We start from the raw sequence: 288,358 nt of genomic DNA, 5'->3' as shown, positions 1-288,358 counted from the left end.
TTTCCCTGCAACCACTCTATGCTGAGAGATCGCTATCCGTTATCGTGTGAGTCAAGGTATGCTGACTAGAATCCAGGGACAAGAAAGGAAAAAGTTTGTTTTCCTTTGTTGATAGTATTTTACGTTAAAAAGGGTACCGTAGTATTGCGCACGTGGCTGAGTCGCATTTTTGCACGCGTAATAGACATGCACTTTTGCATACGCAGCTAAGGGTAAGAGTCTTACGGTTGTGTGGTAGTCACATTATTGTGTATGTGACTAGTCGCACAAATAGAATATGTGTATTTCCGGTAGTGCTGCAACGTGTTTAAACAAAGCCGATAAGGTCACATTGTCAATTGCTGCCAATAACTGGGTTAACGTGTATTTTTCTGCGCAGGAAAAATGTGTGTAACTGTGAGTACTTGCTTAGGGTGTAACACAGGACCTAAATGTTAAGGGTATCGTAGGACCCTTAAGTGCTAGGCGCAGGAGTTGGCCTAGTGACTCAGTAGCAGCTTACCGTTTACTTTACACAAAGCAGGTATATGGGTTGTTATTTTTGTTAGGGTTCGGCTCCCAGCGTGATTATAGCGTTCAGTAATCAATGTGTGTGATCTGTTAGGCTTATTTGAACACTATAATTGAACCGCATAATTTTGGTTAAATTGTAATTGTGAGCTGGTGGGTACTTTGCTGCCCCCTAGCAGTTGAAAGGTAGTCAAAAAGGGATTGCTGAGCGGAAGCGGCCTTTACTTCCGTAGGTGAGTGGATGCGTCTAGAAGTCCTCCATAGGGTTTGCGGATACACCCTTTTTCAAAGGCGTCCGCAGGTAAGTGAAAGTACCTTAATTGTCTTTCACCAGTTTACATTTTTATTGAAAAATGTAGGAGTTGTCCCAAGATGGGAGCCATACAAACAATAGAAATGTTAGACAATGATGTGCTGCTAATGGAGGCGCCGCTTGGAACGGCCCGTCGTATTATGCATACTAAGTACGGTACTTATGCAATAAGGTATTGTGACGTATGGTTTAAAATAACGATGAAGAGTGTTAGACCATTTCCCAGAATTGGTAGTTTTGATAAAGATGTATTAGATAATGTCCGGGATCACATCAGTCTGATGCGCTCTCGAGAGAAAAAAGTAAAATATTATGAATGTTTAAAGTTGTGGCAACATGAAGGGGATGCGTGGCTGAAAAATGTGCAAGCGACGCAAACTAGCATTGCGAATGCATTGCCAGAAAATACACCCGCGGCGCTAAATTGCAATGCGTGCGAGCCGCAAAATGGCGCGCACGTGCAGCAAGGTAGCATTGCAGAAGGTATTGGCAGTAGTTCACACACACCACCGCCACCTTATGTGGATGGGGGTGCAGGTACAGTTATTGAAAAAACTCATAAAAATGTAACAAGCAATTTGTACTCTCTGTTAAGTAACCATAAAGAAAATGTTTATGATGTGGATGATGAGCCTATTGTCATGTCTGCCGTTTCCCATGCTGTACACATGGCATGGGAAAGCCCAAGTGGTGCCACCATCTCCATCAGTAACAGCGCGGGAAGTGTTAAACTCCTCTGCGCCCATGGAGGAAGTTGTTAATACTGTACGTTGCAGCAACAGACTAAACCCCCAGCCAGGTAATAAGGTCAAAGGTAGCAATGCGGCCGGTCTGCATCCCATCCGGACAATAACTGTTCCGAATGGTAATGCGGATACGAACGGAGTTGTACCTACAAGGGATGTGGTAATGCATTGTCCTTGGACAAGAGCAGAGCTAAATTCCATCATAAATGATTTCCCCGATCCCAAGAGGGAATTAGCCAAATGTCAAAGATTTTTGAGAAATTTGGGTAGTTCTCACGAGCCAACTAACAAAGATTGGCGTGTGGTGTTGAGGGCCTGTCTACCACGCAATATCGACGTGACAAAATTTATCACAGATTGTGTATTGGATGGTGACGTTCCCTTAACAGATGAAGTAAACCAAGGTGACATTACCCGTATTATAACTGAATTGGGTGTATATTTTCCAGTAGTTGTTAACTGGAACAAAATTTTCACTATAAAACAAAAAGAGAGTGAATCTGCAGAAGACTATTGCGACCGGGCTCTGCAGGCTATCACCCAGTACACTGGGTTAGAAGATATTAAAGATAGCACTCACCACAGGGGAATGATTGTCACCATACTCATGGATGGCCTTAAAGAGAACCTAAAGACCCGGGTTCAGACCTCACAGCCTGGCTGGAGGGGAGTCACAATATATACCCTCATAGAATCCGCCATAGAACATGACAAAAACATCTCAAAGAAGAGAGAGACCCAGAGCGAGAAACTAATGACTGTCAGTATTCAAGCTCTGGAAGGAATGACGGTAACATCACAGCCAGCAGACACACCTGCACCCACACCCACACCTGCACCTGAACAGTTATACACCCTCACTAATCCTACACCACAGCAAACACAGCCTTATCCCACTTATCCTATACAACCACAAGTCTCATACTACCCACAGGCTCCATACCTCCCACAATATCCTTTTCCTCAATATCCTTACCCATACCCACCACCTTTCTCTCCTGCTCAACCCACACAACAATCCTTTCCATGAAAATGTTTTAATTGCAACCAGCCAGGACACATAAGTAAGAGCTGCACAGCAAAGAGGGTAGGACCCCCAAACCAGGGAGTACTTGGATTTCCCCATAAGGGATATGCACAGAGTCCAGCAAATGTCCAACAGGCACCAGCTCCAATTGTGGCTGTTAATGCTTTATTGGAGAGTGGGAGCCAACGCTAGTAGTCAGGTCATACTTGTGGTCTGCAGATAGACAGGTTGACGGGAAGTACTAGGGAAAAACTGGTAATGGCAATTGATGTAACTGATGCCCAATCTCTGTTCTGCTTTCTTCCCTGTGCCCTAACACCCTGACTGTCAGTATTTTTCTTTTCCCACCTAGGGGGAGGTGTACACTACACATGAACACGAGTGTCCCATGGGTTCATAGACAACCCCAGTATCTTCTCCCAGGCCTTATATGACTGTACAATCTTTTCAACCTGCCAATGGATCTGTTCTAATGTAAAATGGGGACGATTTATTGTTGTATTTAGGTCATGTTTAAATGATATTAAACTGTGGTGCTCTATCTCTCACACACAGGACACAAGGGCCCTGATTCAGAGCCGGACGCTCTGACCAGAGCGCTCGCTCTGAATCAGGGCCCACCTCCATTAATATGGAGCGTCCTCCTGGACGCTCGTATAGCTGTGGGTCACCACCCACAGCATATATGAGCATGCAGGATGATGGTCGCGATGGTCTTGACCATCGCGACCATCGAAACTGCGAGCAAAAGCCTGCGGTTGGGTTTTTCAACCGCAAGGCCAGGAGTGATTTTGGCTCTATCAGAGCGAAAATCACTCCCACTGTCATCACTAGTGATGTCAGTGGGGCCGGCTTCAGACGGTAGGCGTTCCCTTGGGAACGCCTCCGTCTGGCAGGCACGCCCCCAGCACGCCCACCAAAGGGGGCGTGCTGTCAGTCACCATCAACAGCACGCCCCCTTTGATGAGACACTCCGAGCAAAGGAAAGTCCTTCGCTCGTCGGGTCTCGCGCATGCGCTTGACGGAGCTCCCTCCGTCGTGCGCATGTGCAGTGGGGAACATCGCGAGTGGGTCTGAATGAGGGCCAAGGTTCGCTAAGGACAAACAGCAGCCATGCCAGGCTAGGGTGAAATACTCAGAATACTGTCCAACCCAGGGGCCCAGGCAATATTTAGAGCAGTAGATATTGATAACAGAATTTAAATTGCAGGAATTTGTGAACAAATACAGTATCCCTAGATTAATTGAATATAGGAGGGATACGCATTTCACAATTAATGTCTTTTATAACCTGTGTAAGGTGATGGGTATTAATATCAAGATCATCCCAGACCATCTGTCTACCTGTCCTCCTTTGATATACTGTTTAACAGGCAGCCTCATGTGAAAATATGATAATGAGGTTACTGTGCAGTGTCTCACGAAGATGAGTAAGAACAACAGGAATTGAAAGTGTTATTAACTAACATGACTGAAGCAAACCCTCATGATGTTAAACCTGGAGAATCCGTTATGATCCAATAATTCTTATGTTCATTTTGCCTGACTGATCGGTGGAAAGGTCCATATCTGACGTTGTTGACAAAGTACCACATCCTCAAAGGGTGGCCGGGGAAGATACGTGGGTCCATTCCACTCACTATAGGGAGGTTAACCAACCGGTGGAGATACAAGGCGGAGACAAGGCCGATAACGTGGACCTGTCGATTGCGAGCTTGTGCCGGGAGGATTAAAAAAGTGACAGTGAGAAACCTGAGCTAAAAGAAAACTGTAGATCAGTGTCGCAGCAAGGGATTGTTCTGCTGTGTTAATTTTTGTATTCTTCTACCAGAGTTTCCGTCATCTTGGTTTGTCTGGGGATTTCCGGTTCCTGTGACGGAGGATAGATAGAGGAGATGGGAGCTGATGCTGCTGTTAATGGAGTGGAATCAAGAGGAGGAGTGTTATACCAAATCAGGGGAGTGTCTGACCAATTTTAGTACAGTAAATTGTTGTGAGATATGGATACCAATAATAAGGAAGAACTGTATTACAATCCTGAGTTATAATGTAATGTATGACAATGTAATCTGAATTTGAATAGTTGTGCATAAATATATAATTTAGGTTATTTTAAGTCATCTTAGGTAACACAGTCCCAATCTCCTTTCCAAACTTCCTTTATAGGCTAGATGAGTTCCCACATCCTGCCAATGATCCCTTGAGGATACGCAGATGGCATATAAGGGTTGTTTTACCCTTCTTGGAGACGCATTATCTAAATGGTTCAAATGAACAAACTGTGTCATACCATAGTAACATTAAACGGTATATTCTCATGCATGGCTAAACAGATTCAAAATAGTTTGTGATAGCGTCTGATTGGCTATCAAAGGGTGGAACTGTCAAAGCCGGATAATCAGCTGAAACAGAATCTGTTTACAATCGGAATCTGCGCGACGCCATCTCACGAATGGTGACAAGACTCCATCTTAGAAATAGATCACACAACGCCATTTTGTCAAAACCACAGAGTAACCATCTTCCCCAGACACATACCGACAGTGTTTAACATACATAAAAAATGATTTATTAGCATTAGAACACTTTTTTTTAGTAATCCTTCCAGAAATCATGCCCTGATGTACACAAAGCCCATTTTGGGGACAACCTTGATACCAAAACAAACACAGTATCAGTTAGCAACTAGAAAAACAGCTTCCTGAGAAAAGGAATTAGAAAAGAACTATACACCAGAAAGTGCGTGTGTTTTTTGCATGTAAATGGAGAGACTCCACATGTGAACAGGTGTAGCTGTGGCAATTGTAATATGGCCCAGACACTTGAATTAAATCTGCTCTTTTTCAGACAGGCTGGCACCAACACCGTTGGGGGTCTCCACCCTGTTTGAAGCTCACTGCCCATAACACATTTGCATTGCAGTTTGAAAATGTTAGCAAGAAATGAGATAATATATATATATATATTAAATCCATCATAAATACAATCTCATGCATAAACACCGCACATTAAGCACAGTTGCTCTGTTAACATGACGCACATTAGCGAATTCACAATATCCTGCATGCGAACCCTGTTTATTAGCTGCATGCATGCACATCTGCCCCAAATCAGATAAACCTAACTAGCGTCTTTTCCCAAACCCCTAATACATACATAATGCACACTCACATAAAAGGTGTGAAATAAAGACTATTTTGGTATCTAAGGTTTAATACGTGATAAGTAAGCCGCGTTTGGTATTGTACTGATCTGCATTTCTTCAACAGCTTCCCGGTATCATCGGTGTGAAGATCGCAACATGCATTCTCAACTTATGGACCGTAGAGATATAAAGCACCAAAATGTATTTTGTGAAACCAACAGCCTAGATTTGCATGCAGAGGAAATAGAGGAGGCAACAAGCTGTTAGAGGCTGTTCTGTGTCCATTTGAACCAACCTGTTAAATGCCCTGTAACAGATGCACCCGCACTGGGAACCAATGGGATTAGCAACAAACCCCTCTTTTGTGTGTCTGTTTCTGTGAGGGTATAAATGTGTGTGTTGTGACCCCAGTCTGGAGTCTTCTTACTGATCGATAGAGGTTTCTTGTTGATGCCGGTATCTGGTCCAGAGCGCGTGCGTAATGTATAACTGTATCTTGGGTCTGTATAATTCTTTGCGCTAAATTGTACTTAGATCACAGCGTGTAACTGACTGTACTTTACTTGAATAATACTTTGTGCTTTTGAACACATGTTCAAGGTCTAAAGTCTTTATTTTACTGTATAACTGCGTATGCAAATAGCGTAAATTTTAGAGGTTTATAGGCAGGGTTTAGAAGGTATAGGTAGGTGCGTATAGAGGTTGAAATCCAGTTTCCTTAGCTCGCACCCAGCGTATGCAAATTTGGCTAAGTGACAGCATGGCAGGCGCTCGCTCGGAAAGGCATTAGCACGCCCACTTTGTTTTGGAGAGCGATCACTTTGTCTCTATATACGCCCTTTAGTTTATGAGGAGACGCCCACTAGCACATGTCATCTCCAGGAAGTGTATTAAAACATTGGTACATCGAGGACAATCGGAAGCGATCGCAGTGCTTGTGGTTGCCTTACCCTACCGCAAGCACTGCGAGGACTTCAGTGTATAAAACAGGCATGTGATGTGTACTACGACGCTGGCTGTTAATTATGGACGCCTCTGAAACTGCGTTGAAACACTCAGGCACGCCTGCGTTCGCACCTCCACTCCCCCGTTATTGAGTCCTGCCCCTGTTACCACTCACAAACGGCCTCTCCTGTCACTCATTACAATGGGCTGTCATTGCTGGGCGAGTGAGCGGATTCCGATCGCTCCGAGTAGTTTGCGCACGCACAGAACGAAGCGTGCGCATGCGTGGTCGCTTACCATCGGCCGCGAACGAGCAAGCGGCCGCTTGCGAGCAGCTCTGATTGAGCTCCATAGTACACGTTTATTTTTTAAATATAATGAGCCTATTCAGAGTTGGATGTAAACAGAATTGTAAAGTGCGTCTGCAAAAAAGTAGCATTTTTGCGATCTAGAGTTGGACAGATGCTCCAGTTTTACAGATGCGGCTCCCATCCCATCACATATCTGGGTCAAATGCAGCTGGAATGTGACTGGAGGCTTGTCTTCACTATGTGTACTAATAATGTTAACATTTGCAGGACACAATGCATACACATTTCATTTTATGCCCATGTAGTGCAGATAATAAGTAACTAAGGGGTATATTTATCAAAGTTCGATTTTGAAATCGATTTTATGTTCAATTTAGCTCACCTGAAACCGAATCAAATTGAATGTAGAAATCCTGTCAAAATCCCACATTTACTAAAATTCGATTTTGGAAGTCTTTTGGTTCGATTTTGAATAGTGATTTCTTGATTTTGCACGCACATGTCCTTATCGAACACAAAATCGAACTTTAAATTTAACTTCAAATCCCCAAAATAATAGACCTGCTTCATGCTGGAATTGTTAGCATGAGCAGGTGTGAAGGAAGGTGCATGTACTTGCGGGTTAGGATGACAGCTGGAAGGCTTTGATGAAGTAGTGGGTCTTGAGAACCTGTTTGAAGATTTGTAGAGCAGTAGAGAGTACAGGAAAAATCTTGGAGGTAGGAGTAAGAGAACGTAATCAGTTGGCAGGAGAGGTGGCATGCATTTGTTGAGCGAAGAGGGTGGGCGGGAGTATGAACAGAGGTGAGCTCAGAGATGTAAATTGGAGAGGATTAGGTGAGGGCATTGTTAATGAGTGTAAGAACCTTGAATTGGGTTCTGAAGGGCAAGGGGATCCAGTGTAGGGCTTGTAGGAGAGGGGAGGCAGATGAAGAATGTTTGGAGAGGAAGATGAGCCGAGCAGCAGCATTGAGAACAGACTGGAGTGGAGAGAGGTGGGAGTCACGGCCAGATAGGAGGAGATTACACAGTAGTCAAATCTGGAGATGACCAGTGAGTGGATAAGCAGCATCCTGGGTGAGAGAGGGTCTGATCCTGGAAATATTTTTGAGATGGAAATGACTGAGAGAGGTGCTGAATGTGTGGTTTGAAGGAGAGGGAGGAGTCCAGGATAACTCCAAGACAGCGCACTTTGGAGCTAGAGGAGATAGTTGTGATGTCAATTGATAATGAAATTGTGGGAAGTGAGGTTATGCAGGAGGGTGGGAAGATGAACAGCTCAGACATACTATATAAAGTTTAAGAAAGTGCTGGGACATCCAGGAAGAGATTGCAGAGAGACAGCTGGAGATAAGAGTGAGGAGAGAGAGTGAATATTCAAATGGGCCAGTAGCACCACTAAAGCAGCTGTCCGCAGCAAATAGTTTGGGGTCTTGGTGCGAATTCTATATTGTCTACTTCGACCTCTTATGTTTTTGAAGGTTTAGGGGTTTATTTACTAAATGTTGGGTTCTAAAACCTAGCGCTTCCTAATGTGTTGTCCGAAATTTAAAAGGGCAATGATTTTACTAGTGAAATTCAGGCTAGAAAAAGTATTGCCCTTTTATATTTCAGTCATAAACATGATCAGAAGCACTGGGTTTTAGAGCCCGATGCTTTGTATTCAAACCCCCTAGCCTCATCTAATTGTACTGTATTTTTACCGGGGGTGGAACTACTGGAGAAAATGGACAATGGGCACCAGTCCTGAAGTGGGCACGCTGACCACCTCCATTAATCCAGGTTTTGCTATATGCTACCCCGAGCAGTAATAAGCAGGGAACCCAAGGGGCATGTGTCACTGTCCTCTCTCTCCCAAGGCCCCCACCCGGGAGTCTGCTCCCAGTCTAGGGCTGGAACTCCATCAAGGAAACCGCACCAATCTACTTAAAAGGGATGGAGCAGAGACTAGAGTGCATTTCCCCTCCTTTGTTGGCTCTTCCCTCTCACATATGTGAGACCTGCTGCCTCTGCTGTTGCTGTGGGAGCAGATCAGCAACAAGTAGTCTTTGTGTGCTGGGGTGTTGATAATTATTTGGGGGAGGGTATGTCTGTTTGCTGCTAAGGTGATGACAGTGAATACAGAGGAGTAGTGAATTTGTCTCTTGGTGCTGCTGGAGTGTTGGAATGAATGCAGGGGGAAGTGTGTGCCTGTGTGCTGCTGGTGTATTGTCAGGAATTGGGGACTGGGGAATCGTATGTCTGAGTGCTATCTGGATATTGGTAGATACTGACAGTTGGGATTCTGACCGCCGGGATCCTGAGCGCTGGCATTCCATACTAGAGATGTGTGGTTCAGTTCTCCAGAAATCCGAATCCATCCGAATTTCGTGAATCCAGGTAAATCCGAGTCGCGGTTCTTATCTCCTGAGGAGATCTGGGTAAATCCGAATCGCGGTTCTGATCTTTTTGTGGTTTGGAATTCGGAATTTAAATCCGAATTTTATGTTTTGGATTGCATAAATTACATGATTTTAACTGTTTTTAATAGTTTTTATTTCTATATATTTTTTTAAATCCAGATCCAAAACCAAAACACTTGACGGTGGTTTTGAAAAACAAAAACCAGATCCAAAACATTGAATGAGATACAGATCCAAAACCAAAATATGGGGGTCGGCGCACATCCCTATGAATCCATACCCAACCCCTTCATCTAACTAGTCTATCTAACTATTCACCAGATGCAGGTGCTCACATCCCCCCTCACTGCTGTGCTAATTCAGACATTTATGTAATTGTAGATTTTTATGTAGCTGCAGCATGATTGACATATAATACAGACATGGGTGACACATTCACTGCCCAACGGTCCCTGCATCTGGCTAGCAGGGTGCCTGAAAGTGCTTTCTGATTGCAGTACCAGGGGAAGAAGCCCTCCTCCACCCTTCCTCGGGACTGAATTTCTGGTGTGTGATTAGTAGAAGGGCTTCCAATGTGACGAGCTGGGGACTTACCGAAGGTGGTTTATTTTAGCAGCAGGGTATATGGGCACACACACATGCCAGGGCATTACTGCATACCATGGCTCTGTCTCGTGTGATTCCACTGCCCTGTGTGCTGCCTTCCAGCGGTCTATGGAGGGGCTCCCATCAGTCTCTAGGGGCGGGTTGCAGCAAAGGTAGAAATGCGGTCAAACCACAAAAAATGCGAGTTTAAGTGCTTTTCTCATATGCACCAAGCCCTGGAATGCGTTGCTTGGTTGCAGTGGATAACGCCATCTTCCTGATGGCATTACTCCATTGAAGCCTATGGGCTTCTATCCGTAGAGTGTTGTGAGAGGTATCAAATGGGATCCCTCCCAGCACCCCCCGTGGCACATGCGTCTTTCAGCGCATGCACAGAAGGACGCCAGAGGGTTTTCTGTTTCATAGAACCGGAAGTGCCTCCATTGCAAAGGGCTGCTCTTACCGAGAGAGAGCTGTCCTTTGTGGTGTTCTTCATGCATACCGGCGTTGCTAATGCCATCATGCATGCGAAGGGTGGCGGGATGCATCACATCCCGAATGCGATGCTTCATGCATCCTGTCCTAGGTGAGGAATAGGGGTATTAGTAGTAGGGACCTACACCTCCAGTGTAGCGTGGGCTGGGCCAAGGTCGAGGTGATGGCCGGGATCCTCCCTGTTAAACAATGAAGACAGAGGTGTAATAAATGCGCAAATGACAACAGCCTATACAAAAACTCCTATAGGGTGATTCCTCATGCCCCATTTAAAACAGCAACCAATAAATAAAATAAAATGACGACCCTTCCTTCTGGTGCTGTACATCAGCTCAACAAGGTAGTGAATTAAGAGTTATAATGATAAATATTCACATTCCTGATTAAAGTAACCAAGTTCACCTTTATTGTGAACTTTTCATGTCCATCAAACACTTGCAATACCTAGAATTAACTTTTCTTGCTGGTATCCCTCTCAGGTCCGCATGATCCAAATAGGTGTAAAGTATGTGTGTACCCAAAACGAATGAAAAAGTATATAGCATAATACTTTTAATACATTATGGAGCTCATTCAGAGCCTCTCGCTAGATGCGATCGCTCGCATCCAAAAAGGGGCCGGGCATGCAAAAACCACGATCGCACGATGTGAGCGGCGTCTAAGCGCTCGCAAGCTCATGTAATACCGCCCCCTCTACTCTCGCAGCACACATCATCTCCAGGAAGTGAATAAGACCATCAGTAACATCGAGAGCCATCGGAAGCACTCGCACTGCTTAGGGTAGGCTTGGCTCCCGCAAGTACAGAGAGTGCTTCAGTCAAAAAAAAAGATGCCAGGTGACATGTACAATGACGCTGCTTTTAAATTATGCACACCCATAAAACGCCGTTATGACGGCCAGACACGCCTGCGTTCGCACTAACAGCACCTTCCCCTGTTACCACCCACAAACGGCACTATCTGTCACTCAAAGGAGCGATCTGCCTTTGTGCTACGAGCGCTCTATTCCTGATTGCAGTGAGTGGTTTACGCACGCGCACTGCGACTAATGCGCATGTGCAATTTGCACGCAGCATCCATTCAGACTCTGGGGTCCGGCACTGCCACACAGCTGTGGCGGTGGGGGTCCCCAACATCCCGATTTGACCACCCATGGGCCACTTCGGCCAACGGGTGATATCGGGATGTTGGGGAGGGGTGCGCCCTCTATGGCTGGCGCCCCTGTTCGACCGCACTGGTCGAACACCCCTAGAGCTGGCCCTGGTAGACATTCACAGTGTGTGTGTGTGTGTGCTCCTGTAGTGGAAGAAATGAAACAATTACCAGTTTCAGGTGCAGAACTGACAGCTGACAGTTCTGTAAGAGCAGTTGGTGAAACACCAGTAACGTCCCATACACTCTGGCGTTCCCTCTGGTCACTGCTAGGCACTCCCACTCCACCAACGTGTTTCGACCCAAACGGGTCTTTTTCAAGGTGAGTAACTGAATTACTATGACCTACAACTTTCACTTGAAAAAACCCTTCCAGCAAATCACCAAAGGCCAGCGCAGCTGCTACCTAATTCATAGATCAACTCACTACCATAATCTTTGCCCGCTAGCACCTGGTCAAAACCTCCTTCCAGATGGGTCATGTGATATCCGAGTGACGTAAATGTCATAGCAACCCATCATTCTACACGGAGTAATAGTCTGCTGTGCATATTTAATTCCCACTTCCGGCCACGGGTCAAGCGTTGCCCTATGCCGGCTTCCTGTTAGCCACTGTCAGCATGGCAACATCGCCATCTGACCTCTTATACAATATATACTAAATATATATATAGAGGTATTCAGAGATGTCATACTGTAGTTTTGCTGGAAAGTTAAAATCAATTTCTGCCAGGGGTACATCATTTTAGTCACTTTCCCAAAACTTTGAAATGTAGAAAAAGTAAAACATAACAACAATTAGACATATATACCATAAACAGTGTATCTAATATAAATGTAGTATACAATAGACTTGTAGTAGACAATCGACCAATAAGAACACATATAAAAATACATATAAAAATTTGCACATATAAAAGAACCAAACTGCAATATAAATACTCTATAAAAACTTTATAAAAAACGTTTTAACTCGAAATCAACATTTAGCCCACCTGGTTTTAAAGTCCCAAATTCATACAGTATATACACTTCATCTCAGCTTTGGCAAGTTGAATGGCTACATATCTCTGATGGCAATTGCCTTTCACCAGTTGATTACCTAAAAATCTTTAAAAACCAGAAGTAGAATAATTGTGGTGAACTTTTAAATGGTTGGACAGGGTATGAGATTCCAGATCCTTTGCAATATTTCTAAGATGCTCGACTACCTGTATCTTTAAGGGTCTATAGGTGCACCCAATATAGAATAGGTTACACACACTCAATGGCATAGACAACTTTTTAGTGTTCACATGCAGTATACAAAGAAGAAAAGTAAGTAGTTTTAATAGGAGCACTGGGACCCACGTTGGTAATTTAAAATTTCATATTTTTAATAGGTATGTTTTAAAATATCTCACTGTATTTAATTTGTTAAGATGGTGAAATATAAAAAGATAGAATTGTGCAAAAGAAATTAAAATTAATGTGTACAATAAAATATGCAAAACGAAACCGTTGTCAATTTGTCATTATTTCAATATGATCAGTGTTTAGTAACACATGCCTTGAGAAAGCCTGACTGGTGAAACGGCCGTAGGCTATCTGTAACCGATTGTTAATGTCATATAACTAAATTCAATGTTAATATGTTGCTAAATGGATATAAATCCCAGCCATTGATGTCTAAGTTAAAATGATATATGCGCTATACATAGCGATGAGAATAATTGCTATTACCTATGATTATTGAAAGCTATGTTAAATATATGAGGCCTATGCTCCAGCTACTGATGAATAAAATGATACATGAGCTATACGCAGTGCTGGGAATGATTGCAAGTGCATAAAGGTTCAGTTGCATTATTGTATACATGAATACCCAGAGCTGCAAAGGTTAACATTTTTTCCTATAAAACCTTTTCTATGTTATGTGATTCACACACATGATATAATAGGAACTACTAATATATATCACATGTAGTGGAGATCCATTAATACTAGGGATGAGCGGGTTCGGATTTCTGAAATCCGAACCCCCCCGATCCGAGTCGTATCGGATCTGAAATCGAGGCAAAACATCATCATCCCGCCTTCCGGATCTCGCCGGGTTTTGGATACTATAAAAGGTCCCCACGTCGGCTCCATTTCTCACTCCGGCTGTGGACAGTGAAGAGAGAGGGTGGGAGCTAGGGCTGGCTGGGCTGTGTTGTGCTGCTGTTATCCATAGGGGCTGTGACCACTCAGTCCATAGGGGCTGACTGGGCTGTGTTGTGCTGCTGTTGTCCATAGGGGCTGGCTGGGCTGTGTTGTGCTGCTGTCATAGGGGCTGGCTGGGCTGTGTTGTGCAGTCAGTTGCAGTCATAGGGGCTGTGTCCACTCCAAAGTCTATAGGGGCTGGCTGGACTGTGTTGTGCAGTGATCCATAAAGGCTGTAGTCCTAGAGGGGTGCTGTAGTGTTGTCCAGGGGGTGATCTGAGCATAAGCGGTGCTCCCCCAAAGTGCACTCCAAAAATTTTTTATTTTTTTTTGTGTTTGTGAATTGTGTGCGCTGTAGTCGCACGTGCATCAACAAAGTAACGCCAAGCGTGCGCCTGTGTCATAAGTAAAGGGCCGGCTGGCTTGACCGTTAAAGGGTGCTGTAACCCCCAAAGTGCACTCCAAACAAATTAAAAAATAATTTTCTGTGTTGGTGAATTGTGTGCGCTGTGGCTGCACTTGCATCAACAAAGGAGCAGCGCCAAGCGTGCGCCTGTGTCCCATAAGTAAAGGGTCGGCTGGCTTGTCCGTCAAAGCGTGCTGTAACCCCCAAAGTGCACTCCAAAAAAAAAACATTGTTTTTTTTATCGTGTTTGTGAATTGTGTGCGCAGTAGCCGCACGTGCATCAACAAAGTAGCGCCAAGCGTGTGCCTGTGTCATAAGTAAAGGGCCGGCTGGCTCGTCTGTTAAAGGGTGGTGTAACCCCCAAAGTGCACTCCAAACAAAATAAAAAAATATTTTCTGTGTTTGTGAATTGTGTGCACTGTGGCTGCACGTGCATCAACAAAGGAGCAGCGTCAAGCATGCGCCTGTGTCCCATAAGTAAAGGGCCGGCTGGCTCGTCCGTTAAAGGGTGCTGTAACCCCCAAAGTGCACTCCAAAAAAAAATTAAAAAAATTTTTCTTTGTGTTTGTGAATTGTGTGCACAGTAGCCGCACGTGCATCAACAAAGTAGCATCAAGCGTGCGCCTGTATCATAAGCAAAGGACCAGCTGGCTCGTCTATTAAAGGGTGGTGTAACCCCCAAAGGGCACTCCAAACAAAATAAAAAAATATTTTCTGTGTTTGTGAATTGTGATGCATGTGCATCAACAAAGGAGCAGCGCCAAGCGTGCGCCTGTGTCATAAGTAATGGGCCGGTTGGCTCGTCTGTTAAAGGGTGCTGTAACCCCCAAAGTGCACTCCAAAAAATATATTTTATTTTCTGTCTTTGTGAATTGTGTGCACTGTACGTGCATCCTCAAAGCAGCAGCGCCAAGCGTGTGTCTGTCTGTTAGAGGGTGGTGTAACCCCCAATGTACACTCCAACAAAAAAAAAAAAATTTCTTCTGTGTTTGTGAATTGTCTGCACTATACGTGCATCCTCAAAGCAGCAGCGCCAAGCGTGCATCTGTCTGTTAAAGGGCGGTGTAACCCTCAAAGCGCGCTCCACAATAAAAAAAAATATATTATTTTTCTGTCTTTGTGAATTGTGTGCACTGTAGCTGCATGTGCATCAACAAAGGAGCAGCGCCAAGCGTGTGCCTGTGTCCCATAAGTAAAGAGCCGGCTGGCTCATTTCTTAAAGGGTGGTGTAACCCACAAAGTGCACTAGTCTCCAACAAAAATAAAAAATTATTTTCTGTGTTTGTGTGCGCCTTAGCCGCACATATATATATCAATATAACATAAATGGAGGACCAAACTTTCTCCGATAAAAATAAAATAGGGAAAGATCAAGAACCACTTCCTCCTAGTGCTGAAGCTGCTGCCACTAGTCATGACATAGACGATAACATGCCATCAATGTCGTCTGCCAAGGCCGATGCCCAATGTCATAGAAGAGGGCATATACAATCCCAAATGACAAAGTTGAGGAAAATGACCTTAAAAAAAACATTTAAATCATCTGAGGAGAAACGTAAACTTGCCAATATGCCATTTATGACACGGAACGGCTAAGGTCTTTCCCTATGTTCATGACTAGTAGTTCAGCTTCACATTACGATGGAAGCCCTCCTGCCGCTAAAAAAATCAAACGAGTTAAGCTGGCAAAAGCACAGTGAAGAACTGTGCTTTCTAAGAAGATATCACAAATCCCCAAGGAGAGTCCAAGTGTGGTGGCGGTTGCGATGCCTGACCTTCCCAGCACTGGACGGGAAGAGGTGGCTCTTTCCACCATTTGCATGCCCTCTGCAAGTGCTGAAAGGAGCACCCACAGTCCACTTGCTGATATGCAAATTGAAGATGTCACTGTTGAAGTACAACAGGATGAGGATACTGGTGTAGCTGCCGCTGAGGAGGGTTCTGATGGTGATGTGGTTTGTTTAAATCAGGCTCCGGGGGAGGCAGTTGTTGTCCGTGGGATGAAAAAGCCCATCACGGTCATGCCTGGGCAGAAGACCAAACATTCCACCTCTTTGGTCTGGCAATATTTCTATCCAAATCCGGACAACAACTGTCTTGCCATATGTACCATATATAAAGGTGAAATAAGTAGGGGTAGGGACGTTAACCACCTAGGAACATCCTCCCTTATACGTCACCTGCAGCGTGTTCATAAAAAGTTGCTGTCAAGTTCAGAAACTTTGGCTAAGACTGTAAGCAGTCCAGGGACACCTAAATCCCTTTGTCCTGTTCTATCCAAGCGCCTGCAAACCACACCGTCAACTCCCTCCTCGTCAATTTCCTCCTTAGTCAGGATCGGAAGTAGTCCTGCAGGCCATGTCACTGGCATGACTGACTCTCCTCTACAGGATTCCCCTGGAGGATCCTGCATTGCTACGCCTACTGCTGCCACTGCTGCTGTTGCTGCTGGGAGTCATTCATCATCCCAGAGAGGAAGTAGGAACACCACTACTTTTACTAAACAATTGACCCTCCAACAGTCCTTAGCGAGGAGGATGAAGTACGACAGCAGTAAGGATACTGCCTTTGATCCTCTATACACCCCTGCCTATACCTTCTGATATCCTGCCTATAAACCTCTAAGGATGACGCTATTTTGCGTACGCAGTCATACAGTAAATAAAGACTCCAAACCTAGAATCTGTGGTTCTAAAGCACAAAGTATAATTCAAGTAAAAGTACCGTCAGTTACACACTGTGATCCTCATATAATCTTAGCGCAAAGAAATTATATAGACCCAAGTACAGTTATACATACGCAGCATTCTGGGCCAGATGTAGGCTTCAGCAAGAAACCCCCCGTCTATCAGCATTCAGCAAGAAGAGACAGACTGGAGTCACAACACACACGTTTATACTCTCACAGAAACAGACAGCACAATAGAGAGGCTTGTCGCTGATGCCATTGGTTCCCAGGAGGATGCATCTGTTGCAGAGCATATAACAAGTTGATTCAGATAGACACAGTCCAGCCTCTAACAACTGATGGTCTCTGGTTTCCTGTTCATGCACATCCTAACAGTTGGTCATATAATGTACATTTCGGTGCTTTAAGTCTCTGCGGTCCATAAGTTGAGAATGCATGTTGCGATCTTCACACTGACGATATCAAAATGCTGTTAAAAGAGTGCAGATCAGTAAAATATCAAACATGACTTACTTATCATGTATTAAACCTTAGCTACTAAATAACCTTTATTTCACAGCAATTATAATAAATGAACAAACTTGAATCTTATACTTTAAAGCTTATGAGACCATTTATGTGAATATGTACTGTGTAAGTATGTGGGGTTTGATAGAAAGACGCTAGTTAACTTGGGGTAGATGCGTGCGCATGAAGCTAATAAACAGCGTTTTCATACAGGATCTTATGCATTTGCTAATATGCGACTAGTTAACAGCGCAATTGTGCGTATTAATGTGTGTATGAGAAATGGTGAAAGATGCAATTGCATGATGCTAATAGTAATGTCGCCATATGTACTTAAGTGTGAGTTTACCTAAAATGGCACTTGGGCGGCCATTCGCAAAATGGCGTCTTGTGATCTCATTTTCTAAAATGGCGTCTTTACGATCTAATTTTAAGCTGATCTTGTCTCAGCCAATTATCCAGCTTCGACAGTCCACCCTTTGATAGCGAACAACATGCTATCACAATCTGATTTTAAAAAATTAATTTAGGCTTACATTTATATATTATTTAGTGTTATTATGGGATGGCACAAGGTGGTTCTTAATCCGTCAATAATGTGTCTCTGAGTGGGGACATAAAATTACTATTATACGCACACCGCGGATTTTGGAAGATCATGTGAAAGGTGTGGGGATACACCAGTCCTATAAAGGCAGTCTTGAAGAGGAATTTGAGACTTTACATTATCTGAGGTGTTTTAAAAATAACATTTCAATAATACATTATATGCAAGTCTAAATATAATACATTAAATGATGGTATTTCCTAGTTCAGGGTTGTAATGCAGTTCTATATTAACCTCAGTATTCATATTGCCATTATTGACCAGCATCATAATTTCGTTCTTTCGTTTTACTCTATTTTTACATTTTCCACACTTCAACACAATAGGAACACACCGGACACATAGGCCAATTATTATGATGACAATCAGTGTAAGGATTAAGAATTTGCCTATGCTGGCGATCACTTCCTGGACCCATTCCTGTAGACCTGAGAACCATTTTACTGGGTTCAGCCATGAAACCCATCCTTCTATCTTCTCCCCTACTTCAGCCACTAAAGCATTATGGTTCTTACGAAATTCCCATTTGCAGAATTTCATCCTTCTTTCGGTCTATCACCTCTTTGGGGTCGCTGGTATCATTGGTGACATAGGTGCAACATTTTACTCCAAATTGGGTGGCCAACGTTACGCAATACCCTCCAGTAACAGCAGTTAAATAATTTAACACTAGCCTGTGTTGCACCAGTTCTTTCTTGTACGCTTGCAATTCTCTCCCTGTATACCTGAATGTGTCATCGTACATCTTGGTGATATTATCTATTAATTTAGCAAGTTCCTGAATATATCTAAAATTTAATGTACCCCGAGCGATCCTGGTGGGATCCAATGCGACTAAAACTTGAAAGCCAGTTGTCTCACTAATTAACTGAGTGGCTTTATGCACATCACCAGGTATCATATTTCGTTTGCCTCTGTGTTCATATTGCGTGTGAAGATATGGTGATGGTATGTTTTTATGTATACCAAGCATTTCAACATGTGTGAGGGTCATAACTTCTGGGACTACTCTTCCCAGGTAACACAATAACAGTACTAAGATTGGTCAGACACTCCCCTGATTGGCAACTGCACTCCTTCTGACTCCACTCCATCAGCACTGCCATCAACTCCCCTCTCCACAATCGGTCCCCCTTCACAGAAACCGGACATTCCCGAACCGACCAGGATGGTGAACACTCTAAAATAGAACATGAAAATGAACACAGCAGGCCCGTCCATTGCCACAACAAGACCTGCAGATTTCTTTTAGTTCAGGTATCTCACTACAACCTTTTCAATCCTCCCGGAACAAGTTCGCGAGTGACAGGTCCACGCTATCTGCCTTGTCTCCGACTTGTTTCTCCACCGGTTGATTGACCTTTTTGCAGTGAGTGGAATGGACCCAGGTATCTCTCTCAGCCACTTTCAAAGATGTAGTATTTGTCAGCAGCACTTGGTATGGACCTTCCCACTGATCAGTCAAAAACCTGAACGCAAGAAATTTCTGATCATAACATATTCTCCTGATTCAACATCATGACAGTTAGCTTCAGGCATATAATTGGACAACAATTTCAGTTTCTGCTGCTGTTGTTTTAACTGCTTACTCATTGATATAAGATACTTTACAGTTACCTCGTTGTTACTCTTCAAGTCTTCCTGTGGACTTATAATCAAATGAGGTTGTCTACCGAACAGTATTTCAAATGGGGACAGATTTAGATGGGGTCTAGGAGTGGTCCTTATACTATGTAGGACCAAAGGTAACGCTTCTGGCCATCCTAGTCCAGTCTCTGCCATGATTTTACTCAACTTATTTTTAATAGTCCCGTTCATCCTCTCTACCTTGGCACTGGCTTGCGGTCGGTAGGGAGTCTGAAGTCGACTATTAATACCCATCAGCTTACACATATTTTGAAAAACATCACCTATGAAATGAGTACCCCTGTCACTCTCAATGATTTTAGGGATACCGTACCTGCATACAAATTCCTGAACTATTTTCTTGGCAGTAAATGCAGCAGTATTAGTGGCCACTGGGTAGGCCTCAACCCAATTAGAAAATACATCAGTGCACACTAATACATACTTAAGATTCCTGCAGGGTGGTAATTGGATGAAATCAATTTATATCACCTGGAAAGGTCCATCAGTCGGTGGAATGTGGGACGGTTCAGTAGGTATCGCTTTCCCTATGTTCTTCCTCAAGCAGGTGTGGCAGGACATTGCTATCTTTTCTGCTTGTGAAGAAAAACCTGGTGCGCACCAGTATGCTCTCACCAACTTGCACATACCTTGCTTTCCTAGATGAGTCAGACCATGTGCTGCCTCAGCCAGCCTGGGGTAATATGCCTTGGGGGCTACTGATTTACCATGTCCGTCCCTCCAGAGCCCGGAGGACTCTTGTCCACATCCCTTAGACTTCCAGATAAACTTTTCCTGGATTGAACACAAATTTTGCATCTCAATTAATTTCAGCATATCAATTGTTTGAAAAGACATAATTTGGTCAGTTGGAGAAAACATTTTTAACCCTACTGCCCATTTTGCAGCTTCATCGGCTCTGTTGTTGCCCTGTGACACCGGATCATCCTCACATGTATGGGCTTTACACTTAATTACTGCCACCGCTTAGGGCAGTTGGATTGCTTCTAAAAGATGTTTTATGTGTCGGGAATGTGCAACTGGTGTGCCTGCTGCTGTCATAAAATTTCTCAGACGCCATAGAGCCCCGAAATCGTGCACCACCCCGAACGCGTACCTCGAGTCAGTGTAAATGTTAGCAGACTTGCCTGCTGCCAGTTCACTTGCTCTAGTTAGTGCTACTAACTCTGCCACCTGGGCTGAGTGAGGAGGACCAAGAGGTTTAGCTTCTATGATGTCTGTGTCATTTACAACAGCATAACCTGTACATAACTCTCCTGTGTCTGTTTGTCTATGACAACTCCCATCCATGTAAAAAGTCACATCTACCTTCTCTAAAGGTGTGTCGTGTATGTCAGGTCTAGCAGTAAAGGTCTGATTCAGATATTCCATACAATTGTGTGTATCATTATGTCCGCTGAACTCACCCTCCGCCAGCAACTCGTCTCCTTCCACCCTTTGTACATCATGTTGTACATATGGTAAATACATTGCTGGATTCAGCGTGCTGCAATGATTAACAGTGATGTTTGCAGGTGCGATTAAAGCTAGTTCCCATTTGGTAAACCTAGCCGAAGAGACGTGTCTGGTTTGAGCAGAGTTCAGCAGAGCAGATACAGCATGGGGAGTGTAAACACTCATATCATGACCCAATACTACATCCTCACTTTTACTCACCAATAAAGCGGTAGCTGCTACACTTCTCAAACAGGTGGGGAGTGATCTCGCCACAGTGTCCAATTGGGCACTGTAGTATGCTACGGGCCTACTGGCATCACCATATTTTTGTGTAAGGACACCTGCATCACAACCATAGGCTTCTGTACAATACAAATCAAAAGGATTTTCATAATCAGGTATTCCCAATGCAGGTGCTTTTGTCAGACTATCCTTAAGATTAAGGAAAGCCTGCTCTGATTCCTCTGTGTGTATGACATGATCGGGCTTTGAGGAAGAGATTAAGTCCTGCAAAGGCAAGGCCAAAATAGAAAAACCTGGGATCCACATTCTACAGTATCCACACATTCCCAAGAAGGTACGAATTTGCTGTTGATTCTGTGGCAGTGTCATGTTCTGTATGGCCTGGATTCTATCATTTGTGAGATGTCGTAACCCCTGGGTTAGGCAGTGTCCCAAATATTTTACTCTGGATTGGCACGGCTGTAGTTTGTCCTTAGCCACCTTGTGTCCTGGATACGAGAGATGAAGCAACATTGACAGGTTCAAAAGATTGTAAACAGTCGTGCAAGGCCTGGGAGAAGATACTGGGGCTGTCTATGAAACCTTGGGGCAACCGTGTCCATGTATATTGTACACCTCTGTATGTAAATGGAAATAAATACTGACAGTCAGGGTGGAGAGGCACAGAGAAGAAAGCAGAACAGAGGTCAGTGACAGTGAAATGGGTTGCATTTGGTGGGATCTGCATAAGAATGACAGCTGGATTTGGCACTACGGGGAATTGGCTCTCTACTACCTTATTAACACCTGTAAGGTCTTGTACCAGCCTATAACCTCTCCCACCACTCTTCTTCACCGGAAAGATGGGACTGTTGGCTACACTAGCTCTACGAACTAAAATTCCCTGTTGCAATAATCGCTCAATTATTGGAAAAAACCCTAATTCTACCTCCTGTTTTACTGGGTTTTTTGGAGCTTGCCTACCGCCTTTTAAATTTACCATTACGGGGCTTATGTTTGCCATTAATCCAGTGTCCTGTCCATCCTTAGTCCAAAGGGAATCTGGAATTTGGGACAACATTTGATCTACCTGGGATGGATTTTCATTTAAACTGGTAGAGTGATACATTATCCTTTGGGGAGTGTCTAACATATCCCGCACCTCATGTGCAACTCTCTCAGGGATATCTAAAAATACACCATCAGGGGTGCAATATATAACACATCCCACCTTACATAACAAGTCTCTGCCCAGCAGGTTAGTAGGAGCCGCAGCAGCCAAAAGAAAAGAATGCCTGGTATGCAATGGCCCAATGGTAACCTCTGTGGACTTTGTTAAAGGATAATGTTCCACTTTACCTGTTACACCCATTGTTGGTACTGTCTCGTTGGTCACCTGTAAATTAACGGGAGATTTTATCACTGACCTGGTCACCCCTGTGTCTACAAGAAAAGGATATTCAGTACCAGCTACATCAACCATCATGACCGGTTCTTCCCTAGTACTTCCTGTTAACCTGACTATCTGTAGACTACAGGTATGACCTGACCCCTAGTGTTGGCTACCATTCTCCAATAAAGCATTAACGGCCACAATTGGAGCTGGTGCTTGCTGGATATTTGCTAGCCTCTGTGCATATCCCTTATGGGGATATGCACATTTTCCCTGATTTGAGGGTCCTACCCTTTTTACTCTGCAGTTTCTAATTAAATGTCCTTGCTGGTTACAATTAAAACATGTTCATGGATCAGATGAAGACACGGGTTGTTGTGAGGTTTGAGCAGGGGGAAAAGGTGATGGATATGGGTAGGGATATGGAGGATAAGGGTATTGTGGGGGGTATGAAGTTTGTGAGTAGTATGGGACCTGTGGATGTGTAGGATTAGTAGAATAGAGCTGTGTTTGCTGTTGCGTGGGATTAGTGAGGGCATATAACTGTTCAGGTGTAAGTGTGTGTGTGTAGATGCAAGTGTGTCTGCTGGCTGTGATGTTACCGTCATTCCTTCCAGAGCCTGGATACTGACAGCCATTAGTTTTTCACTCTGGGTCTCTCTTTTTTGAGATGTTCTTATCATGTTCTATGGCAGATTCTATGAGGGTATCTATTGTGACTCCCCTCCAGCCAGGTTGTGAGGTCTGAACCCGAGTCTTTAAGTTTTCTTTAAGACCGTCCATGAGTACCGTGACTATCATTCCCCTGTGGTGAGTGCTATCTTTAATATCTTCTATCCCAGTATACTGGGTGATAGCCTGCAGAGTCCGGTCGCAATAATCTTCTGCAGATTCACTCTCCTTTTGCTTTATGGTGAAAATTTTGTTCCAGTTAACTACTACCGGAAAATATATACCCAATTGAGTTACAATGCGGGAAATGTTACCTTGGTTTACTTGGTCTGTTAAGGGAACGTCACCATTCAATACACAATCCGTGATAAATTTTGTCACGTCAATATTGCGTGGTAGACAGGCCCTTAACACCACACGCCAATCTTTATTAGTTGGCTCATGAAAACTACCCAAATTCCTCAAAAATATTTGACATTTGGCTAGTTCCTTTTTGGGATTGGGGAAATCATTTATGATGGAATTTAGTTCTGCTCTTGTCCAAGGACAATGCATTACCACTTCCCTCATGGGCACTACACCGTTCGCATCTGCATTTCCATTCGGAACAGTTATTGTCCAAATGGGATGCAGACCGGCAGTGCTGCTACCTTTGACCTTGTTACCTGGCTGGGGGTTTAATCTGCTGCTGCTACGTATGGTATTAACAACTTCCTCTAAGGGTGCAGAGGGTGTTAGCACTTCCCTTGCTGTTACCGATGGAGATGGCGGCACCACTCGTGATTGTCGTGGCGTAGCATCTATCATTTGTACAGCATGGGAAATGGCAGACATTACAATAGGCTCATCATCCACAACATGAACATTTTCTTTATAGTTGCTTAAGAGAGGGTACAAATTGCTTGTTACATTTTTATGGGTATTTTTAATAACTGTACTTGCACCTCCATCCACATAAGGTGGAGGTGGTGTGCGTGAAGTGCTGGCAATACCTTCCGTAACACTACCTTGCCGCACATGCACGCCATTTTGAGGCTCGCACGCATTGCAATTTAGCGCCTCGGGTGTATTTTCTGGCAATGCGCTCGCAACGCTAGTTTGCATCGCTTGAGCATTTTTAAGCCACGCATCCCCATGCTGCCACAACTTTAAACATTCATAATATTTGACCTTTTTCTCTCAGGAGCGCATCAGACTGATGTGATCCCGGACATTATCTAATACATCTTTATCAAAACTACCAATTCTGGGAAACAGTCTAACACTCTTCACCGTTATTTTAAACCATACATCACAATACCTTATTGCATAAGTACTGTACTTAGTATGCATAATACGACGGGCCGATCCAAACGGTGCTTCCATTAGCAGCATATCATTGTCTAACATCTCTACTGTTTGCGTGGCTCTCATTCTGAGACAACTCCTATGTTTTTCAATAAAGATTTAAACTGGTGAAAGACAGTCAAGATACTTTCACTTACTTGCGAACGTCTTGGAAAAAAGGCGCATTCGCAAACCTTATGGAGGACCTCTAGATGCCTCCACTCACCTACGGAAGCAAAGGCCGCTTCCGCTAAGCAATCCCTTTTTGACTACTTCTCAACTACTAGGGGGCATCAAAGTACCCTTTTTGTTCCGGTTGATTTCGTCCACTCTCCCACCAGCTCACAATCACAATCTAGCCAAGATTATGCGGTTCAATTATAGTGTCCAAATAAGCCTAACAGATCACACACATTGATTACTGAACGCTATAATTATGCTGGGGGCCGAACCCTAACAAGAATAACAAACCATACACCTGCCTTGTGTAAAGTAAATGGTAAGCTGCTACCGAGTCACAAGGCCAACTCCTGCGCCTAGCACTTAAGGGTCCTACGATACCCTTAAGTTTTAGGTCCTGTGTTACACCCTAATCAAATACTCACAGTTACACACTTTTTTCCTGCGCAGAAAAATGCACGTTAACCCAGATATTTAGCAACAACTGATAATGTAAACTTAATGGCTTTGTTTAAACAGCACAACCAGAAGTACGTATACGCTATTGTTCGACCAGTCGCATACACAATAATGCGACTACCACACAACCGTATGACAACCTTTAGCTGCGTACACAAAAGTGCGTCTTGACTGTGTGCACAACTGCGACTCAGCCACGTGCTCAATACTGCGGCACCCCTCTAAACATAAGGTTCTATCAACAAAGGAAAACAAACTTTTTCCTCTCTTGTCCCTGGATTCTAGTCAGCGTCCCATGCTCACACGAAAATGGGTAGCGATTTCTCAGCACCAAGCGGTTGCAGGTAAACCTTGCATGTGGCCACTCCACCCTTTGGTGAGATATCGATAACAGTATGTATCGTGTGAGTAGGTAAGTGACTTCACTATGATCCCCCAACTAAGGATAGTGCCTTTGAACCTCTATACACCCCTGCCTATACCTTCTGATATCCTGCCTATAAACCTCTAAGGATGACGCTATTTTGCGTACACAGTCATACAGTAAATAAAGACTCCAGACCTAGAACCTGTGGTTCCAAAACACAAAGTATTATTCAAGTAAAAGTACAGTCAGTTACACGCTGTGATCCTCATATAATCTTAGCGCAAATAAATTATACAGACCCAAGTACAGTTATACATATGCAGCGCTCTGGGCCAGATGTAGGCTTCAGCAAGAAACCCCCCGTCTATCAGCAAGAAGAGACAAACTGGGGTCACAACACACACGTTTATAATCTCACAGAAAAAGACAACACAATAGAGAGGCTTGTCGCTGATGCTATTGGTTCCCAAGAGGATGCATCTATTGCAGAGGATTTAACAAGTTGATTCAAATAGACACAGTCCAGCCTCTAACAACTGGTGGTCTCTGGTTTCCTGTAGCAGCATCTCAGAAACGCCAGCTCGTTCCAAGGCAAGCTACTCTGTGTATCACCGGTTTCAGTAAGATGCACACTGCCGACAACCTCTTAGAGAAACTGAGGGAAATCATCGCCCAGTGGCTTACCCCACTTAGACTCTCCTGGGGATTTGTGATATCTGACAACGCCACCAATATTGTGCGGGCATTACATCTGGGCAAATTCCAACACGTCCCATGTTTTGCTCACACAATAAACTTGGTGGTGCAGAATTATCTGAAAAGTGACAGGGGCGTGCAGGAGATGCTTTGGGTGGCCCAAAAAATTTCTGGCCACTTTCGCCATTCAGCGACTGCTTGCTGAAGACTGGAGCACCAGCAAACACTCTTGAACCTGCCCCGCCATCACCTGAAGCAAGAAGTTGTGACGTGGTGGAACTCAACCCTCTATATGCTTCAGAGGATGGAGGAGCAGCAAAAGGCCATTCAAGCCTATACATCCACCTATGACATAGGCAAAAGAGGGGGTATGCACCTGACTCAAGCGCAGTGGAGAATGATTTCCGTATTGTGCAAGGTTCTCCAGCCTTTCGAACTTGCCACACGTGAAGTCATTTCAGACACTGCCAGCTTGAGTCAGGTCATTCCCCTCATCAGGCTTTTGCAGAAGCAGCTGGAGAAAGTGAAGGAGGAGCTAAGATGGAGCGATTCTGCTTGACATGTGGGACTTGTGGATGAAGCCCTTCATTCGCTTTGCCAGGATTCCAGGGTGGTCAATCTGTTGAAATCAGACCACTATATTTTGGCCACCGTGCTCGATCCTAGGTTTAAAGCCTATGTGGTGTCTCTCTTTCCAGCCGATACAAGCCTGCAGAGGTGCAAAGACCTTCTGGTGAAAACACTGTCAGCTGAAGTGGAACGTGACATGTCAACAGCTCCTTCTTCATTTTCTCTGAAGGACCTGGCAACAATTTCTGACATGTCTACTGTCACTGCATATGATACTGTCACCATTGACAGAATGGTGGAGGATTACATCGGTAACAGCATCCAAGTAGGCATGTCATGTTGGAGGCCCCTGTACAAACTAGCTCTATTTTCCTGAGTTGCCCCCCCTCCAGTGTGTACTCCGAAAGAGTGTTTAGTGCAGCTGGGAACCTTGTCAGCGAAAGGCGTAGGAGGTTGCTTCTACAAAATGTGGAGAAGATGATGTTCATAAAAATGAATTATCAACTCTTCCAGGGAGACCACCCTCCCGAACGTACAGAGGGACCTGTGGTTGTGGATTCCAGTGGGGATGAATTAATACTCTCTGAGGATGAGGATGTACACAACACTGAAGAGGGTGAGGAATCGCTGGATGAGGAGGATGAGGACGACATCTTGCCTCCGTAGAGCCAGTTTGTGCAGGGATACATTAATTGCCAGCTTGTTTTGTGGGGGCCCAAAAGAACCAATCATTTCAGCCACAGTCGTGTGGCAGACCCTCGCGCTGAATTGATTGGTTTGTTAAAGTGTGCATGTCCTGTTTATACAACATAAGGGTGGGTCGGAGGGCCCAAGGACAATTCCATCTTGCACCTATTTTTTTGTTTGCATTATGTACTGTTTGGGGCCTAGTTTTTCAAACTGCCATCCTGTCTGCCACTGCAGTGTCACTCCTAGATGTTCCACGTGTTTGTGCCGCCCACTCGTGTCGCTTAGCATAGTCATCCAGCTACCTCGGTGCAACCTTTTGGACATAAAAACAATATTGTGAGGTGTGAAGTGTTCAGAATAGACTGGAAATGAGTGGAAATGAAGGTTATTGAGGTTAATAATAGCATAGGAGCAGAAAAACCCACAAATTCTGTGTTTAGCTGTTTTCATGCTTTTTAAAAAAAAAAAATACAGATCCAAAACACAATGGGCCTGATTCAGAGCCACTCGTAAGCGGCAGTACGCTCGTTCGCCGAACGAGCGAGAAAATGTAAATTCCAGCGCTCGCTCGTAAGTTCGCTCGTAGCTAATCTTCCGCCCCAAAGTCTCCCAACCCCTCCTCTAGCTAACGAACGAGCAAAATTGCGACCGTCCATCTCCCAATTTGGTTGCAGAGAACGCTCGCACAAGTCCAAACCGGAAGTGGGCCTGTCAGATTTCGATTACCTGCTCGTTCATTCTGCATACATACTTTAATCGTTTCATGCCAATCAATATATTAATTAGCTTAATTGCTCTTCACATGTTTGCAATCCGTTTTTTTTTTCATTTTCAATAAACTTTAATCTTGTCCGTGTGTAATTTTTCCCGCAGAATACGTACGGTTTCAACAATGTTTAACTTTATAAAAAATACATGTTTGAACCAATGATCCTATTGTTTTCATGTGTTTGTGATAGGCATATTTTAGTTTTTTCATTTCTTTATTTAAATTACCTTACGAATGTCACTGCATCAAGCCTATCATAACTCACATTATATTTTTTAGGCTGGAGGACACATGACATACAATAACCAATAGAATGGTTCCTGTTAATTTACCAATTACATTAGCCAATCAAATTTTTTCTCTGGCCTTTATTAAAACTGTTTGTTTTAAAAAAAACCATTGCCATCATGAGAGCCTCCGCGTTTACCAGGCGGGAGCTTTTGGTCCTAACGGAGGTGATGGACCGGCGGATCACCAGCCAGCCTTCCCCCATCAGCAACCGCCAGAAGCGATCCGTCTATGCGGAGGTTCGCCGCCGCCTGCGCTCCTTCGGCTCACGCCAACAGATCGGGCAGCTCGAGCGCAGGTGGTCGGATCTGCGCCGCCGCACGTCACGCTTGCTGGCCTGTTTTCGGCAGCGGATAGCTGAAAGTAAGTATTTGTTTGTTTTTTTTCCTTTCTTTTTTTGCAGCCCTATCTGCGTGTGCATGTTTTCAGTCTAGCCCTGTTGTTATTTTTTGGACAGGCCTGCGTGTGCATGTTTTCAGTCTAGCCCTGTTGTTATTTTTTGGACAGGCCTGCGTGTGCATGTTTTCAGTCTAGCCCTGTTGTTATTTTTTGGACAGGCCTGCGTGTGCATGTTTTCAGTCTAGCCCTGTTGTTATTTTTTGGACAGGCCTGCGTGTGCATGTTTTCAGTCTAGCCCTGTTGTTATTTTTTGGACAGGCCTGCATGTGCATGTTTTCAGTCTAGCCCTGTTGTTATTTTTTGGACAGGCCTGCGTGTGCATGTTTTCAATTTTTAAAATGTTAGAATATTTGTGTAGTTGCTAATTTGAGGCCCAACCCCCCCACCCCCCCCAAAAAAATTTCTCTACTCATTTAGGGGCTGAACGCAGAATCCGCCATCGCCGCAGGCACAGACGCCGGACTCGGCCCCTCAGTCCTACGCCAAGCACAGCAGCCACTCCCCAACTTTCCCCCAATTCCCCCTCCACCCCTGACCGGCCACTTCCTGAGGCCCCTCCCTCTGGAATTTTGAGCCCCCCACTAATTTCCGACTCCACTCCCCCCCCTTCTCTTTTCTTCACCCTCCCCTCCCCCCACCGGCGCTTTTCAATGCCATCAAGCAGCTCCCAGATCTCCCCTCCGTGGAGCCTACTGCACTGTACCACCTCCGAGGAGGAGGAGGATGTAGGGCCTACAAACCCCCAATTCCCGATGACCGGTAGGTTTCTCTGTTATAAATTTGAAAATTTGTCTTGTTGACATTTTTATTTTGATAGACAATGTATTGGATTTTTACCAATGATACATATCACACATGTCCAAACACTCATACTTGGGTAGTTATTGTTTACCCTAACAAGGGTACTTCTTATTGTTTGTGGTTGCCTTTTTGTGTGTTCATTTGTAATTTAGTATTTCTGCCATCTTTGCATTTGCCAGTACTTTGTTTTTTTCATCACAACTGGATCTTTGTTTACACTTTTTTTTTGGGAGGAATTGGTTTTTTACACTTCTAATGTAAGGTTTTTGTTTTTTTCTCTTTGTTTTTTCCAACAGAGGACCAGAGGCGGCTGCATTGTATGCAGGAAGGTTTGGCCGCCTTGCGTGGCCACATGATTGCCATGTTAGTGGTCCTTGACCACATGGCGGCGGCCCTTCGGCGATGAATTTATTTTTTCCTTGTTTTTTGGGGGCAAATTATTGTTTTGAAATTAAAATTTTGTTGTATTTTAACGAGTCTCATTCATTGTCTGAAACAATTACATTGTTTAACCTTCCATAAGTCCACTATTTGATCATGTTCTTTAAAGTAAGGTCAATTATATTGTACAAAGCGCTAGGAAGTATGTAAGGTGCCACATTAAACACCTCACCATACCAATAGGTTATTACAAAATCAAACATTTTCTTGTTTTTCTTTGGGTGGGTAATGTAATTATTTAAAAAAAAACAGCTTAGACCTAGTTTGTGAAACCTACTGATTCAACATAATACCTTTGATGTTTTTGTTAAGCCAAAAACCATGTTCAAACACGTAAACATTTCACACATTACAGTGATAGGCATTACGAAAGTTGGCCTTTTTTGTGCCAGGTTACACATGATTAGAATTTAGTAAAAAACAGTCTTTTTAACGTCAAACAAAAATTTAATACACACCAAACACATACAGAAAGTGAATTGTGACAAGCAATTCACACAGTGAAAAGACACTCCCCAAAAAACCCAAAAGCAAACAAAAAAAGAAACAATCAGGAACTGATGAAATAAGTAGCAGGACAACATAAAGCCACAAATGAGGCAATGAAATAATTGATTCCAAAGTTAGATCCAATGTGGCCACATGTACACAATTTAGTGGAGCAAGTAGTAGGCATCGTTTTGTCGAGGTGTGTAAAGGAAGACAAGAAAAGTTAAAAATAAATTAATATTTTCAAAAAGGAACATTACAATGGTACATGTCGACATTGTGTCAATTAAGAAAATGTTTGACAATAATTACCTGAAAAATCGGGCCACCACATCATCGCGTATGGCCCCCCCACATACTGTCCTCTGACCAACCTCGGGGGGGCCATCCTCAGGCAAGGCATCCTCTGGCTGCATTGGGACACCACTCCTTATGGCGATGTTGTGAAAGATCCCACACAGGACCACAATTTTAGAAACCATAGCCGGCAAATACATGAGTTCACCACCAGAGCGGTGGAGACATCTGAATCGGCCTTTTAAAAGGCCGATACAGCACTCCACCACCTGCCTGGTGGCTGTAAGTGCGGAATTATACTCACTTTGTGGCCCTGGTGTGGGAGCCAAATAAGGAGTGAGCAGCCAGGGCGTGCAAGGGTAACCACTGTCTCCTGTGAAAAAACAAATACAACAATCAGGATCACTGTGTATCAAGCTTTGCATTGGATTCAACTAAAGGTCTCCACTTACCCAGAAGCCATGCATCACCAGCTTGTAGGTTGTCTAATTTATGCCAAATCCCTGATTGCCGGATGACGAATGAGTCATGTGCACTCCCGGGTAATTTTGCATTTAGGGACAGGATCTGGAGGGAGGCATCACATACCACCATTACATTCAGTGAGTGATAGTGCTTGCGGTTCCTAAAAATTGCCTCCAGCCATGCTGGAGGCTGAAGTGGTATGTGAGTACCATCCACAACCCCTATGATGTGTGGGAAGCCAGCTATTTGGTAAAAATTGGCCTTCGCCACACTAAGGGAACCCATATCCAATGGCATTTTAATAAAATGATGGAGGTGCTTGAAAAGGGCCTCCATCACTGCCCTCAGGATCCTTGAAAAGGAGGATTGGGAGATTCCGGCCACTATTCCCACCGTGGTTTGAAAGGATCCTGAGGCACATAAATGTAACATTAATTGCGTAAGTGGTGGTATTGCTGTAGGACTGTCAATTTGCCGCTCCAGATCACTTTCTATTAATGAGAGAGTGTCTATGATGATTTGTGGAGGAAGACGGTATCGTCTTAAAACCTCATCATCGGGCATTCCAAAAAGGGTGACACGTGTTCTATATATCTGGGGCCTTGCATGCCTACAATTCGAATTGCCAATGCCCTGGAGCAGCTCGTTCGCCAGCACATGGTGGAGCCGCCCTCCCTTCCTGCCGGAACATCAGGATCCTCCATCTCTGGCACAACAACAGCCATCCCTCCAAATGTGCCTAGCCCTCTGCCTAGTCCAGAGGCCCCAACATCTGCCTCTGGAGAGGCCAGCCAAAGGACATCCCGGACCCGGTCAGGCTCCCACCCTACCCCAGCCAAACGGGGCAAAAAGCGATGACAGCACTGGCTAATTTTCCCACAATCCTTCTGTGCTTGCCCCATATTCCTTAAGGGCCAAAACTTCCCTCTCCTTTCTTGTGAATTGTTTTTAATGTGTGTTATTTTATTTTTGCAGAATGCCACTATTGTTGTTTTTTTTTTTTTTTGCTCAATTTTTGACGTTAGCCAGAACTGCAAACTGGCAAATGCACATGAAAATATAAAAATGTGTGTAAAAAATACAAACAATTCAAAATCTGCTCCATTGTATTGTGACATTATTCTAAAAATGGTGTTTAGGTAATCCCGGCCCCAAAAAAAAAAAAAAAAAATATTTTAATTCAGATTCCAAAGGGTTAAAAACCATTTAGGAGTTTAAAGGAACACTTTGCCCAAACTAAATGGATAAGAAATTTCCGGGACCATTAAAAATGTTGCTAAAACACAAACATGATGACAATATTGTTGCAATAACACAAAACCAAAATTAAAAAACCCAAATAAAAAAAAAAAGGGTACGCTAATTGATTGTCTAATCCAGAAATTAGCAGCTGAGTATTTCACCTGCGTATGGTTTTGTGCTACAAAAAAAAAAGTTGCTAAACACATTACAAGCAAGTTTTCAATTCTAAGTTGATTGCTTTTCTGGCAAGAAATGATAAATCGATGAAACATCAAAGAGGCACGGGAAGGAGGACGAGACCATCGACATTGTGGTAGAGTATACCAGACCACAAGCTGTGCGAGCAGTTTGAACGGAAAGTGGATCAGACAATGACGTATGCCTTGTTCCGATCACATTTGCCGTTCGCATGAGATAATTTAGGGACGCCCACAAAATGCCTCGACACGCCTGCATTTTTCCATCTCCACCCCCGTCACCGCCCAAAAACGGCCTGTTCTGTCAATCACATTTGACATGTCACTTCCTGTTCGATATTCGACGAACGACTTAAAAAAAGCTCGTAATCAGCCGTACGCACATGCGCAGTGTAACACCGGCGCATGCGTGGTTTCACAACATCGGAACGCTACGAGCGTACTGCTGCTTATGAGCGGCTCTGAATGAGGGCCAAAATCCAGAACCCAAAACAGGGAAGGGTGGTTTTGGCAAAACCAATCCAGATCCAAAATGAAGAAAGATCCAGATCCAAAACCAAAACACAAAATACGAAAAGTGGCCGGTGCACTCCCCTAATTAATACTAGGTCTGTTGATCAACTATATACTAACATAATATACCTGCTGTGTGGGATTAAACCTTATAGCTAAGAGACTCAGAACTACAACATATGTTTGTATATACTGCATAGCTAAGAAATATTTACTTTAAGCATTGCATGGCAATACATAAGGATAAGACATCTAAGACTAGGAAGAGAAGACACTGCATCAATTTGGAATACTGATTATACACACTATTAGTCACTGCATTGTTTGATACAATTTGCTACTTCCTTCTAGGAGCTGATGAAGGCATTTAGCCTTAAGAAATAATTATTTGCAACATAAATAACAGAATAAATGATACTAAGTAATGAAGCACTGTGTTACTAAACACTGATCATATTGAAATAATGACAAATTGACAACGGTTTAGTTTTGCATATTTTATTGTACACGTTAATTTTCCTTTATTAACCATCTTAACACATTTAATACAGTGAGATCTTTTAATGCATACCTATTAAAAATATTAAATTATAAATTACCAACGTGGGTCCCAGTGCACTCATTAAAGCTACTTACTTTTCTTCTTTGTATATGTGATTTCTATAAGTAGTGTGTAGCACCTCAGCAAGCTTTATATTTAATCTGTAGATACAGATGAACTGAGTAACAGCTAATTGGAGAGAGGACAAACAAAACTGTAAACTATAAATTACATAATAGATGGCTGGTGCTGGTTAGGTGGTTTATTTGAAACAATGTTTTAGTGTTAAATGTTATGAAGTCTCTCAAGGTGTGTAACTTATTATAACTATCTCCCCATCCGACCATTGAAGTCACTCTTAATTTCCTTACGACCCAAACAAGAACCACAGCGATATAAACCTTTTGTTGGGAGTGCACTCCTAACCAGACTGTTACCAATATAGTGGGCCCTCCTGTAGATACATTTAGGTCTTATTGGGAGCATACTCCTAATGATAAAATCCTTTTTTAGGATCCACCATTGTTTATATAGAGCTCTCTCACAGTGGCATCACCAGGGGGTGCGGGCAGCACCCAGGTGTCACCCGCCGAGGGGTGACACCAAAGTGCTGACTCCTCCTGACAGGAGCTGGGTGCTGCACTGCATCAATATGTGCAGCACTCGGCTCCTGACACAGTAAGGGAGCCGGCAATCTGCACTTCCTGGACCTTCCCTGAGTGATTACAATGGGGATTGGGCCACGAGACCAGTACCCTACCTGTGAGACCACGCCCCTGCCCGTAAGGCCACACCCATTTTGCCACTACAGACCTCACCGCAATGGGTGTCACCGCGGGAAAGGATGTCACTGCTCTCTCAATCTGTATAGGTGAGCACCTCTGTTGCTTACGGTGCCCCCTGCTATCTGGGGCCTGCGCACTCTGCAAGTCGGGTCAACCTCAGGCACTGGCCAGTGTAAGAAAAATGTCAGATGGAGCGCACATTCACAAGGCCCTGGGGAGAACACTTATTTGTGAACTTTAACTACCCAAGCAATTCTCTCTATACCCTATGCTCACTGACATTCTCTGACAGCTTATTAAGCTTTCTTACTTGTAGTAAAAATGCCCATTGTGGCCGTGGCCTCAATGATAAAGCTGCAGCTGGAACTTGGGGAGGAGGGGCACACCACCCCGCACCTCTCCCTGCTCTTTGTCAGGTGCACATACAAGTTTTCAGAAAGCGTAACAGCAGCCGATAACTTAGGGATGGTCATCAGCAATTAATGGTTGGCAACCATCAATGGTTTGCCATAGAGATGTGCGCCGACCCCCGTGTTTTGGTTTCGGATCTGGATCTACCCTGGTTTTGGATCTGGATTGGTTTTGCCAAAACCTCACCTCCGTGTTTTGTTTTTGTGTTTTGGTTTTGGATCTGGATTTTTTCTTAAAAAATCATAAAAACATCTAAAATCACCTGTTTTGGTTCCTACAGTATAATTAACCTCAATAAGTTATTTCCAGTAATTTCCAATCAATTTTGACCACCTCACAATATTATTTGCTTCATCTAGTTAAGGCCAAAAGGTTGCATCCAGCTAGCGGGCTGACTAAGCTAAGTGACACTGTGGGCGGTACTAACATGTGGCAGTTCGGTTTCTAATTTCCAACACAGATACAGTGTGTTATACAGTGTGGATTGGATACACCAATAGTGCACTTACTGTGACAGCAGTGTCGGCAGAGCAGGGTTGCTGACGGTGTCCTCAGTACATGGAATGGCAGTGCTGTAGTGCTGGCAGTGTCCTCAGTGAAGGGTACCGGTAATGTCGGCAGTGCGGGGGTGCCAGCGGTGTCTTAGTGCAGGTTTGCTGGCTGTATCGGCAGTGCGGGGGTGCCAGCGGTGTCTTTAGTGCAGGTTTGCTGGCTGTGTTAGCAGTGCGGGGGTGCCTGTGGTGTCCTCACTGCAGGTTTGCTGACTGTGTCAGCAGTGCGGGGGTTGCTGGCGGTGTCCTCAGTACATGGAATGGCAGTGCTGGCAGTGTTCTCAGTGAAGGGTACCAGCGGTGCCAGCAGAGCGGGGGTGCCAGCGTTGTCCTCAGTGCAGGTTTTCTGACTGTGTCGGCAGTGCAGGGGTGCTGGTGGTGTCCTCAGTGTAAAATAACAATAATATGTGAATCCACCTCTAGCGCTCCTCTGAACCCAAATTCACATCAAACCATGTGGTAGATATATTAAACTAATGATCACCATGAATGAGTCCACTTGATAGTAAGCAAATGTACACCAGGTCCAATAGGAACTTCTTATACACAGATGATTGATGACATCTAAAAAAATTCCTCTGTTTGTGTGTTATTAACACCAATAGGGGGAATAAAAGAGAAGACAAAAAATAGTGCAGATCAAACTTGGACATATAGGTTTTAATGACAAGTTTGCACTTACAACATGCAGGTTTAAACAGGCATTTGTTTAAAAACATCAATGGTGGTAGGCTGACAGCACTCCCAATGACTCCATCCTTCACCTTCTAGATGACAAATGAGGGAAGGCAATAGCCCAGCTCCGGATACTCGGATATGCCACACAGGAAGGGGTACTCCAGGAAGCGCTCCACCACTTAGCCCACGCTTAACGCGTTTCGGAACATCAGTCCTTCATCAGAAGCGTGTATATGGCTAAACAAACAGGATAGATATACTCTCAATATTGGATCCAACAGTTGCCCTTAATTGCCGCTAATCGGCATCTAATTTGCTTCTGCACATGCGTCGATTCTCTAAGTCCCGGAAGCAAGATGGCCGTGCGTTCCACGGCTCCCGGAAATGAATTACATCCATGTGTTATGCATTCCACTCGTCTCTGATCACCGCGATGCATGTGACTGCATGTCAGTCACATGCTTCCACATGCATAATGAATATGCGTTCCAGACACCCGGAAGTGTCTCATTCCTGGACAACACTTGCGTTCCATTCTCCATTTATAACTTTCAGTAGATCCACATTCTTTGCTGACAAGTCCATTATTTACCTCATATCTTTATATGAATAATAGATGTCACTCAGAGCATCAAGTCCACAAATCAAAGTCCATGAATATTACATGAAAAACAACAACAGAGAAAAACATTTATTAATAAACCAATACATAAAAAGCAATAAATAAGAGTAAAAATATTTCCACATATATATAGATAAAATGTGCCAGGCAAAGCATATTCCCATACAATTCAGGTTAAAAAGCACTTCAATTCAAAATCCCCATTTAGTCCCCTGGGTACAAGTGTCCCCAGTTGATGGATCCACCTCATCTCTGTTTGTGATAAACGTTTGTCTAGATCCCTTGTTCTCCATTTTGGTAAAATTACTTGTATACCTAAAAAGCTTTTTAAAAAACATTCTTTAGAGATATGGTGTTTTTTGAAATGCATTGAGACCACATGTGTCTCTAAACCTTTTCGAATATTATATATATGCTCTGCCCATCTTGTTTTTAAATTTCTAGTGGTTTTACCCACATAGAATAGGCCACATGCACATTCTAAAATATAAATCGCATTTTTTGAGTGACATGTTACAAAATCTTTAATAAAATATGTCACACCATTAATAGTAAATTCTGTAACCTTTTTTTCATTAGATTTAACCGTTTTGCACATTAAACAGCTTCCACAGCGGTGGAAGCCCTTTGTTCTTATACTCTGTCTTTTTTCAACATCAATACTACTACAAACCAATTTATCTTTTAAAGATGGTGCCTTTCTATAAATAAACTTCGGTCTTTCCGGAATAATATTACCAATGACTGGATCTAACCTCAGTAGGTTCCAATTATTTTTAAAGACCTTCTCTATTTGTTTATAGGCTGAGTTAAATTGCGTAATGAAAGCCCACTGATGTAGATCATTTGGACCTGATTTGACTATTCTCTCTTTGATCAAATCAGCTCTATCCACACTTTCTAATTTTTCTCTTGCTCTCTTAAGATTATCTACTGAATAACCTTTTGATATAAAGCGATCCTCTAATTCATCTATTTGTTGCTGGCATACATCCCCCTCAGTACAGTTCCTTTTTATCCTTACGAACTGTCCATAAGGAATTCCATTTAACCAATTTGGATGATGTTCACTCGTTCTTTCAATGAATCCATTTGAATCAGTAATTTTTCTAAAGGTTTTAGTATTAATTGACCCATTTTGAATATAAATCAAAAGGTCTAAAAAAGAAACTTCTAAAGTGCTATGTGCAAACGTAAACTTGATAGCAAAATCATTAATATTTAATAAAGTGCAAAAATTTAAAAGGGCCTCTTCACCTCCCCTCCAAATAAAAAGAACGTCATCTATAAAACGCTGCCAGGACACCAGGTTTGTCTCCAGGCTACCATCTTTCCATATATATCCATCCTCCCAGTACGCCATAAATAAATTTGCGTAACTGGGAGCAAACCTAGTGCCCATGGCAGTGCCAATGATTTGCAGATAAAACGTTCCATCCAGATAAAAATAATTATTTAATAAAATAAATTTAATACTTTCTAAAATGAAGGACTTAATTTTATCACTATAATCACTCATATTTAAAAAATATTGCACTGCTTCCAAACCTTTTTCTAAGTCAATTATAGTATACAATGTACTCACATCTGCACTACACAGAATATCACCATCTTGCCAATCAAGATCTGAAATTTTTCTTAATACATCGCTAGTGTCTTTTAAGTAAGCTTTAGTATTTTGAACAAGTGGTTGCAAGTAAAAATCTATCATTGCTGATAGATTGCTGGTAAGACTATTACAACCAGACACTATAGGTCTGCCAGGAGGGTGGAGGGGATCCTTGTGCACCTTAGGGAGTACATACATGGTGGGTATAGAGGGCTCCTTAATTAACAAAAAATCAGATTCTGTTTTCGTGATCACATTATCATCTAAAGCTCTTTTAACTAAATCTATAAGGGCCTTTTCTATCCTTGATGTGGGGTCACCCTTTAATTTTTTATAAGTTACCCCATCATCCAATTGTTTCCTTATTTCTTCCATGTATGCATCTTTATTCATAAGGACTACCCCTCCACCCTTATCTGCCGGTTTTATGATTAGATTTTCGTCATCTTTCAAAGATTGTAAGGCTTCAAATTCTTTCTTACTTAAATTAAGTCTTTTTTTATATTCTCCTTTCTGTATAACTTTTTCAATGCCTTCACAGACAGTTTTATTAAAGCAGTCTATATAACTTCCTCTGGCCTGTACCGGATTGAATGAAGATGGAGGTTTAAATTTTGACCTAGTTTCCATTGCTTGTATGAGGTCTATCTCTTCCTCCTACTCTTTACTCAAAAAGAAACATTTAATTGTTAATTTCCTGGTGTATTTTTGTACATCCAAAAATAAACCAAATGAATTTGGTTTATTAGAGGGCGCAAATTTGAGTCCTTTTTGTAGGACCTGTTCCTCATGTTTAGTTAAAATTCTATCAGACAGGTTGAAAATTTTTCCTACATTTGCACTAACTGGAACTACATGCTTCTTTTTACCCATTTTTCTTCTTCTTCCATTTCTCTTGCCCGCTCTCTTTCCCCTACGTAATTTTGTCGGGTTAATCTTTTTTGAAATCTGTTTTTCCTTGGTGTTCTCAAATCCCACTTTAAAAAAGACGAGTAATCCGATGTTGATGGACCATCGTTATTAATACCCTCTAATGATGAAAAACGATTAGATAGCATTGTATTTTGATATCTATTCTTATCTCCATTACGTCTGTTTGGAGGCCGATCATTTCTCCATCTGTCCTCATAATGTCTTTTATTTCTATTTGTTACTTTCCTCCAACTTAAATATTTTGTTTGGTAATTATCAGGGGAATGAACAGTTCTAATCAATTCTTTCTCAGGGTGTTTATGTCTTAACACAGGTTCCCTGTTAATTAAGTCATAGTTCTGTTTTCTTACATTATCCTTCATAGTAACACCTATTTCATTTTCTCCCTTACTTGGTGATAATAGAAGATTAATATCTCTCACATATTTCTTTTGTTTTTTATCCCTTAATTCCTTTGTATTTTTATTAATTTTTAACATTAACTCTTTCTCTAATGTTCTAAATTCCTCTGATTCTCTATATGGATGTACTAAAGTTTGTAGAGTAGTTATTTCTTCATTTAATTTTATCAATGTATTTCTTCTTTCTCTAATAATTAGATCAATCAGGGAAAAAGAACATTTTTCCAGGATAGTTTCCCATTCTTTTCTAAACTTATCATCTGCAGCATCAAATGAAGGTGGTTTTACAATTTTTAACCCTTTCGGAATTAATTGTACAGATTGATAACGTTCCATCGTAACCACCTCCCACCACAGTTTGTTCTCTTTCAACATTACAAATTCTAGTTTATTAAATATAGAATATAAATCATCATCGCTAACTTCTATTCCTTCCATTTGATGTAGGAAGGTACTTTCAATTAGTTCTTGTCTACTTTCTCTATATGTGAACATGTTTGCGGCACCAATTTATCAATAGGGTGAAAGAATAAACAAGAAAAAACTATTTAGATACACAGTGCGCAATAAATACTGAGGTGCAGCAGGTGATGAAGACACAAAAGGAGTAAACACCCACACAACTCCAAAAACATATAAAATAACAATAATATGTGAATCCACCTCTAGCGCTCCTCTGAACCCAAATTCACATCAAACCATGTGGTAGATATATTAAACTAATGATCACCATGAATGAGTCCACTTGATAGTAAGCAAATGTGCACCAGGTCCAATAGGAACTTCTTATACACAGATGATTGATGACATCTAAAAAAATTCCTCCGTTTGTGTGTTATTAACACCAATAGGGGGAATAAAAGAGAAGACAAAAAATAGTGCAGATCAAACTTGGACATATAGGTTTTAATGACAAGTTTGCACTTACAACATGCAGGTTTAAACAGGCATTTGTTTAAAAACATCAATGGTGGTAGGCTGACAGCACTCCCAATGACTCCATCCTTCACCTTCTAGATGACAAATGAGGGAAGGCAATAGCCCAGCTCCGGATACTCGGATATGCCACACAGGAAGGGGTACTCCAGGAAGCGCTCCACCACTTAGCCCACGCTTAACGCGTTTCGGAACATCAGTCCTTCATCAGAAGCGTGTATATGGCTAAACAAACAGGATAGATATACTCTCAATATTGGATCCAACAGCTGCCCTTAATTGCCACTAATCGGCATCTAATTTGCTTCTGCACATGCGTCGATTCTCTAAGTCCCGGAAGCAAGATGGCCGTGCGTTCCACGGCTCCCGGAAATGAATTACATCCATGTGTTATGCGTTCCACTCGTCTCTGATCACCGCGATGCATGTGACTGCATGTCAGTCACATGCTTCCACCTGCATAATGAATATGCGTTCCAGACACCCGGAAGTGTCTCATTCCTGGACAACACTTGCGTTCCATTCTCCATTTATAACTTTCAGTAGATCCACATTCTTTGCTGACAAGTCCATTATTTACCTCATATCTTTATATGAATAATAGATGTCACTCAGAGCATCAAGTCCACAAATCAAAGTCCATGAATATTACATAAAAAACAACAACAGAGAAAAACATTTATTAATAAACCAATACATAAAAAGCAATAAATAAGAGTAAAAATATTTCCACATATATATAGATAAAATGTGCCAGGCAAAGCATATTCCCATACAATTCAGGTTAAAAAGCACTTCAATTCAAAATCCCCATTTAGTCCCCTGGGTACAAGTGTCCCCAGTTGATGGATCCACCTCATCTCTGTTTGTGATAAACGTTTGTCTAGATCCCTTGTTCTCCATTTTGGTAAAATTACTTGTATACCTAAAAAGCTTTTTAAAAAACATTCTTTAGAGATATGGTGTTTTTTGAAATGCATTGAGACCACATGTGTCTCTAAACCTTTTCGAATATTATATATATGCTCTGCCCATCTTGTTTTTAAATTTCTAGTGGTTTTACCCACATAGAATAGGCCACATGCACATTCTAAAATATAAATCGCATTTTTTGAGTGACATGTTACAAAAGTGTGGCAGTGTCGGTAGTGTGGGGGTCGCTGATGGTGTCCTCAGTACGTTGGGCAGCAGTGCAGGAGTGTCGGCAGCGGGGGATGCTGCCAGTGGGGGTGCCGGCGGTGTTAGCAGCGGGGGATTGCCGGTGGTGTCAGGTGGCGGGGGATGGAGGGGGCCATCTTCTTTTCCTCCTTTGTGCTGTTTTCAATGGGCTTAACGCTGATTGGCTGAGAGCCATGACAGACGGCTTTCTCAGCCAATCAGCGTTAAGCCCACTCAAAACAAAACCTCGCAACTCGACAGAGGGGTCGCAAGGTTTTGCCTTGGGTCAGGGATCTGGGGCAGGCAGGGAGATCCGAGCTGCACTCGGATCGCCCCGGATCCCCGAAATTCGGGTGGGTTCGGATCTCTGAGATCCGAACCCGTTCATCTCTAGTTTGCCATCAGTGGCAAAAAAACGCAGCAATTTTTTTTCTAGCATCCACACCTTTTGCATCGCTTAGTACCGTCAGCCTTTCCTGATTGGCCTGTCTCATGCACCTGACCCACATTAGTCATGTCCATCAATGGATCAAACCATCAATATAAAGTATCGATGACACTATCGATGGTTAACCATGTAATGGCCAACCCAAATAACTCTGAGGAGCTATATGATAAGGTGGGAATTCATCAGAAACCTCTCCTGTACTCTGATTGGCTGAGTGACATGACACAGTCACTCAGTCAATTTGAGCACATATCTGCCCTCCACCCGCACACTGCTTGAGACACAATGTAAGCTGCACAATAAGTGGAAAAGGTCAATGAGATGTCATTAAGTGTGTGTCAGCATGCAGTGGCGTCCCTCCCTCTTGTGACACTCAGTGCGGGTAGGAGTGGCCATGCTTGTTATGAGCACGGCAAAGCCAAGCATCGCCAAAAAGCGGGCATGGTCTCGTGGGTAGGGACATGTCCTAGCAGGTTGGGGGCGTGGTATTGCAGCCTGAACTTAGTCACTGATTAGGTCAAGGAGATGCAGACTGCACCCGGAGACCAGTTTGTTTGCAGTGCCGGCTCCCTCACTGCGGGCCTGATTCAGAGCAGCTTGCAAAAAGAGAGTGCTCGCTCTGAATCAGGGTGGACGCTTGTTTTTTAAGTTGCGGCCTCCTGACCGCTCGCATAGCTGTGGGTGACCACCCACAGCTATTGCGAGCGGCCAGGATGATGGTCGCGATGGTCAAGACCATCGCGACCATCGGGGCATGCGACGAGACCCTTGTGATAGGGTCTCGTGGCCGCAAGCACCAGAGAACTTCTGGCTCTAATAGAGCCGGAAGCTCACCCACTAACATCACATGCCTACAAAACGGGGCGAGCAGTCGATCAACATCGACAGCAGCCCCTTTTGTAGTAAGCCCCGGAGCGAAAGAATTTCTCCCTCGCTCCGGGGCTTGCGCATGCGCAGTGCGGGCGCTACGTATGCACAGAGCACACCATCAACCCGCTCGCGAGTGCTCAAGCGCTTGCGAGCGGGTCTGAATCAGGCCCCAAGTCCCAACATTCATTGAAATAGGGACTTTCTCAACCTTGCACCTGCTCCTGACAAAAAAGTTGCCACAATTATCTATTAAAATTACCACATGTGAAATTTTTGTACCCCATTTAATAGCAAAAACCTTGCGCCTGTGGGAAAATCCTGCAGTGCTAGATATTTAAAATCAATTTGTGGCCAATCCAATATGTCCAATGGTGGGTTGGTATTTTATATAAAGTCACATTGTGGGGAGAATTAGTAATAGACTTATACATGGAGTTAGTATATATAAAGATGTATGGTGCAGGGGTATTATAAATAAAAAGGGTTGACACCTGTTTTTTCCATATCACCAACGGATACCTCCCAACCGTCCCACTTTGTCAGGACAGTCCCGCATTTTGGGCATTGTCCCTGTGTCCCATCCATGGCACAGCATCTAAACAGAGCGAGGTAAGCCTGGGGGCAGCCCAGCTGCTTGGGGAGCGCTGGGCATGTCCCCAGAGTGCTGTAAGGAATCGGTATGAATTACCGCTGGACCCCTGGCCGGCGGTTCAAATCCCGACAGAAGAGGAAAATCCGATTGTCCCTAGATAAGTATAAACTAACCTATTTTTCCCCCTAACCCTCCTTTAGGGTGCCTAACCCTAACCTCCCCCCCGTGCCTAACCCTAATCCCCCCTCCAGGTGCCTAAACCTAACCCCCCCCTTCCCCGCCGCCTAACCCTAAACTCCCCCGGGGTGACTAACCCTAACCCTCCCCCTAGCCTAACCCTAACCTCCCGGGGGGGTTGCCTAACCCTAAGTCCCCCCCGGGAGCCCTAAACCTAACCCTCCCACCCCCCGCGGCTGTCCCCTGCGGCGCCCGGCATCCGCCTGTCATTCGTCCCTTGTCGGGATAAAATTATCTGGAAGCCGGCGGTCGGCGTTCCGTCCGCAGGCTTCCTAAACATATACCTGCTGTAAATGAGGGTGTGATGCAAGGCCATGCCCCCTTACCAAGTGGCCACGTTCCTTTTTGTGTGGCTCAGTTGTCCTTCTTTCAAGCTCACAGATGTTGGGAGGTATGCCAACGAAAAACTGATGCGTTTGTGATCAGCCTGCTCTGCTTCTGCCGGCGGCCTGCCTCCTCTGACTGTTCCTTACAGCAGCCGCATGACTTGGCAGTGGCTGCAGTCACCAGGGCTGTAACTAGCTATTGGCAGCCAGTGCCACCGCACAGAGGCTCTGTGGGCGGCACCATTGCCCCCCCCCCCCGTCCCTTGCTCCTGGCTAGCACCCTGCAGCCAGGATTGCTGCTACAGCACATGTGGACGCTGAGGACGCCCGGGTCAGCACTGCACTTACCAGAGCAGCCAGTCATGTCCCCTTCTGCACGTCGTAATGATGTCATGCGCGTGATGTCATGATGTTGAGCACTCAGTGGGCAAGGCCGGCACAGGGCGCACCCGTGACCTGTTACAGCTCTGGCAGTCACTCTGCCTCTGCAGTAACCTCCACACCTGTGGTCTTTGGTTTGGATTCGGTGTGTTGATTTAAACATAGATTATATTTTGATGTGTTCATTTATATAGCCAGAAAATAATAAATGCATCCCACATCATCAAAAAACATTTTTCAAAAACAACTAAATAATTAAAATTGCTCATTAAAAAACATAAAAAAAACAATTAACAATTAATTAAAATTGTACCTTTAATATTGCCCTCTAATAAAATGAAATAAACATTGACGATGGTTTACAAAACCCCATCAAAAACCATAATAGTAAATACAGTAGTTTGGTGCTTCAATTTGCCGGTGACTATCAAGGTTTTCAAAACCTGAGCAAAACTGATGCTTAGGGCCATATTCAATTGCCGGTGAAAAGTACTGGAGTTTTCGCATGTCGGACTTTTCGCCGTCTTCGCCAGCTTGGCCTCCGGAAAAGTATTGCGCTTGTCATTGTGATTCGCCCTATTCAATTGCAAAGGACGCCAGAACGTGTCCCGGTGAAACTGAGATAGGCGAAAAGTACTGTCAGTTTTGGGGAAATCAGCCTGACACGCCCCAAATGATGCACTATGGATATCCCCGAATAGCCCTGCTGAAGGTATTTGTTGTGCTTTAATGATCTCAATGGGTGCTATTTAGCGTATTTGCACAAGTGGTGAAGAATAGCATTTTACATTTTTTTTTTTGCTGAAAATAAATAGTCCCAGTAAATTTGGGGTAAATGAAAATGGATGTAAGTATGGTTAAAAATCGCTAAAGTGCGTTTTAAAAAATCCTAAAAAACACACCTTCAGCAAGCACCTGCATTCAAAAAAACTGGTTGGGCATACTTGGAGGACCCCCTGGAGTTGATTTCGCTAGTTTTAAGTTTGTCCCCCAACTTTGTTTTTTTTCGCCCCCAAAACGAAAGTACTTTTTTGGGGTGTTTTAAAGTATTTTATTAACTTCTTTTGATGCAGTTTACGTTTGGGGGACTGCCCAAGGCTGCAGGAGTGTTCCCACAACTTTGCACCCCAAACCCCCAATTCTGCACTTTTTTCCATCTCCATTCACAGGCGAATTTTTTCCGCTGGTTACAAGGTGCAGACTTTTCGCACCGGCGAAAAATCTTTGCAATTGAATACGGCGGAAAGATTCCGACAGGCGAAATGACGTCATCGGCAAAAACTTTTAAGGGGCACTGTACCAGAGTCTTTGTTGTCTTCTGCGCATGGTGCCCTGTCATTATTTCCTGGATCCGCACCTGCGTTAGGCCCCTAACATTGTGAACCCATGACAAATTATGTTTTTTTTTCCCTTTTATTGAAATGCCCTACTGTGGATTGTGAATTGTTTGTTACTGTTTCAGTTGTCATTTCCATCAATAATGTGCATTTCTTTGAATCATATAAAAGTAAATAATAAATAAAATGAATTGTCATTTCAAACACACAGCCTAGTAAGTGCATACATACTGGCATTGTTCTTCTGTGCAATGTCTCAGAAAGTAAGGGGCATCATACTGTACTTCTTTTTATGTGATTTCAAGAATCTGTGTGACAGTGTTCACATGATCAAATGCATTCTTGAATCTTTACAGTTTCTCAGAGAGCACAGTTGTAGGACAGAGAAGAGACGTTCACATTGTGCATAACCTTTCCTTGTCCTTCCTTCCCTGTTTAAGCAGCAGAATCTGCAGCTGTGCCCACTCACAAGGGTGTGTTTGGTAGCTAAGCCTGAATGCCAAGCTCTTGGATGTCTCTTACTTCCCACAGTGACATGTGGGTCACTGGCCAGTTCTTTGGCTTGCTCTATAGGCAGCTGGTGATTTGTGTGCTGTACTGCTTAGAGTCAGACAATGTGATCAGTCTTGAAAGAGTCACACTTAGCACCTTTTCCAAGTAAGTCTGTGCATCTTAACCAGGAACCTACTTATCCAACTCAGAATTCTACAGAGCACATGCTGGATTGTAGACATTGGAGAAGAAATGTTGACGATTGCAACATATTCTACTGGTGTCATTATATAAGCATGTCAGTTAGCTTACAACTGCAAACACGCCCTATGTGTGATCCCTTGCCCAGTTGGCGATTTATGCCTTTCATGCAGCACTACTGTTTTATTGCTTCATACCGCATAGGTAAGCTAAACATTATCTCTCTGTTGAATGTTGGTAGTAATTCAATACCAAACTTTAATACGTCTACAATTACAGCCGCACTGCTCAGTGGAACGCTTCGTAAGCAAAATCCTGATGTCTTGTTTCTTCTATATTATGCTTCATTATTTTGCCTTATGGAGATTTGTGTCACATAACAGTCAAGGATTACCAAAATCTAATATGTGCTAATCAAATGTCTTTGGTAAGTATTTACCCTAACTGTTTTAACCCATGTATATGAATAAACATTATCAGGTATCCCATCTGTCATACCTAATAGTGGTAAACTCATAATAATTAGTGGGAACATTTAATTATTATCCAATCTCCAAAGTTCTTACAAATAGCTGGGACTTTGTCAAAATACAGAATAATACTGTTTATAATCTAACAATCATATCATATATTGGTGCAACAGACCTGTAGAACAAGACATCAGTACTTGGTCATGCATACCTCTAAAATGTAATCAACTGTTGTTTGATAAAATTAGGACTTACAATAGAGATGACAAAACTATGGCTGACATTATTACAGGCAGACTAGCCTTAAGGCGCACATCCACTATTAGACGATTAAATTGAGCAAGTGAAAGATAAAAATATCGTTATCGTTCAATTGTTCAATAATTGTTTACAAATCGTTTACTAAAATGTCTCAAACGACCTGCGATGTGCTCTCCCGCTGGTTGTTTTAGACATCTATCATTGGCCAAACAAGCTGTACAACCTGACAATAACGTTAGGTTGAGCATGTTAGGGGATGATTGATGTGCCTACACTGAACGACTGCTCATTCAGTGTAGGCACAGCACAGACTGTCAAACGACTGCACGATTACAACGTCGCAATCGTGCAGATGTTTAGAGGTCTGCTAGTGGATGTGTGCCTTTAGACCGGTGCCCAGTTGGTGGCTGCATTCAGGGCCAGATTAACGGGGGGTGGGTAACAGGGGCGGTTATCCCTTGGCCCCCACACATTAAGGGCCCACGCACCCACCGGGGTTAAAGTGGGCCAGAAAGGGAGACGGAACCAGTTCCGCCTCCGGCGGCCCACCTAAACCCCGGCGCCACAGGGAGGCTCTATTTGCTGGGCGCCCACTGGGATTTTGTTACCAGCGGGCGTCCGGCTCACTCCCCACAGAGGGAGCCGGAGGCTGGAGCTCACTCCTTCCGGCTTCCGCAGTGCACTATGGGAGAGACGTCATGACGTCTCTCCTATAGGTCAGAGGAGCAGTCAGGCGGACCAGACGGCAGTGGACGCGGGGCTTAAGGTAAGTATTAGGTTTTTTTCTTGTGTGCTAGTGGCTTCATTATAGAGGGCACTACTATTGGGGGCAATACTCAGGGGGCATTACTATTGGGGGCACTACTACTGGGGACATTACTTATGGGGCATTTATACAGGTGGCACTACTACAGGGGGCATTACTACTGGGGCATTACTATTGGGTGCTCTACTACTGGGGGAATTACTACTGGGGCATTTATACAGGTGGCACTACTACAGGGGGCATTACTATTGGGGGCACTACTAAAGGGGGCATGACTACTGGAGTCACTACTAATGGGGGCATTGCATAGGGGGCACTGCACTGCATAAGGGGTACCACTCCTGGGGGCACTACTACTGGGGGCACTGCATAAAGGGCACCACTACTGTGGGCTCTGCAAAAGGGGCACTACCTCTGTGGGCACTGTCACTACTGTGGGCACTGTATAAGGGGCGCTACTACTGGGGGCACTGCATGAGGGGTATAGGGGGTACTGAATAAGGGGCACCACTACATGGGTCATTGCATAAGGGGCACTACCACTACTGGGGGGCACTGAATAAGGGGCACTACTACTACTGGGGGCACTGCATAAGGGGCACTATAACTACTGGGGGCTTTGCATAAGGGGCACTGCATATGGGGCACTAACACTACTGGGGGCACTGCATAAGGGGCACCACTGCTGGGGGAATTGCATAAGGGGCACTACTGCTGTGGGCATTGTGTAAGAGGCACTACTACTTTGGGCATAAATGTATAGTAGGGGCTCTACTACTGTGGGGGCATTGGCTATAAGTGGAACTACTGTGTGTCATAACATGAATAAGGGGCACTAGTACTATGTGGTGTAATGTGAATCAGGGGCACTATGTGCACTGTAATGTGGATGAGATTGTGCAACTGGTGAGTAATATTTCATGTGAGTGCCTATATCATACTTGCCTACTTTTTATTTCTCCTCCCCGGGAGAATCCTGGGGAGAAGCAGGTTGGCTGTGACGGGGGCGGGGCCTGATGGTATGCATAATTAAGCCCTGCCCCATCGCAGTAAATTGCAGATTGGTGCAAATTTAAATAGGGGTGGGGCTAATTGACGTAATGCATGAAAAATCATGTAATTAAGCCGCGCCCCTATACGGGGACCCACGATCGCCGAGAAAATTCTCCCCATTCTGCCGACTTCACTAGGAAGTGGGCAGAATGCGGGAGAAGTGCCTACCCTTCCAAGGGTGCGGGGAGGTTACCTGAAAAATTGGGAGCCTCCCGCCACTTCCAGGAGGGTAGGCATGTATGGCCTATATGTGTGTTTTTTTCTGTTTGTAAATGTGTGTTTTTTTACTTGTGTGTGTTTGAAGTTTTATTTCTCTGGAGAGACAGTGCTAAAGGGGTTATGTCACTCGCTAAATGTCCTCCTACCAGTATTTAACTAAGCTTAGCTTATCGCTGTTTGTCAATGTACTGCTTACGAGCGTTACGGTCCCCATTGCGCATACCCCCATTTTGTCCATATTTAATAGGGTCCCCACATGTTTGTTGCCCAGGGGCCCCCACAGACCTTAATCTGGCCCTGGCTGCACTGCTATCTTGCAGACATTGCTGGCCATGGCAGGCACAGTTTGAAGCTGATGGCCCATTTAGACTCAGAACATTCCTGCTGCAGCAGATAAATGACAGGGGGTCTTGTATAGCTCGCAGTGGGAGCAGTTGGGGTGAAAAAATCCCTTATGCAATCACCCATAAATTAGGACCACTAAATCCGACTGTAATCAAAGCGTTGGAAAATAATCCAGATCCGAGGGACTAAGAAAGGCGCACTGTGCAAGAGCTGAGACACATTTAATTTGGCAAGGGCTCTGGGAAACGGGGGGGGGGGGGGGGGGGGCTAGGAGCCCAGGGGGCAAATTTAAAAAAAGATGGACGCCATAGTCTACAAATGTCAGACAGCACTAAAATACCACAACATTGGTGAAAGCAACAGAGAAGTTATTAAATCACACCCAGCAAAGATGAATAAAACAAAAAGTAAGTGGAGGATAGATAGCCTGGCAGCTGTTTTGATCCTGTAGTGAGGACCTCCCTCACAGGAATATGTATGGCACAGAAAATGTTACTCAATAAGTAAAAAGTTTATTAATCAAAACTGCATATTAATTTATATATGTATTTATTACATTACTAATATAGCACATACTTATTCTGCAGCACTTTACAGAGAATATTTGGTCATTCACATCAGTCCCTGCTCCAGTGGAGTTTATCTACTGAATATTCCCTATCACATGCTCACACACATAGACACTAGGGTTATTTTTTTTGTTGGGAGTCGATTAATCTACCAGTATATTTTTAGAGTGTGGGAGGAAGCCGGAGTACCCAGAGGAAACCCACGCAAGCACAGGGAGAATATACAAAGTCCACACAGTTAGGGTCATGGTGGGAATCATACTTAAGTTAAGACCACAGTAATGTGAGGCAGTAATGCTAACCATTACACCATCTGTAAAAAAATTCTTGCTCCTTTACTTAAGAGAAGTTCAAGGGGTTAAACTAATTGCATTGCAGATGATATACTATTATTAACATATATCCCATCCTACTAATAACAACAATAATAAACAGATTCGCTACCTTTGTGTATTTATAATTCATTTTGAAAACTCTGTGGTATAGGCAGGGCCGTAGAGAGCCCTGGCGGGCCCAGGTACAGAGGGGGCGTGGCTTAACTGTGGGAGGTGTGGTCACGCCCCCTTCAGCTAAAAAAACCTTTGCGGCATTGCGCGCTGGGGAGGGGGGCGCCTCCTCCGACCCACCTTAGCCCGATGCCGCAGGGAGGCTCCATTTACTCGGGGGCATTACTATTGGGGCATTTACTTGGGGGCATTACTATTGGGGTCTTAACTTCTGGGGACATTAACTCCCCGTATTACTATTGGGGCACTACTATGGGGCATTTACTCGGGGGCATTACTATTGGGGGCACTACTACATGGGGCATTACTTCTACAGGGGGCACCACTCCTGGGGGCACTACCACTACTGGGAGCACTACATAAGGGGCACCATTACTGGGGTCACTGAATAAGTGACACTACAACTGTGGGCACTGCGTAAGGGGCACTACCACTACTGGGGGCACTACATAAGGGTCACAACTCCTGGGGGCACTGCATAAGAGGCACTACCACTACTGTGGGCACTGCATAAGGGGCACCATTACTGGGGTCACTGAATAAGGGACACTACAACTGTGGGCACTGCATAAGGGGCACTACCACTACTTGGGGGACCACTCCTGGGGGCACTGCATAAGGGGCACTAGCACTACTGAGGGCTCTGCATAAGGGGCACCACTACTGGGGGCACTTAATAAGGGGCACCACTACTGGGGAACTGCATAATGGGCACTACCACTACTGAGGGCTCTGCATAAGGGGCACCATTACTGGGGTCACTGAATATTTATTTATTTATTATTTATTTATTACCAGTTATTTATATAGCGCACACATATTCCGCAGCGCTTTACAGAGAATATTTGGCCATTCACATCAGTCCCTGCCCCAGTGGAGCTTACAATCTAAGTTCCCTATCACATGTACACTCACATACACACTGGGGTTAATTTGTGTTGGGAGCCAATTAACCTATCAGTATATTTTTGGAGTGTGGGAGGAAACCGGAGCACCCGGAGGAAACCCACGCAAGCACAGGGAGAATATACAAACTCCACACAGGTAGGGCCGTGGTGGGAATTGAACCCACGACCTCAGTGCTGTGAGGCAGTAACGCTAACCATTACACCATCTGTGCTGCCAATTACATAAGGGGCACTACCACTACTGTGGGTGGCTCTGCATAAGGGGCACCACTACTGGGGCCACTGAATAAGGGGCACCACTACTGGGGCACTAAATTAGCATTACCAATGGCATTACCACTGTGGGCACTGAATAAGGGGCAACACTCCTGGGGGCACTGCATAAGGGGCACCACTCCTGGGGCACTGCATAAGGGGCACCACTACAATGGGCATTGCATAAGGGGTACTACTGCTGTGAGCATTGTATAAGGGGCACTACCACTGTAGGCATTATGTGTATTAGGGGCACTACTGCTGTGGGTATTGTGTATAAGGGGCACTGCTGTGTGTCATACATGAATAAGGGACACTACTATGTGGTGTAATGTGACTCAGGGTGAATCAAGATTGTGCAACTGTGTGGCGTAATTTGAATTGAGAATACTATTGTATGACCACGCCTTTTCTATTGCGATTACGCCCCTTTTTTGCTGTCCCTTTATTTCAAAAAGGGCTGAGGGGGGGGGGGGTGATTGAATATTTACATTGCACATTAGCAGAGCAAGATAATAAGACTGTCACTCACACTGTGATGGTTCAGAATAAAAGTCATACCCAGGATATTGTTGCCATATCTGGTCACTTCATCCCAGAAGATTTGTATATTTTGGCAATCCTAAAAGCAATGACATATATCAGCATTTGCTGTCTTCGATAGGCCAATTATGGGGTAAATCCTATTAGCCGCGATGATCTTGCCGGTGTGAGTCATCGCGGAAGTGGCCACAATTTATGGCAGCCCTATTCACCTAATATTGCTCGCAGCCCGGCTCCATTTGTAAGTGGCAGGCTGCAGTGCAGCTGCTTGGCGGGCAATCATCAAGGCTGTGACTGAGCTGGCCGGCAACTACACGCAGAGAGGACCAGGGCACAGTGTAGTCAGGCTCAGCACTGCAGTGCACTACTGGGTAATAACTCCCAGTAGTCTCTGCAGTGGGGTCAGAGGAGCATGTGCTGAGCTCTGATAGGAGGAGCCCATCACATGCTCCTCTTACCTGGAGTTTAGCAGCAGCACAGCCTCATGGGTGTGACTCATTGTGAGGCTGTGACTACTGCTCTGCTGGCTGCCTGAGGATGCTGCCTGTAAGTATACTGTGTGGACAGTACAGGTGGCATAAAGTGTGGGGACTACCGCATATTTGCCTACCCTCCCGATTCAGCCTCACGAAAATCGGGTGCCGCTCCCGGGCCACCTGGAAAAGGCAGGCAAGCCTCCCGGCCCCCGGCGACCCGTTTGTATAAAACCCGGCGGGGTCGTTGACGCTCTGAATCGCGTCATCTTGGCCCCGCCTCCTGCTTCACAATGCCATTAATCTCGGCATTGTGAAGAGGGGTCTGGGCCACTATGATGCAACCGCGCTGTCATGCCCCATGCCCCGCCCCAATGATGCATCATATACCAGGCCCCCTTATTGCAACAACATGCCCCCCGTGTGGAAGGCCGACAGCTCCCTCCCGGAATGAGGGAGCTAAATGTCGGCAACCCTGGACTACAGTGTGGCATAATGTGTGGACAATACAGGTGGCATAATGTGTGGGCACTACAGGTGGCATAATGTGTGGGGACTACAGTGTAGCATAATGTGTGGGTATTAGAGGTGGCATAATGTGTGAGCACTAGAGGTGGCATAATGTGTGGGCACTACAGGTAGCATAATGTATGGGCATTACAGGTAGCTAATGTGTGGCCACTGTAGTGGTATAATGTGTGGGGACTACAGTGTGGCATAATGTGTGGGCACTATATTGTAGCATAATGTTTAGGCACTACAGGTGGCATAATGTGTGGGCACTACAGTGTTGTATAATGTGTGGGGACTACAGTGTAGCACCACTGCTTCTCCCTGTCACCCTCAAGTTGTTTGAGCTGGTTCATACATGATCAAACTTAAAATTGTACATTTTGAAAGAGATTTTTGTCAGACAGTAAACCTGGAACACGAACACCAACTTTGAATACGAACACAGCAATATTTGCAGTTCACATTAAAAATGTTTATATACTTTATAATTAAAAATAGCATTTTATAAAGGGACTGATTCTGTCACATACAAGTCACATATCTCGCAAACTCCAGAGTACAGTACTGCGCATGCGCCAAGGAAAAAAATCAGCTTCTGTGTATGCGCCAGATCAGGTATCCACACTTGTTAAATGGGCGATTCTGGGCGGTAAGTGGACGGCGATCATGCAATTGCATGGAACTCTTCCATCTGATTGGAGTGTCACCCAAGTGAGTCGACCAACTTCCAAACTCATTCACAGCGCACAGACGGATCTTTTGGACCCAGCATGGGAATATTACTATACAAAGGTGGATTCATGCAATATTATGTAGTAAATAGACATCCGCAACCAGACAGAAATGCATTCGCAGATGTATTTTACTGAAAATCAGCCCCGTAATGTTTAACTCAAACCATGAATCTCAAACGTGAACAATAAACTAGAATGCAATCCGCCAAATTTAAATGCAAGTTTAAATTGTGGTCTATAAATGAAGTGGTAACATTTTGAAGCAGTTTGACATGTACGAGCATCTATAGATGATAAAACTACTGTATGATAATCTATGCAGGTCTTATACACTTTGGTATCTCTGCGGATAACTAATCTTCTCTGCTTGACTAAACATAAATTGATGAGATTATTGATCACTTTTGATCTTCATGTTGGGAGCTTGACAACTCTGGATGGATAAGTTGCAGGTGGTAGCTTGTAAGCTTAGGCTGGGTACACCCTTGGCAATATATCGCTCGTTGCCTCGATGAGTGATATATCGTGAGTGCATTATCGGGTGTGTACACCCGATATGTCCATGAACGACGTCGTTCACAAAAATATCAGGATGGCCTTGCAGCACGGCCGATTGCCGATATATCTGAAAGATATATCGGACGACCCGCCGACTGTCTGTACATTTTATGCAGGGGATTGCCGAAGCTGACATCACAACTGGGCGGGCAAGTTTAAATGCGCGTCCTGTTGTGATGTCAGCCCAGACAAAACAAGTGTGTATAGCTTACCAATCGGCCACTAGGACTGCTGATCGATCTGCTGAATCAATCCATCGTCATATTATTTACACAGCCTTACAAAGAGTGAGATATATACTGTATACTGTTTGTTGCAAATTGGCTTCCTTTATAAGCTTAAGAAATATGCGTAGCCAAATTAAGGTAATTAGTTATTTTACTAGCTTGAACACATTCACAGAATAAGTTCCTGAATATATATTACAGACTCATATAACTGATATTTGGAGATTTTTTTAAGTGATAACTTCATGACACAAGTGCTATAAATGGTATTGTGCTTTTGGTGCATTTCAAAGGACCTTTTTCATTAGCACCATGCCGGGGCATCTAAGCGATACTCAGCTGCACTGGTGATACTGGCACAAAGTGTTGAGAGTTAATTTAACACTTCACTGTGCCAGTATCTGCAGATTCAGGGGTCTATTTACTAAGCAGTGTTAGGAGACAGAGTGAAAAGTGATAAGAAAGTGATAAGGTGCCAGCCAATCAGCTCCTAACTGCCATCTCACAGGCTGTGACAGTTGGGAGCTGATTGGCTGGCACCTTATCAATTTTCACTGTCTCCTAACACTGCTTAGTAAATAGACCCCTAGACTTTGAATTCCACTAATGTGAAGGAATAAAAAGTACAAAAAAGTTAAAACATATTTACAAAAAATTTAAGTAAAGATATTAACTTCATAATACTGAAATGAAAAAGTCTGCGAAGCATACTTACTGATAGTGGTAAACCTTTCATATATGGGGCAAAACAAGTTATATCGCCCATTGATAAACCAGTGCCCACGTGCAGACCAATCACTGATAACATTTAAAGAGATGATCAGAAGGAGATTTTCTACAGGCAGTTGAAAAAGCCACTGATGCAATTGTTTAGGTGACAGAATACAGCTTGGAATATGTCACATAGGCACCACCATTGCCAGCTATAAATTGCACAGTGAAATCAGCCAACTGCCGGTCATATAATGCATAGAGATGAAAAGTTCATGTCAGACAGCACCACCTGCATGGTAGGGATAAAATTATCACCTTGCCTCCTGGCACTCAGCCCAATATTACTTTCCGCTGATGCTGCTGTCACTAACCTGACTCTGCAGGAAGTCACTCTCATTTCTACAATCACTTTATTGGGTCCATGGTAACTAGCATAGGCCCTCATTCAGAGCCGCTCGTTAGCGGCAGTACGCTCGTTCCGAGCGATGTTTGCACATCTGCGCATGCGTACGGTTTTTAGTACGCATGCGCGAACCAGTCAGTGCGGCCAAAAATCGTTTGTACGCTATATAGCGAGTGCCTGCTATTTTGAGTGACAGAATGAGGCGTATGTGGGTGGTAACAGGGGAAGGTGCTTGAAAATGGGGAGTGGAGATCCGAACGCAGGCGTGCTTAAAGGTCAAAACGGGCGTATTATGGGTGTGCATAATTAATACAGCAGCGTCATTGACCACGTCACTGGGTGATTTTATAGCCAGAACTGCTCGCAAATTTGTGGTAGCAAACACCAACCACAAGAATAGCGAGCAGTTCATACGCTGGTCGATGTACTCAATTAATCTAATAAATAGCGGACATGACGTATGGTGCGAGCGGCCAGGGGGCGTTTTTAACAAATAAACGAGCGTATGTTTTGCTCGCCCGTTCAGACTTAGAGGTGTGAACAGACTGCAATGTGCGTACGGATCATTTGAATAGCCACCCCTTGTTTTTGAACAAACGACCGCAAATAGCGAACGGCTCTGAATGAGGGCCATAGTTAGGTAGAGACAGGCAGGGGCGTATCCATAATGGGTGCAGTGTGTGCTGTGCACACGAGCCCCTGGGTCCAAGGGTGGCCCACACTGCACACCCTGCACCCATACTTTTTAATATTTATCTCTCTGAAATCCCACATCGGCTGGAGAGGCGCTACACAAAACGCCTGGGAAATGGCAGCCGCGGCCATTTTCCCAGCGTTCTGCACATGCACAGTAGGAAAATCGCCGGGAAAAATGGCTGCCGTGCCATCCAGTGACCTGCGCAAGCGCAGTAGACTGCGGGCACAGACTAGTGCCCGGAGTCTACTGAGGCTGTCAGTGTGAGGTGGCTGCCGGAGAGAGAGGAGGGTGTCCCAGACGGGAAGTGAACATGGACCCCCTCCTCTCTTAATACGCCCCAGGAGACAGGATATGAAGAATAGTTTTCTCCATTTCTTACAGATAGCCCATCACCAAAGCTAGATTAAGGCCTCATGTTTTTGAGGTCCCCAAGTCTCTGGTATCAGCCAGCCCTCTACTTTTCTGACTGTATGCATCTTCTCTTATGGAACTAATTTGCTAATCTCCCCATATCTGATCTATCTTGTGTGAACATCTGTCTCTCTGCTACTTCCACAAGGATTTTCCAACACTACCTAAAACTGAACTTGTCCAAAACAGAGCTTAACATCTTCTCCTCATCACCTTCTATCAAATGCCCCTGACTGTCAACAGCATCACAATTTCATCACAATGCACTTATGGCTGTCTTGAGATTAATTCAACCAGATACTTAAATTTGCATCAGCTGTTTAGGTGAGAGAAGACCTCGGGCTCTGCATTTGCGTCCTTTTAAAACCTTCATCATTGGCGGGGTGGCTGAGATAGACAGTCCCTTAGCTCACACCCAAACTAAAATTCAGTTATCAGGGGCTGCTTGTTGATCTCCCTCAGTCCTCAAGTCATGCACCTAGGGAGGAGGTAAGGGTAGATAGAAGGGCAGCTTAAAGTAGTACTGTAGCAGTACTAGCAGCAGCTGACCCTCCCCTACCACCAGCACTTATACTGTTTCCCTGCCCGCAACTCTTCACTGTTAGCAGCAGCAGCAACCACAGGAAGTTTTCCTCAGCCTCCCCAACCGCCACAACCACAGCACCAAACAGCCACCCATTAACCCGCAGTACTTCCACCTCTGCCACTGCACCAAAGCAACCCCCACACACTACCCGCTCATTAAATTTAATCCTCCAGGTCAGGGAGTGCAGCCAGCAACATCAATAATTTTATCAGGAGCTAGGGGATTTGCCGCAGTGAACCTTGTCCCTGGGGACCCACCCATTCTGCAAAATGAGTCCCCGGTCCTCATTTTCAGATAATACGTTATAGCGGTGTATTTGCGTTCACTGGTTATCAAAATAGTTAATTCAACTACCCACAGTTTGCGAGCATGATGTACTACCATGTAGAACACAGGCAAAAGCAGGGGGGTTTCCGGTTGCCTGGAAACTCCCTCCCCAGCCCACACCATGACCACAATAGAAATTGAATATAATATAATAGCGCTGCATGTTCTCCTCAGTATCACAAATGAAATAGTTAGTACCACCTGTGGGTCTTTTAAAATGTCAGCCAGTAATGAATACACCTGTGCACCAACTAGGAGATCTGGAGAACCTGCACTGTTAGGGTTGCACTGCTATAGACCATATATAGGGTTAATTATTAATACTGTTATCCAGTGCATAAGGAGATTAATATTTACATACAGTGCATCCGGAAAGTATTCACAACGCTAAACTTTTTCCACATTTTGTTATGTTACAGCCTTAATCCAAAATGGAATAAATTCATTTTTGTCCTCAAAATTCTATACACAATACCCCATAATGACGACATGTAAAAAGTTTATTTGTGATTTTTGCAAATTTAATTAAAAAATAACAACTAAGAAATCACACGTACATAAGTATTCACAACCTTTGCTCAATACTTTGTTGATGCACCTTTGGCAGCAATTACAGCTTCGAGTCTTTTTGAATATGATGCCACAAGCTTGGCACACCTATCTTTGGGCAGATTCGCCCATTCCTCTTTGCAGCACCTCTCAAACTCCATCAGGTTGGATGGGAAGCGTCGATGCCCAGCCATTTTCAGATCTCTCCAGAGATGTTCAATTGGATTCAAATCTGGGCTCTGGCTGGGCCACTCAAGGATATTCACAAAGTTGTCCTGAAGCCACTCCTTTGATATCATGGCTGTGTGCTTAGGGTCATTGTACTGCTGAAAGATGAACCGTTGCCCCAGTCTGAGGTCAAGAGCGCTCTGGAGCAGGTTTTCATCCAGGATGTCTCTGTACATTGCTGCATTAATCTTTTCCTCTATCCTGACTAGTCTCCTAGTTCCTGCCACTGAAAAACATCCCTACAGCATGATGATGCCACCACCATGCTTCACGGTAGGGATGGTATTGGCCTGGTGATGAGTGGTGCTTGGTTTCCTCCAAACAGAAAGCCTGGCATTCAGCACAAAGAGTTCAATCTTTGTCTCATCATGGCCTGAGAGTCCTTCAGGTGCATTTTGGCAAACTCCAGGTGGGCTGCCATGTGCTTTTTACTAAGGAGTGGCTTCCGTCTGGCCACTCTACCATACAGACCTGATTGGTGGATTGCTGCAGAGATGATTGTCCTTCTGGAAGGTTCTCCTCTCTCTACAGAGGAATGCTGTAGCTCTGACAGAGTGACCATCGGGTTCTAGGTAATTTCCCTGACTAGAGCCCTTCTCCCCTGACCGCTCAGTTGAGATGGCCGGCCAATTCTGATGGTTCCGAACTTCTTCCATTTACAGATGTTGGAGGCCACTGTGCTCATTGGGACCTTCAAAGCAGCAGATATTTTTCAGTACCCTTCCCCAGATTTGTGCCTTGAGACAATCCTGTCTCGGAGGTCTACATACAATTCCTTGGACTTCATGCTTGGTTTGTGCTCTGACATGCACTGTCAAGGGTGGGACCTTATATAGATAGGTGTATGCCTTTCAAAATCATGTCTGAACAACTGAATTTACCACAGGTGGACTCCAATTAAGCTGTAGGAACATCTCATGGATGATCAGTGGAAACAGGATAAACCTGAGCTCAATTTTGAGCTTCATGGCAAAGGCCATGAATACTTATGTACATGTGATTTCTTAGTGTTTTTTATTTTATTAAATTTGCAAAAATCTCAAAAAAAGTTTTTACACGTTGGGGTATTGTGTGTAGAATTTTGAGGAAAAAAATGAATTTATTCCATTTTGGAATAAGGCTGTAACATAATAAAATGTGGAAAAAGTTTAGTGTTTTGAATACTTTCCGGATGCACTGTATATGTCCAGGCCAGTGCTAGGTTCTTCTGCTGCTCCCCCAGACTCCCAGACCTGCTCCAATGCTCCGGAATAATGCCCACATCTTAAATAAAAACATTCAGCTCAGAGGGGATGGCGCTACTGCCGCGTCTAATGACTACTGTGATTGTTGGCCCTGTATATACTGGAATTATGACATACACTACACTTTGGGCCTGATGCAGACCCCCTCGCTAGATACGTTCGCACGCTGCCGTCAGCCGCCAAAGTATGCAAATCCCGCTATCGCACAGCAAGACATTAGCACTCCCACTATGTCTTAGCGTGTGATCTCGGTATGTATTTAGACGCCCACTTTCCCTTCGTAACACATGTCATATCAAGGAAGTGTATGCAACAATCAGTAACATTGAGTAACATCGGACCGATACGCAGCACTTGTGGTTGACCATACCCTACCGCAGGCACTGCAAATGCTGCAGTGTATAATACAGCCATGTGACGTGTACTATGACGCTGCGTCTTAATTATGTACGCTCCTGAAATGGCGTTTTGACGCTCAGGCACGCTTACGTTCGCACCACCACACCCCCGTTTCCATTGACCTCCCCCTGGGCGAGATGCACTAATATCTCGCAGCACTTACCGCCGGACACCGCCTCCCTGCTGATCGCATATGCACTAACATATGCGATCAGCAGCACAAAGGACAGCTCTTCTGATAAGAGGTGTCCTTTGTGATCTGCCCTGGTCCGTGGACTTCCTGGTTTATGACCCGGGAGTCCATCTGCGCATGCGCAGAGTGACGCGGTGGCCGCCGGGCATGCTGGGAGGGATCCAATCGGATCCATCATAGCAGCACGATGCGGTAGAAGCCCATAGGCTTCTATAGGGTAACGCCAGCAAAAGCTGGCTTTACCCTCCGCATCGGAGCCAGGCGGCCAGGAGATTGATGCATATGGAAAATGAGGTAAATAGGGGTTTTTACCACATTTTCCGTTTAGTGCATCCCGGCCCCTGTCACCAGCCACAAACGGCTCGTCCTGTCACTCATTCTAGTGAGGCGTCTATGTACAGCGTGCAATCGCTTCCCGATCGCATGGACTAGTTCGCGCATGCACACTGCATCTTATACGCATGCGCAGATTGCGAAAATCGTCCGGCTACGTGCGAACGCATCCTTAAGAAGGGGTCGGTATCAGGCCCTTTGTATGCAGCTGTGATTTCGTAAGGAATGCAGCAGTGAAAATATGCTAATACCGGCCATAGCTCAGCCAGTATAAAGACACCCACCGCTGCTTTCTCATATCCATCCAACCGTGCACTCCTGCATTGGTACCATCGACGCACATTGACCCTTCATGCAGCATTTACTCCAGGTTGACCAGCTGCAGAAACTGCAAGTCTCGTTGCACGCAGTGATTACTCAAGCTGCATATGCAATCACATTGGCTAATTTATGCACGCTTATGAAATGGCGTTTAAATGGACAGACATGCCTGCATTTTTCCAACCACTCCCCCTTCACCACCCCCAAACGCTGATTGTCTGTCACTCATTCTGCGATGGATTCCTCAGTGAATCGGTAATCACAGTGCATAAACTCACTAACGTGTATTATCGTGTTACTTACCATATAACAACCGTCTTAAATACAATGTAACTTAACTAAAGACACAGACAACAGTGTTGGCATTAAATATTTTGTCAAATTTATTTTTGACAAGTCATTACATTTTAGACTATAAGTTAATACTAATAATGGTGACGGCACAAAAACAACGCACAGGACAATAACAACCAAACAGCTCAAACAAACACACACACACACACACAAGCCAAGCATTGGTGATCAACTCTCCTTTAACTTCAACCACCGGTCCAGGAGGTATAGCCATTTCCCGTCCAGGACAATTGGCTGTCGCCTTACTCCACTTTAATGAGAGCGCACCCACTAAGCCTAACTATTAACATAAACTAACTCCTAGTGTCGTTCTTTTCCACAACCACCAAACAAACCATCATACATTCAACAAACGAAAAACAAAAAGAGGGAGTGAGGGTGGGAAAAAGCTGGAACAAAGAGGCAAATTTGCATACATCACTCCATTATATACTCTTAGACCACTCTCCATGAAACATTCATTGGCTGCATAAGACCAGCTAAACTTAAAGGGGCAATATCCAACGTTACTAAACTGGCAACACTCAAAACACTTGAGGTTTAATGTCCCTCATGTTTACATGTCATCCTTCGGGCTTACATTGCAGCACAAGCGCAGTGTGGTGCGTACACATGCGCAGTGGCTAACAATTGCTCGATTTGCATATGTAATTGCAATTGTGTATGCTGCTAAATCAGGACCTATGTCCTCTTCATGGATACTCACTCTAAAATCAAGCATTTGGAAACCCCCCTCTAGAAAACCTGCATTTGCCTCTGTAGACATTACAGAAAACATTGATAATGAGGGTTGCTTAGACCCTTAAATGTTTTGACACACACAATCCTCTTAAAGAGTTTATTTCTAAGCACAAAAAGTCTCTCCCACAGTCTTCAAATCTTTAACACTCATCTCTTTATTAAAGCTTCCAACTCTACTGTCCATACTTGTGCACCCTTCAGTGGCGTCACCCCTCGGCAGGCACTTTGGTGTTACCCCGCCGATGGGTGCTCACTCCTCTTCAGTGACAGGAGCCGGGTGCTGCACTGTAGCATTATGTGCAGCACTTGGCTCCTGACACAGTGAGGGAGCCGGCACTGCACACAGAGTGGTCCTTGGGGGCAGTCTGCACCTCCAGGAGTGATTACAATGGGGGTTCGGGCCGTGAGGCAATGCCCCATACTCGAGATGCCAACAAGGCTGCACCCCCTTTTTGTCAGCACTACAGCCCTCCCACTGGGTGTCACCACAGGGAGGGACGCCACTGGCACCCTCAACCTATCCAATCTTTACTATGAGCAGCACTTGCTTCTATTACTTTAGCTGTCCCCTTTCCTCACTAGATTATAAACTGTTTTGTCAACAGGGCATTCCCTACCTTTTGTTTTTATGTCTGCTTTTAGTTTTGTCTACATTGTATGTGGCTTTTTTTATGTATGTCTTGTTTTTTCCACTGTCCATCACTGTAGAGTAATATTAACAGTTTTTTTTATCACAATCCACATCTTAGATGCAGATGGGCTGTGATTAATTCGCCCAATATCACAATGCGATATATGAATACATCACAAGGATGTATCGAAAATCGAATGCAGGGACAGGGCTTGCGATAAAGTTCTGTCCCTGCTAATCCACTTCACACACTTTTCACTGTAATTTTCATTTGCCTGGTGATTGGTGCCCACAGTGCAGGAGCCCGGAGACCAGCTGACCGGAGTCCCAGAGAGAGGACCATCGGAGCATCGATCACTGGTCTCTGGATGCAGGTGTTTTTTGTTTTTCTTTAATCTAGAGCAGGAGTTGGTGTACCAGGGGAAAGCCTGAGAAAGCATCTGACGGTAGCAATACTATCACAGAGCTTCCTCCATTATTTTAACACAATTTATTTTTAGTAAATCTTTTGCAATGCGATCGGCTTACTAAAAATATGTGAATTGAAGGGATTGGAGTAGTTTTTCACGAAAACTGCTCCAAAAGTCCTTTAATAAATTTATGTGATATTAAAATAATGTGAAAAGGGTGTGAAAACAATCTTTTTCAAAAATTTTTAGTAAAAATATTAATAAATAGGCCCCTAAATGTTAGAAATTAATGATGATACATGTAACAAAAATTCTCCTGTCTCTCTAGTGGCTTACAGTATGTTGTTATGGGTTCTATTTATTATTGGTGCATTAATGGGTACATGCCATATTGCTGCCTATTGCAGCAATGTAGAATGCATATTATCTATATCTTATTAACTTGGGGCTCTTGGAACCTTAGCAGTGCCAAATGGGCCTGGAGCTGAAATTTATGAAGAGCCTATTGCCTAATTTATTAAGCTCTGTGACGGTGTGACTAGTGATTGTTAAGGCTCAGGTCAGACAATAGGGTATTAGTCCGGCAACAGCCTTGAGGGCTGGTATACCTTGGCTTGATGCGGCCGTGTAGCAGCCTTGAGGGCTGGAAGTGCCTTGGCTGACTGTAGACAGTGGGCCAGTAAGACGAGATACAGCCTTTGGGCCAGTAGCAGCCTTGAGGGCTGGAAGTGACTTGGTTGGCTGTGGCCCGTGGGTCAGTAAGATGAGATGTGGCCTTTGGGGCGGTAGCAGCCTTGAGCACTGGAAGTGACTTGGTTGGCTGTGGCCTGTGGGCCAGTAAGATGAGATGCGGCCTCTGGGCCGGTAGCAGCCTCTGGGATGAGTAGCAGCCTTGAGGGTTGGAAAGCCTTGGCTTGATGTGGCCTCTGGGCCGAAATATCAGTCACTGAGTAGAGTAGCAGCCTTTGGGCTGTGAAGCAGCCTCTTGGCTGTGTAGCAGCCTTGAGGGATGAAAGACTTGGCAAGAAGATGCTGAGGTGCGCTTTGTGCCACCATCCCTAACACTAGCGTTTGTACACAAGATTGCGTACACAGGATGCTGAGGTGCACTTAGTGCCGCCAGGATGACACCAGCAGTAGTACACAAGATTGCATACACTAGAACTGGAAACACGTGAAATGCTATCACCGGCATTGGAGCAGTGATAGCAGGAGAAGGTCATGGATGCAGGAGCCAATCCGGGCTGATCCCAGAATGATGGACAGGAGGTAGGTGGAGCTTGGCATTCACCTCACACAGAATTAGCAGTGCAGTGGCTTGTGACAGTACCCCCCTTGACAAAGGGTGACAGAACCCCTAAACCCTGGTTTGTCTGGAAAGTCCAAGAAGAATCTTCTCTTCAGGGCAGAAGCATGTAGAGTTTTCCGAAATCCAGGTCCATACCCCTTCCAGTGGACCAGAAACTGAAGAGATCCTCAGGAAATTCTGGAGTCTAGGATCTTCTCCAGGGCAAATTCCTGGCACCCCTGGACAAGCAGAGGTGGAGGTCTGATTGGACGTCTAGGAGAAAACTTGGAGGAAAGAAACATCGGTTTCAGGAGGGAGCAATGAAAGGTATTATTGATCCTAAGAGTACTCGGTAATCTCAGTCAAAAGGCCACACGATTCACTTGAGCAATAATACGAAATGGGCCAATGAACTTGGGCCCCAAATTTTGTGACCTCTGACGTAGATTAATATTTTTACTTGACAGCCAGACCAAGTCTCCTATTTTGAAATTGCAGGGCCTTGGATGCTTATCAGCCCACACTTTGGACCGACCTGTTGCCCGAAGGAGAGACTGATGCTCCTTCCTCCAAACTGACCACAGCCTAGAAACAGATGAAGTAGAAGGTGTTCTGGTTATTGAAGGCTCAAAAGAATTGCTACTAGGATGGGTCCCATAGTTATAGTAGAAGGGAGAGACGGAGAAAGCAGAATGGCAGGAGTAATTATAGACAAATTCTGCAGAGGGCAACAGTGAAGCCCAATTATCTTGGCACTTTGAGATGAAACAGCGGAGGTACTGTTCCAGAGACTGACTGGCCCGCTCCATATGCCCATTAGACTGTGGGTGATAACCTGATGATAGGCTGACATTGATGCCGAGATCCGCACAAAAGCACCTCCAGAACCTCTGAGACAATATCCACCCGAAGCCCATGGAGCCTGAAGACATGCTGTAAGAACAGTGCAGACAACTCCTTGACAGATGGTAACTTGACCAGAGGAATGCAATGCACCAGTTTCAAAAACAGTCTACGATGGTCCAAATGACCGTACAACGAGAAGACACAGGAAGGTCAACGACATAGTCCATCACATGGTTTAGAGGGCAGACCTTGTGGAGTAATCCTGAGAGTCTTATTTCTAGAACATACATAACAGGACAGGACAAACTTGACATGGACTGCCACCACACAGATCGAGACAAAAGTTCAATAGTTCTAGAAATACCAGGATGACCCCCTGTCTTGGAGGAATGAAAGTCCTTCAACACTACTTTACGAAGTCTCTCAGGGACAAACAGCAGACCTGGTGGTATACTAAGAGGAGCTTCAGCTTGACAAGCCCTGAGAGAATCTGCCAGGGTCCTGGTGACTGAACAATGGATCCTGAAAGCCAGAATGATGGACTCTTCCGAAGCCCTGGGAGATTGACTGACAGAGAAGCTTTGAGACAGGGCATCCGCTTTAATTATGTAATTTCGTTTTGACTGGGTCCAAGAATATTAAAGTGGGTGAAGAAAAGGGCCCATCATGCCTGCCTTGAGTTAAACCTTTTCATTGTCTCAATGTAGGCCAGATTTTTGAGATCAGTGAGAACTGCCACCACATGGTTAGCCCCCTCCAACCAATGACTCCAGTCCTCAAAGGCCCACTTAATCACCAACAGCTCCTGGTTGCCCACATCATAGTTCTTCTCCGCTGAACCGAATTTCCTGGAGAAGAAAGCACTCGGATGCAGCTTACCGTCCTTGATATCTTTCTGAGAAAGGATAGCGCCCACTCCAATCTCATACGCGTCAACCTCTACGATGAATGGAAGCTCTGAATTCGGATGCTGGAGGATAGGAGCAGACACAAAAGCCACCTTCAAAGTGTCAAAGGCTCGAATGGCCCCAGGTGACCAATTCGTGACCTTAGCTCCTTTTTTGTTTAGTTCCACAATGGGGGAGACTTTGGCGGAAAAGGACTTGATAAACCTGTGGTAATAATTTGCAAAGCCAAGAAACTGTTGAATGGCCTACAACATAGCGGGTTGCTCCCAGTCCAGAATGGCCTTCACCTTTCCAGTACCCATGGAGAAACCCTGCGAAGAAATACTGTAGCCCAAGAATGACACCTCCTTAACATCAAACTCGGCTTTCTCCAGTTTGGCATACAGGTCATTATTCAGGAACCTTCGCAAGATCTGTCTGACATGTCTCCGATGTTCCTCCATAGACTTAGAATAGATGAGGATGTCATCTAAATAAACCACTGCAAATACTCCCAAGAAGTCCCTTAACACCTCACTATTAAAATCTTGAAACACGGCTGGGACGTTGGAGAGGCTGAATGGCATGACCAGGTATTCGAAATGTCCAGAATGGTTGTTAAAGGCTGTCTTTCACTCATCCCCTTCTCTGATGCGAATGAGGTTATGGATACTGTACCTTATTAAAACCTCTATGCAGTCCTGTCTATACCTTCTAAAATCCTGCCTATACCTTCTAAAATTGTCGCTATTTAGCGTAATGAGTCACACAGCAAATAAATGCTTTCAGACTTTGAATGTGGTTCCAATACACAAAAAGTTATTATTCAATATAAAAACAGATGGTTACACGCTGTGATCTAAAGACAATTAGTGCAAATAAATCATACTGACCCAAGGTACAGTTGTTACATATGCACACGCTCTGGCCCCAGATACCTTTAACTTCTTTCTATTGCGTTGGAATCGCACAACGCTAAATAATAGCATCGCTGTATGTACTTGTAATGGCGAGTTTCACTAAAATGGCGCAGGGCGGCCAGTTGCAAAATGGCGTCTCATTGCCATTCGCAAAATGGCATCGCCTTGATCTAATTTTAAACCGATTCTGTCTCAGCCAATTATCCGGCTTCGACAGTCCACCCTCTGATAGCAAACAACATGCTATCATACTCTGATTTTAGAATTAATTTAGGCTTACATTATGACATATTATTTAATGTTATATTATGGGATGGCACAAGGTGGTTCTTAATCCATCAATAATGTGTCTCTAGGAGGGGGCATAAAACTACCCCTATACGTACACCGCAGATCTTGGGAGATCATGGGAAAGATGTGGGGATGCACCAATCCTATAAAGGAAGTCTTGAGGGGGAATAGGGACTTACATTATTTAAGATGTTTTAAAATAACATTTTAATAATACATTTTATGCATGTCTAAATCTTATACATTATACGATGGTACCTTCTAGTTCAGGGTTGTAATGCAGTTGTACATTTACCTCAGTATTCATATTGTTACTACTGACCACCATCATAATTGCATCCTTCCGGTTTACCTTATCTTTACATTTTCCACATTTCAACACAGTAGGAACACACCTGACACATAGGCATATCACTATGATGACAAACAGTATGAGGATCAGGAGTTTACCTATGCTCGCAATCATTTCCTGTAGCCACTCTCCTAGACTTGAGAACCATTTCACTGGGTTCAACCATGAAACCTATTCCTCTACCTTCTCCTCTACTTCAGCCACTGAAGCATTATGGTTCTTTCGAAATTCCGATTTTAGCTGAGGAATTTCATCCATCTTTCGGTCAATTACATGCTTGGGATCGCTGGTATGATTTGTAATGTAAGTGCAACACTTTACTCCAAATTGGGTGGCCAAAGTTACGCAATACCCTCCGGTGACAGCTGTTAAATAATTTAACACTAGTCTATGTTGCACCAGTTCTTTCTTGTATGCTTGCAATTCCCTACCTGTATACCTGAATGTGTTACCATACATCTCGGTGATATTATCTATTAATTTAGCAAGGTCTTGGATATATCTGAAATTTAGTGTACCCCGAGCGATCCTGGTGGGATCCAGTGCTACCAAAACTTGAAAGCCAGTTGTCTCACTAATTAACTGAGTGGCTTTATGCACGTCACCAGGTATCATATTTATTTTGTCTCTGTGTTCATACTGTGTGTGAAGATATGGTGATGGTGTGTTTTTATGAATACCAAGCATTTCACCATGTGTGAGGGTCATAACCTCTGGGACTACTCTTCCCAGGTAACACAAACCTTTGGAACTCAGAGAGAGCCACTTATACGCTTTTCCTTCCACATATAAAATATACATCATCGGGGAGAACATAAGGAATAGTATGCATCATGATCATCAAACACATTTCCCTCACAAATGATCCTATCTCAGGTTCTCCCATCTGGCAAATACATGTTTCTGGTTGTATAACCACAGCACAGTACCCTTCTGATATTCTACCAATCATTTCTTTGGTGTTACTCAGTGTATATTTATACCGGAAGTGTCTTCCACCTTACCTAATTTTGCGTAACAGTTCATAATTCATAGGCTCACAGTCAGCTCTTTGTGAGAACATCATAGTCTGGTTATTCCCAGTCACTTCCCAACTTCCTGGTTCATTGGAGTTGGTGATGTTTAAACATATAAGTGTTTTATCTGCCTGGTACTGGTGGAGTTAAAAATGGGGTGGTTTGGTATTAAGAAAATGTTCCCTCCAGTGTCTTCCAAATTTCAGAGATATTTAATGGGAATGGCACTAATCCTACATTATGTTATCCTTGGGGCACATGAGAGCACACCCAACAGTTGGTTTGGTTAAAAATTTTGCCCACCATGGTGTGATAATCCTCTAAAGGATACCTACCCCAATACTGGTTATACATAGGTTGACACTGTTGGATGCATTTCTCGTTGACTACGGACCCACATAACTCACACATACAATAATCCTCAGTCGATAGACCTTCACACTGTCTCCGAGTATCCAAAATAGCAGATCTCTTAAAAATTACAGTACAAAGATTGGTCAGACACTCTCCTGATTGGTATAGCACTCCTCCTCTCAACTCCACTCCATCAATACTGCCATTAGCTGCCATCTCCTCTATCGGTCCGCCGTCACAGAAACCAGAGATCCCCGAACAAATCAGGATGATGGAAACTCTGGAAGAGAAAACAAAAATGATCACAGCAGACCAGTCCATTGCCGTAGCAAGGACCTGCAAATTTCTTTAGTTCAGATATCTCACTGCAACCTTTTAACCCTCGTCTCCACCTTGTTTCTCCACCGGTTGGTTGACCTTCTTGCAGTGAGTGAAATGGACCCAGGTATCTCTCTCGGCCACCTTCAAAGATATGGTACTTGTCAGCAACACCTCATACGGACCTTCCCAACGATCAGTCAAACAACCTGAACACAAGAAACATATTCTCCAGGTTCAACATCATGACAGTTTGTTTCAGGCATATCATGGGACAACAATTTCAGTTTCTGCTGTTGCTGTTTTAACTGTTTACTCATTGTTATAAGATACCTTACAGTTACCTCGTTGTTACCTTTCAAATCTTCCTGCGGACTTATAATCAAATGAGGTTGTCTACCAAACAGTAATTCAAAGGGGGACAGATTTAAAGGGGGTCTAGGAGTGGTCCTTATTCTATCTAGGACCAACAGTAATACTTCTGGCCATCCTAGTCCAGTCTCTGCCATGATCTTACTTAATTTATTTTTAATAGTACCGTTCATCCTCTCCACCTTGGCACTGGCTTGCAGTCGGTAGGGGGCATGAAGTCGACTATTATTAATACCCATCAGTTTACACATATTTTGAAAAAAATCACCTGTGAAATGAGTACCCCTATCACTCTCGATAATTTTAGGGATACCGTATCTGCACACTAGCTCCTGAACAATTTTCTTGGCAGTGAACGCAGCAGCATTAGTGGCAGCTGGGTATGCCTCAAACCAATTGGAAAACACATCAGTGCACACTAATACATACTTGAGATTCCTGCAGGGTGGTAATTGGATGAAATCAATTTGTATTACCTGGACAGGTCCGTCAGTCGGAGGAATGTGGGATGGTTCGGTAGGGATCGTTTTCCCAATGTTTTTCCTCAAGCAGGTCAGACAGGACAGTGCTCTCTTTTCCGCTTGAGAAGAAAAACCCGGTGCGCACCAGTATGCTCTCACCAATTTACACATACCTTGCTTTCCCAGATGAGTCAGACCATGCGCTGCCTCAGCCAGGCTTCGGTAGTATGCCTTGGGAGCCACTGGCTTACCTTGTCCGTCTCTCCAGAGTCCAGAGGACTCTTGCCCACATCCCTTGGTCCTCCAGACTGACTTTTCCTGGATAGAACACAAATGTTGCATCTCAATTAATTTCAGCATATCAATTGTTTGAAAAGTCATGATTTGTTCAGTTGGTACATTCATTTTTAACCCTGCTGCCCATTTTGCAGCTTCGTCTGCCCTGTTGTTTCCCAGTGACACCAGATCATCCTCACATATATGGGCTTTACACTTAATTACTGCCACTGCCTTTGGCAATTGGATTGCTGTTAGTAGTCCTTTTATATGTTTGGAATGTGCAATTGGTGTGCCTGCTGCTGTCATAAATTTTCTCAGACGCCGTAAGGCACCGAAATCGTGTACTACCCTGAAGGTGTACCTAGAGTCAGTGTAGATATTAGCAGATTTACCTTCCGCTAATTCACATGCTCTCTTTAGTGCCACCAGTTCCACCACTTGGGCCGAGTGTGGTGGGCCTAAAGGTTCGGCTTCTATAACGTCCTCGTCATTTACCACAGCATAACCTGTACCTAACTCTCCAGTGTCAGTTTGTCTATGACAACTCCCATCCATGTAAAATGTCACATCTACATTTTCTAAAGGTGTATCCCATATGTCAGGTCTTGTAGTAAAGGTTTGATTCAGATATTCCATACAATCATGTGCATAAATATACCTGCAGAACTCACCTGTTGCCAGTGGCTCACCTCTCTCCACCCTTTGTGCATCATGTTGCACATATGGTAAATACGTAGCTGGAGTTAACGTACTGCACCTTTTGATGGTGACAGGTGCTAATAAGGCTAGTTCCCATTTTGTGAACCTAGCTGAGGAGACATGTCTGGTTTGGGCAGAGTTTTGCAAAGCAGATACAGCATGGGGAGTATAGACAATCATATTATGACCTAGTACCACATCCTCACTCTTACTGACCAATAGAGCAGTTGCTGCTACACTTCTTAAACACGTTGGGAGTGATCTTGCCACAGTGTCCAATTGTGCACTGTAGTATGCTACGGGACTACTGGCATCACCATGTTTTTGTGTGAGGACACCTGCTGCACAACCATCGCCTTCCATACAATACAAATCAAAAGGTTTTTCATAATATGGTATTCCCAATGCAGGTGCTCTTGTCAGACTATCCTTAAGATTAAGGAAAGCCTGCTCTGATTCCTCTGTGTGTATGACATGTTCAGGCTTTGAGGAAGAGACTAAGGGCCCAGTGCACATGCGCACAACGGAGATGGCTCCGTCATGCGCATGCGCGAGACCCGGATAGCATTGGGCAAGCCGTCGCTCTGGGTCTCGCTACAAAGGGGGGGTGCTGTCGATGTTGAGTGACAGCACGCCCCCTTTGTTGGACGTGCCGGGGGAATGGCTGCCCAGACGGAGGCGTTCCCATGGGAATGCCTACCGTATAGGGCTGGCCCCACTGACATCACAAGTGATGTCAGTGGGTGGACTTCTTGCTCTGTAAGAGCAAGAAGTTCACTGGGACTTGCGGCAATGAGACCCTACCACAAGGGTACTACACCGTTCGCATCCGCATTCCCATTCGGAACCGTTATTGTCCGGATGGGATGCAGACTGGCCGCACTGCTACTTTTGACCTGGCTGGGGATTTAGTCTATTACTGTTACGTATAGGGTTAACAACTTCCTCTACGGGTGCAGTGAATGTTAACACTTCCTGTACTATCACCGATGAAGATGGCGGCACCACTTGTGCTTGTTGTGGTGGAGCATCTAACATGTGTACAGCAGGGGAAATGGCAGACATAACAATAGGCTCATCATCCGCATCATAAACATTTTGTTTGTGATTACTTAAGAGAGGGTACAAGTTACTTGTTACATTTTTGTGTGTTTTTTCAACAACTGTTCCTGCACCCCCATCTGCATAGGGCAGCGGTTGTGCACGTGAACCACTGGCAATACCTTCCGCAACGCTACCTTGCTGCATATGCACGCTATCTCGTGGCGCGCACGCACCTCAGTTTAGCGCTGCATGCGTACTCTCCGGTAACGTGCTTGTGACGCTAGTTTGCGTCGCGTGCACACCTTTAAGCCACGCATCCCCCTCATGCTGCCATAATTTTAAATACTCGTTATATTTTATCTTTTTCATTCGAGAGTGCACCATACAGATGCTATCTCGGAAATTGTTCATTACCTCCTTATCAAAGCTGCCAATTCTGGGAAACGGTCTAACACTCTTCATCGTCATTTTAAACCATACATCATAGTACCTAATTGCATAAGCACCGTACTTAGTATGCATAATATGGCGTGCCGATCCAAGTGGCGCTTCCAACAGCAGCACATCATCTAACATCTCTACCATTTGCTTGGCCCCCATCTGGGAGAACCCTAAGCTTTTCAATAGAGATTTAAAAAGGTGAAAGACAGTCAAGATACTTTCACTTACCTGCGGACGATTTTAACAGGATGTGCCCACACACCTATGGAAGAATAACCAGGCTGCTTCCACGCACCTAATCCCTTTTTGACTACCTTTCAGCTGTTAGCAAGTAGGTATTCCAATAACACCTACCCTTTTCAGTGATTTCGTCCACCCAGTTCACAATCACAATTTAGCCCAAACTGTGTGGTTCAATTACAATGCTCAAATAACCCTAACTGATCACTGAATACTGTAATCACACTGGGAGTCGAACCTACAACAAAGACAACTATGCTTATGTGTTAGAATGGTATCTACTACCAAGCTACTAGGTCGACCCTTGCGCCTAGTCCTTAAGGGTCCTACGATACCCTTAACTAGGGAACTGTTGTCCCTACCAACAAATGCTCACTGTTATACACCCTTTTCCTGTGCAGAAAAATACACATTTTCCCAGACTATGGCAACACTGATCAATGTATTTACAACAATGCTATCAATATCACCGTGCACTCTCAGCGGCTTTGTTTAAAACACGTGGCAGCAATATAGGAAATGCGTATATGCTATTTTGCTACTAGTCGCATACACAATAATGCGACTACTACACAACACGTATTATGATTTTTACGCTATAATGCAAGTTTTCGCATACACAATAATGCGACTTCCTCTTTTTAACACGAAAAAAACTATCGATGAAGGAATACAAACTTTTTCCTCCCTCGTCCCTGGATTCTCAATCAGCGCTCCTAAAGCCACAATAACAGGTAGTCGACTCTCAGCAACATAGTGGTAGCAGATTTCGAAGGCACAATGCATTCTCCTGCTATGGCGCCTCCACCCTTTTGCTGAGAGATCGCTACCGAGTGTTACCAAGTGACTGGTAGCGTGATTAACATTGCGAGCCCACAACTATGGATACCTCATTAAAACCTCTATGCAATCCTGCCTATACCTTCTAAAATCCTGCCTATACCTTCTAAAATTGTCGCTATTTAGCATAATGAGTTGCACAGCAAATAATTGCTTTCAGACTTTGAATGTGGTTCCAAAGCACAAAAAGTTATTATTCAATATAAAAACAAATGGTTACACGCTGTGATCTAAAGACAATTAGCGCAAATAAATCATACAGACCCAAGGTACAGTTGTTATATACGCACGCGCTCTGGGCCCAGATACCGGCATCAGCATTAGAAACCTCCATCAACAGCACAGCAAGAAGACTCAAGACTGGGGTCAGAGAGCGCACATATATACTCTTACAGGGATAGGCAATACAATAGACAAGTTTGACATGATTGCATTGGTCCTTCTTAAAGGTGCTTCTGTTACAGGATAGTTCATAGGTCAATTCGAATGGACACAAACAGCCTTTAACAACCCTTTGTGTTCTTTTTCCTGCTGCATGCTAATCTAAGCTTCTAACAGTATAGAGTACATTTTAATGTTTTAACACTCTATAGTCCATAGTTTGCAGATGCATGTTGCAATCTTCTCACCGATGATACCGGAAATCTGTGGAGACACAGTTGATCAGTACAACACCAAACACGGTCTGCTTGCCATGTACTAAACCTTAGATATCAAATAACCTTTATTACACAATATTAATAATTACTGCATAAACCTTGGATATTACACTTTAATGCTAGGGAACCTTTTATGTAAGTGTGCAGTGTGTAAGTATTGGGAAATTGGGAAAAGATGCTAGTTAGCGTTGTGCGACTATGGCCCGTATTCAATTTGAGCCAAGCCACGTTAACTTAATGCGGCCCAGACTTAATGCAGCATTCGCCTGTTTTCCAGGCGTTAAAGTATCGCACGGGTGCCCGCGTATCCCCGTATTCAATTTGAAAATAGGCACCCGGCGATACTTAGATTGGCTGTAAAAATGGGAATTTTTGGGAAATAATCCTAGGATCCCCTAAAGATGTTCAGACATGGGGGATCACTATGGGTACCCCCGTTTTTGCCCGCAAAAGAAAGTCGGTTTTTAAATAGCTGCGTCAGGTGTTTTTTTTTCCTGACTTTGAAGAGGTGATGCAGAAGAGCATTTAGCTTATTTTTTTCGTTTTAAAAAATGGTCCCATCAAATTTGGGGTACATGAAAATGGGTACTAGCATATTTTTAAGTCCCTAAAGGTAGTTTTATAAATTCTGCAAAAATACACCTGCCGCTACTCTGCGCAGTAAAAAAACACCTGCCACATACTTGGGGACCCCACCAGTATTAATTTTGCTAGTTTGGGTTTTTGTTTGACAATTTTTTTTTGTCCCCACAAAATTTTTTTTTTCTTTTTTGGGGTGTCTCCGATTTTTAATTTTTGAATTTTTTTTGGAACATTTCGTTTTAAGGTGGCATTCCATAAAGTACAGGCTATTTTTTATAAGCCTGCACCCCTAAATCCCAAATCTAAACTTTATTTCACTTGCTATAGTTAATTAAAAAATGATCCCTGTTTTTTAAAAATGACCCTTGACCCCATTTACGAAAAAAAACGGGATTTTTCGGTAAATATGCCTGGGACCCCCCCTAAAGATGTCCAGACATTGGGGATCACTATGGGTACCCCTGTTTTTGCTTGCAAAGTTGGGTTTTTAAATAGCTTTTTTCCTGCCGCGGCTATTAGAAATCCCGACTTCCTTCAGGAGATAAAAATGGGAGGACCCATAGTGATCCCCCATGTCTACACATCTTTAGGGAGGTCCCTAGAATATTTTCCAAAAATTCCCGTTTGTTTTAACCTGTAAAAAAAAAGTACTAAAAATTTACAAAAAAAATGACATAAGGTCCCCCCCAAAAGCCAAACCAGCCCCAGGCTTGCCAGCCAGTGGTGGTTTCTAAAAATACGGGGAACAAAATGTGTAGGGTTCCACCGTATTGTAGAAACCAACACCAGGCTGCAGGCACTAGTGCTGGTTTTAAGTATAGGGGGCAAAAAAGACGTGGGGTGCCCCTTATATTTAAGACCAGCACCAGACCCAACCGACTGGGGTGTAATGCCACAGCCCGGAGACCCAATCACTGGGGCTCCAGGTCCAAAGCATTATACCCCAAGTCGGTCAGCGCAAGCCGGTAATCTCGGGGGAGTCGGGGACCGCCCAAAAAAGGGTTCCCCCTCTCCCGAGCACCACAGGCTTACGCTGAAGCCTGGGGCTCACCCCCATTCCCCTGGAGCGGTGGGTATGGGGGTAATAGGGGGGCCAATTAATGTAACACTATTGTACTTTACAGTGGAACTACAAGTGCCAGCATGCCTGCCATTTTGCACTTGTGGAACTACTAGTGCCAGCAGACATGCGGCACCTGTAATTTCACTGTAAAATAAATAGTTAAAAAAAGACAAAACACACACTGTGACAGTATAACTTTATTACACACACCTACCCACTCACACATACTTACCTATGACTGGGGCTGGTTTGGCTTTTGGGGAGGGGTACCTTATGTAATTTTTTTTTAAAATTTTTACAGGTTAAAAAAACAGGAATTTTCGGGAAATATTCTAGGGACCCCCCTAAAGATGTGTAGATATTTGGGATCACTATAGGTACCCCCATTTTTAACTACTGAAGGAAGTCGGGGTTTCTAATAGCAGCGGCAGGTGCATTAATGCGGCTTTGAATAAGGTGATGCAGAAGAGCATTTAGAAGTTTTTTGGGGGCAAAACAACTATGGGCATAAAATTTGAGGTACTTGAAAATGGGGTTCAGCATATTTTAAAGTTGCTAAAGTGACCTTAAAAAATTGTGAAAAACCCACCTGCCGCAAACACCTGCAATCAAAAAAACACTTGGGGCATACTTGGGGACCCCCCCTGAGTAAAGTTCACTATTTTTAAAGTTTGTACTCCAACTTTTTTTTTTTCTCCCCCTTTTTCAAAGTCAATTTTTGGGGAGCCTTTAATTTTTTTTTTGACACAGATTACCTTTGGGGGACAGTCTGAAGGCTGCACAGGGGTTCCCGAAATGTTGCACCCCAAAACCCCAATTCTGCACTTTTTAATGCCTGCCATTCATAGGCGATACTTTACCGCCTATTACATTGCATTGGCTTAACGCCTAGGTGGAAAATCTTTCAAATTAAATACGGAGGAAAACTAAAACAGGCGATAATGACGTCATCGACGGTAAATTACTGCAAATCCGGACTTAACGCCTCAAATTGAATACAGCCCTATGTGTTTTGTGGAGTACTCTATGGTACGTGTTTTGCAGGGATAATCATTTTATATGTTTTAATGATTGTCTGTATTTGTACGGTGAGGACCTTTAACTTCTTTCTATTGCATTGGAATCGCACAACACTAAATAATAGCATCGCTGTATGTACTTATAATGGTGAGTGTCACTAAAATGGCGCTGGGCGGCCAGTCGCAAAATGGCGTCTCATTGCCATTCGCAAAATGGCGTTGCCTCGATCTAATTTTAAACCGATCCTGTCTCAGCCAATTATCCGGCTTCGACAAGGTTGTATGTGCCTCTGAGATCAATCTTAGAGAAAATGGACGCCTCACGCAGTTGGTCAAAGAGCACCGAGATGAGTGGCAAGGGATATGCATTCTTGACTGTGATTTTGTTCAGTCCACCAAAGTCAATGCAGGGTCGGAGAGATCTGTCCTTCTTCACAACAAAGAAGAGCCCCACTCACTAGGGATTTGTACGGACAAATGAACCATTTATCCAGAGCCTCCTGAATATAGTCCTACATGGCTTTATCCTCCAGAATGGACAAGGCATATAATCGGCCCTTGGGAAGTCTTTCACCAGGTGACAAATCGATGGCGCAGTCAAAGGGATGGTGAGGTGGCAGTACATCAGCATTTTTCTTAGTGAAAACTTCGGCTAGGTCACGATATGGAGCCAGAATGATTGAAGCGACAGCAGCAGCAGTCAGATGAATAGGTAGAGACATACACTGAGAGAAGCATGATGCACCCCATTCCAGAATTTCACCGGTCTGCCACTGGATCATGGGGTTATGCTTCTTCAACCAGGGTAACCCCAAGAACACCGGAGCCAAAGGACACTGCAGGAGAAGAAACAAAAGTTCCTCACGATGTAGGACACCAACCGACAGCTGCAAAGAAGGAGTCCGGAAGAGCACTGGGGCCTCGGAAAGACTGGTCCTATCCAGTCCAATCACTGACACAGGAGTGGATAATGACAGCTGGGTCAGACCCAAAGTTTGGAAGACGGACAAGTCCATGAAATTATCCGCTGCACCACTGTCGAAAAATGCAGGGATGGAAACCTGCGTGTTGGAAAGATGAATAACTGCGGTTATCAGGACAGAATTTTCCGGAGAGACAGATGCAAGGCCTAGATGTACCTCCCCTAGTTCACCTGGACCTTGCCTTTTTCCAACTTCAGAGGACAAAGCTGGGCCACATGACCTCTACAACCGCAGTAGAGACATAAACCCAACGAGCGTCTCCTTCGTTTGTCTTTGGGTGGAAGATGAAACTCTCCCAGCTGCATAGGTTCAGCCGAGTCAGATGGAGTTGTCCACAATGGAGATCGAGGTAACTTCTTCTCTACTCGGCGTTCATGGAGCCATCAGTAGACAAGAATTGCCAAGCTCTTGAGGTCATCCAGGGAATTTGGGGCAAGATACTGGACCAGGATATCCTTAATTTCGTCCGATAAACCCCAATGAAACTGACTCCGCAAGGCTGGATCATTCCATCCTGCATCGACATCCCACTTGCGGAACTACGTACAATAATCTTCCTCAGCTCTATTCTCCTGCTTCAGTGACCTAAGACTTGCATCTGCCATGGCCACCTTATCCGGGTCATCGTATAGCAACCCTAAAGCAGTAAAGCATTCCTCAACTGTCTGTAGGGCTGGACTGGATGAAGGAAGCCCAAAGGCCCAGGTTTGTGGATTTCCCTGTAGTAAGGAAATAGTAATGCCTACTTGTTGGCTCTGAGAAACAGAGGACCTGGGCCGGAGTCTGAAGTAGAGCTTACAGCTCTCTCTAAAGTTCCGAAAATCCTTCCGGTTTCCAGAGAACCGGTCAGGCAAATTTAGTTTTGGTTCCACAATAGTGGGAGCAGTGGCACCACGAGTCTCCTCCACATGGAGAGAAAGTTCCTGCACTTTTTGTGTCAGTATCTGGATCTGGCCAGCCAGAATCTGAGCCGGGTTCTGACCGGGGTCCATGATAGAGGATCACAATACCCTGAAAGAATATAAATATATATGTGTGGCCGGTGATAATGTTAAGGCTCAGGTCAGACAATAGGGTATTAGTCCCGCAACAGCCTTGAGGGCTGGTATACCTAGGATTGATGCGGCTGTGTAGCAGCCTTGAGGGCATGAAGTGCCTTGGCTGACTGTAGCCAGTGGGCTAGTAAGACGAGATGCGGCCTTTGGGGCGGTAGCAGCCTTGAGGGCTGGAAGTGTCTTGGTTGGCTGTCACCTGCGGGCCAGTAAGATGAGATGCTGCCTTTGGGCCCATAGCAGCCCTGGCTGGTTGTGGCCTGAGGGCCAGTAAGATGAGATGCGGCCGCTGGGCCGGTAGCAGCCTCTGGGCTGAGTAGTAGCCTTGAGGGCTGGAAAACCTTGGCTTGATGCCGCCTCTGGGACAAAATATCAGTCACTGAGTGGAGTAGCAGCCTTTGGGCTGTGTAGCAGCCTTAAGGGAAGAAAGACTTGGCCAGAAGACTCTGAGGTGCACTTTGTGCCACCGGAATGACACCACCGTAGTACACAAGGTTGCGTACACTGGACGCTGAGGCGCGCTTAGTGCCGCCGGGATGACACTAGCATCATTATACAAGACCGCGTACTCTGACGTGTGGCCTGTGCTGCCGGGTTGACACAAGCCAAAGGACTCTGGGTTGCACACTCTGGTCACTGAGTGCGGTCTATGTCGCCTGGATGACACAAATGGCAGGAGACAGGAATGCAGACTGTGCCGCCAAGATGACAAAAGCAGCAAGTAGTACAAATGCAGACCATGCTGACTAGATGACACAAACGACAGGAACAATGAAGCTGACAGGATACAGGTAACTCGACTGAATACAGGAGACCACGCTAGAACTGGAAACATGTGAAATGCTATCACCGGCATCGGAGCAGCGTTCACAGGAGAAGGTCATGGATGCAGGAGCCAATCCGGGCTGATCCCAGAATGATGGACAGGAGGCAGATGAAGCTTCAGTGAATGCTGGCCCGGCATGCACCTCGCACAGAATTAGCAGTTCGGCGGCTTGTGACAGTGATGTGGGGATGTGAACAGTGTGGTGTGGGTGTGTCTTTTTTCATGGATGTGGATATTTCCATTGAGGGCATAGCTAGCGCTTACCTTCAATCCCTTTAGAGTGGAGCTATTGGCCTGAATCAGGGATGTACGCCATGCCACTATTGTCGCAGTTGAGTGATTATCGTAAACTGCACATGCTTCTAAGTCACACTGTGCATGCATCATTACTGTAGTGAGTCGCTTGTGGATTTTTACTCGCAGTGTGATGGACAGTAAAGGAGCATTTGGTCAGGTAATGGGGAGTGGCGTAAAGGACACAAGGGGTGCAGCGACACATCCTACATCTGTGATCACGTCCACAAGAAAAAAGGCTCTGGTGTCTTATTTCCCGTGACTATTCTGCGCAACCAAAACTCTAGCACATGTACTATGTTTAATTGTAATATTTCCCTCAGGCAGTGGTGCAAGGTGTGGTAACATGGTATGGGCTGGTATGACATACCATCAAGAAATTAACAGCCGGTATGTGGTATCCCCTTACTGCTGGTGCCATCAGCTGCATGCAATGTGGCTGGGGGCAGCCCAGCAGCTCCTGGAATGCTGGGCATGCCCCCCAGAGTGATGGCAAATGGGGCATATCATGAGTAGCCCCGTTTCGAGTTGGTTACTCCTCACAGTCTGCTGACAGCTGCCTTCCCTCCTGTGCTATACAACTCAGGCTCTGCACTCTACCTGCAGAGCTGACTTTTTTCTTATGATTTCAGTGCACGGCTGAGATTGATAAGGATGAATGTGTGGGCTAGGTGCTTCAGAAGACACGGGGCGGAGCTTAGGTGTCATAGCTTCAGGTAACCCAGGTGGCTAAGCATCAGGCCGAATGGAGGTGGGACTTTTGAAGACAGGGGGTGGAGCTTCAGATGGCCTTGTGGGTTGACGGGGTTTCACTTCAGCCGGTCGGTTGGAGAATGGAGAGAGTGAATGGGATCTGCTCTGGGCGGCCGGGACTCAAGGTGAATGAGCTAGGCTGTTGGTGACAGGAATTTTTTGGTTTCCTGTGAACACTGCACTGCAGTGGACCCTGTGGGCCTATTTTCATTGGAGGCCTGGAGCTGCAGCTCCACCCGCCCCATTGTTAATACGGCCCTAATCCTCCACCCGCCCCATTGTTAATATGGCCCTGAGCCGTGACGAAAACCCCATTGCTATGTAGTACTGTCATTTTTGCTTTCTCCTTGACAGCCTATTGCTGGCAGAAAGCAAGCAAAATTAGAGTGACTGCAGGTAGCACTATTGTTAAAAACTGTAGGAGGAAGGAGTTACGGCCTTTTATAGATACCTCAATCTCCACCATGCTGTACATGCCTAGTTTGGGAATGGCACTCTTTGGTGTCCCATTCCCTTCCTTAACTCACACTCCTTAAACTACCCCCTAAGAAAGTAATTTCCAACTCTATTGTGATCTTACTTCCCGACAGTGACGTGCGGTGAGGTCAATAGTGGGGGAGGCACACATGTATAATAACACAATTTTATATCTAAACTCTGGAGCATGACAGGGATAGTGATAGGGGAGGGAGTATGATGGGGGAATCGGTATGATTTACCGCCGGACCCTTGCCCGGTGGTTGGAATCCCGACACCGGCAGAAATCCCAATTGTCAAAGGTAAGTATATACTAACCTATTTCTACCCCCTAACCATACCCTCCCTTAGGGGTGCCTAACTCTAACCTTCCCCCCCAGTGCCTAACCCTATCCCCCCTCTAAGTGCCTAAATCTAACCCCCCCTTCCCCGCCGCCTAAACCTAAGTCCCCTGGGGGGGTGCCTAACACTAACCCCCCCTTCCCCTAGCCTAAACCTAACCTCCCGGGGGGGTGCCTAACCCTAAATCCCCCCCGGGAACCCTCTAAACCTAACCCTCTCCCCCGCGGCTATCCGAGCTCGGCGCCCGGCGTCCCTTCGATCGGGATGCCGGGCGTCGGGCTCCCGGCATATGTCTAATGACAGGCGTCGGCATATGCTGACGCCTGTCTTTAGACCCTTGCCGGGATATGATAGTTGGGAAGCCGGCTGTCGAGATTAGGTCCGCCGGCTTCCCGACAGCATACCGACAGGGGAGGCTATGCCTACCCTGACTGCAAGTTCCAGCTTCCTGATATCTTGCAAATATCCTTCTTGGCCTTAGGAATAAATAGGAGGTGGACCTGGGCTCTCAAGATGACCATTGGACTCTGTTATACCTCGCCATGTGCCTGATTTCAACAATTTCATTACTTTATTTTAAACAGATCACACCGTGCACCTGCTGTTCTAGCTCATATTGATGCTTGTACCCCCTAGTAATTGTCCTCCATGCCGAGCTCTCGACTGTAATTTTTGGCATTTGTAGTGGGACTGTCCTAGGGTTCAACATTTTTGGCTACAGCTCTGGTCACACATTCAATCAATTCATCCAACATTGCTACCTGCAGACGCCAAACTACGTTTATTTGGCTTAGATGCATAGGACATTTTTAATGCCACTATTTATCGATATGGGCCTTGTCACTCTCGCCAAAATTATCATTGCTCGCTCATGGAGAGCTCCAGACTCCCCTGATATTTGTAAGTGGTGGGGCTTGTTAACGACACCATAGATCATGAGCGATATGTCTAAACTAGCTGAAAGGCCCTCCCATAGTTTCACAAGCTCTGGGAGCTCTGGAGGTCCGCTACAGAGACTTCACTATAATTTCTCATTACCTTCTGCCAACCCTCTCATTGATTTTATTTGCCCTGTTGCATCCATGCGCTGAGATTTTTATATATTATATTATGTCCATAAATTCTTCTTTTTTTTTATTTAATGTATATTATATATGTACTTATTTCATGTTCCTGGTCTGTGACTTGGGCTAGCAAGTTTGTTCGTTTTTTTTCTGAAGTCTTATTTATTGTAGTTTATTAGCAACTGTCAAGTTTTACTTTCTTTTTGTTAAAAATCTCAATAAAAATGTACTTGAATAAAAAAAATAAATTGGAGAAAAGAGTGATAACCTCATCTTTTGGCCAAAAAGGTGTTATCTACATTTGATAAATATACCATGTGATAACCCTCCTTATTTGGCCATGGAATATGCGGCTATTCATTTTACTCATTCCAAGGGGAGGCCCTGTGGGTAAATTAAAACACTAACATCTGGAAAATTACATGTAGGCACATCTGGTTCTGCCAAGACAGCAGGTAGACTCGGTGGCACCTACAAAACAGTGGAAGCAAACCAGTGGAAGGTCTCCATATGTCACATACAACCCTCTTGAGTATATGAAAATATGGTATCAGCTCATGGGAAGCATGGAGTAGTGTGGGAATTTGGATGGAAATAAGGATGTCACATTCTTGGGGAAAATTGAAAGATTGACATTGATCAGATCTTGGCTGTGGTGTTCTGTCTCTTCCGTGGAATACTGTCTGGTTAAGAATTAATCTATGGGTATGGCGAATACCCTTGGTGAGTGTTTAAGTTTCCATTTATAGTGATTTTGGTGTATTGTATTGCTACCTTATAATATAATAAAGATACTGTTGTATCTTTCCTGTTTCCTTGCCTGTACTGTCCTGACCCCTATGGTATCTTGGATTACAGAGTGAGTCCCAGCTTTAACACCCAGACACTTCATATACTGTACTTGAAAGCAGTTATTCCATATCAGGGCCTATGACAGGTGCATCAGGGGAGGGAGAAAAAGCTGGTTAAGTGTCAAGTACATAGACGAGCACGAGCACCTCATTATTACATTGAGTGTAATTCTTGGTAATATACTGTATGTGATATTAACAGACAATCTAATTTATATCTATATGTTAAGGATTTATGATTCAGTAGTAATACTTATTATATAATGTACATTATCAATATTGATATGACTTTCGATCCAAAAATATATTTCACTGCTGTTAATATAAGTGCTTTGCAGCATGCTAAGCAAGTTCTGCAATGTCACTCTAGCTCAGTGCTTATCTGAAGATCCAGACATTTGTTCTTTTTACACATACTATGGTAGACGGTCTCCCATCTGGACATTATGACTAACTTGTCATCACTTTTAATCAACTTTCTAATAGTTCATGTGTTTAAAAAAAAAATAATAAAAAAAAAATACTGTAAAATAAATCATCTGTAACTTTTTAATAAATCCTTCAACAACGACTCAAGTGAGTTTCAAAAACATAATTAAATAACAATGAACTCCGTATGTAGTGTCAAACCAAGGTTGTTAAAGATTGCTGCCTTTATCATATAAAACTACATAATACCCACTCTACATACCATCCACACCGTATAACAGTATATGACAGGAATTACAAGTGGTCGTGTGTTTGTCCTTAGTCTGCATTCTCTCGTTCCCAGTATTGAAAATACCAAAGACGGGCTGCACTCTGCTGGCACTAAGAAGGAGGGAGGTGTGGCAAGGAAACATTTTAAAGGAGGCAGTAATTGGGGAAGACAGAACCTGGCATAGAGTACTGTACACCACGAAGAGGAAGGTTATCACAAAACAATTTGCTCTGACACTGTGGAAGAAATTCTCCCAGACTGTAGTGGCTGAACGTGTTACATTCGTCACTAGGGTGCCTGGCATTTCGTACTTTGCTTCCAAAAGAAAAAATCAAGAAGCATAACTAATTAGGACGGTTGTATACAGGGAGAGGTCGGAGTATTGTTGGAGTAAATAAAAAGACAGGCGGAAAACAAAAATCTTGGATTACTAAAAAAAAAAAAAATGTTGCTGGATATGAAAGGCTGTGTACAAGAGACAGGACTCCCTTCATGCACAGAGCTACACAGGATGAAAAACAAGTGACATGTAGCCTATGGACAGCAGTCACAAGAAGAGATTATGTTCCTTATATTAACTGTTTTCTGGACACTTTATTTTTTCACTGGGTTCTGCAGCACCAAAGGAATAGGACAATGGGATTGTCAAGAAGGTTATAAACATATAGGCAACAACCTGTCTGCTTGTAACGGTGAGTAAATAATTACCAATTGTAATTAGATAATAATATCAGAAATAATTAGTGACGTGCAGTGAGATAAATGGCTGTGGAGGCACTGGCTAGTATCAGAGCCAAATTTACAGATACATATATGAGCCCAGGGGTTCATGTGGACATTATACAAATGTGCAGCAGTATATAGTGCTGGAAATTTGGTGAGTTTTGATCAGGGATGTGCGGAAAAGGTAGACAGGGGAGGCAGTGCCTCACCTGAATTACAGTTTTTACTTCAGAGGTTTGACTGTAAAAATGATTAGAATAATACAAAGAAGATATTTATTATATTTTCTGAAATTTTTTCTAATCATTTTTATAGTCAAAACTTTGGAGTATACCTAAGTATGACAGGAAAGGCTCTGCCTCACCTGACCACACATCAATGGAAATAATAATAAAAGTATTTCACTAATTAGACATAAAGAACATATTATGGAGTCATTCTGTTAATATTGTTAACTTTGAAAATAGTCACTATAGTCTTCACTGTAGGGTTATATGTTGCCATCAGAGTTTACAAACTGTAAGTGCAGATTATGTGAATTCCCTGATGTCACATGTTGGTGACAAATAATGAAACCAAGGAACTTAATAATGTTTGTCTGAGTCCAGGTATTTAAAAGTTCCCAAATGTATTTTACCTTATTAATATAAATTAACACAGGCTAAGCTGACTAGGAATTATCTATGCAGAAGTTGAGTGATATATTCTGTATACATTCTGTGTGGTCAACAATACATTTATTATATTCGATTATAAGTTTGCTGTTTAGTATCAGGTGTCTAAAATAATTTCAGTTTATAAATGTAATGGATGTGGGCTCAGTGTATTAATCAGGATCCTATGCAAAAAATAAAAAAGATTAAGATCCACTAAGTATTTTGGAATTGAAGCTAATACTTATTAAATGTTTGGTTCCAAGAAGAGCCTCAGACACCAAACACACAATATTTGTTTTTAGACCCATAGGCTAATGGAAGGCATTCTTTGTCAGGTTGTGAGACAGAAAGGACATGACACATGGCATTGAATGCTGAATTCAAATGGGGTTAATCCCCTGTGGGCCAGTCCTTTGCCAGGTATTGCTGTGTCAGAGCTGTCTACAAAGAATGAGCTAGGATAGAAGAGGCATTGCTCAGGAAATTAAACTGACATTGTGAGACTTTTTATTGTTTGAATGACGAGCTGTTTGTGGAACAGTGAGAGAAGACGATGGCAGTCCTCAACAGGAGCAGCTAATTTTTAATGTGCAGAGGCTAAAGATATACATAACTGTGATTAGAGAGTACAGAGACATGCTATAATATTCATAACGGCTTGCAATATATGCAATAAATATGTGTACAGCAATGTGCTTTATTGTCAAGAAAACAGCAGAAATATTTAATGTTAGTGCAAAGGTACCTTGCTTCTGTCTTGTGGACAATTAGCTAATTAGCAACATTGATTGCCAGACCACCTGTGAGAGGCTGATAAAAAATGAATCAGTTTATCTAGTCTGTCTCTCACTGCCTGTGGAGCAGGTTGAGACCTGCAGAGAGAAAGACCATTGTTTGTGAATGTAAGTGCTGTGCTAAACACTGTATTGTGAGTTGGACAATAGGTTCTTATACCTCGGGAGCAGGAATTTTATTTTAGAGCCAGACAGGCTAGGATTTATTTTTGTTTTTTTTACTGTCTGCACTCAAATAAAATTAGTTGCAGATACTTGTACCAATGCCATGGAGTAGAGTGACACTGATTAGCTGCTGCATGCAGAGTGCAGCTGTTTACCTCAGATAACGGCACTCCTTAACCTGATCGCGCAACACATGGTGGAGAATGTGACCATTGCACCTAAATTTAAGCCATAAAAATCTATGTGAAAAATTTAAAGTGACAGACACCTGTTTTTTTTTTTTTTAAAGACATTTTTTGAACTTCTTGGTGGTGTAAAATGAAAGCCATAGTTAAGGCACTGCTACCGCAGTTCAGCAGGGGGCTTCCAGGGTGCAGTAATTAGCCGTTGAGATGATCCGGAGGGAAAATAAATTGAATGTTGAGATCCAGAGGCAACAGCAATTGCCCATCGATGAACTCCAGAAACAACAGAACCAAGACCACAAAGCCTTTAAAAAAGTGGTGCAGCATCTAGCAGCCCTGTCTGGAAATGGTTCCAGGGATGTCACAACTAGTTACAGCTCCTTACAGGATAGTCATTTTCAGCAAACAAAAAAAGTGTGATGATGTTAAAGTCTATTTAACTTTCTGAAAGAACCGCAGAGAAGGAAAGTTGGCCTAATGGTCAGTGGGAAAGCCTGTTGGCACCCTTCATGACAGTAGAACCATAAAAGGCATATTTTGACTTGAGCCTTGCTGATGCCAAGTACTATGACAAACTAAAAACCAAAATTTTAATTATTTGGTTGTCACAATGTCTGTTCGAGCACAACGAGTTAAGTGGATAAAGCTTTTCCTCTCCAAAATGCATGACTTCATCCATCTCACAAAGAAGTGGCTACAGTCCCAGGACCTTAACAGGGCCACAGATAGTTGAAATGGTTATTATGGACCAATATCTACAATCCCTGTCTGCAGTTCTGCACAAGTGGGTGAGCCACTAGGACCCTAAAACAGCAGACCATCTTGTGGAAATGGTGGAGAGGTATGTGGCAGCTTGAGTTTACCCCAACGATCCCTAGTCCCGCAACGACAAACTCCATGATCTCCTATGGTAAGACTGTTCCTTGGGAAAAGGGTGCTGAGCAGTGGAATGAACATAAACATCCATAGATTATAGACTTGGAACCTGGAGAAAAAGGCTAGAGAAAATGTAAAAGTGGTTGATGGAAACCACTTACAACATGATAGTATGTTGTCTTACCCTGCCCAAGAGAAAATAATATTTTGTGGAACAATTGATAGTTCCTAAGGCATATAGAAGAACAGTGGTAAACCTGACTCATGGTCATATAACTGCAGAACATCTAGGAGTAAGTATTTGTTACCCCATTTATTGCTGCCCATTAGATTGTTCCACAATCTTCAGTGAAGTTCTCACCTTTTGATTAGCTCTATGGAAGAAACCCAAGGGGATTGCTGGATATTGCAAAAAGAGAAATGGGAGGGGCAACCCAGTCCTTATAAGAAGGTTATTGAGCATGTTTCTCAGATGCAGGAAAGAATAGCTGCAGATAGGTTGATAGTGAGAGAGCACTTGGAGCAGGCATGAAAAATGTAATGCCCAGTTAAACACCTTTGCCCCTGAGGACAGAGTGCTTATTTTGGCTCCCACTGTAGAAAGTATATTTTTGGCCAAGTGGTAAGGACCATTTGAAATCATAGAAAAATGTTGAATTGGAATTAGATATAATTGAAGACTCACATAGTGAGTGGTCAAGTCCCATTATAACTGTTTTTTAAAGTAAAAAAAACATCTGCTGCAACCTAGTGCAATGTTTAAAACACCTGTTGCATCCATATAGCCCCCCGAAATACCATACCCAATATGTTAAACCCATTTTCAACAATTTTTTTTTCACCCAAAACTTGACCAGTCGTTTTTGGCCAAATTACTCAAATTACAGAAAACTTTTGGGGTAATTTATCATTAGGGTGGGGGTTGTCCAAAGGGTTGTGAAAAAAATCCCCACATTTTTAGGCAAAAATAGGGATTTTGCATTTTTTATTCACCTGGTCTGAGATGGTGAAAACATTTCGCCTGTTTTACACTATCCGATTATCATGGGTGCTATAATTTACCGCAAAATCGAAGGTGCGATAATGATATTATCATAGGTGAGATCATTTACTGCGATTACGGCACTTATCGCACTAATTGAATACAGTCCTAAGTGTTGCTTAGGGATGGAAGAGGTAAAGTATCTTGAATACACCATAGGCAAAGGTTTGATAAACCCCAACTTAATAAAATTGAGGCAATACAAAACTGGCCACAACCCTTCAATAAGAATCAGATGAGAGCTTTCATAGGAATTACAGGGTATTATAGAATTTAGATTTATACCCAATTTGCCACCATTGCTGTCCCTTTGACCGACCTTACCAAGGCTAAACAGTCAGTTATGGTTAAGTGAAATCCTGAGGCAGAAAAGGGTTTTCAGACATTGAAGGTAGCGCTGTGGATCCAACCAGTCCTGATAACTCCTTACTTAGTCTTAAATTTGTGGTTGAAAACAATGCATCAGATGTAGGCATAGGTGCTGCTCTGTCTCTGAACAAAGACGGTGAAGAGCATCCTCTTATTTAAGTTAAAATTTCATCTTTATGAGAGAAATTATGCCACTGTTGAAATAGAAGCATTGGTAAGTAAATGGGCATTAGAAACACTAAGGTACTATCTTATGGCAAGGAGATTTAGATTTATTACAGAGCATGCGCCGTTGAATTGGATATCTGGAAATAAAGAGACCACTAGGAGAATAACTAGAAGGTTCTTGGAATTGCAAAAGTTTAAGTTCATGGTAGAGCATAGGCCAATAAGTCAACTGCCCAATGCAGATGCTTTGTTCCAAATTTTTTGTTTTGTTTTGCCCCGCAAGTTAAAACAGGAGTGGGGGATAGTTGACAAAAACATTGGGGAAGTTGTCAAGGGGAAATATATATTCATATGCACCAGGTTTTTAGCTTCTGTCTGGTAGACAGCTAGTTAGCAACCTGAATTTCCAGACCACCTGTGAGAGGTTAATAAAAGGTGAGTCGGTTTCTCTAGTCTATTTCTCGCTACAGCATTATTGTCTAACCAGGGGTTGGTATAGTTTTTCACTTCGAGTGATAAAGTAAAAATATCTTTTAGAGTGCCATCACCATTACAAACATCTAAGGCACGCATTCCGTCTTTATGGGCAGAGCGGTATGAAGCAGGATATATCTTCTAACTGTCCATGCAATTGGACCAAAGTCTTGACTAAGTTGTTCAGTCACCTAAATTATGGAATACCCTACCAGAATCAGGACAGTTGGCAGAATCTTCTGGTCTCTCCTACCTGATCTTGAAGCTTCACTACCTGCAACTGCTCTTGTCATATGTTCAGTTGGCGATTGTCTGGATCCTGGAATATTGGAGCCTCATTCGAAAAAATTGGATAGGTACATAAAACATAGACAGTTTAGTAATAATCGAATATTCTTTCCCTCATCCAGCCCTACCCCCTACACCCCCAACAGCTCTGACATTAAATAGCTAGTACTTAAACTTAACACTGAATTTAAACTTCTCTGACATGAAATACTTAGTACACCTCCCTTGTCATCAAATTTAGACCTCATCAATTAATTGCCCCAAAGCACCCAGAAATAAATAGAGAGTACCATCCACCCCACTATAATTATCAGGCACCATCATTACCTCACTATTAGGTTATATTACCCCACCATCAAATAAATTACTCCAACCAATAAAATATTATGTCCCACCTATTGAAACATTCACACCCACCTTCACCAAATAAATTAGTATGCCTTCTTACCCTTTCGCACCATTTCCATTTGATTCCACCCTCCCACATTCACCTTCTTTCCATAGGCACTCTGCATTCGTCTCCACAGCTTTGTACCCTGAAATGGTGTTTGCAGGTCATGTGATGCATACTGTCCAACAGATGACAGCCAATTGGAGGAGAGAGGGTTAGTGGCACTCAGCCAGTAGGGAAATTAAGTGAGGAGCAGATCTCAGGAATTCCTTCCCCCTGTTGCCAGCAGATTGGACTGTAGTATCCGATACCATAAGTGGCTGGCCCAGAAAGGTCCTGCAAGGTGCCATCAAATGTCCCACCGAGTGCTAGCCAAAACATTCTGTCGTGTCAGGGGTTGTCTATCAGTGGCATTGTCAGGTTTTGAAGTAAGGGGGAGCCAGGGGGATTACTGGGTCATAGTGGGCATAATTACGTCCTCCAAAACAAGAAAAACACAATTTCCTTTCCGCACATAGTGGAGACATCTTCCTCCATCGAATACAGTATTGGAATACCTACAAACTAAAAATCTGCAGGACACCAGTATAGAAACTATTACTCCACACGATTTTACAATTATCAGTAATAATGATTATAATAAGAAAATTGTGCTTACTTGCCATCCTTCGGTTAGGTAGTGTTGGATACGGTTTTGTTTGCCCCCGTGACATCTGATCAGAAGCCACCACCTCTAGTTTTGCCCATCTTTGAGCAGAAGAGGAGTAAGAAGATGTAAAGAGGGGATAAGAGAAAAAGGAGTTGGAGGTGTGGAGCAAGTGGAAAGTGGGTTTTGAGAGCAAATGGAAGAAAAAAGGAGGGGAAACATGGGAAGGGGGATATTAGCAGACATACAGAAGGGTGGGCAGAGAAACAAGTACACATACAAAAGACAGGTATGTTGATATGTGTGTACTATTTTGTGGTATATTCAGCTATTAAACAGTAGACACCAATGGATAATATTGTAGTAGTAGACACACTTGCCGAATAGACTTAACTAGAAGTTTGGGCTTATGCAGTGAACCAATGTTGAACAGCCATACTCACAATTATGTACACACATGCAGAAGAGATGGATCAGAGCATACAGCAGACTGTCTGGTCATGTACAGATGCAGCCGCTTACATCGTTGCTGATCACGCTACAAATGTACCCGCGCATTGCGCCATGTGGCTGCTTATGCTATGGTATGCTATGGCGCGCACTGCGATCGCACCATGTAATCCAATGGGGTCGTGGGTGCACATATCCAATCGCAGGCGAGCAACTCGTGCCATGTGTGGAGCGATTTGCCGCGCGAGCAGCAAGGATGTAACTGTAGGCAGTACAGCAAAATTCAAGAGGTCCCCCATGGAGCTAAGTACTACATGTCTGTCAAACACAAGATGGTGCCACGCATGTGTGGACTACCTAACGGTGGCCATCTTGGTAAAGGTGCAAAAGCTTCATTTAAGAAACATCACGGAAGTAGCACAGTAGCGCAGTCCATGTACCAACACCCCCCCATGTAATAACCTATCAACATTTTCAAGTGTATTCTATTCCACATTCCTGTAGACCAGTGTTGGCTAACCTTGACACTCCAGCTGTTATGGAACTACATAACCCAGCATGCACTGCTACAGTTTTGCTGTTAGGGCATGCTAAAACTGTGGCAGGGCATGCTGGGATATATAGTTCCACTTCTGATAGAGCCAAAATCACTTCAGGGCTTACGGCCACGAGACCCTACCGCAGGGTCTCGTCGCAAGCCCGATGGTCGTGATGGTCTTGACCATCGCGACCATCATCATGGATGCTCGCATAAGCTGTGGGTGGTAACCCACAACTATGCGAGCGTCCAAGAGGCCGCTCCATTTTTAGGTAGGAGGGCCATGATTCAAAGCGAGCGCTCTGGTCAGAGCATCCGGCTCTGAATCAGGCCCTGAGCTCGAACAGGAGCAAACACAGAAGAGCAGCAGTCACTGCTTCAAAGGCAGCCAAAGGTGCCAGACAAAGCCTGCAGACCGGAGGAGGCAAATATCCACAGCAGGAGACTAGCACCTCGCAAACCAGCTCTAGGGCATGGGATCAATATCGGAAGCAGAACTGACAGAGAGACACCAGCAGAGGGCCTCCAAGATGGTGGGCGGTGGTCTGGAATACACAGCGGAGGCTTAGCGCCACAGGGTTCGAAGTCCAGGGTCCAGTCAAGACAAGGAAACAGGCACCGGCAAGTGGTCTAATGACAGGAATCGCCAAGCTCCTGTAGAATCCCCACAAAACAGTGGGGCAGACATGAAGATACCATAATGGTGATCCAGGATTCGCAAGCAGTACAGGCCCCAACGGCACAGAGGGAAAGAAGAGCACAGCAGAGGTCCAGTGCCCAGCAGAAATACCCCTTGGGCAGCAGGAGAATATCTAACAGAATAGGGTAAGTAGTAGTCTCGGGGTAGCCACAGGATCAGTCAGCAGGATATTTGGGCTGGAGAGCTGCAGGACCAGCGTCCTACTCCATGCCCGCCCAGGCCACGCCCCCCTTGCTTAAATTATTTTTATACAATCAGATCAAGAAAATTATTTATTGTCTAATTCTCCCAAATATGCATTTCTCAAGGTTCAAGGTATTTATAGGGTCAAGGGTGATGACGTGTTTTATTTTATGTATTTTTCACTTTTCTTTTTTTTACTTTTAGCAGTGGAGACTTCAGTAGGTCCAGGTATATTTTGGTCCATAATTGCTCCAATGCAAATCTGGTATGATAGTAACTAGTACAGTATCTACTTTTAGATTTTTTTTTATATAAACGTTTACTTGAAGCATCGCACAAAGGGCCTGATTCAGACCCGTTCGCTAGGATGCATTCGCACGCAGCTGTCAGCTGCCAAAGTGTGCAAATCCTGCGATCGCTAGCAAGACATTAGCACGCTTACTATGTCTTGCCATGCGATCGCGGTATGTATTTAGACGCCCACCAGCCTGACACAAGACACCCACTTTCCCTTAGTAACATACGTCATGTCCAGAAAGTGTATTAAACAATTGGTAATATCGAGTAACTTCGGACCCATACGCAGCACTTGTGGCTGACCATACCCTACCGCAAGCACTGCGAGTGCTGCTGTGTGTAAATTGGACATGTTACGTGTTTTTCTGACGATGCATCTTAATTATGCACAATCCTGAAACGGCATTCAGATGCATAGACACGCCTGCATTCGCACCACCACTCCCCCGTTTTCATCGACCACCCAGTCACCACCCACAAACGGCACGTCCTGTCACTCATTCTAGTGGAGCGTTTGTATACAGGGTGCGATCACTTGGACTAGTACGCACACGCGCACTGCGTTTTATATGCATGCGCAGATTGCAAACATTGGCAGGCTACGTGCGAACGCAGCCGAGCGACCAGGTCTGAATCAGGCCCAAAGTACAAAACAGAAAGGACATAGACATGTTACAAATGATCCAATTATTGAAAGCAGATAAATAACTCCATAGTAAACATGTGAGAAAAGTAGTACGATCAGTCAAAAGAAAGGACATAGGGGAACCGGGAAGACGTTTGCTGCTGGGAAACATAGGGAAATAATGGGACACACCCAGGGAACATAAAAATTGGTGCAATGTGGCTCACTCCTGCAAAATGGGGTGATCATCGTCTAAAACTCGCAAAGTGTACCAGGTGGTATGGCTCAAGCGTTGATATATTTTGGCACATACATCCTGCGGGATAATAGTAAGGTAGCCCTCCCACATCTTAAAAAAGCATTCCATCTTGGGGCCATATTCAATTTGAGGCGAAAACCCGATAATTTATCGCCGATGATGTCATTTTCGCCTATTGTCATTATCCCCGTATTCAATTATAAAGACTTTTCGCCGGTGCGAAAAGTCAAAGTAAAAAAATAGGGATAAGTTTTCTCCAGCCTTTTGCTGGCGAAAAAAAGTGCAGAATTGGGTTTAGGGGTGCAGGCTTAAAAAAATAGCCTGCACCCCTGGGAATGCCCCCTAAAATTAATGTATGTCAAAAAAATAAAAAAATAAATAAATCGGGACACCCCAAAAAAATAAGTAAGATTTTGGGGTTAAAAAAAAAATAGGGAACACACTTCTAAAATAGTTTAAATAAATACAGAGGCTTTCAAAGTATGCAGCAGGTGTTTTCTTCATTGCGGGTAGTAGCGGCAGGTGCATTTTTGAAGAATTTTTTAATTCAGTAATTTTTATTAGTGCTATTAAACATACAATAAAAGAAAAAGAAAAATGACAAATATATATCAATCAAATTAATGCAGATATGGACAACAAATGTATCACACATCGAGCAGATATATATTAGTGTACACATACGTATACTTTAGTATAGAAATAACAGGATATATTAAGTATTTCCTAACATCTATATTTATAGCAGAAAACAACTTGAAGGCACCATTCGAGCATATGAATCCGAAAGTATGTGAAATACATTATACAGAATGATGTGATACAGACATCCCATTGCAACCGTCTTAGATATAAAAATCACATATAAAAATATCAAAAAATATCAATATAATAAAGTATCCATATCTATCCAAATATCAAAATAATACATATGCCCCTAAAATAAAAATAAAACATCCCTCCTGGCCCACCACCCTGCATAACCTAACCCCAAGTCAGGCATACTTGGATCCCTAAAGCCCCCCTCCCACCCACTATACTACACTAATCTACCATAACACCCTCCCCCTCCCCCCATTAAAGGATATTGAAAGAAAAAACACATAGGTAATAGAGGCAATATACTAATGGCCCTGAGCTAGGTTAAGCCAACTCTCCCACCTTATAAACAAAAAAATGGCGTTCCTTTGATACAATATACTATACTTTGTGTCAAACTATTATATAAGACAAACGTTACCGAAAGGGCCCAAACATTAATACAGAATGGTGGATTTAAGAAAATATTAAATATATTAGTCCAGCCAGGACTCAGCTTCCTGCGAGAATGTATGGACAGTCCCGTCACTGACTCCCCAGAAAATCATAAAAGAAATTGAATACACATAAAACATTAACAGTAAATCCTGAAAACTTCTGACCATCCAATAATACACAAGGTAGAGCAAATCATTTTAAGATAAGTTCTGTAGCTTCAATCCAATTGGACTGATCTTAAGATAAGTCAGAGCAGAATCTTGGTAGTCAGGAGCTGGGAAGGTATTAAGCTCAGGAGTGAGCTCCGCCATTGAACAGGATAGATCTAGAGAGTGTTCCTCAATTAAAGGTGTGGACTGCTGCTGAACACTTGGGTTTATCCATTACGCCATCAATCTTAATAAGAAGCCTCTGAGTAGAGGCATTAATAGCCTGGAGAAGTTGTAACAGAGAGGCAGCCATCTTTACAAGTACCCAGCAGGAATAATAATAGGATTATAGGTGCACTTATTAGAGCTTGGCTTAAAAGCTATCAATGTCAGCATATAGGAAGTCCAACACAGTAAGGGCAATTATGTGTGCAAATATTGGAGCTCAGTATAAAGGCTACCACACTTCAAAATGCTAGGAGTCCAGTATAGCAGGGACATTCAAATACCAGATCAGAAGGTAACCAGCTGCGAAATGGTGGCGGCTAGCACACCACCATAGCACACCACTTATGAACAGGAGGCAGCAGGCAGCAGCTAAATAGAGAAGTACCAAGTAGGATGACTGCTGGATCAGGAAACAATGGGGCAGAACACCTTGCGCAGAGAGAATCCAACACGCTGGATCAGGAGCATAATCAACAGGAGGATCCACGCACCAGCCGCAGAGAAGCACCACAACAAAGTGGTGGCGATCAGCATCCAACACTCCCCCAACACCTTAACAGACGGATGAGATCCAAAGATGAGACAGACATCTGGAATCCCCAACAGCAGCACAATGGATACAGCCAGGAAGCGGGACGGAGACTTCAGGTAAGTATAATACACTATGCAGCCTCCGGGGCCAGAGTCAAGGACAGCGCACGCTGCAGGCAGAGAGCCCGGCCTCTGACACTACCAGGGATAAATCACCATAGGCACCCAGCAGGATTCCACCGTTGAGCACCCGGCATGCAGGAAAAAGTAGCCCACCACTGCTCACTCAGTTTGGAAAGGAACAAGCCGTGAATAACAGGATTTCCAACAGGATGTAGGCAGGAGAGCCAGCCACACGCACCCTTCTCCTAGCTACTCCAGGCCACGCCCCCTTGGAAAAATGTTTACAATCATTTTAGGGACTTAAAAATATGCTTGCAACCATTTTCTAGTACCCCAAATTTGATGGGCATATTTATTTTTCCCCCCAAAAAATTGCTAAATGCTCTTCTGCATCACCTTCTTCAAAGCTGCATTTATGCACCTGCCGCAGCTATTTAAAAACCCGACCTCCCTTCTGCATGTAAATACGGGGGTACCCATAGTGATCCTCCATGTCTGGACATCTTTAGGGGGGTCCAAGGATGATTTCCTAAAAATTCCCTTTTTTTTCGCAGCCCCAAGTTTCGCCGAGTCGCGTTTTCGTGTCCTTTGAAATTGAATATGGGGAATATCGGGCACACGTGCAATACTTTTCCGCCTCGAAAACAGGCGAAGGAGGTGAAAAATCCAGCAGTCGAACAGTCTGGACTTTTTGCCTCAAATTGAATACGGGCCATAGTGTCCACCCAGTCCATACGGAATAAGTGAAACAGCTTTTCCATGTACAATTTAAAGATAGGTCGATAGGGCTGTATCCAGGTCTGTAAAATTGTTTTCTTAGCAGCCAAACTAACAGCTAAGAGAAGTTTACGGTACTTGGCCACCCATTGATCATGTGGTGTTACCCCAAAGATGGCCCATTCTGGGGTCAATGGGAAATAATATATAAAATGCCTTTCTGCATGAGTCTTTACTTGAAACAAAAAAATCCTCACTAGAGGACATTCCACGAAGCAGTGGGAAAGGGTGGCATCTAACTGGCAGAACAGGCAGAAGAGGGCGACAGGCTCAACGAAAACTGACAATGTTGGGACAAATAAGTACAGTATTATGGAAGATATTTAAAAATAACTTTATATACATGCTAGCATTAAGAAGACGACAAGACCGATGATAAGGATATCTTTAGGAGTATAAGTAGGAAAGTATGGTAACCACTGGGTAACACCTGTTTGCAAGTCTGAAAGGTTCAACTCCTCTCTGAGATGACAATAATTAATGGAGACAGCTCTCCTAGTTGGAGGTGATAGATAAAGTAGACAATCTAGGAGGCTAGACTAGTCCAAGGCAGGAAATGTACATATAACAGAACTTATGTAGTGTTGAGATGGAAGAAAACCCACCGGGTAGGCTTCTATCATTTCCACTGCCTGTTAGAACGTGAGTGGTCTCCGAAGACCCACATGAAGTAAGGGCCTGATTTAACAAGGATCGCAATTGCAAAGCTGCACACAGGCAGCTAGGCAATTGTGATCCTTGCTATTATGCAAATGCAGCAGGAGGTGTACTACACCCCCTGCTGCATTTGAAATCCCAGCACTGCGACAGAGGTTGCTGGCTGGGATCACCATTGCCTCCGTCTGTCAATCAGGCAGCGGCATTCAAGGGTCTGCATGTGACTATGCAGGACCCATTATGCACACTCGCAGAATGGGTCCTGCTCACGCACAGATGCATGATAATCGGGAATCTGCAATCAGCAGTGCACGCAAGTCAGGCCCTAAGTCTTTAACGACCAATATGCCACTCATTTTCTCATTCTCCAAAGGGTAGGAAGTCATGCTGTCTTGAAACTCCATATTCCGTATTAAAGGTACTGTAGATGGACATATTTAAAGGCATTCAAGCCATGTTTACGGCGGAGTAGGTGCCAAACCTTCCTCATGCATTTCCTTTATCTCATCCGATATCTCCTGGTCATACTGGTGTAGAAAGCACATAAGGTTCAAATCGGGTAAGAAAGAGCGCGCTATAGAAGTGTTGGCATAATTATCTTGGTTATGAAGCCAGTCATTAGAATATTAGGAAGATTGATGCCTCCATTATGTTTTGGCTGGTACATTTTACACATGGCAATGCGAGCCTGCCTCCACCCCATAGGAACCCACGAAAGGCAGATGTAATCAGCTGAGTGTCTTTGGGAGTTAAAATAATAGATAAAGATTGGAGCATATAAAGCAAATGTGGGAAAGAGACCATCTTAAGTAAGTTGGCCAGACCCATATATGATAGAGGACGATAGCTCCAGCTCCACACCTCAGTTAATTGTTTAATGGCTGGAGACAAAGTTATAGTGATATAAATTTGTTATGTTCATACTTAGGGAGATTAACTCCCAGGTAAGAAAAGCTGGACCAGCCCATTGAACATGAAACAAATGGATCGATCTAGATCAGGTTATCCTCGAATTAAGAAGCATAGCAGTTTATTTGTATTAAATCTATTTAGATTTGTTATTAATATTTACTCTAAAATAGAGAAAGCTAATGTAGACAAACCACACTTGGCAAAGCTTAATCCACAACAAAGTTAGCAGCATTGGCAGCCAAAAGTGTACAGTTATACAATTCTGAAGAGCTGACACAAGGTTTTGAGACTGAAAATAATAATGATTTTGAGAATGAAGCAAAGTATGAAGGTGCATGTTAAGATAAGAAGTATTTGAATAATGATAAAGCTACAGAAAGTGGGATTGTTTATGATGATAATGGATCAGTCAGATATCAGTTTTCTTCCTAGTAGTTATCCCCAATCCTCTCCTAGTGCATTTTATTTCTGGTTTGTGGTTGTTCATGTGCAGCAAAAAGTCCTAAATGATTATCAAGGGGTAGTTTAGGTTGCTGGATGGGATTACTTAGAGCCTATGGCAAATCATGACGGCGTTACACTGGCTGTTCGCACCCTTTGTTGAGATGCTTTTCTCAGCCCTGAGTGCATTGAGTGAAGAATGTGCTGTGAATTATCAAAGCCATGACTAAATAATAGGGAACCCCAGGCTCAAACAATTTGATCAGGTCAAAAAACTAACAGATCTCACTGTAAATGTGGTTCTCTTGTCACCAAAACTATGGTCCTCAAAGAGACCTCATTTATTTTGACTTGTTTAAAAATACTGCTGGATTCTAAATTTGATTATATAGATTATATAGAGTAACTGGTAATTTTCAAAACTCCTGCACATTTGCATTATTAGACGAATGCTTCACTACCTTTCACATTCCTATTAGTTGTCCATTTTCAGAGACTAACTATAAGAATTAGACATCTTTAGTGGCATATTAGTATCAGACCCATTACAAACTCTTGACAGTTATCCAGCAACAAACAAAAGGCAACAGAAAGAAAGTAGGATCGATGATACATTTTGAGATACACAAACATGACGCGGTGGTGCAGACAGAAGCAGCTCATGTGCTTGTACAGGACCTTGAGTATTCTGCACTTCAGCTAGAAGAGTGCAGCAGGGTGGTCCTCACACAACTGCAGTTACAAGACCAAGTGATGATGACCAGCTCTTACTTGCTTTTCTCAGCATACTGCCCAAAGATGTAACAACCCTTCAATGTCCATGTTACATATTGCTACAATGCCCTTTACCAGTCCTTTATCCAGGGCCGAAACTAGGATTTTTGTCACCCGGGACAAAGCCATAATTTGGCGCCCCCCCAAAAAAAAAATACAACACAGAGAGGATGAAAAGGGTGTGTGCTTTTGTGACACAGTAATGCCCCTTATAACACATTATGCCACACATTAATGACCCTTATAACACATTATGCCACAGTAATGCCCCTTACAACACATTATGCCACAGTAAAGTCCCTTACAACACATTATGCAACACAGTAATGCCCCTTACAACACATTCTGCCACAGTAATGCCTCTTACAACACATTATGCCACAGTAATGCCCCTTATTCATTAAGACACAGTAATGCCCCTTATACATTATGCCACAGTAATGTCCCTTATACATTTATGCCACAGTAATGCCCCATATACATTATGCCACAGTAATAACCCATATACATTGCTACTTTAATGCCCCTTACACATTATGCCACAGTAAGGCCTCTTTTACATTAAAGCCCCATCTCCCTTCTCTTACCTGCCAGGGCCGTGCGGTGGGTGAGCTTGAGTGGTGTGGGACGGGGCTACCACACGCTGGGGAACTGTCAGTACTGCCATCATTCTAATGTGGTGCCGCCCACGAACAAATTGAAGCTCACAGACCGGCAGCCTCTGCTGATTGGCTGTCGGTCCGCGAGCACTGATTGGCTTGTGACCGGCACCACATTAGACTCACAGTTTCTCTGTGCCTCTCAAGGCCGGCTTGCAGCTCCAAACCCACAAGAGCAGCAACCTAGCCTCCCGGCACCCCCTCAAGTCCAGCACCTGGGTCATGTGCCCCCTTAGCCCACCCCTATTTGCGGCCCTGCCTTATCCTGCACAGTTGTGTCCTTCAAAACAGAGGTACATGATGCACAATCAATAGCGAGTGAGGTTGACATAACCACACTGCACTCGACACAACCTGTTTCTGTAAATCAGGCTCAACAGTTGGAGTAGTAGCTGACAGCAGTGCTGCTCCAACTGCTACTTGAAAACAGCTAATTAGAATGCCTTAAACTGGGCATCCACTATACAGTTTTCTGTCAAATACCTGTCCAATCTGATTGGTTGGAATGAAAACCTGGTAATGTATGTGAGCCATTGACAATCATCCATTTGCTCACAAACACTGGAAAATAGCCAAAAATGGTTGTTCAGACAAATTGGTTAAAACACACAAATTTAACCAATTTGAACAATTTTTTTTGTAATTTTTTCAGTGTTTAAAACCGTATGATCGACTGTTATTTGCTCCCATACATACCGGGTTTTCATTCCAACCAGCCAGATTGGACAGATATTTGACAGAAAATTATATAGTGGATGGCCAGCTTTGGAAGCTGATGATGGCATCTCTGCAGATGCCTTTTATTTGGGGGAGGGGGATCTCTATCTCCCCCTCTCAATTTATGTTTGTCTTTTTTTCTCTCTTTCCTCTTCACTTTTTTTTCTCTCTCCTTTTCTGATATCTCTACATTCCCTTCTCAACTTTTAGATAAAAATGACAAAACCTGTGCTTAAAAAACGGATATCTCAGAGTTGACTAAACAGAGAAAATATAGTTTATTAAAACATAAAAACAGAACCAATAAATACTGCATAAAGCTCCTTATATAAATACACAGTCTGTATTCTATCACAGAGATTCTGAATATAAGGTACACTTATAAACAATCTTGCAGAAAATAATTTATACAGAATACACAAAATAAAACTATTCCCGATGGTATCGTCCCTTTAAAGGATGATCTTATGTCCGTAGAAGTCTTTTCATAAATCACAGTAATTTAGATGGACAGATGCAAAACATTTTAAAAGTTTTTTTAATACGTACAAAGTGCCAAACTTACGGGACCTTTTCAGGAAAACAATGCTTCACTTCCACATGTACTGTATGCCAGTCCCTCCAGATATCCTGGTTTAAGGCATCTAGTCAGCTGTACTGATGAATAATAGTTCTGAAGTGCAGTTCTTAGCTGGTTAATATAGATGTTGTAGTGTTCAGTTTCCAACTGCATAGAAGTCCATCTGTACAAAGTAACATTGTAATGATGTGTGAGGCTACAGACGCTGGCAGGCACCTGTTCAAAGCTGGCAATTAGTAAGTTTATAGGTAACTATCTGGAATACACTGCGTTGCCCGGGAATTTAAGAATGTTTGTTTACACATCATCCTCCAACAAACCTCTCCTTAGGCAGGCCTCACGAAAAGTGTGACAAACTTCCCCATCAACAGTCCTAAGGTTTTCGAAGGAATTAGGACCTGTAATGGTGTAAAGCAAACTTCGGAGATAGAAGCATTTAAAATTTGTCGGATGTGGAGTGTAAACACGGCCAAGAGCTTCTGTTGCTCTGATACCAGGATGACCATTTACAGCGACTCCCTATTTTCTGTGCATAAAAACCTTTCAAGAAGCATTCCATGCGTAATATTTTGGCAGCTCACAGTACAGCTGGGTCCTTGCAGTCATCAGAGAGCTGCGAATGCTGGGAAAGCCTGCTAAAGCTCTCTTCGATAATGAACATTAAGATCATGACAAAACATGACAACAGAAAACTTGTGTTTTTTAAATAATTAAAAATTAACAGTAATTAATTTCAATTTCAAATTATTTTAGTTGCCTCCGCTGTTTTAATACGCTCGTATGTAAAATTTCACGATCTTGGCTTGTAAACTGTGCATTTGTATAGAAAGACAGAAGTACACATTTTTGCTTTTATATAGCAGATACTGGTATTATTATCCACGCAGGCACCTCTACAAAGATATTGTACAGTTTCCACAGCATAAATAAATTATCTTCTGCAATCCTAAACTGTTTCAGTGCACCCCGGCACCTTTCTTAAAGGTGGATAACTTGTTTCCCCTATTCTCTCACCTTTTAACTCTTTTTTTCCCTCCACTATCTCTGTTACACTTTTCTCTCTCATTTTCACTCCTTCTTTCGCACAGTTCCTTGCTTCTTTCCTTTCTCTCACATTCTCATTTTATACTCATTTTCTCTCTGGTATTCTTTTTATATTACTTACTCTTTTTTTGATTTCTAAGGGGCCTATGCATCAAAGCTGGGAGAGAGATAAAATTGTAACAAATAAATTACCAACCAATCAGCTTCTAACTATCATTTTTTAAATACTGCAAATGTAAATGGGAAGCTGATTGGTTAGTACTTTATCTACCACAATTTTTTTTATCTCATATAAAAAATATTAGGCCCCTCATATAAAAATATGATACTTAGGCCCCTTTATCTCTTTCATTTTCTATTTCCTTTTAATTTATTTCCCTTTTCCTTTCTCTCTCATTTTCACTCTTTTGGTTGTTATTTCTCTATTTAACTATCCCCTACCCTTCCATTTTGTGGAGTTACATAACATGTGCAACAAGACCAATAAGGATGAATTCCGGGTGGAACAAATTGATAGGGGAATTTCTTGGTGGAACAGGAATGATAGAGTGAACTCCTCACAGAACACGTAAGACTTTATTCACAAGAGAAACGTGACAAATTCCACACACACATGCTGAATGAGGCGATTATTCTGCAGAACAGTTTTGACAATGTACCTTATCTCTAGCTGAAGGGCTTAAACTATTAACAAATAACCAAACCTGCATTGGGCTTTGAGATCAAGGAACTGATACATACAAGTGGGTGCAACACTCACTATACAACTTCAGAAATATAGCCATGAATTATCATTTTAATTTGGAATTTCATGTCCTGGAAATGACAGATATCTGCAGTAATTCATAAGCACACATTGGTGAGCAGATGCTGGTGGTTGTAATAGGTGCCTGGCTGGACCCCACCTGTAGATCAGAAATAATGTTTAGCATACTGTATGCAGCTCTTCCATATCTAGCACTGTACAAACACTTGCACTGGCTCCTATAAGCAGGACAAGGATATGCACATTTTCTAGCAAATTACATATATGATTATCATTGTTTATTTGTTAGAATCACAACATCTGCAGCCCTGGACCATCAAAATGACAAATAATACAATATACATAATGAACATGTGGCCTCTGCTCCACCTGGTAACTCTTTGTACCTGGAGAGTAGGTATATTTCACACATACCGTATGTTACTATCACCTCTTCTCATACACAGTATCACCACACAGGTCATAAGTTTTCCCTTATGAGGTTTATAGGTGTTCTACAAGGGGTTGAATGGGAAAAGCCCAGAATTTATTTACTTTAATATAGTATCATATACACCAGAGAATCAGTATGGACAGTGTAAATAATAAATACTAAATTGCATTTCCCATGTACATTGAAATACTAGATTAAAGTACTACTTAAGTTTCAAGTAAACATAAGAAGCAGGTTCCAATAGATACAGTATCATCATCAGTGTGTATTTTCCACCAGGGATGGTGTACTCGCAAGTGATATGCCTCCTGTTAGGTGCATATACATTTGTGTTATGAAGTGCAAGGGGCAGATATGCGTGTTTATGCCAATTTCTCAGTGTAAAAAGGTATATATATATGCACAAATGCATCTGAATCTATATTGTGATAGATAGATAGAAGTAGTTGGATGTGGCACTGTGAATTGTGTCTTGAAGACCCCGCAATTTTGAAGCATAAGGCAGGACCACAATGACTTGATTCATAGCGCATCACATCATCACAGCCCCAACTTAGGAGTAGGCTAGAATGCACAGGAGGTTAATAAAGGATATGTACATGTGAGACATAGGGTTGTAATACTTATTGATTCCTAACAGTCTCTAGTCGCTATTTAGCATTGCAAGTCACTTAAGAAAGAATTGCTTTCCAGTCCAATCATGTGGTCCCAAAGCACAAAAAGTTATTTATGTAAAAAGTAACATTATGTAAGATTTAACAATTAGAGTAAAAAGCAATGAAAATAGTACAGCCCGATACATACGCTTGTGCACTGGTCCCAGTATACAGTCATCAATCCAGAAGCCTGCGGTCGCATAGAAGATGCCCGTACACTGAGGTCAGCACACAGCTTATATACCTTACAGGTTTCAGGGTTAACAAAGAGACAAATTGACAGGTTCTTATTGGTTCTTGCTTCTGGTCAATCTGGTCATTGGTCAGTTCATACGGTGTCATCAGGGGTATGACTCAATCCTCCAAAGGTAACACTGTGTAGTTTCCCGCCGAACAGCTGGTTAATACTGGCTACAACACTGCATGCAAGTTATAACATTTCTATCCAATAACTCCCTATCATTCATAACTAGCGGACGCATGATGCGACTTCTTTGCCGATAGATACGGATGTCTACAAATAAACAGGGATTTAGTATGATACCAAACATGACATGTCCACTGTATTCTGAACCTTAGATCTCGTTTTAGTACATATTACATCGTAATTATTAGCTAACAACATTTAGTAACACTGGTTATTAACTATAATGTGTGGGAACCATGTTATATGTATGCATTCGCATATGTGCGTCTGTATATTGAAATAGCAAATGTGCGCAGGTATGTATGTGAATACGCATATGAGCGTCTACGTGTACGTATGTGACTATACATATGATCGTCTATGTGTATGTATATATATATTTATATATATATATAATATATATATATATATATGAAAAAAAGAAGAGTGAGAAAAAGCGCCTTATAGTGTAGTAAATTAGGGCATAAATGGCACACTCTAAATTGGTAATGCATACCGTATTAACCCAACAGGTCATGTGTTTGGGAAAACATTAGGGTTCAAGTTGAGAACCACTGCTCTAAAGGCTCAGGGAACTACAAAGTTGAACATTTTCAGCTTGTGAACCATAGAGGTGCAAAGAGGGCTACCAAGGTGTGCGATGTGACCAGTTTTTACCGAAAACCGATTAAGTATTGTCTGATCCAACAGACCATTTAGGAATTGAATTCATGGTATACTGTGATGTACATTGGAGCTTGAGAGGAATCCTCCCTGTGGAACAGGAAAAGGAACATATAAAAAAAAACAATGCTCATTTACTTGGGTTAATATGGTAAGCATTACCAATTTAGAGTGTGCCATTTATGCCCTAATTTACTACACTATAAGGCGCTTTTTCTCACTTTTCTTTTTTTCATAATTCCGAAATCATACAAGTGATTTATTGGAGAATATACAGCTGCCACTGTGAAGACAGGATTATAGTGAATTAAGACTGAAATTGCATCTACATAGAAACAAATGGATTTGAGCGCTGCTTCAGTACCATCTCATAATATATATATATATATATATATATATATATGTGTATATATGTGTGTGTTATTTGCATCAGTGTATGTGTGTGATGGATTCACACTTGTGCGCAATGGATTGCGCGACGCAAAGTAGCATCCTCGTAACAAGTCACCCAACCATAGACGACTATATCGTCAGATAATAATTGCAAGCGATCATATCCAATTATTTGACTTTGACTGTCCACCTTTTGATAGCAAACATAAAACTATCACATTCTATTCTTAACCTTTTTAGTCATGCATAATAAATTAGTATTCAATGTTCTAAACGTTATGAGACAACTTGGTCATTGAACCATCAATAATGCGCTTCAAGAAAGGGTAGAACAACCCTTATATGCACTCAGCGGATCTATAGGGGGACATTGGTAGGATGTGGGACCTCATCGAACCTATAAAGGAAGTTTTGGGGGGAAATTGAGACTACATTATCTAGGATGTTTAACGGAACATTTTACAATATATACTATTATACATGACCAAGCCTATTCACAAGTTATTATCTGATGGTACATTCATTTTCAGGATTTTAATGCAGTTCTTTATCAACCTTAGTACCCATATCACCACCACTCACCACCATCATGATTTAATTTTCACGGTTTACCTTGGTGGTACATTTTCCACATTTTACCACAGTAAGAACACATCTGACACTTAAACCAATTACTAATATGACAACCAATATAAGAATAAGAAGCTTACCTATACTAGCAACCATCTCTTGTACCCATTCTTCCAGACTGGTGAACCATTTGATAGGGTTTAACCATCAGAACCATTTCTCTACCTGTATCTCAGTCTCATACAAGGAAGTATTATGGTCCTTCCGAAATTCCCACTTCAGTTTTTAGGATTTCATCCATTTTTCGGTCAATCACCTCTTTGGGGTCACTAGTATTATTGGTGATGTACGTGCAACACTTGACACCAAATTGGATGGCCAAAGTCACACAATATCCACCAGTAATAGCTGTCAGGTAGTTTAACATTAGCCTATGTTGTACCAATTCAAGGGTCATGATATCTGGGTCATGATATCTGGTACCACCCTTCCAAGATAACATAAACCTTCAGAGTTTGGAGAGAGCCACTTGTACGCTTTCCTTCCACATATAAAATACACATCATCTGGGAGAATGTAAGGAACAGAATGCATTATTATCATTCAACACATTATTCTGACAGAGAATCCAGCCCCTATTTCCCCCATTTGAGTGGTACACATTTCTTGTTGTATAATATTTGCACAGTACCCTAATGATACTCTGCCAACCATTACTTTGTCGTAACTGTGCATGTACCTACACTGGAAGTACCTCCCATTTGCAATAATTCTGCATACAAGTTCAAAATCGATAGGCTCATTATCAGCTCTGTGTAAATAGGTCATTGTCTGATTGTTCCAGATCACCTCCCAATTTCCTGGTTTTCAGAAATTTGTGAGATTTAAGCATACCAGGGATCCATCTACATAGTACTGGTGGAGCTTAAGACTAGGGGGTCTAGATATTTTATATTTCTTGTCCACTGGTCTTCCCCCATGTAATTCAAGTACCTCTGCTATCTTTAATGGGTATGGCACTAATCCCGAATTACTCTGTCCTTGAGGTACTTGTGAACACACCCAACATTCTGTTTGGTTTAGAACCTTACCCACTAAGGAATGATAATCCTCTAAAGGTTGCCTGCCCAAATACAGATAATTCTTGGACTGGCATCGTTGGATGCATTTCTCATCAACTAGGGATCCACAGTACTCACAAATACAGTATTCCTCAGACAATAACCTCTCACACTGTCTCCGAGTTACATAGCTAACAGATCTCTTAACCATTCCTAAACTGAATTTAACCATAGGTTGCCCTGATTGTTTTATTGCTCTCTCCTCCGCCTCCACTCCATCGACATCACTATCAGCCTCCCTCTCCGTCATCTGTCCTCCGTCACAGAAATAAGACATTCTAAAACAAATAAGCATGAGGAGAACCCTGGAAAGAGATAAAGAAATAAAAACAGATCGCCACTCCATTGCTGGAATACTAATCTGCACGCGTCTCTGGCTCAGGTGTTTTCACTGCAGTCTTTAGTTCTCCCGGAACAGGTTCGCAATCGACAGGTCCACGTTGTCTGTCTCAACTCCGCCTTGTACCCCCTTCAGGTGGGTGACCTTTCTGCAGTGAGTGGAATCCGCCCAAGTATCTCTTTCTGCTACCTTCAAAGATGTGGTACTTGTCATCAACACCTGGTATGGACCTTCCCACCGGTCTGTTAAACAACCTGAGCATAAGAAATTTCAGATCATAACTTATTCTCCAGGTTCAACATCATGACAGTTTGTCTCTGGCATATCAGGTAACAACATTTTCAGTTTCTGTTGCTGTTGTTTCAACTGTCTACTCATTTTTATAAGATATTGGACAGTAACCTCATTATTACTCTTCAAATCATCCTGTGGACTTATAATCAAATGAGGTTGCCTTCCATACAGTGGCCCTCATTCAGAGGCGGTCGCAAGAAGTGAGAGCTCACTATGAATGAGGGCGGGTGCTTGACTTTTCAAGTCCGGCCTCCTGGTCGCTAGCTAAGCTGTGGGTTACCACCCACAGCTTTAGCAACCGACCAGGTTGATGGTCGCGATGGTCAAGACCATTGGTTGGGTCTCGGCAACCGCAAGCCCCAGGGAGCTTCTTGCTCTGATCAAGCAGGAAGCTCCCCACTGACATCACGGCTGATGTCAGTGTGGTCGCCCACAAAATGGCAGATGTTCCTTAAGGAAACCACCCCCCCGCCACACCTACAAAACAGGTCGAGCTGTTGATCAACTCTCTCGCTCCAGGGCATGCACACGTGCAGTGTGGCCGCTGTGCGTGCGCAGGGCCTAAACATCGACCCGGTTGTGAGCGCTCAGCGCTTGCGACCGGGTCTGAATGAGGTCCAGTATCTCAAAGGGGGACAGATTAATAGGAGATCTGGGAGTGGTTCTGATGCTATGGAGGATGAGCAGTAAGGCTTCTGGCCATCCTAATCCAGTTTCAGCCATGATCTTACTCAGTTTATTCTTAATAGTACCGTTCACTTTCTCCACCTTCGCACTCGCTTACAGTCGGTAGGGGGGTGTGAAGTCTACTATTGATTCCCATAAGCTTACACATGTTCTGGAGAACATCACCAGTGAAATGAGTACCCCTATCACTTTCTATGATTCTAGGGATACCGTATCTGCATACAAACTCCTGAACAATCTTTTTAGCAGTAAAAACAGCAGTATTAGTGGCAGCTGGATATGCCTCAACCCAATTAGAAAATACATCAGTACAAACTAAAACATACCTGAGATTCCTGCAAGGTGGTAATTGAATGAAGTCAATTTGTATTACCTGAAAAGGCCCGTCTGTTGGAGGAATATGGGATGGCTTGGTGGGTATTGTCTTCCCGACATTTTTCCTCAAACAAGTCAGACAGGACATTGCTCTCTTTCCAGCTTGAGAAGAAAAGCCTGGTGCACATCAATATGCTCTGACCAACTTGCACATACCTTCTTTTCCCAGGTGAGTCAGCACATGAGCTGCCTCAGCCAAGCTTGGGTAGTCTGCCTTGGGAGCAACAGGCCTACCTTGTCCATCTATCCAGAGTCCAGAGGACTCACGACCACATCCCCTCGATCTCCAGACCGCCTTTTCCTGTAGGGAACACAAATCTTGCATTTCAATTAATTTTTGTGTGTCTGTTGTCTGGAAGACCATCACTTTGTTAGTTGTTATGTTTATGCGTAAGCCTGCTGTCCATTTGGCAGCTTCATCTGCTCTGTTATTGCCCATTGACACCGCATCTTCTTTGCATGTGTGGGCTTTGCATTTGATGACAGCTACTGCCTTTGGTAGCTGGATTGCTGTCAGAAGTCCTTTTATGTGTTGTGAATGTGCTACTGGTGTGCCTGCTGCTGTCATAAAATGCCTAAGATGCCAAAGAGCCCCAAACTCATGTACTACTAACCCAAAGGTGTCCCTAGAATCAGTGTCTATATAAGCTGATTTACCTTCTGCCAACTCACATGCTTTCCTTAATGCCACCAGTTCAGACACCTGGGCTGAGTGAGGTGGACCAAGTGGTTCAACCTCTACACCATCCTCATCATTTACAACAGCATAACCTGTGCATAATTCTCCTGTGTCTGTCTGCCTATGACAACTCCCATCTGTGTAAAACGTCAAATCTACATCTTCTAATGGTGTGTCACATATGTCTGGTCTTGCAGTAGAGGTCTGATTCAAATATTCCATACAATCATATGTGTCAGTATACCTGCAAAACTCACCTTCAACCAGAGACTCACCTTCCTCCACCCTTTGTGCATCTTGAGGCACATATGGTAAGTACATTGCTGGATTTAACGTATTGCACCATTTAATGGTAATATTTGCATGTGCCATTAGAGCTAGTTCCCATTTCATGAACCTTGCTGAAGAGACATGTCTGGTTTGGGCAGAATTTAACAAAGCAGATACTCCATGCGGTGTATAGACAGTTGTATCATGTCCTAATACTACATCCTCGCTCTTATTTACCAGAAGAGCAGTTGCAGCTACACTTCTTAAACACATTGGGATTGATCTTGCCACAGAGTCCAATTGTGCACTCTAGTATGCTACAGGTCTGCTAGCATCACCTGTTTCTGTGTAAGGACACCTGCTGCGCAGCCATCAGCTTCCATACAATATAACTCAAAGGGTTTTTCATAATCTGGTATTCCCAGGGCAGGTGCTCTTGTCAGACTATCCTTAAGGTTAAGTAAAGCCTGCTCTGTCTCCTCAGTGTGTATGACACGGTCGGGGTTTCAAGATGAAACTAAGTCCTGCAATGGTAATGCCAAAATAGAGAAACCTGGGATCCACGTCCTGCAGTATTCACACATGCCCAAGAAGGTACGGATTTGCTGCTGGTTTTGCGGCAGTGTCATGGTCTGTATGGCCTAAATTCTGTCCGTTGTCAAGTGTCTTAGCCCCTGGGTTAGACAGTGTCCCAAGTATTTAACCTTAGTCTGGCATGGCTGTAATTTGTCCTTTGCAACCTTGTGCCCTGTTTGTGAGAGATGAAGCAACAACAGTTTAGTATCATTTAAACATGACATAAATGAATCAGAGAACAACAACAAATTGTCTTAAACAATGTATTATGCATATTCAGCAAACCTTCAAATCATAATCAGTTATAACTGCAGTATTATATGTGGTTTACATGCGATCTAATACACAGATAATACAGTATAACACACCACATGTTATAACTTACTCAGAAGTGAATTCCTTAACTGCAGTATTGCAAGGATTTTTCAGTAGTACATACAAACTCCACACAGAAAATTCTCATATGCAGCACATACAAACTATACACAGAGAGCTTTCATATTTGGGTTTGCTGTGATTAATTATGAATTCTCCAGCACTATACAATATGCATTATACATGTGCCTATGTGTACCTTAATAAATAAATTTCACTGCAGATATGCTGCAGGGTTTATTCCTGCTGTTCGGTGTGAATTAAACAACAAATGGATTTGTTGTCTAGACTTCGAAGTAGAAAAAAAAACCTGTTCTTTTTAACATATATATTAATTATTCTGACTTTAGTTCTCAATCTCAATTTTTACTGTAAAGAAGGACACCTGATCTTACCAAAGTGCACAATGACTAAGACTCCGTACACTTAACAAATACAATACATTGAAATTATGTATGTAAAACATCCACTATGGTCAGAATCACTTTTTAATGCTAACATTCCAACAATATGAATGATTACCTAAATATCTAACATGTTAACAATTGCCCCTTTATAGCCATGATACACTTAATCTCACCAATTTCAGCCGCTGCCTTTTCCTGTCCCTGTGGAACATCTAGTATATTAACAGCAAGTGCAATGGCTGAAATTACAGTGGGCTCATCATCTTCTACATAACATTTTCCTGGAGGTGACTTAAAACAGGGTATAGGTTACTTCTTATGATTTTTTAATTATTTTTGGTATCGGCTGTACTTTCACCTGCTGCTGCATATGGCGGTTGAGGTGCGCATGCGCTATCTTCTTTATGTGCGGTAACGCTACCTTGCAGCATGGGTACGCTATCTGGCAGCATGTTGCTTTTCGGCATGAGTACGCTGTTTTGCGGTGTGCTACTGTGCCACGTGTATATGCTATTTTGCGCGCGCCATTTTGTGGCGCGCAATTTTGCCATGTGTTCCCCTCATGCAGCCACAACTTTAAACAATCATTATACTTTACTCTCTTTTTCAAAGATTTGACTAAACATATGTTATCTCTAACATTACTTGGTACCTCCGAATCAAAACTGCCAACTTTGGGAAAGGGTTTCATACATCCTTTGGTCATCTTGACCCATATGTCGCAGTACGCTGTAGCATACGTGCCATATTTCACATTCATTATATACCTTGCTGAACTGGCCGGCCCTTCCATAAGCAGCATCTCCTCAACCATCCCTAGCGACTGCTTAGTACCCTTCTGGGACAACTCTTTTGCTACTTTCGATAGAGATTTCGACCAGTGGATGAATTAAACAAGCTGTGTCCACTCACTTCCTCCCACTGTACACAACTGACCGCTAAGCATGTTTTATAAGTTTTACACAATGAGGAAACAGACTTTAGCCTATGCTAATACCCTGCTCACCTGACAAATTCACAAGCTTCGTCCGACAGCTTCCTACTTCCTACTTGAGTTCCTCTCAACTGGTAGCATTTAAGTATTTCAATAACACTTAACCTTGCCAGTGATTCACTCTCACACATCACCAAGTCACAATCACAGTTTTTATACGCAACCATGCGGTGTGTACGCTACTGTGCGGTCCAATCACATTGCTTATAGATACTAACTTATCAATAAGCTTTGCGATTACTATTGGGCATGTCTGCCGAAAATCCCTTAGTTTTCATCGAAAATAGAAATCCCTGTTCTCGCTGCCAGTATACCTGCTGTGTATACCTACTCGGTAGTCGTTGTGCCTCGTCAGACACCTACCGGGTCTCTCCTGTTTTGCTCCGACAGTGAAGAAAAACCTTTTCTGTTTTTCTTTTCCCTTATCACATCACAAGCATACGTTCACATTCATATACCTTTGTTTTCTGGCCAGAAAAATGCTTTCCCTCATGGCAATACCTATTCAAAGGTCTTAACAAGCAATATATCAAAATGATTACTTAAACATGTGGCAGTAATACAGGGAAGATGCATACGCTATTTGCAAATCGCCTATTGCAGCGTAAAAGTGACAATAAAAGAAACTGACTTTTCTCTCTTGTCCCTGGATTCTAATCAGCGCTCCTTAGATCTCCCAAAAATGGATATTCGGTTTCACAACACAGAGTACAAAACTGGTTTTAAATAGATTGCGATCTTACCCGTATGTGACGTGCATCCACCCTTTGTTGAGGAACCAAAATCCGGTCGCTTTGAGTAATTTCCGGTAGCGTGACTGCAAGGCCGTGCCCCATCTATTGATTCCTAACAGTCGCTAGTCGCTATTTAGCACTGCAAGTCACTTAAGAAAGAATTCCTTGTCAGTCCATTCGTGTGGTTCCAAAGAACAAAAAGTAACACGATGTAAGATTTAACAATTAGAGTAAAAAGCAATGAAAATAGTACAGCCGATACATACGCTTGTGCACTGGTCCCAGTATACAGTCATCAATCCAGAAGCCTGCGGTCGCATAGAAGATGCCCGTACACTGAGGTCAGCACACAGCTTATATACCTTACAGGTTTCAGGGTTAACAAAGAGACAAATTGACAGTTTCTTATTGGTTCTTGCTTCTGGTCAATCTGGTCATTGGTCAGTTCATACGGTGTCATCAGGGGTATGGCTCAATCCTCCAACGGTCACATTGTGTAGTTCCCCGCCGAACAACTGGTGAAAACTGGCTACAACACTGCATGCAAGTTATAACATTTCTATCCAATAACTCCCTATCATCCATAACTAGCGGACGCATGATGCGAGTTCTCTGACGATAGATACAGATATCTGCAAATAAACAGGGATTTAGTATGATACCAAACATGACATGTCTACTGTATTCTGAACCTTAGATCTCGTTTTAGTACATATTGGTTATTAACTATAATGTGTGGGAACCATTTTATATGTTTGCGTTCGCATATGTGCGTCTGTATGTTGAAATAGCAAATGTGTATAGGTATGTATGTGAATACGCATATGAGCGTCTACGTGTACGTATGTGACTATACATACGATCGTCTTTGTGTATGTATGTATATATATATATGTGTGTGTGTTATGTGCGTCAGTGTATGTGTGTGATGGATTCGCATTTGTGCGCATTTGATTGCGCAATGCAAAGTAGCGTCCTCATAACAAGTCACCTGACCATAGATGACCATATCGTCAGATAATAATTGCAAGCAATCCAATTATTTGACTTTGACATACTACTGCCACTAGACTTTACAGTCTATTATATACTGTATGTAAGGTTTTTTTGTTTGCATGCACTTAGAATCATACTTGCTATCATCCAGCTACATCACACCAGGAGGGGTCAGCCAGGCCTCTTCAGTAGGGGGGAGGGGGGGGGGCGTGGGGCAGCAAAAGGGGAGTGTGGAGAGGAGAATATGATGTTAATGGCATGAGCCTTGGAGCGGGGGCACAATGATGCAATTCATCGTGAATCATGCCATCAGTCCATCCTGCTGTGGGGGGCATGCATGTGGATGCAGAGGGACGCAAGGGGGTGGCAGCCGGCCGGGAGATTTTCTTACTTTTCCGGGCGGCCAGGAGACTAGACATGTATGCTTAGAATATGAATGTTTGGGTGAAATGCAAAGTGGAATGACCACTGTGAGAACAACTGTGCTTCAGACTACAATTCTATGGTAGAGGTCAGAACCCCGGATCCTCATCTACTGTAACTAGCAAGAAAGGTTGTTCATAGTGTACCTGTAAGGTCTACTATATCTTACCTGCCACAACTTATATTACTAAAGAACTACTCATATTTAATTCAAGTACTATTCGCTTCATATTTAATATACAGTAGAATTCATGTGGACATTTAGATGCAAGCTCCAGGTACAGCAGATAAATATCCATTATGCACCTGGAACACTTGTGCACACTCCCATTTATTATAATTTAACTAGAGATTCTAATGCATGATTATATAAGGATGTGAAATAAAGGTACTGTAAATAAAGATATTTGTCTTAGTGAATAATTATTAATTAAGTAATAGCAGGACCTAAGCATTTGCAGGCATTCACCAAGCACTTTATAGAAATAAAGGGGTAACATTCCTTCAGCAATCCTTACACCTGTTTTAATAGTGTTATAATTTAAAAAGAGGCCAGTAGGAGATCTAGATCTCAACGGGAAATATATTTTGCTTCATCCATTTAGTAAGCTTAATTTGTAATATTTTTCTTTCAGTTTATTTCCTACAGACACCTCCTGCTGCATTTGCATTTTAGATGGATGGTGGTGCACAGCTGCTGCGCAATACTGTCCACATCGAATTCGGGCCCATAGTGCCCTGGTCAGAGTAGAACCCTGACTGCATAGTTGCAAACATTTACACCATATAGTTGTTGTCATTGTAAGTGGTAGCCTGACTTACTACCTTATGCTAATACGAGAATCCGTTCAACTATTGTGGGGGTTCATGTGTGTGCCCATTGGTTTTACACTTACCTCAGCAACTGTCATCATTGCTATCTGCACTTGCACCAGCCCCATGCTAGGTGCAAGAAATTCATCAGAAAAAGACTTCCCTTCTTTGCACGCACTACTCAGTAGGCACAGAGCTTTTATTACACACCCATAAACACTCCTAAAAATGAGGATGGTTATATGCGGTTGTATTGTTACCGCCCAGTTCATTCTCTGAGATGCCCTATTTCACGTAATAACAGATCCGGCCAAGTTGTGGACGATGCAGAAAGGACGCATATGCATAAAATCACATTTGTGAATGAACTTGATGGGAAAACTCTCCATTTGCATCTGTGAACAGAGATCCATGTGACTCAGAAAAGACTTATTGTAAAAGTCCACGTGCTTCTTAAAGAAACAAGTGTGTTTGCTCCTTAATAGGTTCATGATGTCATCAAATAGAATATTAAAACTGAGATTAAGGTAGTGGAGAAGGAATATAAGGGTGTTTATGTACTGTTACTTAGCATGGGTCAGTTATAAAGACAACTCAAATGTCCCCTCACTCTCTGACATAAATATAGCAGGAGCAAGCTTTATTTTTGGGGAAAAAGTCAAAGCTTTCAAAGTAATAAAGATGTGGTCTCCAAGTGGTAATAGCCGGACTTTAAAGTGGTTTTCTTATACTTGGGTAAGGAACCCAACAGTCACAATGCCGACGGTCAGAATTCCGACAGCGGCAACTCGACTGTCAAAATTCCAACGCATTTTGGTAAGTATTTCACCCCAAATCTTAACCCTTACCCTAGCCTTAAACCACCCCTCCTACAGCCTAACCCTAACCCACCATTCCCACAGCCTAACCCTAACCGTCCTGTCCCGCATCCTAACCCCAACACTCACCTCCCACAGCCTAACCCTAACCCTCCCCTAGTGCCTATAACTTACCCTAACCATCCCTAATACTTACCATCAGGATCTGTTGAGATTGTGACCATCAAGATTCTGGCGGTCGGGATGCTGACTACATCCCTTTTCCACCATGCAAGTTTACATGTGCATCAGGAATACCGCTTTCCAGAAACAGAGCTTATTAAGTGAAGAAACAATAGGAACCTTTGTCCATTAAAAACAATGCTTTGCCCATCCTCAAATTTACACAAAATTACCCTTAGTGAGTTTAGGGAGTAATTCAGAGGTGCCCGCATTGCACAGTTGAGCGATTATTTGCTAGTGCTCATGCATGAAAAGCCCTGGAAACCCCTACGGCGCATGGTACCCCTGAGTGTACACAAAGTGAAAAATAACTGGAGAGGTAAAATAATGGGCATTCCTTGGAGGTAAAGTGAAGTGAAAAAAGACAATCTCATGGGCGTTATGGGAGTGTCCCGGGCATGTCAGTGAACACGGCTACATTCCCAGATGCAGAGTCGCAGGCACAGAAGCCATGTTTAGAGCAATTATAAAAGGTGACACTGCATCAGCCATTGGCTGATGCAAGTGTTGATGGTGAATGCGATCCACCGATGGTGGAGTGTTTGGAACCACCGGAGGATTTGTATTGTCCACGGACAGTGAAAGTGGGCGTCTCAGGGCTTGCGCACTCCGGCATACCCTAGTACACAAGGGGAAGGCTGAAACTAGCATTTGCATTTAATCACCACAGAAAATTGCACTGCGCCTGCCTTAGCATAGACCTATGATTCAGGCCCTCAGTGGCAATTAGATAAAATGTTATCTCAGTTTCTTTTTTTTTCTTGGCAAGATGATAAAAAGCAACTAAAGGCACAGACACCAAAGTTTGATCAAAACTGCAGACAATGATGATGTGTAAACTGCAGACAATTTATAGATATCTTAAAGCTTGTTGACATGATCATATTTGTCCCATAGTGCCCCTAAACTAGTTTTACCAAAAGATTGATAATACATCAATGGCACCTGCTTTAGACATAAGCAGAATTTCCAATATTATATATAATAAAGTGTTAGTTAATTATTAAAAACACAGAAAGTATGGCAATCGCGTTCTTTGATTTGTTTTAACGTATTCCAGTACATATTGTGTAAATAGATAAGTACTAAAATAAATAAATAAATAATAAAATAAAATACAATATATTGCATTAATTGCTAGGTTATTTTTCCGGATTAGTCTCTGTCCTGAATCTATAGCATAACATTCTATCTTCTCTGGTCTCTTCCTGCTTGGCATACTAATGCCCGGCTCAGCTTCACCAGGGCATTTCTCATGCTTTCAGATAAGTGCAAAATGTGTGTTTCTCTACAGTACCATTGAGAGCTGCCAAGGATTTGAGATTGTTCATTATTTTCACTTGTTCCTCTAACGCATTATGCGTTAAGGTGAAATAAAGGGGCTTTTCATCCCTGCTTCGGGCAGCTCATTCTTCTATTCATAGCAGCCTGGCGCGATGCTGCAGAGTGTCTTTGTATTTTGTTAAGCCATTTTTTTTCATGGCCTCTATAATACCAGAGTTGCTGGGATACGAGGGTACTAAACTGTCATTGTGCGTCATGCTTAATTTAGTGCTGTGTAGAGTTTACGGAGTTACATGGCAAATGTGGTTGAAGTTTGATGCTAGTTATCCAAAGAGTTTTGTTTAACAGAAAGTAATAACTGAAATGGAAACAAATAAATAATAAAATATTTTATTTATTCTACATGCAGTTTTGGATGGTTTTAGTGTTTAGATTTCTTTATGATGTATACACCATCCCTTTAGATATAATCTTGTTATTTAGAGCTCAATAAACCTGAGATGACCTGTAAATAAATTGCAATAAAGGACATACCAAAAGTTTCAACATGTAGCAATTCCATTTGTGCAGCACTTACTGGTCTTAAGCTGGCCACACATCTAAAGATTATCTGTCCAACCAGCCAACTAGTTGTTTGGTTGGAATGAAAATCTGGTAACGTATGGGAGTAAGTGATGATCAGCAATTTGCTCCTAAATGCCAGAAAACAGATGAAAATGGTCGTCAGACAAGTTTGTTAAATGTTTGATCTAAACATTTTGTTCAAAAAACAGTTTTTGTCCATTTTCCGGCATTTGGGAGCAATTTGCTGATTGTCATTTGCTTTCATACCTTACCAGATTTTCATTCCAACCAATCAACTACTTGGCTGGTTGGACAGATAATCTTTAGATGTGTGGCCAGCTTTAGGGCAGAATTTAGGAAGCAGCACTTCACAAAAACACCAGTTTAATGTAAGTCAAAATTTTGGGTTTATTTCAACCCGTCATCAGGACCCTAGGTGGATACTGGTTCCTGAGCTGAATGCAGACGGTGATCACGATGCACACCGGACTAAGGGGTCTATGTACTAAGCAGTGATAAGAGACAGAGTGAAAAGTGATAAGTAAGTAATAAGGTGCCAGCCAAGCAGCTCCCAACTGTCATCTCACAGGCTGTGTTTGAAAAATTACAGTTGGGAGCTGATTGGCACCTTATCACTTTTCACTCTATCTCTTATCACTGCTTAGTACATAGACCCCTAGATGTGGATTAGCTAAATACTGGAGTGATGTACCAATGGATATGCCACTAGATGTCAGCCAACGAAGTAAGAAAACATAAAGGGAAATAGTTCTGCAGACACAGTAATATCAGACGCCTCCGACATCCTCCAGGAATGAACGCTGAACACCTGGAAGCCAGGCTGGAAACAGATGGGAACTGGACCGGAACCCTGGCTAGGCCCTACCAGGAACAGAACCAAGAAAGTAGCAGCTGTCAGAAGTCTGAACCAGGGCAAACAGTACAGGAATCAGGAATCGCAGAAGCTGTGTCAGGAACTGTCACAAGTTGCCGCACTGCAAAATCAGGGCGAGAAGAACGCCGGGCGAGCATTCACCGAAACTCCTCCTACCTCCTGTCCATCATTCTGGGAGTTATCCGGATTGGCTCCTGCATCTATATCCTTCTGGTGCGAACGCTTCCCCGATGCTGTGATAGCATTTCACGTGTTTCCGGTTCTGGTATTGTTTCCTGTAATCCAGTCGAGTTCCCAGTATCCAGTCAGCTTTGTTGTTCCTGCCGTTTGTGTCATCCAGACGGCACGGTCCACACCTATACTGCCTGCCATTTGTGTCATCTTGGCGGCAGGGTCTTCATTTCCTGTCCTCTGCCGTTTGTGTCATCCAGGTGGCACAGACCACACTCAGTGCCCAGAATGCACAACCCAGCATCCAGCGGCTTGTGTCAACCAAGCGGTACAGGTCGCACTCCAGCATATGTGATTGTTTGTACTGCCGCTAGTGTCATCCCGGCGGCACTAGGTGCATATCAGCGTCCTGAGTATGCAATCCTGTGTACTGCCGCTAGTGTCATCCCGGCGGCACTTAGCACAGCTTAGTGTGCTTAATACGCAAACTTGTGTACTGCCGCTAGTGTCATCTCGGCGGTACTAGGTGCATGTCAGTGTCCTTAATACGCAAACTTGTGTACTGCCTCTAGTGTCATCTCGGCAGCACTTAGCACATCTCAGCGTCCTAATTACGCAAACCTGTGTACTGCCGCTAGTGTCATCCAGGCAGCACTTTGCGCTTCCTAGCGTCTTCTAGCCAAGTTTACCATCCCTCATGGCTGCTACATGGCCAAAATGCTGCTACTTGGCCCAAAGGCCAGCTCTCAAAGTTGCTACACAGCCAAAGGCTGCATCTCGTTATTTGGCCACAGATCACTACTTTGCTACATTCCAGCTTTCCAGATTAATGCTGGACTAAGTTTTTGGGTAACAATCCCTACAAACCCTAACAGGAACAACATATACAGCACAGATAACAGGATGCTACGCTGGGAGCAAACACTATCACTGATAGAGGTGGAGTATCAGGACAGAGCTTGAATACCAGACACATACAATCATCACTACCAGGTAAGTACACCTGCATAACAGCTCAACTTAATTAAAAGCAAGCTCTGACATGTGGGGTAATACCACAGCAGTAACTGGCATTCTCACAGGCAGCACACCAGCATTGCAACTCAGAGTAACTGAAAGCACACACATGCAGTTAGAGATTGACACTGACAACAAGGCTGAAACCTAACACTATCTACAATGATTCTGGACTAAACATTTTTGATCATGCTGGATAAAGCAACCTGGTAATTCTATCCAAGTTGCCAGAATTACTGTGCACGCACCCAAGCATCCGACTCTCAGATCAGTTTAGCTACACTCAAAACTTTTCTAGTAGTCTACATTCAACTTTCTTTTCTTAAAAAGCCATGTACAGTATGTATCACCCCTTATTACAGTAATAGCCCCTCATTTAAAAAAAAAGCGAGAACCCACATTAAATAGGCCATGAACAAACCCCACATTACATTAATACCCTGCCAGCAGACTGAAAGTAAAATTAATAGCTCCCACATTGCATCAGTACCATCCCACATTACTTTACTGGCACAAAGGAGCTCATTCAGACTTGCTCGCAAGATGCGGACGCTTGCTGGCAAAAAGGGGCTGGATATTCAAATTCCACGCTCGCACAGCGTGACGTAAGGACGCCCTCTATGTCTTAGTGAGCTACGGCACTGATCGCTCGCTAGTGTATAAAGACGCCCCCTTTCCCCTCGCAACACACATCATCTCATGGAATTGTTGGATCAATCGGTAATATCGAGAGCCATCGGAGCTGCTCGAAGCCCTTGAGGTAGCCCTACCCTGCCGTGAGCACTGCGATCAGTGCTGGCTGAAATACATGCAGGTGACGTGTACAATGACGCCACTTTGCTAATTATGCATGCCCTTTAAACAGCGTTTTGTTGGCCTGACACACCTGCGTCCACAAAAATACTCCCCCGTTTACAAGCACCTTCCCCTGTAACCACCCACAGACGGCACTATCTGTCACTCAAAGTAGCACTCTGGCTTTGTGCTACGAGCTCATGATTCCCTATCACAATGACTGGCTTATGCATGTGCACTGCGAATTTTACGCATTCGCGCACTGAGCAACAATAGCCCAGCAGCTAGCGATCGCGCCTTAGCGGACGGGTCTGAATCAGGTACAAAGTGCGGTGGAGGCAGAGTATGAACCGAGTCTTATTACGAGCATGAGCGGACGCAATTGAATCATTCATTGAGATTGTGAAGCATTTTCATTATGTGATTTAATAAGGGCAACTCCTATGCATTGTAACAAACCAGCGTTCTGCGAGGTGCCATACAGCAGGGTCACTGTGTACTGATGAAAAAACAGTGGAGCTCATGCTGAGTCGGGTGTACACCTGTTTGCTAAAATGTACAAACTTGTACTGTGCATTCAGGGGACATATATGAGTATGTATATATACTGTATCGCACACAGCGGTCACCCGCCTAGGGGTGTCATGAAAGTGTGGACTCCTCCTCAGTGACAGAAGCCGGGTGCTGCTCTGTAGCATTATGTGCAGCACTCAGTACACAGTGTGGGAGTCAGCACGGAAAAACAAATTTGTCCCCATCTCCGGCACCTCCGGAGTGACAAAAACGGGGGTTCAGGCCACTAGGCTCCCATTTGCGAGGCCACGTGGGTGCATCTGCATGCAAAATGCTACGTTAAAGTGTGAGCGGCTGTGACACTGTAACATAGCATTTTGCATGCAGATACAGCCGCAGGCGCACACAGAATATAGGCATGCTGCATATCATTTTAATCAGCAGAAGCTGCTTATACATCCTATTTTCATTGTGCGAATAACATGCATTTGACGGTAAACAGTTGTGTGAAAAGATGCTCGGTGCTACCGAGTCACACCGTGGCATGCTGCGATTAGAAGGGCTGGTTAACGCGCAAGGAGGCTGGATGTATGAGGACACACCTTTATATACACACACAAACTATGTATTGGCTACTTTCAGTCATATGTGAAAAGAAATATTATGGGTACTTGTGTACTTTACGGACTCATTGCAGAGAGAACCCAATGAATGTTTAAAATGGTACTTGTGTACAAGTACCGAAAGTTGTTCCCACCTAAAGAAGAAAGTTGTCCCATCACGGGCTCGCTGCACTCGCCACGCTTCGGGCTCGGTGGCTTGCTACGCTTGCCACATGGTTGTATTCCCCCTCTATGCCCACTTGGATGGTAGGGAATGATGCTGGACACAGGCTGATGACATCAGGGTCCTCTCCATGAAGGGGATTTAGACATTACCATGATTGATAATAATAATGAGTGTAGGACACTTGGGTTCTCTCGGCAATGAGTCCGTAAAGTACACAAGTACCATATTATGTTTAATTTACAATTGAGGATATTTATCTAAACTTATTATTGAATGCTTTTTTTGCAATCTTAAAAATTATACACGTCACTGTTCTAATATGCTGCTGTCTGTCCTCTAGAATGTTTGGTGTTGGCATCCATCACTCTCATCCAACTGGATGCCATGATGGTGTACAGTGGATGAGTGCTTGGCTTAACAATAATGGTCCCATTAGGAGTAGTCAGTGATGACTCAGGGGCATATCTATAATGGGTGCAGGGGCCCCTGGCACCACACACCCTGCACTAAATTTTCTAATACCTACTTCTCCGAAATCCCATGTCAGCTGTATTTTCCCACCATTTTGCTCTTGCGCTGTAAGGAAATTGCCGGGAAAATGGTGGCTGTGCACAAACTAGTGCCCAGTATCCACTGGTGCGATCAGTCCGCTGCCGGCCACCAGGGAGTGCATTGGCGTGTCATAATAAGTCCATCCCATCACAAATGCTTATGAGCAGTTAACAAAATATTTAGCGCATATTCCTGCTGAAAGAGGCCTCTGCCATCAGGGAATAACATTGCCATGAAGGAGTGTACTTGGCCTGTAATAATATTTAGGTAGTTGGTACATGTCAAAGCAACATCCATATGAGTGCCAGGACCCAAGGTTTCCCAGCAGAACATTGCCCAGAGTATGGCTTGCTTTCTGCATCCTGGTACTATCCTCCCTTCCCCAGGTAAATGATGCACACTCACCCGACCATCCAGAAAGCAGACCAGGCCACCTATTTGTATTACTCCATAGGTAAGTTCCAATGCACACATGGGATCGGATCAGAGGGCTGACTTTTGCACCCCACATGCATCAATGAGCCTTTGACACCCATGACTTTGTCTCCGGTTCACTTGTTGTCCTTGACCTTGGACCACTTTTGTTAAGTAATAACCACTACATACTGGGAACACCCCACAAGATCTGCCATTTTGGAGCTCTGACAACCGTTGACTATCAGTCACGCTTGCCCATTTTTCCTGCTTCCAACCCATCAACAAGAATTGTCTGTTTACTTGCAGCCTAATTTATATCATCACTTGATGGATGCCATTGTAATAGGTTATTCAATGTTATTCACTTCACCTGTCAGGGGCTTTAATGTTATGGCATTGTGAGTAGCATTCAATGAGCCATTTTTGCTGTGTTGGATATATGCGGTGAACACAACTCAGTGTGAGCACACCACATGTTCAGAGAAATTTGCTTACTTGTATTTTGGCTGTTGCACACTTATTGTGAAGGGGTTGGGTACAGGATCCCAGCGGTCAGAATACTGATGGTCACAATGCTGGCTCGGGAATCCCGATGGTCAAAATCCCGACACAAGTTGGAGAGAACCCTCCCCCTAACACTAACCCACACTTCCTGCAGCCTAACCCTAACTGTCCCCTTTGGCAGCCTAACCCTAACTATCCCCTCTAACAGCCTAACTCTAACCATGTGACCGTCGGGATTCTGGAGCTGGTATTCTGACAGTCGGGATCCTGACTACATCCCTTGTGAAGTATATTTCTTTAACAGATAATTACATGAATTTATGTCATAAAATAAAAAAAAGTTTTATATCTGAAATTTATAAGTTATAACTTGTACATCTACTTTTTTTCAGATTTAGTGCCCTTTCTGTTGTTCAACCATGGAAATGACATTCTCAGCATTGACAGTGATGGGACAAATCTCAGAACAATAGTGTCCAGTGCAGGATCTTCAGTATTGCTGGATTTTGATAATCAGGAACAAAGACTTTACTGGCTGGATCCTAACAGATACTTTTTTCAGAGGATTTTTTTAAATGGAACTAAACGTGAGGTAAAGTGCGGGGAGGGACATGTCTATCTATCTATCTATCTATCTATCTATCTATCTATCTATCTATCTATCTATCTATCTATCTATCTATCTATCTATCTATCTATCTATCTATCGACCTACAGTATCTCACTCTATTCTACAACTATCTAGCTATAGTATCTCACTCTATTCTACATCTATCTACATATCTATCAATCTATCTATCTATCTATCTATCTATCTATCTATCTATCTATCTATCTATCTATCTTAAGGCTCTCACTCTCTGAGGGGTTTCTACGTCTATCTATTTATCTATAGTCTTTCACTCCCTGGGGGGTTTCTACATCTCTGCCATTTGGGCCTGCAAGTGCAGCAAGGCCCTTTGGACCTTGTCGGATGTTGCCCTATTGTTCCTGGTTGCGAAGGGGCCCCCATAACAGTTCAAGCTTCAGGGCCCCAAAAATGTAGATCCGCCACTGCCTGCTAGTAAATAAAAGTCAATTGAAGATGGTGTACCAGTTTTTGTATCCCTTCCTCTGGTTTTAAACCATCATTACACATGCAGTGCCCATCCTTGATCATACCAGTAGTGCCCATCTGTTATATACCACCCAATATTTTATACCTACTATTAATTATTATATACAAGAAGAAGTATCCACACATGGTTATAGCTGAAGTGCTCATAAGTGATTATTATCATATACAGATGCAGTGCCCATAGATTATTATATGAGGGTGGTTCAATAAATAAGGTAACAAGACCTCTCATTGCGTAAATTTATTCAACTCATACATATATACGTATAAATAAATAGTATGGCCTTGGTGCAGATTATTTTTCCACATAGTCCCCATACTTGTCTAAACATTTGTTCCAGTGGTACACCAAGGCATCTATCCCGACATAGACGAAATCAGTGCCAAGCGACTGAGATCAAAACATGACGGCTTGCTGAACTTCACTGTTGGTTTGGGAATCTCCTTCCACCCAGGGGCTTTTTCAATGGTCCAAAGAGATGAAAATCACTCGATACCATGTCAGGGCTGTAGGGAGGATTGTCCAGTACATTCCATTGGTAGCGCCGTAACAACTCACACATGCGGATGGCTGACTGTAGCTTGGCATTATCATGCAGCAATATGACACCTATTCACAGAAACCCAGCTCGTTTTCAATTAATAACCCTGCGCATCTGGTTCAATGTGTCACAATAGTGGACTGCATGCACAGTATCTCTCTTGGTAAGGAAATCAACAAGAAGCACGACATTGTGGTACCAAAACACATTGACCTTCTTTGCTGAAGGAGTTGTTTTGAATTTCTATGAAGGTGGGGATGATGTGTGGTTCCATGTCATGGATGTTTGCTTTGTCTCCAGTGTCACATGATGCACCCACATTTCATTGCCTGTAACAATACACTGCAGGAGCTGTGCTCCCTCCTTATGGTACAGCGTCAATCGCACGAGAAACAATCCTATCCTATTGGTTTTCTGAACTTTTGTGAGTTGCTCTAATACTAAGCGAGAACACTTTAATAATGAGCAACTGTACCCCAGTTGCTCATTATTATTATTACATTTTATTTATAGGGCGCCGTGGTCCGCAGCACCGTGCATACAGTAAAGGGTACACAGAACATTACATTACAATACAGTAGACAAATTATAAACAGAGCACAAGTAACAATTAGCAACACAATTATCCATACACAATACAGCTGGGAAGGTGAAGGCTGTCATTGAAGTGCTTGAGAAGAGGGCTGTGAGACAGTAGGGAGGAGGACCCTGCTCCTAGTAGCTTACAATCATGAACGATGTTGTGTACAGTACCCACTGAGATGTTCAGTTTGTCTACAATATAACTAACTCAAATTAAAGGGAGAGGGAGGGAAGGGAACATGAGTGGGGGATATACAATACAGATTAAACAGTTGTGCACAACATGAAATGACAAATTTATAAAGGGCAATCCAATAGCAATCAAATAAACAAAGCAACAAACATTTACATCACTAGAGTGAAGGGATTCTTAACTTATAATAGTATGTTCATTCAAGCTAAACTGTAAAGGATCCAACATAGACGGCTTAGTCATAAAAGCAGCACCCTCCCCATCGGTTATAAAGTAATGCCAGATCATCCACTGCATTAACGGAGATAAGAAGAGGTGGAATAGGGAATAGATTCTGTCTCCATAAGGAAATGGAAATGGACTTTATGAAAAACTTTAAGTATTGGGGGAGGAAGAGGTTGCTTCCAACATTGAGCTAAAGCAGTGCGAGCTGCTATGCAATTATGCCCAAGTACATATCGCTGATGCGATAACACTGAAATAGGATATATATGTAACAGGGCCAAGGATGAGGAAGGGGACAGGGACACCCCTAACACCTTATGAATTAGGGAAAAAACTTCCAACCAGAAAGTATGTAAAAGGGGGCAAACTTTGGAGCATGAAGGCCAATAAGAATGCAGTCTATCTAGCTTAACATAGTCTATTCAATGACTTGATCTGCATCTCTGAGTGGTTTAGACAATGTGACATTCGGAAAGAGGTAGAGTAAACCAACTCCCATTGAGCTTCAGAGATGGAATGACCCAGATCCCCATTCTAGAGGTGGAGGAATTACAAGATCAATGAGATTAAATACTCTACGAGTTTTATCTGAGGCCTGACTGTAGGTCTCACTACCGACATCCGAATCCTGACAAGGGATTTTAAATAGGCCTTGAAATACCGACACCTAACTTAATCCCGACACCGTAACACCAAAGGAGGATGCCGGACCGAACGAGGTAAGTCCAGGCGCCCTTAGCGTTAACCGCGTGGTGGGGGGTGGGTTAGCTTTAGGTAGCATAGCGGGATTAGGGTTAGGTTTTGGGGAGGAGGTTAGGGTTAGGCACCCCTTGGGGGGAGGGTTAGGTTAGGCATCCCCGGGGAAAGGTTAGGGTTAGGCAGCCTCCTGAGAGGGTTAGGTTTAGGGTGCCGTAAGGGGGGGTTAGGCACCCCCAGGGGAGGTTAGGGTTAGGCACTAGGGGGGAGGTTAGGGTTAGGCACCACTAAGGGAGGGTTAGGGGGGGGAAAGGGGTAATGATAGCGTACTTACCTGCCCTGTCGGGATCTTCAGCCGCCGGGACTTCATACCCATTCCCTTCATATCACCATATAGGAGAGCAATAGGGTACTAATTCTAACAGAGGGCAGGGTCCTTTCTCGGTTTAGGTAAGGTCAAAACCTGGGTCTCTAACATGTTTGCATTAAACCAACCTAGGACAGACACGTCATTAAACACTGATGTCAATGTGGGAACTAAGTGGTTTTGAAAAGTCACATAGAAATCATTAATAAGTCAGGACCACGGTCTTTCCCGTGTGGATGTGAACAAATAGCTGCCACCACCTCAAGGGAGATCCAAGGGGCATTTAATTCCAGTAATTGTTCCACTGTCATGGAGGGTAAGCCAATGTTGGATAAAAAGGAATCAATAGTAGAAGAAGAGGGTTGAGGAATAAAAGTATCAGAAGACAGGTTTTATAGTCGGGAGTAATAATTGGCAAATTGAATGACACCAGCAAGGGAAAAGATATGTTGAATTCTATGTCTGGCTTGCTGTGTCCAGAGTTTGCGGGCTAAAAGTCTCCCAGCTCTGATATATATATATATATATATATATATATATATATATATAAAAAAAATAGACAAAAAACCTTATGGTTTCACATGTCCCATTAAGGGTTATTAGACATGATCTGAAATTTCACAAACCCTATTGAATTTCTGCCACTCAAACTTCAAAAAACAATGAAATTATTATCATTAAGGCTGACACCTTGATGGATGTGTTCCTTGCATAATACAGATATGATATGCCAGGACACCATGTGGTTAACTGCAGATTGCTGTCACTCACAAAATGGTGGAGCTGCTAATTCACATAATTGTGTGCTCATTGGAATACACACATGCAGTCTATGTAACTGAGATCTGAGCAGAACATAGAGCTGCACAGATGGGATAAGAGTATGGTGGATTGTGAGAAAAGCTCATTGACTGAGAGGCGGAAGGCTCACCTCTCTCAGCCACGGAGCGCTCATTGACGGGGTTTCCATAGTGAAATCCCCCCCAAAGCTCTCATTAGGGTTGTCCGTGGGTCGCGTATCATGTTTTTTTGTTTTGCCAAGCCCGGGGATTGTCTACTTTGGACCGAAGAGGACCAATCCACGCATAGGAGAAGGAGAGTATGTTTTATTTTTTCAGGTACCCTATGGATAATCTACTGGAGAAGGGGACCGGTGGCTACAGGGATACATAGGTGAGTATGTGTACTTTACTTTGTATAGTGTGTGTGTCCTGTGTTTATTTTAATATTTATTTTGCTCTAGACCTACAGGTACCAGCGGGCCCATAATGCCCCACATGCTGGTACTTGTGGTTCTCAAAAGTACCAGCATGCGGGGGAGGCTTGCTGGGATGTGTAGTATCACAACTAAATACAATATTAACAATTCTAATTTTTACACAACACATTTACACTTTCAACCCGGCACCCACTGCCCCAGGGGTGCCGGGGATAGCCCTGGGCTATCAGCCTAGGCCTGGGGTGCCCTGGAGAGGGTGACCCCTATTTTAGTGGGGCTCCCCAGTTCCCCAGGGATCCACGGCCTGGGCTGACTAGTAGTCAGGGTTGATTCTTTGGCTGGGGGGGCCTAGTGATAGGGCTCTCCTGGCTGTGGCATCAGCCCCCCCAGTAGAAAAAGTCCGGTGCTGGTTCTGGAAAATACAGGGGAACCCTGCTCATTTTTCCCCTGCTGGTTGCACTGAATACGGGGGACTCCTACATCATTTGTTCCCCATATTTTGGCAACCAGGACTTATTCTGATTAGCCTGCTGCTGATTGTGCGTAATACGGGGGACCTCTATGTTGTTTGTCCTCCGTATTTTGCACAACCAGCACTGGGTCACTAAAAGCCCAGTGCTAGCTGCTCTTTTGGGGGAGGGGGGCACGCCATTTTTTTTTACACACAGATGCAGGCTTCACGAGCCTGCATCTGCCACTGATGCCGGCTACTTCCCCCAGGTCCTACTGCCCGCCACTCGCCTAGGCCGCTAATGGCCGCACCGCCGCCACTGCCACCTGCTTTCTCCCCCGGGTCTTGGCCACAGCAACTGCCGGCTTCCTTCCCCCTGGCCCCTGCTATGCAGAAGACAGCCATCTTGGTGAAGCCACAGTGAGTACATCTGCTGGAGGCTCCTAGTGAGACTGCGCAAGTAATTGAATCTTCCTGTCTCTATAATGGCGCAATTGTGAGGTAATACTTTAAAAACTGTAACTTTCTCAATTACCTGAACCCCAAAAGGCCCTACCCTGGAGCAATAGCTACCTAATAAAACAAACCCCAAGTCTAAAACGCCCCCTACGCTGAGTTATGCCTTCCCAAAAATGCCCCAGAGAGAACAGCAGAAAAGTGGTCCTACCTGAGAGTTTCAGAAAAAACTGACAGTTGGAACTTTAGATTACTCCCAAATCCCCTGAAATTTGGCATGCAGCACCGAGCGACAGTTCTACTCGTCTGTGCCAAATTTCAGCACGGTACCTCCAATAGCTTTTGATGTGTAGCCCCTAAAACAACATGCCCCACTTCGGGAATTCTCTATGGAGATTTCCGTGTTTTTCGATTCAGTCTTAATATAAGGGCATGACTGTGCCTTTATAATAATATACATATTTGTGGCTAGATGTTATTTCATTGGCTCGGTAACCAAAGTTTTGGAAACCCCCCTTTCAAAATCCTGCATTTGCCACTGTATATATCCCCACTAGGCAATGTCTCCAATTCTAAAAAGCTGCACTTTAGTAAATATATCCCTGGGGCTCTTCTCTGTAGGCTCTGTAGGCCTGGACTAGGGTGATGGAAAAATAAAATATGGGCACAAACTTCTTGGATTGCTGTATTTATGCACATGAGCAGGGTCAGTAGTGTTACCAAAGCTGTAGTTAGGTGTTGTGTTTTATATTTTGCTTTGAAATGTAAGTTTTTTGCTATTTATGATCCACTGGGTGTTTTAGAAAGTGACTTGATCTTTGTGTAGGGGACTATGGAGGTTATACTTTATTAAACAATGTATTGTACCTTCATACCTCATATATGTGAAAAAATGGAGGTGTTACTGACCTTTTTATTGTTCAATATGGTAATAAATATGTGATATCCTCTATTCAGTTTTAAATTATTATAATTCTGACTTCAGGATTTTCCTAACTTAACATGTTTATGACTGTCCTATCTTTCTGTTTCAGAGAATGCGTGCTGTAGTTAAAGGGGCAACACGATTCACACTGGATTGGAAAAGCAAGAGGATTTTCTGGTCTAAGCAGCACAAGGGAACCATAGAGAGGACCGACATGAGTGGGAAGAAATCTCAAACCCTTTTGAGAGGTTTAGTTCATCCCACGTTCATTTCTGTTGATCCAATGGAGGGGTATATGCTACTTTAGAACTTAATTTTAATTACTTAATTTTAATATAAGTTATATATTTATGTAAGCAGGACTGAAGAATTTCTCAGTCTTATGTTTTCTACCTCTGAAAACCACTATTCAGCATTTCCCTAGATTATATTATTCTAGCACAAAAAGAAAAATAACTACATTTTAAACCTAGATAAAATAGCCAATCAATAACTAATGACTATGATATACCTTTCAGAAGTAGTCTCATTTGTACGATTTTGTGATATGCCAGGTAAACTGATATTATACTGTACTGTATATATTTTTCTTAGTCTACCAATCAGTTTTTTGAGTACCGAGAGGTGGAGAACATGTTGGAAAGATTGTATTTTTATTTTTAAGTAGCCTATATATAGTTAGAAATTTTGTGAAAATATGCTTTTCCAAAATCTGGCCTAGGATTTTTTTTTCTTGCATTTAGGATGGAATAAACAGATTGAGGGAGAACTGGGAAGGCGACAGGGTGGGTAGAAGGAGAAAGTGGAAGAGCAGTTAAGAGAAGGGATTGTAGACACCAGTGAAAACGTATATGTCTTTAGGAAGTGTTTAAAGATCAGGAGACTTGGTGAGGGAGTGTGTTCCAGAGGAGGGGGTGCTGCGGGAAAATTCTTGGAGGCGAACATGGGGGGAGGTGACCAGAATAGAGGTAAGGTGGCAGTCAGAAGAGGAGCTAAGACTGCGGGTGGGAGTGTGGAGAGGGATGATGTTGGAGATGTAGGTGGGTAGGAGCGAATATGTAAGGGTGAGTTTAACATGTATTTTATAGGAGAAAGGCAGCCAGTGAAGGAAGTTGCAGAGGGGAGATGCAGATGCCGTAAGGCGAGAGAGGAAAATGCCATAAGGCGAGAAAAGAAAATGAGACAGATAGCAGCTTTAAGCTGATTATTTGCAAAGGGGGCTCCCATCTGGGATAATTACCAAGCTCCATAAAATGTAGTTATTCAGAGCTCAGGCCCAGTTAGCTATGCCTATGGGCAGAGCACCCCTGGATAGGGATCTACTGATCCGACCCTGGCAACCTCTACAATTACAACAGTTGCAACCTCTACAATTGCACCACAAAACCACCAGCACTCTCCATATTTCAACAAATATAAACTGGATGAAGAAACTTTCCAACATGTTGGCCAGATGTGCCATTTCGACACACCCACAGTTGTAAAGAGGTTTGTGGAACTTTAGTTTTAGATATCATACAGTATGTAATAAAAAGCTACTGGGATGCAATTTCAGGGATCTTGACTGTCACAACTTTCTCTTTGGGTTTTCCTGCACTTTTTGATAACAACAACTTCAAAAATCTTATACTTTAAATTACTACCATGTTAAAAATCAGGATGGCCATGTGGCGCTTCTGAGTATAGAGCTTTTCTGTGCTTTTTCAGTTCTTTGTCATTTCCTAATTTGTGCAGTTTTGAAACCACAGAAAGAAAAATGTATTGAGCTCTACCAGAAGTACTATACGAAAGTAAAGTAACAAACTCAAATATGAGGTGATGGAGGGGTGTGACCACATTGAGGAGTTTACACTGCTATACACAATAGACGCATCATGAGTTCAGCTGTAAGACCATAAAACCTTTTATCTAGCACAGATCAGTGGGACACAGCCCAAAACTTAAGACAATTTTTACTCGACAATGGAGCTTCAGAACTGAAAGTTCTCATCATGTGCCATATCATGAAAGTCTATCATATAGTGTAACCAACATGATGTATTCTCATTTCCAGATTTCTATTCTGGACATCTGGCAGTTCAGTGTCTGTTATTCAAAGATCCAGTCTCAATGGGACCAATGTGATGATTGTTCTTGAATTAATTGGGGTGCTGAAAGGCCTCATCCTGGATACAACTGACAAAAAGATATATTGGGTCATGTCTAAAGAAGATGATGCAGAATCAAGTATTGGCACATGCACTTACCATGGAGAATCTGTCAAAGTAATCAAGTATCTAGGCCAGTAAGTGTTTATACTTTATATACTGTATATGGGTTGGGTATGGGATGCTGGTGCTCAGGATCCCGGCGGTCAGAATGTTGATGCTGGCATCCCGACAGGGTTAGAATACCAACACTTGTCTATTAGTATTCTAGCCCTTCCCCTCTCCCTACACCTCCATCCCCGATGCCTGAACCTAACCTCCCCCCCTAGTGCCTTCCCTGGGCATAATGTGTAATGAGAGGCACTACTGTGTGGAATAATGTTTATAAAGGGTAAATATGAGACATGTCAAGAGGACATATTTGTAGGTAGGGGGCGCAAATGTATAGTTTGCAGGGGGGCTTGGGTTGGTTGCCCAGGACCAAATCAATTTATTTATGGTCAGTGTGAAAGGCAAAACTAGTGCTGGTGGCTGCAAATCATAAAATATTTGGACAAATAGAAGTGCAACCCTGTCGACCACCATGAGATGTGGTCAGAATACCGACCACTGGGATTCTGGCGGTCAGGATGCTGACACCGGAATCCTGACACTTATCAGAATACCAGTGCTGACATCCTGACCGCTGGTATCCCGAAAGTTAGTACCGGAGTTAGGGGGAGGGTTAGGGTAAGGGGTTAGGGTTAAGCACTTGGGGTGGAGGCAGGGCCGGATTAAGGTCTGTGGGGGCCCCTGGGCAACAAACATGTGGGGGCCCCTATTAAATGTGACAAACTGGGGGTATGCGCAATGGGGACTTTATGCAGAGCCCCCAGTAGTGTCAGTGCCCACAGTGGTAGTGCCCCATATGCAGTGCTCCCAGTAGTAGTTCCCTTTATGCAGTGCCCCTATGCAATACTCCCATTAGTAGTGCCCCCTGTAGTAATGCCCTCTGTATAAATGCCCCCAGTAGTAATACCCCTGTATTTGTGCCATAAATAGTAATGCCCCCCAGTAGTAATTGGGCGTGTGCCCAATCGTAATCTCCTAGTAGTAATGCCCCCTGTATAAATCCCCCAGTAGTAATACCCATGTAGTTGTGCCCGCAATAGTAATGCCCCCAGTAGTCATTCCCCCTTTAGTAGAGCCCTCTGTAGAAATGTCCCCAGTAGTAATGCCCCTCTATTAGTGCCCCCAATACTAATGCTCCCTCTCTTGTAGAGCCCCCAATAGTAATGCCCCCTGATTAATGCCCCCTGTAGTAATGCCTCCCCTCTGAGTAATGCCTCCCCCCAAGTAATGCCACCAGTAGTAATGCCTCCCCCTCTGAGTAATGCCTCCCCTCTGAGTAATGCCCCCAGTAGTAATGCCCCCAGTAGTAATGCCTCCCCCTCCGAGTAATGCCTCCCCCCTGAGTAATGCCCCCAGTAGTAATTCCCCCAGTAGTAATGCCCCCCCAGTAATGCCCCCAGTAGTAATGCCTCCCCCCTCCCTGAGTAATGTCCCAGTAGTAATGCTTCCCCCTGAGTAATGTCCCCTGTAGTAATGCCCCCCAGCCAGTAATGTCCCCAGTAGTAATGCCTCCCTCCACACCGAGTAATGCCCAAGTAGTAATGCCCCTAGTAGGCCGCTTGCACTAAAAAAAAAAAATAAATAGAGCTCATACTTACCTTAAGCTAAGCCCCGCGTCCGCTGCAATCGGCTCGGCTGCTCCTCTGCACTATGGCAGAGACGTCATGACATCCCTGCCATAGTGCACTGTGTGAGCCGGAAGCTGGAGCTCACGTGAGCTCAAGTCTCCGACTCTGGCTGCCGCTGCGGGGAGGAAAGCCGGGGACCTGCTGGTTAGTGGTTACAGCGGGCGCCTGGCAAATGAAGCCTCCCTGCGGCGCCGGGGTTAGGTTGGCCGGAGGAGGCGGAACTGGTTCCGTCTCCTCCGGTCCACTTTAACCCTGATGGGTGTGGGGGCCCTTAATTTGTGGGGGCCCAGGGACGATCGCCCCTTTCGCCCCCCCCCGTTAATCCGGCCATGGGTGGAGGGTTAGGTTTAGGGTGCAGGGAGGGAGGGTTAGGTTTAGGCACTGGGGAGGGAGGGTTAGGGGTTAGGTTAGGAGTACTTACCTTTAGGCGTCGGCATTGTATCCTGGTCGGGATACCGGCGTAGGTATTCTGACCACTGGGATCCTGGGTGCCGGCATCCCGTACTCATCCCCACCACCACATAACTGAACCTAAGGACGACAGCAAGGGTGTAATTAGACCTAGGGGTGCTCCATAGCAAAACTTTCACTGGCCCCTCTAGGTCCCCTATACCCCCCCCGGCCCGGGCCCCATAGCAGCCGCACCACCTGCACCTACTGTAATTAAGCCAGTGGATGACAAGTAAGCACAGTTTACTTAATGTAATAAATTTAGCTGAATTTCTCAATAACAAACTTTTGTTCACCTTTTCTATAGTTATCATTATGAAATCACTGATTTAAGTAAACTTACATCTGAGACTTAAATAACTAGGTATTTATTAATTTCCCTTTAATAGATTTAGGGGTAAATTTACTAAAGTGTGGGTTTTTAGAAGTGGAGATGTTGGCCATAGCAAACAATCAGATTCTAGCTATTATCTTCTAGAAGGTGCTAGTTAAATGTTAAATATAATCTGATGGGTTGCTATGGGCAACATCTCCACTTAAAAAAACTCTCACTTTAGTAAATTTACTCCTTAGAGTGTATAAAATATACATGTAAATTACAAAATAAAACACAATTTGCTCAATAATGTCAGATTATTAAAGCATTATTTAGTGTGATACCAGGCCAGCCATAACTGTCCACCTGAACTGCAATTCCAAGCATGCCTTTGTTTACCATAATTTTAATTGGCCCATTGTTGATATACCTTAACCAAGTCATCTACGTGTACCATCATTAATTAAACAAATGTGCCATGATCCATGCAGAGATTTATTAGTAGTGTAATTATAAACTTTAACGACCAGGATTTATATGCGATGAAAGTTTCTGACACATTGAAATTGATTTATTATAAATTTTTCCCATTTTCTTTAGTTCTTCAAAACACAACATTTTGGGGCTTTCACTTTTCTCTGATCATATCTACTATTCAGAAAGGAAATCTGCTTCCATCAGAAGAATAAATAAATATACGGGGAAAGATTCTGTTAAATTAATCTTAAAACCAACCTATGTGGATATCACTGATATACAAATAATACACATCAGTGCATCTAGTCAGTCCTACAGGTCTGGTAAGTAGACATGTTATGAAATTGAGAAATGTATCTTATTACTCTTGTTATTGCAACTTAGGGGGTGGAGTGGTTTCATCTATATCACATTTATTTCCTAAAACTAGAGATGTGCAGGTCCGGTTCTCAGAGAATCAACAACAATCAAATTTAGGGGTACCGAGTCGAACTGAGGGGGTCATTCAGACCCGCTTGCGAGCGGCAGTACGCTCGCAAGCGGGTCGATGTTCCCCACTGCGCATGCGCACGACGGAGGGAGCTCCGTCGTGCGCATGCGCGAGACCCGGACTGCGACAGCCAAGCTGTCGCTTCGGGTCTCGCACCAAAGGGGGCGTGCTGTCGATGTTGATTGACAGCACGCCCCCTTTGGTGGGCGTGCCGGGGGCGTGCCTGCCAGACGGAGGCGTTCCCACCGTCTGAAGCCGGCCCCACTGACATCACTAGTGATGTCAGTGGGAGTGATTTTGGCTCTGAATCAGTGATTTGGCGTTCAGCTCTGAATCAGGCCCTGAGTCCGAAATCACTTTGGGGTACCGAGTCAAACCGAGTCCTGGTTCGGATCTTCTTGCGGTTCGGAACTCAAATTCAAAAACCAAACTTGGGTTTTGGATTTCATACTAACAGGTCAAAATGATGTCATTTTAGCTGTTTTTAAAAAATTATTTAAAAAAAAAATACAGATATAAAACACGTGAGGTTAGTTTTGCAAAACCAAAATCAAAACATAAAGATAATTCTGGATCCAAAACCAAACCATTGGGGTCGGTGCACATCTCTACTAAAAACCGATGCACAGGTAACTGTGCCAAATGGTGCTGTGACCCATAGCAACTAATCAGATATGAACTTTCATTTTCATACTGTGCTAGAAACATTATCTTTGTTATGAGTTTGGTTGCCATGGGTAACAGGAACAAATTTTGCATGATAAACTGTACACCCGTTCTAATGTATTTCCTATAATGTCAGTGGTACAAGATTTCCTACAATCATCCTAGGCATTTTATAGAAATTAAAACAAGTACTATACTGCTTGAAATGTGTATTCTTTTTTTTTTTTTAAATCTAGAAATGATTGAATAGAATGCATTAAAGTATCTGGTTTCTTGTTTCATTTTATTGTTTAAGCACATCCTACCCCACAACTAAGTGAAAATGTAGGCTATGTAGACATAGTATACAGTATGATTTGGAATAATAATAATAATAAAATATAGCAAATACTTTTTAGGCAAACTAATTAAGGGCCATTTAAGAAAGTACAAAACTGGTGACTTGTAATTAAGTAATGTTTTTATGCGCCTATGTTTGGTGAATGCACCAGTTTTTATGTGACGAACACAGAGCACACATGTAAAAACAGCAATGTCTGCCAAGATACAAAATTTGGCATAATTTGTGCAAAAAGACATATACAGAGCATAATGGTAATGGTAATAGACAAAGTCAATAAGGAAAAAATTGTACATAGGATCCAAATAGATAACAAATATCGACAACTGCACAACCTAAATCAAGTCTACAGTAACTATGAGATGTCACACAGTAATAAGAGAACATAACAAAAGAAGTAAAAAGAATACTAAATAAAAGTATTAGGGAAGGTGTGAGAAGAGCCGAGAGGGGGGATGGGGGCGGGGAAGAGCGATATCACCATATCTATGAGGGCAAATTGTAAGGAGAGGAGTTAAAGTGGACAGCATAGTCCAGAGACTCCTTGAACTCTGACCAATCAAACCAGGTGACTGTGAAAGCAGAAGACATCAGGTTAGAGGTAGACGTAAGGTCTTCCATGGTCATGTAAAGATTGATGCTCTGGAACCACCAAGAGATTGGGACCATACAGGGCACCTCCAGAAGCATAGATGGTTGCTCTCGCTGAATTCATGAGTTACCAAAGTAGTGATTTCTTAAATTGGGAAATGGACATGTCCATTAAATTGAAAAGCCAAAATGTAGGTGTATCAGGAATGCAGACAAGTGATCTTCTCTGAGATCTCATGGACTGTCCACCAGAAGTCAGCCAACACTGGACAGAACCACCAAATATGGGGTAGCAACCGTCGATGGTCAGAGGCCGAGGTTGAGTGCTTTCACCATCGATAGCCAGTCACCAATGATATAACATTGAAGGCTGAGCCCCATGGTGAAACACAAATGCATTTTCCACTTGCATAGGCACAGACAGCTCATATGCAAAATACAAGCCATCAATGGCTCACCATCAATGGCTTCTGTCCAATGGTTTAAAAACATTGGCCTTCGATGATCAATACCACTTTAAATATATTATATTGATTAGAGCATTCCTTTTAAAAAGGTCTCTGAACCCCATTTTTGTAGGTATGTAACCCTACCACAACTAGATACAGACATGTTGGGGTGCTGGCAGTGTCTGCAGGTTTGCCTGGAATACCAAGTTCATTAATGTTTATGACCCAGGTCCCTCACAGCCCTAAAGTTCTTGTTGTGCAAAATATGTTAAAATATTGCAGTTCTTTTTTAATAAAATAGTTTACTATTAATCAATGTTAAATACTTTTACTGCTACATTCCAGAGTCAGAGTCATACTTGCCCACTCTACTTATCTTCCCTCCAGCAGTTCCCAGGGGAGAGATGCAAATGACCTTTGCTGGAAGTGGGAAGAAGCAAATTGCATCATCATGGTCTTGACCTGACGGTGCACTGCAATGAATCGTATCATAGCACAGAGGTGGCGTGGTCATAATTGCATGATTCACCAAGAACTTCATCATCACGCCCCCCTTCCCAATCCTACAAATTGTCCTGGGAGTCCATGGGAGCCCCACCAAACTAATTGATTAATACCAGGGTCAGAGGCATGCACATTGGAGTAATCCTATGACTTGTCTAATACCAGGGTCAGAGGCATGCACATTGGAGTAATCCTATGACTTCTCTACTACCAGGGTCTGAGGCATGCACATTGGACTATCCTTACGAATTGTATAAGTCTCGGGTCAATGGTATACACATTGAAATACTGCTGTGCATTGTCTAATTTCAGGGTCAGAGGAATGGCCATTGAACTACTCCTATGCCTTATATTATTTCAGGGTCAGAGGTGTGTACAGTGGCCAATGACTACTGCACAGGATTATGTCAGACTGATCCAGTGAATCAGCAGTGCAGCTGTATGGAAGGTTTTCAACTTGCTGCTGATGGAAAACACTGTGAGGGTAAGATTTGCCATATTGATATTGAAACATGAGATGTGTGAGTGCTCGGTCATTATTAAGCACATTATACAATAATTATTATAGTAAGGACAAGCACAGATATTTTTATCAACATGTTCAATTTTTCACAAGTTATATTGATGATATCCTGGTACTATGGTCTGGATCTAAGGAAGAGTTTATCTCAGCCATGACTTAGGTGAACCAAATGCACAAATATATAAAATTTACCTATGAGTGCAGTTATGAAGCAGTACATTACTTGGAAGTACCTATAGAGAGAAAAGGTACTGAATTTAAAACTAAGATTAACCACAAGCCAACCGACTGCAATATGTTGCTAGACACATAGAGTCATCATCCAGGGGAGGATGCAGCAAGGTGAAAAATGGAATCACACTCTGAAAATGCGGGTTTGACCGCATTTCTCATATGCACCAAGCCCAATGCGGTGCACTCTGGGGATTGATTGTGGTGGGTAATGCCATCTTCCTGATGGCTGACTCAGCCTATGATGGATATATTTCTGTAGTATTTAACTTTCAGATGTAGTCTATACAGAGACAGCTACAGTTTACTTAAAGGACTTCACAGGCACGGGCTTGCAGCGTCCAAGAGTAAGTGTCAGTACAAGGGACAATATCAAGTGGCAGTACAGTATCACCAGTCGTCAGGAAGTTTTAATATAGAAACTGCAAAGTATTCCAAAGTGCACCAACGAAAGGGGGTTTTGGCCAGACTTTGGGAACTGCTACGGTCACTAAGTTTTAACTATTGTTATACATAATTAGATAATGATATTACTGTATTAAGTGTATGCTTCTTAGTGTATAAGTGTAAACTAACTCAGTTGCTTACAGTACAAGAAAAGAAGCGTCCAACTACATAAAATCTCCGGGACAAAGCTTGTAAATTATGTGACTAATGTCATTATTGTAATAATACTTTTGTATCATAACTAATTGCTACTTTGAAAACGAACAACATTGAATACATTTCACTTCATTGTTCAATCTATTGTTGATAATTGTATCAAAGTATTTGGAAGACTTACAGACAAACCAGGAACTGTATCTGGTAAGCAAATAAGTTACTGCACCACACCTAGCCTTACCTGTGTCGTAGGGGTATTACATACCTTCCAACTGTCCCGTTTTACTGGGACTATCCCGCCGTCCCACCCGCGGGCCGCAGTATCCCACAGTGTTGGGGAAGTTGGTCCCTCTTTCAAGTCCTACAATGTTGGGAGGTATGTGTGTGTGTAGAACAAATCCCAAGTGCTCTGTATCTACATGTTAAACATCAACATGTCCTCCCCCCACACACATACATTTATATCACCCAAAATAACTTCATAATGGTACTACACCCCCACCCCACATAATATTTTTACAAAACCCACCGCCCCGGATTATATTAATACACCTTTAGATTTTATTAATATGCACCTCAAGCCCCAGATAACACTAAAACATACCCACAGATACTTACCTCTGATTGAAGGAGGTACTGTGTCCATAGAGATGCAGAGGAGGATAGGCACACAGACAGTCAGGACCTGAGGAGGAGTAGGAAGGGGCATAGGAGGAGGGGCAGAAAAAGGGAGTTAAAAACTTCAGCACATTGATGGCTGGTCCCGGGGGAGGGTGCAGCCACCATGTAGAAAGGGAAGGGGGCTGGAGTCTGGCACTGCTGCTGCTGGCTGCACTGCACCACACATGTCAGACTGTGACATGTCTGCAGTCTCAACCAGGGACGTGCAGGCAGGGGAGGCAGATCCTCCCCTGTCATACTCCTTAGATTTAATATAAAAATTATTAGAATAATACAAAGAGACTTTCAACCAGACAGCAGCTGGTAAGTGCAGGGGCGGCGGCTGCTGCTTATGCAAACCAAGGTCACTGCCAGTATTAAATAAAATAAGGATGTCTCTTTCAGACATCTTTATTACTGTGCTGGGAGCCACAGTGCTGCCACCTCAGGTGCCAGAGCCCTAAGGCAGTTGCCTTAGGTTGCCTAATGGTAGAGCCGGCCCTGCTGTATATACATATATCTAATTCACTCCTTGCTGTAAATTATACTGTTGGTATGTGTAGAAGTTACCAAGGATTTCCATTGCTACATGAAAACTATTAAACAAATCACAGATCTCTGCAGTGACTTCTAGGTAGAGATGTGCGGTTTGGTTCTCCAGAAATCTGAATCCACCGGAATTTCATGAATCCGGACAGATCTGAGTCACGGTTCTAATCTCCTGCAGAGATCCGGATATATCCGAGCCGCGGGTCTGATCTTCCAGCAGTTTGGAATTCGGATTTTAAATCCAACTTTCGGGTTTTGGATTGCAAAACTTACATGATTTTAGCTCATTTTAAAAACTTTTTAACATTTAAATTTTTTTTTTTTTTAAATTCAAAGCCAAAACATTTGGGGGTCGTTTTGCTAAGGCAAAACACGAAAATGAATCCAGATCCAAAACCAAAACACGGAGGTCAGCGCACATCCCTACTTCTAGGTTCCATAACAATTTACAGTTGGAGGTGCTTTAGTTCTCCTGCTACACTTTGCTCTCTAGAGTACATTGAACACTGCTGTTACATCAGGGCAGGTTTGTTACTACATGTGGCAAATATGCACATACTATCCTACTAGCAATGGTCTCTAAGTAACATGGGCAATGGAGTTTAATGGGAATGATTTTCCTCACCTGAGTTCCCCAAAAAGTAGACACGTGTTTTACTGTGTGAAACTACTGGGTTGCGATTATAGGTTATTTTCACTAAACAGATGTTGCCAAATTGGGAGAATAGTCAAATATTGGTCAAAGTTGACAGACTACAGCGTGAAACCTCTGTACTTCTTACCAGTGCTGACAACCTCGTCTCTTCTGCATGATGTCATGTGCTCAGGGGGCGTGGCCGTCACAGAGGTCAAGTTGGCCCTGTTACTGCTCTGAGCCTGAATACATAAGTGGATAGCAATCCAGAGCATCAGGTCATAAGCCTGCCATGGTTTGATTAGTGAATGCAAATTTGATTATTGCACATTTTTACATTTGTACCTGTATTAGTAAATGATTACATTCCAGGAATGTGTGCCTTGCTTCTATGTACATTGCTATAGTGGTATGTGCAATATTTAGCAAAAAAGAAAACCGTTCCAGCTGTTAAACTATAAATGTTTATTGAACAAGGTTAAAGGTGACGGTTTCAACTTTGTACAATTTTTGATACGGGTCAACTTAAACAAATGTATATGGAATTAAAAATAGCTAAGACAGATTGTTTTACTTATCTTTCCTGAAGATTCATGTTCTGCATAATTAATGTGTCAAGTGTACATCCAAACTACTTACATAATAAAAGCTACACATTTTCTCTGTCATTAGATATTAATGAATGTGCTATGTGGACCCATGGCTGCACTCTTGGCTGTGAAAATATCCCAGGTTCTTATTATTGTACCTGCCCCAGAGGGTATGTCCTTCTTCCAGACAACAAGTCATGTCATGGTGAGTAGTGTACCAATGATTTACTGTACACAACCAGCTTGTAATATATTTTACAGCATAGCAATCATCTAAGCAGTACAAGCTTTGCCATAGACATGAGCACTACAGCTCCATAGGCAGAGGCTGGCAACTAGGGATTCTATACTTCCCAGATTTACCAGGAACATCCCGAAATGTGGACATGCATCCCAGCATCTCAAACATTGTGTTTGGGATGCACTAGTGTCCCGGTTTGCGGCAGGGCATGTAGGGAGGAAGCTGCCTAGTGAGAGGTGACTGTGTCAGGTCTGTACTGCATGGACTGGCGGCTGTGGCAGATGATGATGATGATGTTGCTGGGGGCCATGTGGGATATTGGGACCTCCTGTAATTGTCAGCAGAGATATACAGTATAATATGATTATGTGATGGTTTCTGTGCCGGCACCATTGTATGTTGGACAGTGTGCCATTTACAAGCAAAGTTGGTCTTCTGGAAAATGGCTGACCAAAGAAGTCTAATACAGTGTCATTGCATTAGTGTTTCAGTAGTAGTTCAAACTCCAAATTCTCTCTAAGTGGAGGAAAAACACCTGTGAGAGACCCCCATCATCGAGATCAGCAATACCTGGGGCACTACTACTGTGTGGCATACTGTGTATAAGGGTTGCTAATGTGATGTTGCTCTGAGGGCTTGCATAGGGGCCCCGAAGCCGCTCCTGTGCTGATCTTACGGCGCAGCGTACTGAATTTTTACTTTTTGTGGGAGGGTCATGACCACACCTCCCAGATATAGCAACCCTACTGGCAACATTCAGCCTGGGGGCATGGTTTGTCAAATGTGGGCGTGGGTTTTATATAGCCAGTTCAACATATGAAAACTTGTTATATCAAAGATCTACAATCAAATGCTACACCTGAAAAATGCACAAAATATATAGAAGACAATGCTCAGACTTTTCCTGAATGGTTCACTGTCAAGTGAATAACAGTGATAAAAATGAACCTTTATTAGTTTAAGGTGTCTAGATTTTAAACACAATTTCATTCTTTCATACACACTCTTTTTATTTGTGACTATTTAGCTACCAAGTTAATTCTTTATTAAAGTCAATAAATTAATTTTTAAAGAATAAAATAAGAAAAGAATATTTTTATCTATTACTTCTTCCCATGGCAGTGCAACATTCACGAAAAAGTCTCACCTGTGTCCTCTCTCTTTTTTTTATGCATTTAATTTATTTTGACACTATTGTTGGTGCCACCCCTACAATTCTGCTGATGCTTCATTTACTGAACTGAAGATAGAAAAAGTATAAAACATAAGAGAATTTTCTGTGCGGGTGGACTTCTTTCTCTGATCAAATACATCACATGCATGATACATCTGAAAGCAGACTGTTTTAGTGACCTCCAAACAAAACACAGAACTTCTAGTTGCCTCTATGCAATAATATTAACTGTGCCGCCACACACTACGTGGCTACACCTGGACCCAGTAGCTGAGAGGATGCTGCACCACTGGTCCGATTGTGTTTAAAAAAGTGCCCGAGGAGTATCCTTTGCCTGCCTCTCAGCTGTCAGGCACATTAGTGTGTGGCCTGAAATTGTTACATTTGAACTGGGAGATGTGCACATGCCACTCTGTCATCCAGCCCAGCATACAATGGGTAATATACCCAATAGCTTCAATTATGATACATCAACTATTAAAACATAATACAGATTCAATTATATATATATATATATATATATATATATACATATGCAGTTACACATATACATATATACACAAGGGTGGTTCAATAAGTAAGGTAACAAGACCTCTCACGTGTGTGTGTAATGTTCTGTATTTCATTCTAATATCCCGACAGTCCAGAGATTATACGTATACGTACGAGTTGAATAAATTTACGCAATGAGAGGTCTTGTTAGCTTATTTATTGAACCACCCTCGTGTGTGTGTGTATATATGTAGACCGCCAAAAGCCGCGCCGGTAACTACTGCCCCCACATGGACTTTCACCTGAATGGGGACGTTTGGATATTAACAGCAGGTCTGCTTATCGGGACAGCGGCAGCAGCACACCTGATACAGGGAATGGATTGAGGGCCTGATTCATTACGGATCGCTATTGCGATGGCAGCTCCGTAATGGCATGCAGGTCTGCTGTGAAAATATGCTAATGAATGCTGTTGCAATGCCGTCGCACTGCCAGCAAAGAGACGCCCACTGCCTCCCACTACTGCTAGTTTACATCCATAATACCTTGCAAACCTTCATAAACATTGGTAACATCAAGTACATCAGCCCCTCACGCAGAATTACAGCAGCCCTGACATTACTTAGAACATGCTAACCTCGTTGTACACAGTGAGTACTCAAGCTGTGTATGCAATTGCAATGGCTAATTTAAGCACTCCCACGCAACAGAGGGCCTGATTCAGAGCCGGATGCTCTGACCAGAGCGCTCGCTCTGAATCAGGGCCCTCCTACCTAAACTTGCGGTAGGGTCTCGGTGACCGCAAGCCCTGGAGTGATTTTGGCTCTATCAGAGCCAAAATCACTCCCACTGACATCACTAGTGATGTCAGTGGGGCCGGACCCAGACGGTAGGTGTTCCCATGGGAACGCCTCCGTCTGGCAGCCACACCCCCGGCACGCCCACCAAAGGGGGCGTGCTGTCAATCAACATCGACAGCACGCCCCCTTTGGTGCGAGACCTGGAGCGACGACTTCCCCATCGCTCCCCGGGTCTGGCGCATGCGCACGACGGAGCTCCCTCCGTCGTGCGCATGCGCACTAGGGCACCATCGACCCGCTTGCGAGCGCTCAGCGCTCGCGAGTGGGTCTGAATCAGGCCCAGTGTTCAAACAGACAGACACGCCTGCGTTTCTCCGAACACCCCCCATCACCACCCCCAAACGCTCACTGCCTGTCAATCACTCTGCGATGGCTCTGCGTGGTCTCTGTGATCGCAGTGGTGCCTTTGTGCACTGCGATGCATACGCATGTGCAGTACGCAACAATCGGCCGCCTGTGTACGCTTTGGCAATAGTGATCCATAATGAATCAGGCCCTGAGAGCACGGATGGCACTGCATACGATAAGACAGGGATAGCCAAACTGCACTGCTATATTGCAGCAAGAGTGCACCACTCACCCAATAAAACAGCTATAAATTTCTCTCTTTTTTCCTTAAGGTACTAGCATTTTTCTTTATATATATTTATATATTTTTGGATATTGCATTGCTGCTTTTTGCATTTATTTACACATTGATTATCCATACTACACTTATGTGTTTAGCGCTTTCTTGGAATATATACAACTGATGTAGATCTAGGAATTTCCAAGACGCCACCTACCATTACCTTTACATACTGCTATCCCATAACTTTTCACACTGCAGTGTGTGTCTATCTATCTATCTATCTATCTATCTATCTATCTATCTATCTATTGTTTTAGTTTTAGCTATTCATATAATCTTTGGCTCACAAACAGTATTTTAAGACAATATTGTTTCTCATTTTTTTCAGTTCAAATTTAATTGTGATTCATTGAAATTCAAAGAATTTTAGACAAGTTATTTTATCTCCACTGTAACTATTTCATTGACTTTAATTGATGTCTGTAATTATTATTTACTAAACCAGAATTGTATGTTCTTGTTTCAAACATAGTACAAAAGTTATACTGCAGTTCACAATATGAAAAGTATTAAGTAAGGAAATGTAACATCTAATTTATAAATGCTCTAGTTATAATGTATAATTATTGCTGCCATTATTCAAGTTGTCAATTGCTATCAAAACCACATAGGAAACAGTCAGTCTTGTCATTTATGAGCCCTTTCACTGCAATAAAGTAACATCTAGCAGCAAAATGAATTACATGTTGTGCACTGATGGCTGTCCTTAATGTGGCTTCTAGTTATTTGAGTTCTAAAATAATGAGAATAAAATATATCAACCCAATGTGTAAGATTACACATTTCCAGTAAATGCTGTGTTTAATGTTAGCTAAATCTTCTAGAGCCTATTGTGTCTTATTGTATGTGTGTCTTATTGTATCAGTCAGCTATAATAATGTACAGTATACTACAATTATAATGCTAATTGCAGGGAATAGGCAAAGTGGAATTAGCTCCAAGACGCATCTACATTTTCATTGCTTTAAACATGGGTTGTTCAGCTATTATATTAACAAACTTGTCATGAATAATTCCAGGACAAAAGATTAATGACTAAGGAAGCGGCTTCAGTATTAGATAGTATTAGGATAGTAGGCATTTTATAAAGGTGAGCAGGAGTTGTCTATCCAGTTTTTCACTTCAGCAAAATGTAAAGTAGTGTAATGTAATATTAATTCATCAGCAATTGCCCAGTATGCTCAGACATACAACAGGCATACATACAGGCATATTACATATTAACTATATCCTATGTATTTAAAGGGTTTTTACTCTTTAATTGACAGTACAGTATACATGTTACAGGTCAGTACCGTCAATGAGGAATTGTCCCGCACAGCCTTGAGGGCTGGAAACCTTGGCTGGATGTGGCCAGGTTGTTGCTTTGAGGGCTGGAGGAGCTAGCTCAGAATGTGGCTTAAGGGATGGGCCTGTGGACCAATTAGTTGAGATGCGGCCTTTGGGCCGGTAGCAGCCTCTGGGCTGGATGAGGCCTATGGGCCAATTAGTTGTGATGCGGCATTTGGGCCGGTAGCAGCCTCTGGGCTGGATGAAGCCTGTGGGCCAAATAGTAGTGATGTGGCCTTTGGGCCGGTAGCAGCCTCTGGGTTGGATGAGGCCTGTGGGCCAAATAGTTGGGCTGAGATCCTGCCTTGAGGGCAGAAGGACTTGGCTAGGAGATGCTGTGGTGCGCTAGTGTCGCCGGGATGACACCAGTGGTAGTACACAAAGTTGTGTATAAGGGATACTAATGTGCGCTTAATGATGCCAAAATGGCACAAGCAGTAGTACACAAGGCTGTGTACACAGGACGCTGAGGTGCGCTTAATGCCGCCCAGATGACACAATCGTTTGTACACAGGGTTGCATACACAGGATGCTGTGTTGCGCACTCTGGAGTCTGAGTGCGGTCTGTGCTGCCTCGATGACACAAACGGCAGAGGCAGGAATGGAGACCGTGCCGCCAAGATGACACAAACGGCAGGTAGTGCAAATGTGGACCGTGCTGCCTGGATGACACAAACGGCAGAGGCAGTAATGGAGACCGTGCCGCCAAGATGACACAAATGACAGGTAGTGTAAATATGGACCGTGCCGCCTAGATGACACAAACGGCAGAGGCAGGAAGGGAGACCATGCCGCCAAGATGATACAAACGGCAGGTAATGCAAATGTGGACCGTGCTGCCTGGATGACACAAACGGCAGAGGCAGGAATGGAGACCGTGCTGCAAAGATGACACAAATGGCAGGTAGTGCAAATGTGGACCATGACGCCTAGATGACACAAACGGCAGGTAGTGCAAATGTGGATCGTGCCGCCTAGATGACACAAATGGCAGGAAGAATTGAGCTGGCTGGATACTGGAACTTGCCTGTGAACAGGAGACCAAACGAAAACCAGAAACATGTGAAACACTATCACTGGCATGGAGTGAAGGGTTGGCTGGAATTTAACAGAAACAAGGCCCAACAGAGCAAGCCTCCCTAATGACAGACTAGTGTGCAGCTGGGCTGTGCACAGACAGGAGAATCAATTAGTGTGCACCTGATACTGCACACAGACAGGCAGTAATTAGTGCAGAGCCTCAGTAGCAACTAAGGCTGGAACTGCAAACAATATGCTGCAACCACAGATCCTAACCGGAAGAAGGAGGAGACTTCAGCGAACGCTTATCCGGCGTTCACCCCGCACAGCATTGGCAGCGCGACGGCTTGTGACAATACATGTATAAGTTGTGTGACTAGATGAGTGGTTCCCAAACTTTCTTCATGCTGAGAAACACTGAAGAGTGACGTCTACATACGTGACACAAAATATTAAAGATATAAAAAGTAAATGTAAATGAACCTTACTGTATCCAAGCACACACTACCAGCAGTTCTACATACCAAACACCAATTGTCCCCCTCGTTCTCTTTAGCCATTGTAGTTTGCTTACTTTAGGAATCCTAGTCCTAATCTGCGGGTGCCTGCTCCTGACTCCTCTCTGTGACAAACTGTACTACTGCGGCTGCCTGCCTAGTCCTGGCTCCTCTTTGATGCTGCTGGAAACCAGGGTGTAGATGGGACTTTGTTTTGTCAAGCCTGTGCAGTATCTAGTAGAGCAGGGGGGAGACCAGGAAAGCACACTCTCCTACCCTTGCTCTGCTGATTGGCCAGAGCGTCTCCTATAGGGGGGGGATAGGCACACTCTACTCCCCTTGCTCTGCTAATTGGATGGAGCACTTTCTGCGAGACCAGCTCTTGTTTATTTTGTCTTATTACTGTCATTGTTCATGGCACAACAAGGACCAATTTGTGACACACTAACGGGACAATAAATTACTGTAGGTGCAAGTTGGGTCCTGCAAAACGTTTTTAGTGAAAACTCACACCACAAATTGCATTTGCAACTCAATTACTAATTTACATTGCTTTTTCTGAGGAAATTTGTGGGGTTTTGTTGTGCAAACCCCTGAGCAGGTGGAAAAGAAAGGGAAAATCTTTATTTCAAGGTAGAAATGTCAGTGCAGAGCCTATGGTACATAGCCAATGGGCTACTGCAGAACAAATTTTTTCTCTCCTTGATTTTCATTGCCAACGGCAGGCACTCTGCAAATTCCTGACTGCTCTATCAGGCTCCATCTGTTGCTCCTCACTTGCAGCTGCTCTTCCTTAAGGCTGGCCGATTACGCGGTGGGGTGCTGAATTGGGGGTACACTGCCGGAAACGGTGTCTGCCAATTCCAGTGATTAGTTATGATCAGTATGGGTTGGGATTGCATAAAGGGAGTGCGGCTGCACACCTTACACAGGTACACAAACCCCTTTAAAGGCATATATGAACTCCGTGGCAGAGATGGGAGAAACTGGCCATGGGACAACATGAGCCTGTGTACTTCTCATATAGAATGGTGTTACACACATGGATTGTTTCCCAGAATTTGTCAGAAAGCATGTGGAAGACCCTCATATCAGATAGAGAAACATTCTTGTTGGCATTGAGTGTGCTACATCAATGATGCTCCATTAGATGAAACATCTGTACTTTACCAAGATGGCTGCAGTTACGTAGCCTGCGCATGTGCGGCTCCATCTAGGAACTCTGTGTTTGAGATCCACAGTACTACACAGGTGTGTAGTACTCAGCTCCTTGGGGAAACCTGAAACATCTTGCTATACCACCTACATACATGAACGAATGGTGCACTGAATGCTCCGCTCCATCTCCGCTACTTGTATGTGTAACTGTCAATACGGCTGTACAAAACCTGTTCACTGCAATAAACCCAAGCTCCTGGTTATATCTATCTGGCTGGTGTGTCTACAACCTTACTTTCCACTAGTGTCTACTATTTACTAACTGTGTATACCACAAAATAGTACAGTCATCTCTACAATTCTATTATGTGATGAGACAAAGATTGAACTGATTGTCCTCAACGCTAGGGAGTAAATTTACTAAGAATCGAGTCCGGTCGAGTTAGCAATCTCTGGAGAGTTTGGGCATTTTTTTCCACTCGCAAATTTACTAATGTAAAACTCGGGAGAGAAATCTCCTTTGCTACGGGAAAATATTGGAGAACTAGCAAACTCTCTTTAATTCACCATCAGCTAAATTCGAGAACCTTTTCTCTAGTGAAGATACTGTAGGATTCAGGAATTTACCAAGATAAGAGTTTCTAAACTCTCATTTTTTTCCCCCATATATTTAAAACCAGGACCGGCCCTGAAGCCTGGTGCTGGTACCTAAATTACGGTGGAGCCCTACTCGTTTTATTCCCCGTAATTTTAGGTACCAGGACAGGCGGACAAGTCCGGGGCTGGTTAGGCTTTTGGGGGGCATCTCACGTCATTTTTTTTTAAACAATTAACCCATTTTTTACAGGTACAAAACACTAGCAGCTTACACATATCTCACTAATATGTGCAGGCTGCTTGCTCGGTAGAGTTTTGCAGAGAGAAGACACTGCAATCTTGGGTGAGTAATCTCCTTCCAAACTTGCTACTCAGGGGAGAAATCTTGATCTGCTTCACCATGGGACATCTCACTCTCAGCTAAGCTCACTCTTAGCAAATTTATGAGTTTCATAAGCCTCAAATCACCCGAGTTTCGGCGATGCTAATCGAGTTAAAAAAAAAAAAAAAAACTTGACCAGACTCAATTTCTTAGTAAATTTACCTGTAGGTGTTAGGTTTGGCACAAGCCTTACACTGTGCAGCACCTTGGGAACATTGGCCCTGATTCAGATTCGGCGTACGTAAAAAAATATTTAAATTCAAGCACTCGCTAGTATTTTCGTACGCAGCTAACTCAGGCGACCCCTCCTCTGACTAACGAGCGTGCCAAATAGCGAGCGTACATCCCTGAAATGGCTTGAAGGGAACGCACGCACAAGTACAAACCGGAAGTGGGACTGTCAGATTCCGATTACCTGCTCGTTTTTTCGGCCTACCTCCCTCAATCGTATCATGCCAATCAATGTATCAATTAGCTTAATTGTTTTTTTTTTCAACACAATGCAATAAACTTTAATCTTGTCCGTGTTTGTATTTGCTCGCAGAATACGTACGGCTGAAACCTTCGCTTTTATTGTTAGCCCCAATTAAACAATTGTTCTATTTGTTTGTCTCCCCACAAGTTTTCTGTGGTTCATTTCTTTATTTAAATTTGCTTACACATGTCACTGCTTCAAGCCTAACATAACTCTCAAGAGATTTATGGCCCTGTCGAACACATGACTCATACACTAACCAATAGAATTTGTCCTGTTAATTTCCCAAATACATTAGCCAATCAAATTTTTTTGTGGTGCTTTATTAAAACTATTTTGACAAAAAAACACCATTGCCATCATGAGATCCGCCGCATTCACCAGGCGCGAACTGCTGGTGCTGACGGAGGTGATGGACAGGAGGATCACCAGTCAGCCTTCACCCATCTCCAATAGGCGCAAGCGTTCCGCATATGCGGAGGTACGTCGATGCCTGCGCTCCTTCGGCTCACGCCGACATATTGGCCAGCTGGAGCGCAGGTGGTCGGACCTGCACCGGCGGACGCCCCGCTTGCTGGCATGCTTTCGCATGCAGATTGCGGAAAGTAAGTGTTCTGGACTGTGGTTTTCAAGTTTATCTTGTGGGCCCTAACTGCGTGTGCATGTTTTCATGTCTGTCCTATTGAGTCATTGTAGTCATATCTGCATGAGCATGTTTTCATGTCTGTCCTATTGAGTCATTGTAGTCATATCTGCATGTGCATGTTTTCATGTCTGTCCTATTGAGTCATTGTAGTCATATCTGCATGTGCATGTTTTCATGTCTGTCCTATTGAGTCATTGTAGTCATATCTGCATGTGCATGTTTTCATGTCTGTCCTATTGAGTCATTGTAGTCATATCTGCATGTGCATGTTTTCTTGTCTGTCCTATTGAGTCATTGTAGTCATATCTGCATGTGCATGTTTTCATGTCTGTCCTATTGAGTCATTGTAGTCATATCTGCATGTGCATGTTTTCATGGCTGTCCTATTGAGTCATTGTAGTCATATCTGCATGTGCATGTTTTCTTGTCTGTCCTATTGAGTCATTGTAGTCATATCTGCATGTGCATGTTTTCATGTCTGTCCTATTGAGTCATTGTAGTCATATCTGCATGTGCATGTTTTCATGTCTGTCCTATTGAGTCATTGTAGTCATATCTGCATGTGCATGTTTTCTTGTCTGTCCTATTGAGTCATTGTAGTCATATCTGCATGTGCATGTTTTCATGTCTGTCCTATTGAGTCATTGTAGTCATATCTGCATGTGCATGTTTTCATGTCTGTCCTATTGAGTCATTGTAGTCATATCTGCATGTGCATGTTTTCATGTCTGTCCTATTGAGTCATTGTAGTCATATCTGCATGTGCATGTTTTCATGTCTGTCCTATTGAGTCATTGTAGTCATATCTGCATGTGCATGTTTTCATGTCAGTCCTATTGAGTCATTGCAGTCATATCTGCATGTGCATGTTTTCTTGTCTGTCCTATTGTGTTTTTTTTTTTTTTTTGGTTTCCTGTTGAAACTAACCACAATTTTTTGGTCATTTTTTAGGGGCACAGCAAACACTACGGTGGCATCGCCACACAAGACGCCGGTCCCGGCCCCTCTCTCTAACCCCCAATTCCTCTATTACCCCCTCCTCCCCAGACCCTGTGGCCGAAATTTCAGGCCTACTTCCCCTCCAGCCCAATTCCCCCTCTCCTCCATCCGTCCCTCCTCCAAATACCCCCTCCCAGGATCCCGAAAACACCTTGCCCCTCGGGTTGGGTAATGTAGCCACCTCCGAGGTGGTCCAGGGAGTGGCTTCTGGCTCTGTCGTTTTGGAGAACGGTATGTTTTTAAAGTTTATTTTGGACACCACAAACTGTTTGTATGTAATCATGTGTCGTCCCCATTTTTTTTGACTTTTTGTCGCCTTAGGGTATTTTTGGGGGTTGTCTTTACCTGTTCCTGCTGATGTCACCATACACATATCACACCTGTGTGCCTTTTTTTAGGGCCCTTGTATTTTTGCCCTTAGACATTTTGGGGTGCTGGGTTTTATCCGTGTAATGTTTTTTTGGCCCACAAGCTTGTAAGTTTTGGGTTGCTTGTTTTGTGTTTTTTTACAATGTTGCTTCATTATCGATTTATTAATCCCCAAACTTTTGTCACCCACAGAGGAACAGAGGCGTCGGGAAGAGATAGTGAATTGTGTGGGCCGTATGCTGGAGCAGGTCACCGGGCTTATGCAGGGCCTTCACCATCTGTTGGTCCTCCTTAGGAATTAGTTTTATTTTTTATTTTTTTACAAATTGTTTCTTAATAAATCTGTTTTAAATCAAGCTCTGTCTCATGCGTTTGGAGTAAATCCAAGATTCTTTACACTGACATAAGTAGACTCTTCAAGCAAGGTTTGCCACAGAATCTCACTACAGATTGTGTGTTCTATTTTGAATGCAAACAGACACAAGAAACACCTCCCAGTACCAATGTCATTTTCCTTTTTTGTGGTGGTCAACATGATAGTTTACACCATTTTTCAGGTTCCTATTTGGTGGCCAAACTGCTTCGGACAATCTTACGAAGGCAACTGATTGTACACGATTCCTTGTTGTGTTGGTTAGTACCCCGAAAACATATTACATTTTAGCTCCACTTCATTACTGGGTTACCCCTTAGGTAAAATTAACGTTTGGGAGTTTGTTTACACTTGCTTCTAACGTGCCCAAAAAGGAAACAAATTACACTCTCCAAATATCAAAATACAAAGTGGTCACTCACAAACAAAACACACAGTGATAATCAGAAAAACACCACATACCAAAAACACGAAACAAACACACAACAAATCAAGAACTGGTTGACGAAGGTCCATGCCCACATGATTTCAAAAATATGGCGTTGCAATATTGGTGTCAGAATATATTCCCGAAGTTTCAACAGAAAGGTTTTTGAAGGGTAGCAGGAAGTAGTCATCGTGGGAGTGCCAAAGATTATGCAAACAAACAGAAGATGGTGCAAGAATTAATATCAAAAAAGATGTACGTTAAAAAACCGTGACACATTGGGTATACACACTGTTGTTTGATCAATAATTACCTAAAATATCGGGCCACCACATCATCGCGTATGGCCCCCCCACATACTGACCTCCGACCAACCTCGGGGGGGCCATCCTCAGGTAAGGCATCCTCTGGCTGCATTGGAACACCACTCCTTATGGCGATGTTGTGAAAGATCCCACACAGGACCACAATTTTCGAAACCATATCCGGCAAATACATGAGCTCGCCACCAGAGCGGTGGAGGCATCTGAATCGGCCTTTTGAAAGGCCGATACAGCGCTCCACCACTTGCCTGGTGGCTGTAAGTGCGGTATTAAACTCACTTTGTGGACCTGGTGTGGGAGCCAAATAAGGAGTGAGCAGCCAGGGCATGCAAGGGTATCCACTGTCTCCTGTGAAAAAGAATAGACAACATCAGGATCACTGTGTATCAAGCTTAACATTGTTATGTACTAAAGGTCTCCACTTACCCAGAAGCCACGCATCACCAGCTTGTAGGTTGGCTAATTTGTGCCATATCCCTGATTGCCGGATGACGAAGGAGTCATGTGCACTTCCTGGTAATTTTGCATTCAGGGACAGGATCTGGAGGGAGGCATCACATACCACCATTACATTCAGGGAGTGATAGTGTTTCCTGTTTCGAAATATGGCCTCCAGCCGTGCTGGAGGCTGAAGTGGTATGTGAGTACCATCCACAACCCCTATGATGTGTGGGAAGCCAGCTATTTGGTAAAAATTGGCCTTGGCCACACTAAGGGCACCCATATCCAAAGGCATTTGAATAAAATGATGGAGGTGCTTGAAAAGTGCCTCCATCACTGCCCTCAGGATCCGGGAAAAGGAGGATTGTGAGATGCCCGCCACTATTCCCACCGTTGTTTGAAATGATCCTGAGGCACAGAAATGTAACACCGCCATAAATTGCGTAAGTGGTGGTATTGCTGTAGGACTGTCAATTTGCCGCTCAAGATCACTCTCTATTAATGAGAGAGTGTCTATGATGATTTTGGGAGGAAGACGGTAGCGTCTTAAAACCTCATCATCGGCCATTCCAAAAAGGGTGACACGTGTTCGAAATATCTGGGGCCTTGCACGCCTACGATGCCTACGCCTGGGACGAGATTGAGGTTGGTCGGCTTCCGGGAGCATGGCCAGAACAATCCGCCCAAGATCAACCTGAAATGGCAAGATTGGAATGTAAGGCTTTGGACCCACCCCAAAAGAAAATTAAAAACAACTTAGCTTGATGATACCATCCATTGCTGCTTACATGCCGGGGTATTGTCATGATACGTCCAAACTGAAATTAATCACAAAAATAATTTGACAAATTTCACTCTGTGCATTTTTGTTTCTAAATTTTGTGCTAGACAAAACTTAAAATATGCGAAACACACATTTGGCAAAAGAGCAAAACGACATTGCACACAGTACATCAAAATGGGTTGAAATGTTTGCCAAAAAAGCGAAAGGGCAACCACAAAAAATTTTACAGGATTAATAAGCATTTAAAAATGCGCTAATTAGTTCGCAAATACAAGTCACAATAGTAAGTAGTAAAAATGTGCTAATTAGTTCGCAAATACAAGTCACAATAGTAAGTAGTAAAAATGTGCTAATTAGTTCGCAAATACAAGTCACAATAGTAAGTAGTAAAAATGAGCTAATTAGTTCGCAAATACAAGTCACTATACAAACTGAGAAAAATGCGCTAATTAGTTCACAAATACAAGATAAAAAATGGACTTACCAAGAGCAAATATATAAGAGTCCAAATCAAAAGGTCTTTGGGTCCGAAATTAATAAAAAGCTAAAATATATGAAATTATGGATCCAAAAATTAAAAACAAGAAGAAACACAATGAGACAACAATTGATCAAAAGTTAGACTTCACAAAACTTACCAAATCAACAAACGAGGCCAAAAAAACAAAAAACAAAAAAGAGAACGGAAAATAAAAACGCAAATCTAGCAAACAAAATAAACTCTAAACGCCAACTCCTTTATCCGCAAACAAGAAACTCCAGCCAAGGTAACCTCCAACAATCCAAAAACGCCACCTCGACTCGAGACACACCAAGCCATAAATAGTGTTTCGTTTCCCGCACAAATTAAGGAGGGATCATAGGAACGCACAATCAATGATGCGGCCGCAAAATAAGGACGCATGTATAAATACGTCACGAAAACACATTAAAATTCTGGTGTATTTCTTGTTTGGACCTCAGACATGGCGACAGACCAGGGAAACAATGCCCAAGAGTCAGGCGGTAAGTCTTTCATGCATTTTGTATCAATGATTAATTTGAAACATAAGATTGGGCAAGTTGTGATTTTGTGAAATATGAATATTTACACAAATAGGTGAGGAGGATGACATGGAAGAGGCTGCTGGGCCCAGTATTCCGGCCAAAGCTGCCAAAAAAAAAAGGCAGCCACATTTCACAAGAAAGGAGATGGAGGTTTTGATACAGAAGTGTGTGGACATCCTGCCACAGGCAGACAGGAATATGAGTCTAAGCCAGAAGGGGAGAATGTGGGAAGAGGTAGCCATTGCTGTCAATAGGGTGGGTGATTATGTCCGTCTAGCACGGGATGTCAAACGGCGGTAAGTAAACACTTGCCCCCCCTAAAAACAAACATCATTTTAAACAAAAGGATAATGGCTTCCATTTTTTCCCACAGATGGGGCGACTTCAAATATCGCCTAAAGCAAAAACTCGCGGACAGGGCTAGGCATGCAAGGGGGACAGGTGGGGGTTCCACCCCTGTGTCATTGGAGTTGACGGATTTAGAAGAGCTGGCACAGGGGTGTGTGCAGCCTGTGGAGGTGTTTGGCGTGTCCAACATGGATACGGACATGCCAGACTTTGCGGCTCCTCATGTTATCCCAGGTAAATCTTTTGATGTCACCAACTCTGAAATGTTATTGTGCCAATATGTAGATTCTAATGTGAGTCTTTTCTCTTTTTTCCTAACAGAGACACAGGCGGATGAGTCTGCTCCAGAGGGGAGCCTTGGCCGCCGAATTTCTGCTGGCTCGGCAGGGGAGGAACCAGTACATCCGGCTGAGGACCCTGCAGAAGCCAGTCCAGGGCAATCCCCCTCGCAGGCAGTGTCCCTCCTTACAGAACTCAATTTCAAATCGGATTTCCATACGGAGATTCTGCAGAGGATGGATGCCAGTCTGCTACGGGTGGCTGAGGCCCTGGAGCAAAATGCTGCGGCCAACGTGACCATTGGTCAGGCCCTGGCGGAAAATACCAGGGCCAACATCCGCATCGCCAATGCCCTGGAGCAGCTCGTTCGCCAGCACATGGTGGAGCCGACCTCCCTTCCTGCCGGAACATCAGGATCCTCCACCTCTGGCACAACATCAGCCAATCCTCCAAATGTGCCTAGCCCTGTGCCTAGTCCAGAGGCCACAACATCTGCCTCTGGACAGGCCAGCCCGATGACATCCCGGACCCGGTCTGGCGCCCTCCCTCCCCCATCCAAACGGGTGAAAAAACGGTGACAGCAATGGCGACTTTTCCCACAATCCTTCTGTGCTTGGCTCATATTCCTTTCTGGTCAAAACTTCCTTCTCCTTTCTTGTGAAATGTTTTTAATTTTTTGTTGTATGTTTATGTCAACAGTTATGTTGGGCCAATTTGTTTGATTTTGGGACAGATCTTTGCCAAAAAAAGAAGTCCCCAAATTTTTTATTAATTTATTTTTTGTTTGAGCAATAAATTGACACCAAAAATCTGACATTGGATTGTGAAATTATTGTACATTTAATCCTGGACCAAAAGGCAAAAACTTGCCAAAAAAAAATAAAATAAAATAAAAAAAAATGGGCTCTTTAAGGAACGTTTAAAAATTCATATAACGAGGCAAATTCAAGAGGCAAAAATAAAATGGTGAGAAAATTAAAACATGATGACATTATTGTTACAATAGGCCCTAACCACCAAATTGAGGGCAAAATAAACCCCCACAAATGTACGCAAATTGATTGTGTCATCCTGACATTAGCAGCTCTGATTTCCACCTGCGTACGGTTTTGTGCTATCCCAAAAAACTGATTTCAAAACACATACCAAGCCGGTTTTCAATCCAACACTAATTGCTTTTCAGCCCTCCCACGATTAATCGCAACAACATCGTGGAGTCCCGGGACGGAGGAGAAGGCCATCGCCAATGTGGTCGAGTAATCCAGACCCTAAGCTGTGCGAGCATTTTGAAGGGAAAGAGGATCATCCAGTGACGTATGAGTCGGTCCGAACACATTTTACGCTCGCATCTGCTAATGTATGTACGCCCCAAAAACGCCTCGCCACGCCTGCGTTTTTCCATCTCCACCCCCGTCAACACCCAAAAACGCCCTGTTCTGTCAATCACATTTGACATGTCACTTCCTGTACGCTATTTGACGAACGAGACCAAAAAAGCTCGCAATCTGCCGTACGCACATGCGCAGTGTTACACCGACGCATGCGCGGTTATTCAACATCGGAACGCAACGAGCGTACTGCTGTTTGCGAGTGGCTCTGAATGAGGGCCATTATCCCTTCCTTCGGCGGTGGGAACATATTGTTATAGGGATATTTCTCTGCTTCAGGCACTGGAAAACTTGTCAAAATATAGGACACAATGGATGGAGTATAGGCAAATTTTGTAGGAAGTAATACGGCAATCTGCAAGAGACCAGGGGCTAGGGAGAAAATTGCAGTGTCCGGATTTGAGAGATATATTATTAGAAAGTATTAAAATAAGGAGAGTTAATACTTATATAATTAAGTATTGTTTGTTAACATGAACTGCATGTTATTGTGAAAAAGTATTACAGTTGTTTATTTTGATAATGCAGAGTATACAATTCCATGATGTAAGATAATATTTTGATGGGCAATATTGTTTTCTATGAAATATCACATATATTTGGTCAGCAACAAATGTAAGTTTTCATTTACGATGCTCTGTCGTTTGATAGACTTAAACATGCAGAATAAAATGAAACATAGCTAACTACTGTACTCTATACATGTTGTCAGAGTCATAACTAGACATTTTGGTGCCCTGTGCCAGAAAGCGCATTGGTGCTTCCCCCAATACTTCAAATAGGGTCGTGATCTCACGGGGAAGGGAAGGGGCAGGACTACACGATAGTACCCCCAATTCCAATTACACCACACAGCAGTGCCCTTTATTCACATTACGCCACACAGTAGTGCTCCTCATTCACGTTATGACACACAGTAGTACACCACACAGTAGAGCCCCTTATTCACATTACATCACACAGTAGTTTCCCTTATACACATTAAGCCACACATTAGTGTCCCTTATTCACGTTATGCCACACTGAAGTACCCCTTATACATGTTATGCCACACAGTAGAGCCCCCTATTCATATTGCACCACACAGTAGTGTCCCTTACATATTATGCTACACAAAAATACCCCTTGCACATTATGTCACACAGTAATTCCCCTTGAACATTATACCACACATTAATGCTCCAGTGCAGGGATGGGAGGTCCAGAGATGGTAGCTAGAGGGTGCAGAGGTGGAAGGTGCATGTTGCAGGGGTAGAAGCAACAGGGGGGGACATCTGTGTGTGACTTCTCATTCCTAAATCTCAGCACCACTCCCCAGCCATACACTAACACCACCCCCATTCTTTACTCCTCCTCTACCTGCTGCTTCACTATATAATGACTTTGGTGACCATGGGAAAGAGGGATGCTATTGTTACTTACTGGCGCTGGGGACTCTGCTGCTTCTTTAGATGGAGAATACAGGAGAGGAGAGGTTGTACATGGAGGAGATGGAGATTAGGCATCAGAGTGGTGAATGGAGGGAGGAGCTTTGTCTCATGAGAGGTTAGTCTCCTCTTGCGAATCCAAAAGCCCAGAGCTCCTCTGCGCAGCGGGCTGCTGACAGGTGCTGGCGGACTACCAGTGCCTGTCAAACAGGAATGGTCATGAGTGATGCGTGACTGGGGGCGTGGCCACATACAGCATTCAGACCCACAGTCTGGCTGGCCTTGCAGGCAGCATCCCGATTAATTTAATTCCCAATCCACCACTGTCAGTAAGAACGAGCCGCCGGGTGCACCGCTATTAACAACTTAATAGCGGACGCCCGGCAAATGAACTTTGCGAAGGCAGCCGGTTCCACCCTCAGAGCATCCTGCGCTCTGTGCAGTGGCACCGCCCGCACTGCCCTAGTTACAGCCCTGCACATTGCACATATTGTTATTTACAGATGTGTCCTTTATCATCTTTGCTCCAGTCGCATCAAACAACCCCTCATGGCATGACTAGTCAAGTGAGCCTCTGCTAGTGCCAGGCGTTTTATTTGCGTCTTTTTGTGATGAAAATGTGTCTAAGTTGCAATGCGTATATCTGTGTGCGACTGAGTCTCTCAGTCACCATGCAAAGTGCTGTTTACATTCTCATTCGCACACAGATATACAATTGTCACATATCAAACTAATGAGCCCAGTCTGCGGCTGCTTCCCAGTCACATCTCATTGTGACTTAGCTGCATTTGCGGCCCAAAAACTCACCCGACACTAGCATGGGACCTAACGGCTCACTCATGCCAGGTATATCTTGCTGCATTGCATATATGAGCAAGAACACATCTGTAGCTTAGATCAGGGGTGTAGCACTACCTCTCTGGCTGCCCATGTAGTTACTAAAGGCTCAAGTGGTGATGGGAAGACTGGGGATGAGTGTGCATCTGTTCAGGAGCTCTGCTTGCTCTGTGAAGACACGTTTGGGCTACTAGTACTAGTACAACTATGATGGACAAACTGTAAAATCCTGCTGCGCCACATACATTTTTGCTGTAAGGTTGGGGGCAACCTCTAATTACACCCTTATAGGGAAAAGAAGTTAGGGCAGTTTTGACGAATGCCATTATTCAATTTCTTGTTATTCAGTGATCCACTAAGCTTTGGCTATGTATTCATTATTGTTTTCTTTGGTTCTGGCTGAAATGTTCTCTCAAATGTAAATAAAAAATCCTCACCAAATGTATTGCAAGCACTAATGTAATTTTATGTGCATTGTTTATAGATATAAAAATTCTAACCATATTCATTACCTATATTTAAATCCAATAGATGTGACACCCTGCTTGCAAGAAAACAGGAACTGCAGTTATGGCTGTGTACAGACTGCTGGAGGACCTGTCTGCTTCTGTCCTGAAGGATCTGTGCTTGCAAGTGATGGGAAAACATGCAGAGGTCAGTACTATAATATGTCATCATCAGTCAGGCTTACAGTATGACAAATGATTTCGTTTCCTCAGCAGTGTTTTATATATGTAAATTATTTTGTCAAAATGTACCTTAGACAATAACCTGTTATGTGAAATATTGACTGATCTCACCTTTCTTCAGTGTCATAAGTTATCTATATAATAAGAGAGAAAGTGTGTGTGTGTGTGTGTGTGTGTGTGTGTGTGTGTGTGTGTGTGTGTGTGTGTTTGTCCTATAGGCAGGGCCAGATTGTTGTACCTAGCTCTACCAAATTTGGCATGGTGGTGTAGTTTGACCAAGATTAGGTTTTTGCCTAGATTTGAACTTTGTCAGGGTGACACATGGTCAAACAATCCCATAAAACCAGGACACTCTTAAATTACACAGATTCTGGGGCTGGCTTCATACACACTAGGGGTGTGCACCGGCCACTTTTCGTGTTTTGTGTTTTGGTTTTGGATCTGGATCTTTCTTCGTGTTTTGGATCTGGATTGGTTTTGCCAAAACCACCCTTCCGTGTTTTGAGTTCTGGGTTTTGTGTTTTGGATCTGTATTTTTTTGAAAAAAAGCATAAAAACAGCTAAAATCACAGAATTTGTGGGTTTTTCTGCTCCTATGCTATTATTAACCTCAATAACCTTAATTTCCACTCATTTCCAGTCTATTCTGAACACCTCACACCTCACAATAGTGTTTTTATGTCCAAAAGGTTGCACCGAGGTAGCTGGATGACTATGCTAAGAGATACGAGTGGGCGGCACAAACACGTGGTCCATTTAGGAGTGGCACTGCAGTGGCAGACAGGATGGCAGTTTGAAAAACTAGGCCCCAAACTATACATAATGCAAAGAAAAAAAAAAGGTGCAAGATGGAATTGTCCTTGGGCCCTCCCACCCACCCTTATGTTGTATAAACAGGACATGCACAATTTAACAAACCAAACATTTCAGCGCCAGGGTCTGCCACACGACTGTGGCTGAAATGATTGGTTCATTTGGGCCCCCACAAAACAAGCTGGCAATTAATCTGTCCCTGCACAAACTGGCTCTACGGAGGCAAAATGTCGTCCTCATCCTCCTCATCCACCGATTCCTCACCCTCTGCAGTGTTGTGTACATCCTCATCCTCACAGAGTATTAATTCGTCCCCGCTGGAATCCACAACCACAGGTCCCTCTGTACGTTCTGGAGGCTGGTCTCCCTGGAAGAGTTGATAATTCATTTTATGAACATCATCTTCTCCACATTTTGTGGAAGCAACCTCCTACGCCTTTCGCTGACAAGGTTCCCGGCTCAACTAAGCACTCTTTCGGAGTACACACTGGAGGGGGGGCAACTCAGGTAAAATAGAGCCAGTTTGTACAGGGACCTCCAAATTGCTTCTTTTTCCTGCCAGTACAGGTACGGACTGTCTGACATGCCTACTTGGATGCTGTCACCGATGTAATCCTTTAACAGACAGACGCACGCTTGTCGCTGCTGCTTTGAGGCTGCAAGTGCGGCTACAGCCCACACAATTCACAAAGACAGAAAAAAGAAGAATATTTTTATTGTTTGTGTAGCACACTTTGAGGGTGTCACCACCCTTTAACAGACAGACGCACGCTTGTCGCTGCTGCTTTCAGGATGCAAGTGCGGCTACATCGCACACAAGTCACAAACACATTAAAAAAATAGTTTTTTATTTTTTGGAGCACTTTGAAAGTTACACCACCCTTTAACAGACAGACGCACGCTTGTCGCTGCTGCTTTGAGGATGCAAGTGCGGCTACAGCCCACACAATTCACAAAGACAAAAAAAAAGAACAATATTTTTATTGTTTGTGTAGCACACTGTGAGGGTGTCACCACCCTTTAACAGACAGACGCACGCTTGTCGCTGCTGCTTTGAGGATGCAAGTGCAGCTACAGCCCACACAATTCACAAAGACAGAAAAAAAAAGAACAATATTTTTATTGTTTGTGTAGCACACTTTGAGGGTGTCACCACCCTTTAACAGACAGACGCATGCTTGTCGCTGCTGCTTTAAGGATGCAGGTGCGGCTACAGCCCACACATTTCACAAAGACAGAAAAAAAAAGAAGAATATTTTTATTGTTTGTGTAGCACACTTTGAGGGTGTCACCACCCTTTAACAGACAGACGCACGCTTGTCGCTGCTGCTTTGAGGATGCAAGTGCGGCTACAGCCCACACAATTCACAAAGACAGAAAAAAAAGAACAATATTTTTATTGTTTATGTAGCACACTTTGAGGGTGTCACCACCCTTTAACAGACAGACGCACGCTTGTCGCTGCTGCTTTAAGGATGCAGGTGCGGCTACAGCCCACACATTTCACAAAGACAGAAAAAAAAAGAACAATATTTTTATTGTTTGTGTAGCACACTTTGAGGGTGTCACCACCCTTTAACAGACAGACGCATGCTTGTCGCTGCTGCTTTAAGGATGCAGGTGCGGCTACAGCCCACACATTTCACAAAGACAGAAAAAAAAACAACAATATTTTTATTGTTTGTGTAGCACACTTTGAGGGTGTCACCACCCTTTAACAGACAGACGCATGCTTGTCGCTGCTGCTTTGAGGATGCAAGTGCAGCTACAGCCCACACAATTCACAAAGACAGAAAAAAAAAGAAAAATATTTTTATTGTTTGTGTAGCACACTTTGAGGGTGTCACCACCCTTTAACAGACAGACGCACGCTTGTCGCTGCTGCTTGGAAGATGCAAGTGCGGCTACAGCCCACACAATTCACAAAGACAGAAAAAAAAAGAACAATATTTTTATTGTTAGTGTAGCACACTTTGAGGGTGTCACCACCCTTTAACAGACAGATGCACGCTTGTCGCTGCTGCTTTAAGGATGCAGGTGCGGCTACAGCCCACACATTTCACAAAGACAGAAAAAAAAAGAAGAATATTTTTATTGTTTGTGGAGCGCACATTGAGGGTTACACCATCCTTTAACAGACAGACGCACGCTTGTCGCTGCTGCTTTGAGGATGCAGGTGGAATCTAGACGGGATTTGGAACCGGGGACACACTACCTCCATCAATTGTCTAAATCCCACTGCACTAATGGCGGATACCGGACGCACGTCTAACACCAACATAGCAGTCAAGGCCTCAGTTATACGTTTTGCTTCAGGATGACTGCTGTCGTACTTCATCCTCATCGCTAGGGACTGTTGGTGGGTCAATTGTTTAGTAAAAGTAGTGATGTTCCTACTTCCTCTCTGGGATGATGAACAACTCCCAGCAGCAGCAACAGCACTAGGAGGAAGTGGTTCTTGATCTTTCCCTATTTTATTTTTATCGGAGAAAGTTTGGTCCTCCATTTATGTTATATTGATATATACGTGCGGCTAAAGCGCACACAAACACAGAAAATATTTTTTTATTTTTGCTGGAGAGTAGTGCACTTTGTGGTTAACACCACCCTTTAAGAAATGAGCCAGCCGGCTCTTTACTTATGGGACACAGGCGCACGCTTGGCGCTGCTCCTTTGTTGATGCACGTGCAGCCACAGTGCACACAATTCACAAACACAGAAAATATATATTTTTTGGTTTGGACTGGAGTGTAATTTGGGGGTTACAGCACCCTTTAACGGTCAAGCCAGCCGGCCCTTTACTTATGACACAGGCGCAAGCTCGGCATTACTTTGTTTATGCACGTGCGGCTACTGCGCACACAATTCACAAACAGAAAATATATATTTTTTTGGTTTGGAGTGTACTTTGGGGGTTACAGCACCCTTTAACGGTCAAGCCAGCCGGCCCTTTACTTATGACACAGGCGCACGCTTGGCACTACTTTGTTGATGCACGTGTGGCTACAGCGCACACAATTCACAAACACAGAAAATATTTTTTTTTTGGTTTGGAGTGTACTTTGGGGGTTACAGCACCCTTTAACGGCCAAGCCAGCCGGCCCTTTACTTATGACACAGGCGCACGCTTGGCACTACTTTGTTGATGCACGTGCGGCTACTGCGCACACAATTCACAAACACAGAAAATATTTTTTTTTTGGTTTGGAGTGTACTTTGGGGGTTACAGCATCCTTTAATGGTCAAGCCAGCCGGCCCTTTACTTATGACACAGGCGCACGCTTGGCACTACTTTGTTGATGCACGTGCGGCTACTGCGCACACAATTCACAAACACAGAAAATAATTTTTTTTTTGGTTTGGACTGGAGTGTACTTTGGGGGTTACAGCACCCTTTAACGGTCAAGCCAGACGGCCCTTTACTTATGACACAGGCGCACGCTTGGTACTACTTTGTTGATGCACGTGCGGCTACTGCGCACACAATTCACAAACACAGAAAATATATATTTTTTTGGTTTGGAGTGTACTTTGGGAGTTACAGCACCCTTTAATGGTCAAGCCAGCCGGCCCTTTACTTATGACACAGGCGCACGCTTGGCACTACTTTGTTGATGCACGTGCGGCTACTGCGCACACAATTCACAAACACAGAAAATATATATTTTTTTGGTTTGGAGTGTACTTTGGGGGTTACAGCACCCTTTAACGGTCAAGCCAGCCGGCCCTTTACTTCTGACACAGGCGCACGCTTGGCACTACTTTGTTGATGCACGTGCAGCTACTGCGCACACAATTCACAAACACAGAAAATATATATTTTTTTGGTTTGGAGTGTACTTTGAGGTTTACAGCACCCTTTAACGGTCAAGCCAGCCGGCCCTTTATTTATGACACAGACGCACGCTTGGCACTACTTTGTTGATGCACGTGCGGCTACTGCGCACACAATTCACAAACACAGAAAATATATTTTTTTGGGTTTGGAGTGTACTTTGGGGGTTACAGCACCCTTTAACGGTCAAGCCAGCCGGCCCTTTACTTATGACACAGGCGCACGCTTGGCACTACTTTGTTGATGCACGTGCGGCTATTGCGCACACAATTCACAAACACAGAAAATAATTATTTTTTTGATTTGGACTGGAGTGTACTTTGGGGGTTACAGCACCCTTTAACGGTCAAGCCAGCTGGCCCTTTACTTATGACACAGGCGCATGCTTGGCACTACTTTGTTGATGCACGTGCGGCTACTGCGCACACAATTCACAAACATAAAATATATATTTTTTTTGTTTGGAGTGTACTTTGGGGGTTACAGCACCCTTTAATGGTCAAGCCAGCCGGCCCTTTACTTATGACACAGGCGCACGCTTGGCACTACTTTGTTGATGCACGTGCGGCTGCTGCGCACACAATTCACAAACACAGAAAATAATTTTTTTTTTGGTTTGGACTGGAGTGTACTTTGGGGGTTACAGCACCCTTTAACGGTCAAGCCAGATGGCCCTTTACTTATGACACAGGCGCACGCTTGGCACTACTTTGTTGATGCACGTGCGGCTACTTCGCACACAATTCACAAACACAGAAAATATATTTTTTTTTGGTTTGGAGTGTACTTTGGGGGTTACAGCACCCTTTAACGGTCAAGCCAGCTGGCCCTTTACTTATGACACAGGCGCACGCTTGGCACTACTTTGTTGATGCACGTGCGGCTACTGCGCACACAATTCACAAACACAGAAAATATTTTTTTTTTTGGTTTGGACTGGAGTGTACTTTGGGGGTTACAGCACCCTTTAATGGTCAAGCCAGACGTCCCTTTACTTATGACACAGGCGCACGCTTGGCACTACTTTGTTGATGCACGTGCGGCTACTGCGCACACAATTCACAAACACAGAAAATATATATTTTTTTGGTTTGGAGTGTACTTTGGGGGTTACAGCACCCTTTAACGGTCAAGCCAGCCGGCCCTTTACTTATGACACAGGCGCACGCTTGGCACTACTTTGTTGATGCACGTGCGGCTACTGCGCACACAATTCACAAACACAGAAAAAAAATTTTTTTTTGGTTTGGAGTGTACTTTGGGGGTTACAGCACCCTTTAACGGTCAAGCCAGATGGCCCTTTACTTATGACACAGGCGCACGCTTGGCACTACTTTGTTGATGCACGTGCAGCTACTGCGCACACAATTCACAAACACAGAAAATATTTTTTTTTTGGTTTGGAGTGTACTTTGAGGTTTACAGCACCCTTTAACGGTCAAGCCAGCCGGCCCTTTACTTATGACACAGGCGCACGCTTGGCACTACTTTGTTAATGCACGTGCGGCTACTGCGCACACAATTCACAAACACAGAAAATATTTTTGGGGGGGTTTGGAGTGTACTTTGGGGGTTACAGCACCCTTTAACGGTCAAGCCAGCCGGCCCTTTACTTATGACACAGGCGCATGCTTGGCACTACTTTGTTGATGCACGTGCGGCTACTGCGCACACAATTCACAAACACAGAAAATATATATTTTTTTGGTTTGGAGTGTACTTTGGGGGTTACAGCACCCTTTAATGGTCAAGCCAGCCGGCCCTTTACTTATGACACAGGCGCACGCTTGGCACTACTTTGTTGATGCACGTGCGGCTACTGCGCACACAATTCACAAACACACAAAAAATATTATTTTTTTAGCACTTGGGGGGAGCACCCCTGATGGACAGAGCACCCCCTGGACAACACTACAGCACCCCTTTAGGACTGGGACACTGCACAGGACTTTGGAGTGGACACAGCCCCTATAGAGAACTGACTGCACAACACAGTCCAGCCAGCCCCTATGGACTTTGAAGTAGTGGACACAGCCCCTATTAACAACAGCAGCACAGCACAACACAGCCAGCCCCTATGGACTTTGAAGTAGTGGACAACAGCAGCACAGCGCAGCACAGCACAGCACAACACTACTCTGCACTACACTACACTACACTACACTACACAGCCCAGCCAGCCCTAACTCCCACCCTCCCTCTTCACTGTCCACAGCCGAGTGAGAAAATGGCGCCGACGCGGGTACCTTATATAGGATCCAAAACCCGCGAGACTCGGAAGGCGGGATGATGATATTTTGCCTCGATTTCAGATCCGAGTCAGGCGGGAAAAGTCGAGCCTGACTCGGATCGGCCTCGGATCGGGGGGGCTCGGGGGGGTTCGGATTTCAGAAATCCAAACCCGCTCACCCCTAATACACACACTGTCACACTCTCATTTCTTCCAAAATGCTGTGTTATATCACTTTTCCAACAGCCACATACATAAAATACGGAGTTAGTCAGCCCTCTGTGTTTGCATGATAAACAGATGTTAGCAGCTGCGATAGCATATCCGTCTGCAGCTGAATAAAACCCTCTGTTCTGCAGTGTTTTCTAAAAGTCAAGTGATTTTGGAAGCTATACTGATTTCTGTTCTATAAGTCAGTCGGCTCCTGATAAACCCCCATTCCAAACAATATGAGAATACACCTGCCTGGGCATTTACTCCTAATTTGCATAGTTATCCAGGCTATAGACGAGGACAATGTAAAATATTTAAAACTGCTGGTGTACTTCAGGGTCCAGTCTTCAACCCGGCAACGCAGGGTATCCCAGCTTGTTGTCATGAATCAGGGTCTTAGCATCCCTTTTAGACTCAGACATTCATTCATTGCAGTTTCTGAAACATCACAGGGGCGCCTACCTGGGATTAACTGATGCACCTGTGTTTTCACCTGGTCAGCTAGCAATGACTAGTGACCACCTCCTAGTTAAACCAGTTTCTGTGTGCAAGCCATTGCCTCAACAATATGTTCCTACCCTGGATAGTTCAAGGCTGCAGGCTTTCTTTGTATCCTGTGTTTGTGTCCTCTGTGACTTTGTTGCAACTTCGTTGGTTCATTAACCTTCCAGCTTTGTAGTGTTCCCACTGCATACAGACCTGTTGTCAGGATGCGGCCTGGGATCATCCACTACTCACCTCTGCGCCAGTGTCCTTGGGCTTAGGTGTTCAGTAGCTGGGAGTGGAGGTGAGTGGTGACTGAATATTCTCCCTGGGGTCTGCTAGGGCTTCCATGCATGCATCCTGGTTCCCGGGGTGCCAGGCATGGGTGCAGCCATGTTGGTCCATCTTACCTGACTAGTCTCTCCCAATGGTAGTCCTGTGGTCACTCAGCAGATCTTCTGATCCAATGACCAACTACCCAGGGGTATTTAAGTCTGGCTCCAGGAACAAGAAAATGCTGTTCAACATCGCTGTTCCAATGACTGTGATACTCACCAGTGTTTCTCCATGTTAGGTCCTCAATGTGTTGCTTCAGCCTTCTCGCTGTCCTCCAGTGTTATTTATATCAACTCCCATGCTGACTTCCAGTGTGTCATTTCTGTTCTCTCACTGAACTCCAGTTCTTTACATTACAGCTCTTTTGTTGTTATTATTGTGCTGTTCTGTTCCCCAGCTGCCTCCCTGTGTTACTGTGGTGTCAGCTTTCATGCTAATTACTAGTTAGCTCTCAGCTGGGTCTCTAGCAATTCCCAGTACATGCTGTGTTACATCTCCCTGTGTTCTCAGTGCAAGTCAGCAACTAGATCCTTAACAAATTCTCAGTGCATCTCCTGTGTTCAAGTATTCAGTTCATTCACTGATCTCCTGAGTTCAAGTATTCAGTTCATATGTTGGTCTCTTGTATTTATTCAGTCCATCTGCTGATCTCCTGTGTTCAAGTATTTAGTTCATTCACTGATCTCCTGTGTTCAAGTATTCAGTTCACACCCTGATCTCCTGTGCTCAAGTATTCAGTTAATCTGCCGATATCCTGTGTTCAAGTATTCAGTTCATATGCCGATCTCCCGTGTTCAAGTATTCAGTTCATACGCTGATCTCCTGTGTTCAAGTATTCAGTTCACATGCAGATCTCCTGTGTTCAAGTATTCAGTTCATATGCAGATCTCCTGTGTTCAAGTATTCAGTTCATACGCTGATCTCCTGTGTTCAAGTATTCAGTTCACATGCCGATCTCCTGTGTTCAAGTATTCAGTCCCAGCTTATCCTTTGTGTCCTAGTTTTTAGTATTTACGCTAGCCTCTAGTGTTATTTCATTCCTAGGGGCCCCAGTGCTAATTCATTCTAATATAGTTCCGGTCTTCCTGCCACTCCCATGTACCTGTCCAGGTGGCTGCGGCCTGCTCACTTGGTGCAGTGAAGCCCATATCCAAACTGGAGGGGTCACTGGTGAAGACCACCAAGTGAGTCAGACTCCGCTCCTCTGGGGAAGTCTAGCCAAACCTGGGTTTACCCGCAATAGGGAGACCTAGTACTGTCACTCACCTGGTCGTTCCCTAGCCGCCCTAACCTGCTGGCTTTTGTCTTCTCCTAACGAACTTTCCATACGGTTCCTGACAGTTTCAACAGCCGACAACATGCAAGCCACCAGGTTCCAGGGTGAAGCGGTTTTTCAAAACCTACTTTTTCGTATGAATACTCAGGAAACAACTCAGCAACTCATGAGACAGCAGCTGCTAGAACTTTCTAGTCAATTGAAGGTTATTCATTCTGTTCTTGCTGCTTTGACTCCAGAAACAACACAAGTTCTGCCAGTGAATTCTCCTGTGTCCTCTTCTGCAGAGTTTTGTTCTCAAGTTCCAACTACTCCTACGGAAGAAACTTTTTCCGTGTATACTAGTCAATCTCTCAAGTGTCCTCTGGTCTCCTAATTAACTGATGTTTGTGACCTTGAACATTTCAAGAGTATCTACTGGCTTCTAGAACAACTACAAAGTCTCCATCCCAAAATGTTTAAAGTTATTCCCAAGCTTTCTAGTGCTACTCCTGACTTGACTAACATCTATCCAAAGCAAACTAAAGTAAGGCATCAAAGTTTCATGCACCTTAAACTTACTGAGGTTGAACGTCAGCGGCGCCGGGAACTACACCTGTGTTTATATTGTGGTTATGATGATCACTGTACTGTACTCTGCACCCACCGAGAACTGGTGGCAAGTGTGAGACTCCCAACATCTGCGCTTTTGGTTCTTCCCATCAGTCATTAGTGGTTCCCATTTCTTCAGTTAGGTGATGTCCACGAAGCTAAAGAAAGTTCACGTTTTCCATTGGGGCCCTGTTACAAGATGCTTCTACCCTCGTCTAAGAAATTTTGGGAGAATATTAGAACCTCCTAAAGTCAGGGACACTTCTCATTCCGTTTCTACCAGTCACAGCCCGGATTCTGTTTCTACCGGCCACAGGCCCTGATTCAGAGCCGGACGCTCTTTCAGAGCGCTCGCTCTGAATCAGGGCGTTTTTTTTGTTTTTATGGAGCCGGCCTTATATCTAATATCTCCTTTGCTGCAATTACAGTCGATCTAAGTTCACTTACATATGTTACAAGTTTGGTAATGTAATGATTCACTTGTACAGGCTACTGAATAAGAATTTGAATAAGATCTACCAAGATACTAATAAAGATATAAATACAGATAGCGCTGGAATCATATTATGTGAAAATAGGATCCTAACCACCGGCAGCAGCAGGAAGTGTTTTAATCACATAATTTAATACATATAATTTTTCTCACTTGTTACTTTCTTCTTTGAACTATTACTTTATATATTTCACCACGTCTAAACAATATCAATGTTGTTTTCAAGGTTGCTCCACTCCAGACAATGGTGGATGTAGTCAATTGTGCAGGAAATTCAGAGGAGAAAACTTGGAATGTAACTGTTTTCCTGGGTACACTCTGCAATGGGATAAGAAACGGTGCCTTGCTTCAGGTCAGTACAACTTCATAGATTTGTTCATTGATTTATTGTTTCTCCTTATTCAAGTTACAATATTTATATTCTAAGGGCCTGATTCTGAGTGGATGCATCTGTTAAATAGACGCATCTCCTGTTTGTGAGCTGACTGCACAAGCTTCTGATCGCCAAACAGTGTATGCATGCTCTGCCTGACGTGTCCGAAGTCACAATTAGGTGTTTGCATGCCACATCTTGTGCTAACAGAGACCAGTGTGAAGTAGATGTTTCTGGGTAGTGAGTATGGAGGCGTGCTGAGCAGATATTTATGATGGGAGCATTGTGTACATCTCCGTGCGAATGTGAGCCGTGCGTATGGGTAATGGATGCCTGTTTCAGGCAGATCTGTTGCACCTAGCATGGGCTGGTGTAAGTGCGGGATAGGCTTGCACATTCACATACACAGACTTGCGACTTAGTTCAGCCAATTGTCGCATTAACATATGAAAGTGAGTACAATGCGCAGCCGAATGGAAAAGGGGCCACAGAAGCATGCGACTCAGAATCAGGCCCCAAAAGTCTATTTAAAAATATCAGACACTTACTACCAAGTTTTTATTTGCAATAACTAGTTTTTTCTCTAGAATATTCAACCTTAAAAACGTTTTTTGTGCTTCAAGTACAGGTCCTCGGCCATTCTTACTGTTTGCAACTGTGCATGACATACGGAGAATGAACTTTGATGGGACACATTATGAAAGTCTACTTGACTCACAGATGGGGGGAGTCTTTGCACTGGACTATGACCCTGTGGAAAATAGGGTATTGTATACTGAACATATATTGTTTTCTCTGTTACAACTTTTCTGCATTAAAGGTGTTACCCATTTTACACATTACACTTTTTTATATCTCCTCAATATATCAGTGACTTTATTAAGTGTTTCACTTTGCTAGGAAGTCTCATACCTGGAATCCAGTGTTCCCTGAGCAGAGCCTTTGGGTTGCTCAGGTAACATTTCAAAGAAATATATCTGGGCTAGTAATTTAAGCCTACTATGGCACTTGGTTAAACAGAGTCACAGTAAAATTCAATATTCACCTCCTATCCTCCCAGAAGCTCACACATCACTCATCCCAAGATGCCCCCAAATGCCCTGCAAACCTTCCACATGATGTTTGATCGTCACATGCTTGAACTTACCCTAGAATCCCCCACATGCCCTCAGGGCATTTCCAATGACACTAGCCTACCTATTGCACAGCACTACTAAAATGGTTCTTCAAAAATAGTCTAGTGTCATAATAATTTAGATAAGGTGTCACGGCTGCCGACACTTGAGACTCCAGGAGGGAGGCAGGCCTACTAGGCACAATAAACTGGGGTGGTCTTTAGGAATGACCTTTCAATGAAACTCAGTAGCACAGGATAAAAGTAAAATAGAATTTATTCACAAAAGAATTATAATCAGCAAGGTATCATATAAAGTCTCAAACAGCACAGAGATTCATATATGCAACAATAAGTATAGGAAAGAATCCCCAAATATATATGCAGTCTTTAACATATACGAACTAACATGGTAAGGAACCCCGAGTCCAGTATGAGGCTAACACCTCAGGATGGCATTGAGGACCTTGGACAGGGTAGAACCCTGTAGTATTGGAAATCCGGAGCAGAGCGAACCCTGCAGAATAATATAGTTCCGGGACAGGGCCGAGCCCTATAGTGCACTGAGTGATGAAGCAAACTTGAGCCTTGTGGTATAGTGAAGACAGAGCAGGGTTAAGCCCTGTAAGGTGATGATATTCCAGAACAGGGTTGAGCCCTGCAGCATGGCTAGAGTTCGTAGCAGGGTTGAGCCCCATAATGCAGAGAATATTGAAGCAGGGTTGAACCCTGTGATATGATGGAATTCTGGAACAGGGTTGAGCCCTGCAATGTGGCTAGAGTACAGAGCAGGGTTGAGCCCTGTGATGCAGAGAAGATTATAGCAGGGTTGAGCCCTGTGGTGTGGCTAGAGTATGGAGCAGGGTTGAGCCCCGTGATGCAGAGAAGATTGTAGCAGGGTTGAGCCCAGTGGTGTGGCTAGGGTTCGGAGCGGGGTTAAGCCCCATGATGCAGAGATGACACTTTAACAGTGCAGTTGACAACTGTAACAAGGATGAGTTCAATATCCACAGGAACAAAAAGACAACAGGTAAAGTGCAGCAAAATGATGAAAGCACAATGATGGAGCAAAAGCAATACTTAGACAATAGGAATGCTGGGCTCTGTAGTGCAGTGGGTAACTGGCATCCAAAGTTCATCTGGAAGATAACAAAGTCCACAGCAATCCACAGGCACAGCGGGGATCTGGCAGGAGTCCAAGAAAAGACCTGAAAGCAACGTTGCACAGACACTGAGGCACAGTTAGTAACAGGCTTTATACTAGAGGTCTGTGATCCATAGGAAGTTTCAGAACATGTGACCCAAATGGAATCAGGTTTGAAATAATGAGCAATCTAGGAATCCCACAACCTGACGACACCTGGGAAACAGATGATAACTTTAAAACTCTATTCCATGAATGAGAAGCATGCCAGCAAGCAGGATAGCTCCTCCAACAACCACAATGGAACTTTGGCAAAAGTAGTCTATCTTTATGTACTGAAATAGTCGCAGTCCTGACATAAGGTGTTCCACTATTTTCTTATTAACATTTCAGGGGCCACTAGTAGTTAATTAAAAATTATATTGATTTATATTTAATATTGTGTACATTTATGCTTTATTATGCAAATAATATATTCCAACCAGTATATGTTTATATTTTAAAATGAAAACAATGTTGGAAATATTTACACAGATCTAAGGGGGTAATGTGACTCTGTACATTAAATAAAGTTTTGACAATTCTGTCAGCAGTAGGTTTGGACTCAACAGAGAAAAAACAGATTTGTTTATTCAATTACTTATACATTTACAAACTTGAATTTCTATCAGCCTGAATGTATATTATTGTAATATTAATAATGCACCACAAGATGGCACTCTTATCTGCTTTCATTAAAGCTTTTGACTTTGCACAAACTGTAGTGACAACAGTACAGCAGCAACTAATTTGAGCTGTTATTAAATGTAAACTTAGAGAGCATTTGAGTGATTATCCATTTAAATCTGCAGAATTTTAAATTAATCCAAAATTGATTACAGAAGTTATAAAAACATATACCAGACCTAGTTAGTCAAAGACTCCCATGTGTCTAAATTTTCCCAGGACAGTCACAGTTTTGGTACTGGAAATCTGTTACAAAGATGGCTTATACATAGATTAACTGTATTAAAAGCATTACGATTCTCTGTGTTACCGTATTTGGCTCTTGAGGAAAGGAAAGCATGATGTGTTTTGCTTATGGACAAAGTAAACTTCATGTCAGTTGCTTTGCTTGTCCATGGTTATTTTAAAAAATGCCGATTTTTTTATATCTCAATTAAAATAATAAAATCTTGTACTCCACATGTGGATGTGTTGAAATATAGTTATTAAAAATGATCTGTATTGCTGCAGTCATTTCAGCTAACGGTCCTAATAGTCAACTTAAAGAATGTGATTACCCTAATAAAGATAAATGGTTCAGAACTGTCACACCAGCAGAGAAATAGCACACACTTTTTTAAATGTTATAAAGGAAATTATAGACTCAAAAGTCATCAGGTTCAGCAGGTCAGACACTGTCCAGTCATAGTTACCTATCCCACATAATGTCTGGGAGACTCCTGGCTTAAATTATTAGGAGAACTCCAGGACTCCCAGAGGTGGGTGGGGGAGTTTACTAAAGTACAGTAAGCAGGATTGTGTCATAATGATGCAAATTGCATCAAGCAGCTCAACAAGGGATAAATAATAATGTGTTAATTGATTGGATTATACAGTATAATATATCATTAGAACTAAGAGGAAGATGACTCTCATTTTAGGTCAAATTAATGCAACTATACAGAGATTTCTGAAGGATACATTCATATTTTTATTACCAGTGTGTACATACTTATTCATTGATTCCATTCATGCAACTTGCTGTACACTGAGCATCACCAGTATCATGTTTTATCCATTTGCACAATTTTATTCTTAGATTTACTTTGCACACACAGCTCTGAAGTGCATAGAAAGTGCAAACATGGATGGCGGTGGTCGTGAGAAAGTGATTTCTGAAGCCTTGGACACTCCAGAGGGTGTTGCTATTGATGCCAATAACAGAAAACTATACTGGACTGACAGAGGGTATGGATTTTGTATCTTTTCAGATGCTTTGTGCTTTTGGGGGTAAATACAATTACGAGTAGCGAGTTTGTTTCATGAAACTCACAGACTTCGCACGAATACGTACTCCCGAGAATTCTCCAAACCAATAAAAAATGCCAATAAAAAAAAGCTGAGGTTTGCGAATTGCCTGCCAAATGCGATGTGAGAGATGTGCATGAAAAAATGGGGAGACCATCCTGGACCACCCAAAATTGATAATTACATTAGCAGGACCGTATAGAAGGTTGTTTGTGGGCATTAGGAAGGTACTGAAGGCTTTTAAATGGTGTCAAATGGCTGATTTGTTTTTTTTTAAAATGCTAGAGAATGATAAAAAACAAACTTTTTTTTACTTAATCTTAAACTAAGAAAGCGAAAAATGCAAAAAAAAGTAGGAAAAAATTATATATTGGGTTACTTTGAGGGTACTTTGAAAACTTTTAAACAAATGATAAAATAAATATTTTTCAATTAAAAAAGCATTGTAATTAAATTTGGGGTGCCTAAACTAATGATTTTGGGGTAATTTGAGGAAATTCTTTCCCCCAAAATGACATGTGATTATTGGACTAATTAAGCTACTTGGAAACTTCCAATTGCCTAATTAGTCATTAGGGGGGGTCTTCAAGGGGTTCAGTACAGTGTCCCGACATTTTAACCTTAAAATAAAAATGTTCCTTTCCATCTCTCACCCTCAGGGAGGTGCGAATGGAAAGATGCGAATTCAGGGCCTGATTCAGCAGTGCATGCTAGTGCACTGCTGAAGGCAGATCCCCGATGTTTGGGAATCTGCACAGGCGCCAGACCCTTTCAGCGCATGTGCAGAATGGGTCTGAGAGTGCGCTTGCAAACTGGCAGCAGACTGTCAGTGATTGACAGACTGCTGCCATTTGGGGGCGGGGGTGGCGACAGCCTCCGTTACCTGAAACGGAAGCGTGTCGCTGCCGTTGGGGGGGAAGGAAGAGGCCAGGATCTACGTCGGGTGATGGAGATTTTCTGGCCTTTTCCTCTAAACTGCGGCGGCCGGCTGCGGAACCCTATGGGTCACCGCAGCCGGCTGATGGTATGCAAATTAACCGATGCTGCATTGAGCGTGATGCCTCCTGTGCATTACCATATCTGCAAAGAATCGCAATTGCAAAGCTGCCTGAGTTTAGTAATATTCAGTAATATTTTTGAATATTTTGTTTATTATTATCTTTGTACAATATGTATTTTGGGGATGTAGTTAGCATCCCGGCGGTTTGGATGCCGTTGCTCAGAATACCGGCACCGGAATCCCGAAAGCAGTCGGAATCCCGGCACCAGAATCCAGATGGTAAGTATTAGCATTAGGGAGAGTGTTAGGCTTAGAGTTAGGGGTAAGGGTTAGGTCAGAGGTGCTTCGAGAGAAGAGGTGGCCCGTGTGCAGGCTCCGATCGGACCCCTGTCCTCTCCGGCGCCGCAGTAGACTCTGGCATTGTGCCAGAGTCTACTGTGCATGCACAGGTCTCCAGGAATATGGTGCCCGCATCGTGTTCTCAGGACAGTTCTATTGCACATGCGCGAATCACCGGGGAAATGACTGCAGTGACCGTTTTCCCGGTGATTTCTGCAGCACTGCAGGCAGCGCCGGGCCGGCGGAGAGGTAATTATATGAAATTGGGTGCAGGGTGTGAGATGCGTGGATCCCCCTGTACCCAAGGGCCCGTGTGCACCACACACCTTGCACCCATTATAATTATGCCCCCTGGATTAGGCTGCGGGAGGTGAGGATTAGGCTGCAGGGGAGGAGGGTTAGTCTGCAAGGTGGGCAGGGTTAGGGATTAGGGTTAGTGTACTTACGTAGTTAGGTCGGGATTCTGACTGTTAGGATGCTGCTGTTGGTATTGTGACTGTCGGCATCCCGACCGCCGGGATCCTGTACCCAACCCATATTTTGATATCCATTGCTGAACATCTAATTCTTATAATGTAACCATAATTGTGCTACAATAGAAAAAGGTTTATTCACAATATTATCTACTATACTGTATATAATCAATAACTTGTGGACTGCACTGTTGATATTCCTATTCCCTTTATAAAAATGTTTCCAAAACAAAGATGAGAAAAGCTGCAGCAAAATTCTGCTGCAGATCATCTTTGTACCTCAAAATATGTGTTTCCCAACTATTCATTCCACATGAAAGATACATGAAGATGCAGGTTCGGCCACATCTTACAGTTAGGGTTCCTTGTGCTTAGTGGAAGAAAGAGTGGGCAAGCAAAGGCCAAGTTCAGTTGCAACAAAATCAGGGGTGTATGCCTGATAGCAAACATATCTGTGCCACTAGGAGTATAATAAAATGGTGAACACGGGTTTGGGAAAGTATGTTTTTTAACTTAAGAACCTTTCTTTGCTGTTTGTAGTTTTGTTATTTTTAGAATGTTTCTATGACACTACAGGTCCCAGCATGCCCTGGATGCCACTTGTAGTTAAGTATTTTATATTTTGCTGAATTTATAGCCTTTGAACAACTCATTATGTTGTGTGTTGTAGTGGAGTAGGACTGGGTAAGCCTAATTCTGTATGCAAAACGTCATTTTTCACAGCCAAATGTGGAACAAGCAGATACTGTACATCTCAGTGTTGAAAGTTTTTCTCACTTCTACAAAACAACCATAGATTGCTAACTTGTCTTTATTATTTTTATCTAACAGAAAATCTTGTATTGAAAGAAGCGATTTGAATGGGGAAAACAGAAAAACAATTATTCAGGAAAATGTGCATCAGCCAAGAGGAATTTGTGTTCATCCACTGGTGGGGTAAGAAGCAATGATGGGCCATTGTGCTCAGCCTCTTTATTACTTAGCATTATAGCCTGGTTACAGTGGCTATAGTTGCGGGCAATCGCAGGAGCATGATTTACTATCTTATGTTAATGCGGGAATCCATTTCAACTAATGCATGTGTAAGCAGAGGGCCTGATTCAGAGCCGGACGCTCCGACCAGAGCGCTCGCTCTGAATCAGGGCCCTCCTACCTAAAAATGGAGCGGCCTCCTGGCCGCTCGCATAGCTGTGGGTGAACACACACAGCTTATGTGAGCGGCCAAAAAGATGGTCGCGATGGTCAAGACCATCGTGACCATCGGGCTTGAGACGAGACCCTGCGGTAGGGTCTCGCTGCCGCAAGCCCTGGAGTGCTTTTGGCTCTATCAGAGCCAAAATCACTCCCACTGACATCACTAGTGATGTCAGTGGGGCCAGCTCCAGATGGAAGGCGTTCCCATGGGAACGCCTCCGTCTGGGCAGCAACGCCCCCGGCACGCCCACCAAAGGGGGCGTGCTGTCAGTCACCATCGACAGCACGCCCCCTTTGGTGCGAGACCCATAGCGACAGCTAGGCTGTCGCTATGCGGGTCTCGCGCATGCACACGACGGAGCTCCCTCATGCGCATGCGCATTAGGGCACCATCGACCCGCTTGCGAGCGCTCAGCTCTCGCGAGCAGGTCTGAATTAGGCCCAGAAAGCTCTGCCACCCACCGTCATCATTAGTATTACTATTCAGCTGGCTGCACACGCTGAGATATCATAGTAGCCAATATCAGGAAATTGGACCAATGTGACAAAGGCCCTGATTCAGAAGTAGATGCAATGTCCATCACTGCTGCAATCTCGTACACAGCCGATCTGAGAAGTTATGTTGCAGCCGCCGGCTTCTCAGATGTGCTGCTTGTGTACAAAGCATTGGACGCACATCGGTCTCATCATCGGACCTCTGAGCCACTCTGTGGTTGCTCAGAATGTCCATTGCAAATAACATGTCATGGCCAGAACTACCGCATAAGACGTAGACGCCGGCTGTGACACGTCTCCTAAACGATCAAGACACGCTTGCGTTTGAGTCACCATACCCCCGTTACCTCCCCCAAACAGACGCTGTCTGTCAATCATTATTTACCAATGTAGCCATATTGGACACTATTTCTGAAGTGTGGTTCTTGTGCTGGACATAAGGTTAGCCTGTGCAATTTCACAAAGACAGATTTAATACAGCTACAGATATAGCAGCATAGTTTTAGGTGATTAGCACATGTGCCAAATCTACAAGGCATTGATTGTGCCATTTACAGTTTGCTGAAGCCGGGAAAGGCTGTTTCTGGGTCCCCATTCCTGGCAATGGAGACAATATGGAATCGGTATGTAATGCCGGCTGTCGGGATCCCCTGTCTATCGACAGCGGTATCCCGATGGTTGGTATCCCGATAGGAGTCGGGTAAGTATACTTACCCTCCCCCTAACCCTAACCCACCCTTTTTGTAGCCTAACCATAACCCTCCCCACCCGCATCCTAACCCTCCCCGTTAGTGCCTAAACCTAAGTCTCCCCCCTTCATGCCTAACCCTAACCCTCGCCCTTTAGTGCCTAACCTTAACCCCCCCAGTGGTGCCTAACCCTAACCCTCCCCCCTAGGGGTGCCTAACCCTAATCTCCCCTAACAAAACCTAACCCTAACCCCGCTACACTGCCTAAACATAACCCTCCCCCCTGTAGCTAACAGAAAAGGCGCCCCGGACTTACCTCGTTCAGTCTGGTGTCATTCTGGACTCCGGCGTCAGGATTAAGATAGGCGTCGGTATTTCAACGCCTATCTTAAGACCCTTGTCAGGCTTCCCCCATCGGGATTTAGACCGGTGTCATAACTGCATCACGGACAAAATTGCTATTGCCATCTACCCACAGCTATAGCGAGCGGCCAAAATGATGGTTGTGATGGTGAAGACCATCGCGACCATCGGGCTTGCAACGAGGCCCTTGCGGTAGGTTCTCGTTGCTGCAAGCCCTGGAGTACTTTCGGCTCTATCAGAGCCAAAAGCACTCCCACTGACATCACTTGTGATGTCAGTGGGGCCGGCCCCAGACGGTAGGCGTTCCCATGAGAACGCCTCCGTCTGGGCAGCCACGCCCCCGGCACGCCCACCAAAGGGGGCGTGCTGTCAATCACCATCGACAGCACGCCCCCTTTGGTGCGAGACCCATAACGACGGCTTGGCCGTCGTTATACGGGTCTCGCGCATGCGCACTTGGCCAACATCGACCCGCTTGCGAGTGCTCAGCGCTCGCGAGCGGGTATGAATTAGGCCCACTGTTCCTATCAATTTATAATGACCATTAATGTATATTATCCATGTCCTTGTCCTAAATTGTATTGTACTGTAAGTCGCTTGTCAACTTATTTGTTTATGTACTATATAAGGTGCGGAACACTTGTGGCACCATATAAATAAAGGATAATAATAATAATAATAATAATAATAATAATAATAATAATAATAATAATAATGGATATTGGAAATGTTTTTATTATATCTGTTTAATAAACATATGCTTCTGGAAGGTACAAAAGCTTACTGCATACTTTAGGTCCAAAGGTCAAGTGGGAAAGGAAGAGAGATAGAGACTTGATTTTCATCACCACTTCCCAGCACCCTGTTGTACTGTAACATGATTGTGTCATCACTCAGCAGGGAGGCGGGAGTTTAGTCACATAAATCACGTCATCGAGACTCACCCAGTGGGACCTAAAGCATCACTAATGCCGCACATCCATTAGCAGACCAAAAAACGACTGCACGATTACGACATTGTAATCGTGCAGTCATTTCACAGTCTGTGCTGTGCCTACACTGAACGAGCAGATGTTCAGTGTAGGCACCCTCCATCATCTGTGAACATGGCCAATCTGTCATTATCGGCAGATTGACCGGCATGTTGATCCGATGATTGATGTCGGAAACGACCAGCGGGAGCGGTCATCACTGGTCGTTTCCGACTTAAGAGTGCATGATTTGTGCACGATTACTGAGCGATTGCACGATTACAATGTCGTAATCATGCAATTGCTCAATAATATCGGCATATGGATATGCGCCTTAAGGCCCGGCACTCTTTACAAGAAGGGGAGGGGGATGCATGATGGAGAACTACTCTCCTGGGTGTTCAGAGGAGTCCCTGATTTGGGGAATCTCCGAGGACATGTGTAAAAGGAATTACACTGAAATATAGGCCACTGTCCTGAACTGCCAAGGAATTGTTAAAAGTTTGAAAAGTTTTTTCCTGGGGGTTAGGGAAAGTCTGTAGGGTCTATTTACTAAGCAGTGTTAGGAGAAGTGAAAAGTGAAGAGTGAAAAGTGATAAGGTGCCAGCCAATCAGCTCCTAACAGCCATCTCACAGGCTGTGTTTGAAAAATGACAGTTGGGAGCTGATTGGCTGGCACCTTATCACTTTTCACTTCTCCTAACACTGCTTAGAAAATAGACCCCTGTGACTCCAAAATAAGAAGGAAATGGCCCCAAAATGGGCTCTCTACACTTCTTACAGTTACAGTTACAGCTTACAGTATTTAAATGTCTTGTCACACAATCTGAAACTTGTTTTCTGGATATTTGTGTGATATTAGACAAAAGAGTCCACATTCAGCAGGGGAAGCAGAGTCAACCATTAGCTCCTGTAATAAGATGCCAGCCACTGCAAACCCTCTAATACGTTACTTTTTTGTAGCTGTATTGGTACGATGCCAAGTGTCCTGCTTCAATACTTATGGTGACATGATGTCACAAAATGGCATTTGCATTGGGGGATTCATTTTTACACTTTCTATATGATTTTAAGTGTCTAGTAAAACACAAAATAGATATCTATATTTAAAGAAGATATAAAAATAAATTGTTATTGATTATTATAGCTGGTTGTGCCCTGACTTTCCCCACAAGGTTGTAACTTTTGTCAGCAGCAAAAAATATAAAGTGATATATACTGTAGGTCAGAGATCTAAGAGAAAGCAGAGTCAATCAGAGGCAGTATTAAACTGAAGCCAATACTGATAAATTCTCAATCTGCTATTTTATTATTTTTAACTTTTGTGAGATTTGTGACTGACTTACTCGCTCACTAGTAAGCATGCTGACAGTTATATTTTGTCAGTGAGGGCTTTCATTGCAAAGTTAGGAGCTCACATAAAGCCAAATATCATGTGTTCACAAAGTCATGTTGTTTTAAAGGATTACACTGTTTGACTTGTTCTTTTTTTTTTTCGAAAGGAGATTATTTTGGACAGATATAGGATCATCCAGTCCACATATAGGTAGCTCCCACCTAGATGGAAGTGAAAGGACAGTTGTGGTCAGCACTAACCTGGTGTGGCCAAGTGGAATTACTGTGGAGACCATCACTGATAAGCTATATTGGTGTGATGCCAAGAGATCTGTCGTTGAATCATCTGATCTGGATGGCTCAAACCGACACACCATTTCCCAGAATGAAGTAGGTGAGGTTTTGGGGTTATATACTATTTAACCTTTTTGTATGAAAATATTAATCAGTCTGGTATGCACAATATACAGTACAAGCCCCATCAGACGTTTTGGGCACTAAACAGCTTGACAAACATGGTTCCCATCTGAAACTCTCTTCATTGGTGACTAGTATACAATCAGAGCCCATAATGGTGGTAACTGTTGACATTCTGGTAGCTAATGTACAAACCAGACTACAATATTAAGGCTAGTATACTGTACAAAGCAGACTTCTTTTTGATAGTACATAAATTAAACTTTTAATATTGTGGCTAATATATATAGCAGACTTATGCCTGGTACACGATGACTGATCAGGTGGCAGACCAATCCGCTGTCAGAGTGGCTGAGTGGTAAGCTATACACACTGACCATTCAACTGCTCAATATGTCTGGGCTGACATCACGACAGGGCAGGCATTTAAATTTGCATCACCCATTTGAGATGTCAGTGTCGGCGTCCCTGCAGCAAGTGTACAGGCAGTCGGTGGGTGGCCTGCTCACGTGCAGATGCACCAATATATATTTTACATATATATGCACCAGCGGAGCTGCATGGCCTACCTGTTATGTCTGTGATCAGGGCCGTAGCTAGGGTAGTGCGGCTGGTGCCATCGTACGGGTACCACAGGTCAGGGGGCGCTGTTTGGGCCTGTCAAATTTCTGTTTATTATCATTCTTGCTTGTAGATTCCCCTTATTTCATCCCCAGCATCTCCTGGCCTCCCCTATCTCTTCCCTGGCCCTTCCCCATGAAGCCATGGCCCTTTTTTGGGTGCATTATGTCCCCTTGAAAAATGAGGGGCGCCAATGCTCTTTCTGGCACAGGGACCAAAAAGTCTAGTTACGGCTCTGTCTGTGGTTAACATCATTCACCAATATGTCGGGTATACACACCTGGCGATACACTCACAATATATTGTTCATTGATAGAACGAGTGATATATTGCCAAGTGTGTACCCAGCATTATGGCGGGATGTATCATGTATTCAGGGGCATATTTATAATGGGTGCAGGGTGTGCGGTGCACATTGGTCCGCACTGCACACCCTTTTTTTTTTCATACTTTCCTCTCCGAAGTCCCACAGAGTAGCGCTACATAAAAAGCCTGAAAATGGCATCTTACGCATATGCAGTAGGAAATCACCGGGAAAATGGTGCGACAGACCAGTGCCTGGAGTCTTCTGCTGCTGTCAGTTCACTGATGGCAGCCGGGAAGAGAAGACGGGGCCCCGGATGGGGAGTGAACAGAGGCACCCTCCTCTCTTAATATGCCCCTGCATGTATTGCATATTCTATAAGATACATCCTGACCCTTATTGCATGCATAGCGGCGTATAGTTATGTATACCGTATGCATGTATACTAACAAATAATTTCACTCTAGCCAGCTCTTATGATAGGAGCAGTCCCTCACGATGTAAGTACTTCTGTGTTATGACCCGGGAGTTCTATGGCGCATACGTGGCCGGAGCTCGATACATATGAGGATTGCGGAAAACCTCCAAAAATGGCAATTTCCAGAGGTTTGGCCGCATTTTACAATTAGTACATCCTGCCCTTACTGGCTAACAAAAAGGCGTACCAAAAATCTGGGGATTAGTCAGTGTACAAAGGACAGTCCCAATTTCATCATGACAGTCCCAATTTGAGGGCTCTGTCCTGCTTTCATGATTGGAACTACATTGTCCCAATCTGCTCAGCAGATGGGACGTGTGTCCCATTCAACATGGCTAATAGCAGAGCAGCAATGAATGAGTGCCATAGGCACCTGCTACTGGTGCAAGTATATAGGTGATTGCATGAGGCACAGGAGTGGAAGAAGGCGCAGCCTAGCACTTTCAATGCTGTTTTCCCCCCTTTACATGTAGCTACACCCACTTTGTGGTGCTGAGATGCATCCTCATGACTTGACCATGACTCTTCTCCCGATGCAGGATCCCAGAATGTTGGGAAGTATGGTTGAAGCATGACTCTAATCTGGTGACAAGCGGGTAATACAGGTATCCAGTCTGGTAGCTAGTAGTTACAGCAGTCCTTAAGTATGGTGACTAGTGCTTTAAACAGAGTATGAAACAAGAGCTTAAATCATTATGGGGTCAGTGGTCTAAAACTGACCCCATATTCTATTTAAAACCATGTTTGCCACAACCTTAATTGCTGTGGGGGAAGTGTAGATAATAAAGTACTTGAATAAACTTCCTTGTTGGGGATCCTTTCCAGTAAAGTTCTAAATAGAAAATGAGAAAGTAGCTGTGCAAGTGATTTGTATAGCCAGTTATGTTCATGCAGAACACTTGTCTGAAGGGATAAACTGTTTTTCCAGAGAATGTTGTAAAATCCAGACCTCCAAATAATTGGAAACATGCACCAGTGATTGTCAATGAATTGAGATTGTTTAAGCAGGTCTTCAATCTGGTGGGTTGTGGCTGAAGCAGGCATCCAAAGTTGTGATGAGGTTAATATTTTTATTATTAATTTTATTTATATATTTCCCGAAATATTATGCCTATAATGTTTTCGGTTATTCACATCCATCCCTGCCCAAGTGGAATTCCATCTCACAGAAAAGTACACACATGTATCAGTTTTGGCACAAGTCAGTTAACATACCAATATGTTATTGAATGTGGGAAAATAAAATGTAAACAAATTGCATCTAGTGGTTTAGGCCTCCAATCTGGTGGCCATTGCCTAATTCAGATAGCCAATCAACAACCAGTAGGGTTTTCTACTGTGGACGGAAACCGGAAACTCACTTTTTAAAGCAGGCTGCTAATATGAAGCTTAAATGTTTTGATCTAAATATGAATAAAATCCCCATGTTTTTATTTACAAGATAAGGTGCCTATCCACTAGGAGATATGAAAACGACTGCACGATTACGACATTGTAAATGTGCAATCGTTTGTCAGTCTGTGATGTGCCTACACTGAGCGAGCAGTCGTTCAGTGCAGGCTCATCAATCATCTGCAAACATGCTCAATCAGACGTTATCGTCAGGTTGACCAGCATGTTTGCACGATGATAGATGTCTATGAATGTTTATGAACGACTGAACGATCATTATCGTTCAATCACTCAACTTCATCGTAGTGGATGGACACCTATAGACCCAGATTTGCTATATATTATTGTTAGCGCCAATGACAAAAGTCTTTCTGTTTTGTATCCATACAGTATGAGTTTCTGTTTAGGCTGTTAATATGGTTGAGGTGTAGGTATTTAATTGAAATAAGAATGTTACTAGTTCAAGAAGTAATAATAAATATGCCAAAGGCCAGTTGCACTTGCAAGCTCAAGAGTCATAGGACTATAACTTTTTTAGAGTGCCATGGTTACCTGTAATTATTTTTACAATTGTAGTGCACAAAGGGTCAGTTGTGGCTCCTTGAGCTAACATACAGAATGCTGTATATATAAAAATGAACATGTTATACCTATATGCTGAGTTGGACACCTATTCAATGTATTATGTGGTCAATAAACCTCACATTAAAAGTGTATTTATGCCAATATGGTGAAATGTATGCATCATAAGGTGTGCATCAGTAGCATATGTGCCAGGTATGTTTTTAACCATTTGTTCTGCTTGTGAGTACACACTTGCTATTAGATTTCGATACTATAAAACCTCTATAATACAGCAGGTAGAACCATCTTGTGCATGAAAAAAAGAATTGCTACTGTAAAACACTCAGACAAAACTGTAATATATGCAAGAGCAACGAAGAAAAAACCTATAGGCTTGAGTGATGAATTCTCAAACAGCCAATCAGAGGCAGTTAGTGCTGGCGGCCATTATAACCATGATCAGCTTGTATTTGCCACTTCCCTCAGGTACCCCCAAATCATGGAGCTTGGATTGGTGTATATGTATCTCAATATCTAACCATATGCAGGTGCCCTCTTTACTGGGCATGTGTAGAACACTTTTGCAGGACTTATGATACACAATAGTGTAACAGTTCAACTTAGTATCTGCCCCCTACTGTTGTCCTTGCTGATGACAGTGATTATGATGTACATGTTGATCCATCTTGGATTTATGCTTGTCTAAATACATTTTGATCTCTTTAATCATATTATGTCATTCTATAGCAACATAGGGCCAACTATACATTTTCCATCTCTGAATACAAAATGAATAAACACAGCATTAAGACACTACAATCATGGTTAATTAGTTACTTATTTTCAATACAAATGTTAAAATTAGGCTACAGGATCTATTCTATTAAACTGTATGGGGAACTTTGTTTCATTCATTATGTTTATAGATTACTTAGTTGCCGTGCAGCAACACTTCTGTTTAATATTAGCTATAAAGTAAAAATTACCCACTATGGGCACGATTCAATTCAGCGCGATATAAATAGCGCCGGGAGATAGCTCCCGGAGCTATTCAATTCATCGCGCTGTTAGGTCGGGGAAGGCTCGTTATCGCGCCTTAAACAGGGTGTTTAGGCGTGATGACGGGCATTCCCCGACCTAACTTCCCGGCGCGAGGTTTTTCCCGGCGCTAAGGGCAGAAAACAGCCTCGCGCTGGGACTTTTGTCGGATTTCTTCGCTCATCCCCGGAGGGATGAGAGAAGAAATCATTAGTCGGACTTGTTAGCGCGGTGTATTGAATAGCTCCGGGAGCTCACTCCCGGAGCTATTTACATTGCGCTGAATAGAATCGAGCCCACTATCTTTTTGGAGACTTGATTTGCTACTAATGCTTCATTTTTATTAAACCTACATTATATTGTAAACTAATGTGGGTTACACTAGGACGATGGATCGGCCGTTAGACTGACCGCACAATATGTCTGGCCAGAAGAACCACTTGTGATGTCATTATTGCTGGTTTCTATGGTCAGCAGATGGGGTAATGGTACAGTGTTGGAAGACCTACAGTGTCTATATAGACAATCAATAGGTCAGCATCAAATAGTAGACAGGGTCAAAAGGTCGACCGGGTCAAATGGTCGACAGTTAAAATGTCGACATGGACTAAGATTGACAGAGTCAAATGGTCGACAGTGTCAAAAGTTCGACACACAAATGAAGGGCACAGAAAAGGTCAACACATTTTTATAAATGTCTGTTATGGCACTCAAATGAGTAAACAGCATTAAATCAATAAATATAGTCTAAGGTTAAACTTGTGCAACATCTACAGCACCATCATAATCTCTTATTAAACACAACATCTGTGGACCTGCATTGCGTTTCTATCATTCTGGATATAAACTTGTGTATGTGATGAATGACTAAAGCTATGCAGGACTATAACTGTATATAATTTACAGGCCATCCGTTTGGTATAGCAGTATTCGAAGATCACATATGGTTGTCTGACTGGCTGCAGCCATCAATTATTAGAATGGACAAGAGGAACACACGCAGCTGGGTACGTCTCCGGGGCAGTATGCAGAGGCCTTCAGCACTTGTGGTCGTGCATCCTTTGGCCAAGTTAGGTAATCTTCATCAGTGACTAAACATAGTTTCCTCCTTTCTGTCTATGATCTTCTTTTGTTTAGATGCATTTTTAACATTTAAAATCTATACCATTTCTGATATCCACTACTGTTTAAAAAAATCAGTCAATGTATGTGCTCATAGGTATATTCAGCTGTGGTGATGTTGCTCATAGGTGGTTGTACATTCAGCTGTGGTGATGTTGCCGGTAAATGGATATCAATTGATCACTGTGTGGAACATTTTGTTTGTAGTCACTGGACGCTGGACAGACCAAACACAGAAGCATCTAGTGACTGCCCAGGGCAGTGAGTATAGGCAAAGTGTACCAGAGGTTCCCAAACTCAGAGAATTACAGTCCAGGTTTTAAAGAAATCAATGCTTGAGTCCAGATCAGTGGCAGATTTTACCTAGGGGCTGCGTGGCTGAAGCCCCCCCAGTAAAATCCTCCACTTCAGTTAGCCAGTGCAGTCTGTTACTACACTGGCAACACTGTGACTGTTGGTGGCTTCCTATTGGAAGCGCCACCTGCCAGTCACGTATAGGACAGGCAGTCCCAGGGGGAGGTGTCTCCTCCCCCTGGGACTGCCAGTCCGAGCTGCCATAAGCAGTGGAAGCTGCTGCTCTGCCTTTCAGGCAGCCCTACAGGGCTTCTTGGGGATGCTACCAATGCAGCCCTGAGAAGCTGGTCTAGTGTTAAGCACATGTGCATCACTACCACCGCTCATGCGCAAGTCACGGTGCCTGACATTCATTGTGCAGGCACCGGGACCAGAAGCAGCGGCAGCCCCCCTCATATAAGAGGGCAGGAGCCACTACTGGTCCAGATGGTTAAATCAGTTTACTGAGGTAATAATTAAGGGGCTCATTTATCAACAAGTTTTATCATATACAAAGAGTTTTAAAACCCGTTGCGTATGATAAAGGTGCTCCAGCCAATCAGCTCCAAACTGTCATCTGTTTGAGAAATGACAATTTGGAGCTGATTGGCTTGAGTACCATTTATCATACGCAGCGTTGATAAATGGGACCCAAAGTCACCTGTGCTCAAGCATGGACAACCTTAAAACGTGGACTGTAATGACAGAGTTTGGGAACCTCTGCCTTATACTGATGAACAGATTATTATTGTTAGGTCTGACTGCTTGTATGCACTTGTCTTCTGCTGAGTGAAGTGCAGGGTAGTGCCATGAGTACAAGCTTTAACTGTGGCGTCACTAGATGGGTGGAGACCACCAATAGCTGCACTCACAGGACAGACCTATATTCCGGCTGTGGCAGGCCGGCATGACCGCCACCTGGATATATTTATTTAACAGTCCTGCATTTGCCCTTTTTCAGGATTAGATAAACCAGTACATTCAGACTGTGGTGTCACATAATATAAAGTTTATGCATCTCAGCTTGTTTTACCTTTATACCTAATGATTAGCAGGTGACCAAGGTGGGAGAACTGCTGTGGTCACACTGGACCAGTGCACTCTGCCATGTCCTGTAATCTGCCTTAGGGCCTGATTCAGAGCCGGACGCTATTTGCGGTCGTTCGTCCAAAAAATAGGGGTGGCTATTCAAATGAACCGTTCGCTCTTTGCGGTCTGTTCACGCCTCTATGTCTGAACGAGCGAACAAAACTTGCGGTCGTTTTTTGAAAAAATATGCCCCCTTGCCGCTCGCATCCTACGTCATGTCCGCTATTTATTAGATTAATTGAGTACATCGACCAGCGTATGAACTGCTCGCTATTCTTGTGGTTGGTTTTTGCTACCACAATCTTGCGAGCAGTTCTGGCTATAAAATAACCAAGTGACGTGGTCAATGACGCTGCTGTTTTAATTATGCACACCCTTAAAACGCCCATTTTGACCTTTAAGCACGCCTGCGTTCGGATCTCCACTCCCCGTTTTCAAGCACCTTCCCCTGTTACCACCCACATACCCCTCATTCTGTCACTCAAAATAGCAGGCATTCGCTATTTAGCGAACAAACGAATTTCGTCCGCACTGACTGGTTCGCGCATGCGTATTACGATCCATACGCATGGGCAGTTGGGCAAACATCGCTCAGAGCGAACGAGCGGCCGCTTACGAGCGGCTCTGAATCATGCCCTTAGTGCTATTACTCACAGCAATGCAATATTTGTACACAGCAGAATAGATGACTCTAGCTGCTATTCCTCTCTGGCATTTACACACTAGAAAAACAGCATTCTGCATGGGATTCCAAGAGGCAAATAAACACTTGTAGCTTTCATTAAGATTCCATTACCAAAGAACAACTTAAACTAATGCAAAAAGTGCTATGGTATTCTGGCCCTCATTCAGAGCCACTCGTTAACAGCAGTACGCTCGTTGCGTTCCGATGATGAATAACCGCGCATGCGTCGGTGTAACACTGCGCATGTGCGTACTGCAGATTGCGAGTTTTTTGGGACTCGTTCCTAAAATAGCGTACAGGAAGTGACATGTCAAATGTGATTGACAGAACAGGGCGTTTTAGAGTGTTGACGAGGGTGGAGATGGAAAAACGCAGGCGTGGCGAGGCGTTTTTGGGGCGTACATACATTAGCAGATGCGAGCGTAAAATGTGTACGGACCGACTCCTACGTCACTGGATGATCCTCTTTCCCTTCCAAATGCTCGCACAGCTTAGGGTCTGGATTACTCGACCACATTGGCGATGGCCTTCTCCTCCGTCCCTGGACTCCACGATGTTGTTGCGATTAATCGCGGGCGGGCAGAAAAACAATTAGTGTTGGATTGAGAACCGGCTTGGTATGTGTTTTGAAATCAGTTTTTTGGGATAGCACAAAACGTACACAGGTGGAACTCAGAGCTGCTAATGTCAGGATGACACAGTCAATTTGCGTACATTTGGGGGGGGTTATTTGGGCAGCAATTTGGTGGTTAGGGCCTATTGTAACAATAATTTCATCATGTTTTCAGTTTCGCACCATTTTATTTGTGCCTCCTGAATTTGCCGAATTATATGAATTTTTAAACGTTCCTTAAAGAGCCCTTTTTTTTTTTTTTTGCCCGAGTTTTTGCCTTTTGGCCCAGGATTAAATGTAACCCATTTGTACAATAATTTCACAATCCAATGTCATTGTTTAATTTCCAATTTATTGCTCAAACAAAAAAACTTATTTTAAAAATTTTGGGGACATCTTTTTTGGCCAAAGATATGTTCCCAAATCAAACAAATTGGCCCAACATAACTGTTGACATAAACATACATCAAAAAAATAAAAACATTTCACAAGAAAGGAGAGGGAAGTTTTGACCCGAAAGGAATATGAGCCAAGCACAGAAGGATTGTGGGAAAAGTCACCATTGCTGTCACCGTTTTTTCACCCGTTTGGATGGGGGAGGGAGGGCGCCAGACCGGGTCCGGGATGTCATCGGGCTGGCCTGTCCAGAGGCAGATGTTGTGGCCTCTGGACTAGGCACAGGGCTAGGCACATTTGGAGGATTGGCTGATGTTGTGCCAGAGGTGGAGGATCCTGATGTTCCGGCAGGAAGGGAGGTCGGCTCCACCATGTGCTGGCGAACGAGCTGCTCCAGTGCATTGGCGATGCGGATGTTGGCCCTGGTATTTTCCGCCAGGGCCTGACCAATGGTCTCGTTGGCCGCAGCATTTTGCTCCAGGGCCTCAGCCACCCGTAGCAGACTGGCGTCCATCCTCTGCAGAATCTCCGTATGGGAATCCGATTTGAAATTGAGTTCTGTGAGGAGGGCCACTGCCTGCGAGGGGGATTGTCCTTTACTGGCTTCTGCAGGGTCCTCAGCCGGATGTACTGGTTCCTCCCCTGCAGAGCCAGCAGAAATTCGGCGGCCAAGGCTCCCCTCTGGAGCAGACTCATCCGCCTGTGTCTCTGTTAGGAAAAAAGAGAAAAGCCTCACATTACAATCTACATATTGGCACAATAACATTTCAGAGTTGATGACATCCAAAGATTTACCTGGGACAACATGAGGAGCCGCAAAGTCTGGCATGTCCGTATCCATGTTGGACATGCCAAACACCTCCACAGGGTGCACACACCCCTGTGCCAGCTCTTCTAAATCCGTCAACTCCAATGACACAGGGGTGGGACCCCCACCTGTCCCCCTTGCATGCCTAGCCCTGTCCGCGAGATTTTGTTTTAAGCGATATTTGAAGTCGCCCCATCTGTGGGAAAAAATGGAAGCCATTATCCTTTGGTTTAAAATGGGGTTTGTTTTTAGGGGGGGCAAGGGTTTACTTACCGCCGTTTGACATCCCGGGCTAGACGGACATAATCACCCACCCTATTGACAGCAACGGCTACCTCTTCCCACATTCTCCACTTCTGGCTTAGACTCATATTCCTGTCTGCCTGTGGCAGGATGTCCACACACTTCTGGATCAAAACCTCCATCTCCTTTCTTGTGAAATGTGGCTGCCTTTTTTTTTTGGCCGCTTTGGCCGGAATACTGGGCCCAGCAGCCTCTTCCATGTCATTCTCCTCACCTATTTGTGTAAATTTACAGAATTCACAAAATCACAACTTGCCTAATCTTATGTTTCAAATTACTCATTGATACAAAATGCATGAAAGACTTACCGCCTGACTCTTGGGCATTTTTTCCCTGGTCTGTCGCCATGTCTGAGGTCCAAACAAGAAATACACCAGAATTTGAATGTGTTTTCGTGACGTATTTATACATGCGTCCTTATTTTGCGGCCGCATCATTGATTGTGCGGCCCTATGATCCCTCCTTAATTTGTGCGGGAAACGAAACACTATTTATGGCTTGGTGTGTCTCAAGTCGAGGTGGCGTTTTTGGATTGTTGGAGGTTATCTTGGCTGGTGTTTATTGATTGCGTAGAAAGGAGTTGGCGGTTGGAGATTCGTTTGTTGGTTAGATTTGCGTTTTTTTTTTCCGTTATCTTTGTTGGTTTATATTTTTGGGACCTCGTTTCTTGATTTGGTAAGTTTTGTGAAGTCTAACTTTTGTTCAATTGTTGTTTCATTGTGTTTCTTATTTTTTGTAAATTTTGGATCCATAATTTCTTCTATTTTAGATTTTGTTTATTTTCGACCCAAAAGACCTTTTGATTTTGACTCTTATATATTTGCTCTTGGTAAGTCCATTTTTTATCTTGTATTTGCAAACTAATTAGCGCATTTTTAGTAGTTACTCTTGTGACTTGTATTAGCGAACTAATTAGCGCATTTTTAGTAGTTACTCTTGTGACTTGTATTAGCGAACTAATTTGCGCATTTTTAGTAGTTACTCTTGTGACTTGTATTAGCGAACTAATTAGTGCATTTTTAGTAGTTACTCTTGTGACTTGTATTAGCGAGCTAATTAGTGCATTTTTAACAGCTTAATAATCATTCTAACTTTTTGGTGGTTTCTCTTTCGCTTTTTGTGCCAACATTTCGACCCATTTTGATGTACTGTGTTAAATGTCGCTTTGCTGTTTTGCTAAATGGGTGTTTGGCATATTTTAACTTTGGTCTAGCACAAAATTTGGAAACAAAAATGCACAGAGTGAAATGTGTCAAGTAATTTTGGTGTTTATTTTCAGTTTGGACGTATCATGACAATACCCCGGCATGTAAGCAGCAATGGATGGTATCATCAAGCTAAGTTGTTTTAATATAGTTTTGGGGTGGGTCAAAAGCCTTACTTTAAAATCTTTGAATTTCAGGTTGATCTGGGGCGGATTGTTCTGGCCATGCTCCCGGAAGCCGACCAACCTCAATCTCGTCCCAGGCGTAGGCATCGTAGGCATGCAAGGCCCCAGATATTTCGAACACGTGTCACCCTTTTTGGAATGCCCGATGATGAGGTTTTAAGACGCTACCGTCTACCTCCCAAAATCATCATAGACACTCTCTCATTAATAGAAAGTGATCTTGAGCGGCAAATTGACAGTCCAACAGCAATACCACCACTTACGCAATTTATGGCGGTATTACATTTCTGTGCCTCAGGATCATTTCAAACAACGGTGGGAATAGTGGCCGGCATCTCCCAATCCTCCTTTTCCCGGATCCTGAGGGCAGTGATGGAGGCACTTTTCAAGCACCTCCATCATTTTATTCAAATGCCTTTGGATATGGGTGCCTTTAGTGTGGCCAAGGCCAATTTTTACCAAATAGCTGCCTTCCCACACATCATAGGGGTTGTGGATGGTACTCACATACCACTTCAGCCTCCAGCCCGGCTGGAGGCCATATTTAGAAACAGGAAACACTATCACTCCCTGAATGTAATGGTGGTATGTGATGCCTCCCTCCAGATCCTGTCCCTGAATGCTAAATTACCCGGAAGTGCACATGACTCCTTCGTCATCCGGCAATCAGGGATATGGCACAAATTAACCAACCTACAAGCTGGTGATGCATGGCTTCTGGGTAAGTGGAGACCTTTAGTACATAACAATGTTAAGCTTGATACACAGTGTTCCTGATGTTGTCAATTCTTTTCCATAGGAGACAGTGGATATCCTTGCATGTCCTGGCTGCTCACTCCTTATTTGGCTCCCACACCAGGCCCACAAAGTGCATTTAATTCCGCACTTACAGCCACCAGGGAAGTGGTGGAGCGCTGTATCGGCCTTTTAAAAGGCCGATTCAGATGCCTCCACCGCTCTGGTGGCGAGCTCATGTATTTGCCGGATATGGTGTCGAAAATTGTGGTCCTGTGTGGGATATTTCACAACATCGCCATAAGGAGTGGTGTCCCAATGCAGCCAGAGGATGCCTTACCTGAGGATGGCCCCCCCGAGGTTGGTCGGAGGTCAGTATGTGGGGGGGCCATACGCGATGATGTGGTGGCCAGATTTTTTAGGTAAGTTTGAACAAAACAGTGTTTTAACCTAATGTGTTTGTGTTTGTTGGCGAACATCTAATTTTGTTTTCTTTTTTTCAACATCTTCGGTTTGTTCACATAATCTTTGGCACTACAACGCTCACTACTTCATGCTACCCTTAACAAACCTGGATCTGCTCATTTTGGGAATATATTCTGGAACCCATATCGCAACGCCATGTTTGTGAATCATTTTGGCATGGTCCTTCCTCAACCAGTTCTTGATTTGTTTTTTTTGGGTTTTTTTTTATTGGGTATGTGTTGTATTTGAGATTCTCACTGTGTGTTTTTTTTGTGAGTGACCACTTTGATTTCTCAGTTATGTTGTGAATAAATGTTTGGAGAGTTAAATGTTCTTCCTTTTTTTGGACGTTACCAGCAAGTTTAACCAGGTTAACACACCTTACATTTGACTAAGGGGTAATCCAGTACTGACGCCAGTTGAGCAAAAATGAAATATGTTTTCAGGTTCCCAACCCACACCAAAAGGAAGCCTGTCCAATCATTTGGCTTTGTAAGATTCGCCTAAGCAGCTTGCCCACCAACTAGGAACCTGTAAAATGTAGAAATATCTAATTGCCACTACACACAAAAAGGGAAATGACATTGTTACTGTTATGTGTTTCTTGAGGGTGTTTTACATACAAATACAAAACCCAATCTAATTTTTAAAAAATGCAAAACCTTGCAGGAACAGTCTACTTATGTCAGGGTTAACTATCTTTGGTTCTGAAAAAACGAATGAGGCAGAACGTATATTAGAAATAAACAATTTATTTTGAAAAAGATAAAAACAAAAAAAAACTACTGCCGAAGGATGCCAGACAGCCGGTCAAGGGCCACAAGCACCCCAATTACATTTTGGCGCATGTGTGCCACACAATGTTCGACCTCTTGCCGACGCCTCTGTTCCTCTGTGGGTGAGAAAAGTGTGTGGATTAATCAAACAATAGGGAATCCACATTAAAAAAACAAAAACACAACGAAATCACTCCAAAACCAAAATGTAAAAAAAAAGGGGTGCTGCAAAAATTACAAGGCCTATGTAGAAATACCCACAGGTGTGATATGTGCATGTTGAAATCAGCAGGAAGAGGTAAAGGCAAACTGCTAAATCACCAAAAAAGAACCCAAAAATCACGAATAAAGGAACGACACATGATTACATACAAACAGTTTGTGGTTAAAAAAAACGCAAAAGAAAAACATACCGGTAGCCAAAACGGCAGATCCCGAAGTCCCTCCATCTTCATCCTCGGAGGAGCCTTCATTCCCCAAAGAACGGGGCGGGGTTATCACGGACTCCGGGGAGGGGGTAATTGGAAGAGGGGTGGGCGGAGGAGAGGGGGAAGGGGGACGGAGGGGAAGGAGGCCCGACAGTTCCGGGAGATGCTCTTGGAAGGCTTGGGAGGAGGGGGGAATAGGGGAATTATTTGGGGTGGAGTGTTGGCTGGGGGTAGGTGAGAGTGGGCGGGACCGCCGTCTGGCCGGACGGTGACGGCGTAGTCTTGCCTGTCCCCCTAAAAGATGTCAAACAAATTGTGGTTAGTTTCTGGCCAAATCCTGCCCAAATAACATTTTAAAATCACCCACCACCAACAAAAAACATGCAAATATGAGTAGAATGAATATATCAGAAATAGAGGGAAAACATGGTCATGCAGATATGAGGAGAATGAATAAATAGGACAGACATAAAAACATGCACACGCAGATATGATGAGAATGAAAAAATAGGACAGACATGAAAACATGCACACGCAGTTTGCCCCACAAAGACAAACATGAAAACCACAATACATAACACTTACTTTCCAATATCTGCATGCGAAAGCATGCCAGCAAGCGGGGCGTTCGCCGTTGCAGGTCAGACCACCTGCGCTCCAGCTGGCCGATGTTGCGGCGTGAGCCGAAGGAGCGCAGGCGGGCCCGTGCCTCCGCATACGCGGAACGCTTCTGCCGGTTGGTGATGGGTGGAGGCTGGCTGGTGATACGCCGATCCAGCACCTCCGTTAGCACCAGCAGCTCGCGCCTGGTGAATGCGGAGGCTCTCATGATGGCAATGGTGTTTTTCTTAAAATTCATTTTTGATAAAGTGTGCCAAAAATTTCTGATTGGCTAATGTAGTTTGGAAATTAACAGGAGCAATTTGATTGGTTAGTGTATGAGTCATGTGTTCGACAGGGCCAGAAATCTCTGGAGAGTTATGATAGGCTTGATGTAGTGACATGCGTAAGCAAATTTAAATAAAGAAATGAACCCCGGAAAATATGCGGGGATCCACAGCAATAGAACAATTGTCTCATTGTGGCTAACATGTTTTTTGAGCAATAAATGCGAATGTTTAAGCCGTACGTATTCTGCGGGTAAACACAAACACGGACAAGAGTAAAGTTTCTTGCATTGTGTTGAAAAAAAAAAAACATTAAGCTAATTGATACATTGATTGGCATGATACGATTGATGGAGGTAGGCAGAATAAAGGAGCAGGTAATCGACATCTGACATGGCCACTTCCGGTTTATACTTGTGCGTGCGTTCCCTTCAAGCCATTTCGGGGATGTACGCTCGCTATTTCGCACGCTCGTTAGTTAGAGGAGGGGTCGTCTGAGTTTGGGGAGGATTTTTAGATGCGATCGAAAATACGAGCGAGCCCTTGAATTTAAATATTTTTGGACGTACGCCTAACGTACGTGCGCCCGCTTGCGAGTGGCTCTGAATGAGGGCCTCTATTCTTAAACACGATTTCAGGTTATGTATGCCATTAACGCTACTGAACGTGAATGCAATTTGTTAAAAAAGAAAAGAAAAAAAATTACAAGAGCATTTCAGTTTGACACTCCATAATGTTAACTAGATTATGTTCTCTTAGAGGAATCTTAAACCAACCGGAAAAGTTACATTTTTGACAAATGCACCAAGTGACCAGCATCCCAAAATGTGGTAAACATGAGCAGAGATACTCAGAAACAGTCACACAGGACAAGGCAAAAAAACATAATACTGTAGGAGATGGGAGGTTGAGATCAGAGCAGCGGCCTGGATAGTGGGAACTGATCATGTGTGACAGGTATTTTAAATCTAGAGTAAAGGAATCAGTAGACAGTGGCTTCAACTTTATGTACCCACAAATGTTATTGGTAACTGGAAGGGAAACTGTTGTATACAGTAATACTATACATCTTTTTCATCTTGTGTTACATAAGGGTCTATGGGGGCCTATTCATCATAACTAAAAATTCTCTGGAGGTAATTAGGTTTAGAACTCGTATGAAGTTCTACCTAATTACCAGAGGAATTCATCATACCTCCTCCCCATCAGTATCTATTCCGAAAAGCTGTCTTTTTTGTGATGACGGCTTTTTGGGAAATAGATACTTTTCCCTACCTAGTCCTACCTTATCGCAGCTGTAATCAGTGCCGCGCATGCGCCGTTCCATTCACAAAAGCGGTGCATGCGTAGCACAGATTACAACTGTGATAATTCTGTGTCCACCCCCCCTCTCCCCCCTTCACTTACCTAGCCGGCTGTAGCCACTGACCCCGACCTCCCGCCCGGACCCCGACTGCAGCAGACAGCATGGCCAGGCAGAGGAAGCTGAAGGTTTTTCATTTTTTTTTTAAACATTATTTTGTTCTCACAGCCATAATGCTGTGAGAACACAGAGCAGCAGCCGGAGCCTAGGAAGGGACCAGAGCGACGGAGGGAGCCGGCGTAGGACCTGCCCAGCTGAAAGCAGGTAAGTATAACCCGCTGAACGCCACCTCAGAGTGGCGTATAGTAACACCATAATAATTTTCAGAATTTGATGAATAGTCTAATTTCTACAAATTAACGCAGACGGACTTAACAGGAGATATCAGTAATATCCCCCTGTGTTAAGTGTCTTCATGAATACTAAAAAAATGGTTATTAAGGAAAATGTACTTAACATCGTTATTTTAGTGTTGATGAATAGGCCCCTATGTAATAAGCTTTGGTGAGAGATAAAGTGGATGGATATAAAGTACCAAAAAATCAGCTCCTAACTGTCATATTTCAAACACAGCCTGTGAAATGGCAGGTATGAACAAAGGCTTACTACATAGAATGGAACTTTGCAATGCTATACTGTACATTACGTTACTACTATAATATTGACATCTCCGTTCTGTTTCCGACTGGAAGGGGAACGCTGCCTGGGGTTAGCACCGTCACTGACGATTATCACCTATTAGGTTATCTGCACATGGACCCAAGAGATATAAACTTAAAAAAGTTTCCACAATAAAGGCCCAAAGGACCAAATGCATAAGTACATCTCTGGTGACTGCATTATTACCTTGTCCTATTGCAAATAATCTCATGAATGGCAGTTTTCTTCAAATTTTTAGCCTGGACAGATAACAGTGACGAGGTCTCGGGTTTCTACATTCCAGACTGCTGTCCTCAACGTTAGGCTATTGTCCTTTAACTAACTGTGGAATTACACTCAGACTGTAAGAACAGCTGGGTGAAAGGATGGCATGGCAGAAGCCCCTCTAATCCTCATTGTCATCATGTCATTCATGTTGCCTATTTAAGTAGTAACTAGAGGCAAGAGTAATAACAAAGACAGAAGGCATTATGACCACTAGCCACTAACTTTGTCAGGCTTTTTGGAAAACATGCTGACCCCATAAACATGACACATGACAACATAATTATGCTAGGAAGGTATAACATAGCTACTATGTCATGACACTGTGTCCTCCTAAATAGTAACTAATATAGGGTCCACAGCGCTTGTAAAACTGGCAGCACTAAACAAATCAGTGTACAGCATTACTAAAAATGAATACCAGACCGATGTCTATTTTCATAGTATAGAGTCAGTCTCTGAACACTACATACAAACCTATTGTGAGCCATTGTGATATATGACCTAAGAGAGCTATAAATCCCTATTGTGATTATCTATGTCATATTTTAGTTGCCTCTGGCAAATCTTCACTTTCTTCTTTTTACCAAAGGAAAATATTGAATTTGAAAAGTAGCCAAATCCTATCAGCATTTCACAAGCTCTTTTGAAAAGACTTTGAAAGCTTTGCACAATAGACCTTATCAAATTCATACTGTGCGAGCTTAGTTTTATGCCCGTAATTAAACTGATATTTGATGTATTAAAGATCTCTGGAAGAAATTACAGGTTGACTAAGGCAAACGGATGTTCTGTCCTCAGGCCATAGAAATAAGTAGCATATGAAATAATGAATTTGCAGAATAAGACAGATGTTGTACAGTCTATAACATGATTCATAGGAACAGCAGCAGCTCCGTCTCACACACAGTGCCTGTCAGTGCTTTATTATGTTTTCTCACAATATATGTTAGCAGGAAATATTCAACCGATTTTGTCTCTTTTTTTGTTAGGTGGTTGTGGGAAAGTTCTTCCATCATCCCTAGATGGAAACCGTTCAAAATGTTTTCATTATCCAGGTTTCAGGGATTTTTTTTGAGCTGTACAGTATAATGTGTGGACCCTGCAATATTTATTTATGTGCACAAATGCATTTACTTGTCCACCTACAGGTATATTTACTAAAGTGCTACTTTATAGAAATGCAGATGTTGTCCATAGCAATCAATCAGATTTTACTTATCATGTATCTAGCACCTTCTACAAGCTAATAGCTAGAATGTGATTGGTTGCTATGTGCAACATCTCCACTTCTATAAATCCGCACTTTAGTAAATATGCCTCCTAATGTGTTTCCTAGGTGCACACCTAACTTACAGATACCCCGTAAACTGGGTTTGGGGAAAACCCTGAGAAGGAATAGAGTGGGAATATATGACATCATAGTCCAAACTACTGTACTACAGCTTTCCAACCATCACATTTTATATTTACAATTTACAATTTTTCTCTTTGAACAGTGTGTTGTTTAGTATGTTTTGTGACTAAAATTGACCATGAGAGTGAGGATTCTTTGGGACTCTTTTTTGGGGTTGTTTGCCGATTATTATTGCACAGTTCAAAATGCTTTCCTGCAATTATACAAATGAAAGATGCTAAGACCCATTGTAAGTGTAATGAGGAGACCTGATCTACTTTTGCTGGAGCAAAAGATACAGCTCTATGATACAAGGCAACAAGCACCATGAACAGAAATAATATTGTCTTGCAAAAAGGAAAGTTAATATTTGTACTTCAATGTCAAAGTTCATGTGATTGATCCGCTCTCAGCAAGTAATGCTCTAGTTCCGCTCAACTCCTTCCTTTGGATGGTGCAAACTTTTGCGCAGCCTGCAAATACAGGGCCTGATGCAGAGATGGATGGAATTGCAAAGCCTCACACAAGTAGCTATGCAATACCATCCATCTAAAATGCAAATCCAGCAGGAGGTGTCTTTAGGACATCGACACCTCCTTGCTGCATCTGCAATCCCAGTACTGCGAGCATTGACGCAGCCTGGGATCATGGTTGCTCCTTTGGCCTGGCTGTGGTAGATGAAGCTTACCACAGCCTGACTGGGTCCTACCCGCTTGCAAGGCCAGGAAATCTGCGTCCACCGACGCAGACCCTGACCTTGTCCCTCACGGAAAATGGGGACAATACGCCATCTTTTCTGGAAACGCCCCCCGTTCTGCCTCCCAAACACGGGAGGCACTGTGAGCAGACTCGCAAATGGAGGGCTGCACAGAGATGTGCGCTAAGCATCAGCAGGTTAGCATACATCTCTGAATCTTGCCCACAGGCCTCAGATTTATTCACAGCAAAGATAGGCATTAAGCATTAGAAAAGAGAAATTATCTGTCAGTTATGCCATTTTGTGGTTTGTTCACCCAAGTTTCTTCCATTTGATGAGATGGACTACAACCAGTGCAAACATCATCAATGATGAAGGCAACATAAAAGTTCTGGACAAAGTTAGGTAACCATCAATATGAAGTGCAAAGGCAATAAGAAGCCCTTTATTGTCACTGAATATGGAAGAACTGCAGCAAAACGCTGCTGCTATAGGAGGTGGTTGCTCCCAGTAGGATTCACAGATTCCAGGTGCACAAAGGGTCCGAATTTGGTCTGTAATGACCACAATGTTATTTATTATCATATTTACATATTGCCCACGGTGTGTTGAATAAAACCAGCAGAGAATTTGACAAGGTCCCAAGTCAGCAGCAGCCCATGTAACATTTTCTGCTGACTTTATCAACACACTTAGTGAAAACTGATAATAATCAATTAATAAACATTGTGTAGCGTTCTTTACATTGGCACCACATGTGCACTAATATGTTGACACCACGCAAAGGATGATTTGTTACCACTAGATCACTTTCTTCAACTGCTTGGTTATCCATTGTCTGTTCTCTTTACACCAATGAACATGCATTGTCACCCATGATTAATGGTTTATGCGCTGCGGCATGGTGACGATGCCTGGTCTGTGACGTTCTTGCTGAATGGCTTTTGATAAAACTGTCTGCTCACTTCACAGATTTATATTTTAAGCCAATTGATCTGTAGTTATTGATCTGTTTTCCGTTGCATCTCCAATTAAAGCACAGATATTACAATCCAAGAGAATGCACTACCACTCATTGTTGGCCTTTGCTGATAGTATTTTGGCCCCGAGTTCCATGCTGAGTTCCATGTACCACCTTAGACAACATTGCTTGGGAAACTAAAGCAAGCTGAACTGTTTTGGTTACTGAAGCACCTGCCGATGCACCCCAGCAATCACTACTGTTTTACAGTCACTGAGGTCTCGCATGCAGCCATGCTGGCCATATTGTATGGGTAACCAGAATTTGTATACATGACCCTGATCTTTCTGGGATATTATGTGTGTAATAATGCATAATCCAAGGTAAGAAAACTCTCAATATGCTTAGTGTCCCTCATTTACCCAGGGTTTCTACTGTTATGTACTCTACCTGTATGTCATAACACTGGATTGACAGGCGGCAATTAATAAACTATTAAATAACAAAGAATATACTAAACTATTATTGGCATGATGAATATAAAGGGTCAGATATCTGGCTACAAAGCCAACCTGATTTGTGAAAGTGAAGTATTGTCCTGCGATACTGGGCTGCAAGGTGATACATTCTATAACTGTTAATGCATTTAAAGTCCTGAAACAAGAGGTGCCTAAAAACTGATACCTGGAGGCCTGGTGTCATCACAAGCCGGGGGAAAAATGGGGCCTGATACAGCAAGGATCGCAACTGCGAATACAATAGTGATTACGCACACAGTCTCACTGCGATAGTATGCTAATCCATTGCGATCGCTATGCCACCGCAGCACAACATAAGGACGCCCCCTTTACCTTACACACATCCGTAATCCTTAGCAAGACTGGGAAACCATTGGTACCATCGAGAACCAATACAGCCTCATGCACAATTGCACAAGCTCTGACCTTTCTCAGTAATTGCTAACTTCCTCTCATGCAGTGAGTACACAAGCTGCGTATCGCATCGCAGTGACTAATTTATGCACACCCCTGCAATAGCGTTCAAAGTGGCACGCATGCGTTTTGTCGACCAATCCCTCGGTCACCACCCCCAAATGTTGCTTTCTATCAATTACTCTGCGATGGTTCTGCGTAGTCACTGCAATACGCAGTATGCAACAATTGGCCAATTGCGTGCTTATTAGCAGTTGCAATCCTTCTTGCTGAATCAGGCCCACAGTACACTACAGGAAGTGAGTAGCCGGTGTTTTTCAAGCCAAGGACCTAGGGCTATTATTGGACGATCTATGATATATACTTACATTTAATATTTCTGATGTGTTCTTTCTTTATTTTTTGCTAACAATGCTGAAAATTTTGAATATTCAATAAACTAAAAATGAATTATGTGACAGTAAGCCAACCATTAAATCACATTATGACAGTTTAAATCAGGGCTGTTTGTGATGGGGCTGCTTTATTCTGCTATGTTGTGAAAATTAGACTGTCAGGACTAATGTCTGTTGATTTGGTTGTCATGCCATCATCACCTGAACTGACATGGTGTGACAGGGAACTTGTTATTTATAACTATTATGTTGCACATGTTATGAATACCGTAAATACCATGCACATATTATAAGTACATGCCTGGGGTCAGATAATTTAAAATCGATAGTTTTAGGTTTTAAAGCAGCTCCCATTTATATTGACAGTATCGAAAATATGTATTTTTCTGTATGTGTGCAGTGTCGTTCTCTAATGAAGTTACCATTTTCTTCTATTTATTATTTAGAATCACTGTGTATATGGTCCACTGAGTATCAATGGTAGCATTGCAGAGCACTCTCATCTCACTTGGGGGAGAAGTATCAAACCTTCGAGAGAAATAAAGTGGAGAATTTACCCATAGCAAACAATCAGCTGCTGTCATTTTATAGACTGCTAGATTCATGACAGAAGCTGATTGGTTGCTATGGGCAACTTCTCCACTATATCTCTTTAGAAGGTTTGATACATCTCTCCTTTAGTGTTGTGGGCCCCATACACATGAGCCACCACAATTACCAGTTTTACCGATATTGGGGCCAGGGGATCCGGGATATTTAACATGTTGAAAAATCTCAATTCCCTGATCCCGACTTGAAAATGGTCGGAATCATCGATTCGGGGATTTTTAACATGATGAATTTCCACGAACTGCCAATTGATCGCCAATCATCGATGCCTGCAGATTGGCAGTTTCGTTTGCGGATTGGGGTCGTTGTAGGCAGAACGGGGAATCGCAACTCAAGTGTATGTGGCCCTTAATGAATGCTTTCAAAATATCCTAGCTGATGCACAGGTGTAATCATTACTAACTGACACATTTTAAAAGCTCCACAGGTGGTCTGGAAAACATTAACATCTATTGGTCTTTTGTTAGCAGAAAAGTATGGTTAGGGCCATACCTGCGGAGCAGGGTGCTCAAGGGCGCCACCCCATAGGGGTGCTGCCGGATGATTGGGACTGATGACTGGCCAGCAGCATTCCGATCTCCACAGTGAGGGAACTAACTTTTGGTTGGCCCGGGCAGCATTGGCCTCATCTTCCAGATGGCTCAGACATAGCCTTGACCTAAACAGTAATGTGGTGACCACGTGCAGTGGCAGTGACAGACTGACTCACTGGGGAATATTGAGGGGCATATTCAATTAGCCGCGAAAAGTCAGAAAGATTTCGCCTGCTGGACTTTCCGCCGATATCGTGTGTTTTGGAGGCTTTTCACCCTATTCAATTGCAAAACACTTGAAAACAGAAAGCCGCGAAGTCGGAACAGGCGGAAAGTACTGTCAGAAATGGGGAAACCTGCCAGAACACCCCAAAAAGATGTTCTAACATTGGGGATCAATGTAGAGGTCTACGAATAGCCCCAATAAAGCTGTTTGGGGTGCTTAAGTTGTTTCAATAGCTTCTTATTAGCGTCTTAGCACAAGTGGTGAAGAATGGCATTTTGCAGGGTTTTTTTGAGAAAATAAGGAGTCCTGTCAAATTTGGGGTACATGAAAATGGGTGCAAGCATATTTAAAAGTTGCTAAAGTGAACTTAAGTTAGTGATTTTTTGACACAGTTATCCTTTTGGGGGCTGTCCTAAGGGTTCTGGGTAGTTTCCCCACCTTTGCACCCCCAAATAAAATAAAATGCACTTCTTTTCACCACCTATTCATAGGCAAATCTTTTTTGTCTATTACATTGCATTGACTTTCCGTGTACGCGAAAGTGTTTGCAATTGAATATGGAGATAAGTTTCTGCCTGGCGAAATGACGTCATACGCGATACTGTGGATCTCGGCTTATCGCGGCTAATTGAATATGTCCCTTAGTGTGTGTTTTTAGAAGTGGAGATGTTGCCGATAGCAACTAATCAAATTCTACTTAACATTTATCTAGCACCTCTTTTTTCTGTTATATCTATACAGAGACTGTCTTTACCTCCCGCCCCTATTTCCTTGTACAGAGCTCCCTCCTACTGTGCTCTGTTCTTTGTTATATCTATACACTGACTGCCGCAGCAGGTGTTTTTTCCCTACAGGGGAGAAGGGGTGAAGAAGAGCACTTAGATTTTTTTTTTACAGACTTTTCTCCCCATATGAATATGGCCCTTGGTCTACAACCAGTCCTGGAACTGATGGTACTGTGTGTGCAATGCAATGCTGGTGGAGGTTAATCCACACATAGTATACTTAACCAGTTATTAGATTTATTGTAATATGTTAAAACAGCAAGTAACTAATGACACAGAGATATCACAGGTGTAACAGTGGTAGGCAATCTGTGTGGAATATAGCAGTCTCAAGCTTAGGGTAATGATGGGCGTTGTAGTGTGCCGGGCATGAGCTGGTGAATGTACCGACGGATGGTAGCCCTGGTATCCTACTATATATCGGTAGTGATATAGGGTACTTGCGGTTATGTTTAGGCACTGAAATACCTTTAGCTATGGTGAAGGTCTCAGAGTCTGTCCTGTCCTCATGAATGCAATGGAGCAAAGACGCACAGTAGCGCATGTCGTAGGTGAGACCCCGGCTTATTAGGCTCGGGTGGATCCTAGTGACCGCCAGCTAAGTGTAACTAACAGGATGCTGGAGGGAGGCAGTGCAGGAGTACACTCCTTCCATCATCTTTGAGGACGAAGTTTGGCCTACCCTTAGCTGATAATAAGGTTGCCTAAAGCTAAGAAAGCTGAAGAGATAATAACCAATGATGATTATTTATTCTAAAACCTCTTCCATTTTGGGTTATTCTCGTATATTGAATATAAATATATAACTATTGTGCATTATTCTTCAGTCTCCAACAACAGTGTCTACAAATTACATAACTAGCATGTCCTGACCTAGATGTAAAAGTACTATACATATAATAACATTTCCAAAATTGTTTTTTAATGTTACAGAAGAAAGAAACCACATATCAAACGCTTGTTTACTAGTATATACAGTCATTTGCTTGTGTTTGGGAGGTCATCCTTCTAATACAACTCGTAGGACAACCTATTTTAACCCTTTCTGTTCCTGAAAATCTCAAAAACCATGTAAACTAAAAAATTCCAAAAATAAAACGAGCAATAGATTTCCCTGATATCCATCAGAAACAATAGCTCTGTAGCAAAGTAAGAAACATCCACAAGCTCCCAAATTGCAGAGAAGTTTTTATTATCCCAGGTTCTAGACATGGGATGCTTAGGTTTAGAAAACAAAAAGACATTATGAAATGAATACGTTACATGATCCAGTAAAGAACTAACACAATGCTGCACTTATCAATATGTCTTCCCTGGGTATAAGTGGAAAACTTCAGCCTGACAGCTGACACTGATGAGCTCATTATAGATGAAGACTTTTCCATTCATAAAAAGGTGTCAGAGTGGTGATTTGTGAGAGCAGACTGCAGGCTTATCATTTGCTCAATAAAGACTTTATGAAATAGAGCTGTGGAAAAACTGCTAATGCCTCTGAAACAACAGCAGGTAGTATGGGATTACCGTAATCTTCTCCCAAATATGTTTTTATTTACAGGGTATTTTAAGCACACTCAGGTATATCATTGATGAGAGTTTTGTTTTGTGAGCTTATCATTCATTACACTGTTGGTCCTGGGCACGTTCGCCCTAAATAGACAATAAAGCAGAAGTGAGTCATTGTTTTTCTACACGCTTGTAACTACATTGCAATCATAATCTTTTCTAGTGTTAGGAGGATGGAATTAGAAGAGCCACTTTGTTTTGATACCCTTCATGGATTGAATTGTATTTCTGGCTGAGACATAAAGAATGGAACAGGGGAAGAGAACTGCTTTAGATGCCTTGATGTAGCATAATGGAAGCTTTACTGTGCTGACTATCTAATCTGAGAATACTTGTGATGTGTCCAGATATCCTGGCTTGGCACAGCTCTCTGCTGAGGGAGTGTCCTCGTTCATCTTCTTTAAAGGACCAGGCTTAAGCCCTGGCTCATGTTCAAAGTGAAATGCGCCTGCTGGTTAGACGTGTAACGCTTATTCAGTCTTTGGTTTATACTTAGTCTCTGCGTATTACAAAACATGCACCAAATTATGGGGGAGTCAGCTAAACCCCTAATAAAGCATAATTCTACTCACTAGCTGTCTATATTTACCTACTGATCCTATTATGCTCTAATTCCCCTTATAATACTCACAATAATAAAATAAGAGAGCCAAGTTGTGCAGCTTAGTAATGACAGATACAGTGAATATATAATTAGTTTAAGATGAAGAGTTTTCTCTGTTGCAGCCATTACAGACATCAGACCTGACAACCCTAGAAAAGAGATAGCTGTAAGCAATGAGAGGACGAGGCATCAGCCCTTCCTTCATGGCCCAATTACTGCCACCTTCTATGGGACTGGGATAAGAGAAGATGCTCATGGCGGCAGTGAGCTGGGTGCTGAAATATTGGTGTCAGGTAGGACACATCCTAGCCTATTGTCATACATATATGATGGACCACTTTCTATTGTTGCTGTAAATTGTCACATATTGTATTCAAGAACCATTAGAACCATTAGTCAGAATATCTCATTACAATTGTTTAGGTTATTACATTTTGACAATAGAAATATTTAATTTCATTTTTACGGGATTTTCTTCTAAACATTTGTATTTTTAGATACAAACAAGAGGGTGTTCAATATATCATGTGATGCAGAGTACGGGATTAAGGTGATAATGTCTTCTTATGTAGGTGAACACACAGACACGCACACACACACGCAAACACACATACACATACATAAAATTATAAAAACTGCTCAGATGAAAAGACAAGAGATATCAGATATGTTACGTGTCCTATACATCCAATAGTTAATATACTAGCATAATTATTAGAAATTCAAAATGAGAACTTATAAAATGACTGTGAATCACATATTAGGACTGAGCATGAGGGACAGTAAAATAGATTTTGTCCCCAAGTGATTATATTCATGGAATGTTATCTACATTCTATATGTTTATTATAGAAGGCAACTCAGTAAGAGCCTCACACGCAATAAAAATACTGTAAACTGTGGTTTTATGAAACTACTGTCTAAAATTATAGAATGAATGGATTTGCAAATTATAGAAAGCTATTATAAAGAGATACTTTTAAATATGAAGGGTACCCCACTCCAACAGCACGGCTGTTACAGTGCACACTCTAAGGTGTGTCCCAATGTATGCTAAACACAGGTTAGTTGTGTCTCTGGTCAAACACTACACACTATCTTCTTGCATCCAGAGTCCACTGAGCATTCACTATGAGTGCTTCTGTATTACTTGTGTTTTTCATCTGTATTAATGGCTTATAGCTGTATCCCAACTTTACATTCCATGCATTAGGATGGCCCTCAGCATACAGCATTATAATACGCCCAAGCCCTTAAAGGGAGAAAAATGGCATCAGGCCAGGTCATCAGAATATATAATATTGTACAGTTTATATTTGCCAATTTATTGTACAGGTTGAGTCTCCCATATCCAAAATGCTTGGGACCAGGGGTATTTTGGATATCGGAATATTCCGTATTTTGGAATATTTGCATACCATAATGAAATATCTTGGGAATGGGACTCAAATCTAAACACAGAATGCATTTAAGTTTTATATACACCTTATACACACAGCCTGCAGGTAATTTTATACAATATTTTCTATCATTTTATTGCTCAAACAAAGTTTGTGTACATAAAATTAATTTATGTTTCATATACACCTTATACACAGAGCCTGAAGATAATTTAACACAATATTTTTAATAATTCTGTTTTCTTAAACAAAGTTTGTGTACATTGAACCATCAAAAAGAAAACGTTTCACTATCTCAGTCATGCTAAAAATACTCTGTATTTCAGAATATTTGGATATGGGAGACTGAACCTGTATTTGTATGACTCCACAACAACATTAACATCATTTTTAAATGTCCACTGAACAGTAAAATCAGGATTCTGACTGAAAGCATTATTTTTGCAACAATGTTGTTTTTTTTTAAAAAAAAACTGGAAGGCTGAAATATCTTCTAATGTAACTTATGGGGCCCATACATCAGTAATCACTTGGGGCAATTCCCAATTTTGCAGGTGATTGAGTAAAAATATTGCCGGTTTTGTCCAATCAGCTTGTATAGCATGTTGGATTTCACCGAGTAATCAGGGCTGTAAATTGCTACTGTATGGTAACAATTAGTCCATTTGCCGACTGGTAACTTACTAGTAAAATGATGAGCCTTTCATGATTGACAGATCTGTTATTTGCTGAAAATGATCTGCAAATCACTGAAAACTGTAAATGTAAGGGTGCATACAGTCTTTTTCTTATTGCTCATGTATGGGCCTCTTTAGCCAATGCTACAACAGTTTGCTTATGTTATTTGGAGGTTTGTTCATTTCCTCAGCCATTTTGGCCTTTATAAGCAGATGTCTTTGAATTAAACTGATCTTTTTTGCAGTTTTTGATTCCCCCCCTAGATATAATATATAAATTATTTACATTTTCAAATACCCCAATTTTTATTATCTCTGCTATGCTAAATGTCAGGGAATAACAAGTATTGTGCAATACAGAAATTCCAAACAGATATATTTTTCTTTTTGATAAAATATCACTCCTTCAGAAAAGCAATATAACACAACAGATACTGTACCTGCTGTTTTTATTGATAGCAATGACACATCTTTAATATAACTATAGAAGTGCAGAACATTAATTTGTAAATCTGTGTTGTCTGTTTTATTTGCGATGTAGAACTGAGCTAGGGATTCATAATGTTAATCTAGTCAAAGCTGCTCTGGTAGGAAACTATAGACAATAATGTACTGCAATAACTAGTTGCCATGATTGTATTTTAAGAATAATCCATATTGTACTGAAAAAGTAATTTAAAAAGGTCACATAGCGGGTGCACCTGTTCTGCCTGTAATTCTTTTTTTGGCAGAAATGTGAGGTTGTAAACTTTGTTCTCTAAACAGATGAGAGTGGCTGTATGCACAGGCAGTGCGATATCAATGCACATTGCGTGCCATCAGACGACGGACCAAGATGCCAGTGCTTGGGAGGCTATACCGGGAATGGAGAGTCCTGTAATGGTAATGACATTTGGCAAACCCTTACTTATTACTTTAACTGGAGAAGTCAGTGACATAAAGGTATGATGAGCTCTCTCAGTGCCAAACCTCTCTGTGCATTGTACATTGGCATGCTATAATAACATTATTTTCCTTGGCACTGAGGAACTTTAGGAATTATCTGAGAACACATGAAATCTGCATGAAAGAAACCTTGCATTTATGTAGGCAAAAAAAAAAATTAGATTGCATTTGCTTGTTCCAATTCACTGGGACGTTGTGTTTTTAATGCTCTTCATTATGGGTCTGATTCAGATGTACAGTATATGCGATCGCGCTTGCAATTATGGTGCAAAAATAATTATATGCCAGCCAAAATACTCCCAGCCTGAAACAGTGTGCAATGGACTGAGCAAATGTTGCTACATCCACTTCCCCTATCGATGCAACAGTGGGCGCACATCAACTCCTCGAGTAAGTCCTGGGCTGCCCAGATTCCGGGTCAACTTCTGAGACTGTGGTACTGTGATTGGGCATGCAGACACACCTCTGGAACTTCCATTAGATGCCCACGGACATTTCGCCCACCTCCCTGACTCCACCCAGGAACGCCTATAGACCGCAGAGGTCTACTCAGGACCTTGCGATTACAGAGTCATTGCGAATGCCATATAAAACTACAGCTTGTAAGACTTTCCTCTGTGTTTCAGGTACGCGCAGTAGCATGGAATCGCTCAACTGCATAGCGTACATCTGCATAGAACACAACTCTGAATCATGTTAGCCCATTGTTCATACTTAAATTATCTAGAAAAACAGATTAATTTATTTATTCTCATTCTAGGAGACCAGACACCCTTCTATAAGTGCAGCTCACCCCCCTCATTTAGATTAAGTCCAGTGCGCAATATCTCTCCATCGTGTTTCTCCATTGTTCATACTTGCCTACTTTTTGTTCTTCCTCCCCAGGAGAAGCCAGGGTAGGATAAGCAGGTGGGCAGTTTTGGGGGGTGGGGCCGGACTTTTAGCGCCATTAAGTCCCGTCCATCACGGTAAATTGCTGCAAATACTGCATATATAAATAGGGGGCGGAGCCAAATAATGCATTTCTTATATAGTTTCTTCATTAAGCTCCACCCCCTACTCAGGGAACACCGATCTCCAGGAAAATTCTCAGTTCAACAACAGCTGGAGGGCCACTTATTGCCCACCCCTGCACCAAAGTATACATAAATTAGGGCCAGAGCTGGCTAAAAATGATAGATGTTACAATAAGACAGGACACCAACTAATATTTAATCCATTAGCACAGTTATTTTGTGTGTATGTGTTTGTACTTTACTTTTGGTGGTTGTGTTTTCCTAAAACTATTAAAAAAAATGTTTTAATGCATAATAATATCGTAAAGAAACCTTTGCAACCTATTAATAGTTAAATGGGGAGGTAATTAGAATCCCAACAAATGGGATACCAGCGGCTAGAATGCCGGTTCTGGAATCCCAACGCTTGTCAGAATACCAGCATCCTGAAGGTAAGTACTGGGGTTAGGGAGAGGGTTATGGTTAGGTACTAGGGGGAGGGTTAGGCACTAAGGGGGAGGGTTAGGTTTAAGGTGCAGGAAGGGCGAGGTTAGGTTTAGGCACTTGAGGGAGGTTAGAGTTAGGCACCAGGGAGGGAGGGTTATGGGTAGGTTAGGTTAGGGGTAGGGAGAGGGTTAGGATACTGATCGACAAGTGTCTGTATCTTGCTCCTGTTGGGATGCCGGTGAAGGAATTCTGACTGTGTGGATCCTGAGCGCCGCCATCCTGTACACAACCCGTTAGATGGAGAATACTATAGTCATAGGGCTATATTTACTAAACTGCGACTTGCTACTTGGAGGATTGGAGTTGAAAATTTAAGGCTGCACTAACATTCAGTGTACATGCAGCGGCTTTTGTAATCTTAGCCCATAATGTATTTCTTCATTTTTTTCTAATTTAGTTTGCATGTAAACTTGCGATTAAAACAGTTGAAGAATGTTGGTATTTGAAGCAACCAGAAAAGTATTGAGCTGTTTCAATGTAATTTTATTTTGACATTTATAACATAGAGAAGCCATGGCATAAAATAATAATATACTGTAAATTATATATTTAATGAAAAAATGTAGCCCACAAATGCTGAACATATTACATCTGCCCCACCTGCAGTGCAGGATTGTTTTACCAAGATGCACAGTTACTTGCTCTTTCTTACGCTATTCCCAAATCTGAATCAGGCCCATAGTGTACTATGTATGTAATAGTGCTCCCATAGTCCTCTATTATATTGTTCCTATGCTTCTAAAATGATGCAGGCAATATGAAAATTGTGCGTTTGAACAGGTCCTTACACTTATATTTATTTTAGGACTAGCAATGTTATCTTATGTGTAATAGACATTCAGAACATGAGTTAAATGTTTTAAAATAGCAACCAAATTAAAATTGTCCATAAAATACCTCCAGAATTAATGATTGTTTAAAGGCATAAATACAATATCATTTTATTATTTTTTCACTTTGGCTTGAATCATAACCTATGCATAAGTTCATATGAAAAACATGTTCTATGCCCATGTTATATGTGGACTGTATACATTTATAAACTATCACGTATATGCAGTATTCATACAATGAGAATATACCATATTAATAAACACTATTTTTAAATAAATGTATAATTCAATAACAAGTTTCCACAAATGCAATTTCCAGACCACTTTGTAAAAATAAATTGCACTCTTTTTCAGTACTACGTATAAGATCATTGTTGTCAGTGGCTTATCTATCATGCGTGCAGCGTGTGCAGTGCACACAGGCCCATTAGGGAGCTCCATACACACCCTGCGTAGACCAATTGCCCACTATGACTGCCTGTGAGACGCCCCCTCTCAATATACTCATTAGGTGGCATCATATTTTTGGAAAGATGGCACTACAAAGTAGCAGTAAAGATTCTGGAATTGTGCCAGTGTCTTTGCCCTTTTCTGCAAATGCACCATCTTTCCGAATATATCACAGGAATTATTGTGCCACTTCCGTGGTGGCTCAAGACAGGGTTGAAGGGCCGTCGCCCGAATTGCCATAGCCTGGAAGGTGCAGCCCTGTTCCCCCAGCTGGACATCTAGCCCGGGCCAAGCTGGGCTCAATTTTCAGCTCAGACACATGGGATTCCAGCCATGAGCATCCGGGAAACTAAAAGGCAGCCTTCTCTGCCACTCCCTGCGGCCCGACTACTCATCCTCTGCATTGAGGTGCCATCTGAGTGCAGGGCCATGTGGGCAGTGTGTGTGTGTGAGGCTATGGTGGCAGTGTGTGTGTGTGTTTGTGAGGCTATTGGAGCAGTGTGTGAGTCTATGGGGCAGTGTGTGTGTGTTTGAGGCTATGGGGCAGCGTGTGTGTGAGGATAGCTATGGGGGAAGTATGTGTGTGAGGCTGTGGGGGCAGTGTGTGTGTGATGCTATGGGGCAGTGTGTGTGTGTGTGATGCTATGGGGCAGTGGGTGTGTGTGAGGCTGTGGGGGCAGTGTGTGTGTGATGCTATGGGGCAGTGTGTGTGTGTGTCATGCTATGGGGCAGTGTGTGTGTGAGGCTATGGGGCAGTGTGTGTGTGTGAGGCTATGGGGGCAGTGTGTGTGTCATGCTATGGGGCAGTGTGTGTATGTGAGGCTATGGGGGCAGTGTGTGTGTGATGCTATGGGGCAGTGTGTGTGTATGATGCTGTGGAGCAGGGTGTGTGTGTGAGGGTAGTAGGGCGGCAAAGGATGTTCTTGTTCTGGATTCCACTTGGTATAGAATGGGGCCAACACCACTGGGACAGGTATCGTGGAGACCGCTGCATGGTGAAAAAGGACACGCCCCCTTAAAATGCCCCTGATTGATGTTGGGTAAATATTTTTAAGAATCTGCAAAGTGCAAAATATTTTTTTTTCACAATTTTATTTCATGCAATTCATAAGTGACATTTCACATACCCGATGGACTTCCTCATAATTAAACATACTTTGACTGTGGAATGTAAATACTGTGTAGCTATTTGTTTCACACATATATTTTTGGCACATGTGAATTTATGGTACAGTATATCATACATCGTTCTGTGCTTTATGAATTTAAAAGTCAACCCACTCAGCTAACTCCCCCCTGGAACCCAGCTGCCACACTTACCCTAACATTACTAATATTAAGCCAGAAACTAGACGATGAAGAAGTAGAGATCACATTCCATAACCTTCATTTATACACTTTTGAGCAGTCAGAGTGATTTTAAAAGGCATTTGCTAGTAGTGTAAACAATTTAGTATTTTGGCTAGAATTTTAAGTGATTGTAAAAATAATGCTTCATTCTTTTCATTAGAATATAAATAAACTTTATAAATTCTATTTCACTTCATATTTTTCTTTCAGATATTGATGAATGCTCTGTTCAGTTCGCTGCCTGTGACCCACACCTAGCAGAATGTATCAATGTGGATGGTGGTTATATGTGCAAGTGCAGAGAGGGATTTCTGGGAACTGGACTGGAGTGCACTGGTAAGTACAATCTGAAAAGCACATTTCCACAATTGAAAGAAATGAGAGTCCCCAGGGCAAATTATGTTTTATGATGTGATGCACCTACAGTATGTGCATGTTTGTTGATTAGCGTCTATGTTTCTTATGTTTTGACTGGGGTAGCTGTGCAAGCTGAGATTAGCCTTGTTAAATGTACTCATTTTGCACCCAATATTTAATTTTGTGGAACAATTTATTAAAATGAGGTTTCCTTACACATGGTTTAGTGGGAGACTCTTTTATATGAGAAGATGCAATTATAGGTGCAACACTACTAATGTAATAAAAACATTCCAGTTTAAGATAGTGACACATGTTATAATTAAGCACCTTTGTGCCTATGTTCTCTTAGTCTCAGAGCAGTGTTTTTGGAAAACATGCAAAAGTTTTAATTAAATAAAATATTGTCCAGAAGCCTAAGTTACCATTTAGACTCTCTGAATGATTTTACTGGAGATAGTTAAAAGTGAAATGTGCGTTAGCACCTATGTATGCGCTAGGTGGACAAATAGGCTGTACAATGGTGCAAATTGTACACAGTGTGGCCCCTGTTTTGTCTGCTTGGATGGAATGACCCACAGTGTTTTCTGTCCTCACTTGTTATTTAATGTTGCAGACAAAACTTGAATAGTCCCTCTCCTGTGTCTGTTACCATTTCTATGTGTCCATGTGGACACTCTATAAGCAACCTGTACAGTAAAAGTTATGTGAATCCATCAAGCTAAATATACCGTTATATAATATATATAAATATATCGTTTATAGCAAGACCCCAGTGACTTCACTTACTTATTATGGCGAGTTCTAGATGGATCCAAAACATAAAAAATAAGGTAATGATGCTCTACTTATTGGAGCATTTGTTTTGATTGCACATACAGATGTGTCCTAATTCACTCATCCTTTTTGCACCATATGTCGCAACTTAGACGCCACAGGTGGCCAATTTAGCATCTGTGTTGCATCGTGGCTGCATCCAAAGTCTCTTATACTGGGCGGTTTGAATTAGTAGATCTGTCAAAGTGCAATTGGTATAAGTGGAGCGGCTTACTCATATCGCCCCTCAATCTTTTGCATTTTCTCCCAGGTTAGTGTCTGAGTCGCACCGCTGCTGATTGCAATGCCAGCGGCAGTGCCCATGTTACTCCTACAATGTACTTTTGTAGCATTAGCAATGCTTCTAAGACACACATTTGGTACAAAAGTGTGTGTCGAGATGCAAGGCGCAGCTTAGTTGCACGGTCTGTGGGTTTCCAAATGGGGTTATTTGGCGCGATTTAGTATACATGTTTTGGACATACTTTGTCACCTTTTAACATTGATTGAGAAGCTGCCAAAGCTGCATGTAGTGTATGATTGGATGTTTCCTCATCCAGCAATGAGTCAATTTCATTTAACTAGTAGCTTCCTTTGTAGGCAAACATGGAGATTGCTCATATATAACACAACTGCATCCTTTCCCTCCTGCAATGTCTTGTGGTGTCATTATTGTTGCTCCTGCACTCAGATCAGTGGCTAAAGCCCAATATCAGCACTGCTTAGATCAGTGGCTAAAGCCCAATATCGGCACTGCTTAGATCAGTGGCTAAAGCCCAATACCGGCACTGCTTAGATCAGTGGCTAAAGCCCAATATCGGCACTGCTTAGATCAGTGGCTAAAGCCCAATATCGGCACTGCTTAGATCAATGGCTAAAGCCCAATATCGGCACTGCTTAGATCAGTGGCTAAAGCCCAATATCGGCACTGCTTAGATCAGTGGCTAAAGCCCAATATTGGCACTGCTTAGATCAGTGGCTAAAGCCCAATATCGGCACTGCTTAGATCAGTGGCTAAAGCCCAATATCGGCACTGCTTAGATCAATGGCTAAAGCCCAATATCGGCACTGCTTAGATCAGTGGCTAAAGCCCAATATCGGCACTGCTTAGATCAGTGGCTAAAGCCCAATATCGGCACTGCTTAGATCTGCATTTTCTCCATTTCCTTTGCCAGCTGTACAAGAAAAGGACACAAAATGGAATTAGTGCATAGATTTATTGGAAATCATTATAATGAGTGCACAGCTGAAATCAACAATGACATAGTTATTAAACTCATTGTGTAACCTTTTTCTGTTGAATAGTCATAAGGGGCATGGAGTTGACACTTACTGTAAGTCTCCCAAACTTAATGCCAATGCCACACCTGCTAAAAATTTGTTAAAATGATCAGCTGTCACTGAAAAGGGTACCAAATGCTTACATCTAAATATATTGTTATTTCACACATTCACGTTTTTCTGCACTGTTTAAAATGATAATTTCCTTTTAAAGGTTTTCAGACGCAATTAAAGAAATATGAAAAACAAGAGACATTAATCGATCCTTACAAATTAAGATAACACCATGTTTCATTAATGGGACATCTCCAGAAATGGAAATTTCCTGATCTAGAGGAAAATGTACCTATATATGACACTAGCCACTTTTCCAGAAATACTTGTTTTTGTCAATCTCCTACATCCTAATATCTGTGCCATTATATATAAATAACATAGAGAAAGTACAGTGGGTTCAGCAACCATAATAGACTCAAAATAAAATGATATATTGTGGCTGTAGCTAGGTTAATGGCATTTGGAAGGACAGTCCAAAATCGTGTACCTCAAAATAGATGGGGCTTGTGTAAAAATGAGTATCACCCAAAAGTGGGTGTATTGTGGGAGATCAGCTCAATATTTGCCTTTCTCTGCAGAATGTAGTCAATGTACACTACTGCAATGTTTTATGTTCTTGATTCAGAAGTTATATTCTATTAACTGTAAACCTTTGTCTGGCAGATATCGATGAATGTACACTAGGAATTCATGGATGTGGAAACCAGTTTCAGTGCGCAAATACCCCAGGGAATTACACCTGTATATGCACTAATGGGCTTCCTGGAACTGCAGCTAACTGTATAGGTCAGTTGTTACAATGAGCATAGGGATATTGGTTAACCAACAAAGCAGTCTTACACTGGAGCCAAAGAATCATTGCATATTTAATAAGCTTTTCATATGTCTCCTGCTACTATTATTAAATTATCCTCTACAATTTTTGTAATCATATCTCTTTGTTACGTCTCTTCATTTTCCCCTTGTTTTTATTCAGTTTAACTGACACATTTAAATGTGTTTGATGCTTTTAAATGCTTTACTACTCCGCTGCTGGATGCAATCAGGAAGCCAACGGTCGCAATACCAACCGCCGGCTTCCCGACTGTCTAATCCCGATTCCCTTTGCTGCAATATCGAATTGCGTTAATTCTTCTTTAAAGCCAGTTGTGTTCTATTATCTGTTCTAATATCTATGCTTTCAAAATCTCTGTCATTTAAAAAGTAGTGGTATTTTCTATTAACTAATCCTGTATACTTTACCACGACTACTGTTGATAACTGGTTTTCCATTTGCAATGCATCCTGTATGTACTAAGTGCAGTCCTATTGGTATTAATTATTTATGTCTCTGTATGCGTTTCCAGCTGTCTAAATGTTCATACATTTCCCAGGAGTGTTTGTATTGCTGTAATGCTCTCATCACACATGATGTAGCCTCCCATACATTTTCCATTGTCAGGCTATGCTCTATGTTTTTGAAACAGGGAACTGGGATCCCCAAGTTACAATGGGATTCTCTGAGTCTGTAATTATCTTACTGTACTCTTATTGATGTGGGCAGGGGGTGGTCGTCAACATAGCATTTTGAGATAGGAGGAACTGCTGAGACTATTTAATACCTGCCACCTCATTGGACCTCAAATCTCATGGGTTCAGTTCCCACCATGGCCCTAACTGTGTGGAGTTTATATACTCCCCATGCTTGCGTGGGTTTTATCCGGGTGCTCCGGTTTCCTCCCACAATCCAAAAATATACTGCCAGGTAAATCAGCTCCCAATAAAAATGAATCCTAGTGTGTATATGTGTGTGTGCATGTGATAGGGAATATAGATGTTAAGCTCCACTGGGACAGGGACTGATGTGAATGGCTAAATATTCTCTATAAAGTGTTGTGGAATATGTGTGTGCTATATAAACAACTGCTTATGAATAAAATAATATCAGACACACTGCAATTCCAGATATGTGATTATTTTAATAGGTATACTTGTTTCAAAAGAGAAGCTTGGCCGAGGTGACCCTAAGGGTAATTTCAAAAGAAATAAATGTTTTTCCTTACCCTATAAAAATCCAACTTTAGCCATATTTGAACTTTACCCAAGCTTTATTCATGGAGTTACAATTATCAGAATTTAAATAAACTACTATTTTGTTTCACTTTTACGCGTTGATTTTACCATTTTAAATTTTACATTGAACTGTGCGGTACATTGCGATCTTTTGGAAAGAAAAGAAAACACTTTAAATACACTTCAAAAATGCAGATCTAAACCACTGGAAAAATACTCCACACCATTAATAACCACTTCACTAACCAATAGCCTTTGGCAAAAATAAACATCCGCATGAAAGACTCTTTATTGTCCACCAATGAGCTCTATGCCCGCTGCCTGCTAGAGTTTAAAATGGTCCAACCCACTCTCAGCTATGTACAGTAAAAAGAATTTAATGGCTCCACTGTCTTTTTTTTATAAAATGTGTCACACTTGCAGCAAATATGTATAATACAATTCTGGCTGTACTATTTATGTTATGATAAATGGACATGTACATTACAACAGTTCTTACCCTTTTCTACAGTAACATAAATAAAATATATTTACATATGTAGAAATATATTTCACTTACTGTATCACTATATTTCTATATTATTGTACTTTTGTGACCAGCAAATCTATATTTATTCATTTTGCAGAGTTCAGTACGAACGTAAATAACTCTTCAGGAAATAGGCATGCCAGAGAATGTCCTGCATCCTATGAAGACTACTGTTTCAATGGAGGTGTGTGCATGTACTTCCCAGTTCTGGAAGACTTCGGATGCATGTAAGTTGTGTAAAGTGTTAGGGGGAGATGTATTAATGGCAAAATGCGGTAAAACCCCCGAAAATGCCGTTTTCGGGGGTTTTACCGCATTCCCCGTATGTATTAAGCAGCAGAATGCGCTGCCTTCTGCTGCTTTGCGTCGCTAGGTAACGCCACCTTCAGGAGGCGTTACCCAATAGAAGCCTATGGGCTTCTTAGCGCGACGCTCGGGGCCGGGAGGGATCCGATCGGATCCCTCCCATGAGCCCCCGCGGCCCGCGGCCTTTTGCGCATGCGCAGAAGGACTTCTGGGTGTTCAACCCGGAAGTCCCTCTGCCCGGCCGCATCGCAAAGGACAGCTCTCATCGAGAGGGCTGTCCTTTGCGAAATCCTTGGTACATACCGCGGTAATGAACCGCGGTATGTACTCGAAGTCGGGGGGGATGTACCGCAACGGCGATGTCGCCGTTAATACATCTCCCCCTGTGACCTGTTCTGTACTTATTCAGCATGTCTGTTTAGGAGCTTTCATTGTACATATGTCACATTGCATCCCTACATTTCCCAGCACCATCTTTATCCCAGAAGACTGAGCAGTCTTCATTATTCTGACAATTAAAGATTATAATTGTGCCCATTTGAATGCAGATATGCTGTAAACGGCAACAATTTATTATTATTATTATTATTATTATTATTATCACTCTACAGGATTATTTTTTTATGTCCATTTTTCTTGGACCGGGAGGAGAGCTGGGGTCCTATGGTATTTTGCATCTAGTCTTTTATCATTACCTCTGTATTAACTAAATAGATGAACAGAATTTTGTATAATAGTGAGACATATCTGCCATACAGTATCTGTCATACAGTTGGGGGCTTATTAAGAGGTGGATGCATTTGCACTCCGTACATACGTAGGAAAAGATGCACATAAAGTGTATTTAATTTAGTATAAATTGAATTGGATCTATCTCAAGATGTATTTAGCTAAAAAAAAAAGTATTTTGCGTAGCATGGGCGTAACTACCATAGGTGCTATGGGGTCCAGAGCTGGGAGGGGCCCATCTTCCTTGTCACAGTTACAGTACATGTGTTATATACATTTTTCACCATTTGGTGGTACATAGGGGCCCTTACAAACTTTTGCTATGGGGCCTTCAAATACCTAGTTACACCTCTGGCACCATACATGATCCAGGGCTGGATATGACCAATTTAGAGCCTAGGCAAGATTTTAGGCATCCTTCTACCTCCGCGTGTGTGCTGAAGGTGTGCATCTGAAATGGGGGCAGGGACTTGTATCAAAGGAGGCTTGGCTTTGTTGTTTGCCTTTGCTTCAATCACTCTGGGGGGTGTCCAGCACTCCCGGTTATGATGGGCTGCCCACACTGTGAAGATGCTGTATACATGCAGATATATAGTGTGAGAGTGCTATCCCCAACTTTTCCCCATCACTGAACACTGCGGCAATGGGTGGGACAGTCAGGGCTGTAGAGAGCTGAACTGGGCCCAGTTACACTCGGGGGCATGGCCTAATCGCTGGAGGTGTGGCCACGCCCCCATTACAAAAAATATATGTTGCGGCACTGCACACCAGCGAGGCCCTATGCTGGGGCAAATTCAACGGGGGCGCGATCAAAGGCAGAGTAGAGGAGACTGCAGCTGCTACACAGCAACAGCAGTCTCCTTGGTCCCACTTGCGCCCAGCACACAGCAGTGTATGCTGGGCTGATGACAGGTAACAGGGAGGGGGGGATGTTGGCAGACCTGGCCCCTGCTGGGCTCCTCAAACAAGCCTGGGAAGGGTAATGGGTACCCACTCCGCCCTTTTGGCACCCCTGAGGATAGTTCCTAAAAAGTAGGACTGTCCTGTCCAAAGCAGCACAGTTGGGGTATGCTAATTATGCTCATGAGCCTAGTGTACAAATTAATCACCCACGGGCCTAGTCTATGCCTAACCATGGGCCACAGGCCTAGCACTCACCTACCATGCCCACATGCTTAAATCCTAACACCCTGGTGGTCTAAGATGGTAATGAAAAAGTGTATCCCATTGGGACAGGGCCGTAGCAATAATGGGTGCAGGGTGTGCAGTGCATACGGGCCCCCGGGTCCAGGGGGGGCCCACACCACACACCCCGCACCCATATTATTAAAATTACCTCTCCAGGGTCACACGCCGGGTGTCAGCGCTGTACATGAAGCCATAAAAATGGCCGTCACGCCCATTTCTCCGACGTTTTGTACATGTGCTGTAGACTCCGGACACACTGTAGTGCCCAGAGTCTACTAATGCTCCGGTGGCTGGCCAGCCGCGGCAGTCGGCTGCCGGCCGCCGGGATGAGAGGAGGGGGGCCCCGGACAGGGAAGGCACATGGGCCCCCTCCTCTCTAAAGACACCCCTGCATTGGGACCTTACCCCATACCTGCTCTGCCAACCTTGGCAGAGGGGTAGCCTCTGTGCCAGCCCTTCCCTACAGGGGTTGGCACCAGTCCTCAGCTTTCCGAGTGCTGGATCCTCTCTTGCCTCTCATCTCTGGCTTGACTCCGCCGGCTACTTGACTCTTGAGAACTTCTACCTGAACACAACGGGGCCACACGTACAGAGCATATTGAATGAGTATAGCGCCAACAGTGAATACTGTAGTCTTTTAGCACACAATGTCCATATTTGTATAGGTTAGCGTCAGCTCTCCCCTCAATAAATAAGCGGTGGTAAGTTGCTTTTAAATACGAATTAAATAAAAAGAAAAGGGAAACAGAGCAACCACTGGTGTCTACACTCATAAATGTCAGATAAGACTGAATTGTGAATGAAATATCTATGACATCAATTTCTTAAAAACAAAAACAAAAATGCAAGCCAACAAAATTATATTTAAATGTATAATAGCACAGGGAAAAATCGTATCTTTAAATGGAAGTGAGAAGAGCAGTCTTCTCACTTCCAGAATAATATATACGAAGTAAAAATTTTAGTAAAGACTAAAAGCACACATCCACTAAGCGATTTTATTGAGCGATTGAACGATAACGATATTGTTATCGTTCAATCGTTCATAAATCGTTTTCAAAAGTGTCTTAAATGACCAGCGATGCGCGCTCCTGCTGGTCATTTAGACATCTTTCATCATGCAAACATGCTGTACAACCTGACGATATCGTCAGGTTCAACATGTTTCCAGATGATTGATGTGCCTACACTGAATGACTGCTCGTTCAGTGTAGGCACATCACAGACAAACGATTGCAAAATTGCAATGTCGTAATCGTGCAGTAATTTGCATATCTTCTAATGGATGTGTGCCTTAAGGGGCAGATGTATAAAGCTCTGGGAAGTGATAAAGTGGAGAGTGATAAATGACCAACCAATCAGTTCCTAACTGTCATTTTTCAAACTCAGCCTGTAACTATGGATGAGCGCCGGACCATTTTTGCTGGATTTGGATTTGGCTCTGATTCGTCGTCCGGCTTTGGATTTGGATTTGCCAAACCTGCCGTGACTGGCTTTGGATTTGGATTTGGATTTTTTACAAAAATTTATAAAAAAAAGCTAAAATCACATAATTTGGGATTTTAATTGTTCCTAGAGTGTTATTAACCTCAATAACATTAATTTCCAGTCATTTACAGTCAATTTAGACCACCACACAGCGTAAAATATTATTGTTAACACAATTATTGGCCAAAGGTTGCAGTGAGCTGACTGATTACTAAGCGACAGAGCAGCGGCGCAGCGGCACAGACACCACAGTTTAAAGGACATCTTGTATTTTATACACAGAGAACTAAGGCCCACTGAGTCACGGTGCTTGTATTTTTCATACACAGAGGGCTAAGGCCCACAAAGTCACTTTGCTTGTATACACAGACTACACAGAAGGCTAAGGCCCACAAAGTCACGGTGCTTGTATTTTATACACATAGGGCTAAGGCCCATAAAGTCATGGTGCTTGTATTTTATACACAGAGGGCTAAGGCCCACAAAGTCACGGTGCTTGTATACACAGAGGGCAAAGACCCACAAAGTCTCGGTGCTTGTATCTTATACACAGAGGGCTAAGGCCCATGGAGTCACGGTGCTTGTATACACACTTACACAGTGGGATCAAGCACCAAAAAATAAGTTTTATTTTTTTTATTTTTAAACTTTTAACTTTCTTTCTTTTACTTTTTTAAACTTTTTTTTTTTTTACACACAGCCAAGTGTGTCCCCTTACACAGTCACTTTTGCCAGCGCAGCCACTTGTGAGTCTCTTTACACAGCACTTAATTAGCAGAGTACAGCGTGCAGTGTCGCCCCCGTACAGCCACACAGCCAGTGAGCCCAGTTGGCACAGCAACGCTCAGTCCAGAGCGTGCAGGAGAGATGGCGCCGAGTCGCTGGACCGACTCGGTGCCCCATGTTCGGAGCGGTTCGGATTCCACAGAATTGGAACCGCTCATCCCTACCTGTAACATGGCAGTTAGGAGCTGATCTCCTGGTCGTTTATCACTTTGCACTTTATCACTTTCCAGAGCTTCATACATCTGCCCCTAAGTCACTTGACTCACACACTCAGACAAGTGGGTGCCCCCCTCTGGGCTAGGTCGCCCTAGGATATGCCTAGGCCGCCTATGCCATAGGCCAGCCCTGCATACATCAGTCGTAACCTCTTAACTGGCCTTATTTTGGCTTGACAGTTCCGATTAGTGGGGACTGTTACTGCATTCAGGACATTTATCCTGACTTGTATGTGTGTGTGTGTGAGTGTGTGTGTGTTTGGAGGGGAGGGGAGCGGGGGTTTGGAGATACTTTCACTGTGATCAACATTTTCCCTAAACTAGCTGACATCGCTATTAATTGCACACGCCCCTCCAGTCCCGGGTTCTAGACTTACAAATTGTGGGAGCTATGCGTAACATATATGTATGCTTATGCCTCATACAAGTGTACAGATAGCGTAGATGTGGCTTGACAGTGTTAGTAATAGCAACTTGCATTATTCTTTGTACACAGGAGGGAATATTGTTCTCATAGTTATTAAGAAATGCTAAAGTTGTATTTTCAATGTAAAGTGTAAATAGATACAAAGAACAAAGCAAATTAAACACAAACATCAGTTTCACATTTTTATGACTGTACTCAGGGCCTAATTCAGAGATGGACGGAATTGCCGAGCCGCACACAAGCAGCTTTGCAATTCCGTCCATCTTAATGCAAATGCAGAAGTAGGTGTCAGACATCTCACTGCTTCATTTGCGAGCACCATCGCAAACATCGGTCGCAATGGTTGCTCCTTTAGTCAGGCTGCGAGAGCTGAAGCTTCCTACAGCCTGACCGGGTGTTAGGCACGTCAGAGACCAGGAATCTGCGTCTGCAGCTGCAGACCCTGGCCTCATCCCTCCCAGAAAACGGGGGCAACACTGGGAACAGTTCCCAGCCACACCCCAACTCCGCCCTCCAAACCCTGCAGCTTGTCAATCATTCTGCGGCTTGGGGGGGGTCTGTGAGCGTAATCGCAGGACCCGGATACATCATCTGATGAATGTATATCTCTGAATCAGGCCCTCAGTATATGCCTACCTGCCACTGGTCCGCCTTCCAGTAGTTAAGAGATGCAATTTAACAATGCGCAAAAATCAATATACAGTAGTTGATAGCGCCACATGCTAAATGGGTTCCTTTGTGTGAAATGTGGTTAGGTCATTTAATTGCATGCTAACTCTGAATATAGGCAGTAGGTGGCATTGCTGATCTGCCAAACAAAATAACTTGAGTTAGACATGACAGAAGGCAATGCTTCATAGTGTATATTGGTATGGAGATGAGAATGACTAGAGATCTTTTATCCAGGGCCACATGGCTGTGGTATTAGAGCATAATTAATTTTTGTGTTTATTATTATTATCACATGGTTCTTTCTTTATCATATAGTCATTTCTAGAGATGGAAAAACCTGTATGGAACCATGTACACACTAAAACATGCAAACATGAAAATGAATAAGGTTCCGGTGCAGAAAGACATACCTATATGTTTATATGCTTTTCTGGAACATTCAAGTTATTTATTGCTAGCAAATCGTGTTTAAAGATGTGTATGGTAAAATATATTATGCCCTGTATTTCAGTTGTGTCAAGGGATATATTGGAGAGCGATGCCAGTTTGATGACTTGGAGTGGTGGGCACCACGCGCGACACAGACAAAGATTCGTAATGTTACCATTGGTGTTTCATTGGTTGTCCTCCTGGTGGCCCTGGGTCTTGGGTCCTTTGCAATATTCTATTACAGGTGACTGCACTAAAGTGTTGTGAATTATATGCTGTTTGCTGCGATTATGCACGCAGGTCTGCTGCAAAAATATACTAATGAATGCAATCAATTTTTAAATGTATGTGATATTTCATCTCTCATCCTGCCTACTGCATATATACTCTGCATAGACCTTCATGCAATCATGTGCAGTTTTTAAATGTATGTGATATTTCATCTCTCATCCTGCCTACTGCATATATACTCTGTATAGACCTTCATGCAATCATGTGCAGTTTTTAAATGTATGTGATATTTCATCTCTCATCCTGCCTACTGCATATATACTCTGCATAGACCTTCATGCAATCATGTGCAGTTTTTAAATGTATGTGATATTTCATCTCTTGCATAGAATTGTTTTTACATGTATAGTCTATATTGTTCAGTGAAGCATAGTTTATGGTATATATCTGGCCTGGCTTTTGCTCCAACTCAGAGCAAGTTATCTCCTTTGATCAGCAGAGCAATTGAGTCAGTTGTAGCCTGTCTTAATCAATGATACCACTCCTTTATATTCAGCTAGGGGCAGCTGGGGCTGTTTGCAGCTGGGGTTAAAAGCACCAAGTGTTAAAGGCACAAAGTGTGATTACATAACAGTTAATCAAACAGTTGAACAAACATTAACCAACATCTAAGGTAATTTCAGATTAAGAAACTGATTGCTTTAAAATTTGTCTAAAAATAACAAACCTAAAACTCACCATGTACTACACATTTCTTTTTATCAACTCTCTCCTTTGTATTTTCTCTAAGGATACAACATCCCTAACTCTCCCTGCATCTCCCCTCTCTGGGCACACTGCCGCCCTATTGAGTCACTCACCTCCTCTAAAAACTAATGAGCTTTCTTTTCATCAAAAATTGACAATTACAGCCTCATTGTGTCACTATAAAAAACTTTTACACACCTACAACTATATCTACTTCTCCATCCTTCTGCTTTTATTATCTGGTGACATATCACCAAATCCAGGCCCCTCACACATACAGCGGATTTACTATGGAATATATATCCTGCAAACCTCACATTTCTCCCATCACCCTCCAAATCAATAAATGTGCCTTATAGAATTCACACTTGATCACAACTTATTATTTTACATCTGAACATCTCTTTACAATAACTGCTTTCACCAATTTCGACATTTACCTGAGACTGCTGGTTCACACGTTAACCACACTCTCTAAATAGCCCCACATGAAGTGGCTTCTGCCACCCGTCAGACTTCACGTAAACTGATATAACAGCCATGGCTCTCCACAAACACCTACAAAAACTGCCTCTTAAAGTAGAATGTCAGTGGCGTAAATCTTAATTCAAATGACTTCCACACATACTGTAAAATAGGAATCCAGCCATCTGTCATCCTAACCCTCTGTCCCACGCTCACTGTCTACCCCATCTGTGTCACCCCTGTCTGTCTGCCCATCCCCTTTAGAATGTAAGCTCTCACGAGCAGGGCCCTCTATCCTCTTGTGCTTATCCTTTCTTTACTTATACTATCTGCTCTATACTCAAAAGCACCTAACCCGTGACTTTTGCCATCCTGCTTCTGTTGCAGCAGTGTTTATATACCATGTACTTGTCTTGTAGTGTCTTAAACTGTATGACACTGTTTTCTTGTTCTGTTCAACTGTTTATGTACCATGTTTCTGTACTATGTAAGGCGCTGCGGAACCCTTGTGGCGCCATATAAATAAAGGATAATAATAATAATAATAATCACAAAGCTGTCGCACAGCCATCATAGAGGTGCCCACTACTACTATCTCACATCTGTAATACCTTGCATATACATCGGGAACATCGAGTAAAATTGGCCCCTCATGCACAATTACAGCAGGTCTGACCTTACTCAGTAATTGCTAACCTCGTTGCACACAGTAAGTAGTCATACTGCATATGCCGTCACAGTGGCTAATTTATACTGACTGGCACAACCGTTTCTCTGACCATTACCCCATTACCACCCCCAAATGCGGACCTCCCGTCACTCATGCTGCAGTTGCTTTCTTTCTACGTGCGTGCGTGATTGCAGAGTGATCGCAATGCTACCTCATGCACACGCACTGTGATGCATACGAATGCGCAGTATGCACCATTGATCGATTTGCATACGCTGTTGCAGTTGCGATGCGTATTGAACCAGGCCCATAGTCATTAATGCTTCATTGCTAGCTATTGATTGATATTGGCTGCCTATTGATTTTGAGGGGTACCCCACACATTTTTTTGTCTTTTTAATTTACCCTTTATTCTGTTTATTTTTGACATATAACTAAGCCTGCACAGATAATACATGCAGTGCTTTCTGCCCACCCACAATAGCGCAGCTGCTTCAGCGCGGAATAGGGAAGTAGGAGGTAGACAGGGAGGGATTTATATGCAATCCAAAACACGCGAGAACTGACATTTCCGGGATTATGACGTTTTGCCTCAATTTGAGCCCCGAATTTGGCTGGGGGAAAGGAGGCATGCCTCGGTTCAACACGGAGCCCCCACGTTCGGGTTTGTTTGGGTTTCTGAAAAACCGAACCGCTCAGCTCTACTTATTATGTCAATCTAATTTTGGCTTGAATAATATTAAGCTTACCTTAAAACTATTCATATCAAAATACTTGAAAGAAAAGTCTTTGTGGCACCAAACAAACAATATTGGAAGAAAATGGACCATATTTCTTACTGAGAGCTTGCATGCTTTGATTAAATGTTTAAAAATATAACATCTTGATAATCCCTAACTTCTTCCAAACAATAATCGGTCATATGTTAGTGGTTTACATCACATAACATTTATCTTTGTATCTTGTATTGGAAGACTGTTGCTGCATATCTGCTGAATGTTTAACTCGGCCATGAAAATATTACATCTATATCCTATATAGAAACATCTGGCGGGGAGACTACTACAGCCTCACACATTATTGCACCAGGATGTGCTTGGTAACATATTACATGGAGTAAAGCTGCTAAAAGATGTTTATATATATATATATATATTACAGTTCCAAATACAGTAGTCTGCACTCCATGTTCCAAAGATTAGTTGGCCATGGTGCACAGCTCTAATAGTAATGTATAAGGAGGCAGCAGGCAGCGGCACTCAAACTGTTTTGTTAAACAAAACGCGATTCACAGAGTCATCCTATCTTACTACGTCCTCGGGATAGAGTTGTCTAGTCCTAGAGTTGATAGGACGATTCTGTGTATCATGTTTTGTTTAACAAGTCTGCTTGAGTGCAGCTGCCTGCTGCTACAATAATTAATAAAAATACATTCATTGGTTTAGCCCCAGGCTGTAAAATTGATAATAAATAAATTTTAAAACAAATCATTGGTTCCTAAACCAACCATAGCATTAATTTAAAATGTCAGGCAGCAATGCCCCAATCAGCACATAATGGAAAGGAAAAAGGTGCAAGATGGAATAGTCCTTGGGCCCTCTCACCCACCCTTATGTTGTATACGAAACAGGACATTCACAGTTTAACAAACCAATAATTTCAGCGACAGGGGCTGCCAATTGTGGCTGAAATGATTGGTTTGTTTGGACCCCCATAAAACAAGCTGCCAATGTACATTGGACATGGAAATGAAAATTATCCCATACACAAACTGGCTTTACATTACTAGTTGTCGTCGTCCTCGTCATCCCCATCAGTGTGTTCATCCTCTTCTTCACACAATATTAATTTGTCCCCGCTGGATTCCACCATAGGTGCCTCTGTCATTTTTTGATCTAATTGTTGGTAGAGGTCTTCCTCGTGGAATTTGTAATTCATTTCAATGAACATCATCTTTTCCACATTTTGAGGTAGTAACCTCCAACGCTGATCACTGACAAGGTTGCCAGCTGCACTGAAAACTCTTTCGGAGTACACGCTGGAGGGTGGGCAACTTAAGTAATGCAATACCAGTTCGTGTATGGGCCTCCAAATTGCATCTTTTTCCTGCCAGTACTGAAAGGGACTGTCTGACATGCCTATTAGGATGTTATCTCTCCACCATTCTGTGAATGGAGACCGTATCACACATAGTCACGGTAGCATGCGAATTGTCAGCTTCCCCGGAGAAGTCTTTCATAAGTGTGAAAGACTTACAAAATGCCGGGGATATAACTTGCAGGGAGAGTGGTTATTGCAGTCACTGCAAGTTTTCCTTAGCACATAGCGAGCATATTTTCATAAAAAAATATCCACTGCGACAATATCTACGTGAAACAGCAGTTCCATGATTATTACTTCATAGGCCCCTGAAAGTGGTGCAGTATCATAAATAAACCCTGTTAGCCATTAGGCATGGTGCCCCATTCCCACATCACTGTGTTGGCATTCTTACTAAAATCTTAAAAAGCAAAACTGGAATAGTACATTCACAGTATTTTGGCATTGTCTTGTTTAGTACTGTTTGTTGTGTTGTTTTTCTCCCAATAATACTACTGTGCCTGACCTCATCTTCGTGATTTTCCCTTACCTAATATTCTAATAGAAAACAAGACTTAGGTAAATATATTACAGTTTAATCACAGTTCTGTGTGGGTGCTTTTACGCCATGTTTTATCAGCAGTTAATCAACTGTAATACTGCATAGTAACATCAGTGCAATGTTTATAGTGCAGCACTTTTCAGAATGCTGCTGTAACCATCTTATTATTCCCTATTAATCTATTTTTGTTTTCCCTATAAGGCATCAGCGCGTGCGAAGCAGAAACACTGCTGTGTGCCACGTCCAGCCGCATTACAGCAAGTAGAAGCCAGTCTGAGGTACAGTAACTCTTTATTATGAATGTAAGGATCAAAGCCAGTGTGGATCCACTTGAGATTATCCATGAAATAATTCACATCTTCTATACATTAAGTAGCTGCCAGAGTCATCTAGTGCTGTGCCATGAACTCCAGTTCATCTTACTTCATTGTTATCCCTCAAAGTTCACAGCTGCCTGGATGTTCTGTAGCTATGAGCCAGTGTTATTGTTAGCCCCTGCACACGACAGTTGGAAAACTGAATCTAAATTAAGGAAATGACAAAGTGATTACATGGCATATCGATGTGAGCCACAGATACTAGCACATTAGTGTAGACCCATTTTTTTTCTTTACATAATATATATTAAACTCATTTAAATGTATAAATATATTTCTCTGCCACGCTGTCTCATGTCCCCCTTCTGCTGGAGGTGTCTGGTTCATTGTTAAGATAACATCATGCACATGGAATAAGAACATTGGGAAGTAATGTACCAAATGCCCATTTAGGTATTACCTCTTATATATGCAAGAATTATCGTATGCTAGAGTTATGGATTTGGCATATACCGGGTCTCCATCCCCACGTGGCTGTGTCCCACCCGTTCAGTTGCAACTCTGTCCCAAACCCCGCCATCTCCATTGCTCCCTCCCTCCTAAGCTCTCCTCCCGCTCCCATACTTACACTGGCGACTGGTCCTCTTCTCTTAAGTCTGTCCCACCTCCCTCGCAGTGGGAGCCGTTGGGGAGTGCGCCAAGGCTTCCACTTCATGCACATTTAGGAGATGAGACAGACTGTCTCAAATTATTATTTAGATTATAGTTAAAATGTTATAACTATGTAATCCTGGGCCAGGATTGGGGGACTAGCTTATCCTGCCCCAGTTGCTATGAACACCAGAATGTTATACAAATGCATGTTAAAGGTAGGTGCATTCATTTTATAAGAAGAGTGAATAAAGATATAGTCACACAATCATATCCATATGAGATAAGTATTGCTTTATTTAATAGACACACCATTCAATACTGTAACCAGGAAGTGACACGGGGCCTGATTCAGCAAGGAATGCACGGAAGCAGATGCACGCCATCGGACAATGTTTTAGCTCTGCGCATGCGTGAACTAGCTATTGCGATGGGTACTGCGCATGCAGAGTAACGCAGAACCACAGAAAAATTATTGACAGGAAGTGGCGTTTTGTGGGGGTGGACAGGCAAACGCAGGCGTGTCTGTGCGTTTGAACGGCGTTTTGGGGGCATGCATAATTAAGCCCTTGTGGCGACGGCCGTAGCCTGAGGTCTAGGTGCACGCAGAAAGCGGCAGACATCCTGCGTGGAGTCAGGTCAACCGCTAATTTGCTAATGTGTTTGATTGGCCTCGATGTTACCACTGTCTTGCGTGGTATAACAGAACGCACGTTAAGGGAAGTTAGAGGTATTGTGTTTTGCTAGGCGTCTGCTTATTCTGCGTGCGTATGCAGTTATTAGCATATACTCGATGCGGACGGGTGTGTGCGTTCCTTGCTGAATCAGGCCCAAAGTCTCAAATACACTTCTCACTTGAACAAAGAATAATGGAATCCTAACACCTTCTTTATAGAACCGGCTATGACAATAGAAATCAAACACCTTGGCTGAAGGCCTAGGGCCTACATACAAGTCATTCCTTCATAGAAATAGGCAATTCATTTACAGAAGCCTCAAAAGATACTATTATACATAGTCCTTCTTATTTCTTTTATTTGCTATCTAAAAATCAATGATTATGCTGTAAAGCACCAAGAAGCTCAACTTGGGGTTGTAATTATGTAGAACTTCGTAGGGAAACAGCACAGACGTGAAACTGGCCTGGTCAGCCGCTCATGTGCAGTACAAGCTCTGGATCAGAACCAGAGTGATAGCATAAGCGATAGCCCATGTCCCAGCAAGAGCTTTTTGCTAAATTCCTGTGAAAATTTTTATTATTTAATTGCAGGTTTAAATAATGCTGATGGTTTATTATTTTCCCTTCTTTGTCCTAGTATATTTGTTTTTCACTTGCATTTTTGTTAGTTACAAGGTACAGTATATATATCTTGATTTCAGTCTCTTTATCACAGAAACTTGCACCCTCAATAAGATTCTGTAGACTTTTTATATCCGTCTAATTTTCCAGGCTTCTCTTACACCAGACACGTGACTTGATCTAATATGGTAAAGGAAGAACAAAATAATTTTTCATTCTATTTATTTGAATAATATATTCCATAATGTATATATAAATAACTTGACTTAAAATATCATTGAGCTGACCTGCAGTCACCATAAGATAAACATATCTGCATAATTTTTATATATAAACTTTACCAGGCTGGAATGTAAATGTCAGCTAGAAAGTATGTAATTTACAGTATAGTATTCATTGCTTGGCCACTCGTGTCTGTTCTGTAAAACCAGTCTCCATGTTCATTTTATTTACCATACATTACATAATTTGTATTTTCCTTTAATGTCACATATATAGATTTTCTTACCAGTAATAAAAATTGTGCAGAAAAGGCACATGGATGGCAGTGATATTTAGGGAGGTGTCACTATGAAATGTATGTTTGTAGCTCAGGTCAGTTTTCTTATTGCTTTTAAAGCTATGGTAGTAAATTGTGCCAGCTGCAGTATTCTCTGTATTCTCTTTCATGGACTACAAGCCACATTTTCCACATTATGGCAGAATTAAAAAAAAAAATGTTTAATATATCTTTTTAATATATCTAGAATCATTGATATTGGTCAAAAGGTAATATTTGTCATAAAGGCATGCATTCCAATAGTAAAACATAAAGAAATACCAAACTGCTTCTATTATTTAGTAGCTAAGAAGGAGACTGTGGGGTCTATTTACTAAGCTGTGTTAGGAGATTAAGTGAACAGTGATAAGGTTCCAACCAATCAGCTCCTAACTGCCATGTCACAGGCTGTGTTTGAAAAATGGTAGTTAGGAGCTGATTGGCTGGTACGCCATCACTGTTCACTTTAGCTCCTAACACAGCTTAGTAAATAGACACCTGTAAGATTTGAGAAGAACGGGTGGGATCCAGGGAAAATAGGCAAGGTGATATTCCATGAGAGTAGATAAGTGTGTATTATGCAGCGCTCTATGGAGAATACAGTATTTAATAATTCACATCAGTTCCTGCCCCATTGAAGCTGACAGCCTAAAATTCTGTACAGCATGCACACATATACACTCATACACAACAGGGGCCATTTTGCAGCAGTTAACCTACTAGTAAGTTTTAGTACATCTATTTGCTACATAAACAGCAATATTGTTTCAAAATCTGAGGATCACTATGTTACCATTGCAGAAGTGCTTTGTTGCTTGTAAATAAATTTTACAAGCTCTTTATATGGGTGATTTTTTATTATTATTGTATTAGACGTGCTCTTATTGAATACACAATGTATCCAGAGGATAAAAGCTGAGTATCTGTAATGGATTGTACAAAACAGATGCTACATTTCAACATTTCTCACTAAGCAAAGCCGCAAAACATGTGAACAACACACATGATTTATTTCCAGTCAGTGGAAACAGTCAAAATAAACTGTGTCAGACAGCTGTGCATAGATACGCATGCTTATTAAACTATAAAAACAGGTATAGGGACACGATGGGTTCCTTGCAGCACTTCCATAAGATTTTGGACTGTTTTTATGGCTGATTTCCATCAGGTCACTCAGGATTGACAATGCAGCACCAGTTTATAAAAAATATCAATGGAAGTCAGGTTTAATAGGTGTGACAGACACTACCGTTCAAAAGTTTGGGGTCACTTAGATATTTCCTTATTTTTGAAAGAAAAGCACTGTTTTTTTCAATGAAGATAACATTAAATTAATCAGAAATACACTCTATACATTGTTAATGTGGTAAATGACTATGCTAGCTGCAAACGCCTGGTTTTTAAAGGAATATCTACATACGTGTATAGAGGCCCATTTCCAGCAACCATCACTCCAGTGTTCTAATGGTACATTGTGTTTGCTAAGCGCGTTAGAAGACTAATGGATGATTAGAAAACCCTTGTGCAATTATGTTAGCACAGCTGAAAACGGGTTTGCTTATTAGAGAAGCTATAAAATTGGCCTTCCTTTGAGCTAGTTGAGTATCTGGAACATCACATTTGTGGGTTCGATTATACTCTCCAAATGGCCAAAAAAAGAGAACTTTCATGTGAAACTCGACAGTCTATTCTTGTTCTTAGACATGAAGGCTATTCCATGCGAGAAGTTGCCAAGAAACTGAACACTTCCTACAAACGTGTGTACTACTCCCTTCAGAGAACAGCACAAACAGGGTCTAACCAGAGTAGAAAGTGAAGTGGGAGACCCCGGTTCACAACTGTGCAAGAAGACAAGTACATTATACCCCTTTTCCACCAAAATTCCGGGTCTGACCTGGAGTTGGAACAGAGGGCCTGATTCAGATCCGGTCGCAAGCGCTGAACGCTCGCAACTGGGTTGATGTTTGCTCACCGGGCATGTGCACAATGGAGCCGGCTCTGTTGTGCACATGCGCGAGACCCGGCTAGCGATGGGTGCTCCGTCGCTCCAGGTCTCGCACCAAAGGGGGCGAGCTGTCGATGGTGATTGACAGCTCGCCCCGTTTGGTAGGCGTGGCCAGGGGGTGGCTTCACAAACGGAGGCGTTCCCAAGCGAACGCCTGCCGTTTGTGGGCGGCCCCACTGATATCACAAGTGATGTCAGTGGGAGAGCTTCCAGCTCTATTAGAGCCAGAAGCTCTCTGGGGCTTGCGGCCAGGAGACCCAACCACAAGGGTCTCGTCGCAAGCCTGATGGTTGCGATGGTCTTGACCATCGCGACCATCATCCTGGCCGCTCACAATAGCTGTGGGTGGTCACCCACAGCTATGCGAGTGGCCAGGAGGCCGCACAAAAAAAAAAAAAAAAGCCCAGATTCACAGATTCAGAGCGAGCACTCTTTCAGAGCGTCCGGCTCTGAATCAGGGCCAGAGTTCCTATCCGGATCAGACCCGGAATTTAGCCGGCGCCGACTCGGGATATTCCTGAGTCGGCGCCGCTCACACCGGAGTCAGGTCTGCATAGACCCGGCTTTCCCAGCGTGAAAGTGGACACTTGGAGATGACATCATCTCCAAGTGCCACTGAAGCTGGACCAATCGGCCAGCTAGCAGCACACTTCAGGTCATCGTGACCCGGAGTGCGCTGTTCTCACAACAGGGTTTCACGGGCTACGCCTGTGTTAAACCCTGCTATTTACCTGGGTTGGATTGCTGGGCCACTCGACACAGTGAAGAGGCGACTTCAGGATGCTGCCTTCTAGGCAGAGTGGCAAAGAAAAAGCCATATCTGAGACTGGCCAATAACAGGAAAAGAACACAGACATTGGACAGAGGAAGATTGGAAAAAAGTCTCGAATCGAAGTTTGAGGTGTATAGCTCACACAGAAGAACATTTGTGGGAACAAGTGAAAAGATGCTGGAAGAGTGCCTGACGCCATCTGTCAAGCATGGTGGAGGTAATGTGATGGTCTTCGGCTGCTCTGGTGCTGGTAAAGTGGGAGATTTGTACAAGGTAAAATGGATTTTGAATAAGGAAGACTATCACTCCATTTTGCAATGCCATGCCATACCCTGTGGACAGCGCTTGATTGGAGCCAATTTCCACCTCCAACAGGACAATGACCCAAAGCACACCTCCAAATTATGCAAGAACTATTTAGGGAAGAAGCAGGCAGCTGGTATTCTGTCTGTAATGGAGTGGCCAACGCAGTCACCAGATCTCAACCCCATTGAGCTGTTGTGGGAGCAGCTTGACCATAGGGTACGCAAGAAGTGCCCATCAAGCCAATCCAACTTGTGGGAGGTGCTTCAGGCAGCGTGGGGTGAAATTTCTTCAGATTACCTCAACAAATTAACAGCTAGAATGCCAAAGGTCTGCAATGCTGTAATCCGGTGGGGGTCCCGGCATCAGCAAGTGCATACACAATTGCTGATGCCGGGAGCGATGGAGCGTCGCCAGGGGCCATGCTGCATTCGGCAACATGGTCCCCGCTGACGATATTGCACACAGGTCCAATGGATGATGTTGCTGGCGACGCATGGGAGCGTGTATCATCGGTGACAGAGCTGGTACACACTGGCTGATGTGGACGATATGTCCGCCGGATCAGACAATATATCGTCTAGTGTGTACCCGGCTTTAGAGTCGGGAATCATTATGTAACCTTAGGGTTCAGTGTCATACAGACAAGGCAGCAGAGAAGTTACAATTATGTCATTATTATATTCTAAGGTAGCAATACAAATGAATACAACAATATCCTACTAAATGGTAACAGACACTAGGTTAAACATAGCGTTCTTGGGAGGAGGTCGAACTCTGCACCTCAAGTTCTGACAGATGTTAGTCACAGCAACTACTGTAGTATCCCATTTCTCCCAAGAGCATGCCCCTTTTATATCCACTCTGTCCTGTCATGGGGCACTACACTGGTAACATGTACTTTGTAACAGGCTAACAAGAGGGCTGAATTATATGTGTGAAGACCTTTCAGGGGCGAAGGTGCCGGGAAATGGCCGCTGCAGCAGGATAAGGGGGAGGGGTTGTAGGCGGGCCAACGGCATAAATCCCTGGGTGAGGGGGTGGGGGACAGGGGGCCAGGGGCCAGACCTGTCCCCTTTTTAGCACCTTTGATAGGTTTACTCCCAGCCATGTAGGTACTACTGAACCTACATAATCTCTTGGCTGAACAATGGGACCAGGATGATGTTACTGAAGGGGAGTGTGAATGGTATTGGTGTGTCCCTTCTCACAGTAACCTCTTCCATGCCTTTTACCTGCAAAACTGCTTTCAGCTGATTTCTGTCTCAGAGAAAAAGTAGGGGGCGGGGGTGGGGGGTGGGACGAGGACACACTGCTATTTATAGACTAATATAATAACACCAGATAATTCACCTGGTGACATTTCAGAAATGAACATGACAAAATAGAATCACACAACAACCTTGTACAACATCCCCTTGCTGCCCATACCCCAGACTCACAATACCTGCTGCACCAATGACCCCCTTGTAACACTTTTAGGGGAATGAATTTCAACCGATGGACAGCATTTGCTGTGCTGGAATGGCATATCACATCCATCTACATTGCATGTTGTGCTTTGCACCCCATAAAGGGTCACTGGAATACTTGCAATGCTGATGCTACTGTAATTGGCCAATACGTGGGCAGCCAGGCATTGAGGTGATGCCGACAGTATGGCACGCTGAATTGAATTCTGCCCATTATGTAAAGAATTTCACCATGAACTAATGCTGTTTCATTTGCTGTCCACTAGCGCGTAACTTATAATAAGCCCAGGCAACAATATTTTTGTTTTATTATTTAGTACATAAAGATATATCAAAATAACTACATGAACTGAACATCAGAAGCATCCAGCATCTAGTGACTAATACAATAAAACTCTATGGGCCTGATTCAGAGCGCTCGCTCTGAATCAGGGCCCTCCTACCATTTTTTGGAGCATCCTCATGGACGCTCGCATAGCTGTGGGTTACCACCCACAGCTATAGCGAGCGTCCATGATGATGGTCGCGATGGTCTTGACCATCGTGACCATCGGGCTTGCGATGGAGACCCTGCGGTAGGGTCTCGCTGCCGCAAGCCCTGGAGTGATTTTGGCTCTATCAGAGCCAAAATCACTCCCTCTGAAATCACTAGTGATGTCAGTGGGGCCGGCTTGAGACGGTAGGCGTTCCCATGGGAACGCCTCCGTCTGGCAGGCACGCCCCCGGCACGCCCACCAAAGGGGGCGTGCTGTCAATCAACATCGACAGCACGCCCCCTTTGGTGCAAGACCCGGAGTGATGGTGAGCCCGTCGCTCGCCAGGTCTCGCGCATGCGCACGACGGAGCTCCCTCCGTCGTGCGCATGCGCAGTGGGGAACATCGACCCGCTTGCGGGCGTCCTGCCGCTCGCGAACGGGTCTGAATGACCCCCTATGTTTGCTTTATTAGGATTTATTTAACTAGGTTCAAAGCACATTTTTGTTATCATTCTTCATCTGCTGTTTACAAAGGGAAACCCACGTAGCAGCTGGTAAGGGGTTGTCAGCCCCTGAAGAAACAATACTGAGTATATAAAATATAAATATATATGAACCAGCACTTAACCACATAAATATGAAATGTATCATTTCATATAACAATAACCAATTTATTACATAAAAATCATTATGTCAGAAGAAGCTTAATGTATGGACATTTGTTAACATCTCATAGAAACGATTTCACAGAACCCTCTGTGGAACAATTGTTAATTTTAGAACTTGCTCCCAAACGACTTAGTCTATGTGCAGCAAATATTTACCAATTGGTTAATTGCAGAAAAAACAGTCCTCTGAGCATTAAGTCCGCAAGCATTGGAGCTGTAGCAGGTAACACTTGTAGCTGTACAGCAAAGTCCATGCAGAGCAACAAAGTCCACACTTGTAGTTCACACAGCGAGGGGTCCCATCCGAAATCCAATCTGAAATATTGTATATACAGTTGCTTTATGAATTTCGCTGGACAAGAAGCATCCAGCTTTGTCAGAAGCATCTAATAATAAGGATTTGTCTGCTGTTTGTAGGGCAATTTGTAATTCTGCTGCCATATACAAACTTTCATGTAATAATAGTATGTAGGTAGTGTTTAATATAGTGTTTTTTATATTAGATCTACTCATTAGGCACAGTCCTGGACACAGACATAATTACATAATGAAAGGTGCAGAGTGCTCCTACAGAACAGACTAGATATTTGAGGCTCCTATTATAGTGCAGAGTGCTCCTACAGAACAGATTTGATATTTGAGGCTCCTATTATAGTGCAGAGTGCTCCTACAAAACAGACTAGATATTTGAGGCTCCTATTATAGTGCAGAGTGCTCCTACAGAACAGACTAGTGATTTGAGGCTCCTATTATAGTGCAGAGTGCTCCTACAGAACAGACTAGTGATTTGAGGCTCATATTATAGTGCAGAGTGCTCCTACAGAACAGACTAGAGATTTGAGGCTCCTATTATAGTGCAGAGTGCTCCTACAGAACAGACTAGAGATTTGAGGCTCCTATTATAGTGCAGAGTGCTCCTACAGAACAGACTAGAGATTTGAGGCTCCTATTATAGTGCAGAGTGCTCCTACAGAACAGACTAGAGATTTGAGGCTCCTATTATAGTGCAGAGTGCTCCTACAGAACAGATTTGATATTTGAGGCTCCTATTATAGTGCAGAGTGCTCCTACAAAACAGACTAGATATTTGAGGCTCCTATTATAGTGCAGAGTGCTCCTACAGAACAGACTAGTGATTTGAGGCTCCTATTATAGTGCAGAGTGCTCCTACAGAACAGACTAGTGATTTGAGGCTCCTATTATAGTGCAGAGTGCTCCTACAGAACAGACTAGTGATTTGAGGCTCATATTATAGTGCAGAGTGCTCCTACAGAACAGACTAGAGATTTGAGGCTCCTATTATAGTGCAGAGTGCTCCTACAGAACAGACTAGAGATTTGAGGCTCCTATTATAGTGCAGAGTGCTCCTACAGAACAGACTAGAGATTTGAGGCTCCTATTATAGTGCAGAGTGCTCCTACAGAACAGACTAGAGATTTGAGGCTCCTATTATAGTGCAGAGTGCTCCTACAGAACAGATTAGTGATTTGAGGCTCCTACTATAGTGAAGCAGGAACATTGTGGAATTAAAAGCATCTGCTTCTTATCCATATGTACCCAATTTTCTTAAGTAACAAATTTTTAAATGCAAGGTCATTTTGTGGGAGACTGTGACTGCTGTACACTTCTGAAATTATGTAAGACAGAATGCATGTGACAGCAGCAATGTCATGATTTGTAGAGGGGAATAGAATAAGACTGAGAGTTATAGTGGCCATACTTGCTATAATTTGCTATATTGAGCAGCTTGCCCAATTTTATATTTTGAGTGGCCTCATAATCGAGATGATTTGATCATTATTGGCCCTGATGGTAAATGCAGTTAATCAGAGATTTTAGTTACCATCATATTTAGCCACCTAGGGTGAAAAAACTGTACACTGATCTGTCACTGGGCTTAAAGTCGATTGGCAGGTTACGCTCAAGTGTGTCCAGAGTTAAATAGTGGCACTAGAATACTGATATGAGGCTTCTGTCAAACTAATATGAGAAAATGGTGGTGTCAACCCCACTTCTAAATGAAGCAAGTTAATCCATTGATCTTCTTATTAAATGTGACCAGTTTCTGTGAGAGTAAATAGCAACAGAGGATAATGTTGCCTGAAAGAACTGTAAGCTACAGGCAGAGCTAGGGATAAAGGCCCTAGCTAATACTATGCCCCCTCCACCACCACAACCACCAGTATTAATGTTTACCTGAGTGAGCAAGACAGTCATAGTTGTGAATGCCCAACCAGAACTATAATAGTGGAAGAGTGTTCCACTCTCTTCTACATGTTTTTGCAGCTTTGACTACCTTTTACCGCTAGTGTATTTAGCTTTTCTGGATCTGGAATGTTGGGGCCCGGCTTGCAAAAAAGGATAGGTACATGACATATTGCTGCCAATACATTAATAGCATCCAAATCTAATAATAAAGAACCTTCATAAAATAATTAGTATTCACATTTAATAAATAAATCTATTTCTCTCCAAAGAGCCCCTACGTTTAATAAACAGACCTCTTTTTTCAAAAACTCTGCCAAACCACCTAAACTATGACCTCAATTTAATGTCTACCACCAAATAAATAGCCCTACAAATTATTACAGTACCTACCACTGGGATACGTTTAAGAAGCCGGCGGCCGCAATCCCAACCGCCGGCTTCCCGAATCCTCTATCCCGCCTAGGGTTAAATGACAGGCGTCTAAAATCTAGACGCATGTAATTTTCCCGACGCCGGGAGAAAGCCGCCCGGCATCCCGATCGAAGGTTAGGCACTTAGAGGGGGGAGGTTAGAGTTAGACACTTGGGGGGGAGGTTAGGATTAGGCACCCCTAAGGAGGGTTAGGGGGGTTGGTTAGGTTAGTTTATACTTACCTTAGGCACGATCGGGATTTCCAGCGCTGTTGGGCTTCCGCTGCCGGCCTCTCCTGTTTTGTCGGGCTGCCGCAGCCGGGAATCGAACTGCCGGTCATGCGGCAGCCGGGATCCCATACCAAATGCCTACCGCTCACCTGGGGCGTAACAAAGTATTTGAAGGCCCCATAGCAAAAGTTTGTAATGGCCCCTATGTACCACCCAATGGTGAAAAATATATATAACACATGTAACTTTAACAAGAAAGATGGGACCCCCCTCAGCTCTGGGCCCCATAGCAGCTTCACCCCCTGCACCTATGGTATATACACCTATGTCACTCACCATTAAATGATTAACTCCCACTTACCATTAAATAATAAACCCACACACCACCTCCAGTACTTTACCATCGCATTAATATTCACAGCTGCATACTTACCTTCTGTTTGATGCTGCAGAAGGAGACTGTTTCTATTGACCTTCCTGGCTACAGATGGTGTGCACAAACTGACATGCCCATGGCCAGTTTGATCTGCAGACAGAGAAAAAATAAGAGCAACAGATAAGCGAGTTCCATGTCTGTGATCTTTAAGATGGTTGGGCCGGGGAGAGGGACCAGCCTATCAATAATGCAGCAACTCTGATCCTGTGCCAAATAGGGTTTTCTGGGCAACTGCGGCACTCACCAAGATCCATTGGGCCTAGGCTGATGACTAATCAACCTGATGGCACTGCTGACTGGAAACAGACCAAATAAACAATGTGCTTTTCCTGGATGGTGAAAGTTCCCCTTTCCTGCAGTGCTACCAACCTTCATGCACCTAGGCCTGATCAGCCTAGGAGAGTCTCTGAACATAGAGTATGTCTTTACCACTACTATGCCTCCCACCCCCTAAACAGTGATTTATAGATTTATAGCTAGGTCTGTAGTAATATTGGTGTTCCCTCTCAGCATCATCACACATGTGAAAATCTTTCTACATAACTGAAATGTTACTAATACGACTTATACATGCACTTAACTTACCAGCATTCCTATCTTTGTTCAGTGCCCAAGACTGTGAAATTGGAAAATGGACAAGTAACTGGCAAGAAGCATGAATAAAGGCTTCTATATGTATATAGAAGCTCCAGTACTCTATAAACCAGAGTTTCAAGTGAGTACACAACACAAAGGACATCAACATATGCAGCAATGTCTGGAACAGAAGGACAATGAAACTCTGTCGTCATATTATATCGAACTGAAGAATAATATGTAGCAAAATACCAATGGGAAAATATGGAGTTGGGGTTTATATGAATGAAGAATGTTATACTACCAAAGTAAAAAAATCCATTATTATGAAGGGTTACTGTATTTTGGCATCATCTTTCTATTAAGTGGCTTAGAGCAGGGCTGACTAGCTTGTGGCCTACATGGTGTATGTTGTATTCTAAGACTACTTCTTTGTACAGAGAAAAACTAGACTCTGTTTGTGAGTGTTATGTTTTATTGAATTGTATGTTTGAACAATAAGATCACACCCATTGTTGCTCTCCAAATCTTGGGTGTGTGCTGTCCCTTCTGGCATACCTTATTTTTGTGCTCGTACTATGCAACGAGAGCTAGATGTGTTTTCACCCAATAGTGTGCATAGTACTTAGTGCATCAATGGGTATAATCTGTATGCAGCTTTCCTTGTAAAGCACATAGATTACAGCAATACACAGTAGATATGGTGTAGTTTGTGGTTACATTTCACAAATATACATGCAACGATGAAATGTAAGTGACTCAAAAAAAAAAAAGAATGTTTAAACATTGTACAAAGGAAGATATCTTTACAGTAAGATATATGTCCATTGTACATAATACAGGTGTCATTTTCCATAGTGTAAGTCAGGGATACAATTGTGTTGTGCTGTTTGTTGTAGCTGAGCACCAACGTAACTCTTACTTCCTGATTAAAAAGAATGATTGCAAAAAGCTATTGTATTTTCATATTTGAAATGTCTTCAACTTACGGAGCATATAAACTAGTGTTATACGTATTAAAATGACTACACTTGCAGGAGTATAACTAGATCTAGGGGGGCCCCATAGCAAAATTTTCACGGGCTCCCTATGTCCCCACCCCCCCTTGGTGCATGGCCTCCCCTCCACACTCCTCCCCCCCACACCCTCCTCACTCCCCTCTCCTTGACTTACAGTACCTGCTCCGTGGTGGTGCTGCGCAGGGCAGGCACACCTCCTCTCCCGATCGACTCCATCTCTCCTCACTGACTGATGCTGGGAGGAGGAGGCCATGCCTCCTCCCAGAATCAGTCAATGAGGAGAGTCAGAGGTGGAGCCGACTGGAAGGACACGACCACGGAGCTGGTAAGTCGAGGAGAGGGGAGCAAGAAGGGGGAGGGGAGTGCGGAGGGGCTGCAGACTGAGGCCTGGCACCGTATGTGCAGGGAGATGCCTCATAGCAGCCACAACCCCTGCACCTACGGTAGTTACGCCACTGTACACTTGTTATATATTGGTAAACTAATGGCAGGATATTACTACTTAAAATCAGCTTATATACTGTAAATGAGGATATGAAAATACAGGAACATGTCGGATGAGAGCTTTTCAGCTAAAAAAAATAAAACTGAATAGGTATTTTTAGTTTTTCTGCTCATCCAAAAGTTTAAGGGGATTCTGAGTCAGACTCACCAGCAATTGTTTTTCCATGCGACAGCGTCTTTCTCTAGTATTCAAACATGACAATACGCCTTGGTGTGTCAGAAGTCTCCATTGAATCCTATGGGAGACATGAAAGCGCGTCCCCGATTGCGGGAATGCATCTCCATAGGATTGAATGGAGACGCGAAAGTGTATCCCCGACGTCTCGCGCTATGCGTGGCATGAGACGCTGCACCACGGACAACATCCTAGCTGGGCAGATCTGTACTTGTGACACATTTTAATGTAACAGTGTTTATTGGTGGCGTTTTCTGTGCCAGCGCCAAATGAAAATATATTTTAGAACATGAAAATTAAAATATATTTAATTGCTAGTTACAAACCGTGGCTCTTAGGAACAAAACCTTGAGGCAGTGGTTCTCAAACGTTCAGGAATCATGGCACCCTAGCGGATACATCAAAGGATACTAAAAGAGCTTAAAGAGGTGCAGATAACACTATTAACATAATTATTCAACCAGTCTCTAGCTACAGGAGTAATTCCAGAGGACTGGAAAAGATTTACATGTAGCCCCACTACACAAAAGTGGAAGCAAGGAAGAGGCAAGTGACTACTGACCAGTGAGCCTTATATCAGTAGTAGGGAAAGTAATGGAATCATTATTAAAAGTAAGAGTAGCAGAACATCTCAAATCCAGCAAACTACAGGATCCCAAACAGCATGGGTTTACTAGGGGGAGATCATGCCTAACAAATCTTATTTACTTTTTTGACTGGGTGACTAAAGTAATAGATCAAGGGGGCTGGGCGTAGATGTAGCTTATCTAGACTTTAGTACGGCTTTTAACACAGTCCCACATCGCAGACTGAAAAACTCAAAAACTTGGGATTGGATTCTAAGATGGTTAAATGGATAAGAACTTGGTTGCAGAATAGGAAACAGAGTTGTAGTAAATGGAGTGCAGTCTCAGGAAGGAATTGTGACAAGTGGTGTACCCCAAGGTTCTGTACTTGGACCAGTGCTTTTTAATATCTTTGTTGGTGACATTGCAAATGGTATTAAAGAGAAAGTATGCCTTTTTGCAGATGACACAAAAATATGCAACAGGGTAGACACACCTGGAGGGGTAAGACAAATGATGGAGGACCTAGGTAGGCTAGAGAAATGGTATAGAATGTGTCAACTACAGTTTAATGCTAAAAAAATGCAAACTCATACAGTTTGGTCTTAAAAACCCAAAGGCTATAGTATCAAGGGTACACAAATGGAAACTACAGAGGAGAAAAGGGATCTAGGAGTCACTATTTCAGGTGATTTAAAGGCAGGTAAGCATTGTAACAAGACAATGAGAAAGGTAAGTCAGATGCTTGGTTGCATAGGGAACGGAATCAGTAGCAGGAAGAAAGAAGTGATAATACCACTGTATAGGTCATTGGTACGTCCTCACCTAGAATACTGTGTTCAGTTTTGGAGGCCACATCTCCAGAAGGATATAAATACATTAGAGACTGTACAAAGAAGGGCAACTAAAATGGTGCATGGCCTAAATCACAAAACTTACCAGGAAAGACTAAAAGACCTTAATATGTATACTTTGGAGTAGAGAAGGGAAAGGGGGGACATGATAGAAACTTTCAAATATATCATGGTGCAGGAGGGAGACATTCTTTAAAGAAAGAGAAGCACAACAACACGGGGACATGCAGTGAAACTGGAGTGAGGTAGGTTCAAAGGAAATTTGAGGAAATATTACTTCATGGAAAGGATAGTGGATAAATGGAATAACCTCCCATCAGAGGTGGTAGAGGCTAAGACAGTAGAGCAATTTAAACATGTTTGGCATAGGCACAAGAATATCCTTGCAAAGGACTAAGGATCACATAGATTTGAGGTTACCAAAAGGTAAAAACGGGCAGACTAGATGGGCCAAGTGGTTCTTATTTGCCATCACATTCTATGTTTCTATGTCTCAAAATTGAGGCATTCAACAAAGATTATTAACTTATGAAACTTGTGCTTACCTGCTATCTTTAGGTTCAGTTATGTGAAGGACATGATTAAGGTTCTAGTTGTCCAAGTACCAGCACTGATGCTTATTATGTACATAAAAAAAATCTGGTGCACTGTGGCTTCAGACTGTTATAGCCACTCTGATATGAGTGAAGATAACCTAGGTGAGTTAGATTTTGGTTGGGTTACTATGCAAGTGCTCTGAGCCAAGACGGCCTCACCGTGTCGAAGAGGAGCCAGGATGCAGCAACAGCGGGGCCTTGGGCTGTAAGTACAATAATTTCTTTAAAGCCATTGCCCATCACATACAAATTAGTCAACATAAGTCTGAAGTGGAAATGACTCTTAAATCTAGATTTTAACTAGACCTTTAAAAGTTAATACATAGTTGTCTTAATACAGAACAGAACTATTGAATGCCTGTATTCAACCTGTGCTAATTTTCTGTGAGTTTAATAAGATTTTTACTCTGCTCTGGACACTTGTGACATACAGTAATACAAATATATATAGCTAAAATAATAGTCCTGTGCTTAAAAGGCAAATGTTAATCAAACATCAGGGTACAAAGAATATAATGTACATATGATGTAACCTTTAGCAACAAAATATTACATTACATTAGTCAAACTTATTCATGATTGGACTAGTCATAAATGGCCTAGTTCAGAGTTGTATGCTATTGCTGCCGCAGCTGAGGATGTGCGAAAATATGCTAATGAAACAGTCGCCGACACTTGTATTGAGGCGCCCACTAGAGCCATCGCAGATGTACATAGCTGTGTACACATACGCAGCATCTGATGCAGATCCGACAAACATCGACTCCTTGAGTGAGTCTAGGGGCCTGATTCAGAGCCGCTCGTAAGCGGCCGCTCGTTCGCTCTGAGCGATGTTCGCACATCTGCGCATGCGTATGGGTCATAATGCGCATGCGCCAACCAGTCAGTGCGGTCGGAAATCGAGCGCTCGCAAAATAGCGAGTGCCTGCTAATTTGAGTGACAGGATGAGGCGTTTGTGGGTGGTAACAGGGGAAGGTGCTTGAAAACGGGGAGTGGAGATCCGAACGCAGGCGTGCCAAACGGTCAAAACAGGCGTTTTAAGGGTGTGCATAATTAACAAAGCAGCATCATCGACCACGTCACTTGGTTGTTTCTTAGCCTGAACTGTTCGCATGATTGCGGTAGGAAAATCCTACCACAAGCACTGCGAGCAGTTCAGACGCCTTTCGATGTACTCGATTAATCTAATAAATAGCGGAGATGATGTAGGATGTGAGCGGCCAGGGGGCGTCTTTACAAAATAGTGAGCGCATGTTTCGTTCGCTCGCACAGACATAGAGGTGTCAACAGACCGCAAAGAGCGAGCGCTCAATTTAAATAGCCGGCCCCTTTTTCTAAACGAGCGAGCGCAAATAGTGTCCGGCTCTGAATCAGGCCAATGTTCACTCAGAATAGCCGACTTAATTGAGATGCCGGAGCCATGTTTCGTGCGTACGGGTTTGCAGATGCAGGATTTGATATGCCCCAGAAATGGTCGCGACGCGCCTGCTTTTTTGTCCGACACTCCCCTTTGCCTTCCCCAAACGCTCCCCGCCTGTCAATCACATTGCAAATGCATGCGCATGCGCAGTGGCAAAAAACCAGCTCTATTTGAGAAAAGACTGGCATTGCATACAACTCTGAATTACTCCTAATATCTGCTACAAAATTATAAAGAATATACTTTAAATGGCAAAACAATTTGTGCTGTATATTTTCTAACAACATCATTTGAGAGGTGTTTCGCTTTTCATCTAATAGGTGATTACATAAGGCCTTGCCTTGTCTATTAAGTAGAACTAATCTGCTCAATATTGCTAAAAAGATAGTGCTTTGTACAGCGCCGTATCAGGATGGCAGTGCGCCCTGTACTGCACTGCCTCCCCTCTCGCTCCCCCTACTCCCCCTCCCCCTGTGTGCATACCATTACCGCCAGGGGGTGGGTGAAGGACAGGGATCTTCATCGGCATTGCTCTGAGAGCGCCAAGCAGCAGTGCAGGAGGTCTCTTTATGCAGACCTCCGGAGCTGGGCAGTTTGCGGCTGGTGACCTTGGAGGATTCCGTCCTGTGAGGAGGCACCAGCCGCATCGCCCTCCCTACGGCCCTGGCGGCTTTGTATAAGATTTAGATGTTAAATTTATTATATCTTTGAATACTGATCCACACAGTTTTATTTTTAAATTGTTGGTACCTTAAAGTTGTAGAAGAAATTGATATTTCAGTTTTGTAATTTTTTTCAATTCTAAAATAATAAAACAAATGGCTGTCATTATAAATATAGGAGACAGAGTTATTTGAAGCACCCGGCATAATATTGTTCCCTCTGTTGATCGGCCGGTGTTTGATGATGAAAGGCATGCACACAGATGCACAGCAAGTCATATGTGGTTTCTGCCTCTCCAGTCTTACTGAATTCTACTTGTTTATTTAGATTACAGCTGTTTTAAAAGGAACGCAGAGCATGTAAATGTGGTAGGTCTTATACAGTGAACGTCAAGGATTAGATTGCAAGGTAAATACTTAAACTTTTAACAGCTGTGATCCAAACTCAGAATAATCTGCTGTTAAAACGTAAAGCATATGCTTCTTGGGTTTTCTTGTACTGTGTGTATAATGATATGATCACTGTGTGTTCTTCCAGAAACTGCTAATACTGTCAGATCTTCATGAGAACTGATGACCCATACAATGTGAACAAAAATATTCTGATGGAAACATACAATATCTGAATATATGTTACTTACATATTCAGAGTGTGTGTTATTAAATGATTATTTAAGGAACAACCAGGGCTAAAGTGTGATACTCCATTTAAGGTGATGATTTGGTTGATGTGAAGTGTGTGCAAGTTGGAGTTAACTCTCAGATCGTCCTTCTGGCTTCTTTGTACGTTGACAACTTCCAACTCAGACCAGGTCTTAGCAGAGAGGCAAGGATTCTTCCCCCAGACAGTAAATGCACAACAAGGTAGCATGCACAAGAATGGAATATTTCACATAACTGACCCCAGTTGAGAACTGGATGGGGCAACAAGATGGTTATAATAAATTTAATTACATGTATATTAATTTAACAATAAACTAAATGCAGTCTCACAGTTACTGGTTACTTTATCACTTTCTGTAAGAAACATCCTATATACAAAAATGACAGAAAAAATGGATATTCACATAAACCTAACATAATATACATTCTAATACATGTAAAATCCATGAGTATTCGCAAAAGAGCAGCGAATACAGCTTGTGATACAACAAATAAGAAGTTCTACCTTCTTTTGGTGTAATAATCTATAATATGTAAAGGTGTTGTTCCCCATTGAAGTCTCCAATGCTAAAATGTAACTTTACTGGTAATAGGTCATCATAGACATACAAAGAAACTGGTACAGAGGGTGGTTTGGCACTTGCCCCTCTGCCTGGTCATGGACTACCCTGTCCGACCCCTCCCATCAGGACATAGAGTACTCACCTGGGCAACCAGGTGAGTAGAGTATGTCCCTGAGAGAGGGTGGAATGGGTAGTCCATGACTCAGTGGGGAAGGGGAAGTGCCAAAGCACTCCCTGTGCTGGCTTCTGCACAAGCCTATGTAGGTCATAAAAATCAAATGTAGGTTAAACAAATCGCTACACTGTTGATAAATATTGTGAACACCCAAAGTGAGCACTCTGAATAAACAGTGGTCCTTTATACTCCAGATAAAAGATGGTATATCCACTTATAAGGATTGCTTCTTACTAAAACAGTTCTTGTAGCACTAAGCAACATCTGTCTCAAAACTGACACTCTTATCTTCCTTCTTCTAAATAAGGTGATTCACTCAGCATGAAGTAGGATTGGGAAGACAAAAAAACAGTGCAAAGGTGCAACACATTCCAAAACTAAGCAGTATTATAATATTTTTAAATATATTATAGGATATTTCAGCAGAACCACAGGTAGCGTCCACCTATGTTCTTAGACCACACTGAAGTGTTGAAAGATCTTCTGCACCTACAGTACCTGAAGCAAGACGATTTCTGGGGCTGAGCAAGCTGATTTGATAGGCATTTTCATCCTGGCATCTGATAGGGCAATAAACCATAGGTGGCTGATCATGTGGACTTTTTATGTGGTTTTATTATGATTATGATTGTATATGTTATGTAAGTGATTTGCACTATTACACATAAGCTACCTTCCGATTGCCAATATAATGGTAAGTTTCAAATGGGAGAAGCAAGGTCGACATACAACAAATCTGAGCAGCTGAATGATAACAGCATAAATGATGATAAACATATCTCTATATGGAACAAACTTCATACATCCAACCTGCTCATTACTGGAAAAATAAATGCCTTGTTTACAAATGAGAGATGGTACCCCAGCCATCCAGACCAGGTTTGTTGACCTCCCAAGAGTCCACCAATGTTGCAGTTTTCCTATTGAATTTTCATTGTAAGAGTTGCGTATCTGGTAAGAAAATGTGGTACAGTTTTAAAACAAATATTTTAAACTATTTTTTTCTAAATGCGATTGTATAGCCAGTCAGCAGGCAGCATTGATCCATCTTACCCAGGTTCAGGAATGTAATCAAAGTCCTAATTGGGTGCTATTTGTCACTGTGTATTTGCATATTTTGCTTTGTTAGTAAATAGCTCACACAGGTTATGATCTGGTAAGAATAATGTGATTTAATTTGGAAGGAAATGGCTCACATGCTTTCATTTTTAAGTTTAGTTTATTTCATCCATAAGTTTTGTTTATGTTTGACTATACACTTTTGAATGTGATCTTTGCAGAGAGGTTGAAGTGAATGCTTCATTCCACATTGTACAGTTTTTAACAAAGCAGCATTAGAATATGAGGGTAAAATATATTAGTACAATATATCATTAGTAAATCAAAGCTGTGTGATATTTTATAGATTTGTACTTTCATACATGGCATTTTATCATGTCTTTGCTGTTTTCTATGTTTAATTCAGACAGATTATTCCATCTCCAAATGTTGCTACATTGTATTAAGCACGGTCCACAGCTTTTGGGTGACTATACTATAATCATCCTGTAAATATTACCAGCATGGAAGAACAAGAAAAGAACAAAGTGGGATCATATATTTGCAGTGTACTAGGGAGACAAATCCATGTATTTTTTTATTTTCCTTTTTTTTTCATTATGAATCTTTATATTGCATTTATGAGATCCTAGTATTCAAAGCTTTGAAAAAGAACATCTCATAAATGTAATATAAAAAATTAACATGCTTTTCAATGTACAGTATATAAAATAAATATAGATTAATAACTGAATATATATATATATATATATATATATATATATATATACTGATTTGTGTCCCTAGTGCACTGCAAATATATGAACCCAAGTTCTGCTCTTCCATGATAAAATGTTTGAATTCTGTTGTAGCACCCCTATAGGATCTAATGTAGGTCACTCATTATACAGTGAAATAAAAGGATGGACCTGTCTCCTCTACCCACTGTTTATTGATATGTCCTTTGATTAGATACTTTTGGCACTCTGTTCAGGTGTATGCAGAACTATATTTGCACAACTATATTCTTGTCAGGTTGCTGCCTAGGATCTGCCGTTGCTTCATTATACCTGGGGTCTACTAGGAAATCCATGTGCTGGTTCCATAATGTGGTTTCTGCAGTTACCGTCATGGACGCAGCCATGACAGCTTGTTTTCACCTGACTAACCCTTTACCCAATAGTAGCGTTGGTTGCAGTCAGCTGACAGTGTCCTCCAATGGACTGCTACCTTAGGGTATATAACCAGGCTCCGGACAACAGGAAGTTGCCTGTACAACGTTGTTACTTACAGTGAGAACTTGCTGTTGCAGCGTTCCAGGTAGCTGATTCAGACCCGCTCTCTAGGATGCGTTCGCTAGTAGCTGGCCGATATTTGCAATGCGCGTGCGCGAACCACTGTGAAAGATCAGGAAGCGTTCACTTGCCCAGCATAGACAGCCCAGCTGCATGAGTGACAGTAAACGCCGTTTGTGGGAGGTGACTGGGGCAGGCTACTAGAAACGGGGGGGGTGGAGGTGCGAACGCAGGCGTGCCTGAGTGTCTCAACGCCGTTTCAGAGGCGTGCATAAGTAACAGGCAGCGTCATTGTACACGTCACCTGGGTGAAATTCACACTGAAGTGATCGCAGTGCTTACAGGGTATACTCAGCCTCAAGCGCTGCGATCGCATCCGACGGTGCTCGAAGTACCAAAGGTTTCATGCACTTCCAGGAGATGACGTGCGCAAGTGGGCGTCTTATGAATGGCTGGTGGGCGTCTGTATACAAAGTGATCGCACGTCAAGACATAGTGGATGTGTTAATGCCTTGCCGTTCGATTGCCTGCCTTGCTGGGCATGGCCAGGATTTGCATATGCTGGGTGCGAGCGAACGCATCTAGTGAGCGGGTCTGAATGAGCTCCCAGGTTCCAAGCTCCGTTCCTTCTAGTTACTTGTTCCTAGTGTTTTTGTAGTGAGTACAATTTATTAAGAGTCATCTTCTGTGCTAGCTCCGCGGCTGTATCCTCAACATGTGTACTGAGGGCCTCATTTAGCTTCAGACGGAATAGATAAGCTGCTCGCAAGCAGCTTAGCTATTCCATATAATAGAAAATTTGGCGTTGTTCCCAAAGCACAACCCTTTACCAAATTATACAACAATAATGTCTAATAGATGTTTTCAAGATTTCTGTTCAACGAAATGGTGACACCTTGAACTTTATCTTCATACTCAGCTTTTTGGCTCCATAATATACATAGGATGTTACAACATGGATCCCACTCACCAAATAGGTAAAAAAAGACGTTCTCTGAAAGGTTTATTTTCACATCAATTCAATATTCCTCTCAAGTACTTTTCTTATGGAACTGGACTCAACATTCTTGTACCGTTCACATAAAGGCAGGGCCGGCTCCAGGGGTCTGAGCACCCTGTGCCGGCCTGGTAGATAGCGCCCTATAATCGAAATTGAGGGCGTGGACTCATTTCAATAGGCCGTGCCTCCTGCATGACATTATTTGGAGGCGTGCCCATATGGCACGCTTCCAAATAACGTCAAGCTGGGGATAAAGCCCAGCCCGCTGGGCTTCTCCCAGCCCTCTGCTGTGAGGGAATGGATGCCGGCACCGCCACACAGCTGCGGCGGTGGGGATCCCCAACCTCCCAATTTGACCACCCGCGGGCCACTTCGTCCCACGGGTGGAACAGTGGGACAGTACTGTCCCGCTGAAATCGGGATGTTGGGGAGGGGTGCGCCCTCTATGGGTGGCGCCCCTGTGCGACCGCACTGGTCGAACACTCCTAGAGCCGACGCTGCATATTGGTATCTTTAAGGGTGAAAATGCTCAGCAATATCCTTCTTAATCCACCAAAAAGCACTTATATTCTGATAAAAATCAGCATTTATTCCAAAAAATTAGTAACAATAAAAAATATACAAACAGTCACTGAGTGGCAGATGGATAGCCTCATATACCACAAGCCGAAATCCCTGCTCAAGGGGTCTCAGCTTAGATGTAAATCGGAAATAAGGAAGATCAATCCATCAGCCGTATGTGCAGTCTCCCACCATCAATAGCTATTCCGTCTGTGCTGATATGGTAATGCAGCAGGAGGCATCACACTTCCTGCTGCATTACGCATGCGAGCTGTGTTGTCCAATGCAGCATTAGGTACTTTGCGGGACATCGGCCAGCTAAGGTGACCAGTCACGCAGCCGGCCACTGCAGTTGAAGAAGCCAGGAAATCTCTGTCAGCTAACGGAGAACCTGGCTTCTTTCCCCCCTTCTCCAATGGCGGCGACATGCCCCTGTATCGGGGAACGGAGGGCATCGCTGCCCCCTGCCCTCCCACAAATGGCAGCAGACTGTCAATCACTGACAGTCTGCTGCCAGTCTGCGAGCGGGATCGCATACTCTTTCTGCACATGCGCAGAATGGGTCATGCGCCTGCGCTGATTCCCGAACATCATGAATCTGCGTTCAGCGCTGCACTAGCGTGCACTGCTGAATCAGGCCCTGAGTTCATCAGTCGAGTACCATCTCGTGATACCATTCTCCTGTGCCGCGTCTGAGGCCGTACTAAGTGTTTGTTCTTAGTACATCATCCAAGTACCTGCTCATTTTACCATCTCCTGAGCCAGTAAAGGGCCGCGACCTGCTTCCTGGGTTCAGCTTAAGCCCAAATCCTGCTTGGATGGGTCACTGGTGAACACCTCCAAGTAGGTTAGACTCCACGCATTTGGTCAGGTCTCGCCAACATCCGGGTACTGGTGGATGAGGAAGATATTAATCCAGGCCCCTCGCCTCCTGTTCCCTCCTCAACCTGGGTCCACGTCTTTTAATCTCGTGGCGGAGAATCATCTTAGCCAGAGTCTGACAATTCTATTCACCCCTGAATGGGCAGTTTTAGGTTTTTTACATCAGGACCAATGTGTGACAAAAGCTGTAGGACATTTTTATTAGTCATCAGTGCGGCCGCAGGGGGGTGGGGCAATTCTAAAGAACGGGGCGGGTTCTTGACCTCCGCAGTTATCTCTATGCTTGGAAAAATTGTCTTTCCTATTCAAAATAAAAAATGGGACAAGGGATATTGGGGCAGATGTACTAAGCTCTGGAAAGTAATACATTGGAGATTGATAAACGACCAGCCACTCAGCTCCTAACTGTCATGTTACAGGCTGTGTTTGAAAAATGACAGTTAGGAGTTGAGTGGCTGGTCGTTTATCACTCTCCACCTTATAACTTCCCAGAGCTTAAAACATCTGTCCCATTGTGTCATAGTAATTTCTCAGTTTGATATGAGAGTTCTTTTAAAATGTATTTCCAGCAAACTGACGTTTATTTTTTTTCATTCATTTTTGTACATCCTGACATACTAAAAAAGTGATGACATCTTCATGTGCCGGATTATCTTTGTTGTGAGAATCTGTCTGGGAAGGGTACAATTAGTAAACATGTCCTGCCATGGTGAACTAGGGCTACTAATAATGGGGCCAGTGCAGATTTGAATGTACACCTGTTTGTGGAGTGGGATGCCGTCAATATCCTGACCGTGGGGATTCCGGCGCTCAGAATGCCAGCATCGAAATCCCGACACCAGCATCTCCAAGGTAAGTAGCGGAATTGGGGGGAGGGTTAGTGTTAGAGTTAGGCACTAGGTGGAGGGTTATGGTTAGGCACTAAGGGGGGAGGGTTAGGTTTAGGGTGCGATAATGGGGAGGTTAGGTTTAGGCACTAGTGGAGGGAGGTTAGGGACAGGCACCATGGCATGGAGGGTTAAGGTTGGGGTAGGAAGAGGGGAGGGTTAGAATGCTGTCCGACAAGTGTCGGTATCCTAACCCTGTCGGGATGCCGGCATCTGGATTCTGACCGCCTGGATCCCGAGCACCAGCATCCCATACCCATCCCTGCAAAGTGTATCTTGTTTGCTCTACACATGCTCTGAAAATGAGCTCATGCAAGTACAGGAGATGCAGAGTCATATGTATAGTATTTGGCTCGCATCTACAGTTATGATGACCAAAGAGGTGGAAGCACAGCAATGCATCAGCAAGTGTCTGTTTGGTTACAGTTAGATTTGTACCTAATTATAATAATAGTAAATTATCCCTTTTGTTCCCAGTAGAAAAAAAGAAAACTAACGATGTGTATCTATAGCATTTTAATACATATTTACTGTAAACAGCTATAAAGTCAGTTTTTTAATACTGTATGTTTATTTTAGGCTAATGAGTTTTCTTTGCTTTGGATCCCCTATTTTATAACAGTTTACTTGTAGACCAGACACCGAGCTGGATTGAAATAAAATGTATTTAATCTGTGTCCACTTGGCACTCGTATTAAGGGCCTGATTCAGAGTTGGAAATAGAGAGAGAGAGATAGCACTTAACTGTGTACCTGGACAAACCATGTTGCAATGCAAGGGGTGTAAATACATAATTTATTTTTAGCATGTAGGATAAATACTGGCTGCTTTTACATGTAGCCCACAAATACTGCACAGCTTTATTATTACTCTACAATTTAGATGTCAGTTTGGACACCTCCCTCTCAAATCTAAATCTCTCTGCACATTTTAAATCTGCCCCACCTGCAGTGCAGCATGGTTTCACCAAGATGATCAGTTGAGAGAGATATCTCTCTCTATTCCCAACTCTGAATCAGGCCCTAAGTACAATGTAATTCTGTGGCCAGCAGTGACAGGCAAGGGTTCAATCGCCTGTACTGACGACCATCAAGAAGTTGCCAATGTTTCACTATATTGCAATAAAAGAGATAAGCATAATGTTGTCATATATTCTTTCAAATAATATCTTGCTTAGCAGAGCTCTTATCATCTAGTACAATATGTTTCAACTAATACCAGTGTCATGACCTATTTTATTTGAGTGACGCACATTATATGGCAGTGAAAACCTAGCCCTGGATTTAGCACACAACACAGATGTGTCGGTCTGTCAGAAATATTTGAATTTTAATTTAAAATGGACTGACCCGTGCCACTGTGTGCACAACAAACATGCTGGTTTTCAGTGGAGGCTTTCTCGGTAATATGAAAAAGTCCATTTCTAATGTGAGCTCTAAGCTTAATGTCAATATGGAGTGGTGGAAATGCTGTTACACGAACACTACCCCATGTACAGCTATGAGAGTAACTGGAAAACTATGACGGAGCCAGCAGAAAATGGCTACCAAAGTGTATGAAAACTTTTACCACCTACCTAGTCTTACACAACTAACTATAACACATTAACTTCTATCAAAATGTGTATTTAAGGCAACCAATAAACAGCGTAATAAACATTTATCTGTAGCTGTGATCATTTATCTTTAGCTGTGATATAGTGAGTTAAACAGCTAAAAAAAGACCTGTCTGTGGAAACTAATCTGCTAGCTAGAATCCCTCTCACTCCTACTCTAATACATTCGATACTAGCAATTAACCAGTGTCCTTCCAATCTGTTCGGTATAACATTAGACTGCATCACATAACACCTAAATCACTTTTTTAGAGTGAAATACTGTACCATACTGTTTAATCTCTCTATCCTTGTCCATGCATTTTATAATATGCTCAGATTACCTACCTCACATCGACTTCACACTTTAATATTTTATATTTTTATTCCCAATCCCTCCAGTTACTTAAACATGGCCTTTATATACTTTCTCACTTCTCATTGTATATTAGCTTATCTTCTAAATGCTTCTGTTTGAATCAGAATAGACCTGCTAGTTTGTTATATTTGGCTCTGTATAGCAGGGCCGGATTAAGGCTTGTGGAGGCTCGGGGCAACTAAATTGTGTGGGCCCCCACCAAGCCACACAGAACTTTGGCAGACACCGACCCTATGTGGGCAAAAGCAAACGCAGGAATTTCTGGGAGGTTCTAACATATATATATATATTAAACATGCACACACATATACTGTATATGTAGCAAGCGCATATATTACATACACACTAACACACACATACACAATATACACACATAAACACATACATACACAATAACACATACATACACATATATACATACTAACACATCCACAGTATGCACACAATAACACATACAGTATATACACACAAACACATACATACACATATATACACACAATAAACCAGTACACATCACATACACTTAAATTTTTATGCTGCAAGCTAGTAATGGGGGCGGACGCCTCATATCATTAGGCCCAGCCCCCTCACACCGTAATGTCGATATTTGCAGTTAATATGGGGGCGGAGCTTGTCGTATTGGCTCCGCCCCTACTTCGTCCACTGTAAGGGGGATTTGTCCGTCAGGGGGGTTTCTAAGTAGTCAGAAACCTCCCCTGCTTGCGCTAGTTGTGTGGGCCCCCGTGTGTGGCTCTCCGGGACGACCGTCCCTGTCGCCCACCCCTTAATCCGGCCCTGCTGTTTAGTGATTTGATAACAGCATTGCAGAATGCAGAAATCTTCATAATTGCAGCATGTATAATGAAAGCAGTGCAACTAAAAAACCCATTCTAGTCTATGTATCCATACTCATTTCTATTCATATATCTGTCAAGCTTCTTTTGGATGCTTTGCTGCTTTCCTTTCAGTGCATTTAAGGGGGCATATCTATATAATAAGGTGTGTATATGTCTGTTTGTCCTTTATGCACAGCCAGAGTTTTGTACCTAGCTCCACCAAATTTGGCATGGTGGTGTAGTTTGTCCAGGATTAGATTTTTGGCTATGTTTGAAGCTTGTCAGGGCCATGAAGGTCTACAAGGTGCCCACCAAGTTGGCTGTGGAGTCAATGATTTGAAATGTTTGTTTAAGCAAGTTCGCTCAGGATGTCTTCCATTGCCTAAAACTGCCCTGATCTGAAGGCACAGGCTGATATGTACCAGTGGGGGGCAGACGGCAAGAGCGATTTGGTCCCCATTGCCGGCAATGGAGACCCAGTGGTGACTTTATGGCTTCAGCAAAGCCTTCCAGTCACACTGCCGGGCCCCGTGTCATGCACATATGTGTCATGCACATACACAGACAGACCAGTGCGCATGTGCATTACACAGGAGCCATTGCTGTCATCATTAGGCTGACAGCAACCCAGCGGAGGACCTCACAGAGAAGGAAGACTTCACTGGACTTCACGGGACCTCATCGGAGGAGTAAGTATTGGTAAATACCAGAACATTTTTCGTTTGTATCACAGTGATGGTGGTGTTTACCATCATTGATAAATGGGGGCCTTAGTTACATTTCTTTTCACATCACAGTCTTCAAAAGTGTGGTTCTTTTCAGGACCTTTCACTGTTAAAGCACACCCAGAGACTAAGGGGTATATATATCAAAGTTAGATTTTGCATTCGATTTTATGTTCGATATAGCTCACCTGAAATCGAATCAAATTGAATGTAGAAATCCCTGTCAAAATCCCACATTTACTAAAATTTGATTTTGGAGGCCTTTTCTAAATCGAATTCAATTTGATTCGATTTTGAATAATGATTTCTGATTTTTGCATGCCCATGTCCAAATTGAACACAAAATCGAACTTGAAATCCACAAAATAATAGATCTGCTTCGTGCTGGAATTTTTAGCATGAGCATTTGTGAATTACACAGATGAATACACAGATTAGTGAGATCTGTGCATGTTTCTGTGTGGAAATAGGTTGTAAAGTGTTAAAATAAAAAATTATGTGGGGTCCCTCCTTAAATGTGGGGGAGGCTTGCTAGGACCACTAGTTCTCCTGTAAAAGACAGTGTTATTTTATTAATCTATTTTTACACACAATCAACTATCAGCCCAGGTCTGGAGTGCACAGGAGAAGGGGTCCCCTTTATTACGGTGTCCCCACCTCCCCAGGGATCCCCGGCTGGGGCTGACTAGCGGTCAGGTATAATGCTGTGGTCGGGGAAACCGTTGAAAGGGTACCCCGGCTGTGGCATTACACCCCCACTAGAAAGAGTCTGGTGCTGGGTTTGGAAAATACGGGGGACTCTATCTTTTGTCCCCCGTTTTTCCAAAACCAGGACCGGCTCACTGAGCCCAGTCCTGGTTGTGCACAACACGGGAAACCCCTACGTCTTTTGTCCCCCATATTTTCACAACCAGGACCGGCTCAGAAAAGTCTGGTCCTGGTTGTGCTTTTAGGGAGAGACCACACGTCATTTTTTTTTAACACTTTACAAACTTTTTTACACACTGAAGCATGCACGGATCTCACTGATCTGTGCATGCATCTGTGTAATTCATACCTGCTCATGCTAAAATCGCCAGCATGAAGTAGGTCTATTTTTAGGGGGATTTGAAGTTTCGATTTGGTGTTCCTTTTCAAATCGAACATTAGTAAATGTGGGATTTGTATGTTGGCCTATGTAAAAGTACAGATGTTTTGCCGATGTTCGATTTTGGGTGGGATTTGAGTGAGATTCAGTTTTATGTTCGAATTGACATTTGGTTTGCCTTTAGTAAATCTCCAAAGGCAAAATCGAATGCAAATCGAATGTGAAATCACACAAAACTGAAAATCGAACATTAGTAAATATACTCCTAAGTTTCAGAAAAGCCATGCCACCAAAAAAATAATCCAGTCTGGGTCGCGGCTCCCCAGCTGCTAGAAGTAAAAGAGAGGCTAACGTGGGAAGACCTCAGAGGAAGTAAAAGCACGCTTGGCAGCTCAATAAGAAAGACAAGCAGCCACTCGAGAGAGGGAATCACTCAATACAAGGCTAGCTTGCTACCTTTTCAGGATCAATGGAATGGTGTTATAGGTGAGGACAATGTAAAACATGAAGGCTGCAGATGGACTTCAAGGTCTATTCTTCAACCCGGGCAATGCAGGGTATCCCAGGGTATCCCAGCTGGTTTATTATAAAATGCAGTCTGCAAAAATTAAGAATTCTAATCGCTGCATATTGTGGCAATAATGATTCCTGTAATGCTAGACTGTATCAATTTCGCCTGGACATGGGCTACAATAAGAAAGAAGTGATCACATTCTTAAAAAAAAGTCCATTGATCTCTATGGGAGCATATTGTGCACATATATTGTTTCAATGCACTTAATTGTGGCTAAACTCTGCATGGAGCTACTTCTAACCAATCAGAGTGGCTTTTCCCATGATCAGTCCCAACCAATAGTTAGTTGATACTGTAAGCCTAGGCCGTGAGCCCTAGTGCTTGTAGCACTTTGATGGGAGGAATGCAACCCATTTTTTATTATTTAGTTATTTTACAACACAAAAAAATCAGGGTTGATCAGCATGGATAACTGAACCAGCCTCAGACTCCACATCAGATATGCCTACTACAGGTGTATCTTTGGATTTCTGCAGGACTGCATTTGGGTGCATCTTCAGTAACACACCCTCACTTTATTTGGGCTGCGTGAGAATGACTCTTGACTCCAGGGGATGTAGTTAATTTACCGGTGCCAGGGATGCCGGCCATCGGAATCCCAACCCGGGGACTGTAGATAGGCGTTGAAATCCCGAGGGCTATCTTTAGCCTCGACGACGAAATCCCAACAGCCGGCATCCCGAACGAAGGTAAGTGGGTTCCTGTAAGCTGTTAGCCGTGGGCGGGAGGGTTGGTTTTAAGGGCCCCACGGGGAGGTTATGGTTAGGCACCCACCGTGGAGGGTTAGGGTCCGGCTACAGGGAGGGTAGGGGAGGTGAGGCTTTGGCTCCCCCCTGGCAGAGGTTAGGGTTAGGCACCCCCTGGGAGGGTTAGGTTTAGGGTGCGGGAAGGGAGGCTTAGGGTTAGGCACCTTGGGGAAGAGATTAGGGTTAGGCACCACTAAAGGAGGGTTAGGGAAGGCATACTTACCCACACTGTTGGCATCTGCATTCTTTGGGCTTCCGGCATTGGGATATAATTTCAGCTGCCAGGACTTCATACCCAATCCGCTTCCAGAGCTGCACCCTGTGCAGAATGGGACTGAGGCACACGTTGACCCGACCGAAAAGGGAGCGTGGCCTAATTACCATAGGTTACACCCCATAAATTTATACAAAGTTTATTTGTATTTGATGTGCATGTTCTGTATAATTTTGTGAATGATGTCATATGGGGGCGAGGCCAGGTGAAGCAAGGTGGCACAGTTTTTCCAGTGTATCCAAAAAGTATTCCCTGTGCGGGCATGAAATGTGCTGAATAAACGCATGCCAATAACAGCACCTGCTTATGTTACACCCCGCCTAAGGGTCTTCTGTTCTCGGAGAGTTGTGGTGCTTCCTATCCAAATACTCTGTCTCTGGATCACCTTGGACTCTTCCGGAATGTTACCCAATAGACACAGGCAATAATGGCAATAGGATGTTGTATTTATTTGACAAGATCAATTCAATATGGTGACAACTTATATATAAGCAATACAAAACAACAATGTACAATGCAATGTATTTCTTACACTTTAAGACAGAAAACACACCGGTATCTGGAGCTTTTTATTATAACTGTACCTCTGGAATTTCGGATCCGAATACTGGAAGGGTTAATCAATAGATATGCAAACAGGCAAATATCAACATGCAATGTCAATACTAGATAAAATATAACTCTATTAATTTGTGCAGAAACAAACAAGAGTTTCTCGTCACTGATGCATGCAAGTGAGTGACTAGTAGTTGAAATGTTTGCAAACGGTGGCCGGGTTGAAGGAAAATGTTGGTGGATAAATTGAGGCGTACTCTTTTTATGCAATATCCTGCACTGATACTTTTTCTAACGTGGTAAAGGTTACTAGTCGCATGTATATTCACACGTTAATCCTCTCTGCCTTCTCTTGCTGGATAGTATTAGGTAACTTGCCTGAGTACAATGAGGAAGGTAGCAATATCCCTTTAAATTTAACTATATTATATCTTCTGCAATGTATCTGATTAAGAGGCTAATTAAATTAGCATGAATTTCTTGCTGCAGTATTTATTTTTTTCCATTATTTTGCAACTGCTACTGAATGATAATATGCTTTAATATGTATGGCAGAGGTAGTACCTATAATAGTTATCCTGCTCACTTTCTTCTGAGCCTAGCACTTTATTTAGACTGTCACTGCAGTGTAGAGCTGTAATGCAGGGCTGAAGTAGTCCACTTATTACACACCTCACTCCGAGGCTTGACCTAGCTGTTCTGAAGCAGCTCTCTGAGATTGTGGAAGCTGCTGCTCGTGCTCTCCGTTAAGACAGATCAGCCAGCCCGCCTCATGCTGTGCCACCCACTGAGGAGGATCTGCTGCAATAAATCTATGAATGCTTCCCAAGCTGCTGTCCCTGCTTGGTCGGGCGCTGACTCTGACAGATGGGTGTGGACTATAGTAACTGGGGCTGGATTTATTACTCACTGCTCCGATTTGTGTAGCCACAGCTCAGCCCTCGGCACTCCCCGGCTGTCAATCTCTTTGAAGGGGGCAGACCAGGGTGGCTCCCCGCTGACATTGTTGCTTCCTGGCAGTGTCTCACAGCTTCCTGGCTGTGAATGTCCCGGCACTCTCCTCTCAACCCCCCCGCGGCTTCGCTCAGCACCTCACAGTAAGTGCCGCTTTCCTTCCTCTGGGGAACTCTCTTCCGCTGGTAAGCGCAGCTCCGTCCGTGCTGCATGCTTACCTCAGGCTCCCCCACACACACTGCTCCCGGTGGCCCTCGCGGGTGCCTCTTATATACTAGCGGTTGCGTGTGGGCTCCATCCCGCTCACCGCACGCGCCGCTCTCCTCTCTGGCCAGCTATATTATGTATCGGGACAGGTTCCCTTATACTACGGCTGGAATGTTCTGTCCCTGGCAGCGTGCCCCCTGTGGTCCATAGCCCAACGTGAGCGGCCCAGTCCAAGTTCCCCTTTGTGACCACATGAATTATAGCTACACTAATGGTTGGGAAAGCCAAAATACAGTATGTGATACTGCATAACTCCCAACTTTTAAGAATTATTAGAAAAGACATTTTGCGTGCCGTAGACGTGCATGTCCAAAAAGGGGCAGGGCTTCGGGTAAAGGGGCGGAGTCTGGTGAAAATGGAGCAGAGTCTGTTGGAAAATGGGCCAGAGCTTCAAGGTACCCCCGTTTACATCACTGTGGGGGCATGCCCAGCACTCTCCGAGATGCTGGGCAGCCCCCAGTCTCTCCCTGCACTAGTGAACAGATGCATCTGTTCTACCTCTGTTCTAGCAGTTTGTGCTCCCCCCAACTTCCCCCCCACCATGGGACACTGTGGCCCGCAGGTGGGACAGAGGGACAGTCCCAGAAAAACTGGACTGTTGTGCTGAATGCGGGACAGTTGGGAGGTATGGATACTGTACCACAACAAAACATAAAGCGGTTTCTGACTTCCTTCCAAGATTCAGATGCCAGCTGTGGCATGTTACTCTCCACCAGAGATAACAAGAGACCAAAGGGGAAGAATGTGTGGAACATAAATCCAGGTAAACATTTCAGGGCCACTTGTAGAGGCTCACATGAGTTAGATTTAAACTCCACAAAGAGTAAGCCAGAGTGAGCTTTGCTTTAGCAACATGTCACAACTGAAGGTACATGAAAAGATGCAGGGTGTGTTTGTTGAATTAGAGCCTGAAGGTAGTATAATATATAAAAAACAATATCTTAGAAAAAAAAAATCTTCATTATACATTTATTCTAACTACTGCTCAAAATTGCCAATCCACAAGATCAGTGACATCATGTAAGTAACCAGGTTGATTCATAAATGCACATTAAGAGCACCTTGAGGAATAAAGATTCAAATGATAGAGAGAAGTTTTTTTTTTACATTTCAGAAGCCTCTGAAAATACAAAATGAAATATTATGTAAATATATATTTCATGGAATATACATCTGTTTAGGAGTGATGCAACTCTACCATCTTCTTTATGTAATATAATAAAGGCAGTAGGAATACTGCATATTATGCCCTGTTCAATATTGTAAAACACTGTAATGCATAATTATTTTAAAGCTACTGGATTTTACTGGAATCATCTGCATCTAAAGGTGCCCACACATATAGCGACATTTTACACGATTTGGCCAATTTCGACGAATCGTGACGACGAATCGGGTACAAAAAGTACAAATCGTGAGTTTATACTCACGAGCACGATGCCGATGCGCGTCCCTGCTCGTCGTATATCGCATCTTCTGATCTGCAGTGCTGCAGGGCAGATTAGCCAATCTGGGATACAATGCATTGGCTGCAAGATAGATTTTTAGTCAGATTGGACATTTTTAACTCCAAATCGTGATCACGACGGCAAGGGAGCTCCCGTGAAAGTTCATGAGGAAATTGGTCATAAAATCGTATCGTGAGCACATCGGTATATGTGTGGGCACCTTTAAGGAGCATACACACTAGATGATATGTTCCCTGAGCGATATAATCTAGTGTGTCCCTGGCAGGGTGTGCTCAATGTCGTTCATGACATTGAGCACACCCGCTGAATGATATCATTAACGATATCGTTCAGCCCGGCTCTCTCCCCCATTCCCCAACATGCAGCAACCTGACGATATCGTCAGGTTGGCCTGCATGTTTGCCCGATGAACGACCCGCGGGAACGTGCATCATCGTTATCATTCATCGTTTTGGTGTAAAAAATGGACGAAATAATGAACGACTGAACGATAACGATATCGTAATTGTTCAGTCGTCCACTTTATCGCCCAGTGTGTACGCACCTTAACTACAGCTCTAATATTTAAATGGCCAAGATCAATTTATGAGTCTCTTACTGCTGTTGACTAAGGGCCTGATTCAGAGCCGAACGCTCTGACCAGAGCGCTCGCTCTGAATCTGGGCCCTCCTCCATGAAAATGGAGCGGCCTCCTGGCCGCTCGCATAGCTGTAGGTGACCACCCACAGCATATGTGAGCATCCATGATGATGGCCGCGATGGTCTTGACCTTGCGACCATCGGGCTTGCGACGGAGACCCTGCGGTAGGGTCTCGCTGCTGCAAGCCCTGGAGTGATTTTGGCTATCAGAGCCAAAATCACTCCCACTGACATCACACAGTGATGTCAGTGGGGCCAGCTTCAGACGGTAGGCGTTCCCATGGGAATGCCTCCGTCTGGCAGGCACGCCCCCGGCACGCCCACCAAATGGGGCTTGCTGTCAATCAACATCGACAGCACGCCCCCTTTGGTGCGAGACCCGGAGCGATGGAGAGCCCGTTGCTCGCCGGGTCTCGTGCATGCGCACGATGGAGCTCCCTCCGTCGTGCGCATGTGCAGTGGGGGAACATCGACCCGCTTGCGAGCATCCTGCGCTCGCGGGTGGGTCTGAATGACCCCCAAACTCCTGTGCAGACCGACAGCTGTATCCATGGATCCCTGGTTCATTAAAAGAGAATAGTATTCCCATAAATTCCTGGAATCAATCTCGAAAAGACCCATTTAAGTAGGAGATACTTTCTATTCCCTGCACACAGATCTCAAATTATTAAGTACTGATTGATAGACCTGTCAGTCGTAATCTGTCATTACAGGTATGTATATAGAATTATATATATTGTTTTACATATGGGAAAATGAGCCCAACACTTTACCCTGCAAAAGTTGGAAAGCGTCCTTCTAACCCCAGCCTGTCAATTGGCCATTTTTTTGTGTGTTTGCAGCAGGATGTATTAAAATGTTAAATTAACGCTGCCAATTCAGGAAGATACTATAGCATAAGCATATTATTATTATTATTATTATTATTAATCTATAAAGTCCCAACATATTATGCAGCACTGTGAATTGACTGGATCACTTTTGAGGCTTCTCTCAATGTTCCCCAGTTGTGGCAGTGCTCCATCTACCACGTAACACTTGTATAAAATAAATGTATTCTACCAAGAATAGAAATCTTTCATTGATTGCTTACCTTGGCAGATTTTATCTTGGTGAGCAGAACTCCACTTAAGGGTCACTGTGTTACTGAGTGTTAAGGGGCACATCCACTAGCAGACATAGAAACGACTGCACGATTACGACATTGTAATCGTGTAGTCGTTTCACAGTCTGGTGCTGTGCCTACACTGAACGTTCAGTCGTACGGTGTAGGCATATCAATCATACCCTAACATGCTCAACCTGACGTTATCATCAGGTTGACCAGCATGTTCAGGCGATGATTGATGTCGGAAACGACCAGCGGGAGCGCGCATCGCTGGTCGTTTAAAAAATTTACATCCCCAATGTGTGCCCGATGTGTGCCCGATGTGTGCCCGATTATTATCTTCTAGAAAGTGCTAGTTAAATGTTAAGTAGAATCTGATTGGTTGCTATGGACAACATCACTTTTAAAACTCACTTCTAAAAACTCTCACTTTAGTAAATTTACCCCCTAGAGTGTACCAATCCACTGATCTATCAGCTACAACAACAATAAAAACATGAAAAGTAACAATAACTATGAGAGGAATTCAGTTCTGCACGATGGATGTGATGTGCAGTTTCAGAAGTCATATCGCGCAACTAACACCACAAGTTATCCCTCACACACCATAGTGATGCAAGAAAAAACTTGTGATACAATATATAAGCAATATGTGTGCAGCTAGGCATTGTGGCGTTGTGCAGCAGCATATTTATTAACAGTTTCTTATATAGCGCAGCACAATTGTATCTTACAATTGTAAACATTAATAGAACAAAACTGGGTAATAATAGACAGATGTATAGGTAGGAAGGCCCTGCTCACAAGCTTATAATCTATAGGGAAATTGATACACAAGGATAGGTACTATATTGCATTTTGGTCCAGCCAGGATGCACAGTTTCTTGGTTGGCTGCATGATCCAGTCACACAGGAATGTTGACCAAATGTCATGAGGATGTGAGAGAAAGACGATGTGTGAGATTGTGTGTGGACTGTAAAAGGGGATGTAATTAGATATGGAAGGTACAAAGGTTATGTGGGAGGTTCTGGAATCTGATAAGCTTGCCTGAAGAGGTGAGTTTTCAGGGAACGCTTGAAGGATTGGAGACTAGAGGAAAGTCTTATTGTGCGAGGTAGGGCATTCCATACAGTGGGTGCAGCCCGAAGAAAGTCCTGTAACCGTGAATGGGAGCAAGTAATGCATGGGGATGAGAGACGCAGATCTTGTGCTGAGCGGAGAGCTCGGGTTGGGACATATTTTGAGATGAGTGAAGAGATGTATGTTGGTGTGGTTTGGTTAATAGCCTTATGTGTAAGTGAAAGTATTTTGTATTGAATACGGTAGAAAACCGGCAACCAATGGAAGGGACTGACAGAGCGGGGCAGCAGACAATGAACATTTTGCAAGGAAGATAAGCCTCACAGCTGCATTCATAATGGATTGTAATGGCGATAGCCTGTTTTTGGGAAGACCAGTAAGGAGGCTATTGCAATAATCAATGCAGGAAATAATAAGTGCATGGATTACAGTTTTTGCAGTGTCTTGTGTGAGATATGGTCGAATTTTGAATATGTTTTTTAGATGTACAGTTTATAACATGATTTTGAGACAGATTGAATGTGGGGAACAAAGGACAGTTCAGAGTCAAGGATGACACCAAGGCAGCGAGCTTGTGGGGCAGGGTGGACGGTCGAGTTACCAACAGTGATAGAGAGATCAGGTTGGTAGCTGTTATTGGCCGGTGGAAATATAATTAATTCTGTTTTAGAAATATTAAGTTTCAGGTGGCGAGATGAAATGGCAGAAAGACATTCAGTGACACGGACCAATACAGATGGTGATAAATCTGGGGAGGATAGGTAGATTTTAGTATCATCCGCAAACAGATGGTACTGAAATCCAAAAAAATGGATCAGTTTGCCAAGAGAGGTGGTATAGATTGAGAATAGCAGAGAACCTAAGACAGAGCCTTGCGGTACTCCAACTGAAAGAGGTAGTGAAGAGGAGGCAGAATCAGAAAAACGAACAGTAAAAGAGCGATCATATAGGTAAGATGAGAAATAAGAAAGAGCTGTGTCCTTAAGACCTAGGGATTGCAGTGTTTGTATGAGAAGAGAGTGGTCAACAGTGTCAAAAGCAGCAGATAGATCTAGAAGAATTAGGAGTGAGTAAATGCCTTTAGTCTTGGCAGTGACCAGATCATTTACTACCTTAGTCAGTGCTGTCTCTGTGGAGTGTTGGGTATGAAAGCCAGACTGAAGTGGGTCCAATAAATTGTGTGAGTTTAGAAAGTGTGTGAGGCGGGTGTAGACAAGTCTCTCAAGTAGCTTGGAGGGGCATGGGAGCTGGGAGATAGGACGGTAATTTGAGAGAGCGTTAGGGTCAGAAATTTGTTTTTTTCAGAATGGAGTAATCACTGCGTGCTTGAACAGTGATGGAAAGTTGCCAGTAGAGAGAGAGAGAGAGAGAGAGATTACAGATTTTAGTTATGGTTGGGATAAGCACAGGATACAGAGCTTTACTGATTTGTGAGGGTATAGGATCTAGAGGAGAGGTAATAGAGTAGGAGGATGAGAAGAGTGTAGCTACTTCATCTTCGTTTGTGAGATCAAATGAAGAGAATGTGCCAGAGGGTTCAGGTAGGGAATTGAGCAGGTCACTAGCTGAGGAAGAGCCTACCATTTCGTTTTGGATCTTATCAATCTTGTCCCTAAAATAGGAAGCAAGATCTTGCGCACAGATAGCAGCAGGTGGTTTGGGTGATGGAAGGGTAAGAAGCAGTTTAAATGTATTAAAAAGTCGCTTGGGGTTAGAGGCTTGAGCAGAGATTAGAGAATTTTCTATATTTCTGCTGAAATTTGTCCTAAAACTATCTCAGATCTTCACACAAGTCCTAAAAGTAGATAAAGAGAACCAAATCAAACAAATGAGACAAAAAATTTAGACGTGCTAATTTTATTATTGTGGAAAATGATCGTGAACCTTTGCTCTGAGTATCTGGTATGACCCCCTTGTTGATTAGTCCTGAACATTGGTTGGAGGAATTTTACCCCATTCCTCCATACAAAACAGCTTCAACTCTGTTATGTTGGTGGGTTTCCTCCCATGAACTGCTTACTTCAGATCCTTCCACAACATTTCGATTGGTTTAAGGTCAGGACTTTGACTTGGCCACTCCAAAACAATAAATGTATTCTTCTTTAACCATTCTTTGGTCAAATGACTTGTGTGCTTCGGGTCGTTGTCTTGCTGCATGACCCACGTTCTCTTGAGATGCAGCTAATGGACAGATGTCCTGATATTTTCCTTTAGAATATTCTGGTATAATGCAGAATGCATCGTCCCATCAATGATGGCAAGTCATCCTGGGCCAGATGCGGCAAAACAGGCCCAAACCATGATACCACCACCACTGTGTTTCACAGATGGCATGGGGTTTTTATGCTGGAATGCAGTGTTCTTCTTTCTCCAAACATAACTGTTCTCATTTAAGCCAAAAAGCTCTATTTTGGATTCATCTGTCCCAAAACATTGTTCCAAATGTCTTCTGGCTTGTCCAGGTGATCTTTAGCAAACTGCAGATGGAAAGCAATGTTCTTTTTGGAGAGCAGTGGCTTTCTCCCTGCAATCCTGCCATGCACACCATGGTGGACTCATGAACATTAACATTAGCTAATGTGAGAAAGGCCTTCAGTTGCTTAGAGTTTACCTTAGGTTCCTTTGTGACTTTGCGAACTATTAGACGCCCTGCTCTTGCCGTGATCTTTGTTGGTTAAGCACTCCTGGCAAGGGTAATAATGGTCTGGAATTTCCTCCATTTGTACACAATCTGTCCAACTGTTGATTGGTGGAGTCCAAACTCTTTATACAGTAGATTGTTTTGTAATTTTTTCCAGCCTGTTGAGCATCAACAACTCTTCTTCTGAGGTCCTCAGAAATTTCCTTTGTTCTTGACATGATACACTTCCACAAACAAGTGTTGTGAATATTAGACTTTGATAGATCCCTGTTTTTTTTTTAAAAAGACAGGTTGTCCACTTACACCAGATTGTCATCCCATAGATTGAAAATACCTGACTCTAATTTCACTCTCAAAATATTTACTAAGCCTAAAGGTTCACATACTTTTGGCACTCACAAATATGTGATATTGAATAATTTTCCTAAAAAAAAATGAGCATGTCTAATTCTTTTGTCTCCTGTGTTTGATTTGGTGTTCTTTAACTACTTTTAGGACTTGTGTGAAAATCTGAGGTAGTTTTAGGCCAACTTCAGCAGAAATATATAAAATTCTGAAGGGTTCATAAACTTTCTAGCTTCAGTTCAACTAACAATGGCAGTCGTGTATTAGCCTATCTAACGCCTGAATCACAGCCACAAAGTATAGTTCATTAAAATCTGGTACCTGGTGACTGATTCTCTCTCAGGCAATGACTGACTTCTTCCGGTGGTGGCTAATATCAGAAGTCGCAAGTAGGTATGGCGTATGACAGTGTTTCCCAACCTCAGTCCTCAAGACACACTAACAGTCCAGCTTTTAGTGATATTCATGCTTGAGCACAGATGGTTATATCAAAATAATTAAGATACTAATGAAGACACCTGTGTTCAAGTATGGCTATTCTTAAAACCTTGACTGTTAGTGTGCCTTGAAGACCGTGGTTGGTAACCTCTGGTGTATGATGTGGTGAGTCACTATTGGTTTGCTGCATGAGCTCTGATTGACTCCCCGCCATGCTCTACCACTGAATGAGCTTGGGTCTTTTCAGGTTCAATCTCTCCAATGCCTGGAGTAGCCCACCAGACCTGGCTTCCATTACGCAATCTCCATACAATATGGATCCAGCTACATTTTCCATAGGTAGGTGTCTTCTCTGTTGAGGTGTCACAGGGCCCCTTCCCAAATACGTTAAGTACTTTAACTCACCTTTTTCTTGGACTGCTTGCATGCTTCTCTTCCTCAGCAGCATGAAAGGGACACGGACCCCCCAACATGGAGGAGGAGAGAGGTGGCAGTGAGCCACGCATGTACAGAAAGTGCATGCTAGAGGGCCTAGTGCCCAGCAGCTATCAGCCATCATTAGTCAAAGATGGCGGCAGTGTTGGCGAGATGGAGGCAGTGTTGGCAGGGTGACTGCGTTTGTGCCTACAGGCTGCAGCGCCCCAGGCAATAGCCCTGCTAGCTCGCTCTTTGGGCCTGATTCACTACTGAACGCAACTGTGAATACAATAACGTTTATGCACGTATTCTCACTGTTAAAGTATGCTAATCCATTGCGATCGCAATGCAATCTCAGCACAACATAAGGACGCCCACTTTACCTTACACATATCCGTAATGTTTAGTAAGATTGCGAAAACATTTGTACAAATGAGTACCATCACCGCCTCATGCACACTTGCACTGACTTTACTCAGAAATTGCTAAATTCCAATGCTATGAGTGCTGAGGCTGCGTAGGGCATTGCAGTGCATAATTTATGCACACCCATACAACGGTGTTCAAACGCACTGGCGCGCCTGCGTTCGGCCGACCACCCCCCCGTTACCACCCACAAACTGTACTTCCTGTCAATTACTCTGCGAAGGGTCTGCATAGTCACTGAGATTGCAGTCCCGATCCCAAAGGCTAGTTGTAAACACGCACTGCGATGCATGCGCAGTACGCAGCAATTGGCCATTTGCGGGCATATTAGCAAATGCGTCCTTGCTGAATCAGGCCCCTTGAACCACCAAAGGCCAGATTCTGATACAAAATCAATGTTTTATGCAGATTTAGCGATTGTCCGTCATTGTGCATGCATATAAGTCGCACTCCGCATGCATAACAACTGAATTGCAATTTTGGTCACAAAGAGGATTTCCTCGCAAAGTGAATGACAGGTAGTCTGCGTTTGGGTGAGGTAACAGGAAGTGGCTACAGAAATTCAGGCACGTCGGGTCCGTTTAAAGAGATGTGTGCCGACCCCCGTGTTTGGCTTTGGATCTGTATCTACTTCAAGGTTTTGGATCTGGATTTGGTTTTGCAAACCACCCTCAAGTGTTTTGGTTTTGGATCTGGATTTTTTAAATAAAGAATAGATAAAAAGTTTAAAAAACAGCTAAAATCATGTAATTTATGCAATCCAAAACCCAATATTCGGATTTAAAGTCCGAATTCCGAACCGCAAAAAAATCAAAACCGCAACCCGGATTTACCCGGATCTTCAGGAAATTAGAACAGTGACTCTGATTCACCCGGATTCACGAAAATTCATGTGGATTCGGATTTCTGGAGAACCGAACCACACATCTCTAGTTTAAACTAGGGGTGAGCGGGTTCGGATTTCTGAAATCCGAACCCCCCCGAGACCCCCCGATCCGAGGCCGATCCGAGTCAGGCTCGACTTTTCCCGCCTGACTCGGATCTGAAATCGAGGCAAAACGTCATCATCCCGCCTTCCGGATCTCGCTGGTTTTGGATCCTATATAAGGTACCCGCGTCTGCGCCATTTTCTCACTTGGCTGTGGACAGTGAAGAGGGAGGGTGGGAGTTAGGGCTGGCTGGGCTGTGTAGTGTAGTGTAGTGTAGTGCAGAGTAGTGTTGTGCTGCGCTGTGCTGCTGTTGTCCATAGGGGCTGTGTCCACTACTTCAAAGTCCATAGGGGCTGGGTGTGTTGTGCTGTGCTGCTGTTGTCCATAGGGGCTGTGTCCACTACTTCAAAATCCATAGGGGCTGGCTGGACTGTGTTGTGCAGTCAGTTGTCCATAGGGGCTGTGTCCACTCCAAAGTCCTGTGCAGTGTCCCAGTCCTAAAGGGGTGCTGTAGTGTTGTCCAGGGGGTGCTCTGTCCGTCAGGGGTGCTCCCCCCAAGTGCTAAAAAAAAATATTTTTTTTCTGTGTTTGTGAATTGTGTGCGCAGTAGCCGCACGTGCATCAACAAAGTAGTGCCAAGCGTGCGCCTGTGTCATAAGTAAAGGGCCGGCTGGTTTGACCGTTAAAGGGTGCTGTAACCCCCAAAGTACACTCCAAACCAAATAAAAAAATATTTTCTGTGTTTGTGAATTGTGCGCGCAGTAGCCGCACGTGCATCAACAAAGTAGTGCCAAGCGTGCACCTGTGTCATAAGTAAAGGGCCAGCTGGCTTGACCGTTAAAGGGTGCTGTAACCCCCAAAGTACACTCCAAACCAAATAAAAAAATATTTTCTGTGTTTGTGAATTGTGTGCACTGTGGCTGCACATGCATCAACAAAGGAGCAGAGCCAAGCGTGCGCCTGTGTCCCATAAGTAAAGAGCCGGCTGGCTCATTTCTTAAAGGGTGGTGTAACCCACAAAGTTCACTACTCTCCAGCAAAAATAAAAAAATATTTTATGTGTTTGTGTGTGCCTTAGCCGCACGTATATATCAATATAACATAAATGGAGGACCAAACTTTCTCTGATAAAAATAAAATAGGGAAAGATCAAGAACCACTTCCTCCTAGTGCTGTTGCTGCTGCTGGGAGTTGTTCATCATCCCAGAGAGGACGTAGGAACACCACTACTTTTACTAAACAATTGACCCTCCAACAGTCCCTAGCGATGAGGATGAAGTACGACAGCAGTCATCCTGAAGCAAAACGTATAACTGAGGCCTTGACTGCTATGTTGGTGTTAGACGTGCATCCGGTATCCGCCATTAGTGCAGTGGGATTTAGACAATTGATGGAGGTAGTGTGTCCCCGGTTCCAAATCCCGTCTAGATTCCACCTGCATCCTCAAAGCAGCAGCGACAAGCGTGCGTCTGTCTGTTAAAGGGTGGTGTAACCCTCAAAGTGCGCTCCACAAACAATAAAAAAATTCTTCTTTTTTTTTCTCTTTGTGAAATGTGTGGCTGTAGCTGCACCTGCATCCTTAAAGCAGCAGTGACAAGCGTGCGTCTGTCTGTTAAAGGGTGGTGTAACCCTCAAAGTGCGCTCCACAAACAATAAAAAAATTCTTCTTTCTTTTCTGTCTTTGTGAATTGTGTGGGCTGTAGCCGCACTTGCATCCTCAAAGCAGCAGCGACAAGCGCGCGTCTGTCTGTTAAAGGGTGGTGTAACCCTCAAAGTGCGCTCCACAAACAATAAAAATATTCTTCTTTTTTTTTCTGTCTTTGTGAAATGTGTGGGCTGCAGCCGCACCTGCATCCTTAAAGCAGCAGCGACAAGCGTGCGTCTGTCTGTTAAAGGGTGGTGACACCCTCAAAGTGTGCTCCACAAACAATAAAAATATTCTTCTTTTTTTTTCTGTCTTTGTGAATTGTGTGGTCTGTAGCCGCACTTGCATCCTCAAAGCAGCAGCGACAAGCGTGCGTCTGTCTGTTAAAGGGTGGTGTAACCCTCAAAGTGCTCCAAAAAATAAAAAACTATTTTTTTTATGTGTTTGTGACTTGTGTGCAATGTAGCCGCATGTGCATCAACACAGTAGCAGCGCCAAGCGTGCGCCTGTGTCATAAGTCAAGGGCCGGTTTGGACATCTGGTCCGGACTGAAGGATGTGCCAACAATTTCTGACAAGTCTACTGTCACTGCATATGATACTGTCCTCAAAGCAGCAGCGACAAGCATGCGTCTGTCTGTTAAAGGGTGGTGTAACCCTCAAAGTGCGCTCCACAAACAATAAAAATATTCTTCTTTTTTTTTCTGTCTTTGTGAAATGTGTGGGCTGTAGCCACACCTGCATCCTTAAAGCAGCAGCGACAAGCGTGCGTCTGTCTGTTAAAGGGTGGTGTAACCCTCAAAGTGCGCTCCACAAACAATAAAAAAATTCTTTTTTTTTTCTGTCTTTGTGAATTGTGTGGGCTGTAGCCGCACTTGCATCCTCAAAGCAGCAGCGACAAGCGTGTGTCTGTATGTTAAAGGGTGGTGTAACCCTCAAAGTGCGCTCCACAAACAATAAAAAAATATATTTTTTTTTCTGTCTTTGTGAATTGTGTGGGCTGTAGCCGCACTTGCATCCTCAAAGCAGCAGCGACAAGCGTGCGTCTGTCTGTTAAAGGGTGGTGTAACCCTCAAAGTGCGCTCCACAAACAATAAAAAAATTCTTCTTTTTTTTTCTGTCTTTGTGAAATGTGTGGGCTGTAGCCGCACCTGCATCCTTAAAGCAGCAGCGACAAGCGTGCGTCTGTCTGTTAAAGGATTACATCGGAGACAGCATCCAAGTAGGCATGTCAGACAGTCCATACCTGTACTGGCAGGAAAAAGAAGCAATTTGGAGGTCCCTGTACAAACTGGCTCTATTTTACCTGAGTTGCTCCAGTGTGTACTCCGAAAGAGTGTTTAGTGCAGCCGGGAACCTTGTCAGCGAAAGGCGTAGAAGGTTGCTTCCACAAAATGTGGAGAAGATGATGTTCATAAAATGAATTATCAACTCTTACAGGGAGACCAGCCTCCAAAACGTACAGAGGGACCTGTGGTGGTGGATTCCAGTGGGGACGAGTGAATACTCTGTGAGGATGAGGATGTACACAACACTGAAGAGGGTGAGGAATCGGTGGATGAGGAGGAAGAGGACGACATCTTGCCTCCGTAGAGCCAGTTTGTGCAGGGACAGATTAATTGCCAGCTTGTTTTGTGGGGGCCCAAACAAACCAATCATTTCAGCCACACTCGTGTGTCAGAACCTGGCGCTAAAATGATTGCTTTGTTAAAGTGTGCATGTCCTGTTTATACAACATAAGGGTGGGTGGGAGGGCCCAAGGACAATTCCATCTTGCACCTTTTTTTTTTCTTTGCATTATGTACAGTTTGGGGCCTAGTTTTTCAAACTGCCATCCTGTTTGCCACTGCAGTATCACTCCTAGATGGGTCACGTGTTTGTGCCGCCCACTCGTGTCGCTTTGCATAGTCATCCAGCTACCTCGGTGCAACCTTTTGGACATAAAAACACTATTGTGAGGTGTGAGGTGTTCAGAATAGACTGGAAATGAGTGGAAATTAAGGTTATTGAGGTTAATAATAGCATAGGAGCAGAAAAACCAACACATTCTGTGATTTTAGCTGTTTTTATGCTTTTTTTAAAAAAAATACAGATCCAAAACACAAAACCCAGAACCCAAAACACGGAAGGGTGGTTTTGGCAAAACCAATCCAGATCCAAAACACGAAGAAAGGTCCAGATCCAAAACCAAAACACAAAACACGAAAAGTGGCCGGTGCACACCCCTAGTTTAAACACTATTTTCTGGGTGTACATATATTAGCCACTGCAATCTTGCTTGCAGCTGGTGAGCCCTAGGTTTGTCAGGTGAGCCGCTCTGTTTGAGACCGATGAGACTCCCAGGGGGACTGATCTGCATGGATGTTTCCAATGTTTAGGTTATTGCACGTTGTGAGATGGATTTGAGAAAGCAGCAGTCGACTTTCCTATGCTCAGGTAAACTTTATAGTCATTAGTATATATTCACAATTGCAGAACGAGTGAAATCGCAAATGGAACTGCGTCCAGATCGGTATCAGGCCCAAAGAGTGGTGTTGAAGGGGAAGGTGGTATGAGGGGGCAGAATGGTAGAGATGAGACCCTTAGAACCAGAACTCCCGGAGACATTATTGTTCAAATAAGGATAGTGCCAAAGATACGAGTCCGAGAGGACTGAAAGAAATGTTGTAGTAGCACAAATTAATGGAATGTAGTAGTGGGAAGACAGAGGGCCTAATTCACACCCGCTCGCGAGCGGGTCGATGTTTGCCCAGTGCGCATGCACACGAGGGAGCCTGCAAATGCGCGAGACCCGGATAGCGACGGCCAAGCCGTCGCTATGGGTCTCGCTACAAAGGGGGCGTGCTGTCGATGGTGAGTGACAGCACGGCCCCTTTGGTGGGCGTGCCCGGGGCGTTGCTGCCCAGACAGAGGCGTTCCGATGGGAACGCCTACCGTCTGGGGCCGGCCCCACTGACATCACAAGTGATGTCAGTGGTAGTGCTCTCGGCTCTGATAGAGCCGAAAGCACTCCTGGGCTTGTGGCAACGAGACCCTACCACAAGACCACCCACAGCTATAGCGAGCGGCCAAAAAGATGCTCTATAATCAGGAAGGACGGCCCTGATTCAGAGCGTCCGGCTTTGAATCAGGGCCAGAGTTTCTGTTAAGGAGAGGAGTAGTGTGAAAAGGCCCCTATAACTAATAAATCATTAAGTAAGCGAACCCGAGAGTGGGTCTTCAGCTAAGGGATAGAGGCCAGGTGGAAAGTCTGGAATGTGCCATAGTGAAGTTAACAAAGAGGAAGATGGATCCAGGCTAAACAGTTTGTTACACCGACACCAAATCGTGAGGGAGAGGTTAATGATCAGATGTGAATGGGCTGCAGGATGCCAGGAGTGACGAGGGGACCAGAAGTTAGTTGAAATCCAAGTTGAGGGGAGAGGGGCAGACTCAATATCGACCCATATTCGGGACCCAGAAGGGGAGTGTCATTGAATACATTGCACCAGTTATGCAGCATAATAATTTTTCTTGAAGGCAAGGACCCCCAGGCCACCAGATTAGGAGGGGTGTTGAAGGAGAGCAAATCTGATTTTTTGGTTTCCTGTGAGCCCAAATGAATGTCACAATTTGACCATGTAGGATTGTTAAAAGTCTTGGGGGAAATATGGATAGGGAGAGTCTGAAATAAAGAAATCGAGGAAATATATAATGAGGGAAATATATTAATTTTATTGGAGGTGTCACGAATCTGGGTCTATACACACATAATCATTACACACGTAATGATTTTTTGAATGATTTAATTATAACGACGTCGTTATCATTCATTCGTTGAAAAAATCATTCAGTTTCTGAGTTATAATGATGAACGACTATCGTTCATGCGCATTCCCGTTTGTAGTTTGTAGTTCATTCTGACTGACCAACTGAATGATTTTCATTAAGGGAAGTTACAAAAATCATTTGTAGTTCAAAAAAATCGTTCATTACACTTTAAAAAATCTGACAGAAAATCGTTCAGAAAATCGTTGGTATCAAAATCGTTGTGTGTGCATGCAGCTATAGCATTTCTGACATGCTGAGACACTCCTTCATTGCTCTTTCCAGGCTCATGCAGAAACATTCCATTTCAATTATTGGATGCACCTGAGCAGCTCAGCCGTGCTCACCTGATCCTATACTACAATAGGAATGGACTGTCTCCTATTTAAACTAGTTTTGTGAGCAACCCATTGCCTGAACAATGCGTTTCCTTACCAGGATAGTTCAGTGTTCCAGGATTCATTCCTCATATTCTGATGCTGACGCTGCATACAGACTTATCCATTTGCTATTGTTACCTGCATTCTATCTGCCTATACTGCAGCTTCCATGCTGTATACAGGTACTTGTCCATTTACTGTTGTTACCTGTGTACCATCTGTCAGCATCGCAGCTTCCACGCTGTATACAGACCTGCTCCAGCTACTCCACTAAGCCAGAGTGTATATACCATTATCTACTTACCATCTGCTGCTGTGTATTGGCACCTGTCAGCACCGTAGCTTCTATGCTGCTTACGGACCTGCTCCAACCACTTCGTTCAGCCAGCAAGTATACCATTACCTGCTTTCCATATACCTGAGTTGGGGGAGCTCCTTAAAAATATTGCTATGGAGCCCACAAAGTTCTAATTATGCCCCTGTATCCAACCTATGTATATATTTTTCCACCTAAACGCCTGAGCTGTATGTTGTAGGAGACAGATTCTTCTGCCTTCCTTGGGGTGTACAGACATGGGCAGGGCCGGTTCTATGGTTATGCATGGTACGCGGCCGCGTAAGGCGCCACGTAGTGAAGGGCGCCGCGGCCGCGACCATGCAGAATTACCTCGGTGCAGACTGTCTCTCTGTGACACAGCTGCACCGCGCGTGTAGCGCTGACCGGACGGAGTTCGGTCAGCGCTACACAGTGCCAAACACACAGCCGCCGGTGCCGGCAGCTGTGTGTTTGTTTCAGCAGCTGATGAGAGTCTGTCAGACTCTCATCGGCTGCTGCAGCTCCCACTGCGGGAGCCATCTTCCGGCTCCCGCAGTGGGTAATGGGAGAGACGTCGTCATGACGACGTCTCTCCCATAATGGAAAGCGGCCCTGGAGAATGGTCGGGAGTAGCGTATATCGGCGGCGGGAGCAGGAGCGGGGGGTTCAGGTAAGTGTTTTTTTGTTTGTTTTGTTTTTTATAACGTGTGTCTCTACTGGGTGGGCTACAAGGGGGGATTACTACTGGGGGCACTTGAAGGGGGGATTACTACTGGGGGCACTTGAAGGGGGGGACTACTACTGGGGGCACTTGAAGGAGGGATTACTACTGGGGCACTTGAAGGGGGGATTACTACTGGGGGTACTTGAAGGGGGGATTACTACTGGGGGAATTTGAAGGGGGATTACAGGGGGCACTAGAAGGGAGGATTACTACTGGGGCACTTGAAGGGGGGGATTACTACTGGGGCACAGGAAGGGGGGATTACTACTGGGGGCACTTGAAGGGGGGGATTACTACTGGGGGCACAGGAAGGGGGGATTACTACTGGGGGTACTTGAAGGGGGGATTACTACTGGGGGTACTTGAAGGGGGGATTACTATTGGGGGCACTTGAAGGGGAGGACTACTACTGGGGGCACTTGAAGGGGGGATTACTACTGGGGCACTTGAAGGGGGGATTACTACTGGGGGTACTTGAAGGGGGGATTACTACTGGGGGAACTTGAAGGGGGATTACAGGGGGCACTAGAAGGGAGGATTACTACTGGGGCACTTGAAGGGGGATTACTACTGGGGGCACTTGAAGGGGGGGGATTACTACTGGGGGCTCAGGAAGGGGGGATTACTACTGGGGGTACTTGAAGGGGGGATTAATACTGGGGGAACTTGAAGGGGGATTACAGGGGGCACTAGAAGGGAGGATTACTACTGGGGCACTTGAAGGGGGGGATTACTACTGGGGCACTTGAAGGGGGGATTACTACTGGGGGCACTTGAAGGGGGGGATTACTACTGGGGGCACAGGAAGGGGGGATTACTACTGGGGGTACTTGAAGGGGGGATTACTACTGGGGGAACTTGAAGGGGGATTACAGGGGGCACTAGAAGGGAGGATTACTACTGGGGGCACTTGAAGGGGGGATTACTACTGGGGGCACTAGAAGGGGGGACTACTGGGGGCACTTGAAGGGGGGATTACTATTGGGGGCACTACTACTGGGGGCACTTGAAGGGGGGCTACTACTGGGGGCACTTGAAGGGAGGATTACTACTGGGGGGGACTACTACTGGGGGCACTACATGGGGGAGAAACCTCCACTGGGGGCACATCAATGGGGGGACTACTACAAGGGGGGACTACTAGGAGCACTACAAGAGGGGGGACTACTACTGGAGGCACTGTATAAGCTTACTAATGGGGGCACAAGGGGCACTGCACAGGGGGGACCACTACCGCGGGCTTACCAAAAAATTTGGGCTAGGGCCGGCCCTGGACATGGGGCTCCATTTACTAAAATTCCAATAACTGTGGAGAAAAGCCGCTTCTTCTTAGCCTGTTATCGTGAAGCAGGAGGTAGCTAACGCAGTTTTTACTAAAACTAGCCTCGCTGAAGGGAGAGAGCGTAAAGCAGGGGCATTTTAAGAAAGGAGTGCAGCCACCGTTTGGGCCCCTTCCTGTCATGCCAGAATGCACTGCGCATGCGCAGGTCTCCGGGAAAATGGCACCTGCGCCTTGTGCCCGGGGACATCTCTTCTGTGCATGTCTGAGTCACCAGGAAAATGGTCGCCGCTATTCTCCCTGTGATTTTTTTGCACCGGTCCGGAATCTGCAGAAAAGTACTTTACTTATAATCAGCTATGGGTGCAGGGTGTGCGGTGTGGGGACCCCTTGACCCAGGGGCCAGTGTGCACCACACACTCTGTACCCATTATAAAGACGCCCTTGGCATAAAGTCACCCCCTTAGCGGTGTCAGCAGAGACGCATTGCGTGTCTTGACACGGTGGACTCTCACATGTCACCTCTGGTCTCTCATTGTTGTAGTGTTCAATTCTCCTTTTCCAGTTTGCACAGCTCACATAATGCGAGTAAAGAAGGGGGTTGTTCATTGGACAAAGTCTTGGTCATAAAGGGTATAATTTTTCCACATTTACGGTGTTTATGCAGTTACATATATATACATATTGCCAGTGCCAGATATTATCTTGTTTTGTATATTTATATAATTATTTATGTTCATTGCTGTGTGATATGATACCGCTATACTTTTTTCTCTGCTGAAGATGTAATAATATCCATAGATCTGCTTTGAAGTTATCTGAAGCCCCCTATAGTTTGTAAGCAAAGTTTCTGTCATTTTTTTGGCTTACAAGGAACAAGCCAAGACACGTGCACATGACCAGAGGCTTTTGCCTCCCATAAGGCTTGCCATGTGTCCTGTGACCTTCCTAATCTATAGGTCAATTCCCTACATTTGTAGAAGAATTACGGTTGCTTTTCAACATTTAATGCTCCCTTAGAGAAAGTATGGCTGAGCTTGCGTGGTAGATTTTCTGTGGATAAAGTTCATATACGTCCTGATGTAGAGTTGGACGTACACCTGTCTGCGGAGCGTGTCTGGCATGTTTTCACACTGCGCATGCTTCGGAACCAGGCGTAACAAAGCACAGGTTATGTAGATTCTACACATCTTAGTACATCTACACTTGTGATTGAAGAGGCAGAACTGTGAGTTAGGTATGTAATTAGCACCAAGTATAGGCTGATGCAAGTGTGCATTGAGAATAAGTATCAGACTAAGGGGTCAATTCATTTAGGTGTGATGTGCCATTTATTGCGCTCCGGAACAGCACATCGCAGGACCTCCTACATTGACGACATCAGTTTGCTCCCATAGATGAGCACACAGAAATATGTTATGTAGCTGCAATTTAAAGGGACCATATATGGGAAATATTGTGTCCACAAATTGTGGATAATTGAATTGACCCTTAAGAGATGGCTAGTGGGTGGGTACACTATAAAGATGGGTACAACTCAGCCTGCAGGCGAAGATAAGCATTTATTTCCATGCACACAATTAAATCTTTTGATACAGAAGCTTTAAATAAGTGTAGCACCCCTTTCAATGATACGTCAGTCATTCTACTTTTGGAAACAGGCTGGTATTTCATATTGATTTGGCTGAACAAGTAAAAGATTCAAGGTGCACACAGATATTATCATGTGGAGTCACTCCTATTTTTAGCACGTGTATACCTACCCACTCCACAAAACAGGCCCTTTCCTGAACAAGACCTATAATAGATCTAACATGGGAGCTCTAACCACTTCTACTTTATCATCTTAAATAGAAATTTGCATTGGTTGGCCTTGTAGAATAGCTATGTCCTTAATACAGTGAAAATATGCCCATCTTAGAAACAGGTAATGATTTCCCTGTTCCCCTAATAGGGATGTAGTTATGATCCGAATCCCGACAAGGGACTTAAGACAGGCATCGAAATACTGATGCCTATCTTAATCCCGATGCCGGGACCCTGAAGGATGCCAGCCCGAACGAGGTAAGTCCGGGGCGCCCTTAGCGTTAGCCATGGGGAGAAGGGTTAGGTTAAGTAAGCATAGCGGGGTTAGGTTTTGGGGGGAAGTTGGGTTAGGCACCCCCCAGGGAGGGTTAAGTTTAGGATGCAGTTAGGGTGTGTTAGGCACCCCCGGTGGGAGGTTAGGGTTAGGCACTAGGGAGGGAGGTTAGGGATAGGCACCACTAAGGGAGGGTTAGGGTTGGGGGGGAGAGGGGTAGGGATAAGGGGCCTGATTCAGACCCGGTCGCAAGTGCTGTGCGCTCGCAACCGGGTCGATGGTGGGCCAGTGCACACGCGAGCCCCGGAGTGAGCGCAAAAAGCGCTCACTCTCGGACTCACTACAAAAGGGCCGGCTGTCGATGTTGATCGACAGCTCGACCCCTTTTGTAGGTGTGGCCGGTGGGTGGCTTCACAAACGGAGGCGTTCACAAGCGAACGCCTGCCGTTTGTGGGAGGCCTCACTGACATCACCAGTGATGTCAGTGAGAGAGTTTCCGGCCCTGTTAGAGCCGAAAGCTCTCTGGGGCTTGTGGCCACGAGACCCTACCACAAGGGTCTCGTCGCAAGCACGATGGTCGCGATGGTCTTGACCATCATCATGGCCGCTCGCAATAGCTGTGGGGGGTAACTCACAGCTATGCGAGCGGCCAGGAGGCCGCAACTTAAAAACCAAGCGCCCGCCCTGATTCAGAGCGAGCGCTTGCTTTTTGCGAGCTCCTCTGAATCAGGCCCAGGGTACTTACCTGCCCTGTCGGGATCTTCTCCCTTCGGGCTGCCGCCATCGGGATATGAACTGCTGGGACTTCTTACCCATTCCCCCCTAATAGTATAGGCTTAAATCCTTATGAACTATACCAGCGAATGTTTCATTTAATAAACTGGTTCCTTTGCCCCTAGACTAGGCCATACTGAATGCCCTCTTCCACACAAATTTACTATAAAGTCAAAAAGCAAAATATTTCCCTTAATTATTGCCCAAGGTCGAGCTGCCAAGTGCGTCAAATAGAAATGTACATCACAGGCTTGTCTGCATAGCCCATTTCAAACCTG

At 43.3% G+C, this 288,358-nt stretch overlaps 1 protein-coding gene across 2 annotated transcripts; it reads left to right on the top strand.

The window, feature by feature from the left end:
- The first annotated feature begins 85,535 nt into the window (after window positions 1–85,535).
- Window positions 85,536–247,640, top strand: EGF (epidermal growth factor). 2 transcript variants are annotated; one of them, XM_088456409.1, is made up of 22 exons: window positions 85,536–86,036; window positions 125,948–126,147; window positions 132,438–132,619; window positions 134,382–134,612; window positions 137,581–137,780; window positions 140,859–140,981; window positions 144,370–144,492; window positions 163,363–163,485; window positions 174,017–174,142; window positions 174,792–174,928; window positions 178,226–178,374; window positions 181,078–181,182; window positions 185,461–185,687; window positions 191,014–191,181; window positions 211,248–211,418; window positions 213,968–214,084; window positions 218,493–218,618; window positions 221,457–221,579; window positions 223,472–223,601; window positions 229,697–229,858; window positions 234,570–234,646; window positions 246,763–247,640. In XM_088456409.1, the coding sequence occupies exons 1-21, from the start codon at window positions 85,907–85,909 to the stop codon at window positions 234,631–234,633; spliced, it is 3,117 nt and encodes a 1,038-aa protein (XP_088312535.1). In that variant the 5' UTR covers window positions 85,536–85,906; the 3' UTR covers window positions 234,634–234,646; window positions 246,763–247,640. The 2 variants fall into 2 exon arrangements, with proteins under 2 accessions (XP_088312535.1, XP_088312536.1); XM_088456410.1 differs by lacking the exons at window positions 211,248–211,418; window positions 213,968–214,084.
- The last annotated feature ends 40,718 nt before the right edge of the window (window positions 247,641–288,358 follow it).

This window comes from Taudactylus pleione, unplaced genomic scaffold, assembly GCF_031769625.1.
Source record: "Taudactylus pleione unplaced genomic scaffold, aTauple2 ptg000703l, whole genome shotgun sequence".
In the NCBI taxonomy this organism is placed as follows: Eukaryota; Metazoa; Chordata; class Amphibia; order Anura; family Myobatrachidae; genus Taudactylus; species Taudactylus pleione.
This window is presented reverse-complemented; position numbering and strand designations above follow the sequence as displayed.

Coding starts and splice junctions, on each gene's coding strand:
- EGF (XM_088456409.1), top strand. CDS start 85,907: ATGTTCCTTATATTAACTGTTTTCTGGACACTTTATTTTTTCACTGGG. Junction 211,419..213,967: donor TGCTGAAATATTGGTGTCAG/GTAGGACACATC, acceptor TTCTCTAAACAG/ATGAGAGTGGCTGTATGCAC. Junction 214,085..218,492: donor GAATGGAGAGTCCTGTAATG/GTAATGACATTT, acceptor TTTTTCTTTCAG/ATATTGATGAATGCTCTGTT.